Below are 243,793 nucleotides of genomic sequence, written 5' to 3'. Positions count from 1 at the left end.
AGCTACCTATTTTGGTAAATAAAATTTCATTGGAACCAGGGTTAGGGTTAGGGGGAAAGAAGTGAGGCAGCGTTTTCTAAATTTAGGGTTGGATCTTCTATTTTTGATTTTAACATTTTGCTTGTCGTGGAGTTTTTTGCATTAATTTTGATTTTTAAAAATGTTATCTCAAAATATTATTTACCTTGGTTCCTACATGTTTTGGTGCTTGCTTGAATGTTGTGCCCAGGGTGAAGACTTCCCTCGCCTGACCCTAGCCCCAGCCCTGCCCTAGTCTAAGTCATTTATCATCTCCAGGCTGTACTTCTGTATTAACATCCTAACTGGTCTCTCCACTTACACATTTGCAGCTTATCTTCGATCCATTCTTTACAGGGTAGCCACTCTGATCTTTTGAAAAGATAAATTGATTTACATTACTCCTCTGCTCCAAACTGTTCAAATGTCTCTTACTCTACTTAGAATGGAGTCCAAATTCCATGTAGAACCCCAGATAATCTGGATTTTTGCTTTCTTCCCTAACCTCATCTTCTACCACTCTGTCTCTGAATGCTGTAGCCTCACAGGCTAACTTTCCATTTCTGGAACATGCTAACTCATTCCTGCCTCCTGGCCTGGCATGGGCCATTTTTTAAATGGGTGATCCTTTCTAAACCTTTTAATTTTAGATTAAGTTCTCTCTTTAGAGAGGCTTTCCAATCTAAAGTAAATCTCCTCCTGATAGTTCCATTACTCTGTTCTTTGTCTTTCCTAATACTTTGCCAACACAGAAGTAGAGTTTTGTTTTGTGTGTGTGTGTGGTTTTTTTTTTGCTATTAACTTCATTTATTGTTTTCTGTCTTCCCTTTTTAAGCCCAACATCTTGAGGTGTTTAGTGCTTTCCTCCCTACCAACACTCAATATTTAGCACTCCACTATTCACTAAATAATTAAAATGAAGGAGGAAAGATAAAACTCAGAGTAAATGGGTTTTTGGAAAAAAAGGCCCCCCAAACAAAGTGGTATTGATATCCATTAATATTAAAGCAACCTGGCCATGACAAGGGTCATAAAACTGATCATTTCCTTTAGCCCAGTAGGTTTGCATTTGAGACTATACCCCAAGAGTAACTTGGAAATTTTATTTATTTAAAATATCCATATATTAATAATTTATGAAGGTTGACAAAATTGGAAACTGCCCATAGTGCTGGTTGCCCATTAACCCTTCCCTGTTTGCATTTTCTTCAGTCTGGATAAGGCCATCTATCCACGGCTGCTGTGGTAAAACCCAAGTACATAACCTCTGTTAGAGAAAAATCACTAAACTGAACAAAATACAATTGCCATCATTTTCGAGTTCTCTAATTTCAAACATGCAATCCTTACTTCCTGCAATCCTGTAGTTCCTCCAATTAAGTTGTTTTCATTCTCTCCAGATGCTGTTTGAATATTCACCGTTCTTATCAAAGGAGTCACCATCTGCAAGGCCATTTAGGTCAGAAAATCCAAGAACCATTTATAAGCACACTTCCCTTACCCAGTTCATCACCAAGGCCAAAGATATCTCCCCTCCTCCAAAGATGCATTTATTTATTTATGCAAGAGAGAGAGAGCGCAAGCTCACGCACACGTGCGCACAAGCAGGGGGGCGGTCAGCTGAGTGAGAGCACAGAGCCCAGTGGGGCTCAATCACACAATCCCAAGATCAGACCTGAGCTGAAACCAAGAGTCGAACTGCACCGCCCAAATGCCCACAAAGGAGGTCTTGAATTTATTACCTCTTTGCTAACTTCATTGTCACCCCAACCAGAACCACCACCCTGATAATGAAAATGTTCTTTAAATTACTTGCTCTATTTTCATTCCTGCTTTTCTCCTATCCATTCTCCACATAGTGGAGTGTTCTTCTATTTTAAAAAAAATGCTTAAAAATAATTCATATGTGTGTGTGTGTGTGTTTAACAATCAAGGAATATAGCAATTTATAAAGAAAACGTTGTATTCTACCCCCCCACCTCTTTCCAGTTGCAATTCCTCAAGGTAACCAACCACACAGCAAATATTTGATGTGTACATATCTTCCCATTCTTTTTCTGTGCTGGATGAAAATGTATTCACATATTTTTGGATACTTTTTATTTCTAAAAAATGAATTACATTATATAACATTATATATACATTATATACATTATATAAACTGTAATTTACTTATTTTTTTAAAGATTTATTTTAGAGAGAGAGAGAGAGCCAGAGTGCATGCATGCACACAAGCAGTGGCGGGGGAGGGGGATAGAGGGAAAGGGAAAGAGAGAACCTAGGCAGTCTCCAGGCCCAGCCCAGAGCCCTTAACACAAGGCTTTGATTCCATGACCCAAGATCATGACCTGAGCTGAGATCGAGTTGGAGGCTTAACTGACTGAGCCACCCAGGTGTCCCAGCTTACTCATTCTTTGTTTTTTTGTTTTTTTTTTTAAATTAATATATTTATTTTCAGCATAACAGTATTCATTACAGCTTACTCATTCTTTACCAAACAATATATCATGGACATTCTTTCAGGCCAATATAGAGTTCTTTCCTTTTCTCTTTTTTATTTTATTTTTTGAAAGATTTTATTTATTTATTGAGAGAGAAGGAAAGTGAGAGACAGAGCATGGGTGGATGGGGAAGGGCAGAGGGAGAGGGAGAAGCAGGCTCCCCACTGAGCAGGGAGCCTGATGTGGGGCTCCATCCCAGGACCCTGGGATCATCACCCAAGATAAAGGCAGACACTCAACTGACTGAGCCACTCAGGCACCCTGAAAGTCAGGTAATAGAATTTAATGTAAATTAACTTTTAAAAAGGTATGAGAATCTAAGTGAAATGATATGCATGTCTACATACATATATATGAAAACTTGGTAATACAAAGCAGTAAAAGGAGCACTGGCATTAGAGGACACTAAATAGTTAGTGACCTAGGAAATGGCATTCCTTCGCTGTTACGTCTCCAGGAGTGAACGACCCTCAGCAGGTGTGGTATTGCCCCCTAGTGTTGGATACTCTAGCAGGTATTATTGGCCTTTAGAGAGCAGAGCCTGGAAACAGCGACTCTTGCAAAACGTTCCTCAATGAAAAATTATTTTGTGTCCCTCATGACTTTGAAAGGCCCCAGTGTAGATGAAAAACCTGTGTATAACTATCTGTACCTAAAATCTGACCTATTTTTACATATGAACACAGAGCTGTTTTTTATTTTTACATAATTCTAAAAGTGAACATTTTAGAAATTTATCTACAGTGGACACTGAGGATTAGTGTTGTCCACCAGAGGTGGTTGAAACACCATACCTGTGTCAGTTGTAGCTTTCACAGTCATAGGGATTTTACACATAAGGGTAGCCACTTGGTTTATGACTTGATTATATTTTCTAGAATGGTTATGCCTGAGCATTTATATTGGAACAGAAATCACTGCATTATAAATTACTTTCTTTGTACTTTTTATATTTTATATTTGATTTAAACCCAAACCATGCATATATGCAGGTTATATTATCTATGAATTTCATTTTAGGCTAATAAATGAGACATTATGAAAGTATTTGTCATTTAAAAAAGGTTTTTTTGGGTTAAAACAAGGTTGTGAAACATCGGATTAAATAGATGAGGACTAAGATCACTTTTAGTTTTTAATGCAATGGGTTCTCATCTTTAATAATGGAAAGGATTCCTTTTATTTTGTTCTTTTCATTACTTCGCTTATGTCCCACTATAAAACTAGTAATATAAAAAATAAACACACACTTAAAAAAGGTCTCCTACACTGAATGTTTTTATTTATTTATTTTTTAAAGCTTTTATTTATTTATCAGAGAGGGGGTGAGTGCGCACACACACACACACACACACAGGCAGGGGGAGTGGTAGGCAGAGCAAGAAGCCCAATGTGGGACTTGATCCCAGGACCCTGTGATCATGACCTGAGTCAGAAGTCAGATACTTGGGACGCCTGGGTGGCTCAGTTGGTTGGACGACTGCCTTCGGCTCAGGGCGTGATCCTGGAGTCCCGGGATCGAGTCCCGCATCAGGCTCCCAGCTCCATGGGGAGTCTGCTTCCCTCTCTGACCTTCTCCTCGCTCGTGCTCTCTCTCACTGTCTCTCTCTCTCTCAAATAAATAAATAAAATCTTTAATAAAAAAAAAAAAGAAGTCAGATACTTCTTCTTCTTTTTTTTTTTTTTTTAAGATTTTATTTATTTATTTGACGGAGAGAAAGAGTGAGAGAGGGAATAGAAGCAGTGGGAGAGGAAGAAGCAGGATTCCGCACAGCAGAGAGACCAATGTGGTTCTGGATCTCAGGAGCCAAAGGCAGACGCTTAGACTGATTCACCCAGGCGCCCCTGGAAGTCAGACACTTAACCAACTGAGTCATCCAGGCGTCCCTACACTGAATGCTTTTAGAGGGTTACATAAAGGTGAGTCCAAATGATTTCTCAGGTTTCCCTGCTAGATAATAATTTCGTGATTCTAAAATTTCAAATTTATAGCTGTGAGTTTATCCTACGTTTTAAATTTTCACCAAGTAAGTGTTGCCTCTAGGCTTGATAGTGATGAAACTGAAACATAAAGAACCAATGTATTAAAAACAAAAACAAACAAACAAAAGAAACAAAGGCTTCTCACTATGAGATTAGGCTCGCAGATTTTAAAATTGCAACCTCTCCTCTTATTCCCATTCTCTGTTTTAAATTTTCATCTGTTATGATATACTACGCATTTTAATCATATATTTTAAACACTGGTTGCCTCCTATCCCTTTTCCTTCACCCTAAGACAGGTAGAATAGATACAGGCATTCTTAGAATACAAACGGGGAATTTTGTGTTTTACTCACCACCCTCTTCCCGTGTATAGAACATGACAGGCACACAGGAGGAGCTCAGTGATATTTACCGTATGAATGGGTGCAGAATACACGCAATAATCAAAACTGAGTGCTTCGAGCGCCTCTTTCACCAGAGTTCTAGGAGACAAGCGGGAGTCACCAGGAACTTGATTTTTGTGATTGAGGATGCCTCGGCTCTCGTACAGATTGCGAGTACCTTCTTACCTTCTTTAGGATGTGCTGATGTGTGGTGGTTTGTGAACTGCATGCGCAGAGCTGTACAGGTACAACACCGAACTAATTTGCAGCGAAGTCCACGTAATCTCAAATTTGTACCGTCAGAAACCAGTTTTTGTACGTGCACGGGTCTTTCGTTCTTTTGTGCATCTGTACAGGATAATGCGGGATACTACTTCACTGGAGATTCACGATGAGGAGGGGCTCCTGGGTGGTGGCTCCGAAATGTGCAATCACGAGAAAGGACTTAGGGCTCACTTGTCCCACACGCCAATTCAGAATCAAATTCTCACCCTAGATCAAATCCCGCGCTCCTCCTACCGGCAACCTGCCTCTACCCCGCCCCTTTTGCTACCTATGGTGGGCGGAGCAAAGAGGAGCCATTCCCAGCTCCCCCCAAATTGGTTAAGCTCGCCCGAGTTCCGGGAACCCATTCCCGAGCAAACACCAAGGACACGGAGCAGCCAACGGAGGCCGACGAAATGCCAGCGGAGCTTCACACGCGGCCACAGAACGAAGCAAAACACGAAGAAAGGCAGTAATCTAGCTGCCACGTGAGGCGGGCGACCCGGTCCGCCCTCCGAGCAAGAACTTCAACTCCCGGCTTGCAGCTGGGCGGTTATCCTCCGCGGACTATAACTCCCAGGGTGCTGCGGGAGCGACCGCCCGCCTCTCCTCCCGCCCCTCCCCCGCCCCTCCCAGCCGGATCGGCGTGCGCCTGCGCACCGGAGGCCGGAGGAGTCTTACCCTAATGTAAGATGGTGGCCCGTCTGGCTGTGGAACCCACCGAAAGCTGAGAGTCTGTCTCTCAGCCGTAAAGGTCGGACTCGCTGAAGCAATCAGGCCCGGTTCTGAAGAGTTTTTTCCCCGACACTCGTTCAGTGGTCTCTTGTGAGGACGCGGCAGCGCGTGGAGTCGGCTAAGGGAAAAGCGAGGCAAGGCAGGCGGGTGAGTCTATGCGGGGCTGGGCTTAGGGGAAACCCGGGGCTGACCGGCTACGAGAGAGCGGAGGCTTCGCTGGGACTGTGCAGGCCGCACCCCCCTTTCTCCCCACCCCCCGCCTCATCTTCACCCTCCTCCTTCTTGGTCTTCCTCCTCCTCCTCCTCTTCCTCCCTCTCCCCTCTACGCCACAGCAGTTACCACCAGGAAAAGGGAGCGGGGCAGAAGGCGGCGCGGCGGCGAGCACCGACTCCTTCGAAAATTTCCTCAATTGGGGAGCCGAAGCGGATTCTCGTCTCCAGCTCTCTCCCCTGCGATTCTGTAGGGGCAGAAATCTTGGGTCTCAGTACTCCCTTGTTTTCCCAGCCCTCTCTCCCCTCCCTGACGTCCTTGTCCCAGCAGCCCCCGTCTCCCAGGACCAAAGCCATCACTTCCACTCTGACCCGAGTTGCTGCTGCTCATCAGTCCCACTCCTCATTGCCCACTCGTCCTGCTGTTTGTTTTTTGCTCCACTGCTACCACTCTGGAGTTAGCCTTTGCCCCCCTCTTGTGCTTGCAATCAGCCCCTACTCTATCTGCCACACTAGCGCTTCCGATTTGCAGCCGTTCCTTTAACCACATCTGTCATTTGAAAGCTGCCCCTTAAATACCTAGATCATGCTGCTGCTCGTTCTTACCCACCTGTTTCACAGCTTTCTTGGGAATATTCCGTTTATTCCCTCTTTTCCATACAGATTCTTTCAACATACACTTCCAGGAAAAAAAAAAAAAAAAGGGATGCCCCGTGGTGGCCCCTGAAAAGTCAAGTTGGGAAGTGAATTGAGTGAGGTAGGATACTGTTAAACGTCATGAGTGAAGATCATTTATTCGGGCTACTCGGGAGAGGAGCGTTTTCTTTTGGCTTTCAGTTGATCTATTTGTGGATTATTCGCTCTGTTGGGACGTGGGTTGTGTGTGTGTGTGTGTGTGTGTGTGTTTTCCTTCCCTTCTATTTTTGACCCGCTTCTCCCTGCTACTAAGCATTCCACTGAATTACCTTTCCCCGGGACACTGAATGTGAACTCTGCTTATACCAACAAATATTAGCCTTGGCATTTCAAAATAAGATAAATCTGGCATACAACCAAATTAATCTGTGAACTCCACAAGAAAATAAAGAGATTTTGATTATCTGCTGGTTATATGTGGGTTTCAGATCTTTTCCGTATTGAAAATTGATTATTGAGGGTTGGCTTAATTGATGAAATAATTTATGGTTTGGATGGAAATTTCCTTTCCAGCCAATACCAGACTTAGTATTTTTGGATTTGGGAAGTTCTCTTTTAACATTTCTAGAATGGTAGGTATATGAATAAATTGTTTTTCTCGAAAACTCATTAGGTATGTATGCAAAAGAAAAATGAAATTTTTTCCCCCAAAAGTAAATCCCCATTTTTTTTCCACAGAAAAGAAGGGGGCTGGGAAAAGAAATGACAAAGCTGTGCTCTTATATGCATTTGTTGGCACTTACTGTCATTATTATCTACATTAAAAAGCAGAAAACTAGGAGCAAGGGGTGGCTGATGATGTCCATTTTTTGATGAAAGCAAAATTGAAATGCCCTGACTAATGGTATAATGAGCCTGTAATCACACCACTGCGAAATAAAGAATTATCAGAAAAGCAAACAGGATTACGTAGATCAGATACATACATTTTAACATTTTAAGTTTAAACATAAATAAGACACTTATATGTAAAAATGTTAAAAGTCAGAGTAGCAATCTCATGCATCAGTATAATTCTTATTTGCAAAAGTAAAACCTCAAAATACAAATACATACAGTTACCCTTTTAATAACTTTTGCACATTGCTGTATTGAGATTTTTATAAATTTTACTTATAATACCTGAGGAATCCTCATTTGACATTCTGTTTGATTGTGATAAATGGTCTGCTTTATCAAATGTAAACCAAGGTTAGAAAAGCTGTTTATAAAACTTCTTCCTTCTTTTAGCCACTTACACCCCAATTTGGGGAAACTAAATAAATCCCTACTCAGAATAATAAGCAATTTATATAGCAAGCCTTGCCCTGTGTTATAACTTGAGGTCTTTCTTTAAAAATTTACTTATATTTAGTTTATTAGTAGGAACATGTTTAAAACAATTGATCTTCAACTCTAAGTAACAGTGTATATCATTTTCTTTCTTCATCACTATTGGAGAAGCTTTCCACTTTGTACCTGTAAATAATATCAACACACAGGTTTAAGAAATCCTTGGCGGTCATACTTGGCTGATTTGTAAGCAGTGTGTTCTAGGAGAGGACTGTTTGTCTGGCAGAAGAGTGTAAATGATTTTAATACATCTTTTGTTTTGTAAAGATCCTTTAGCTAGCTAAATATATTCTCAAGTGATTTTCTTCACACCATACTTTCCTCCTGCAGTCATCAGATTCTTAGTTTCTGCACTTGGAAGTCAAAATGAATTCATTTGGGATCTTTAGTACATTTGAAAGAGGTATTTAAAATTTTTTGATGTTTTGATAGGAAATCGAAAGCTGTAATTTCAGAATATTTTTGTATGGTTTAAGTTTTTAGATGTAGCTTCAGGAACATTGCAACTTTGTACTTCTGTGGATTTTGTTTCTTTTTTTGATAGTTTGGAATACTTTGTCAGGTTCGGTAGTTGAATTCTTTAGATGAATATGTGAATTCTATTGCAAGGTTTTTGAACATGAATTACTTTAACTTATTATATAAAATTGGTTTCTGTAAAATTACATAGGCAATTCTTAATTTTATTAGGATGAGACAATTATAATCAAATGACAGAATGCAGGAAAAGATAAATTTTGTATTGTCAACTTTACTAGCAGTAACTTTCAACTCATTGGCTTTGTAAAGGAGAGTGTTGCTTAAGGATTAACTTCTTTCATTAGGGGAATTTTATTTTAAAAATGATTTTAAGTGGCTTAAGAGAATGAAGAAAACATTTTCTCAGTGTAAGCAGTATGATTTTAGTAGGCTTCCCTTTCCTACCCAACGCCTGGTTTTAAGGTGAAACTATGCTCTTCATTTTATTGTGTGTGTGCACGTGTGTCTTGTACTTGCAAATAATATTCAGTTGAATCTATTTCAACTCATGTTATTATTTTTATAGACCATTCAAGTGAAATAGAAAGTTTTAATTTGTGAAAACTTCAGCCCCTGATGAAAATTTAGCTTTCTGACATTAAGTGTAATACTGTCTTGACTTTTTGTGAAGGAAGATACATTTAGCCCATTTGGTTCCAAAGAAAAACAGTAGGGAAATAGGTTATAGAGATTTTTCATGTTCTAGAAATAGTATAACTAGAATGTACCACATAATTTTCTCAAAGGATTTCTTAATCTAAGTGGAACTTGTAAATGGTTTTTATCCCACTGGAATAGCATGTATTGGATAAAACTTAATACATTCTGAGATTTAAAGAATTTTATGTACTTCAGAAATACTAGGAAAAATCTGCAAATGCCCATCCTTATATATAAAATGTGTCAATATGTCAGTATCCATGGTATTCTAAAGATAGTTATAAATATTTTTTTTTCTTGGAAGTTGAGATTAGACAAATTATAAAGATGGCATAATTTACTTAATCATGTAGTGCTGCAAAGAAAGAAGATAAGTGGGACTTTTTAATCACATATTTAGTGGTTTTCTGAAAGAACTTCTTTCCAAATTGCTTTTAATGTTATTATGTGGTCTTTATTAGAAAAGAGTGTGTGGTAAATGTTAACTTTTTTAAGCATAGTAATATAATTCAGTGGATTTTGTCACATTACTTTTTCATGGTATTATTTTTTTAGTTTTTAGTCAGAAATTAGTTTATGGAAGAGAAAATTTCAACACAATTTTGGCCTTTGGATTAGAGTTTTAGCAGGTTTTTATTTTCCCCCGTGAGAAGGGAGAACTTAGATGCTGCCAAAAAAATGATAATTACTTTAACTTGCTAGAAAAAGTTAATTTTCAAGATAGTATAAGTACAAGGGAGTTTGAGGATGAGTTTTTCTCCTAAGAACTGTATTTGTGAGGAAGGTTTCATTCTTACTAAACTCTGTTTATACAAGTGTTGTCCTGTTTTAAACTTTTAATTGCATTGGGTGATGAGATGATATATTGCTATTTGTATATGTGTCTGTGAGATACCATTTCAGAAACAAATAGTTTTCTTGGTTATGGCAGCTAATTACCTCTTGAGTGTTTAGAGACAGTGTAGGGCGGGAAAGCCAAAGTAATCATATTGTTTTATTCCTAAAACCAGTCTGGGAAAACAGTTAAGTCAAGGCAAAATGAGCAGTGTAATTAGAATAAAATGCCAACATTTAAAGGTAGCTGCTGTTGCATTTCTGCTTTTGGAAGAAGTTAATGAATGATGATGTAGGGAAAATACTGATTGAAATTTGAAAAGTAGCTATAGACTGAAATATCAGGCGTGGAGCATTCCTTAGCAGCAACAAACAGATACATTGTCATTAAGCCAAATATCTGAAATTTCTTAAGCATGTTTTTCAGTCTTTGGAATAAAGAGGAAGTGCTAATTTTTCTGATTATTTAAGAACCTACTAATTCATTCCCTGTTGAGGGCAGTAGGTATCTTCAGATTGTAAATTTCCTGAAATAAAACTGGCTGATTTGTGTTATTGAACATTGTAGCAACTATTTCCCCCGACCTTTTGTATGCTTATGATTTTTTTCTTGATGTTTTTTTCTGAGGTTTGGATGGACCTTTTTATGAATGTTGTAACAGAATGAAAATTTGAAATATAAACGGTATCGCTTTTGGTAGTAAGATTAATTATTCTTTTGATAGAGACTCTCCCATTTTGATAATATTATTTTCCTCAAACTAATTTTATTAATTCTTAGAATTAGGATGCTGCAAGATCCCTGTTCAATTAGGTATTTTTAGAAAAAAAATTTTTTTAAATGGTTTTATTTATTTTTTTGACAGACACAGGGAGAGAGGGAACACAAGCAGGGGAACCTGGAGAGGGAGAACAGGCTTCCCGCAGAACAGGGAACCTGATGTGGGGTAGGATCCCAGGACCCTGGGATCATGACCTGAACCACCCAGGCCAGTTAGATCTTTCCAGAATTTTTTTTCTTAGTTTGAATTGGGACTTAGGTATTTGTTGAGTAAAGAAAATGTTATAATGTATCTTGGTTTTGTGATTTAAAATGAAGTAAAGACATTATTGGTACTTTTAAAATAATAAGCATATTGTGAAAAATTTTAAATAAGTATAAAGGTAGACTTCAAGTTCTTTGTAGTTGTCACTCGGCTTCAAAGATTATCACCTCATAGCCAGTCTGATTTCACCTACACCCCTACTTACTTTACCTCTTATTCTTCTGCTCTTTGACCTAGATTATTTTGAAGCAAATCCTAGTCATCCCATTATTGCATTTGTATTGGAACTCTTTTGATATAATAAAATAAAATATCTTGGTATTTTATCAAGAATATTTAATCTGCTTGTCAAATAGTGTTTGAGTACTTATAGATCCACTTTCTGTGCTATGACCCAGGCTTTTAAGAGTTTCTTAAAGGTTCATAATAATTTGTTAAATGTTCATAATAATTTAACTAGCACTATCCAAAGTGGTGTCCAAATAACATGCGGTATACATAGTCTGGGTCCAGTATGTTAGTGTAGGGAGATCTTCAGACCGAAGTTCTAGGAGTGAGGCTTCTTAAAGAAGGTGGGACTTGAATAAAAAATACATACCATCTGCATAGGGAGAGCTTTTCCAGAAGGAGAACGTTCCATACATGAGCAAACACTGGCTGTGACCAGCATGATGTGAGAGGGAAGTAAGTAGTCTGACCTTAGTGGAACATGGAATGAAGTCTTAATTTTTGGGAATGGTGTCAGATTAAGTTAGTATACTAGGATGGAGCTGGGTTATGAAAGGTAGATTCAGTGGCAGGTTGAATTTGATCAGTGAAACTCTAAGGAACCATTAGAGTTGGTCAGGAGGCAGGAGATAACATATTAAAGGTGTTTTTTTTTTTGTTTTTTTTTAAAGAAAAATTGCTTTTCAGTTAGGTGCATCATATTTTGGGGTTGACAGTTAAGTTGAATTTGAAAATTTAATGACTAGGCCACTGAGGTAAGGAGCCATAGAGAGAAGTTAGTGATGAAGTTCTAGAGGATTCTAGATTGATTTCTGCTAATTGATATCATCTTCTCTTCGGTCTTTACATTCAGAAATAACACCAAGGTTTCAGAGAATCGAAAACTGAAGAAATGTGGTTAATTTATCTTTGATAGTAAACGTCAATTTATTATCCAGGCCTAGCTTTTGGAAGGGAAGTGATGCATGATATTCGATATATAACAACCTTACAAAATTCCTTTAGAAAAAAGCTACCAGTGTTTTAAAATAATTTTAGATATTCTTTCACTGGGGAATGAGAGTTTGGAAAATAAAAGACAGTTTTAATTACATGACTGTAATGGGGCGACTGGGTCGCTTGGTAGGTTAAACATCCAATTTTAGCTCAGGTCATGATCTCAGGGTCCTGGGATTGAGCCCCGTGTTGGGCTCCAGACTCAGTGCAGATCTGCTTGAGATTCTTTCCTCACTCTGCACCTTCAACCTGTGCTTGAGGGTGCTCTGTCTCTCAAAAAAAGAAAGAAAGAAAAAGAAAAAAAAAAAAATCACATGATAGTAAGAGATGGAACATATCTCACTTATAAAAGAGAAATTTATGTCTCATTCGCTTCTTATATGTGAATGAGTTCAGAAGGAGTATTAGGAAGCTTATCTGAACAGCTTATAACCAGTATATATTATTAAAAATATCTGTAAAGTTTAATAATGACCTGATGAGAGCTGAAGAAATGGCAGAAAATTCTGATGAAGTAGGGCACTACCTATTGTCAGTTCCGGGCTCCCTTAAGGATGGTTAAGTTTAGGTCAGCAGGCTAGAGAAGAATGTTGGGACAATATTAAATGGAAACATGTTCCTTGATTTAATTTGTTATACTCTGCTTTGCAAAGGTATTAATAAAAATAGATCCGGTTAAACAGCCATATTCTTATTTGGAATTTTTCTTGAGTTATGAGACCCCAGAAGTACTTTTTTCTTGTTTTGTTGACTCTTCATTAGACCAGCTTTCTAAATCTGTTCTGTATTGCCATGTTCTGTTCTGTGTTGCCATTTATTCTCTTACTGCTTCCTTCAATATCACATGTAGTCCTTCTCGACAGTATATACGATTGTGGATCTTAAGGATTCTCACAGAGTCTGAAAACATCTCAAGCTGAGGGTGCTTGCAACAACTTCAAAATTAAATTTATCTTTATTCACCAATCTTTTTTGGTCCTGTTATTCTAAAAGGTATAACCTACCATAATGCCATGGACCCTTTAAGTACTTAGGAAATATTGATAAGGGTACAGATGATGATGCAACATAGTACATTATTGGAACATGTATGTTTTTCTCTAACATTCCCTCCATCCTATGATCTCCTTACTCCTGGTAGCATGTCAGAACTATTTTTGACATTTTTTACTTCTTTATTTAACCGGTCTGTTGTGCTTTCTAATGTGGTCAATAGAATGGAAAGCTGTTCCTTTCTTGGGAGTTTAACAGGGGCTTTAATATGTTAATTTTGGATTTAAGATTGAGTTGAGATCCCTTCATGCAGGACAGTCTTGAGGAGGATTGTATATCTTAATTGCCACCAGTGTATGTGGGAGGAAAGTAAGTATCAAGTACACAGTATGGGAGAACCTTAGTATTTGAGAATATCTTCAGTGGTAGCTGCCAATCCATTCTTTTCCCAAGAAATTTTAATTTAGTCCCTTGGAGTGTGGAGCCGTTTATAAAGGTCACAGTGGGTGGTAGCGGGGAGAAAATGGTTCCCTACTCCAAAAAATCTCTCTCAATTTTAATAACTTAAATAAATCTGAAATTATTAATAGTTTGCTTTTTTTCATTCATGCAGTTCTTGGGAAAGAGCTGACTTTGTGTGAGTAGCTTTGGGGTTGCCGTGGGTGGCCAGCAGGATAGGTGTGTTGTAAACTCAGGAAAGGGGAGGGGAGGCAGAAAATAAAGTGAGAAGACTTCAGATTCTAGCAATGGCGACTCTGCATTTTTGACTGAAGCATTGTTCAGCTCCTTTGCTGTCTTTGGTTACATACCTCAGGTTTTTTGTTTTTGTTTTTTTGTTTTAAGGTTTATTTACTTTAGAGAAATAGAATGAGTATGGTGGTAAGGGGCAAAGGGAGAGAGAGAATCCCAAACAGGCTCCAAGGCCAGCACAGAGCCTGACATGGGGCTTAAAAAACATTGTGACCTTGAGATTATGACCTGAGCTGAAACCAAGAGTTGGGACACTTAACCGACTGTGCCCCCAAGGTGTTTCAGCATCTTTTTTTCTAAGTTAGACTGTTAGTAAGAATTGGGGAGGCTACAGACTTTAGCCTTTTCCAAATCAAACTAGTGTCCTTGTCCTTGTCCAGCTTTGTGCATTTTAACCTCTACAGCTCAAAACGTGACAAATTGTGTCTTTTCTCTGCTAGAAGGAAAGGGGAAACAGGAAAGAGAAGGATAACATTGGTATGATACTCCTCATCTGCTTATATGTAAGACTGTTTTGTGGAAAATCCTCTGCCTTTTATTTTTAATTTTATGTATTCAGTTATAAAATAGCTTCATGAATTTGTCAAATGAGTCCTTAGGAACCTTTAGAAAGGTCCATACCATGGAGTTAATGATAGATTGAAGAACACCTATGTAAGTTGATGCTTGGTGGTACTTTTTTGAGATTTCTTACTTCTACTAAAATCTTTCCTGTCATACTGGACACATCCTAGATTTGAATTTTTCTTCCAAAAAGTAAAGCTAGGAATCTCTTTTTAAGGTAGCTACCTTCCCTGCTTTGTATTCAAATCTGTTTTGATCCTGATGAAAGCAAGTATGACAGTAAAATACTTTGAATAAAGCTATGCTAACAAAAGAACATTTGTTAGTCATGTGTCACTGTATGTTCTTTTGTCATGCCTAGCTAATATTTTTTGCAGCTTTGGTGAACTCTGAATAATACATGATGTGTTTGTGTTTACAGATTGTGTTTTTTTATTTTATATACAACTAAATTCACAATTTTTTTAAAACTTAGCATGATATTAAAGGGTATAATTTTTTCCGTATTTGGAACAAAGGACTAACTTAAATGATTTTTCATAGTTGAACATAGTTTTTAATAGCTTCTTGTTTTCTGTGTAAGCCCTTCGAATTCTCCCCTATTTTTATTTATTGTTTATAATTGGGAGTATGCAGTGGAGGATGGAGCCAGACTGCCTCAATGTAAACCTTGGTTCTACCATTTATTACTTGTCAGACCTAAGGCAAGTTACTTTACCCTTTGTGGCCCTCAACTTCCTCATTTGTAGCATCGAGATGTGAGGATTATCTGTGGAGTAAATGAGTTAATATAGGTAAAGTGCTTGGAATAGTATTTGGCACGTAGTAAACCCTGTATATAGGTGTTTGCTGTTATTACACATTATTATACATTTGAAAAAAATCAGAAAACATTCATTTTTGAAAACTTATTTTTTAATTCAATATAGTTTTTAATGTTTAGTTACTAGACATATGTTTTAAGTAATTATTTGACAAGCTGGAAACACAAGTAATGTGTTTGAAGGAATAGTCGAAAGACTGGCTTGTCTGGAGTTCTTTTGAATCAGAGGGTATTAGAAAATGAAACTGGATAGGTATGATAGAAAATGACTATGGAGTGTTTTGAACTGAGACAGAAATTTAGATGTGGTTGTTAAGTGGGCAATCATTGCAATCATGGTAAGGTTTTTTTTTTTTTTAAGTCGGGAGAGTGATGTGTTTAAAATAGTATTTAGGGGAAGGTGGTTTTGAGTGTTCTTGGTAGCATAGAATTATTTGATTTTATGTGGACAGAGGGTTTTTAATTTTTTTTGGTCTGTTTTGTTCAGGGATCTACCTTAAATGGCTCAGACAGTGCCTCATAGATAGTAAGAGCTCAATAAATACCCGATGAATGAATCTTAAGGGAGACTGTGAGTTAACAGAGAGAGAAACACAGAGGACTCAAACTTTTGGAAACTCTGCCGTTAAGAAGTCTAAGTGAAAAAAGTGTTATTAAAGGAATAATTGGGGAGGTGGAAAGAAGACGGAAGAAAGGAAATGGAAGTTTAAGTTTAAGCCTAAGTTTAAGTTTCAGAAAACAAAGAGATTTTTCAGTAGAGAGAAGTCACAAAGATGAGGAATAGGAAAATCCAATATAGTATCACTTCTATTTTAAGAGGAAAAGAAAGTGACGTAGTCTGATTGGACATTCAAGGCATTGAGAATAGTGAAAGCCCTTTGGCTTGTGGTGTGATGATCAAGAGCCATCTTAAAGCAATTTTACTTGCATGGGAATGTAAATCAGTTTGGGGGGAAGCTTGAGGAAGGTTTATGTGCAGAGTCTAGGTAAAAACCATTCAGTTGAGAAAATAACTGTAAAAATGGCAGGAAGACAAATTATAATAGCAGCTTTCATAGTTCTTGAATGTGTACTATGAGGGATTCTATATATTAAGAGAAAACTTGAGGCAGTTTGTGCTGAATGTTCTTGTTTTGTAATAGAGAAGACTTACTCCACACCCTGCTTCAGGACTCTGCCACTTCCTAACTCTCTAACTCTCCCTTGTCACGTGGAGGCCACGATAGCATGTATTTCATAGATCTGTGATAAGGATTAAGTTATTGACTCTTTTTAAAACACTTAGAACAATGCTTGGTATCTGGTAAGTGTTTGATAAATGTTAGTTAGCTGTTATCATCATCCACTATTGAGGTAGAGAGTAGGATTGGAGGTTCTCATTGAAAAAGAAAAAAAGAAATTAAGGAAAATATTGCAAAGTAATGTCAAGAACTAAATGGAAAGGCCTTAGAACCTTTGCTCTGGCTATTCTCTCTGCCTGAAGAACACTTTTCCAAATATCCACATAGCTTCCTCAACTCCTTCAGACCTTTGCTCAAATGATCTCCTTTGCAATAAGGTCTACCCTATTTCTTTACAGTTAGAACCCAGGCCCCTCTCCCTTAATATTTGCATTTTAAAATTTTTTGTATATTTATCCTCATACATATCATGTAATCCATTTATTCTTTGTATATACTATTTGTTGCTGATTTCCATCTATTAGGGTAGGGGTGTTTGTTCCCTGATATATCCCAGGTTCTGGGAATAGTAGTTGGTATATTAGTAGTAGGTGCTCAATATATGCTTGCCGAATTAATAAATTACTCTGCCATTGAGGAGGGTTTTCTGAGACTGGTGAATACTATGTAGAAGTTGACCTCAAAGATTTCCTCTCCTTTCTGAAATAAGTCCATTTTGGTAGTGGTTTTCGTGGCAGTCATTTGAGAAATCCATTTAGCTGAGGGAAGGAAAATGTAAGATGAATTTTTTTGCTACAATAACTATATTTTACGTTTGATTAGGTAATGAAAGCTTACCTTTGAGTGCTTATTAGATACTAGGTAATGTTCTAACCTCTTTATTAGTTTTTAAAAATTCTACAACCTTACAAGTACATCGTAGTTTTCTTGCAAGCCATTATTAGGGATGAAGGGGAAGCCATTTGCCCAGAGACTAAGCATGCTTCCCAAGACTGTTGTCTTCTTTTGACAGGGAGCTTCTTACATGTCATTCCTCCCTCCAGCATTCGCAGCCTTGACACTATTTCTTGCCTGAAGTGTATCTGGACTAATCTCATTATGTCCTTTATCCCTTTTTATGTCAGTCACCACAAGCCTCGTACTTTAATCCCCACAGGATTCTGTACATTTCTAGGCTTTTCACTCCTCTCCATCATCAGCAAAATTTCTTCTATCCTTGTTTTTTTCCTGAACATTTTCCTTTACTCTCCCCTTTTCTGAAAACACTGCTTCCCCTGCAGTCCTCTAACATGTTGGCTATTAAATTTTTCATTTTTTCTTGTATGCCATCATCAGAGGTCAGTGGGTCAGTCCCATGCACTATGGTTGGAAACTATATTTCCCATTCTTACTTCCTCTATATAGGAATTGAAGAGGGAGCCTTGTTCCACTGAGTCTGAAAAATGGGGTGGATACGTTCCATTTACCTTTCCTCTGTGAAATTTGTCTGTTAACAGGTTATGTTGTCCATAAATCCTTGTTTGCTGTCATCTACTGCACTCTGGGTTACATCTTCTCTTTTCTTGACCATTACAGCTCTTTGCTCAGTGTTATTCTTGGTGATACTCTGACTCTTTTAATTCTTCATAATTTCAGCTTATACCATCTCTGATGCTACTGTGGCCTTCTCTGAATTCTTCCCTAAAGATTTTGCTCACCATCTCATTTCAGTCACTCACTCGTGGTTATATCTTACACCTTCTTATTACCTATAACTTGAACCCTTCCATGATTTTCAATTCATGCAGCCCCTTCTGCCATTTATCTTTTCAGCTCATTTTACCTAATACCCTAACACAACAAACTTTTACTGTCATTAGGATCTCCTGTCTACAGACTGTCCTTTGCCCCTTTGCTTTTTTTTCTTCTTACCTATTAAACATTTATTACCTAGTGATTGATCATTATATTCATTCCCTTTCATATGCCCTCTACTCTTTTGCCCCTTTTTTACTTCTTTATACTTACTTGGCAAACCATCAACTCTACCTAAGTCAGATTCTCTTGAGTACTTCACATCTGTACCTGTGTGGCTACAAGTGACTGAAGAACACAACCATGATGAGCACTCTCAACTTTAAATTCATGTAAGAAACCTCAGGTGGCCCTTAATATTGTCTGGCATCATTATCTATTTCCTTAGTCCATTCATTTTTCCCTCTCCCAGATGACTTAGTTATATCCTTGCCTTTCTTCTCAGACTTCCAGCCTTCTTCCTCATACTCACTCTCAGTTGATGGACCTACTTTCTCTTCCACCAAGAGAATAGAAGCCCGTCAGAACATTAACAGACTCCATCACCACATCTCTGTACCTGATGGTCTGACTCACAGACCTTTGCCTTCCTTCTGTTACTATAGATGAACTGTCTTTGCTTCTAATCCAGTTCCTTGGATCAATGCATTCAATCCCATCCCCTTTCATTTACTCTGAACATTGCTCTAAGCAATTCTCCTCCCTCTTTACAGATCATTTATTTTCCCTTTTCTGGGTCATTCCCATTAATGTGCAAACATGCTGTAATTTTATAATTTTTATCCTCATAAAATATCTTTTCTTGCTCTTTATTTCCATTGCAGCAGAATACCTTAAAGCATTGTCTAAATGTACTTGTTCTGGTTATTTTCTCATGTGTTCTCTGAAGCCTGTTTTAGTTAGGCTTTGGCCCCTACCACTCACTGTGCTTTGATTGTTTTAGTATTAACAATGACAGTGGTAAATCTAGGAGTGATTTCTTTGTATTATGTGATCAGTCTAACTTTGACAAGTTATTTTTTTCTTCCTTTTGATATACTTGTTTCATTTATGTTTTAGGATACCACATCCCCTTGGCTTTCCTTAAAACTTACTGGCTGCTCTTCCTTAGTCTTTCTTAGTAGATCCTCCTCTTTGCCTACTTCTAAACAGTGGAATATCCCAGGGCTCACATTTTACCCTCACTCCCTTGGTGATCTCTGCTAGTTTTGTGGCTTTGAATATCTTCTTTTTTGGGGCAGATTGGGGGTAGGCTTTGAATATCTTCCTAAATGTTGATAGGTCTCAAATTTATTTCTCCAGCCTCAACGACTATCCTCAACTCCAGATTTGTATATCTAGTTGTCTACTTAATGTCTTCACTGGAATGGCTGTTAACTGTCTCAAACTCAACATGTCCAAAATAGAATTCATGCTCTTTCCTCCCAAATTTGCCCTCCCCTAACTGCTTCACCCACATAGCCTTCCTCATCTCAGAGGTTGGCAGCTTTCACTTGCTCCAGCCAGAAATCTTGGCTTCATTCTTGACTCTCTTGCTCTCACACATTTATTCCATTTATTTCACATTTACTCCATCAGGAAATTTTGGCTCTACCTTTGAAACATGTACGGAATTCAACTGGTTTTCACCATCTCCACAGTTACCATCATTTCTTGCTGGGTAATTGCAGCAGGCTTCTAAGGGATTTCTCTACTTCTACCCTTTTCTCTATAGTTTGTTAATAATATAGCTGTTAGAATGATCTTTTGAAAACATCAGTTAGATGGCAAGAGATTTTGCACCACATCTGAGAAATTTCATTTGATTGATAAGATTAAAGATTGTTCTGCTGGTTTTATTTTATCTCATTGGTTTAGATGGCATATTTAATGTAGGCTTTGATTATAACCATTTTTATAGGTAGAGCTGTCAGAGATGGGTCTTGGTCTTGGTCTTGGTCTTGGTCTTCCTCACTTCTCCTCACTAACCGTCCTTTTTTTTTTAAAGATTTTATTTATTTATTTGACAGAGAGAGATCACAAGTAGGCAGAGAGGCAGGCAGAGGGAGAGAGAGGAGGAAGCAGGCTCCCTGCTGAGCAGAGAGCCCGATGCGGGACACGATCCCAGGACCCCGAGATCATGACCTGAGCTGAAGGCAGCGGCTTAACCCACTGAGCCACCCAGGCACCCCCCTTTTTTTTTTTTTTTTTTTTTAAGATTTTATTTACTTATTTGAGAGAGAGTGCCCCTGCACCAGTTGGGGGGAGAGGCAGAGGGAGAGGGAGAGAGATAAGTAGACTCTGTGCTCAGAGCCAGGCTTGATCCCAGGACCTCAAGATCACGACCTGAGCCTAAGTCAGATGCTTAACCAACAGAGCCACCCAGGTGCCCCACTAACCATCATCTTTTCAGCCCTACACACAGAAAGACTATATCCCTGAAGAAATTGGAAAGAGAAGGTCTGAGTTGGTTACTATTTCAGAGAGTTGCTTTGAAAGGAAGAGTGGACCACCCTTTCTTCTTTTTTTTTTTAAGTTTATTTTATTTTTTAAAGATTTTATTTATTTATTTGACATAGAGATCACAAGTAGGCAGAGTGGCAGAGGGAGGCAGAGAGGGAGAGAAGGAGAAGCAGGCTCCCTGCCGAGCAGAGAGCCCGATGCGGGGCTGGATCCCAGGACCCTGAGATCATGACCTGAGCCAAAGGCAGCGGCTTAACCCACTTAGCCACCCAGATGCCCCATGCACCACCCTTTCTTAATAGAGGTCTGCTGTTACTGCTGCTAATGTCCTTTAGCAACATTGGCTTTCCCTTATCCGCTGCCAAATTTAATGTCTTCTCTACCCCTGCCCTTTTTGTTTTTTGCTACTCCCAGATGGAAGTATTATATTTCTTAACTTTTGGCTCTATTTGAATTAGTGTTTTATACTCTAAACTCTCTTTTTACATATCCTGAAACCCATTCTTAGGGCTGGGAGATGAGTTGGTTTTACCAACTCATAGTTTCCAATAGAATGATAATGAACATGATAGTAAAAGGGGAATTGATAGAAATAGGTGGAAAGGAAATGACATGTACAACTGTGGGGAAAATGAATGAACTTTTCATAATGCTGATAATTTCTGGAGGAGTTATACAGTACTACATGTAAAGAAGCTTAGAGATTGGTGGGCAAGAAAGAGCTTAATTTTTTTTTTTATTTCTTTGCATTCTTTTCTGTGAAGGCACATGTTCTCTAATCAGTTTTCTTCTGATTCCCTTTCTGAAAGTTTTCTTGTACTGGGATCAACAATCATCAAAATTATGATGTTGTGTATATATTGCTATTGATTTCATATCCTTTCAGATTATTGTACTTAATCTCTTGGTCTGAAAATAGACATATGCCTGTTTTCTCAAACCATTTCTTAGACCTGTGTTGTCCCTTATGGTACCCATGAGCTGTGGTGGCTATTGAGCACTTGAAATCTGACTAGTCTGGGGGACCTGGTTGTCTCAGTCAACCGGTTAAGCATGTGACTCTTGATTTCATCTCAAGTCATGATCTCAGGCTCATGAGATCAAGCCCCAATTGGGGCTCCATGCTGCGGATGGAGTCTGCTTAAGATTCTCTCTCCCATTCCCTTTGCCCCTCCTCCTGCTTGTGCTGTCTCTAGGTAAATGAATTAAATACATAAATAAAATCTTTAAAAAAAAAAAAAAAAAGGAAAAATGTGGCTAGCCTGAATTGAGATGTGTGCTGAGTGTAAAATACTGGAGTTTGAATGCCTGGTACAAAAGGTTATAAAATATCTCATTAGTAATTTAAAAAGTGATGATTACATGTATTTTGGATGCATTGGGTTAAATAAAATTAATTACCTTTTGTTACTTTTAATGTGGCTAGTAGAAAATTTAAAATCATAGTGTCGTTTGCATTATATTTCTCTTGGACACTGATTACTTTTTTTTTGTAAGATTTTATTTTTAAATTTTTAAATTTATTTGTTAGACAGATTACAAGTAGGCAGAGAGGCAGGCAGAGAGAGAGGAAGAAGCAGGCTCCCTGCCGAGCAGGGAGCCCGATGTAGGGCTCAATCCCAGGACCCTGGGACCATGACCTGAGCTGAAGGTAGAGGCTTTAACCCACTGAGCCACCCAGGGGCCCCGGTAAGATTTTATTTTTAAGTAATCTCTACACCCAGTGTGGGGCTCAGACTCACAATCCTGAGAACGAGTTGCATGCTCTTCTGACTGAGCCAGCTGGTGCACCTAAACTTCTCTTTTTCTTTTCTCTAATACTTTGAGTTGTTTTTAACTCAGTTAATGATCTGTTCTGTATTCAACTAAAAATGAATTTGGTATGATGTATTTTAAAAGCATTTTTTCCGAGGTTAAATACTTTTATATTGTTGTGTTTTTGCCTTTTTTTTTTTTTTAAGCTAGCAAGTGGTCAACGTGAAAGTACTTTCTGAAGGTGGGAGAGAAGGCAGGCCCTCTCTCCTGAGAGAGGTGGCAACTGCCTGTATTGTTATCCTTCTTCTTTTTCTTCTTTTTTTAAACATTTTATTTCTTTATTTGACAGAGAAGAGAGAGGGAGTAAGAGAGAAAACACAAGCAGGGGGAGCTGCAGGCCCAGGAAGAAGCGGGCTCCATCCCAGGACTCCAGGATCATGACCTGAGCCTAGGGCAGATGCTTAACCAGCTGAGCCACCCAGGCGCTCCTGTTGTTACCCTTCTTAGTATTAATGTTCTCAAGCTAAGTTTTCTTATAAGCCTCTGACTTTTGCCATACCCTGCTCATAGCACTACATAAACTTAAGTTATTCTTTATCTCCATTGCCTGGAAGAATTTTGAAGGAGGAACTTTTAAAAAGTATCAGAGTTTATCTTTTTATTTACTCTTTTTAAAAAAAGATTTATTTATTTATTTGACAGATAGAGATCACAAGTAGGCAGAGAGGCAGGCAGAGAGAGAGAGAGAGAGGAGGAAACAGGCTCCCTGCTGAGGAGAGAGCCAGATGTGGGGCTCGATCGCAGGACTCTGGGATCATGACCCGAGCTGAAGGCAGAGGCTTAACCAACTGAGCCACCCAGGTGCCCTATTTACTCTTCTTAATATTAGACTATTTAATAGTACATGTTACAGTCCTTCCATTATTAACATATAACTTTAAAGGCAATTTGTATCTGGTTTAAAAAAAGGATTGGAAATTTTACATATAAGAGAAGAGATTTTGTCTACTTACACACAAAACCCAGCAGATGAATAAACACCCCAACCCCTGCTGACTCTAGTCAGCATTTCTGCTCTTCTCCCCCCACCCGCATGTTATAATACTTTATAAAGATTTAAGTTCATGGTTTTATTTATATTTTACATCTGTTGAAAAAAAATTTATCTTGGGTTCAGTGAATCTTTTTTACAGAGGTTAAGCTTTGAACTGTCTTTAAGTCCAAGAAGCTTATAGCTTAGATCTGGGTAGTTTTTTAAGTGAGCAGCTGATAATTGGGTAGCTATGGATATGTTGACTTCTGATTTCCAAATATATTTCACTGTAATCCACAATATGTTGTTACCATGAACATATTAACAAAAATGGCTCTGTTAAACATTTGAAAATTTATAGAACTATTATTTTTATTTTCATCCAAAGAGTCCACAGTACCTCCTTAGGTATTGAAAATTATATAAAAGGTGCAAGATGTAAAGTTGGGCCAACAAGCTTGAATCCTTTTTTTAAAGTTTAATCTATTTTTAGTAATCTCTGCACCCAGTGTGGGGCTTGAACTCATGACCCCTAGATCAAGAGTCTCATGCTCTTCTTACTGAGCCAGCCAGGCAGCCCCCTTGAATCTTTTTTTTAAAAAAAAGACTGGAATTAAAAAAAAATTTATAAACAAGGACAGTTGGGGAAAAGATGTATGGCGAGAAAAGAACAGAGATAATACAGATAATAGGAATTGTGGAAAGGAAGAAGGAAAGTGAGCTCTTTAAAATTAACATTCTTAGATGTGCATTGGAAGGATGACTTTGATAGGCTGAAAAAATTTTGGTACTTGTTGGTTTTCTGGTTGTGGTTTTCTTAGAATACTCTGTTTATCTTTTTGTTTCCTCTAAGCTTTGAGCATAGGCTCAATTTCTTTTGGCTATGCAGACTTCGATTTAGATTGATCTATAAGAATAATTTGAGGGCCACCTGGGTGTCTCAGGATGTTAAGTGTCTGCCTTGTGCCCTCGTGCTGGGATTGAGTCCCCTTTCTGGCTCCCTCCTAAGTGGGGGTCTGTTCTCGCTCTGCCCTTCCCCCTACTTGCATGTGCATGTGCTCTCCCTCCCTCCCTCCTTCCAATAAATAAATAAAATCTTAAAAAAAAATTTCTGAATCCATCTGTGTTGTGCATATCAACTATTCTTTTTAATTGCTGAGTAGTATTTCACAGTGTGGATACACTGCAGTTTGTTTAACCATGCATCTGTTGATGGATGTATTGGTTTTCAGTTTTTTGGCAATTGCTAATAGAGCTGTTAACGTTAGCATGAACTTGAGTTTTCATTTCTCTGGGATAAGTGCCCAGGAGCACAAATGTTGGGTTGTTAGGTAAGTTCATATTAGTTTTAAAAGAAACTCAGGCCTGTTTTCTAGAACTGCTTATGATTTTGCATTCCCACAAGCATTATGTGACTGATTGGGTTTTTTCTAAATTCTAATGAGATTGGGTATTATCCCTTTTCTTGGTCTGTAGTTCATTCTGATATCTCATAGTTTTAATTTGCATTCCCTGATGGCTAAAGATGTAGAATGTTTTTTCATTTGCTTATTGGGCATTCGTATGTCATCTTCAGTGACTCGTCTGTTTGTCTTTTGCCTATTTTCTTTTTTTTTTTTTTTAAAGATTTTATTTATTTATTTGACAGAGATCACAAGCAGACAGAGAGACAGGCAGAGAGAGAGGAGGAAGCAGGCTCCCTGCTGAGCAGAGAGCCGGACGCGGGGCTCGATCCCAGGACCCTGAGATCATGACCTGAGCCGAAGGCAGCGGCTTAATCCACTGAGCCACCCAGGCGCCCCCCTCTTTTGCCTATTTTCTGACTGGATTTTTTTGCTGTTGAGTTTGAGCGTTCTTTATATATTCTGGATATAAATTCTTTACCCAAAATGTGGTTTGCAAATATCTTGTGTTTTCATCCTCTTCATAGGGCCCCTCACAGAGCAAAAGTTTTTAATTTTGATGAGGACAGTATGTCAATTCTTTCTTTTATGTATTGTGCTTTTTGTGTCAAGTCTAAGAATTCTTTGCCTCATCCCAAGTTTCTAAGGTTTTCTGTAAAAGTTTAAGTAATTTTTACATTTTAGTGTATGATGCATTTTGAACTAATTTTTGTATAAGACATGAGGTTAGGTTGAGGTTCTTTTTTCCTTTTTCTTTTAAGTACAGTTGTTCCTGCACCATCTGTTGGAAAGGCTACCTTTATTCCAGTGAATTCCTTGCACATGTGTCAAAAATCAGTTGGGCATATTTGTAAGGATCTGTTTCTGGGTTTTCTGTTCTCTTCCATCCATCTGTAGGTCTTTCTCCATGAATACCACACTGTTTTGACTACTGTAGCTATATAGTAAGCTTTAACATCAGGAAGAGTGATTCCTAACACTTGACTCTTTTTTCAGAATTGCTCTAGGTCTTGTAGGACTTTACCCTTTTCATGTAATTTTTAGAATAAGCTCATCTATTTCTCAAAATCTTTCTGAGGTTTTGTTGGGAATTGCATTACACCTGTAGATCAATTTGGGGAGTGTTGAAATCTTTACTATGTTGTGACTTCCAGTCAGTAGTCAGTCTCTCCAGTTATTTATTTATTTTTTAAAATTTATTTATTTAATTATTTGACAGAGACAGTGAGAGAGAGAGAGAGAGCGCGCATGCACACGAGCAGGGGGAGCAGCAGAGAGGAAGAGGGAGATGCAGGCTCTCCAATGAGCAGGGAGCCCAATGTGGGGCCCAATCTGAGGACCCTGGGATCATGACCTGAGCCTAAGGTAGACACTTAACAACTGATCCACCCAGACACCCTTCTCTCCAATTATTTAAGTTTTCCTTTATTTCTTTCATCACCGTTTTGTAATTTTCAACATATAGATCCTGCAAGTTTTATTAGGTTTATACCTAAGTATTTCAGGGTTTTTTTTGGTACGATTCCAAATAGCATTGTATTTGTAATTTAGATTTTCACGTGTTTATTGTTAGTGTACAGAAATGTGATTGATCTGTATTGGTTAATCTTGTATCCTGTGATCTTGTAGAACTCAATCTTAGTTTTAGGGGATTTTTTTGTACATTCTTTGGGATTTTCTAGTTAAAACATGTTATCATCTGCAAATAGGAATAGATTTTTTTTCTTTTAGTCTATTTGCTTTTTGTATCCTTTTCTTACTTTATTGGCTGGCTGGAGCATCCATAATTATATGGAGTAAGATTGCCATCCTTGCCTTACTTGAGCCTAGAGGGAAAGCGTATGGTTTGCACCATGTAAATGTGGTATTAGTTGTGGGCTTTTTGTAGATGTTCTTTACCAAGTTGAAGAAGTTCCCCTCTATTCCTAGTTTACTGAGAATTTTTATCATGACTGTGATGGAATGCTTTTTCTGTCAATCGGTATGACATGTTTTGTTTTTTCCTTTAGCCTTTTCATATGGTGGATTACATTGATTTTCAAATGTTAAACCAGCTTCACATACCTACAATAAATCCCAATAATCTTTTTATACATTGCTGTACTTTATTTGCTAATATCTTGTGCAGGGTTTTTACATCTGAGTTCATGAGAAATATTGGTTTGAAGTCTTTGGTTTTTTAGTAGGTCTAATTTTGGTCTCAAGAGTAATATTGACTTCATAAAATACTGGCTTAAAACTTCATAAAGTTGGGAAATATTTCTTCCTCTTTAAAGGAAAAATAGAGTAAAATTAGAATTAGTTCCTTAATTTTTTGGTGAAATTCTCCAGTGAAGCCAACTTAGAGGATTTCTTTTTCCTGGGCTTTTAAACTATGAGTTTGATTTCTTTAATGTTCATAGATCTTTTCAGATTATCTGTTTTATCTTGCTTGAGTTTTAATAATGTGTAGTTTCTGAAGAATTGGTTTATTTTTTCTAAGTTGTTGAATTTATGCGCATTGAGTTGTTCTTAGTATTACCATATCATAGCTGCTGGATCTTGGTAATAATCTGCTATTTCATTCTAATATTTATGATTCTTGTTTTTTCTCTTTTTATACTTATCAATCTTGCTAGAAGTTTGTCAGTTTCCTTCTCCTCCTACCCTCCGAAGAATCAGTTTTCATTTCATTAATTTTTCTCTCTTGTTTTTGTTTGCAATTATTTTGATCTCTGCCCTTTATTATTTCCTTTCTGTTTACTTTGAGTTTACTTTCCCCTTCATTTTGTACTTTCTTGAGGTAGGAGCTCACATCATTGATTTGAGACCTTTCTTGACCTTTTTTTCTAGTGTAAGCAGTTCTATAAAATTTCCTCTGGTTACTGCTTTAACTGCAGTTCTTAATTTTGATACGCTCCATTTTCATTTTCACTTTGCTCTATTTATATTTTTCTCAACTTATCTGTTTATTTATTTAATTGAGGTAGAGTTGACATACGATAGCTCTATTATTTCCTTTGAGATTTCCTCTTTGGCTCATGGATTATATTTAGTAGTATGTCGGTATATTTTCAAGTGTGGGAGATTTACTAATTTCTAGTTGGATTTCATTGTGATCAGAGAACATACTGTGTGATTTTGAAATTGGTTATGTTTTATGGCCCAGGGTGGTGGTTGGCTGAATGTTCCATGGGCACTTGAAAAGAATGTATGTTCTCCTACTTATTTTTGGCTCTACTTAGTTTTCCTGGAGTATCACCTACCTCTCTCCCTATGCAACTCTCTTCTTACTTTCTGCCTGATTCATTCTATCTGGTTCATGTCCTTTATTACTGGTTTGTATAGCATCATTGACAATAACTTTGTTTTTATTCTTATTTCCTCCCCCTTAGTAAAAATTCTTTATTTCCCATAAATCCTTTATGTCCCATGTCTCATTTAACATTCTCTGTAGTTTTTAACAATATGTAATATTCTTTGTTCTGAATTGTCATTAGTTCTTATGTTGGCAGTGTAATTTACATTTATACTAGAGGCAAGTTAGCCTTAAAATATTATTGTTCCAAGGTGAAATATTGCAGTATATTTTTGTTATTTTTTCAAAAGCCACCCACAAAGTATGATTCTCTGGATAAATTTAGACTGAATTAGGAATTATATGCTAAGTATATTGCTAGGCATTAAATGAGAGGAAAATTTGTGTCCTCATGATACTTTGTGGAACATAAGACAAATGCCTCTGCAGGGGTTCTAATATATAAGACATTAGACACCAGATTCTTAATGAAGAAATACTATACAAATTCAGAAAAGGAATAATTAAAGAATGTGGACAGGATTAATTTATGTGGTCTTTTGAAAAGGTAATACTTGACCGAATGGTAGGTGGAGTGGGAAAGGAAGTTGAAATGAACATTATCTATTTAAGGGGACTACTCACCCAAAATGAGCATGACCTGTGGGAAGGAGCGTGAGGAGGACATTTTTTGAGGCAGTAGAGTTATGCAGTAGTAGGAGGGTAGAGAGGATTCCTGAGCACAAGGAGAGAATTTAAATTTGAACAGGAATCTGTAAGCCAAATTAAAAGTAACTAATCTGAAGAGTGACTTGAAGAATGCTGTACATGTAAAGCATTAGCATAACCTGGATAGTTATTAGAAATGCAGAATTTAATACTCCACCTCAGACCTATAGAATCAAAATCTGCATTTTCAACAAGGTACCCAACTGATTTGTATGTATTATGAAGTTTCATAAGCACTGGTCTGAAGGGAAGTTAATCAGACAGAACTGTATACAAATTAGATTCTAGAGGAGGGGGATTTAGAAAATGGAGGAAGGTGTTAAATTGAAGATTATGATCCAGTTTTGGCACCAGGCATTTGAAAACTGGGTGGGCCATTGACAGGAAATAAAAAAACCCTGAGTGGCATAAAAAGCTGTGCTTATTCTTTACTTCTAAGCTTAGAACTTTTTGTTAATAGAAAATCAGCATAATAATAACACTGGAGAAAATTTGGAAAAGGAATGAAAAAAAGTATAATTCCAGGATCCAAAAATAAACAGCATTTTCATTTTTTTGCACGTTATCATGATTTCTTATTAATATGAGAACTTGTTTCTACATTCTTGTGTTTAGTGTAGAGCCATTTTGTGTGCCTTAAAAATTTATTATGTAAATATTTTTCATGCTTTTTCATAATTTAATTGCTTTGAAAGGAGTTTTTCCCATTATGAAGTATATACACTCTTTTACATTTTTCAAAATGCAAATTAAAAATAACAGTGATTGCTGTATTTACATTTTAGATTGGTAAGGATTAAAATGTTTGGTTCTAATAGGTTTTAGTGAGAATGCAGATTTGTGCAACTTTTTAACAGGCAATTTGGCAATGTTTGTAAAAATGGAAAATTGTATATACCTTGCTTGATCCAGCAATTTCATTTCCAGGAATTTTTTCTATAGATATACTGGCTCTAGGTCACTTAATCTACAGGTCAATTTTGTCACAGTTACCGATTCCTTGCATCAGTGTTTTCAGGAAAATATTTTCCTAGTGAATGTGGACAAAATTAGATTATTTCGTGGGAGGATTTTTCATTTATACTCTGATTTCTTTCCAGTCCTTTGAAAAGTTATTTTCGTTTTTTTCTCAGCATTTTCTGCTTTCTAAAGTCTTCTAAAAAGTTATTTTACTTATTTATTTTAGCATTTTGGTATTTTTAGGTTTCTTTTGTTAAATTTAAAGTGCATATGCCAACCTTGCTTTTTTGTTTTTGATAAAATTTACAGCTATTTATATTGGATAGAATTGGATTTAAACAGCTTTTGAAGTTTTTTTTTTTCTTTAAGATTTTATTTATTTATTTGACAGAGGCACAGTGGGAGAGGGAAAACAAGTAGGGGGAGTGGGAGAGGGAGAAGTAGGCTTCCGGCTGAGCAAGGAGCCCGATGTGGGACTCAATCCCGGGATCCTGGGATCATGACCTGAGCCAAAGGCAGATGCTTGACGACTGAGCCTTGCAGGCGCCCAGCTTTTGAAGACTTTTGATGAGATTTGGTTGACAGTTTTTGTCCTCATAACATTATTTAAGGAATGTTTAACTTGTAAACTAAGGATCATAGCTTTGTTGATTTTTGTGAGTGTATTTTATTTCCTAAAAGACATTTCACAGTCAGTTATCTTCATTTCACTATAAATCTAACATGTGTTTACTGTAAATATGTACTGAAAAATATCTGGAGCGACCATACCAGTAAGAAATGCTAATATTTTGGCTAATTGCTACAAAAATTAAGAATGATACTAAGGCATTGAGAATAATGAAATTAACTAAAGACTGGAATAATGAGATATTTCATTCAAGCAAGAATTGAGCAAATGAAAAAAGGGCCCTAAATCTCATCACAAAAGATAAATTAAAAATTTTAATGACTAGAGACACAAAATTAACAAATCTGTTTATTAACATAATAGTAAATATAAAATATTTGTAGAAATAATATTTACAGGGGTTCCTGGGTGGCACAGTTAGTTAAGCATCCAACTCTTGGTTTCCACTCAGGTTGTTATCTCAGGGTCCTAAGATTGAGCCTGCACCAGCCTCCATGCTCAGCACAGAGTCTGCTTGAGATTCCCTTGCCTTCTCCCTCAGTCACTCCCCCTGCCCTCTCTCTCTCTTTCTGAAACAAATCAATCTTTAAAAAAGAATACTTGTAACATATCTACATCTATTTCCATGTTAACAAATATGTAGATATATGTAAACATCAATACATGTTGTTATTAAATATAAATATATATATACTATGTTATAAATGCATATAATGATGTGTTAGTGTATCAGTGTAATATGTACTAGTAATACAAAATATAATAGAGTTTCTATGTCTTATTTGTTCAGATCCTCAAGACGAATTTATAAATTTGGTAATTTTGGTGAGTTTATTGTTCAGCATACTGAAGTTTGGAGAATTGGTTTGTTTCTGAAACACTAATGCACAGGAACATATGTTTAAGGGTGTGCATTGCATTATTGTAATACCAAAAGACTGAGAACTGTTGAAATTAATGTCAGTAGAATTTGTTAAATTATGTGTGCATTTCTTTGATGGAATATGTTATAGCCATGAAAAAATGTGGAGTATGTATTAAGATAGAAACATTCTTAGTGTATGTTGAATGATAAAGGGAAACCTCAAAATAGTGTACCTTGATAGTTCAGAACAGTGTACCTTTTCATTTTCGGTTAAAAAAGATATGTTTAGGTGGGGGCGGAATGGGGTAGCTGGGTGAGGGCATTAAGAAGGGCACATGATGTAATGAGCACTGGCTGTTATATGCAGCTGAGAATAACTGAACTCTTCCTCTGAAACTAATGGTACATTATTGTTAATTAATTGAATTTAAAAAAATTTAAAACAAAGATATTTATATGTTTATATTATATCTGAAGAATGCACAGGAATTATTTATAGTGGTTGCCATTGGAGTTCTAAAAGATGGAAACAAGAGTTGATATAGGTATACTTGTCGTAATTTGATTTTTATCACTTTTACTAACTAGTAAAAGTAAAATATTTTTAGTATATATTCATTGCAGAACCCTGGAAAATGACATGCAGAACAAAAGTCTCCCAAAGTTCAACTATTTTTTGCAAGTTTTTCTGTGTTTCCTTTCAATCTTATTTTATGTTTTACTTTCTTGTGTTCATTTTACTTACCATGATATTACTGTTTTATTTACTGTTTGTCATATATTCTTACCATACTTTCTGAAATAAGATGGGGACATTAAATAAACTCACAATTATCATTTTTACCACTTCTATTTTTCTTAAAGATTTTATTTATTTATTTATTTGTCAGAGAGAGAGAGAGAGAGAGAGATTGAGCAAGCACAAGCAGGGGCAACAACAGGCAGAGGGAGAAGAGGCTCCCCCTGAGCAGTGAGCTCAGTGTGGGACTTGATCCCAGGACCCTGGGACTACAACCTGAGCCAAAGGCAGACTCTTAAACTGAGCCACCCAGGCATCCCTGTCAGTTGCTTATTATACCATTAGAATTCTGATACGAAGGTAATAGGTTGTATATTACTTCACTGAGTACGTGGTGTGACTGATCTTGTGGTTTGGGTGGATGGCCTCCTCCTTCCTCATGACTGCATATATGTGAATTTAATCAGATTATCTTCTGTGAAAATTGTGTTGGATCATTTAAATTTATTGGTCAGATTTCTATGTAGTGACATTATACTTGTCATTTCAGACTTTTTTTTTAAGATTTTATTTATTTATTTGACAGAGAGAGACACAGCAAGAGAGGGAACACAAGCAGGGGCAGTGGGAGGGAAGAAGCAGGCTTTCTGCTGAGAAGGGAGCCCAGTTCGGGGCTCAGACTCAGGACCCTGCGATCATGACCTGAGCTGAAGGCAGAAGCTTAACGACTGAGCCACCCAGGCACCCCTCAGACTTTTTTTCCCTAACTGAAATTATTTTTACTGGGGTCAGTCCTTTGCTTCTTACATTTCACAATAAACACTTTTTTATTTTTTTATTTTTTTTTTATTTTTAAAGATTTTATTTATTTATTTGTCAGAGAGAGAGGGAGAGAGAGCGAGCACAGGCAGACAGAGGCAGAGGGAGAAGCAGGCTCCCTGCTGAGCAGAGCCAGATGTGGGACTCGATCCTAGGACGCCGGGATCATGACCTGAGCCGAAGGCAGCTGCCTAACCAACTTAGCCACCCAGGCGTCCCTCACAATAAACACTTAATTTATCGATTAGATATTTGTCCTTACATAATTTTGCAGATTATAGTTGATATTTGCTAGTTTCCTTTCCATCTTGCTTCTACCAAATTGGGTTTTCTTTTTTTTCTTTTTCTTTCTTTCTTTTTTTTTTTTTTTTAAGATTTTATTTATTTATCAGAGAGAGAGAGAACATGAGGGGGGAGAAGGTTAGAGGAGAAGCAGACTCCCTGTGGATCTGGGAGCCTGATGTGTGTCTTGATCCTAGGACTCCAGGTGCCCCCAAATTGGGTTTTCTTACATATTGTACATTGAAATTTTGTCAAGAAGAGTTAACCTACCAGATTTTAGGCAGAAACATATTTAGCACGTACAGTTTTAGTCTGTCTGCTTAATTTTGTTGATGAACTCTGCTATTAGTATTTTTTACCAATTGGGTAAAAGATTGATGCTTTATTTTTTAGCTAATCCTTGAGAAAATCGTAAGCAGTTTCTCTTTGATGTTGTAGGACTCCTAATTCTATTGTCATATTCAGTGAGTTTCCCAGTTCTTCTAATTCTTTTGTATTTCAGTTGCCCTTCACCTTAAAGGTACCAGTCATGATTTTGGTCTCTTATTTTGGAGGCTTTCTCTTCTAGTGATGAAATTTTAAAATGCAGAATTCTGTTTTTATGTGACTGACTTATCCATATCTTTATGGTAAAGTTTTCTCGTGTAGTTGCCATTGGTTCTGTTACATAGGCAACACCTGTGGAATACAGCAAAGGCAGTTTGGGTGCTAGAAATACAGATCTTTATAACAGACTTAAACCAGACTGTGTAGCTCCTTTAAATTGACTGCAAGGTGTAATAACTTCACTCTCAAGTGTTAGGTAAGGTTGAAACAGCTTACATTTCTTTTAGTTAAATTATTCACGGGAATATTGCTGGAGCTGAGGATAGTGTCATCATTATAGATTTTGCATTGTATTGATTTTCATAAAGTTGAACCAATTGTAATGCTATATATGTATGTAAGCACCTCAGTTTCAACAAATTTAGAATCGGTATCACTGTTTTAAAATGTTCTCTTAACTAGGAGTATAATGGTCTTGTGGAGTTGCTTTTATTTACATTTTCATTTGCTTTGTGTAGAAATTTAACAGGAACAACAAATCAGAAGCAGGTTGAAAAAAATGTTAACTCTTAACCAGAACATTTGGTTATGTAGCCTTCTAGCACTATGTTAGTGTTTTGAATCAAACCAGTTTAAAAATTAAGATTGGTTATTAACATAATGAAATAGAGTGTCCCTGGAAGGAAAGTCATAAAGAGTACTATTGTACTCTTGAAACAGAGGAGTTCTTCTTTTGTCTGATGTTCCTCTAGTTTCTGAATAGAATAATACACTACTTTTATCCTGCAGTTTGTCAGTAAATACTGTGCTTAATTTGTCTCTCTGTGTCTACTCAGTTCAGTCCATTAAAAAAAAAACCTTATTTTTAATTCTTTGCCAAGTTAGTAATGCCATAATATATTTTTCGGGGATGTGAATAAAAAACTACTTTTGTCATGTTTTAATAGTTTTTCTTGTTTATTCTTTTCACTTAGCCAAAAAATATTAATGTAGCCCCATTTCTTCCTTATGATTTTTGAATATAGTTTTTTATACAAATTATATAATATTTAATATAAGCTATATGTTAACTAACAAGTTTAGAAATAATCTTTTAAAATAATGTTTAAAATTAACAATATCATAGCTCATTTGTCAGAAAACAAGGAATGCTTAAGGTTGAGTGAATATTTTTATTTTCTATTTGTGACACTTTTTAGAACTCTTATTTATTTAGAATTTTTTATAATTTGTGAGGTATATAATTAAGGTTTTTTTTTTTTAATTTCTTTTGGAACCAATCATTTTAGGGCTACTTTGAGAACATTGCTTAAGTGATGTGAGATGCTTTCTACCATTACCTACTTGGTAGAAAGAGGAACAATTAATATAATATATAGCAATATCTCATTTGGCTAGTAAATGTGCTGTATAACTCTCTGCTAGGTTAGGAACACTGCCTAGTTGAGTGACAAGATTATCTCATGTAACATAAGATAGTTACGAGTAATGCAAGTCATTGTGTATTCAGGAACTGAGTATATGGAGTTCACAGAAGGAAAAGAACAGTCAAGTTACTTTCAAGGCTGTTTTCTACTTGTATCTCTTGATGATTTGTTTCCCAAAACAATCTTACCAGATTTCTTTAAAATTAGCCTTTTCATTTAATTTTTAAAATTTTATTTATTATTTGCAAGAGCAAGAGAGACAGAGTGCAAGAGAGCATGAACAGAGAGGAGAGGGGAGTGGGGTGGGGAGAAGCAAACTCCCTGCTGAGCAGGGAGCTGGATGCAGGACTCGATCCCAGGACCCTCAGATTATGACCTGAGCCAAAGGCAGATGCTTAACTGACTGAGCCACCCAGGTGCCCAAAATTTGTCTTTAATTTGTTTTTTTATAGGTACTTAATTTACAATTTTAGTACCATTTTGGAAGGTGGTGCTTGTGTCACAGTTCTCATACTAATTAATAATTGCAAAATGTTCTGTAGTTTAAGTCATTGTGGCTTGTTTTATTTTAGGAATCTCATGTTTTGTAAGATACCAATTTTCTTTCAGTAGTTTAGTATCTTACTGGATGCATGCATAGTGACTTTTATCAACTAGGATCCCCACTTTGTATTCCCAGTTCACTCACTGAAGGTTTGTTGGTCATTTAGGATAATTATTTTGAGTATTTCAGATTTTATACCTCTAGGATATGTACTGGGAGACTTCCCGCCACTTTCCTCTCCTCATCTTCGTACTGTGTGCTTTGTTTCCTTCCAAGTCTTTCCTACCAGCTGAATAGTAGAACCAAATTGTAATAGAGTAGGCTTACCCGTAAGGCACAGAGAGCAGATAAGTAAAGATTTTGTTGATTTTTTTTTAGAGATACTTAAACAATTTGAGGTATCAGTTACATATAGTGAAATATGTGAGTGATGTATAAGTGAGTAATAAGTGATAAGTTATGAATATATAGTAAGTGATGAAATATGTGAGTAATAAGAGATATATTGAGTGTTCAGTTAAGCTGTGATAAATGCTTGCAGCTCTGTAATTCACCCCTCCATTGAGATCTGTAACATTCCAGTCACCCCAGAAAATTCCCTCCTACCCCTTTCTACTCCACAGTCAGTTTTTGTTCTGTTTGTTATCAGAGCTTAGTTTGGCTGTTAATGGAATTTTATATAAGTAGGATAATTTTTTGACTGACTTCTTGTACTTAGCATAATGCTTCTGAGATTTGTCCACGTTACATATATGTCAGCAGTTATTATTTTTTTTTTAAAGATTTTATTTATTTATTTGTCAGAGAGAAATCACAAGTAGATGGAGAGGCAGGCAGAGAGAGAGGAGGAAGCAGGCTCCCTGCTGAGCAGAGAGCCCGATGTTGGGACTCGATCCCAGGACCCTGAGATCATTACCTGAGCCGAAGGCAGCGGCTTAACCCACTGAGCCACCCAGGCGCCCCTGTCAGCAGTTATTTTTTATTGTGAGTACTATTTGCTGTTCCACTGAATGACTATATTTCAGTTTGTTTATCCGTTCACATATTGGTGGACATTTGGTTTGTTCTCATCTTGGCTGTTATGACTAAAGCTGCATAAATTACCCTTCATTTATTCATTCATTTATTTTTGAGAGAGAGAGAGTGCATACTCGCGCATAAGTGAGCAGGGAGGAGTTTGGGGGAGGGACAGAAGGAGAGAGAGGCTCTTAAGCAGGCGCGCACCCAATGTGAAATCCAACATAGGGCTTGAACTGAGATCATGACCTAAGCCAAAATAAAGAGCCAGATGCTTAACCAGCTGAGCCATCCAGGTGCCCCTCACCATACACTTATAAGCCCTTTTGTGGGCATATGTTTTCATATGAAAATATAAGAGAAATATAAGCATATATTTCATATGAAATATATTTCATATGAAAATATAAGAGAAAATATAAGCATATATTTCAACTATTTTCCCAAAAGGGACTGAGGGGTGGAAGTAGCAAAAAAACAAAACAAAACAAAACACCCACACACAAAAAACACAATTTTCTCAAGGCAGATGTTTGAAGCATAGTATAGAGGGGAATGGAAGTGAGGTGACTCTAAGGCTATATCATGAATAACTTTATAGTTCATATACTTTTAAGTACAGTATAAAGCCATGGCAGAGTTTAAGAGAGTAACATCATCAAATGTGTAATTTTATTCTGACTTCTTTTTGAAGAGTAGATTAAAGGTGAGACTAAAGAAGGAAGATCCAGAAAAGACACTCTCTTGTCCCAAAGGACATAAAACTTGACCCAAACTGGCTTAAACAAAAGGAGAACTTTTGGAATACATAAATCGAAGTCCAGCATATCATTCAGTTTCAAAGCTTTATTAAATATCTGAGTTAAAAATTTATATTTCATCAGCCCTCACAAGTTTTAACTCTAGATATGTTTATTCAAGTGATCCCCATGAAAAGTACCTTTTGCATAGTAGATACTCAATATTTTAAAGAATGAATGAATATCTGTGGGAATTACATTGAGGGTCATTCTTGAAACTTACTGCTTTTCCTTACTTTAACATCTAGACTATCCCCGGTTAGAAAATTTCTCAAACTTGACCACTTTTCTCAATCTCTAGTCAATTATGCTTTTTTACCTCCTACTTTTCCTGGATGATCTTTTGTGGTCTTTACGTGCATTCTTTTTCTCCACTGCAGTCTTTCCAAGGTTGGAATTATTCAGGCCTTGGCACAGTGTCTTTTTCTTTCTCTGTGTCCTTCCCTGGGTAGAAGGGAGATTTTTTTAAAAAAGATATAAAAAAATATTTATTTGACAGAGAGAGAGAGGTCCCACGTAGGCAGAGAGGAAGGCAGAGAGAGAGAGGGGGGAGCAGGCTCCCCGCCAAGCAGAGAGCCCGATCCGGGGCTCAATCCCAGGACCCTGATATCACGACCTGAGCCGAAGACAGAGGCTTAACCCACTGAGCCACCCAGGCACCCTGAGATTTTTTTTTCTTCAAGATGTATTTATTAGAGAGAGAGCATGAGTGGGAGGGGCAGAGGGAGAGGGAGAGAGAATCTGAAGCGGACTCCGTGCTAAGCATGGAGCCTGAAGCTGGGCTTATGATCCCAGGACTCTTGAAATCATGACCTAAACTGAAACCAAGAGTTGGATGCTTAGCCAGCTGTACCACCCAGGCCCCCCTAGAAGGGAAATTTTTAGAAAAAGGAAGATTAAAGGTATGATACTAGGAGTAAGGCATGGACTTTACATGATTTTGATATACATACTATTTGTTGTAAGGAGAAAGTAGAAAATATACCAGTGATTACTATAAACTGAAGTTTGGGGAAGGAATACATATATAAAATGTGAGTAAAAATTTCCAGTGGAGTTCTTTCTGGTTTGCTTGAGAATAGAGAAAATACATTATTTCTTTGTTTTCAGAGTCTACAAATTGAGTGCCCAGTATCTTAATGTACACATAGGTAATCTTTAACAATCTTACTTTCTAAGCTAGCAAACGGCTTTAAAATCTGTGAAGGAAAATTTTTTAAAAGAAAGGGTGATGTATAATTGAGTTAAAGCACCAGCATTTATATTTTCTTCCTTCTCTTGACTTTATCTTTACTGTTCCACCTTATATTTTTTTCAGACATTCAGATTTTCTGGAAATTTTGTATCTTTACATCACAGACTGTTGATTAAAAATGGTTGAACTCAGTGATGATGGGATAATGTTAGGGGCACCATGGGCTAGTCAGAGTTGCATAGAAATGTTTAGAACTTGACTGATTTATTTTAAAATCTGGAACAACCTGAAATTTGCCTGTTTAAGTACAGTAAAGGTCATTGAGTATATAGTACATTTAGTAATCACCAGTTTTTCTCCCTCAAACACCATCACTATCATTATCACCTAGTACTGTTATTGACACATAGTAGCTATCTAAGAGGATTTGCTGTATTGATGGGATATTTAGTTCTCTGGGAAATTCACATGGTGAGGATAAACATTACTAAAAATTACTAAATCCACTTGATGATCTAGAAATGTGTTGAGCACAGAGTAAGAGTTTGACTTAAATATCTAGTCTGTTGGGTCCTTTTCTTAAAATTTGAATTTATTTCTTGTCATTTCTCTCTCTCTTTTTTGTTTAGATATTTCAGTTTACATATAACCCTGTCCCAGTGTTCTTTGTATTATGGTATTAATATGACTTACTTTTGAGTATACTTTTCTTTAATATTTTGTTTTTAAAAAAATTTTAAATTTACCATTAATCACACAAGTGCTATGTTTTTAGAAAAAATTCCAACTGTATGGATAAAGTAAAAGTCCCTATTAATAAAACCTCATTGTTCATTTATTTATTATAATTCTGGTTAGTTACCTACAGTGTTATATTAGTTTTAGATGTACAATATAATGATTCAGCACTTCCATACATAACCCGGGGCTCACCACAAGCGTACTCCTTAATCCCCATCACCTTTTTAACCCATCATCTCACTCCCTCCCTTCTGGTAGCCTCAGTTTGTTCTCAATAATTAAGGATCTGTTTCTTGATTTTTCTCTCTTAATTTTTTCCCTTTGCTCATTTGTTTTATTTTGTAAATTTCAGATATGAATGAAATAATATGGTATTTGTCTTTCTGTAACTTATTTTGCTTAGCATTATACTCTCTAGCTTCATCCATGTCATTGCAAATGGAAAGATTTCATTCTTTTTTATGGCCAAATAATATTCCACTCTACCCACAGACACCACAGCTGCTTTAACCATTTGTCAGTCGACAGACATGTGGGCTACTTCCATATCTTGGCTGTTGTAAATAATGCTACTATGAATATCCCTTTGTATTAGTGTTTTGTATTCTTTGGGTAAATACCCAGTAGTACAATTTCTGGATCATAGTGTAGTTCTATTTTAACATTCTTCTTCTTTTTTTTTTTTTTTAAGATTTTAAAAATTTATTTGACAGAGAGAGAGATCCCACGTAGGCAGAGAGGCAAGCAGAGAGAGAGAGGGGGAAGCAGGCTCCCCGCTGAGCAGAGAGCCCAATACAGGGCTCGCTCGATCCCAGGACCCTGAGACCATGACCTGAGCTGAAGGCAGAGGCTTAACCCACTGAGCCACCCAGGGGCCCCCTATTTTTACCTTCTTGGGTAACTTCCATACTGTTTTCCACAGTGGCTGTACCAGTTTGCATTCCCCCGATAGTGCAAGGGGGTTACTTTTTCTCCATTTCCTCGCCAACACCTGTTGTTTCTTGTGGTTTTGATTTTAGCTGTTCTGACAGGTGCGAGGTGATACCTCAGGGTGATTTTCATTAGCATTTTCCTGATGGTGAGTGATGTTGCCCATCTTTTCATGTCTGCTGGCCATCTGTATGTCTTTGAAGAAATGCCTATTTATGTCTTCTGCCTGTATTTTAATTGGATTATTCATTTTTTTGGTGTTGAATTTTATTTTATTTATTTATTTGACAGAGAGAGAGAGACAGCGAGAGAGGGAATATAAGCAGGGGGAATGGGAGAGGAGAAGCAGGCTTCCTGCCCAGCAGGGTGCCTGACACCGGGGTTGATCTCAGGACCCTGGAATCGATCAACCCCTGATCAACCCCTGGAATCGCGACAGAAGCTGAAGGCAGACATGCAAAGACTGAGCCACCCACGTGCCCCTGGGCGTTGAATTTTAAAAGTTCCTTATATATTTTGGGTAATAACCCTTCATCAGATATGTCACTTGCAAATATCTTCTTCCATTCTGTAGGTTGCCTTTTTGTTTTGTTGATGGTTTCCTTTGCTTTTAATTTGATGTCCCAATAGTTTGTTTTTGCTTTTGTTTCCCTTGCCTCAGGAAACATACCTAGAAGAAACTGCTAATGGCAGTTTCAAAGAGCTTACTGCCTATGTTCTCTTCCAGGATTTTTATGGGTTCAGGTCTCATAGGTCTTTAGTCCATTTTGAATTTATTTTTGTGTTTGGTGTAAGAAATTGGTCTAATTTCACTCTCTGCATTTTCCTGTCCAGTTTTCCCAATACCATATGTTGAGGAGACAGATGTTTCCCATTGGGTATCTTTTCCTGATTTGTCAAAGATTTTAATTGTGGGTTTATTTTGGATTTTCTGATCTGATCCATTAATTTATGTGTCCATTTTTGTGCCAGTACCATGCTGTTTGGATTACTGTAGCTTTATAATAAAACTTGATGTGAGAATTGCGATGCCTCCAGCTTTGTTTTCCTTTTTTAAGATTGCTTTGGCTGTTCAGAGTCTTGTGGTTCCATATAAATTTTAAGATTGTTCTAGCTCTCTGACAAATGCTGGTAGTGTTTTGATAGGGATTGCATTGAATGTGTAGACTTCTTTGGGTAGGAGAGACATGCTAACAATATTTATTCTTCCAATCCATGAGCATGGAATGTCTTTCCATTTCTTTGTGTTATTTTCAGTTTCTTTTATAAGTGTTTTATAGTTTTCACAGTACAGGGCTTTCACCTTTTTGGTTAGGTTTATTCCTAGATATCTTACTATCGTTGGTGCAGTTGTAAATAGGATTGTTTTCTTAATTTCTTTTTTTTTTTTTTAAAGATTTTATTTATTTACTTGATGGAAAGAGATCACAAGTAGGTAGAGAGGCAGGCAGAGAGGAGGAAACAGGCTCTCCACGGAGCAGAGAGCCTGATGTGGGGCTCGATCCCAGGACCCTGGGATCATGACCCGAGCCTAAGGCAGAGGCTTTAACTCACTGAGCCACCCAGGCGCCCCTGTTTTCTTAATTTCGCTTCTGCTTCATTATTGGTGTATTAGAAATGCACGATTTCGGCACATTGATTTTATATCCTGCAACTTTACCAAATTTATTAGTTCTAGTAGGGTTTTTTTTTTTTTTAAGATTTTATGTATTTATTTGAGGGGGTAGGGAGAGAGCATGAGTGGCAGGGAGGAAGCAGATGGAGAGAGCATGCAGCAAATTAACAAGGAGCCCGATGTGGGGCTCAATCCCAGAACCCTGTATTCATGACTCAAACTGAAGGCAGACACTTAACCGACTAAGCCCCCAAGGTGCCCCAGTTCTACCAGTTTTTTGATGGAATCTTTTAGGGTTTTCTATATAGAGTATCATGTCATCTGCCAATATTAAAGTTTTACTTCTTCCTTACCAATCTGGATATATTTCTTTTTGTTGTCTGGTTGCTGTGGATAGGACTTCTAGTGCTAATTGGACAGAGGTGGTGAAAGTGGACAGACATCCTTGTGTTGTTCCTGATCTTAGGGGAAAAACTCAAGTTTTTCACTATTAAGGGTATTGTTAGCTGTGGATTTTTCATTTATGAACTTTATTATGTTGAAGTGTGTTCCCTTTAAATCTACTTTGTTGAGGGTTTTTATCATGAATGGATGTACTTTGTCATGCTTTTTCTTCATCTATTGAAATGATCATATGGTTCTTATCCTTTCTCTTATTGACGTGATATATTACATTGATTTGGGAATGTTGAACCATCCTTGCAACCTAGGAATAAATCATAGTTAATGATTTATTGATCATAGTTAATGGTATTTTTTGTTTTGTTTTGTTTTGTTTTAAGATTTTATTTATTTGACAGAGAGAGATAGAGCCAGAGAGCATAAGTGAGGGGGGCGGGGAGGAACAGCAGAGGGGACTGGAGAAGCAGGCTCCCCACCAAGTACGGATCAAGCAGGGAGCCCGGCAGTGAGACTCAATCCCAGGACTCTGGGATCATGACCTGAGCTGAAGGCAAGCACTTAATGGACTGCACCGCCCAGGTGCCCTGGTGAATTCTTTTTAATGCATTGTTGAATTTGGTTTGCTAGTATTTTCTGAGAATTTTTGCACTTTGTTTATCAGGACATTGGCCTGTAGTTCTCTTTTTTAGTAGTGACTTTATTTGGTTTTGTTATTAGGGTAGTACTGGCTTCATAGAATGAATTTGTAAATTTTCCTTTCTTTTCTATTTTCTGTGCACTGCCCATTTAGATTTAGATCACTTAGATAACTAGCTCCTCTGGTCAGTTTGGCATACATACTTCTGAGATTTTATACATATACACAAAAATGCACTCTTTATTTATTTATTTATTTATTTAAAAAAGATTTTTTATTTATTTACTTGATAGACCGAGATCACAAGTAGGCAGAGAGGCAGGCAGAGAGAGGGGGGAAGCAGGCTCCCCGCTGAGCAGAGAGCCTGATGCAGGGCTAGATCCCAGGACCCTGAGATCATGACCCGAGCCAAAGGCAGAGGCTTTAACCCACTGAGCCACCCAGGTGCCCCCAAAAATGCACTCTTTAAAAATGTTTAAAATTAGAGGTTTTTGTTAAGTAAGTTTTAGGAAGCATTTTGTATTTTCTCATCTAGTTTTATTACTTAAAGGATTCAGCACTCTTGGTACACCTAATGAAGTCCTGTCCTTTTATTTAAAATTACATTAATTTGTTAAAACCAGAGAGTATCAGCTTAGAAAATAAATCAGATTCATGAAAAATCTGCTTAATAGTTAGCTGTCTTCCAAATCATCTTCAGTGATTTAGTGCATCAGTAGCAATATGATGTATAAGATACACTGTGTATAAAAGATGTACTCTCCAATTTAGACTCTTCCAGTCCAAATTAGTAAAGCTTCAATTTACGTTTCTTAGGCCTTGGAAAAAGCTTATTTATGTATTAACTTCTATTTAGATTTTTCTAAAAATCACTTTATATCACTAAAATGAAGAGCCACCTATTAACATTAAACATTAAAACATTGGACTTTATTAAATAAAACAGAGCTTAAGAATGGTGATAATTTAAAATTTTAAAATTATAGAATGTTGATTATCATTAAATATTTCCTAAGTGCATTTTATTCCTGTTGTTGGTTATCATATTATTTGATACTTTTTTTTTTTAAAAGATTTTATTGATTTGACAGAGAAAGAGAAATCACAAGTAGGCAGAGAGGCAGGCAGAGAGAGAGGGGGGAGGAAGCAGGCTCCCTGCGGAGCAGAGAGCCCGAACTGAACTGAACCGAAGGCAGAGGCTTTAACCCACTGAGCCAACCAGGCGCTCCTTATTTGATACTTTTTAAAAAGATGCTGTTTTTAAGTACTCTGTGCACCCAATGTGGGGCTCCAGCTCATAACCCCAAGAGCAAGAGTCATACGCTGCACTGACTGAGCCAGCTAGGTGTTCCTATTATTTGATCCTCTTAAAATATTTTGTGCTTAACTGCAGAGATTTAATGTAATCATTTTGCATTTTTAGAATTTTAGAATCAGAAGAGACCTTAGATATTTATCTGATATAGATAGAGAAGCCTCAGGCCCATAGAAAGTCTATTTTATAGACAAAGAAGCCAGATCTATAGAAAGTCAGTAACTTGACCAACTTCTTGAAACTAGTTATTACAACAATTAGAACTATAACCTAGATATCCTGCTCTGCATACCTAATTTTCTGACCCTTTCTAATCTTGAGTCTAATTGAAATAGAGAATGTGTTCAATATTTGCATGTTTAAAGATTTTCATTAGGAAAAAATCTTCCAGAACCTGTAAGGACAAAACCATTTGTAGGAAGAGTCCATGTTTTCTTGTGAGAGAGTCTTAGGTCTTTGTCTTAGGGACATGTGGTTGATAATTAGCCAGTCTTTCATTATTCCATCTCTTTTTCTTCTTGCCTTCCTCCTTTGTTTTTGAGTGCAGGTAAGAAGACTGTAAAGTAGACATACAATACTGGACAAAAATAAGGAGATTGAATCTAGGGACATAGGGTAAAACTGGAGTAAGTTAATAATTTTTTGTAATTTCCTGTTCTGTTTTAATCCAGTCACTGGAAACCAAAGGAACCAACCCAGTAGATTTTTATTTTTATTTATTTATTTTTTTTGAGAGAGAGTGAGTGGAGGGGAGGTAAAAAGCAGAGAGGGGAAGAGAGAATATTAAGCAGACTTCACTCCTAGTGTGGAGTCAATGTAGGGATTAGTCTCACGACCCTGAGATCATCACCTGAGCCAAAGTCAAGAGTTGGACACTTAACCAACTGAGCTACGCAGGCTCCCTGAGATACATTTATTTATTTATTTGTTTGTTTATTTATTAAAAGATTTTATTTATTTTTATTTGAGAGAGTGAGAGAGAGCATGAGAGTGGAGAAGGTCAGAGGGAGAAGCAGATTCCCCATGGATTTGGGAGCTGGATGCGAGACTCGATCCTGAGAGTCCGGGATCATGACCTGAGCTGAAGGCAGTTGCTTAACCAACTGAGCCACCCGGGTGCCCTGAGATACATTTTTTAATATTATCTTTGTTTCATTTCTTCCACCTGTTATTTCTAAAGATTTTCTAGATAAAGAAGGACAGGGTGTGGAATAAGATGAGAACATTTAGGTGATAATATTTATTTCTTTAGCTGTGAATCATGAGGTTAGCCACAGTTGCATGTTCAGTGTTTGTTAGCAGTAGCCTTTCAAAGATTATCTTCTGAATATTTGACAAAAGTAGTTGAAGAGTTGCAAACATTAGCAAAAGTACTTACTCTGATAAACATTTTAAAATCATTCATGGGGCGCCTGGGTGGCTCAGTGGGTTAAAGCCTCTGCATTCGGCCTGGGTCATGATCCCAGGGTCCTGGGATTGAGTCCCGCGTTGGGCTTTCTGCTCGGCGGGGAGCCTGCTTCCTCCTCTCTCTCTGCCTGCTTCTCTGCCTACTTGTGATTTCTGTTTGTCAAATAAATAAATAACATCTTTAAAAAAATAAAATCAGGGACGCCTGGGTGGCTCAGTTGGTTAAGCAGGTTGTGATCCCAGCGTCCTGGGATCGAGTCCCACATTGGGCTCCTTGCTGGGCAGGGAGCCTGCTTCTCCCTCTGCCTCTGCCTGCCATTCTGTCTGCCTGTGCTTGCTCTCTCCCCCTGATAAATAAATAAAAAATCTTTAAAAAAATAAATAAAATCATTCATGTCCTTTTGTATACTAGCCTTTATAATTTTAAAAATTAAAATTTTTTATCTAGTCAGGATGGGGTTGGGTAGTCTTATGGGAGTTAAAAGAAGAGTTCTTATGAAAAATAAATTTCTTCCTTAAAACTCACTAAGACTCAAACTTACTTCATTAGACTGTCCAATAAACTACAGTGACTGGCACACACCACCCAGAATTCTAGGGTAACTTCCTATCTTCATGGGTCTTTAGAGAACATAATCTTTGTCAGGGCTCAGCAGATTGTAGCCTGCAGACCAAATCCTGTCCATGGACTATTTTTGGAAGGTCTATGAGCTAAGAGTGGCTTTTACTTTTTTTAAAGGTTGTAAAAATTAAAAAAAGAATATGCAGCATAGATAGTTTGTGGCCCTCAGAGCCTGAAATATTTACTGTCTGGCCATTGAAGAAAAAATCTGGCCATTTCTGATCAGAGTCAGATCAAATGGCAAAGGTTCTAAATGGCCAAAGAGAACCATGTCAGCACATTCAGAGTTACAGTGAAAGTAATCCAAATGAAGAAAATCAACACAGGTGGAATGTTTGTTACAATATTGTTTATAGTAGGAAGAAAATTTAGAAGTGTTTTATAATGGGACTAATTAAATAAATTACAGGACATGTGTAGTAGAATATTATGCACTGGGAATCATCACCCGTGATTTATGCAAAGGAAAGCTGTTAATTGCAGGGGGCCAGATTCCAGAATAGTGTGTAGCATGGTCTTTTTTTTTTTTTTTTAAAGATTTTATTTATTTATTTATTTTTAAAAGATTATTTATTTATTTATTTGACAGACAGAGATCACAAGTAGGCAGAGAGGCAGGCAGAGAGAGAGGAAGGGAAACAGGCTCTCAGAGAGCCCGATGCGGGGCTCGATCCCAGGACCCTGGGATCATGACCTGAGCCGAAGGCAGAGAGAGGTTTAACCCACTGAGCCACCCAGGCGCCCCAAGATTTTATTTTTAAGTAATCTCTGTACCCTGTATGGGGCTCAAAGCCACAGCCCTAAGATCAAGAGTTGCATGCTTCACTGACTGAGACAGCCAAGTGCCCCTTACCCTTTTTGTTTTAAACAAACATGTAATAGATGTCCGCGTAGATACAGAAAACTTTATACATTAGAATACAGGAATGTGTGTGACTTAAACATTTTTTTCTAATTGTTGTTTTTTTGTTATTGCTGATAGTCGTATGGTGAAGTTAAGTAATTGACCTTTTGCTATGGAAAAATTAAATTTGAACAGAGTTTGAATCACAAACAGGTAATATATTAATATGTAAAATTGTATTAGAAGTATGGATACTGTATTGAAATTTAAAAGTCTTTGGACAGGGGCGCCTGGGTGGCTCAGTGGGTTAAAGCCTCTGCCTTCGGCTCAGGTCATGATCCCAGGGTCCTGGGATCGAGCCCCGCATCGGGCTCTCTCTGCTCAGCAGGGATCCTGCTTCCCTTCCTCTCTGCCTACTTGTGATCTCTGTCTGTCAAATACATAAATAAATAAAATCTAAAAAAAAAAAAGTCTTTGGACAAATTAAAGAAAATAGAACTGTTAAGCTCCTCTTCCAGTTACAGGTTTTGTTTTGTTTTGTTTTGTTTTTTTAAGTAGGCTCCACTGGAGCGCAGTGCAGGGCTTGAATTCATGACTCTGAGATCAAGACTTGAGCTGAGATCAAGAGTTGGATGCTTAACCAACTGAGCCACCCAGGTGCCCCCGACCATGAAGTTTAAAGTGTCATTTCTTCCTTCCCTTTCTTTTTCCCTTCATCTTCTTTCCTTTTTTAAAAACTTTCCACAGTATGGTATTGAAGTGTAATTGATATAAAGTAGAATATTGACCTTTTATGTATGTATATATACTTGTCTCCAAAATCCAGATCAACATATGGAACATTTTTATCACTCCAGATCGTTTACTTGTGTCCCTTTCCAGTTAGTATCACAGCCTGTCCTAGGAAGTGACCAGTCTGTAATTTTGATTAGCTTGGCTTATTTAAAACTTTATGTAATGGACTCATATATACTTTTTTGTTTATGACTCCTTGCTCTTAACATAATAATTCAGATTTATCAAAATAGTTATTTATATCCGTTTCTTTTCCATTGTGAAGTAGTATTCCATTGTGTGAACATAGAAAAATATATCCACTCTGCTATTGATGGACATTTGAATAATTTGCTTTTTTGCTGGGAGAGGAAAGAGATTGTTACGAAAAATGCTTCTGTTGACCTTTTTTGTGCAAGTCTTTTTGTAGGCATATGCACTCATTTCACTTGGGTATATATCTAGGAGAGGAATTTCTGGGTTATAGGGTGTGTGAATAACTTTATTAGAAACTGCTGGTTTCCAAAAGTAGTTGTCCCATTTACACCCTAATCAAAATGTGGCAGTTCTAGTTGCTTCCTTCTCTCACTAATACTTGGAATTGCTAGATTTATTGATTGTAGCTATTCTCGTGGTTGTGTAGTGATGTTTCTGTGTAGTTTTGATGTGCTTTTCCCTGATGACCAGTAGTGTTAGACACATGAAGTGCTTATTGGCTATTTGTGTAAATTGTATCATCTTTTATTATTGATTTGTAGGAGGTTTTTTTAATGTATTTTGGATATGAATATTTTGTCAGATATATATTTTGTGAATGTTTTCTTGCAGTATGTAACTTTTCATTTCATTAATGGTGTTTAATGTGTAGAAGGTTTTAATCTTGATGAAGTCCATTTTATCAATTTTTAATTTTGTACTTGTTTTCTTTTATATGTTGAGAAATCTTTCCCCTTGGCCAAGGTCATGAAGATATTCTCCTAAGTATTCTGAAAGCTTTATGTATTTTCTCATTTATTTTTTTAAATGGAATTATTTGTCCTTTTTTTCCCCCCAGGGGTCTTCATGTATTTGAGGTATGAGTCTTTTTCAGCAGAATATAATTTGGCACTCAAATTTAACTCTGATTGATGTGAATTAATTATGTATATTAGGTAGATTCACTTTTTTTCAGCATAGGTGCTCTGTGTTCTTACCTCTCTTTCTTCATTGAATTTTATTGGTGTCTATCCAAAAATTAAGTACCACAAATGCCAGCACTGTTTTAATTACTGTAATTTTATAGTAAGCTTTGAAATTTGATTGTGTAAGTTCTCCAGGTTTGTTTTTCAAGAATGCTTTTGTAGTCTGAGTCCTTTACATTTCCATAAAAATTTTAGAATCACCTTGCTTATTTCAAGTTAAAAAGCCCATTTGGATTTGGATTTGGATTGCATTGAATGTATATGTTAATTTGAGGGCAACTGATATCTTAAAAATACCAAGTTTTTCAATTCATAAACATTGTGTATCTCTCCATTTATCTTTTTGATTTCTCTCTGCAAAAATCTGTGATTTAATGTAAATGTACCTCACATCCTCTTATTAAATTTATTTCTAGGTATTTGGTATTTTATTTGATGCTATTGCTAATGGTATTGTGGCTTTACTTTCTGTCTCCATTGTATATTACTAATACTTAGAAATACAGTGGTTTTTTCGCATGTTGCTTCTGTATGCATTGATCTTGCTAAATTTATCTAGTTCTAATAGATTCCCCCCCTTTGGAATTTCTGTGTATGAAGTTGTGTCATATGCAAATAAGGACTCATTTTAGTTCTTTTCTGATTTTTTTTTAAAAGATTTTATTTATTTATTTGACAGAGATCACAGGTAGGCAGAAAGGCAGGCAGAGAAGGGTGGGGGGGGGAAAGCAGGCTCAGCAGGGAGCCTGATGTGGGACTTGATCTTAGGACCCTGAGATCATGACCTGAGCTGAAGACAGAGGCTTTAACCCACTGAGCAACCCAGGCGCCCCTCTTTTCTGATCTTTATATCTTTATTTTTCTTGTGTTATACTGCACTGACTAGGATGTCTAGTAAAGTGTTGAATACGTAAGTTGAAAGCAGATAGTCTTGACTTGTTTTTGATTTCAGGGGAGGTGTTTAGTAGTTCACCAGTAGGTATGATATTAGCTGTTGGCTTTTTATAGACTCTTTATCAGATTGGGGAAGATTCCTTTTGTTTCTAATTTACTGGGAGTTTTTATTATAAATAGATGTTAAATTTTGTCGATGCTTTTTCCACGTTTTTTGAGATGATCAGGATTCTTTTTTATTCTGTTAATGTAGTGGATTCCACTGACTTTTTTTAAGTTGTTAAATCAACTTTGCATTCCTGGTATAATCACAGTCATGATATTATTTCTTTTAATATAATTGCTGTATTTTGTTAGTTTTTAAAGGATTTTTATGTCTATGAAGGTTTAGTAATTTTCATACAATATTTTTGTCAGGTTATGCCAACAATGTAGCTGCCTTTTAAAATGCCTTGGGAAATGTTTCATTTTCCCATGTTCTCTGAATTTGTCAAAGTTTGGTATTATTTATTTTTTTAAATATCTGGAAAATTCACCCATGAAGCTTCTGAAAAGGTTTTAAAAAATAAATTACATTAACATCTAGAGGACAATCAAGATTTTCTATACTTGGGGGCGCCTGGGTGGCTCAGTGGGTTAAAGCCTCTGCCTTCGGCTCAGGTCATGATCCCAGGGTTCTGGGATCGAGCCCCGCGTCGGGCTCTCTGCTCGGCAGGGAGCCTGCTTCCTCCTCTCTCTCTCTGCCTGCCTCTCTGCCTACTTGTGATCTCTGTCTGTCAAATAAAAAAAAAAAAAAAAAAAAAAGATTTTCTATACTTGGGTTAGTTTTGAAAACTTGTGTCTTTTGGAATACATGGGTGGCTTAGTCAGTTAAGCGTCTGCCTTCCGCCCAGGTCGTGATCCCAGAGCTCTGGGATCGAGTCCTGCATCAGGCTCTTTGCTCAGCAGGGAGCTCATGTGCTCCTTCTCTCTCTCTCTCTCTCTCTCTGAGATAGATATTTTTTTTCCTCTGAGATAGATAAAGAAATAAAATCTTTAAAATAAGTAAATAAATAAATCTTTAAAGAAATAATAAAAACTTGTGTTTTTGTGGAATCTGGGGATTTCCTTTTAGTTGTTAAATGTATTGGCATAAAGTTGCTTCTCATGTTCTCTTTTATGCTTTTTACTATTTATGATATCTATAATTACCCTTTTTATTATGACACTGGTAATTTGTGTTTGTTTTATACATTGTCTATTTTGAACACTCTTTACGTATACATATATTGCCTGTCTTAAAAATGTTGTCTAACATTCTGGAATAATGTTGATATAATGATAGCATTCTATATTATTCCTGATTTTAGTGGAAATCCCATTAATGTCTCATCATTAGAATGTATTGGAGTAGGTATCCATTATTGTTGTAAGATAATTTTCTCTTCCTAGTTTATTTATTTATATTTTTAAAAAAGATTTATTTATTTGCCAGAGAGAGAGCACAAACAGAGGAAATGATAGGCAGAGGGAGAGAAAGAATCAGGCTCCCATTGAGCAGAGAGCCCGATGTGGGACTCGATCCCAGGACCCTGGGACCATGACCTGAGCCGAAGGCAGAGGCTTAACCCTCTGAGCCACCCAGGCGCCCCTCTCTTCCTAGTTTATTAAGAGATTTTTTATAAGGACAAGATAATTGGATTTTATTAAATGATTTTTTAGCATTTCTTGAGATGGACAGTTTTTTCTTTTGATCTTTTGAAGTGATAATTTCCTATTATAATGTCCTTGCACTTCTGGAAAAACTCTACTTAGTTTAATATTGTTGATGTGGTTTTGCTGATATTTAGGATTTTTGTATTTGTTTTCATGGGAATGATCTATAGGTTTCCTATTTCAAATTTTGCTATTAAGTTTATGATGTTTTGTGTTTTTCCCCCTCTTTGCCTCCCTATTTTTCTCCCTCATCCTTCTGTATAATTATTAAGCACCTACAAAGTACAAAGCACCTTATACTTATCTTTGTTCCTTACTGTAAGGCTAATTTATTTATTAAATAGTCTTTGGGAGACATAGTCTTATAAATCTAATTTTGCTAGTTAAGTGTATTTTTTCACCTAATAGGTTGTAGTCTGGATTGTTAACTCAGAAACACTTGAGGCTAGCTAGTTCTTCTGTGGTTTTTTGTTTGATGTAGATTGCTGCTTGGTTAATGTATTCTTATACATGCCTGTTGCTTTAACACAGGATTATCTCATTTAAAAAATTCCTATTTTGTGCATTAAAGCTTCTAGAAGCATTGGAGTTGTTGCAGTTTACCATAATTTGCCTAGTTCCAGGAAATTGGTGAAATGGTAACTGCTGAAGTTATAGCTACTGTCAAAGTTTAGACACTTTTACATGTGTAAGTATACTAACATTGTTTACAGGTATCTATCACATGCTATTATACATGTATATTTTCAGTACCAGAGGTCTGATTCTTTAACTTTCCTCCCATTAATAGATACACTGTAGTTCTTATAATAACTAATGGTTGCATACTTCATATAAAAAGACTATAGCTGGGCGCCTGGGTGGCTCAGTGGGTTAAGCCGCTGCCTTCGGCTCAGGTCATGATCTCAGGGTCCTGGGATCGAGGCCCGCATCGGGCTGTCTGCTCAGCAGGGAGTCTGCTTCCCTCTCTCTCTCTCTGCCTGCCTCTCCATCTACTTGTAATTTCTCTCTGTCAAATAAATAAATAAAATCTTTAAAAAAAAAAAAAGACTATAGCTATATTGCAAAAAATCCCATACTCTGGGGTGGGGAGGGGGATTATAACTAGATAGTAAAGATATTTAGTAAATATAACTTTATTTAGTAATATTTAGTAAAGATATTTAGTATTTAGTAAATAGTAAATATTTAGATATTAAGTATTTAGTAAAGATAACTTTACTAAATGGTGACTTAATTTTAATGTTGTTTTGTTTTCTTTTAAAGATTTTTATTTATTTGTCAGAGAGAAAGTAAGTGAGTGCACAAGCAAGAGGAGTGGCAGGCAGAGAGAGAAGCAGGCTCAGCAAGGAGCCCAATGTGGGACTCGATCCCAGGACCTTGGGAACATGACCTGAGCCCAAGATAGGCACTTAACTGACTGAGCCTCCCACATGTCCCTTAATTTTAATTTTTTTATTTTGGTTATTTGCTCTTTTATTCCCCGTTTCTCCTTTAATCTCTCACCACCATTTTTCATATAAGCTGTTTTCTCTTCAATTAAAACTCAGCTGCTTCTCTTGTGATACCAGTCATTAGTTTACCTTTAGCTGTTTTCCTTTCTTGTTAAAACTTAACTTAGACTCTATTATTTTATCCCTCTCCATGTCTTTACTTTTTTTGCTTTTGCATTTTTCAGTACTCATATTTTACTTTCATTATTCCTTTTTGCATCTTCATCTGAATTTCTTCCTTCTATGAAATACAAAACTGCACCCAATTCTAAACTTGTAGGTAATTTTCTCACTCTTTTATTTTGTATACAAAGACTTTGATTATTTTGAACTTACTGAGGCTCCCAACATTGGAGACATTTTCTAAACATTTTGTAAGTATTGATTAACATCATTCAGGACAATTTTACTTAATGTTTTAATGTGTTAATCAGAATGGTCTTGGATTTAATGTAGCTGTGTATGATAGGTAAATATTTCATGTCAGTGTTTCTCAGATACTGTATTTGTTTTCTGAATTTTATCTAATTGGGAAGCAAGGCTTTATCTACAGATTACTTTGGAGTCTGATAAAGTAAATGCTTGGAGTGGTGAGAAACTGTTATGTTTAATATAATACTAAAAAAATTGCCTCAGAAAGAAGGTTAAGAGAAATAGATTTGAAAGATTTGTCCAACACTTAGGCTTATGCTCGGATTTGTGAGGTTTCCCTGTGGGTTTGGATCAGGGGTCCCTACTGCTTGTTTTCCTAAGGCCCAAGGGAGTGGTTTTTACATTTTCAAGTGTTTGAAAAAATAATCAAAAGAGTAATATTTTGTGATATGGGAAAATTAAGTGAAATTAAAATTTCAGCCCATAAATAAGTTTTATGGGAATGGAGCCACACTCTTCTTTTTTTTTTTTTTAAATTTTTATTTACTCATTTGACACAGAGAGAGAGAGAGAGCGAGAGCACAAGCAGGCTGAGTAACAGGCAGAGGGAGAGGGAGAAGCAGGCTCTCTCCTGAGTAAGGAGCCTCACATGGGGCTCGGTCCCAGGACCCTGGGATCATGACCCGAGCCAAAGGCAGTTGCTTAACCAACTGAGCCACCCAGGCGCCCCTACGCTCAATTCTTTTTATTTATTTATTTATTTGAGAGAGCAAGCGAGAGCGAGCACAGGCAGACAGAGTGGCAGGCAGAGTCAGAGGGAGAAGCAGGCTCCCTGCGGGGCAAGGACCCCGATGTGAGACTCGATCCCAGGACGCTGGGATCATGACCTGAGCTGAAGGCAGCTGCTTAACCAACTGAGCCACCCAGGCGTCCCTCAATTCTTTATGTGTTGTCTGCAGCTGTCTTTGTACTTGAGCAACAGTTGAGTGAATGTAGGTCTGTATGGCCCATGAAGAATAAAATAGTATTCAGCCCTTCACAGAAAGTATTTGGAACCTCTTTTCTTTTAATGAGTGTTAGATTTTTTTTTTTAATGGGGCTTTTAGGTTCTTTCTTTCTTTCTTTTTTCTTTTAAGATTTTAAAGATTGATTGATTGATTTCTAGAGATGAGGGAGTGGGACAGAGGGAGAAGGGAGAGAATCTCAAACAGATTCCTTGCTGAGTGGGGAGCCCCACTGGGCTGACTCTTACAACCCTGAGATTATGACCTGAGCCAAAATAACAGTCGGATGCTTAACCAGCTGAGCCACACAGGTGCCCCTGGGGCTTTTAATTTCTAAGATGGCAGTGGTATGGATGAGTTAGTATATTTTTTATTCCACCATTAGGTAAATAATATCTTCCATTTCCTCAGAATTTAGGTGCACATAGTGTTTTTAGTCATTTTTTTTTAAAACTATAGGCTTAAATTTCATGGTACTATTTGAAATGTATAATTACTTAAATAGATCATTTTGGGTATAAGAAATGAATATAATTTAAAATATATATATATTTTCAAAACTTATTTTTTAAAATATTTTAAGTATATTTTTACTTAGCATTTTTTTTTTAAAGATTTTTATTTATTTGACAGGCAGAGAGGCAGGTGGAGAGAGAGAGGTGGAAGCAGGCTCTCTGATGAGCAGAGAGCCCAATGCAGGGCTTGATCCCAGGACCCTGGGATCATGACCTGAGCTGAAGGCAGAGGCTTTCACCCACTGAGCCACCCAGGTGCCCCTAAAAAATATATTCTTTATAAATTGCCTCACTCATTGATCATGAACTTTTAACTTTTTAAATGTTTTAAAAGTATGTGTATAGATTATACCTTTATGCAATTTAAAGATTAATAAAACTAGCACATTGGAGTGTGTCCAACCTAGCCAAAAATTGAAAGGATGAGCTTCCTCATTAGTTATTGTTTGCCGTGAAGAGGAAAGACCAAAGTGGTGGCAAGATGAAAGAATTTGGGGTGGATGAATTGGAACTGATCTCTTGGTGGAAGAGGAACATGCAGCATGCGATGGGATCAGAATTTAGGTGTTAGAATCTAAATGACTGGGTGACATATAAATATGACTAAAGAAGAGGTTCCCCTTAACCGTTCTAATAAACATTTTTGTTTGTCTTTTAATACTGAGAGGATGAGAATGGCTCTTGTACTTCAGTTTAGTGTTTTTGCTGGACTGATTTTTTTCTTCCCTGTTTCTCCTAGTATGCTATAAACTGATGTACAGACACATCTCTAAAAGGACTAATATATGTTCAGAGTGACCAGGAGGGTTTTGAATTTTTGATGCCTTGATTCATTTTTTTCAAACAGTTCTTTGGGTCAGTCCTTAAAGACTTTAAAATGGGCATACCCTCGGGCGCCTGGGTGGCTCAGTGGGTTGGGCTGCTGCCTTCGGCTCAGGTCATGATCTCAGGGTCCTGGGATCGAGCCCCGCATCGGGCTCTCTGCTCAGCAGGGAGCCTGCTTCCCCCTCTCGCTCTGCCTGCCTCTCTGCCTATTTGTGATCTCTCTCTGTCAAATAAATAAATAAAATCTTTAAAAAAAAATAAAATAAAATGGGGATACCCTTCTACCAGGTGCTGTCCCCCCCCCAAATAGATCTGGGGATTTTTTGTGGGGTGTTTTTGTTCTGTTTTGTTTTTCTGAATGGAAAATGTACTGGTATAGGCAACTCCTTTTGTTGACAAACTGTGTGAGTGTGGTAGAGAACTAATTAGCACACTAATTAGTCTCTGCTTTGGTTTTATGCAGATTTGATTCTATCTTATTAATAACACTTTCATCAGGCTTAGCCTTTAATTTTTTTTTTAAACTCCTAGCTTTCTTCTGAGAGAACATTAAGCTAATAGGAAGCATGTTGATGCTGATTCTCTAATTATACATTTGAAAGTTTTTCATCTCCTCACTTTGTGTCTTTCTGTCGGATACACTTAATTTTTAATTTAAAATAGTTTTTCCCTTTATAAATGTAAATGTTTAGAGGGGAAACCAAACATAGTTACTCTGCTATTTCGGCATTTTCACTTTCAGTCATTCTATGTAACCCCCTGCTCCTTGTGGGAACCTATAATTTGCTATACATTTGCCTGTGGCACAGTGTTGAACACAATAGATGTGATCTTCGCACTTAAAGGATTCAAACTTTAATACTTTGAAGTTATTTAAAAAAATTAATGTATTATTATGTAAGAAATGCATTAATATAATCTGTTTATAAGACTCATACACAAGGCTTGTTTCCAATCCATCCCATTTCTTTCATTGTTTCTATAGATGTAGTTACTATTACCAGCTTGTATATAATTTTTTCTATGATTTTATAATGTAAAAAAGTTGTACAGTACCTGCAGTTTAAATTTTTGCATTCAGTATGTTTGTATGTGTAGATCTACTTGAGTCTTTGGAATTGTTGTATAGTGTTTTTATTGGTTTACTGTAATTTTGTCATATGGTATTGATGGACATTTCCCATTTTTTGCTATTATGAAAAAGTGCTGGAAGTGTTTGTGTATGCCTTAGTATATGTGCAGCTCTTTCTGTGTGGAAGATACGGGGAGGTGGGATTAGTAGATCATAGAGAATATGTGGTTATCCTTGAAATTTTACTGTTCATATTCCTTTTAAAGTTGGATCTTATTGGAGCTTATCTCACATCACTCTTCTTCTAACTGACATGTTGTTATTACTTAATATTTTATTTTATCCTTGTTAAATCCAACAGATGATACTGTTCTGTCTAGAAGTACATGATTTAATATGCATACATTTTTACTATATTTTCTCACCATCCCTTCTTTAATTTCTGACTGGCCTTGTGAGATCATTTTCCTTCTTCCTGAAGAACGTCTTCACAAGTTCCTTTAGTGGAGGTCTCTTACTGGTAAACTGTTTCTATTTTCATTTATTTGTTTTAGTTTTTAATTTAGCCTCATTATATTATCAATTCTTTTTAGTGCTTTATCATGGAAATTTGTAAGCATATATGAAAGTTGACCATAGTGTAATGAAACCCAGGTACTTCTGTTGTACAGTTTCTGCACTTACATTTTACTGTTCTACTTTCATCTCTTCACCATTCTGTTTCTCCTTTCCTGCTGAAATACTATATCATGAAGTCTGTAAATACTTCAGAGTAGATCTCCCGTAGAAGAGCTTTAAAAAAAATAAACGTAATACTACTACTATACTTAACTCCCAGTACTTCCTTAATATCCTCTAGTATTGAGTCCATATGATTATCTCAAAAAATGTTTTTATGATTTTACTCTCATTCTTGAGGGTTATTCTCAGGAGCACAGTTTTTCTTTCAATATCTATGTATGTCTCTTCTAACTTCAGTTGTTGCTGTTGAGAAGTCAGCTCTAATTCTAATTATCATTGCACTGGGTGAGAGGTCCTTTTTAAAAGTCTGCTTTTAAGATTCTTGTTGCTGTTGGTGTTCTGCAGTTTTGCTGTCTTGTAGCTGGTTGTCCATTTGTTGATCCTACTTAGGTATATTGTGCTCTCTGGATCTGTGGATTATTTTTAACCATTGTGGAATCTGCAGCTGTTATCTTTTTCTTTTAAGACTGAAAAAATTGGGGCGCCTGGGTGGCTCAGTGGGTTAAAGCCTCTACCTTCAGCTCGGGTCATGATCCCAGGGTCTTGGGATCAAGCCTGGAATCAGGCTCTCTGCTCAGCGGGGAGCCTGCTTCCTCCTTCTCTCTCTCTCTCTCTCCTCTCTGCCTACTTGTGATCTCTGTCTGTCAAATAAATAAATAAAAATCTTAAAAAAAAAGACTGAAAAAATTGAGGAATATAGAGAAACATATAAAACATGTACAGTTTAATTATAAAGCAAACATCTTTATAACCTGGGTCAAAAATAGAGTATTCCAAGTAGCCTCAGAGTTACCCACCCTTTCCCCATTCCAGATACATCTCTTCCCATTCATAACGATCTCCCTTCCATTCAGAGGCACTTATATTCTGACTTTTATTACCTTATGTGCATCCCTAAAATATATTTTCTTTTGTTTGTTGAAATGTATTTGACCATTCGTCTTGCTTCCTTTGCTCAACTTTATGTTTGTGAGATTCATCTGTCTTGTGTAGCTATAGTTCATTTTCTTTTCTTTTTTTTTTTTTTTTAAGATTTTATTTATTTGAGCAAGAAAGAGAGCAGCAGTAGAGAAGTAGCAGAAGCAGGCTCCCACTGAGCAGGAAACATGATGTGGGGCTCCATCCCAGGATCCCGAGCTGATCACCTGAGCTAAAGGCAGGTGCTTAACTGACTGAGCCACCCAGATGCCCCACTGTAGTTCATTTCCATATGGCCATTATTTCTTCAAATATATTTTTTTCTTATCCTTATCTCTCCTTTTGTACCCGGTATGAGTATGCTGATGCACTTAATGGTGTTTTACTTTTCTCTGAGAGTCCATTCTGTTTTCTTTTTTCTTTTCCCTTGCTGTTCCTTGGATTGCATAATCTTTTTTTTTTTTTTAAGATTTTATTTATTTATTTGACAGAGAGAAATCACAAGTAGACGGAGAGGCAGGCAGAGAGAGAGAGAGAGGGAAGCAGGCTCCCTGCTGAGCAGAGAGCCCGATGTGGGACTCGATCCCAGGACCCTGAGATCATGACCTGAGCTGAAGGCAGCGGCTTAACCCACTGAGCCACCCAGGCACCCCGGATTGCATAATCTTTAATCTTTATTAATCTGTCTTTGATTTTGCCATCTTATTCTTCTGCCAATTGAAATGCACTGTTCAGCCCCTCTAATGACTATTTAATTTCAGTTATTGTACTTTTGAACTCCAGAATTTCATTGTTTATTTTTAATAATACTTATCTCTCTATTGACACTCTGTTTGATATGATGTCATCATACATTCCTTTACTACTTTAATTATGGTTTTCTTTAGTTCTTTGAATATATATAAATGACTCTGAAGTCTTTGTTAAATCTGACTTCTGGTGGCTCACACAGGCAGTTTCTGTGGCTGCTTTTTTTCTTCTGTATGGGTTAAACTTTCCTATTCTTTGTATAGCTTGTAATTTCTGGTTGGAAACTGGGCATCTGATATAATATCGTAGCAGTTCTTGATACTGGTCTCCCGTGCCCTTCTCAGGGCTTCTGATTGTTACTTGCTTATTTGTTTAGTTACTGAGTGGATTATTTTAGTGACTTCTCTTTCTCTCTTGGCATGTTAAGCATCTGGTGTTGTTCCTAGGGGGTGCAGATTTGGATATGCCCACATTCACCCAGGAATTTTTCACAGGGCTCCCTTTCACTGCCTCTTTCCTTGACTACACCCAGATGTTAAGCTCCATTAATTGCCGTCTGCGTGCTCCATTGTTTTTAAAAATGCCTTAGGACATGAATTGTTTCTCAGCTTGATCCAAAAAATTGGAGCTCACTTGAAGGGATAGTTCTTGGGTCAGAGCTTGAAATTTGTTCTGCCCCCAGGAGGGTTCAACCCAGCTGGTTTACAGGTTAGCCTGTATCTGAATCTCCTCCTGTTTGCCCTTCACTGCAATGCCCTAGGTTTTGAGATGGCCCTTAGACTTGAACTTCACACTCTGTTGTAGACAAAGTCAGCATTGGAACAATGTTGGATTGGAACAGTCTCCTTGGAAGAAATTCAGGGGTTATTGGTTTTAAGGCCGGCTTCATCTTTCTGGCAAAATCTTTGGCTCTGGAATTGCGTAGTAGAGACAGTGATGTGCTCTTCTCTCTGTGTGTCATCCCCAGTTTAGGAACTGAGCACTTCTCGGAAGCGTATATGGTGGTAGTCTCAGGTCACCTAGTCTTGCCTGTCTTGGTGTGGGACTTCTGCTTTCCAAAGTAGCTGGGTGAAGGACAGTCTGGGTCCTAGTTTTTCAGCCTGCAGCCTACAGCAGCAACATAGGACCTCTTTCCTGGGAGTAGCAGTTAAGTGGAAGAGATGCCCTTTCCTGCACTTACTTGAAACTTATCTTTAGCATCAGATAGCTTTGAGCAGAATGAGAAACGCTGATGTCCTGCCCCTCCTGGGAGATTGCTCTTGGACTGGTAGCTTTGGCGAGAGGGCACTCTTTGTTCCTGGCTACACCAGTCTGAAGTTTCAGCCTTCCTTAGCCGGAAGGAGGAAGGAAAGAGAGGAAGTAAGTAGATTTTGGTTCAGATACTACATAGTCTTGCTCTTTTTCCCGAGTTTCAGATTTTCTTGAGAAAATCTTTCTTCATTTGCCTCATAACTTAGGGTCATTTTTGCTTATTGGGGTCAATAGTGTATCCCAAAGACATAGACTAGAATTTGAAACACAAGAAGAGCTGAATAACTATTTATTGAATCACTCAGTAAATTAAGATAAAAAAGAACTGTTGGAATGCAGAAAGTATATTGGTCAGCTATCAAACTTTTCTAATAAAGTGAGAACCTTTTTGAGGAGAAGGAATTAGTGTTATGATGTACTGGGTACAGTTAGAACAACGAGTTAGCTTTCTTGGTAAGAGAGCCTAAATGTGCTTTTTTACCTTTTGTTTTTTAAACTCCCCCTTTAAAAGACTAGTCACTGTTAAGTTCTGCCCACTTCAAGTAGTGGTAGAAGTCTACACTCAAGTGGTTTAAGTTAAATCTTTCTTACTTGAATCATTTTAATGTGTATGGAAACTTTTTTTTACAGGACAGAAACTTGTAGCAAATCCTTTTTTTCCCTTTAAATTGATAACTACACATAAGTGATCAGTTTTTAAATACATTTTAATTTTTTTTTTAAGATTTTATTTATTTATTTGACAGACAGAGATCGCAAGGAGGCAGAGAAGCAGGCAGATAGAGAGGAAGGGAAGCAGGCCCCCTGCTGAGCAGAGAGCCCGATGTGGGACTCGATCCCAGGACCCTGAGATCATGACCTGAGCCGAAGGCAGCGGCTTAACCCACTGAGCCACCCAGGCGCCCCTAAATACATTTTAATTTTCACATTGTTAGATTTTTAGAAATATATTTGTATGCAAAGATTGCATTTTCTTATTGCTTTGATTTAAATGATTTGTCATCTTGTCTGTCTTTGAGTTCTTCAGCTGATAAATTGGTGGTAATTTTAATAACAACTCTCCCAAAATCAATGATCATATTCCTCTACCTGCAAATGAATGCATCCAAATTAGCAAATTACTTTTTTTAGTATTGAATATTGCATCATAAGTAAATTAAAAAAAAAAACAACAACCTTGCTTTTCCAGTGAGATGTTCAGAGAAGTCTGTTACCATGTCTAATATGTGTTTGCTGCATATGGACTTCAAAAGACTGGCAGTTTTGTTCATTGTCTCTTCTAATAGGTGCTTACACATTTATGGATGAATAAATAGATACTTCTCTTCCATTTCCTTCCCTTCCCTTCCCTTTCCCATCCATCCTTCCTTCCATCCATCCATCTGTCCATCCATCCCTTCTTTGTTGATCTCCTTCCACTCACAAATAGTTTCATGATACCAGCTGTTCTGAGGTTTTTGGATGTGCTAATAGATAAGACAGTGTCTTCCCTCCTAAGAGTTAATTTCTACTGGAAAAAGATTCTGTTCATCTTCTCCTACCCTTATCTACCTCTTCTTCTGCAAGTAAAATAATTTACTAAATGAGGAGCGCATTGGTGGAGAGGTTGAAAGCAGTCCCATGTAATTGATTCTTTTATGTATAATGAATCTTAACCTTTATGAAGGAGACTTTAAATTCTTAGGTAGGTATTTTTCTAAAACATAAATAAACTTTCCTCCTGTTCTAAAGGTAAAACAGACAGTCTTGAGTTCCATAGTATATGTATATTCATGATATATGTATACTGGTACTTTGGTACTGAATTTAAAATGGTAAAGTATTCGGGCACCTGGGTGGCTCAGGGGTTAAGCCTCTGCCTTCGGCTTGGGTCATGGTCTCGGGGTCCTGGGATCGGCCTGCGTTGGGCCCTCTGCCCAGCGGGGAGCCTGTTTCCCCCTCTCTCTCTGCCTGCCTCTCTGCCTTCTTGTGATCTCTCTCTCTGTCAAATAAATAAATAAAATCTTAAAAAAAATAAAATGGTGAAGTATTGTTGTTGATATTTAGGCAATCAGCTTACCTTGCCTTTTTAAAAAAAAAGTTTTTCTTTTTTTTAATTTGACAGAGATCACAAGTAGGTAGAGAGGCAGGCAGAGGGAGAGGGAGAAGCAGGCTCCCTGCTGAGCAGAAAGCCCGATGCAGGGCTCAATCCCAGGACCCTGAGATCATGACCTGAGCAGAAGGCAGAGGCTTTAACCCACTGAGCCACCCAGGCACCCTTTACCTTGCTTTTTTATTTAGCAAATTGTCCATAGCTAGTGTTCAGTCTCTTTTTGCTTTTGTGTAGTTTATTATATAAGTAACATGCTTTGTGCAATAGGTGCCTAATGTAGAAATGGTGGATAACTTAGTGTTGTTTCCTATTTTTGAAGAGAGTTGTCAGTCATAAATGATATATAACAAATAATGTGTTCCCATTTTTTATTATTATTCATTCATCAACTAAGTGAGTACTTGCTGTTTGCCACAGGCCATGTTGTAGCTGCTTGGTGTACACTATCCTAAAGGCTATATACCAGGTAATTCCTCTGCTCTCCTACTAAAATTTCCACTCTAGTGAGACTGGACTGGTTGTTAAATAAGAATTTTATAGTTCTAAAACAGTGATTAAGTAAGCTGTAAGTGGTGCGGAATTATACTTAACGGTTTTAAAAAATGTTAGTTTATAGTTCTGTGTATATATATCGAGTATATTTTTTTATGGACACTTAAGATGCTATTCTGGATGATTTTCAAAGCCTGTGTGTGTGTGTGTGTGTGTGTGTGTGTATGTGTATTTCATATCTATAAACAGCTCTCTATTACGTGTTGTTACAGTGTATTTTGGTTATGTAGTATATCCAGGAGTCTAATTTGCAGTGCAGTGGAGTTAAATCATATGCACATTTACGTTATGACAAAATCAGCCATGAGATTGGCAAAAATTAAAGGATTAATGACTAAGGATCCAAATACTTAAAAAGTTTTCTCAAAAAATATGTCCCCATTTAACTGTGTCTAGTGTATATTTTTCTTTTATTGATTTTTTAAATAAAATGTATCCTAAACTTTGTCATTTTAAGTATTTTGAAGTGTACAGTTCAGTGGCATTACGAACATTCACAATGTTGTCTAACTACTACCACTTTCTGTTTCTAAAACCTTTTTTATCATCCCAACCAGAAACTCTATATTTATTAAGCAGTAACTCCCCATTCTCCCTCTCCCCAACCCCCTGGTAACCTCTATTCTTCTTTCTGTGTCAGTGAATTTGCCTATTCTAGATACCTCATGTCAGTGGGGTCATATAATACTTGTCTATTTGTGACTGGCTTATTTCACTTAGTGCAGTGTTTTCAAGGTTCATCCACATTGTGGCGTGTATCAGAATTTTACTCTTTTTATGGCCAGATATTGTCTATATGTACACTACATTTTCCATTCATCTGTTGATGGACACTTGGGTTCTTTCCATCTTCAGCTGTTGTGAATAATACTGCTGTGAGCATTGCTATACAAGTATCTCTTCAAGTCCCTGCTTTCAGTTTTTGGGGTATATATCCAGAAGTGGATCATAATGCTAATTCTGTATTTAACTTTTTGAGGAACCACCAAACTGTTCTCCACAGTGGCTGCAGTACTTCACATTTTACAGTAAATTTTTATACAAATGTTTTCAGCAGTGTCCTAAGCGCAAAACCATGTATGTAGCACTTTGTGAGTGATTTTTGAGCATGGTTTTGAGTTCAGGATTTAAAAAAAAAAAAAAGGGGCGCCTGGGTGGCTCAGTGGGTTAAGCCACTGCCTTCGGCTCAGGTCATGATCTCAGGTCCTGGGATCGAGTCCCGCATCGGGCTCTCTGCTCAGCAGGGAGCCTGCTTCCCTCTCTCTCTGCCTGCCTCTCCATCTACTTGTGATTTCTCTCTGTCAAATAAATAAATAAAATCTTAATAAATAAATAAATAAAAGATTTTATTTATTTATTTGACAGATAAAAGATTTTATTTATTTATTTGACAGACAGCGATCACAAGCAGGCAGAGAGGCAGGGGGATGCAGGCATTCTGCTGAGCAGAGAGCCTGATGGGGAGCTCGATCCCAGAACCCTGAGATCATGACCTGAGCCGAAGGCAGAGGCTTTAACCCACTGAGCCACCCAGGCACCCCGAGTATAGGATTTTAATTTTGTGTACTTCACTACTCTTTGGTGTTCTAGGAGCATTATATTTGTGTCAGAATTTATACTATGTTGTGGTATTAGTTGCAGTTGATATAGAGAATAAGAACTTGGGTAATGAGGTAGAGATTTTCTGTATTATTGACTCTTTTGAGAAAATAATACCATTTTCACTTATTGGAAATAGGCATTTCATACACAAAGATATGCAGCTGCAACTTCAGTGATGATTATTTCTGTCTTATCATGCTGGAAAGGGGATGGGTTCTGAAGCTGGTGGTCTTACTTTTGATTTGTGTGTTTTAACCCTTAAGAGTTTCCCATGTGGCCTCACTTTCACCTTTTAGAAAGGATATAATGTGTTCTTACCAAGTCACTGTGAGGATTAGATAGTATATGTGAAAATGAACTCTTTTTCAAAATTAATTAGTGAATCAAAAACTAATCACTTCTCTCCTAAGAACCCCCTGACACCTCCTCCAGGAAGTCATTGACTTTACTTTCCTTTTTCATTTAAAAACTTCTTTTTTTTCTGTGTCTTATACCTTTATAAATCTTATTGTTTTAACTCATTTTGTTTTATTTTTATTTTAATATACTGCAAATATAAATATATAATTTATACAATATACAATTTTAATATAAATACTAATATTTATGAAATAAAATTATTCTTCCTTAAATGAAAATTTGGGCTAAGGTATTTGGAGAAGAGAGAGTTTATTTCAAAGCTTATTTTAAAGCTTGATTTAGTGGTGTTATATAAAGGAAATTCCTCTGTATTTGAATTTTCATTTAATTTTGCATGTCTTAGCATTTCCAGATGAATAAATTGAATCCTAGAGCTTTTGATTGTCTTATCCAAGATTATGTAGCTATTTAGTGGAGGCATGAGGCAGAAATCAGCTCTTGTACCTTGTATTCCAGTGTTCTCACATTAGACTTCCCTTCCACATTTTACCAGTTCTAGGATTTCCTTTGGCAACAGCTTTGCATGGCGTCTCTCCATGGTACTAGAAGCGTACAGAGTGCACTTGCACGTGTATTAACCACCTTAAGGGATTTCTTGCTCTTGTTCCTTTTACTCCCTCTAAACTGGGAAATACATACTCTTGCAGACCTTTTAAAAGATTTTCCTAGGGGTGCCTGTGCGGCTCGGTCAATTAAGCATCTGCCTTCGGCTTGGGTCATGATCTCCAGGCCCCATGTTTGGCTCCCTGCTCAGCAGAGAGGCGGCTTTTCTTTTCCCTTCTCCCTCTGCCCCTCTCTCTGCTTGTAGTCTCTGTCTCTCTCAAATAAATAAAATCTTTTAAAAGGTTGTTTTTTTTTTTTTTTTAAACAAGCAATCAAAAAGCAAGACTTCAATATGTCATCTTTTGTTTATGGTAATTTAGTTTTTGGAAAGCTTTTCAATTCGTAAGTCCCAGCTGTTTACCTTCCAGCATCCCATAAGTAGCCTCACTAAAACTCAAGCAAGCTATTGTGGAGGTAACATCATGTAATCAAAAGTATGTTGGAAGTGTAGATAGCACCTCTCAATTAGTTTCCTTTTGCTGGAAATTATGTTTGAGTTTGCTTTTTCTGTAGGTATAGTTTGGGATATTCAAGTTGGAGGAGCTATTATAGTTTGGGATATTCAAGTTGGAGGAGCTATTAGAAATCAGCTCTAATTTTAATATATGAAGAAACTGATAGTAGCAAAATTGAGTCTGCAAACCAGGATTCCTGAATATATATACCATGTCTTTAAAAACTTATTATATACCATTATATATCATGGTATATAATATATATACCATGTCTTTAAAAAGATTTAGTTTGAAATAATTATAGAGTCATAAGAAGATATTTTCTTTTTCTTCTAATTATTAAAAGCAGATTTATGGGATGCCTAGGTGGCTCAATTGGTTAAGCGTCTGCCTGTGACTCGGGTCATGATCCCAGGGTACTGGGATTGAGTCCCACATCGGGCTCCTTACTCAGTGGGGTGCCTGCTTCTCTCTCTGCCTTTTTTTCCCACTGCTTGTGCTCTCTCTCTGACATAATAAATAAGTAAAATCTTAAAAAAAGAAAGATTTAACTTAATTTTTCAAAAGATGAAAATAATTCATAAGGTTTGCCGTTTTAAATACAAAAAATATTTTGTAACAAATCAGATAATACAGATTTTTCTAAAATAAAATTAATTTCAAAAGTAAAATCTAGGGGCGCCTGGGTGGCTCAGTGGGTTAAGCCGCTGCCTTCGGCTCAGGTCATGATCTCAGGATCCTGGGATCGAGCCCCGCATCGGGCTCTCTGCTCATCAGGGAGCCTGCTTCCTCCTCTCTCTCTCTCTGCCTGCCTCTCTGCCTACTTGTGACCTCTCTCTGTCAAATAAATAAATAAAATCTTAAAAAAAAAAAAAGTAAAATCTATTTACGTCCATTTTGTCTTTTTTGATAAGGTAACGTTTTAGTGTGTAACCTTTTATGTGCTTTTATTTTCTTAGAGAAACAAATCAAATATATATACATACAGGGTTTAGATATTTATGTGGAAGTAATTGTTTTGGTCTCCAGCTTGATTTATTTATTCATTTCTAAAGATTTATTTATTTATTTATTTGTCCACACTGAGCAGGGAGCCTGATGTGGGACTCAATCCCAGGATCCTGGGATCATGACCTGACTTAAAGGGAGATGCTTAACCGACTGAGCCACCCAGGCATCCTCAGCTTGATTTATTTACTTTTTTATTTTTAATCTATTTTTAAGATTTTTATTTATTTACTTGAAAGAGAGTGCAAGCGATGGGGTATGAGAGGGAGGAGCAGAGGGAGGGGGCGAAGTAGACTCTGCAGTGAGTGGGGAGCTTGTTGTGGACCTGGAGATCACAACCTGAGCCAAAATCAAGAATCAGATGCTTAACCGACTTTAAGTGCCCCAGGTGCCCCTCCAGCTTGCTTTAAAACTAAACCAAAAACAAAAACCTGACAACTGTATAATAGACATCTTCTGATTCAAGACATCCAGTTTATGGCTGTATCATTATTTATTTAATGATTTCCCAACTGATGGACAGTGACTTTGCAGTTTTATACGCTAGGAACAGTGCTGCCAAACAGAGCAAAGTACCTGGTGCACAGGTGTGAGTATTTATGTGGGATAGATTCTGAGGTAGTATAAAGGCATGGTTAACAGCACAGATTCAGGGGCTAAGACTTGCTGGAATGAATCCAGGCTGTACCATTTAAGAGCCAGGCAACTTAAGGCAAGATATTTTTTGTGCTCTCATTTTCTCTGAAAGAGGAATTAGATCAGTGATAATCTTTACTTTCTGGGGAGACTAACTTCTTTGATAGGCTAATGGGGGACAAATGCTCTCTCCCTGTTTACTGACCAAAGAGGTTGATCACCTTTTCATGTGTTGTAATTATTTGTAAGTCTGTGAGTTACACATTGTCTTCTGTTCTCATTTTGACTTAATTGCCTTTTTAAAATTGCTTTGTGAGATTTGTTTGTATACTCGACCTTAACTCTTCATTATAGTGAATATATCCTTTACTCTGCTGCTTGCCTTTAGTTTTGTGTTTTCTTCTTTCCACATTACTAAGTTGACCATATCTTTCTATGCAGATGTCTCTTTAAAGTAGGTAGACCAGAGGGGGCGCCTGGGTGGCTCAGTGGGTTAAGCCGCTGCCTTCGGCTCGGGTCATGATCTCGGGGTCCTGGGATCGAGTCCCACATCGGGCTCTCTGCTCAGCGGGGAGCCTGCTTCCTCCTCTCTCTCTGCCTGCCTATCTACCTGTGATCTCTGTCGAATAAATAAATAAAATCTTTAAAAAAAAAAAAAAAAAGTAGGTAGACCAGAATTTTATTATTGCTTATAAACTGGTCTATGCTTACCATATTGATTTGTAAATGTCACTGTTACTAAATATTAAAACCTCATAAATTCATGGTTCTGTTTCTAGAGTATTTAGGTTCTTTAATAGTTTGTCTATTTTTGTACCCATGTCAAATTTGTATATTATTTATTCTAAAACGTGCTATGATTAAGTACTAGGTTAGTATTAAATATTTTACAAATTTTTTGTATGTTTCCTGATGGTTGAAATGCCATTTTTTCTCCAGTAGTAAATAATATACTTTGTTTCTTCTCATGCAGGTCTTTGAAGTTCTACAGTTTAGTTCTCAGTGCTGAACTTCCTTCTCCCTTAAGTTATTATAAACTTTTGCTGCTGTTTAATAAACGTGAAGATGTCTCGCAGTCCTGATGCGAAAGAAGACCCTGTGGAATGTCCTCTTTGCATGGAGCCCTTGGAGATAGATGATATCAACTTTTTTCCTTGCACCTGTGGCTATCAGATTTGCCGATTTTGTTGGCATCGAATTCGCACTGATGAAAATGGGCTTTGTCCTGCGTGTAGAAAGGTAAATACTTTAGAGTAACTTTGTATACGGTTTTTTTGTCCCAAACATAAAAGTAAGTAGATTTAAAAGAATCTACAAACCTCAGGTGATTTCATGTGTAGCATTTTTAAGATAATAATGAAGTAGAAAGATACTGTATGACCTTGGTAAAGTCATATAACCTCTCTATTTGACCTTTAGCTCTCTTATCTGGAGAGATTTGCAGGATCAGTGGTGCTGGATATTTAAGAGAATTACGCGAGTGGAGAGGCAGTGGATTAGATAGGATAGTGTGAATTCGGAAAAACACATTCAGCTGGGAGGATAATCACTTTAATTTTCTAGTACAAAATAGGAAAAAAGTTTTGACATTTATTCAGAGAGGTCATGGGTTAAAATGACAGAAATCCTGCTTCAGAAGATAATAGGTACTCATTTGTTGAGTCTTTACAACGACTGTAGGCTGTAATGCTATCCCCAGTGTACATGAAACTAGGGCTTTCAAGTAACTTAACCACAGGCATCAGCTAGTGGGTAGTAGGTTTGGGATTCAAACATAAATCTTTTGAGTCTTTTCTAACTCTAAATAGTTCTATGATTTTTAATATTCCTGGGTCCTGCGTAAATAAGCAGGCCCAACAGTTACAATATAGTGAGTGACTCAATAGAGTGAGTAGGATTGCCGCATTTGTATTTTGAAGGACTTTGTGATCCAGAGGTTAATGCAGATAGATATCTTTTTTTATTTTGTCTTTGGTTTTCAGTGTCTCTTGGTATGGTTTAAACTTTTCTGTTGACTCATTTCAGAGAGCTCTTATGTTCATTACTACAGATTTTGAGAAGGCAGGAATGTGTTTTAGATACCTAGAATATTTAAATTTCATCTCTCAATTTCCTCATCAGAGAGATTATATCTTAGAAGGCAATGCATTATCCAGTTGTTTTTTTTTAATCCAGTGGGCATGTAATATATATTACATGAATGAAAAAAGGTTAGATCTACTTAAGTGTTGAGTTTGTATATAGTATATGTAGTATATATAACATGTAATAGATATTTATAATGTATATATATTATCTTTTTATAAGGTTAATGTATATAGTTTTGGTATTAATGTATTTTCGGAATGTGAATAAAAACTAAATGAAAATCTTAATATTAGCTTTGGTCAAAATTTGTAATAAATTTGTGTTAGTGGATTTGGAGCGTTCAGTCGTATTTTAAAAATTGGCTCCTGGCCATTCCATAAGAAGACAATTATATTGAACTATTTTGTTGAAAGTGGTAATTCTCATTATAGCCCGAAACTATAAGGCTTGCAAAGTTGTTTTACTTAATAAGTTCATCTCTTTTTTTCCTTTTTGTGTGCTATGAAGAGGAATCTTAATAAAAAGTCCACTTATTAAATAGTCATTGGAGAAAAATCAATTATTTGGGGAAATGGCAAAAAAATTCACTTCACTTTTAGGAGATTACCTAGAATCACCTTAAATTCTTAGGAAGTAGAGAAAAAAAAGTAGAAAAATTTTAAGGATAAAGCAAAATAATTTTAGCAGAGCTGGTTATCAATAAAAGTGTGCTTTTCTGGGAAGACAAGCAAGTATGAAGAATCGGAAAGGCAGTAGGCCATTGGGATCAATTTTAGGGAAGAAGCGTTAGCTTAAACATGCTGAGGATAAGGATGCTGAGAGAAGAGTAGTGGTGCTTTTAAGATCCTAAGGAAAATATCAGTGCGGTTGCTTCATTGTTGTATTGGAACAGGATATGGATCCAGCCTAACTTTTATGCCATATAGCAGAGACAGATGCTCTCTAGCTGAAACACTGGTTATAAATTTGGGTCAGAGCCTTAAGTTGGGTGGAGATACCCTGGAGGAACTAAGACCTCCTATGCTCAGAAGATGAATTATTGTTATACTCTGTCCACCAGTTTGTCCTCTTTGCAGTCACAAAAGAACATCCTGCAGTAGACAGGAATAGCATTTATAGACTAGTTGACAGAGTTCTTTCATGTAAAAACGTGTTAAGAACAAAGAATTAGCAGACATTTCAGGAATACCAGCATCAATACCAAAAATCAGTAAATAAAAGAACCTAACAGAAGTAAGCAAACAGAAAGAAACATTTAAAAGTGTCATTGGTGCTTCTCAAATAAAAGAGAGTGGCATATCTATGTTGTAGAAGGAGTATATTTTAAAGAACAGATTAGAGATCTTGCAAATGAGCAGTCTTCTGGGTGGGCTGAGGAACAGAATGTATAAAGTTCAAGAATTGTGTTGTGAGGTCATTTCAACATTTGGAGGAGATTTGGTGGTTGAATTAGTAAGAAACATATACAGATCTAATCAGACAGTTAACTCTAGGGGAAACACAAAGTAATCATATTATGCTGCAATGGCTCAGATATGTTTTAGGGGTTGAGATTTTTTTTTCTTCCATACAGATATATTGTTAGAGCATCATTTGTAGAAAAGACTCTTTTTTTTTTTTAAGGTTTTATTTATTTATTTTTATTTTTATTTTTTTAAGATTTTATTTATTTAATACAGAGAGAGAGATCACAAGTAGGCAGACAGGCAGGCAGAGAAAGAGCTGGGAAGCAGGCTCCCTGCTGAGCAGAGAGCCCGATGTGGGGTTTGATGCCAGGACCCTGAGATCATGACCTGAGTTGAAGGCAGAGGCTTAAACCACTGACCCACCCAGGTGCCCTGGTTTTATTTATTTATTTGTGAGAGAGAATGAGAGAGAGAGAAAGAGAGAGAGTGCATGAGAGGGGAGAAGGTCAGAGGGAGAAGCACACTCGCTGCTGAGCAGGGAGCCTGGGGCGAGAATCCATCCTAGAACTCCAGAATCATGACCTGCGCTGAAGGCAGTTGCTCAATCAACTGAGACACCCAGGTGCCCTAGAAAAGAGTCTTTACTATTGAATGGTTTTGAACTCTTTCTTAAAAATCAGTTGCTTATAAATGTGTAAGTTCATTTCTAGAATCCATCCATGTCCATCTGCAAACGATTGTTTCTATCCTTATGCTAATACCACACTGTCTTGATTACGCTAAGTCTTACGTCTGGTATGATAAATCTTTCAACTTTGTTATTCTTTATAGAATATATTTTGGGCCTCTAAGACTTTAGCATTTCCACATAAGCTTTTTAATTACTTTGTAATTTTGTGCAAAAAACCTACTGGGCTTTTGATTGAACTTGTATAAACCAATCAATTTGAGGAAAATATGACATCTTGAAAATGTTGGCTTACCTAGTTCATAAATAAGGTTTATCTTTCCAGTTTTCTAGGTTTTAAACATTTATAAAGCAATGCTCTGTAGTTTCCAGCATATGGAGTAGTATAGCATGTTTTGTTATATTTATCTGTAACGATTTTATGTTTTCTGAGTTTCAGCATGTGATATTTAAAAAATTCCATTTTCAGTTCATATATAGAATAATTGATTTTGTTAAATAGATTCCTTAGGTTTTTCTACATAAATGATCATGTCTTCTGTGAATAAAGACAATTTTACTTCTTCTTTTCCGACCTTTATGTTTTTAAATGATTTTTCTTGCCTTATTGCACTGGGTAAGCCCTTTAGTAGAACATTGGAATAAAAGTGTTAAGAACAATTATCTTTGTTCCCACTTTAGTGGAAAGGCATTGAGTATTTTACAATTAAGTATGTTATTAAGCTGTGAGGTTTTTTTGTTTTTGTTTTTTTTAAAGATTTTATTTATTTTATTTGACAGACAGAGATTACAAGTAGACATAGAGGCAGGCAGAGAGAGAGAGAGGAGGAAGCAGGCTCCATGCTGAGCAGAGAGCCTGATGTGGGGCTTGATCCCAGGACCCTGGGATCATGATCTGAGCCGAAGGCAGAGGCTTTAACCCACTGAGCCACCCAGGCGCCCCTAGCTGTGAGTTTTTTGTAGATTTTTAAAATCAGGTTGAAGACATTTTCCTTGCTGTGAGGGTTTTTATCACAAGTGGGCGTTGCATTTTGTCAAATGCCTTTTCTGTTTCTTTTGAAATGATTATGTGTTTTCTTCTTCATTCTGTTGAAATGGTGATTTAGGTTGATTGATTTTTGAGTCAACCTTCCCTTCCAAGGATAAACCTCATTTGATCATGATATAGTACCCCTTTTCTTTTCAATTTGCTAATGTTTTCAGAAAGATTTTTATTATATATTTGAGGGAGTTTTTGTTTTGGCAGCAGATCATATATTTGTTTAAACAGATAAGCATGATTTTTACATGTGTCCAGTAGTTCCAGTAGCTTCAGTGTGTGAGGAATGTTTTTACTTGTTATTGTTCATGTTGTTTTCTTTCTTTATGTGCTTGGTTATATCTGTGCCTGCTTCCTGGTTGTTGTCACTGAATTATTTGTAGGGTTCTCCAGAGCCCAAGGTATATTTGCCCTCCTCTAGAGAAATTTTGATTTGGCTTCTGCTGGACCCTATAAACAGTGCCATTGGGGATTCCTCAAGCATAACAGTCACAGGTGAGGCCAGTGAGGCCAAATATTAAGGTCTTAGGTCTCTAGGATGCAAATCTTCCATGAGGTTGGTTTCAGCAACTTTTTCAGGATGTTTTTCTTCTTGTTTTTTTTTTTTTTATCTTATTCTGACCTCTCTGTAGTTTGTTCTTATCCTGAGACTGAAAGAGCCTTTTGGGGACAGGGCTGGGTCTCAGTTTAACATGGGATTGAGTTCCCCAAAGACTCGTCACCTTGGGCTGACCCTAGGCTTTGAATGCTGACCCTCCCTCCCCATTTGTTGTTACACAGACTTTACACTTATCTCTCTGGATTTTGACTTTTATACAAAAATTGGCTTGGGACTTCCCCACTGCAGATCATTATTGTTTCTAAGATATTGGTTAAAAAACAAACATTATATAGTATTTTTCATTGTTTCTAGGAGAAGGAAAAGTTAAAGCTATGAATGCATTTATTGGAAAACAAAGAACAAAAAATAAATTTCTAGCTTATTTCTAGGTTAAGAAACCAAAAAAGAATAGTAAACATTGTGACAGTAGAAGCAGGGATTAAGCAGAATTTGCTGAAATAGAAAAAAAGTAGTATTTCAATAAAAGTTAGATCCGGTTCTTTGAATAAAATAATATAAACAGTATGATATAAACAATAAACTAATCAAACTCTTGGCAAGTTTGATCAGAAAATAAAGAGAAAAGACAAAAAGATACATTAGAAATGAAATGAAATGAAATGAAATGAAAATGGGAAGGGACACCTGGTTGGCTCAGTGGATTAAGCCTCTGCCTTCAGCTCAGGTCATTATCTCAGGGTCCTGGGATCCAGCCCCCAGGCTCTCAGCTCGGCGGGAGGCCTGCTCCACCCCCCCACCCCCCCACCCCCCGCCTACTTGTGATCTCTCTGTCAAATAAATAAATAAAATATTTAAAAAAGAAGTGAAAGTGGGACCATAACTACACACATGGTGCACAGAAGGTTTTCATGAAGTATTTGTGGATTGTAATATATAAACCCATGTTTGGATGAGATAACTTATACTCTTTGCCTCTTACACGGGACCCTGGAAGCTTACTTTTCCTGTCAACTCTGCTAGACACTATGGGGAATACCATGATTGTATTTTTTAAAAAATATTTTATTTATTTATTTGACAGAAAGATAGAGAGCACGAGTAGGCAGAGGGAGAGGGTGAAGCAGACTTCCTGACCAGCAGAGAGCCTGATGCAGGACTCAATCCCAGGACCTTGGGATCATGACCTGAGCTGAAGGCAGACGCTTAACTGGCGGAGCCACCCAGGCGCCCCACGATTTTTTATTTTTATTTTTTAAAATTATAGAACCTTTGGTGGTATTTTAAGTTTTAATACTAAAAGTAGTCTGTGCTAAACTCTAAAAAAATAAGTGTTTTAAAAACTATTTTATCTTAAATCTATTAAATAAAAATATTTCAGGCAATTACAAGATTTAGAAAAAGGGAGGTGAAACAAATAACCGCATACCAATCATCCAGAATGATAATGGTTATTCATATAGCTTATTTCTTTCCTTATTTAATGCTGAGTTCTGTGTTTTATGCTTAAAGCCATATCCAGAAGACCCAGCAGTTTATAAACCACTTTCCCAGGAAGAACTGCAAAGGATAAAGAATGAGAAAAAACAGAAACAGAACGAGAGAAAACAGAAAATATCAGAAAACCGCAAACATTTGGCTAGTGTACGTGTTGTACAAAAAAACCTCGTCTTTGTTGTAGGTCTGTCTCAGCGCCTAGCAGACCCAGAGGTAAGTCCTCTTCCGTTTTCTTTGTCACCTTGACATTTTTTTCTTTTTTGCCTATCCTATTTGGAAATAACAGCTGACCTTGCCTATTTGCAGGATTCCCCTGAAATTATTAAAACTTAGGAGAGAATGGGAAAAGATTTTTAATTATCTCTAAGGATCCAATGACCAGTTTTGATCGTAGGCAAGTGTCTTAATCTTTCTTGGCCTCATTTTCTTTAGTTGTAAAACGAGGCAGTTGAACTAGATCTCTGAAATCTCCTTTAGTGCTCATAATCTATGAAAGTTGGATAATGGTTGTTTTGCTATTCAGGCTAACATGTGACATGAGTACTCACTCTCTTTTTTTCTGTAGCTATATAAAGGGGTTCACAGTGGACATGCAGTTACGTAGTGCAATCCCACTAGAGATCTGTACTTTTTATTTAATCCTGTCCACATAGTGATTCTTGGTTATTAAACAGTTATAGATCTGCTGCTACACTGTACCATCATTCTATATTCATTCATTTTAATCCAGTTTTGGGGAAAGATTTGATGATTTCTTTGTCATTTGTTTGGAGATAGGGGAGGCCTTAACACTTTTGTTCATTTCCTCTTTTTTCTTTTTCTCCTTTCACCACCTGCATTGTAAGAGTAATGTTGAGCTCATAATGTTCCCTGGTGCCCTTGGATGTACATCTGCTAATTGTCAGTTTCTGATGTATTAGGAGGCGCTCACTAGATTGATAGGAGAGCAGGTAGAAGCTGATTGACAGCTAGAGTGTTTCCTTCAGCAGGAGAGAGTTGGATTTGGGAGATCTTCCAGAAGTACTCCTTGAAAAGGGTTTGGAGTAACGCTCGTCGTCATGGTACCCATAAGAGGGAGGATTATAGTGAATATGTTTAGGGAGGTGGTAATCTTCAGACTTGGCTAAGTGGGCAAAGACCCCAGAGGAAGGAAATTTAAGGACTCTAAAAATTGATTTTCTAACAGTCAATTTAGAGAAATAATGCATATTTACAAATGATGAGTTTACTATGTAATTGAGACTGTGAAGGGGTCAGAATCAGTAGAAGAGAAAGTCAGGGAGACCTTACTAAGAAGCCTTTATCATTGATCATTGGCAGTAATATCACTGGCACTTCCAGAATTGCTTAGAATTAAGTCCAGGGATACTGGTATTACTGGGTGGCATGAATCCTTCAGGAGACCAGGTTCTTTCCAAAACCAAAGGGGGCTGATCTAGAGTTCTACAAGAAAAGACTTCAGTAAGAGCTGTTAAGGATGAGAGCTCATTTTAGGCCTGTGACTGAACCTCAGCAGCCAGTTATTTCTTTTTGTTTTTAATTCCTCAGGCAGGCAGATCCCAGTTCCCCTGTGACCATTTTCTTGAATACCACAACTTTATACACTAGTCCTTCTGTTCTCCCCTTTCAACTCTGCCTTTTTTCTAATCAGAGGGCATTTCTTGCCTTTGCAAGTTTTTTATTTTATCTGTCTCTGTTTACTCCTTCTAATTAGAACCTACTTTGGCATTTCTGAAACTGCTATTCCAGTAAACTAGTGGAACTTTTGATTTCACAACTCCTAGGTATGCATGTACTTAATTTTGTTAATACATCCTGCCTGGATCCTGTCACCCATAGTACTGGAGGCATATGGGGAGCAGCACCTGAAAGCTGGCTAAAATCGAGCTCTAGTCTCGGTCTGGTGTTTGGATTATAGGTCTCCTGTCTCCTCTTCAGATTCCGTGATTTGTTCTTACTTATCTAGAGGCTTCTTTCTTCCACTTCAAATGACATGACTCCAGTAACATTAATCTGAAGAAGTATTACACAGAAAAAAATTAATCTAGGTGGTGACTAGTGAGAGAGGGTACTTTATCATGAATCTAAACGTGCCCTTAAAAAACATTCTACTTTTTTTTATACTTTTGAAATCATTGTTGCTTGGTGAGAGGATAGGGAATTTTTTAAAAACATTGGTTTCTCTCATTTATTTCTCTTAAAACTCTAGAAGACCAGTGTTTTATTTATTCAGTCCTAACACTTCTAAATTATAATATAACAAATTCTCTTAATTTATTGCATAGTCTTTTCAGTTTGGAAAATTTGAAGTTGGCTTTATTAGAAAACTTGGTTTCAAGTTGTTAGTGTAACTTTCAGGTCAGAGAAGATCCCAATTTACTTATTTTTGGATGATGAACAATTTGATATTTGAGTGAATTCCTTTTAGAAAAACAGGAGAGTTGAGGAAAAATTCAGGCTTATTTTGAAAATGACTTTTGTGGGGTGCCTGGGTGCTCAGTGGCTTAAACCTCTGCCTTCGGCTTAGGTCATGATCTCAGGGTCCTGGGATCGAGTCCCGCATCAGGCTCTCTGCTCAGCAGGGTGCCCGCTTCCTCCTCTCTCTCTCTCTGTCTGCCTCTCTGCCTACTTGCGATTTCTGTCAAATAAATAAATCGAATCTTTAAAAAAAAAATGACTTTTGTACATCAGAAAACTTAATACCAGGATTGATGGTCAAATGTATTCATTTATCAATCAATAAAAAAACCTATTTCACTTATTTTTTAATATTTTTATTTGAGAGAGAGAGCAAGCATGAATGAGGGTGGAATAGAGGGAGAGGAAGTAGCAAACTCCCCACTGAGCAGGGAGCCCACCATGGAATTTGATTCCAGGATTCCAGGATCATGACCTGAGTTGAAGACAGATGCTTAACCAACTGAGCCACCTGGGGGCCCCCCCTAAAAAACTATTTTAGAAGATATGGTAGGTAGTTAGAGGCAGTGATTAGGGGTAATTATCTTCCAAATCCTGAAATTGCAATTTGCTGGAACCTAATTCATTCATTTTATAAATTAACTATTGAATACTTATCATGTTTTAGGTACTTTGATGTTGGAAATAAAATAATTTAGCAAGCCAGACACAGTCTGTACCTAAACTAACAGACTATTGGTAAGACAAGATTTAAGTACTTTTTTTTTTTTTTTAAGATTTTTATTTATTTGAGAGAGAGCACAAGTGTGGAGGAGAGGGAGAACCATGCTCTCTGTTAAGCAGGAAGCCCAATATGGGGCTTGAGCCCAGAACTCTGGGATCATGACCTGAGCTGAAGGCAGACGCTTAACCAGCTGAGCCACCCAGGCGCCCTGAATTTAGGTACTTGTAAGTGTGCTGGGGATTTATAATCAGGGAAGTACAAAGTTTTTTGGGGAACATGTAACAGTAGGAAACTTGGCTAGTATAGAAATCCACAAAAAGCCTCCCAGAGGAAAGGATAATTAAGAATTACTATAGAGGGAGCCTGGGTGGCTCAGTGGGTTAAACCTCTGCCTTCGGCTCAGTTCATGATCTCAGGGTCCTGGGATCGAGTCCCGCATCAGGTTCTCTGCTCAGCAGGGTGCCCGCTTCCTCCTCTCTCTCTCTCTCTGCCTGCCTCTCTGCCTACTTGTGATCTCTGTCTGTCAAATAAATAAATAAAATCTTTAAAAAAAAGAAAAAAAGAGAAAATTACTAGAGATTGGCTAGGCAGCAAATAAGGACAGGAGTGTCCCATGTATGTGGTGGTCCAAGAGAGCAGCTTGTTTGAGGAACTAAAAGACTTTATAAAGACAGAACCATGTTATTTTACAAATGAGAAATTGAGGCATAGGGAAATTAAGTGACTTCGTTATGTGACCTGGAATCACGCAGCTATTTCATAGCAGACCCAGGACTAAGAACCACCCCTCTTCCCAACCCACCAGTTCTTTAAAGGTCCTGTTCCAGTATATTTTACACTGATAATTGGTCTGTTGTTCATCCATTCACCTAATTTATCCATTCATCCCTTCTCTCTCTGCTGACCAAATTTTTTATTTTCTCTGTAGTATCCATGAACACTTGACTGTGTTCCCAAAGAATATATAGGAAGACACATTAAACATTAGGCATGCAATTGGTCATTTATAATTCTGTCATGTGGCCTTTTGTATTCTATATTAGTATTAAAGCCAGCTCACTGAAGTAAATATATAATATTGAATATATGGATATTCAATATCCATATATATGATACTGAATATATGAATATATGGATAATGTGGATATGAAGGGTGCTTTACCTACTCCCCATACTTCTTAATCACTAGAATGCTCTTTTGCTAGTTGTATATTCAGGTAGAATTTGGAGTATTTAACTTAATATAGGAAGTTTAAATTATTTGAATTTCCCTTGCTGGGACAAGCTATTTCTTATCAGCCATAGGCCATTTGCTAATACTTTGAGGCTCACCAATGTTCTTTATCCATGTAATTCTTTTTGTTCAGTGCTAAAACAAATTATTTTTCGGTTAACATTTATGGAGTACCTACAGTGTGCTGGGCAGTATGTAAGACACCGAGTATACACTGACCAATACAAAAGTAGCCCTTGCTTATTTTCAAACTAACCATTTAACATAACATGAGAAGTACTCTGTGCTATGGAAGCACAAGAGAGAGCACCCGATCTTGTTGGGGAGGTTATGTACTCTCTTGCTGTCTTTGGGGCAAAGTGCTTCTGGTCCAGGAACTGTACAGATTCTTCAGGATGAGAAAGATCTCGGTCTGCAAGTGATTTGTTTGGAAGATTAGAGTGCAGTGGTGAGAGATGAGGCTGGTGAGGTAAGTAGTCACACACTATGAAGGGCTTTCTAACTGTGCGAAGGAGTTTGTACTTGATTCTAAAGGCAGTGGGAACCTATTGAATGTTCTTTCTTTCTTTCTTTTTTTTTAAGATTTTATTTATATATTTGACTCAGAGAGACACAGTGAGAGACACAGGGGAGTGGGAGTGGAGAAGGGGCCTTCCTGCTGAGCAGGGAGCCTGATGTGGGACTTGATCCCAGGCCCCTGGGGTCCTGACATGAACAGAAGGCAGCCACTTCAGGACTGAGCCACCCAGGCGCTCCCCTGTTGAATGTTCTTTAGATCAATGACATGACTAGATTTGGGCCTTGAAAATAATCATTCTGGCTCCACTGTTACATGTCAGTATAATTATATACAAGTTATTATGTTGTATTGAAGGTGTTATACCCAGATACTGGCTAGAAACTATTTCCGTAAGTGAGTGGTTTTCAACCTTATCAGAGCTAGTACCCGTTTTTAAAAATATTTTGTAACACTCTTTGACTTTTATGAAGTGATTTCATGAGATAAAGAAATAAAAAGAATAAAAAGGAAATAATTTATAAAAAGACTGTTTCTACATGTAGAATTTGGGTACCAGTTCTCTAGTACTCTACCTTGCTACTCAAGGTGTGGTTTCTGAGCTGGTAGATTAGTATCCCCTGGGTGCTTATTTTGTAAACTCAGGCCCTGCTTCAGAGCTACTAGATCTGAATATGCAATTTAACTAGATCCTCAAATGATTTGTATGCATATTCACGTTTGGGAAGTACTGTTTTTAAATACACAATAAAGTAGTAAGATGCTTGCAAAATCACTGTGAATGTGATACCTAGAAAGGCAGATTGTTATAGGTATATGTATTGGCAATCCAGATACTAGGAAGAGCCAGTGATGTGATTTTTCATAATTCTGAGCAAATCACCTGTAGTCTTCCCTTAATTATATATTATTTGCTTTCTTATAAATACAACATATGGCAGAATGGTAGGGAACTACTTTTGAGTTTATATATAATGTGGAATTTGTTTCTAGGTTCACATAATTATAAATAGGCTTCTCAGCTATATGAATGTCTTGTAGGGCATTCAAAAGTTGTACAGGACAATTCTTTATTGTGCAGGGCGAGCCAGAGCATTGTAAGCCATTCCTGGCTCCCATCCACTGAACATAAGTATCACCTCCCAGTCACTTTGACAACCTCCCCCAATAAAAGCTCCCACAGATTTTTAAAAATGCTCCCTTGAATGCTGCCTTCATTGAGAGCTACTACCATAAACTCACAGGTGATTTGAGATGCTGATGCAGCACAGCATATGACCAGCCTTAACTCTTGAAGCAGATATTTTGACTCTGAAACCCTGTGCTGAGTTGGTTTGCATCCACTTGGAATATTGAGTGCAGTTCTCAACTCTACTAGCCAGGAAGCTTTTGAACAGAAACTCTTCCCTACTCATCAGCCCTGAGACTTTGCTGTGTACAACCTGGGAGTCATTGCTTTTGCCATTAACAGTCTCATTTGTCTTGGGGGATTTGGTGGAAAAAAGATTGAAAACAAATACAGTCACCTCATCTTATAATCCATTAAAATTGGCTATAGAAAACATAACAGCTTTATGCTTTTAAGAACCTAAAATAAAATGTGGTGAAAGTAATTATGTTAATTAATTTGAAAACAGTTAAGAATTGATGGTACCTCAGCCAGACAGTTCAAATCCTTGATTCTGTCAAGTGCAGAACATAGTAGCTAAGTTGTAAGTATGTGAGAATGTTATCAAATTAAAGTGTTTGAAAAGAATACTTGGCACACACGTGGATGGCGACACACAGAAAGGTCTATAGGTAATACAGGTTTATAGGTAAATTCTAGGAAAAGTACAAAGTTTCATTTTGAAGTAGCAAGTTACAGGAGAGGTTTTTGTATCAAGGTATGTATTAGTCAAATAAACTAAGGTCAAGTAAGTTTGTAAGAGAAGTTAAATGAGTACATGTAGTGATCACAAAGGAAGTGACACAGGTATGAGGGGGAATAACCACCAAGAAGTAACCAAGTAATAGAGAAAGAAATGTATAAATTTGTTTCCTAATATTTTTTCCATCCATCACCACATATATGTCATTTACCAGGAAAAAGGAGGAAAAAAATAGGAGATAATCAAGAAGTGGTAAAATTAACACAAAGAAACTTAAGTACACACACACACACACACACACAGTGATAAATCATGAAGGGTAAGGTTGAGCAATATTGTTACCATATTTGCAATTTGTAGCTTTAATGTAATATATCAAATGTTTTATACAATAGATTTATGATTAAAGACTCTAATATGTCTGTTCTTGAGTTTCTGTCTGTTTAGTACATGATTATTTTGGTCATTGTTTTGAGAATTACTTTTTTATAAGGATTATCTATTAATGAAAATATGGTTAAGATATTTGATCTGTTTGGTGTATCTTCACACTATGAAGATTAGATCCCATGGATTATTGGTGCAGATATTAGAACATAGTACACAATACCAAACTTAGTGTGTCTTAGTTTCCATATAGTGGGTCAATAAGAAATAGCTTTTAGACTGTTGATGATTTCCTATAGGTTAATCACACAAATTGTAATTAGAAAGTGTCACATTTATTAGAAAACTTTAAAAGTTATTTTCCTTTCACTGAAGAGGGATGGTGTATGTCCCCATTATAAGGATAACATTGATGAAAATGGGGACACATTATACCTTATTTCTTCTTCTTTTATAGGTTTTAAAACGACCAGAATATTTTGGGAAGTTTGGTAAAATACATAAAGTTGTCATCAATAATAGCACATCATATGCAGGCTCACAGGTAACTAATTATAGGGATTTTTGCCTTTCCTCCCTGTGGTCTAGGCTTGACCTAGTCTGTTCAGAAGGAAAATCTGCTTTCTGGGAGTAGAAAAGCCTGAGGGTCAAGGATTTAAGCAGTGTTAGTGACCTCTACTGGTGGGGTGGGGGAATTTCTGGTGCTTATTTGACTTCAGGACTTAACAGTGAATTGATTGTAGTAAGAAATGGTAAAACAAAGATTAAGTGATGGTTTGAGGGGGAGGGGGAGTTGAGTCTATTATCAGGCAGTGTAATAATTAGATGATGATTTCTAATTTTTTAGATGTTGAAAACTTTAATAGAGCATCTTTGTTATGCTGGTATTAGGAGACAGAATAGTCTTGCAAATTGGATTTACTTTGGGGAGAGCATAATTTGACACAGTGTCTTGAAGTTTTATTTTTTTTAAATCTAACTTTCAAAATTTGTTGTAACCTTGATGAGCCTGTCAAATGACTTTAGAAAAATAAATACCAAGCCAGAGATGATACTTTATCCATATTATATTTTAGTCTACTTAAAATCAGATAAGTATGATTGTTTTAAGATGAGCTCTATTACATGGTTTAATCAAAGCTACTACTATTTCTGATTATGGTCATTATTATTAATGATAATAGTAGTAAAGACCTTTAGAATTCCCTAGGCAAGGTGCAAAGGAATTGTTTTTTTCTTGAATTTGTAATTAGTAACCGTGTGTTTTCACTTTAGGGTCCAAGTGCCAGTGCTTATGTAACCTATATCCGGTCAGAAGATGCTCTCAGAGCCATACAGTGTGTCAACAATGTGGTAGTAGATGGCAGAACACTTAAGGTAATGTGGCCTCTTGATTGTTTTTAAGGGGGAAGAGATTAAATGTAGTAAAAAGGGGAGACTCTTAGCATTTGCTCATTACATTTGGAGGGAGTCTGTTTGAAGATTGCTTCTTCAACATCCGTACTAACTTATGACCGCTAATTTGTTTACTGCCAGCTTATGTAGGGTCTTGTTTTACCAGGTAGGAATAAACACATTCATTATTAGGTGATAATCTTTAAAAATCTGTATTTACGCATAGTCTTATTTTGTGAGAATAGGATCTATTATTCTTATCAGAAATAGATAAGGATTCTAATTTGTCATCCTTAAAGATTTGGCCATTGATCAGTTAAGGTTTGAGTAAAGGGTTGCGCTAAGCCATGCTTGATATGAATGGAGCAAATTCATATTTATTTCTAGTTAGGCCATCCTAGAAAAAGGAATTTGCTTAGGTGCCTAACTTCTGTAACATGGAATAGGTTTTGTATGTCTTCTCTAGGGAAGATGATTTGGGTGCTCAAGTTCTGGAAAATCTAACTGAGGTGCTTTCTTTAGTTCTCCCAAAGAAGCATCATTTTTAATAGATGCTGCTAGCAATAGTTTAGTTCTCCAGTGTTCAGAGTCATACTTCTCTTCTTGTTTTATCATGTCTGTGCCTCATTTGAGGTGAAGTGAAAATACCAATTCACATTTTGGGTCCTTCCCCTCCCCCTCTTTCTGCAGGCATCTCTAGGTACAACAAAATACTGCAGTTACTTCTTAAAGAATATGCAGTGTCCAAAGCCTGACTGCATGTATCTACATGAATTGGGGGATGAGGCGGCCAGCTTCACGAAAGAGGAAATGCAGGTAGTAAATTAATGTGAATTATAAACTTTGCAGAAAAGGAAGTATTGTTCTTTATAAATTAAAATTGCAAAAGCAAAAACTGGGGATTAAAAAAAAATTATTATTAAAGTAGCATTTTCCAAATAGTGTTCCATGGAATGTCAGTTCTACAGAATATTGTTCTATTAAAAATGGATCTGTAATCCATTAAGTTTGAAAATGCTAGATTAATGAAGATAAATAGTTTTCTTTCCTGCAGGACTTCTCAGAGTCTTTAATATGCTAATAAATATCCAAGAAGGGAATGTACAATCAGAACTTAATTGACCAAGGAAAGCATTTTGGTAAATGCTACTTTAGGGGGAATATCAACAAATTGGAAGCTAAGTGGGTTACTGTAATTATGAGAGTTTTTCCTTCCCAGTTTCCACTCTTTATAGAACATGCTAGAAGATAATAACCTATCAAATATTGCTAATAACCTAACATTTTTATAAAATGATTCTCCTCATGAAAGTGTACAATGAGTCAGTGTTCTGTGAAGGTGGATTGAAGGTTTATTATCCTGTGTTCTTTTTTATATTTTCTATTCTCTGGTCTCCTTTCAATTTGTAGTATTATAATCATGATTTTACAAGTAAAATTGTTGACCATATGCATATTAAATAAGGATTATACCAAAGCACAATGCTGCACTTCCCTATTATAGATGAGGACATCAGATTGTTGCTATGGACTTTTGCTGTAATACTTCTCATTTAGAAGATAGAGGGCCGTTGATTGCTACCTTGGGCTCTCCAGGTCAAACTAGAGAGAGTCTGGTAGGGTTTCTGTTAAGAGCATATTGTTAAAATGAAATATTTCCCTTTTTTCACTTGGAGTTATTTCAGACTTAAATCCCATTATAATTGATCCATTGGAATTTCTCGATCGTGTTTCTTTATGGTCTAAAAACAATGTTAAAATAAGGTCTCTGTGATATTTAATGGGGAGAGATGACTTCTTATTTAATAAATGCTTCTTGATTTTGTTTTTTTTCTTTTTTTTGGGTGAAACGTTGTGGGTAGAATCTAAGGTCACACCATTCCAGAATAAATTTTGACATGTAGAGAACATGCATTACTCATGCTACTATTATACTGAAAATTTCTGCCAAAGAATTTCTAAGCCCTAGTTGATCTCATTTTTGAGTAATTCTGAATTGTAAACGAAAATGGACAGACAGTCCCATGGAACTGACTTGTAATGGGATTTAACCTGTCTTTCTGGACTGCCCCTGTAAAATCATTTGAGTATTAGTTTTAGCACTTAGTTGCTAATGAAAGCCATAATGTCTCCTGAAGTATTGATTGCAGAAAAAAATTTCAAGGCTTTTCATGTTTTAAAGATGTAACATCCACATCTCCTATATTTTTTTCTTAATAATTTAAAATTCATATTGTGATGAATTCATCTGCTCTTTATGTGAGTTTAAAATTAATTTGAAAAGAGGTTTCTTTATTGAAACGGTTCCTCTTATATAGAAAGGAAATTTGAACAAATTATGTCATGGCAAAAATCAGAAGATCTTTCCTTGTTTTACTGCATAATTAAAAATTTGGTACCATATGAAATATTTATAGATCCATTTGAAACAGGCAGGAGCCCCCTTGGAACAGGGCACAGTGCGTTGTGCAGTGTATATAACACAGTTCTACTTGATTAGGTGATGTTGGCCTTGCTTGTTTTTACTGTCTTGTGTTTTTTTGATCTGTCCCATTCTGGGTTTGGTTTTCCTGTAACATCTAGTTAGACCACACTTTAAAATAATTAAACAATCCTGAAGGTAAGTAAAAATGTCATTTCAGTCATGATTTACATGCGAGTAGTAAAAAGTTATTCAAAGTATTTTCACTGTAATTGATTTAAGATTTTATTTATTTATTTTTGAGAGCTAGGGAGAGAGAGCACAAGCATGAGTGGGGGGCGGAGGGGCAGAGGGAGAAGCAGACTCCCCAGTGAGCAGGGAGTCCAGTAAGGGGCTCCATCCCAGGACCCTGGGATCATGACCTGAGCCGAAGGCAGCTGCTTAACCCACTGAGCCACCCAGGCACCCCTCATTGTAACTTCTTTCTGTGTAAGACTAATTTCCAGAGGCAGTCTTTGCCTAATTTCCCTGATAATGTTTGTGATATTGTCTTCTGATATGTAGCAACCGACTATAGTAAATACAGATTTCTCTCTGTGTATAGAGCAGTGATCTGTAAACTTTCTGTAAAGAGCCAGTTAGTAAATATTTTAGTCTTTCTGGGCCTATGGTCTTTGTAGTAAATACTCAGTTCTTTTGTTGTAGCAGAGACCAGCCATAGACAGCAAGTAAATGAATGAGCATGACTGTTCCAATGAAACTTTACTTATAAAAACAAAGGGGCTGGGGGCACCTGGGTGGCTTGGTTTGGTGTCTGCCTTTGGCACAGATCATGATCCCAGGGTCCGGGGATTGAGTCCTGCTTTGGGGTCCCTGCTCAGTGGGAAGTCTGCTTCTCCCTCTCCCTCTGCCTGCTGCTCCCCGTAATTGTGCATGTGTGCTCTCTCTCTCTCTCTAGCAAATAAGTAAATAAAATCTTAAAAAACACACACACAAGAGAAACAAAGGGGTTGGCTGTAAACTGCCAGCTCCAGTTTTGGAGTTTAAAATAACATTAATTTTTATATAAAAACAAAGTAATGGAATTTTTACTTTGTGTCAAGATAATGAAAAAGGTTATTAATACTCTTCATCTGTGTACAATTTACAACATGTTTTTCTTATTTATTCAAAAGATTATTTATTTGACAGAAAGCAAGAGAGAGAGAGAGAGAGCAAGCAATAGAGGGAACACAAGCAGGGGGAGTGGGAGAGGAAGAAGAGAAGCAGGCTTCCCGCTGAGCAGGGAGCCTGATGTGGGGCTCCATCCCAGGACTCTGGGATCATGACCTGAGCTGAAGGCAGATGCATAACAACTGAGCCACCATCTAGGTGCCCTGTTCGTCTCTTTTAAAAAGAGAAATTAAATATTTTTGGTGATCTTCAGAAAATTCTGTAATGGCCTTGTTAGAAGACTTCATTCTTAAATGAAAGATGGAGGAATAAGTTGAAAAAGGCCTCTATTGTTATTTTCCTTTTTTGGTTTTCCCTTTCCTCCTTTCCTTCCTTCCTTCCTTCCTTCCTTCCTTCCTTCCTTCCTTCCTTCCTGGATTTATTTAGTTGACAGAGAAAGAGAGAAAGCACAGCAGGGGGAGTGGGAGAGGGAGAAGCAGGCTTCCTGCCAAGCAGGGAGCCCGATGTGGGACTCAGTCCCAGGACCCTGGGATCATGACCTGAACCAAAGGCAGGTGCTTAACAGACTGAGACACCCAGGTGCTCTGGACCTCTAGTTTTTTGAGCTGGCAAATAAGTTGTCTGTAATTACGCTTTCTGCACAATAAATGGTTGATGAAATCCTTAATGAATGGCATATATATTTTGTAGTTTTGTTGGAAGAACTTTCATTGGTCTGGCAGTTCTGTGACATCCTCACAGGGTTCTCTAATGCCATGAAAAACCCTTACATGTTTTATTTAGGATATTTTTAATAATTCAGAAAGTAAGTCATTACTTTATACCACCCATTTTGTGAACCCCACTGCAGTTTTAATTTCTTCTTCCATTAGGCGGGTAAGCACCAAGAATATGAACAGAAACTACTTCAAGAATTATATAAGTTAAACCCCAATTTTCTTCAACTATCTACGGGTTCAGTTGATAAGAATAAGAACAAAGTGACACCACTGCAGAGGTATGATACGTAAGTACCGATATTAGTATAATCGGACACCTTACCTTCATGTCTGTCGATCTTCTCTTCTCATTTTACATCTTCTTCAGGCAAAATTCTTGACAGTGTCTATCATTTGTGCAGAATTATTGCATTATATAGGAAATGTTCAGTCACAGTTTCTGGGTTTGAATGTTTGCTGCCTCCTGCTCCCTGGTAATACTTCACATGAGCCTCTTGGTGGCTACCCCTTTGCATTGGTTTGCAGACTGCCCTGGACCCTGGGAACACCCTCCTTGAAAAAAAAAAGAATTTAAGGGATGTTGGTTATTGAAGGGCTCTTATTGCCTAATTAGGGTTCCCCCCGATACAGTTGAGGGGTAAAATATTGTAAAAGGGGAAGTGGGAGTTATCTGAAGCATTGTATGTTGGGGACACAAATAATTGTAGTTTTCTAGTCACAGGAATCATTAAAGTCTTATATCCTCTGAATGAGGAGGATTCAGAATTTTCATCTCAAGAAACAAATTATTTTTGTGTAGACCTGTATTATGTCAATGTTTAAATAAATTTATAGTCTAAGGTATTGAGTCTCATTCTGATATGGTGATCTTCACATTTTGGGTTCTATTTGGTTATGGCCTGTCAGAAAATGGTATGGTTAATAAAAACAGTAATTTGGGGTTGTCCTCTATCCTGAATGTTCCTTAAGTTTCATGTGTTAGGCTCTTGTAATTTTTTTTTAATTTGGTAAGTTTAATTTTTATAAAATGAATTCATTTAAATATGTAGTTATAATTAATTTAGCTATGTTGATTTTCTTTTTTAAAAAACTTAGTCCAAAGTTAAATTTGTTTAAAGTGATATTCTAAATGTCTGGTTGTTATTTGTTACAGTCCAGCATTTAGCACTAAAGTAATATAAGGGCCATTTTTCAAATACAGCTTATAATAACTACATACATTGTCATCAGGTCTGTTTCTTCAACTACCTATTCTTGTGTTTAAATTCTTGAAGTCCTTAAGTTTATTCACTTTGGTGGTAAAGATTATTTATAAGGCTATTAAAATTTATTTATATATGCTCAGACATATACACATATGCACATGTACATACGTGTGTATATAAATATATAAAAAAGAGGCCACAGAGCAAAACGTAAAATTACTATATAGTAAACTGTGTAAAATTTGTTTATATCAAAGCTAAGAATTAAAGCTAAGTCCAACAGAAATCTTTTGGGATGGGAAGCTTTGACCCTTTCCATTGATCTTTTTGTACCTACTCCTTTCTACTCCTGGATGTTTATTTTATTATGAACCATGTTCTGTTCTGTTCTTCATTGGTTGCTAACTCAATAGTGCTTCGTATAAGAATGGGGTTATTGTAGTAAAAATTTATTTCCGATGCTTTTAACATTTATTTACATCACTGTTTCATTAAAAATATCATTCTAATTAAAACCATAATCTGGGTTTATAGCCCCTAGAGAATTCAGACCAGAAATTTAAAATTTAGATAATCTCTTTGAGATAATGTTCTTTATTTCCTGAATATGAAAGTAATATGTTTCTACTTAAAGAAATTTGAAAAATATATAAAAGCAAACGGAAGAAAGTAAATATTGTCTGTGATCTCAGTGCTCAAGATGTTTCCCTGAAAATGATTTGATGTGTTTCCTGCAGTGTATATTTCTTTGTAGTCTTTTTCCTTCTTGTGAATGTATATATACACAAAATACATTGGTTTGTTATGTTTTAAAACTTAATATTCATTATTATGAATATTTTCCTTTGTCATGAAAACATAATTTTTTATGGCTGCATGGTATTTCATTATACATGAGCATTTGAAATTTATTAAAACAACCTCCTGCTGGTGTATATTATTTTCATTTTGGTGCTCTTATTTATGACACTGTGATGAACATTTTTTTCATATAAACATTTTGGTTGTAGCTTTGATTCTCTTTGAAGTAGAACTGCTGAGTCAAAGATGATGAGTATCTATTTCCTTGAATTGAATATTTTTTCTGCACATTTGGCAATTGGATAAAAACTGTCTCATTTTAATTTGTATTTGACTAATAGAGTGAACTTCTTATAGATTGTGAATTCGTATCTGTTTGTTATGTTTTATTGATGTATTTAAGTGTTGTATGTGCATTATACAGAACTAACTTCCCCACTTAGTTGACCAGTCTATTTGTGTTTCAAAATACTTGAATTTATAAATCAATTTTGGAAGAAATTCTGTTCTGCAATATAATACTGAGTGTTCTGAACCATTAACATGATATATCTCTCCAAGTCTTCTGTATCTCTTAGAAAAGAATTTGTTGCTGTCTTTTCCCTGCTTTATTGTATTGCATCTCCCACCACCACCTCTTCCTATTTGAGAATTCCGAGGCTAAAAATTAAAGACCAGTGTTAGAAAGTGGGGCTTTCAGGCATCCTTGTCTCATTTTTTTTATAGGGTTATCTCCCTATTTTATAAGGCTGTCTCTGGTGTTTTATTCACTTGTAAATGCGATTTTAACCATTTATTTGAGAGAAGTATTTTTAATCACAGTATTGAGAATACCTTGTTATTGTTAATTTGTTTTTTTCTTTAGATTGAAAGTGAAAATTGACACTTACCAAATGTTCTTTTGGTGTTTATAACAAGTATTTAGTGTTTCTTTAACTTATTTTTTTGTGATCAGTTATTATTAGATTTACTAATATGTTACTGCCTTTGCCTTCATATAAAGTACGGTCAGAACACATAACTGTTTCAGTAGCAAGAGGGGAATGTCCTGGATACCACAGAGTAAAAGGAAGAGAAAGGGAGATTTAAATTAAAACAATGTACTCAATTAAGTAACTGCCCAAAGCCAGTGTTACTAAACCTCACCTAGGATCAGAATAAATTTTAACATGGCTAGCTGTGCTTTGCATAAGTACACAATATAGGAAGGTTTCCTTGGGGAAGAAGAAGGGTTGTTTTTTGTTGGTTTAATTCAGGTCCCCCAAATTTAAGGATAGTTGATGGCCCAAGATACAGAGAGTTCTTCTTTTGGCAAGCTCCTGTAGCTTGTTTTCTTAACATGCCAACCCCTGCAAAAGATTAAATTCAACTGATTGTCATTACTACTGAAGGTTTGCTTTGGTCTCCATTTCCACATTGTCACTGTACAGGATATAGTGGTAGGGATGAATCTGTAGATAATTTTCCTTCTTCCCATAGGGAAGACTTGTCAAGTTAGAAAGGTGAACGATATGACCCTTTCCAAAAAATAAAAAATAAAATAAACATGACCCTTTCCATGGTCCTACCCAGCAGATAAGTTTTTCTTAGTCAAGGTAAGTTGAGAATTAAGCTTTCTAGGGAAGAAAGAAAAAGAATGGTTTCTCTCTGTCTCTTCTTGTCATTCACATGTAGTGAATATCAGTTTTGCAAGAACCGCAGGAAAACAAAATGTGGAACTTTATGAATTGACACTAAACCTAAAATGTAGTTTCCTCTTATTTCTGATTAAGCCAGAGTATAAATATTCAGAGTATCATAGCTGCTGAATCCTCACTGAACCCTCACATGGGTTCATATGTAAGTGAGGTTCCTGTAGTGTGTCTTATTCCTGTTTTGCTTAAATGAACAACAAATTATAAAAGGGTATATGTCATTTGTTCTCACCACCCTTCATTATGATGCATTCCAGAGTTTATCAGTCAGATGGAGTATAGATGTGCCACTTTTCTATATTAATCAGTTACTTTGAAATGATGAATACAAATGAGAGAATGGGAAATAAGGAAGCCATGCAGTAGTGATGCTTTGGGACTGGCTGTTGTAAGTTTCGGGCTTTGAAATAACTTAATTTCAGTTGAGACACTATTTGTGTCCCAGTTGAGAACTGTGAAGGGAATAGCAGCTAGATGGGCTATTTGCCCAGGGACAGTGAGTAGGTCTATGTAAGAATTTGGGGAGCAAATTATTGGGTCTATAGATCCCTCAAGGTAAGTGGTTATGACTTGATATTGTGGCTTAGGGAAGTCACAATTGAAAGATTAGGGATGTTCGTCTTCAGACTTAGGTGTGAAGAGGTGTTGGTGTCTTTTGGGTGCCTTCAGTTTCAGTTATCCTGCGTGGTAGATATCACTGGCAAGGAAAACTGAAACTGGCAAGTCTCAGAGAGTTTAAATAATTCACCAGTAAGTACCCTACACAAATAAGTGATAGACCAGATTCTGACCAAAGTTGCTGTCACTTTTACTCCCAGGCTCATTCTCCCACTCTGCCACAGCTCAGTCTAGAGGAGGTAAAATTCTTAAGAGACTTTAGCCTGAATCAAAACTCTAACATGAATCAAACTGACTGACTTTACGAAGACTATGTCACAACTAATATGTAGTTTGACTTTGAAGAACTCAGGTCTGAAAGGCTTATTATCTTCAGGATAAATCAGATATACTATACATCCGAGAAATTAATGGTATTTTAAGCAAAAGCTTTCCTAAACCTCAGTTTGGTGGCTATAGAGGAAAAACTAAAGAAAGGAACATGACTATAGGAATTTGTTAGTTTTTATCACATTGAAAGAAAATGCATGTCTTTTTAAAAACATGGCTGTATCTTAATTGAAAATCAAGTATAAGCTTTGATAGACTGCAAGCATAGTCCAGAGTGCCTTATTTATTCAGCGGAATGGGAGTGGTCACCGCATTAATCTTGTTCTCCTACCCTGACATCATGTAGTCTGGTATGATTTAGAAAAAGTATAGTCCAGAGACTTGTTGAAAATAGTCTTGGGTAGGGCTTGTTAAATCATAAATAGGCTTTAGCACATCTGTGAACTCTCTGAAATTTTATCAGATTTTGTGTGTGTGTGTGTGTGTACATTTTTCTGGAGAGAGGACTCATGACCTAATAATAATTATAAATTACACCAGCGTGTGCTGGTACTTAGAGATAGAGGTGATTTTAGCAGTGATTTTCAAACCATGGACAGGAGCCATGAGAGGTGGCCTACTTTTTTTTTTTTTTTTTTTTTTAAATGGATCCCCAGAAAGGCATTTCCCCTTTTATAATAGATAAATGATTTGCGGTTTCATACCTTTTTTTTTTTGTTTTAGCATGAAACTCAGGGCTACTTATTAGTAAACTAAGTAGTTGCATTAGTAAGATTTACTAAAATTGGGTGTATATATTAAAATTAGTGAGCTATGAAATTTTTCTGACCATTGTTCTCAGAGTCTTTTTTTCTTATTTCTTTTAAGACCTTTTATTCCCCTTCTGTATTTGGAAATATAAAGTTACCACACATGTGCACATACCTACTAGAAAACTAGTAAGCGAGTTCTGGTGTCTTGTTCCACCTACGTAGAATATTTTCAAAAAAGTTAGAGAGCTCTGGTACTTTTTTTTTCAGAGGGTGGGGCATAATGAGTGTGGGGGATGGATAGTTAAGTGAGCAATTGTGTGTTTAAATTCTACTTAAGTATATAGTATCTTTTAAAAGATCAACCTTTATTACTGAAGTGCAAAATGAAAAAGGAGAGATGGAGACGGTTTTACTTGCTGCTTTTGAAAGCTGGCTGCAGCCTACATGTTTAGGATGGTGATTGTTTATCTTTCAACTTTAATATTAAGAATAATTGGATATTTTAATTTCTAGTAATCAAAACATTTATTTTCACTCATGTTCGGTACATCCTGGAGTTCTTGAGAAAGTTTCAGTTAAAATCATATTTGCCAAACTATAATCAGCCCAGATGATTGATGCATTTTTCCTTACCATGCTAGCAACTCATTGTGCCACATTATGTAAGAGGTGGCCATATTTTAGTAGTAAAGTAATACTTGAAATATTAATGTATATTTGAAGCCTGTATCAAATAAACTCTGTAAAGGCACGCTACCTGTCTGTAATTTAAATTTGTCCTTTGCAGTAGCAAATGTTGATCTCAGTTGTTGAAGATGGGCAAGCACAAATAATTAAAATGAACTCTTCTAAATGAATATGGAGTATTTAATATAGGAGCAGTGTGCGTATGTATTTGTATATACAGTAACATGACAGTGAAATTTGGAAATGTCCATGGCTTGATATAAATTATACCTTATTTTTGAAATGCAACTTTAATTAGCACAATCATGGAGACTTTGTCTTTTCAATGTGATGAAAAGGAGAACTAGACTCTCTCAGTATTTTTTCTGTCCCACTCCCAGTCTGGAAAATGGTCTTTTCTTTGATTCTTCTCCTATGTAACAACTTGTCTTATGTTGCAAATTTTAGAAAGCCACCAAGAGACTGTTTTCAGGAATTTGGTGGCATTGCTACAAAATTCCTAGAAAGGAAGTCACATTTGAGCACTGTCCTTTGGGGCGACTTAGAAACTAGCATGTCTGGATGCAAACAGAGGTGTAGCTGCATTACACTGCCTGCTTGCAGATAGCTGTAGAGCATGGTTTTGAATTTGATATTTAATAATTCCTTCTACTCTACAATCCGATAACAGTACTCCTCTTCACTTCCACTAGTGTAGTAATCATCAAATACCAGATGTTGCAGTTTAGACTAAATAAATCAGTATCTCAGAGACAGATTCTGGATATGCACTGTATATTTTTATATTTCAAAAAAAAATGTACATATTTACATATTATGTCCCATAGCACTGGATTCCAATTTTAGGGTTAGTTTAAAAATATTTACTCTTGAGAAATCTATAATCTCACCATAGATTTTCAGAACTATTTAGGACTAGAACTTAAAAAAAAAAAAACTCAGTAAGACGCTGTATATGAAGATATTACATGTTTACAAATTTTTGTTTACAGACATTTATACACACAGCATTGCCTACTGGAAATATCTTGTGTTATGAGACCCACCTACCTTTTAGAATTGCTTAGTCCCACTTGAGTCCAGTACTTTTCAGTCAGTTGTATGGTATTTAAAGACTTCAGGTGTTCTGATTTTTCTTTCTCTCAGCATTATTACTGGGCAACGATGATTCAAAGGCTAACATGCCATTCCTTCAGTTCTTGGACGAAATGAACTCTGAGTGTGCCTGTTGCAGCCAGGACCCTGAGTGCTTGTTGCCACAGCAGAACTTGTGAAAATTCTATTGGGACAGTCAGGCCTTTCCGCAGGGCCCTACCAGTTGGCTGAGATGATGTTTAATCTATTTAATTCTGATTCAGGCTCAGAGGGCTCAGTCGGAGCAAGGAGAGGCAGACCTCAAAGAACCTGTGGAGAGCCAGCAGCAGGAGACTGAATCCTGGAACCTGGAATTAAGGGCTAAATTGGAGAAGCTGGTGAAATCCATCAACCTGGAATTAAGGGCTAAAACGGAGAAGCTGGTGAAATCCATCAGCCAACTGAAAGACCACAAGGATGTCTTCTACTCCCAGTAGAAGACCCAGCCCCAGTGAGAATGCCATCTTAAGACCCCCATCAAACCAGACTTTAGCAGCTTCTGGAGGAAACCATGTGAATTGGACGAAAAGGAAAAAGCAGGTGTTGGATACCTTTAAAGCTACTGCTAATACTGCTAAGCCACTTACCTATCCTAATCAAGCTTAAGTCCAGCAGTGAAATGCCTGCATTGGAGCCCACTTGGACCACAGTTGCAACAGTTGCAGAAGTGTTCGTGGCTGGAGGAAAGTTGTTGTTTTTCATCTGTATCAGCTGCTGGCAGAGCTGAAGGGTCTGAGTTACCTGGTTAGCTATCAGGATGACTCTAACCAAAGAGGTGAACCTGAGGAAGGTCCTATTCACAGAGTTGCTTTAAGTGTCTGCTCACAAAGCTGTTGTGGTAGAAACCCAACCTTGCATCCCCCAAACTTTCTACCGGCCCTTCATCTTCAAGAGCGGGAGGAAGTCTACTGTCCTACAAGGCTGCTGGCGAATTTCCAGGAAGGCAGTGGGTCCCTGACTACACAAGTCCCCATGGACAGGAATCCTCCAGTCCTCCCTCCTCAGTTACAGGGTCTCTAGAAGTTCAACATTCTGACTTCAAACAAGAAAACTTTGACCCATGAGAAGGGGCAAGAGCCAGGGTTGTTTTTTTTTTTTAAAGATTTTATTTATTTATTTGTCAGAGAGAGAGGGTGAGAGAGCAAGCACAGGCAGACAGAGAGGCAGGCAGAGGCAGAGGGAGAAGCAGGCTCCCTGCCGAGCAAAGAGCCCGATGTGGGACTCGATCCCAGGACGCTGGGATCATGACCTGAGCCGAAGGCAGCTGCTTAACCAACTGAGCCACCCAGGCGTCCCAAGAGCCAGGGTTTAATGCATAATTTTGGCTACTTGACTCTGGTTGGTTCCTGAAAGGGCAGCATTAGGGGCTTCAGAGGAATTGCACATTATCAGGGTCATGGTTGGATACATTTAGCAGGGCCTGAAGCAGGAGCTGAAAACAGATAGCCTTTGTGTGATTATTTTTAACGTGAAGCTACTCATTTGCTTTGGCATTGGTTCTCTGGTTCAGTCTGCTCAGCATAAGCCCTCAGAATCAGTAGTTCTTTTCTAGCCCCCCGCCCAAAGCCCTCCTGGAGCTTGCTGGGCCCTGCTCTTAGTTGGCAGTTCTTGTCCTGTGTTGGCTGAGACCTTGACCTGGAGCAGCTGAGCATGCTGAGGTACAAGCTGTTTGGGCAGAACTCTAGGATTAAGGGTACATTGTTGTCCTGGGCTGACTTCACTAAACAGGCGAGCCCCCGCCCTCCCCCCTGCTTTATGCAAGCTACCATTCTGGACATGGTTGCACAAAAATCTGGGCCTGGTATATGACCACCTGAGGAATCTGTGGAGTGATGGCCATATCATGGGCTTTGTGAGCTGGAGTCAGAAGTACCAGCTGCTGAAGAAGATCCATTTCTGGAGCCTTTCTACTACATTTCAGCGAATCATTGGAAGGGGACATGACCTGCTCCAGGGTGGACCATCAGGACAGTGATTAGGTGATCTACTCTGTGCCTCCCAAGAGCAGGGAGGTACTGCAGTCATTCCTGCTGACGGAACTCTTCCAGCACTATCAAATGCTTACTGAGGGAGAACATACCTGAGAATATGCTGTACTTCCTCTACTTCTAAATTTCCTGGAGTGAGGCTTTTGGGTATTACCACCAGGAGAAATTTAATCTTGAGGAACAGAGGAAATACCTGAAACATAGGCTCCTTGGGCTGTCTGCAGACAGGTGGATGAACTGCAACAGCTGCTGGAGCTTTAGCAGGAGCCAGAATTGGATTCATTAGAGCTGGAGCCCAGGATGGCTTAAGGGCCAGAGCTAGGCCTGGAGTTAGAGCTACTGCTGGAGGCAATACTGGATCTGGGGAGCTGGAGCCCATACTAGGCATGGTGGCACAAAGAGTGCCAGAGCCAATCCTGGGACCAGAACGGAAGCTGGAGCCTGTTCTAGAGCCATTCCCAAGGAACCCCATGAGACAACTACTGTTGCTCTGTGATAGGCTTCTAGTGTAACTTGAGATACAAATGAAAGTGGGGCCCCTGTGCATGTTGGTGTTTCTTGGTTATCTTAGAGGACCAGACTTGTTCAGAAGGAGGCATTTCTAAACAGAAGTCGCTAATAAACTTTGTGTTGACCTAGAAAAGAAAAGAAAAAGAAAACCTGTAGATTTTTTGTTTGCTTATTTTTAAATAAAAAAGCCCTGTGCAGTTTATCTTAGTGTACCCAATCTTCTTTCATCTGATATCATGAGGACTTGCCAGTTTTTTACCAGAGACTAGTCCATTTCATAGAGTAGGTATCTTTGTTCCTTATTAAATGTGGTATTTATTAAAGTTTATTTTCCTTTCTTAACCTTTATGGTGTAACAGTGGGTTGGTGGATGTTGATGTAAAACAACAAATATTTAATACAACTATAGTTTAAGCAGATACAGAGCTTGATAAAGAAGGAAGTCCACATCCAGTACTAGGGAAGTTGTTAGTCTAACCTGTTAGTAGTAACTTTGGGAAAGTGTTACCTGTCCAGGCATTAGAGGTCCAAGGAGTTCACATTTATTGGAATTAGAATTTGTAAATAACATATTTTCCCTGTTGAGATTATACATACATTTGTAGGGGTTCTCCCATCTGTATTTTCTTTTGCACTGATAAAGTTGCATTTACAATGGCAGGTTTAACTATAATTGAAATTTTTACAACCCACGTAGGAAATAAAAACAATTTCTAGTTGTATCTTTATTCTTAAAGCTTTTCATTTATTATTCCTTGAGTAGTTAATTTAAAAATTGAGTGGAGCATAAGCTTACTGATACCTTGCCCAATCTAGGTTTTTTAGCAGCTGTCTTTGGTTTGATGATCCTGATCTAGAAATTTTTAAGCATCTTTGGTAAAACTTTACTGTGTAAACCATCAAATGTTATGAATCAGTAGTTAAGAAACCTCAGCATAGTGGACTAGATGATATAAATTGTTCTAATTAGTTGTAATCCAGAAACATTACCAAGGTTTATTCTGAGTGCAATATTTTCAGATACTGCCATTGACACTAGAAAGACTAACCTTACCTGTATTGAAAATTATTACTTAGTGCTCCTTAATGGTGGTGGCTGAGAACCTGAACTGAGCTAGAGACACTGCAGTTCTTCTTTTGTAATGTCTTGCTTTCATCCTTTTGTTTCCATTGTTTCTGTTTCCTTTCACCTTTAAGCCTTAAGTTTGGGGAAGATGGTGGAGTAGGTAGCACCAGGAATCTGTCTCCCCACCTGGACAGCAGTTGTACCGGCAGAATCTGAGTGATACAGCTATTTTGGAATTCTGAAATCTGTTGAAGGCTTGCAAATTCCATGGAAAGACTTGGGTTAATTTTGGTCAATTTTAGCTCTTAGGCCAAAGCGGCTATCTATCCTCTACCCCCAGCTACGGGTCAGGCAGCTGTGCACATGCTCCTGGAGTGGCTTGCATGTAGCTAGCAGGAGCCAGGGTGGGCAAAAACAGCCCTGTCTTTCATGTATTGAGGATCTTTGCTGTAATTGCTGATTACTGCTTCTGATCACAGAGGTGCAGACAAAGAGTAGGCAACCATTGTTGTGGGCCCTTCCCCTTCTGTCTGAAATGATACCCTGGGGATTTAAAGGACTAGTGTCCTTACCCTCTTTTCCCCTTTCAGTTTTTCCTTTTTCTCCTTTTGGTTGCTAGATATTAAAGACTAGGAGGTTCAAAAACAACTGCACATATGGGGAAATATGTAGGGTCTGTGCATGGCCAGAGAAAGGATCAGAAAAGACCTTGAGAAGACTTCAAATTTATATCTAGGACTGACCTTTTATACGGAGACAGACTGCAAAAAAGTAAACAAATAACAAAAAAAGCTAACAGGAAGAAAGAGAATCTGATTTCTAGAGGTACTGTGTTACTAGACTCAAAGGGCCAGTGTTGAATAATAAATCACTGTTACGCATATAAAAGAAACATAAAAGTATGGCTCATTCAAAAGAAAAGAATGATCAACAGAAACTGTCCCTGAAGAAAACCCAGTAGCAGATATAGTAGACAAAGGCTTTTAAAACAACTCTTTTAAAGATTACTAAGGAGGGGCGCCTGGCTGGCTCAGTGGGTTAAAGCCTCGGCCTTCAGCTCGGGTCATGATCCCAGGATCCTGGGATCGAGCCCCGCATCGGGCTCTCTGTTCAGCAGGGAGCCTGCTTCCCTTCCTCTCTCTCTCTCTGCCTGCCTCTCTGCCTACCTGTGATCTCTGTCTGTCAAATAAATAAATAAAATCTAAAAAAAAAAAAAAAAGATTACTAAGGAACTAAAAGATGTGGAGAAAGTAAGAAAAAAAAAGTATGAACAAAAGTGAAATGTCAATAAAAAAAAGTAGGAAAGCAAAAAGAAATTCTGGATCTGAAAAGTACAGTAATTTAAATGAAAAATTCACTAGAGGATTCAAAGGCAGATTTGATTACGTAGCAAAATCTGTGAACTTGAAGATAAAACAATGGATATATTACAATGAGTTTGAGGAACACAAGAGAAAAGACTGAAGAAAAGCAAACAGAGCCAAAGGAACTTGTGGGACACCATCAAGCAGACCAGTACATACATTGTCAGAGTCCCAGAAGGAGAAGAGAGAGAAAGATGCAGAGAGAATATTTGGGGGGAAGAAAAAATGGCGAAAACTTTACAAATTCAATGAAAGAAATGAATATAAACATGGGACAACCTTAAGGAACTCTAATTAAAATGAACTCAGACAAACATTGATACAAACTGTTACCAAACCAAAATCCAGTCAAAATTTCATAATCTAAAATAAAATCAAATAAAGTCAAACCAAAATTTTATTAAAAAGCCAAAGACAAGGAGAATCTCAAAAGCAACAAGAGATGTAAATCATCATGTAGACGGAATCTTCAACAAGATTATTGTATATTTCTCATGAGAAGCTTTGGAGGCCAGAAGGCAATGGCCAGTATATTCAGAGTACTAAGAGACAAAAACTATCAACCAAGAATTCTCTATCCAGCACAACTTTCCTTAGAGTGAGGGAGAAATTCAGACATTCCCAGTTTAACAAAAACTGAGGGAGTTCATGATCTCTAGACCTGCCCTGTAAGAAATGCTCAAGGGAGTCCTGAAAGGTGAAATGAAAGGAAACTAGTAAAGATAAATAAATGGGCAAATATAAAAACTAGTGTGATTGTAACAATGATTTGTAGCTATACTTTTTGTTACCTACATGATTTGAGAGACCAGTACATTTAAGGTTCAATATATTAGTGTAAAAGCTGAAAGGGGTTGGGATTGAGCTGTAAAGGAGTAGTTTTTGTATGTTACTGAAATCAAGTTGATATAAATTTTGAGTGTTGTTAACTTTAGGATGTTAGATTTAACTCCCATGATAACAAGGAAAGTAGCTCTAAGATATACACAAAAGGAGATGAAAAAGGAATTTGAACATTTCACTAGAAAAATGTCAGCTGAAGATAAATAAAGCCAGTAATGTAGGAATTTGATGGGGGGAAAGCTATAAAGCATGTAGAAAACAAAAGGCATAAAGGGCATAATCACTGCTTTCTTATCAGTAATTACTTTAAATATAAATGGATTCAATTCTAATCAAAAGACAGATTGGTAAAATGGATAAAAATACATGATCCAACTATACACAGTCTACTGGAGACTCACATTAGACCCAGAGACACAAACAGGTTGAAAGTGAAAAGATGAGAAAAGATAATCCATGAAAATAGTACACAAAAGAGATCAGGGGTTCTACTATCAAACAAAATGAACTTTAAATCAAGAGAGACGAAGGACTTTGTATATTAATACAGCAAGAAGATAAAAACAATTTTAAACCTTTATGCACCTAATGACAGATCATCAAAATATATGAAGCAAAAACTCACAATATTGAAGGGAAAAATAGTTATACAATAATACTTGAAGATTTCAATACCCTATTCAAAATAATGGCTATAATAACCAGACAGAAGACCAGTAAGGAGATAATTTATTTAAAAAAATATTTTTTATTAACTTATTTGGCTTAGAGAGAATGAGCACACAAACTGGGGGAGAGGGAAGAGGCAGACTCCCTGCTGAGCAGGGAGCCTGACGTGGAGGGTTGATTCTGGAACTCTGGGATCATGATCTGAGCTAAAGGTGAACACTTAACCAACTGAGCCACCCAGGTTCTCTAGTAAAGAGAGAATTTAAACAATATAATAACCTAGCTGAATCTGACAGACATACATAACACTCTCCCCAACAGCAGAATACACATTATTCTCCATTTACATAGGAATTTTCCAGGATAAGTTTATATGTTAGGCTGCAAATTAAGTCTCAGTAGATTTAAAAATCTAGATACCATACTGAGTATCTTTTCTCACTGTGGTAGGATAAAGTTAGAAATCATTATCAAAAGGAAATCTGGAAAATTCAAAAAACTGTGGGAATTAACACTTTTTTTAAAAAAAAATTATTTATTTATATATTTTTTAAAGATTTTATTTGTATATTTGACAGAGAGAGATCACAAGTAGGCAGAGAGGCAGGCAAGAGAGAGGAGGAAGCAGGCTCCCTGCTGAGCAGAGAGCCCGATGCGGGACTCGATCCCAGGACCCTGAGATCATGACCTGAGCCGAAGGCAGCGGCTCAACCCACTGAGCCACCCAGGCACCCTGGGAATTAACACTTTTAAACAACTAATGGGTTAAAGAAAAAAAATCACAAGGGAAATTGGAAAATACTTAGAAATGAATGAAAATGAGAACAAAACATCAAAACTATGGGAAATAGCTAAGAGGACGCAAAGGGGGAAATTTATAGCTATAAATGCTTATATTAAAAAACAAGAAAGACCCAAAGTCAACAAACTTACTTTACAATTTAAGGAAATAGAAAAAAAAAATTAGAACAAACTAAACCCAAAGCTTGCAGAAGGAAAGAAGTAAAGATTAAAGCAGAGGAAGATGAAATAGCAAATAGAAAAACAGTAGAGGAAAACAATGAAACTAAAAGTTGGTTCTTTGAGAAGATCAACAAAATTGACAAACCTTTAATGTGTCATGTAGACTGTGAAAAACCACAGAAAAGGCTCAAATTATTAAAATCAGAAATGAAAGTAGGGACATTACTTCAGATTCTACAGAAATAAAAAGAATTATAAGAGAGTACTGTGAACATTTGTATGTGAACACACTAGATAACCTAGATGAAATAGACAAATCCCTAGAAACAAAACCTACCAAAACTGTATTATGAAGAAATTTTAAAAATATAAATAGATACATAATTAGTAAGGTTATCAAATCACTAATCAAAAATTTTCCAACAAAGAAAGTGTGAATTCTACCAAACATTTAAAGAGGAACTAATTATAGTCTTTCTCAAAGTTTTCCAAGAAATTGAAGAGGAGGGACCATTTCCTAACTCATTCTGTAAGGTCAGCATAACTCTGGTATCAATGCTGAAGACACTGTGAGAACACGACAGACCAATACCCCTTTTTTACATTGATGCAAACATCCTCAACAAAATGCTATCAGACAGAATCCAGCACTTTTAAATAATTAGAAACCATGATAAAGTAGGGGATACATTCCTGGAATGCAAGGATGGTTTAACAAAAACTAGAGCACTTTGATGTGTCCTATCAAATGAATGTAGGATCAAAAAAAACATGATTCCCCAATTGATGCAGAAAAAGCATTTGACAGAATTTAACACCATTTCATGACAAAAACAATTACTCTAGGAAGGAAACTACCTCAACATAATAAAAGCTGTTTATGAAGAACTCAGCAGTGAATATCCTACTCAGTGGTGAAAGACTGAAAGCTTTTCCATGAGGAACAAGGCAAATGCCCACTTTTACCACTTCTGTTCAACACATTATTGAATGTTCAAGCCATAGCAAATAGCCAAGAAAAAGAAAAGACATCTAAATAGAAAAAGGATAATATTATCTTTTTTTATAGAAAATATGGCATTAATATCCTAGGGATTCCACTCACACAAAAAAACAAATGGTTAGAACTAATAAATGAATTCAGTACAGAATACAGAGTCAACACAGAAATCATTTGTATTCTAAATGTGAATAATGAGTAGTTGAAGTTACAAAAACAATTCTATTCATAATAGTGTCAAGAAAAATAAAGTATGTAGGAATTTGTAAGCAAGGAAGTTAAAGACTTATACAAAGAAAATACAGACCATTGCTGAAAGATACATAATTAAGTGAAAACTCATCCTACATTCATGGATTGGAAGACAATATTAAAATAGTGCTTTTGCCCAAAGCTGTCTACACATTCAGTGCATTCCATATCAAAATTCCAGTAATTTTTTCTTAAAGCTTATTTTAAAGAGAGAGAGAGAATAAGCAGAAGGGGAGAGGCAGAGAATCTCAAGCAGACTCTGTACTGAGCACAGAGCCTAACACAGGGCTTGGTCTTACCACCTTCACGTCATGATCTGAGCTGAAACTAAGAGTTGGCTGCTTACCCAACAGTGCTACCCAGCTGCCCCAGTGATGGTTTTTGTTTGTTTGTGGGGTTTTTTTTTGCAGATTGAAAAACCCATCCTAAAATTCATATTGAATCTCAAAGGGCCCCAAATAGCCAAAATAATCTTGAAATAATAGAACTAGAGGGCCCGCAGTTCCTAATTTCAAAACAGAACTGCAAATCTGCGATAACATAAACAACATGGGATTGGCATGAAGACAAATATATAGCCCAGTAGGACAGAAAAGAGAACCCTGAAATAAACCATCACATGTAGGGTCAAATGATTTTTAACAAGGGTACCAAGACCGTTTCCTCTCCGAGGGAAAGAAAAGGCTTTTCAACAAATGGTGCTGGGAAAACTGGGTATCTACATTTAGAAGAATGAAGTTGGACCCTTACCTAACACTATATTCAAAAATTCAAAATGGATCAATGACCTAAATGTAAGACCTAAAATAATTATTGACTATAAATTAAGTTAGAAGCCTAGGCAAGCTCAAGAAGAAAAGTTTATTCGGGAATAGCAGAGGAACTACAATTTGGAACAGGCAAACTGTCTCATGCCATAGGGGAATTCACTGAAGGTTTTTGGTAGGTTGTGTTTATGGGCAGGGAATAAAAACAGGAAAATCAAAACCAGGAAACTAGCCTTGAAAAATTTCCTGAGCAAACAAAATCCTCCCAGTCACACAAACGAAGCTCAAGTCATCCCATTATGCGAGATCAACCCAATTTGAGCTACGTTCCATTAATACCTCTGGCGAAACATCCCAAGGTCAATATAGGACAACGTCTTATCATCCTCCCACCCAAGAAAATTTCACTATCCACTTCCTGTAAATCAGACATTTTGGAGGACTCAGTGTCTTAGTCCTTAGATTTACCATCCTGGGGGCACATATGTGAGATTCTCCATCTTATATTCTCCGGTTCTGTATTAGATTGAAATTCTTTCACACAACAAAACCATTAAAAGGAAACACATGACTAAAGCCCGACAACATTGGATTTGGCAGTGATTTCTTGGCTAGGACACCAAAGGCACAGGTAACAAAAAAAAAAAAATAGACAAATTGGACTTAATGAAAATTTTAAAATTTTGTGACTCAAAAGAGACTGTCCGTAGTAAACAGGCAACTCACAGAATGGGAGCAAATACTTGCAAATCATATATCTGAGAAAGGGTTAATATATAGAGAGATATATATTATCTCCATATAATATATAGAGAACTCCTAAAATTCAAAAACAATAACAAAAATACCCTAATTCAAAAATAAGTGAAGGACTTTAATAAACATTTCTGCAAAGAAGGTAGGTGGTGATTGAGCACATGAAAAGATGCTGAATATCACTAATTGTTTGGGAAATGCAAATCAAAACTACAGTGAGATAGCTCCTTACACTCATTTGTGTGGCTACTATCAAAGCAGAAAAAATAATCACTAAATTCTGAAACTAACACTATATGTTAACTAACTAGAACATAAATAAAAACTTGAAACATTAAAAAGAGGAAAACAGCAGTAAAAAAGCAGAAAACAATGAGAGTTGGAAGTGATGTGGAAAAATTGGAACCCTTATGCTCTGTGGGTGGGCATGAAAAATGGTATAGCCACTCTGGAAAACAATATGGTGGTTCCTCAAAAATTAGAATTACCAAATGATCCATCAATTCCATGTCTGGGCATACAGCAAAAAGAATTGAAAACAGTACCTTGAAGAGATCATTTGTGCATTTATGTCTTAGCTCACAGTAGCTTAAACACGGAAGCAGTCCAAGTGTCCGTTGCCAGATGCATGGATAAGCAAAATGTATAAATACAGAGTAATATTATAAAGCTTTAAAAAGAAAGGAAGGGCACCTGGGTTGCTCAGTGGGTTAAGCCGCTGCCTTCGGCTCAGGTCATGATCTCCGGGTCCTGGGATCGAGTCCCACATCGGGCTCTCTGCTCAGCAGGGAGCCTGCTTCCTCCTCTCTCTCTCTCTGCCTGCCTCTCCACCTGCTTGTGATCTCTCTCTCTGTCAAATAAATAAATAAATAATCTTAAAAAAATATGTTTAAAAAGAAAGGAAAAGAAATACTCTATGATTCCACTTATGTGAGGTATTTAGGGGAGTCAAAATTATAATGACTGGGAGGAAGGAGAAAATGGGGAGTTTAGTGGTATATATATTTCAGTTTTATAAGACGGAAAGACCAAAAGAGATACGGGGATAGATGGTGGTGGTGGTTATACAACAGGTGGAATGTATTTAGTGCTGCTGAGCTGTGCACTTACAAGTGGTTAAGCCAGTAATTTTATGTTAAGTCTGCTTTACCACAGTAAAAATTTAAAGAAGATATTAGAAGTTCCTTTTATGTCATCTGTATTATGTCCCAGTCTATTCTTCATGTCACCACCAAATTAATTTTTCTAAAACTGCTTTGTTTATATCATTTCTGTGCTCAACAATTTCTCTTGGCCTTTGGTGTCTACCCTTTGTCTATCTTTATCTCCCACTGTTGTCAGAATCGTCCCTAATTACTTAACTAATTACTTAACTTTTCCCCCAAACCCATCGGTGGCTTTTTGATGCATGATATACTTGCTATTCCTACCTTTAATGTTCTTTCCTCCTTTCCCCCTTCCCTCAGCTAATGTGTAAATCTTTTTAAGGGCCTACATAAATTTGAACTCCCCTAGGAAATGTTTCTTAATTGCCCCACTTATGGTGGGTTCTCTTTCTTTTAAAGACCTATGACATTTATGGTTTAAACAGATCATTCAGTAATCAGCACCGGTTGGTACTTGTTGGTGTACACCTGTCTCACTGACCTAAATGTCTCCAAACGTAGTGGCCTCTAAGCTATATCTTAAATTTATTTGTAATACCCACTTGACCATAAAATGAATTGGTTTATTGCTATTTTGTAAAAATACTAACTAAAGGTACCATTCAGTGAATTCCAGACCTGTCAAGGTTATGTTTATGCAGAAGATAGACTGAGTATACTGATTGGATTTGTTAAATTTTTCTAGAGCAATTAAATGTGGTACCAGTAAGGTGTCTGGGTATCAGGGTAACTTTGTATGTATTTACAACCAATAAAATTATTCAGAGAAATTTGGAATCTTACTTCGTTTTGCTGTAATTCTCTGTAATATTAGTATCTGGGTACTGATACTTTTATTCATGTGCTAGGTTAAATACAGTTAGTTATGGAAATGCCTTGCTAGGTCACGGTTGTAGTGCTTGTAAAGATCTTGTTTTGTTTCTAAGTCAGCAATTCTGTGTTACTCTACTGTTGTACTGCATTTTCCCTATATGGAAATCAAGTTTTATGTCTTTGTTTGAGAGTGAATAGTTTACACAAAAGTTTCTGTTTTGTATGTGTGCATTCGTACATACACATATGCCTCTCTAGGGTTCTAAGTAGGATATTGAAATAATAAAGGAAATTTATTGCTCTTAAGAACCTGTAGAGGACATTTGAGTGACTTTTATGCCCTCTGTTAAACACCTGGAAAAAATAGGTGAGTAGTATTTCGAGAATTTTAATGGGGAATTTATTTATTATGTGCACAAAACTGAACAATGAATTAAATTTTTGACCTACTACAATAATACTCATTTTCAGCAGTACCTTTTTTTTCTTTGTAAGTTATTATTTCACCCATTGTTTTTGGAGAATCTTACTAGAATGTGCATTGCTCAAGGATAGGGGTTTGATCTTATATTTCTTTGTATCCTCAACATCTCAGCTAGTATCTTTACATCATATCTTTACATCAGTGTTATGATAATAAAATGTCTATTTTTCTGGCTTTGGGGAAGTTTGTTTTTATTTTGTGAGAATGACTTTACTCTGATTTTCTCTGATGTGTTTTCTTTTTACAGCCCCATTGACAAACCTTCAGATTCTCTCAGTATAGGGAATGGTGATAATTCCCAGCAGGTAAGATTTTGATTCTGTATTGCTTCATTTATCTTCCATTCCCTGAAATGGCATTCTATGCAAGTAAATTTTCTGGGTGGTGGAAAATACTTTAAATACGGAAACAATTTAAAAATACTGGTAGTGGGTATTTTAAAGTCTGTTATAATTAGTCCTCCTTTCCTGATGACTCAGAATTATCCTTATGACCACATGTTTTATTGTACTGTGTGGCAATATATTAGTGTCCTAAGAATCTACTGATACTATTGGTCTTTATGACCCTACTCCAAAATGGTTTCAGACTAGCATGCCTTCTTCATTCTTGATTTCAAGAGTCGTTTTTCTGTTATATGCTCCCCTTTTTGCTTCTTGGCAGCTTTAATTTTCTGTTTCTCACAGTGTCCTTGCCCCCAGCAGTTTTTTCTTTCCCCCAAATGACTATGGGCTTTGAAATAGTAAACCAAATAGTTCAAAGTTGTATCTGCATTGATACTGATCCACATTGAGTGAGGTCCTGAACTTTGTATACTGCTTTGTATCATCTTGTCTAGGTGCTGGTTTTTCACTGTGTAAGTTCCTATATACCTTCCTGCATTGGTACAGAAAAATGTAGTTCTAATCTGTTGTTCCATAAGGAATGGCCAGTTCCCCTAAGTGTTTGTGAGAAACTTAGAGATATAAAATACACTGCTTTTCCAAAATTTTTGCTCATAGGTTCCATGAAAGAATTTGAAAATCAGTATGTCCTTTGTATATTTTAGGTTAACATTAAAGATTTTTTCATATTAACTTAAGAACCATTGTAAAGGATGTAATTTTCAGGGTATTGTAGATATTGGTATTTTTAAATAAAAGCACTACATTGCTTTTTAATAAGTATCTAAGAGATTCAAATATCGAATATTTTGTTGCTCTGTCATTTTAAGAATTTATACTTTTTTTAAAGAAAATATTTTATGTATTCATTTGACAGAGAGAGATCACAAGTAGGCAGAGCAGCAGGCGGGGGGGGGGGAAGCAGGCTACCCGCTGAGCAGAGAGCCTGATGTGGGGCTCAATCCCAGGACCCTGAGATCATGACCTGAGCTGAAGGCAGAGGCTTAACCTACTGAGCCACCCAGGCGCCCCAGAATTTATTCCTTTTTTTAAAACAATCAAATTTTACATCATTCTGTGTTCTTCTTGAACTCATTCTACTCATTCTACTTCTGCTGTTACAGAATTTTAATACAGTATAGTTTTTTTTTAAGATTTATTTATTTAAAAGAAGGAACATGCTCATGAGAGAGAGGGCATGAGTGGGGAGGAGGGGCAGAGGGAGAAGCAGACTCCATGCTGAGCCCGGAGCCCGATGCAGGGCTCGATCCCAGGACCCTGAGTCATGACCTGAGCCGAAGGCAGACACTTAACTGACCGAGCCACCGAAGCGCCCCAGCAATATAGTTTATTCTTGACAGGTGTATACCTCTCTCAAAAATAGACATGAATTTTTAAGTGGAAACAGTATTTTTTTTCTGACACAGGGCTTTAAATGCCAATTTTCTTTCTTTTTAAATTTTTTTTAAAAAGATGTATTTACTGGGGTGCCTGGGTGGCTCAGTGGGTTGGGCCTCTGCCTTCGACTCGGGTCATGATCTCAGAGTCCTGGGCATCGGGCTCTCTGTTTGGCGAGCGGGCATCGAGTGGGCATCGGGCTCTCTGTTTGGCGGCCTCTCTCTGCCTGCCTTTCTGCCTACTTGTGATCTCTGTCAAATAAATAAAATCTAAAAAAAAAAACAAAACCAACCAAACAGAAAAGGTGTATTTACTTATTTGAGAGAGAGAAAAACTTAAGCAGACTTCCCACTGAGTGCAGAGCCCATTAGGGGGGCTCAGTCTCCGGATGCTGAGATCATGATCTGAGCGGAAACGGAGTCGGATACTTAACTGACTGCACCACCTAGGCGTCCCCCAACTTACTTTCTTCTGAATTTTTATTCATAGTTTTGATTTGATCAAAGCAACTTATATAAATAGAAATTTTGATAAAATTAATCATTAAACACAAACACTAAAATTGTATTAGAAATTCAATTTTAATGAGATGGATAGGTCTCTGTTACAATTGCTTTTCATGTGGCACCTGGGTGGCTCAGTTGGTTAAGCATCTGCCTTCAGCTTAAGTCATGATCCCAGCTCTGCATCTGGCTTCCTGCTCAGTGGGAAGTCGGCTTCTCCCTCTCTCTCTGCCCCACCCTCCTTGCATGTGCACGTGCATTCTCTCTCTCTCAATAAGTAAAATCTTTAAAAAATATATAAATAAATAAAATTGGTTTTCATGTATCCATGGGTGAATATTACCTGTTGGTACAAGGAAACAAGTTTCAACAATGTTAGTCATTTTTTCATTCTTGTAAATGTCAATGCTGAGTGTCTTGTTCATGTAAGTGGATGGAAGAAAGAATATTATCATATTTTTGAACTTCTGAATTAAATACCTAAGAATCATATGAAGAATCATCACAAAAATTATTTATTTATTTATTTTAAGATTCTGTTTATTTATTTGTCAGAGAGAGAAAGACAGCAAGAGAGGGAACACGAGCAGGGGGAGTGAGAAAGGGAGAAGCAGGTTTCCCGCTGAGCAAGCAGCCCGACGTGGGGCTCAATCCTAGGACCCTCTGGGATCATGACCTGAGCTGAAGGCAGATGCTTAATGACTGAGCCACGCAGGCGCCCCACAAAAATTATTTTTAATGATGTGTTTAGAAATAACATGATAAGATCTTCTTTCCATTTTGTTTAAAACTTAAGTATTAGGCACCTGGGTGGCTTAGTTGGTTGAGTGTCTGCCTTCAGCTCAAGTTATGATCTCAGAGTCCTGGGCTCCCTTCTTGTTGGGAGCCTGCTTCTTCTGCCTGCTGCTCCTCGTGCTTGTACTCTCTCTCTCTGTCAGATAAATAAACAAAATCTTAAGAAAAAAACAAACTTAAGTATTGGGAATCATTTAGTTTGCAAAACAATCTAGTCATTAGTCACTTTCATCACCTAACCTGAGTTTTCCTAATAATATATTTGATGCTCTCAGAAAGGTCAGATTACTATAGTTAGATCCCAAAGAGTGAGCAGTAATAGTCTTTTCTTTGTAAAGTGAGAAGATAGATTCTGAAAGGAGAGGAGACTGACTTAGTCTTCTCAAGGAGGAGTCAATTTTAGAAAAGAGTACATATGTAATTGATGGATTTTTTGCAAGTTCATGTTCTCATAAAAAAGTCTTTAAGCACCCCAGTTTGAAGACCACTGTTCTAATGCCGTTTGTTCCAAGCTTTTTTAATGGCAGCTTATTAAAGTGTGTAAACTTCTATTGATTATTCTTTTCTTTTCCTATTTAGATATCTAACAGTGATACGCCTTCACCACCACCTGGTTTATCAAAATCCAATCCAGTCATCCCCATCAGTTCATCCAATCACAGTGCACGGTCTCCTTTTGAAGGGGCAGTAACTGAGTCACAGTCGTTATTCTCAGATAACTTTCGCCATCCCAACCCAATCCCAAGTGGGCTTCCTCCTTTCCCCAGCTCCCCACAGACATCCAGTGACTGGCCTACAGCACCAGAGCCACAGAGTCTCTTCACATCAGGTATACAGCAGTACTGCTGCATGTTAATATTTTTACTCAGGCTGAAATGAGACCTTGCTTGATGTGCTTTTACCACTTTAAGCACCCCCACTCCATTTGTCATAAGTTGTAAACATTTAAACTGCATGGAGTAAGGTGGTTGGATAAGTAGTTAAATGACCTAGAACTTACCGTGTTAACAGATTTCTCTAGAAATCAAGGGATAGATCATTTCTCTGATAATAAAATGGTTATTCCTCTAAGAATTTTTAAGGGCTTACATTTTTTATTGTATTTGTGTTTAGATAGTTAAATTTAAGTTTTGTTTTTTTCTCCAGCTGATGAAGAGGTTTGTTAATACTGAAAATTATATTTTGGCATTTTTGAGCCGTTTTTATTTTTATTCATTGTAAATTTTCTAATTACTATGAAGGATGGCATAAAATTAACATTGAAAATATAGCACCTATTATCAGTGGAGCAGACAATTTAAAAAAATACGTAAAGTTTTAAGTAGGTTTTTTTCATTGTTAACATTTTTTTCCCTAGCATTATATAAAGCATATATTCAAAATTACTTAGACTTTGTCTTTGATAAATGCATTTTTAAAAATAAACTTTATTAATTGAAATCTGTCACATCATATTTATTACCTTATTTCACTGAACTTTTTCCAGGTTTTGTTTATGAATAGCTTAAGGTATAGTTTGGGTTTCAAGTACTTTGTTTTTTTTGATTACCAAAATCAGTCTGTATCATTCAGTTTTTTGAACTTGGTAACTTAAAATGAAATCATTGCTAGAAGTATATGAGACCTTTTATAATATTATAATCTTTAAAAAAAATTTTTTTTTATTAACATAGAGTATATTTGCCCCAGGGGTACAGGTCTGTGAATCATCAGGCTTACATACTTCACAGCACTCGCCATAGCACATACCCTCCCCAGTGTCCGTAACCCAACCACCCTCTCCTTAACCCCTCCCCCCGGCAACCCTCAGTTTATTTTATGAAATTAAGAGTCTCTTATGGTTTGTCTCCCTCCCGATCCCATCTTGTTTCATTTTTTCCTTCCCTACCCCCCAAAGCCCCCACTCTGCCTCTCAAATTCCTCATATCAGGGAGATCATATGATAATTGTCTTTCTCTGATTGACTTATTTCATTCAGCGTAATATGCTCTAGTTCCATCCACGTTGTTGCAAATGGCAAGATTCCATTCTTTTTGATGACTGAATAATATTCCATTATAGATATATACCACAGCTGCTTTATCCATTGTGTATATATACATATATATATATACACCATATCTTCTTTATCCATTCATCTGTTGATGGACATCTAGGTTCTTTATAATATTATAATTTAATATGCTAAGAAATCATACAGATTTTGGATATATTTGCCTTTATCTTGTAATACGATGTGTGTAACTTTCACTGGTATGGACACCAGTTAGGTGTACAAATGAGCTGTGTATTTTAAATTTATCACTAATTGTCTTCCCAACAGAAACAATCCCAGTATCATCCTCTACAGACTGGCAAGCAGCATTTGGCTTTGGTTCTTCTAAACAACCAGAGGATGACTTGGGTTTTGATCCCTTTGATGTCACTCGAAAAGCCTTAGCAGACCTGATTGAAAAGGAACTGTCAGTCCAAGACCAGCCTTCCCTTTCGCCCACATCTCTTCAGAACTCCTCTTCACACACTACAACCGCCAAAGGTCCGGGCTCTGGATTCCTGCATCCTGCTGCACCGACAAATGCCAACTCTCTCAATAGTACCTTTTCAGTCTTGCCACAGAGGTTCCCTCAATTTCAGCAGCACCGAGCAGTTTATAATTCATTCAGTTTTCCAGGCCAGGCAACCCGCTATCCTTGGATGGCCTTTCCACGCAATAGCATCATGCACTTGAACCACACAGCAAACCCCACCTCAAATAGTAATTTCTTGGACTTGAATCTCCCGCCACAGCACAACACAGGTCTGGGAGGGATCCCTATAGCAGGTAGGTTCGTTTATAGCCTTTGAGAATTTGTGAATAACTCATGCCTTCAGGTTGTTGGGTGGGTAGGGAGGGAATTTTTGAATAACAGAGAGTACTCATAATTCTTGGAAATTTCTATGGGGAAAAAAAGTCCTTATCATAATCTAAAAAAATTTTAATTGGATGGATGCCTTGTAATATTGAGCTTTATAAGGATGGTGGAGTATTATACCTACTTACAACTTGGAAGCATTTTATTTAACAGGGTAGTTACCAAACTTTCATACGGAATATAAATGCACAAAGAAAAAGAAAAAAAATGTGCTCTGAAATTATGGTGCTGGGAAGTCCAACACCATGGTACAAATTCCAGTTATACATTCTGAAAGTAAATTGATTCAAAAAATTTTTTTGAAATGGTAATTAGTGAGAGCATGAGGGATAAAGCCACTCTCTACTTTTGGCAGTTACTTATTTTGACTGATACACATGCGCACACACGCACACACACACACACACACAAACTGTGCTATATGTTAATAAAATACTTAATATTTGAGAACTCTGATTATTAATGTTTCACAGACATACGTGTGTACTTTCTGTGAAAAAGCATTTGTTCAAGGAGAGCTACTTTCCCTTTTGGTCTGTCATGTTTTTATTTCTGGGGAAAACATTAGGTTCCTTGTAAGTGATGCCAGACTACTTCTGGTTTTGTGCTGCTACCCTTGAAGGTTTCAGAACTTTGGGGTTTTAAGGTCCCATATGACATTTATTAGATCGAGTGACTTCTTTATCTACAGGAATTCTTCTTATTAATAGCCTTTTTAAAAATATACTTAATTTGGGTTTTAGAGATGACTGGTAAAAGGGAGAATTTGTCTCTCTCCTGATTTCTGAAGTAGGATGGAATAGTCCCTACTCTGTTAACATAATTAAGATAAATAAAATTTATTGTTATCCCTTGTCATGGCCTTTAAGATATGGCATGGCACAGTCTTAACTGTAATCATGTTACCAGCAAGTCGTTTGTTCTCTTGTTTTAGTAAGGTTGATAGGTGAATTCGAAGAGATCCATCAGAGTTCTTTGGCTCTGTTCTCTTTGTGACCAACCACATTTCATTTTCAAGACAAATAGATGGGTTAAGAGAATATGGTTTGTGGCTTTTGATATAGTGAATTTAACAGGTGATACAGTGAAGTTAATTTACATAAGCATGTTACACCGATGTAGCTGTTTGTATATTAGTGGGAGTCATGATATTTGTTCATTTGATTATGGTAGTTGATAGGTAATTTAGAGTGACACTTTTCAGTCTTCTCATTCTATGTGATATTCACTTGTGAAACACTTAAGTACTCAGTTCCTGATACTGCTTTTTCTTCCATTCAAGACAGTATATTAGAGTGTAATTTAGTTTTGTTTTGCTTTAATCTTTTAGAAACGTGGCATTTTAATGACTGGTAGTGCATCTCATAACTCATTATAACATTAAGAGTTAAAGTTAAGTTCCCCTAAATATCCTAAACATTTAAAAATAAAATAATAAACCACTACAATATTTGGGTTCCTGTTTGCCCAGCAATGAACTAGGCCATGTGGGTAATATAAAAGAACTATAAGATATGGGTACTATTTCCAGGTATTTTGCAGTGTAGTTGAAGAAATAAATTTAATATTATGTATGAGAGTGGTAACTGTATGATAACTGGAATCTGAGAGGTCTCAGTCGAGCCTATAATTATTGGGGAGGCTTCACTGAAGAAGTAGGAATTGATCTGTACTATGGTATCTTGGATTTGGGTTAGTGGGGAAAAAAAGACCTTTATACTAATGGGAACTCCTGAGTTAGGGGTGGAGGCAGGAATTAGTATGTCATTTCATTAAGAAGCAATGGAACTGCCTTCAGTAATGGGAAGTGCTTCATGTATTGTATAAATAGGATGGACGAGAACATGGGGAGCTCTGACAGTGAGGCAACACAGTGTGGACTTGATATTATAGGAAGAGGGGTGCCTTTGTGGGACTTCAGTTCTTAGTTGTCTTCATTGTATACTTTTATTTGACTTATTACATGACTATCTTCAGTAAGTTACCTGTTCTTCTGATTTCACAATTACCATATTTTCCATTAGCACAGAAAGAATAATTTTAACCCAAATATTTCAAATCAGTATATATATTGTGAGAATGCCACAGCAGTAATGAAAATAATTACTGATTTGTGAGTGTAGTCGTCCAGATGTTAGTCATTTGAAATCTTCATCTAAACTAGATACTTTATGAAAAAAATGTGGCATTAAATTACGGTCTTACCTTTGTGGGTTTTCCTTTTAACCTATACTCAACTGTAGAGCATAAAATACTTTTTTTTCCCAGAAATTCTAAGAATGAAGTCACCAACTTGTAGGTTCTGAATCATTGTCATATTTTGTGGGAGGTTGGGAGAGTTTGTTATTTCAGATTTTCAGTTTTTGACTCTGCATACTTGTTTGGTATTTATATGGTGACTTATGATTAAGCTTTATTATTAGATTATTTTAAAGTCTCTGATGACAAGAGAAATTGTAGTTTAATGCAACAAAATATTTAAAATTTTTACTAAGAGTTACACAGAATACTCTCATGTCCTATAAATATTTGGCAAATATTTCAGGAAGATGAATGTGCTAAACCTCAAAACAGAATAGTTACGTATTTGTAGCTGGATCATTTAGGATTTTCAGTAACAATTAGAAATGACAGAAAGTAAAATTATAGAAAACGATGTTCATTTTAACTGTGTCTGATTTTGAAGCAATTTAATACCTAAGCAATATCTGCCTCCCCCACCCCTAGTTGTAAATCAGTTGTACTTGAGTTGAACCCTTCAAATAGGTTCAACTTTGTATCCTGCAATGAATATCATGGTATCTTAACCAGGGTAGCTGTTGGTGAAGTGCTTCAAAATGGAGAGTACCTTCTATTTCTATGATACCTGCCACTATAAGATATGCTTAGACAGTATTCAACACTGGAAAAGGCATGTGTATTTATTTATTCTTTAGCTATGTAGAGCAAAACACGGTAGGGTCCCTGGCCTTTAGGAGCAAATACTCAGGTGTCAGTCACCTGTATATCCTACAGATACCATGTCTGTATTTATTATATATTTGTATTTAAATTTTTAGTTTTGGTTTGTTTCAGTTAAATTATTAAAAACTGGTATGTCTGAAACCTATCATGAGAAGGACAGTTGCCAGAGGCTTGACAGAAATGCGGCTTCCATTTCTTACGCCTACATGAAAACTTTTTTTGTTTGTTTAAAATTAGTTATTTTCTTAATTAGGTAAAATCTTTTTAGCAGCATTTTCTTGGCTGCTCATCCAGTTTGCTAAGCCTGGAAGGATTTTTGAAATAAATATTCTTGGGGGAAAACTTTGATTAGTGGACAATTATAGTAGGTCCATTCAGATCTTTTTTGTTATTGGAACCATGTGCTTTTGTTTAAGAAGTAACTTTTCCTAAAAAAGTGACTTATCTTGTTCAACTAGTTCTTTTAGAAAAAGCAAAGCTATGTTCCAGAAAGGTTAAATAATTTGTTAAAGGTCAAACATTCAATTAGTAGTAGAATTAGGACAACTACCCAGATCCCACATTCAAACTGAAGTGTTTTTCCAGTACGATGTTGTTCACCTTCACAAATGAAGATCACTGGCATGTACTTTAACTTGGCTTTCTTCCCATAGTAATTGATTGTTGCTCTCACACACTTTCAGCTCCCTTTTCATCAACAGTATCTATTCATGAGACAGTTGGCCCAGCTCAGGGATATGGCCTATAACTTACAAAGTAGAATGAAGTTTATTGACTTGATAAAAATTAATCTCTTGCGTAGTCCTTATCAGTACCATGTTCTCACCAAGAACTGTAGTCTAGAATTTCCTCTACACAACTTTCTTGCTATGTACTTGGAGTTTATAGGATTTTGGCCAATTTACTGAAAAATTAGGAAATAACCTGTTCTAAAGGCTGAGAGTCTTCCTTCATTGTGTCAGTTAAATCTGTCAGTTAAATATTTCCAAATGTAATTTTGCAGATTTGTTTTTCAAAGAACTCTCTGCCAAGATGTTTTTTATGCTATGATGCTAAAAATTATTTGGAAAACAAATAATATTAAGTCTCAGTCTATTAAGCATTGTTGGTTTAAGTTATTCTTAGAGAAATACTTCAAACTGTTTAGGATTGGATTTTTTCATGTTTTTGTTCATTCAAATTTTACTTGTAAGAGGACATTTTTCTTTAAATTTTATTACCGAATTAGCTATTTTAACAATGACTTGATTGGATTTTGAGTCATATGTGAAACAAGTCACTTGCAGTCCAGTAATTATCAATTATAATTAGGAGAACTGATCTCATTTCGTGTATTTCTCTGACCTAGAAGTAGTCATCTCGCTTTCAGTCAATTGGATCGTTGTACCATTAGCATTTATTCTTTTCTAATTCCTTCAGAGTACACAGTGAATTATCAGATGCTGTGTGGTAATTTGCTGAATTAATATTTATATCTTTTTTTTTTATTTTTTATGGACATAATTTCTGCCTTTACAACATGAATTTGTCATTTTTCCTTTTAAAAATCATATTTTCACATCTGTGAACTTATTTTTAATTTTTTTCACAAAATAACTATTAACTGTTAGAGGAGTATCTGAATTTGAAAGGGGTCCAATTGGCTTGGAAAAGAATGGCTTTCCTGGTCTCTCTCTTTTTTTTCTTTTTGTCTATTTATAATCCTAAATCTATTATATTTGTTCTTATATCTGCCATAGTACTAAATTGAAGGGTGTGTTTATAATGTAACTACTTTCTAGGTACTTGATAAGTTTATATTTTAAAATTCATGTCTTGTTTCACACCCAGATTCCAGCCATTAAGCATGTATTTTATATATGTATCAGTATTCCAAATATTGAAATCATTTTTAAAGGGACTGTTAACAAATCTAGTCACCCATAACTAGACCATGACTGACTTTTCCACAGGGGAAGAAGAGGTGAAGGTTTCGACCATGCCACTGTCAGCCTCTTCCCATTCATTACAACAAGGACAGCAGCCTACAAGTCTCCACACTACTGTGGCCTGACAACAGAACTGAGAGGAGAGGATTAGACTCTGGGGTGCTTGCATGGGCAACCGGATTTTTGCATGATTCCTTTCTGATTTCGCATTTAATGTATACACCCAAAAGAGCCAATATAAACGTTCCTCATGCCTACAACTAGTGTGTTACCTCATAGTTGCTAAAGTATTTCTTCATTAGGCCTTTAACACGATTTATTAGCATAATAATTTTGGCATTGTTTCTCATGAGTGATACTATTTTTAACTCACACAAATAAACTTGTAGTACTAATTAAGATCCCAGATGAGATTAGCTAGAATTGTTCTTATTTTGGCTCTATTACTGAAATTATGCAAAGATAATGGTAGTTCCTTGTTTTCTGATTTGTGAAAAAAAATGGTAATATCCTAATATACTCATGAAAAAATTGAAAATTAAGATAATGTCTATTGCATTTCTTTGAATACTTGAGAAGAAAGAAAACATATAAAACAAAATTGGTGGTGTTGTTTAATGCTCAGAAGGATGTTGTCAGCAATTATTTTTAGTTGTATGGATTTATAGCCTATATTAATGCATTACATGTTTAGAAACTGTTTTTGTTGTCTCTCATTTGCACATTTGCACTTTCTTTTTGAATGGTTGTTAATTATATTTAGAAGGTTAATTATTATAGACTAAATGCAATATCTCTTTTCTAATGCACTGCCTAGTATACCAGGAAATGCCTCAGAAACAGAATTTCAACTTACAGTTGATTTATCAGAAACTTGAATATGGGGTAAACATTGTATGTGAGAAGCAACCATAGTAGTGTAACATTTTTATGGAACAAACGGTAGTTCTGTGAGATACCTGTTTGGAAACATCATTGTTTAAAAATTGAAATGTGATAATAAAGCTATATTACAAGTACCTGGCCAGAATGAGACTAAGGTGGAGGAGAAGAGATTGGGGATCCTCTAAAATTAGGCCATGTAAGTTGTTGTAGGTAATTTTGATCACAGAGGATAGTGAAGTACTTTATTAGGGCATGATATGCAGTGATGTTTTTGGATAATATACAGTTTTTTCAAAAATAGTTTTAAAGCTGATAAACTGAATTGAGTTCTGAGCAGTGGACACAAGCTGATTCAGAAAACATGACCATATTCTGCCTGGTTAAATATCTGGGAAGAATGGGGAAAGTCAGATCTCTTCTTGACGTTTTCAAAAAACAATTATGATAAAAGATATGCCTTTATTTGTTAAAAATATTAAAAGAGTAATGTGAATACCAAAAAAGGAATCCTAAGGATTTTAAATTTAAAAAACACATTAAGAGATGGGACAATATCATGTTGGCATTTTTCAAGATTACCTCTCTATATGAAGTCTGGTTATTTTCTGTTAGGTATAATACAGCAAATGGAATAGCTTTGTGCTCAGGTATAGTGGGTAAACTAAAAATCTGTTCTTTGATGTCCTTTGATTTGGTTAACAGGTATAGGAACAACTAATCATCTAGCCATTTAAATATTTTTGTAAGATTCTGCATAAGTGACAATCTCTAATTTCTATTCCAAACTGACTTTAGGGCAGCATTACAAGAAATTTAGAAAATACAAGTAAAACACTGTCGACTTATTAGACAGAAGCCTTTGATCATGGGTTAATTACAGTTTCATTTTTGCTGTAAGAAGCCAAGACATCCACTTAATGTCTTCTGTGGTGCTAGGGTTCCTAGGCTTTGGGCTCCCTGTAGTGAAGCTTACTAGTACATAGCTTTCTCTAGCTATCAGTGCAAGCCTTTCATCACCTGGATCTTCTTACCAAGACAGATGGTTTCTTTACTTTGTGTTGAGAGAGCGATCCGCCTGTTAAACAAGGCTTCTTTCCTGTGGTCGCTTTCTCTTTCCTTTTTCCTTCCTTGCCAAGGCCAAAAAATTGTCAGGTATTTTATCTATACTTGCTAGAACCCAAAACTCTCTCCCTGCCTGCTTCTTTATTCTTCACACTTTTGACACACACCAAACATCAGGAAAATGCGTCTTGGGCACTTAGGTTTCAGTTTAATTATTTTCACATTGAAAAGCTAAAGATTATCCTTTAACTTTGTAATTTTGAGCCCTTGTAAGCCTAGAATAATAAGTCTCACCATTTTGCTTACCTAATATTTCGATAGTATAGTTTTTTTAAAAAGTTAAATCTTGAAATCATGGTGGTAATTAATTATATTAAAGCACAGAAGAAATTACACAACATGTAAAAGAAAGTACCACTTCATATAGCAAGTAAGTTGATGAAGCTAAATGATGGTGAAGAATGAAAAATTCTAAAAAACTTCAGATTAATTTTTGTTAAATGAATGTCTCATGCACAAGGGAAACTTTTTATGCTTTTACATCCCAACTTTTTAAAAAAGTAACTAGTCTGTTTCTTAAATCAGGAACTGTAAACAACAGAATTCAGAACCCTTTGGATGGACTAGCAAAGTTTTGTACGTATGTGTACAGCTGTCCATATTTTTCTGTGGAGAAAATCCATAGCTATTAGATTTATAAAGGGCTTGGTGGTACCCCACCCCATCCCCCCACCCCAGGAAGAGAATTTACTACTACCCTGAAATTTACTAGAGAATTTACTGCTACCCTGAAATGACTTTAGTGCCACTGTAGGAAATAGAGAACTGGAGTGAATGATTTAAGTCATGATGAATGTAAAGTGCCTCTTTTTTATTTTCTTAAAGATTCCATTAGAAAATATTTTCTGATTAATGATATTTTCCTTTTCATTCTACTGTCGCATGTTTTTCCAGGTGGTGCTTTTGTATACTGCCCTTATTACAACAAACTATTAGTCACATATTTGAGAGCCTATTCTGTATGGTGACCTTTAGTTAGATCTTGAGGGCTAAGTAAAGCGTAGATCCTGTCATTAAGGATAACAGTCTAGTGACAGTTTTATTTCAGGTTGTTTCTGTAGGGTCAGCTCTTAATATATTTTAACAAAAACCGTTGCAGTGGTCTAGACTCATTACTCATTGCTCTGACGGTGGCAACATAGGGTATTAAATATTGATACCTGAAAATTAAAATATGTGATAATTTGGAGGGAGTGATAAAAATCTTAATAGGGAAGACATATATTCACAATTTTGACTTGAGTATCTTAGTCATGTGTTTATGCTCATGTCTCTAACTCTTAGTGTTCTAGGTGTTAAATAGAATTTTCTCTATATATGTTCTTTTAAAGAAAATACTTGAATGCATTGTGTCTGTGCACATTTTTTATCGATATTTTTCCTATTCGTATGGCGTTCCAAGCACCTTCAAGATTGCCAGAGCTCTTTTCTGCTGTGACACAGGTCTATAAGGTAGCTACTCCCACAGAGACGTTGGCTTAGAAAGCCAAGAAAAAGGAGGAATGAATTGCAGGTGCATAGAAGTCTTACAAAATGATAACCATTGTGTTATTTATGCATACATTAAAAGCTAGAGGATGTTTTATCTTTTTGAGTTACAAGGTTTTTAGATTTTTCTGTTTATTTGATCTTTGAGGTAGTCCCAAATTTGTGTAATTGGCTTAGGGATGGATATCATACAGTTGGAAACACAATAATGTTTTTAAAAGGTTATCTTACTTGTTTCTGTCCCTCCTGTCACTTGTGCTCACTCTCTTTCTCTCTCTCAAATAAATAAAATCCTTCAAAAATTAAAAAAAAAAAAAGGTTATCTTATAAAGAGGTGATAACCCAAAACAATGATACGTCTTTTTCTATAAAATATAGACCAAAGTCAGTTATCCAGTGTCAAGATAGTCCTTCTACCCTTAGTGCTGTATCTTTCTCCTCTCAGCATTTTTTTTTATCTGAGTGAGTACCTACTGCTTGTCTCCTTATGTTGAGTAAATGGCAGTAATATACGCAGGTATTTACACATGAAATGTCTAGCGAACTAATCAAACGCTATGGTGATACAAAAGTAAAAATAGGAATTAAAGAAGTTAATGTAAGGTGGGCAGGGAAAGGCTTCATAAAATATGGGGCTTTTCGATGTGGAAGGATGGCTGATTTAAGGGGAAAATAGAATAAAGAGAACAGACGGAACAAAGAACCAGAGACAGAGATTGGAGTGGTCTCTAGTGATTAGGAGAGAAGGACAGTAAGGAGATGGACTCATTTGAGGTATACATGTCATACAGAAAAGTAGAATAAGTATGCAAAAGCCTTGAAAACTGGGAAGGATAGTTTAATCTTGATATGGATGTGGTCAGTGATAGAGAACTCTAGGTTCTTTGCTGAAGATGTAACTTGATTGTAGCATTTTAAAAAGATTAGTTTGATGATGTGTTTGCTTGAAACTGGGACCATTTCGAAAGAAACTTACAAGTTTCCATTATGTATATTGCTGGGTAGTGCAAATAAGATGGCCTGGATTAGAACAGTAATAGTAGGAACAGAGAAGAAATGATGAATTAGAAGCCAGAAAACACGAGATCTAGAAAAAAGCCTAGGTGTCTGGTGACCTTTAAAAATTTAACTTTCATAAAGGTACAGATGGAAACCAGATTTCTACAATTCATGAGAAAAAGTCAAGGATATGGCTACAGCAACCATTGGTTACTTAAGATACTTGGCAACTAAGGGAAAGAGAAAGACAAGATGCTCACCAGATGGGTGGTAGATTGCTTTAAGGTCAGGTGGGTATTTAAATATTTAAAAGCAGAACTTACAGAGAGCTATTTGAGAGGAAGACATGGACAGTGCTAAAGAGAAGGTAGGCTAATCCAGTAGGGTAATGGATTTCTCTAATGCTAGGAGGAGTTAAGCTCCAGAGACAAGGTTAAGTTAGGGACTTAGCTTTAGAGAAGAGGGCACTGTTCTTTTCAAGGACACCCAGAAGATCTAGGAAAGAGAAGGTGAAATTAGAGAAAATGAGAACACGGGAAGGGACTCACACCAGTTATTATTGAATGCATATTGTGTGAGAATGGGGGTCAAGAGTGAAGTTGGGACTCCGTAAAGAAAGGCGATTAAATAAACCTGTGAAATAAGCCTAGAAGTACATCAGAAAGAAATTCAAGAATTGCTGAGTGAAGATAAGGATCAAATTAAAAACTTCTAGTGTTCAAATGTATATGGTTTTGTATATTTCTCTGGTTCTGCACAAAACATCAAGGATAGACAAAGCAAATATTGAGAGTTTGGTTAGAAGGTGAAAAAGAAAGGGATACAAAGATATGCAGGAATACAACATTGAAATACCTAATCTGTGGTCAAGAAGAGTCAGTCCATTAAGGCAGGAAAGAACCAATGGTGTGAGTGTGTTGAAGGGAGTTCAGTGACTTTAGGTTTTGGTGAGGTCACGGAACAGGTATAGTGTTGTTAAGGGAATGACAGATTAGGAGACTGTGGTCAGCATGATGACGGTTAGTGCTGAGTGATGAGTGAGAACCAGAGAAAGGATGGCATATAAATGCCTGACTTCAGGGCTGGGGGTTGGAAAGGCACCTGGCTTTCGTAACCCCCGTGGTTTCTTCTCCACTCACTTACCTTCCAGCCATTTCTTGAGAGTAAGAAAGCAGACTACATGAAAGAGAATTATAGAAAGCATGATACTGCTTAGGGAATCCTGGGTCAGGTTTTTTGTAAGTTGAAGACCAAGGAAAATGCCCTGTGGGATGAACGTTCCTGCAGAATGCAGGGGAAGGCTTGGGAAGAGCCAGGGATGAGACTGGACAGGTGTAGGTAAGCCCAGTGAGAGGGGTGGTGGACATGTTACTTACGATGTAGAAGACTTAGAGGCAGTAGGTCTGGTAGTTGAAGAGCCTGTATTACAGGTAGGAGCTAGTTTCTCCCAAGCACACTTGGGAGAACCAACCCATCTTATTTAGTTGTACTGGGTCATTCTGCTTTATTTCTATAGCACATTGGAATTAAAAGTAGTAGATTGGTGAAGAGTAGAAGAGAGAGAAATTCAGAATTTTATTATAACAGGTTATAAAAATGTTTTGACAGTTTGTCCCTAAAGAGAATGTGCCCTGTGAATAGATAGATATAAACCTACAAGTTAATGAACTAATCTATTCTTATATTTTATATACTTAGATATGACCTTTAGGGAAAATTGCTGAAGGTAAAGTGAAACAGGGATAAAGATATAGATAAATAACATTTTTTCTTTATTCAGTTAATAGCAAATATGCCTAGTTTGGAAGCACTCTTAGTTTATTGACACTAACATATTTTTTATTAGACTTTTTAAATTAACATATAATGTATTATTAGCCCCAGGGGTACAGGTCTGTGAATCGTCAGGCTTACACACTTCACAGCACTCACCATAACACATACCCTCCCCAATGGACATTAACACATTTTTAAACTCACTGGACTTGATCCATGTGTGTACGATCCATGTATATGTCAGCTGACATATCAACTATGATACTTAAAAGCGATAATACTTCAAAGTACAAGTCATTGCTCAAGAATGCTCTTTGTGAAACCATGCTGATGGATCGAAAAGCCACTGCTCCTTCCATCTCCTTTCTGCCCTGTGATTTGCTGCCATGAGTATTACTCTTACCAACCCTATAATGCTGGGCATACCAGCCTTTAATACCGGCTTCCTTAGTCGGGATCTTTTCCCAAGGAATCATTCTTGAGAATCCAGGATTCACAAAGAGAATCTGTTCTATTCCATAATGTTTCAGAGAGTCTGCCCTGGGTTTGAGTTATACGAAAATCTATTTTATACCTGTTGGGCACCTAGAACTGAAAGAAAGCCTAAGCAATCTAAGCTGTTTCAGAATTGAACTGAAGTACCTAGAAATTCCATGAAACAGCTGGAAGTTGTTGTACTTAAAGAACCAATCCGTTCTCTCCAGGCTCCTTCAGACCGTACTTCCTAAGGCAGCTACTGACTTGACTTCATTCTTAGGCCACTTCATGTGTGCAGTTATTCTGAGGGTTCCTGGAAGTTCCCACCTGACTCAGGAACGCACTGTGCTTATTGTTATTCAGGCTCACTATTGTGCTCTCTTAAAAAGCAACACTACAAAAGCTTTCCCCTCCTCCCCGCCTCCATAAAATGTATAAAGCCTCTATAGTACCTAGTACCTTTTTTTGTTGTTGAATAGAAGGGAAATTCATGTAACATACAAATAACTAAAGTGTGGTCTAGTCCTGTTCTTTAATTATCTCACTGTTACAATAGCAAAATAAAAAACCCACTCCAGCTGTGAGAATTTGGGCCTATTTTTTGTTGAGGCTGTGTGCATCTGGGCTCGGTGTTTTACCTTGTAGGGTGCCATGCTTCTTCACAACAATACAGTCTAAGATTATGGGTGAAGCAACTTTTATATACTACCCTTTAAAAAAAGGGAGGAAGGCAAGGAGCTATAGGTTAAAAAGCTTTAGGATACATGTTTTCCTGAGTAGGTAAAAGTGTTTGAAACAACCATCTGAATAGTTTTGAAATAGCAATAATAGTCTTTCTGTCTTTGTGACATTTGATTAGCATCATGTAAGAAAATGTTTGCTTAGCAGAGATATATACTGTAAGTGTAGTGCTCTCCATGGGTGTGAGGGTGAATGTGTGTGCGTGCACGTGTGTTGGTTTATGCTTAGTAATTTTCATTTAAATCCTCCACTTAATGTAGCAGAGGAAAAACCCTCTGGCCACTTTTCTGCAACGTTTCATGTATTTATTCCTGCTATGTTCTGCTTAACTCATATGTTCAGGACAAATGATGCATTTATATATAGTCTGTTTCTAAACATTTTTTTTTAAAGAAATAAAGACCCTTTGAAACGCAGCAAGGCTTATCTGAACAAATATTTTTGTAGCTTTTTCTTATCAGATTTTAGTCTCACTAGTAGGCATATCCACCCCGTGTCATACTCTTTGGAAAAACCTAAGGAAAGGATAATAAGAAAACTTCTGTCAGAATAAATTTCAGAGCTTTGAAATCTATAACATACTCTAACAGCCTAACTTTTAAAGACCAAGTAATAATGATAATAATAAACATGGTGCAGAAGGATTATGATTTGCCCACAATACCATTCTAACAATATAACGTTCTCTTAGCCCTCACCATCTGAATTTGCCTTCCTACATGTAACTCACGGAGAAGGAAACTTGAAGATCCAGAATATATCTCTTCTGTAAACTTTGTTGTATCTTGCAGCTTGATTATTGTAGTAGTTCTTGCAAGTCAAGGGCTTTCAACTGTGAATATCAGTGCAAATAATGAATTGAAGGCTTTCAAAGTGTTAATACAGACCCTTTAAGTTTTGGAAACTGATATTTAATGTGACCTAGTGATCTTGGAGTAACATTAGTGACAGGTGGAAGAGGATGTAACCTAGCAGGTATTAGTACATAATGTAGACTTAAACTAAATACCAATGTCAGAACTAAATAAAGAATAAAACAGAGGTGAAATTAAATTTGCCCAAGAATTTTCTGCAGTGCCAAAGAGCATTTAAGGACCAGCATGCACGATCACTAGACTGGTGACATCTCTAATAGAATGAAAAAAATACATATAATAGTAATGGCACCAAGATGTACTACCCTCACACTAAAGCTGTCATCTCATTCATCTTGAAGAACTATATGCTACACCATGTAAAACAATAGCGTATCTGCTGATAATGTTTCAAACAAGGAGGTTGTTGTTTTCAGCATAATGAAACAGAGAGAAAGCTCCACAAGGATTTAAAGATGATAATACCATCACCATCTCCAAGAAGAAATGCAGGAAAGCTGACTGCAATCAACTTTTGTAGCCTAGTGCTGTTTCCTTATATGGTGAGATCTTATCCTAAGGACTGTGCTAACATTTACACTCTGTTATCAGTCTTGCATATTGAAATCATATGTATATGGAGCAGAATATAGTGATCTGGAACATTACTGGGATGTTTTTTAAGTATCGTCATTTTATATGTTGGCATTTGTGAGAAGACCGATACCCTGAAGCTGCTTATTTTTTCCTTTATTACATCTATCAATTGGGCATCCAGCTAAAGGTAAAGGAGGACCAGTGTTATGAATTCATCAACCAAAGTAGGAAGTTTTATTATTGGCTTTAAGCAGAATGTTGGGCTCCATACCATTGTTCCATTAAAAAAATGAGTTTTAATTGAAACTTATAAATATGGATTACTGATATATATGCCATAGCAGGCACCCCCTAATCCCCAATTTAGGGTAAGATTTGCTATCAGATATGTTTCATTTTACTTCTAAACCATTAATTAATGTAACTGTGGTCTTCCCCAGACCCAGATAGGTATAACAAATCTTGAGTTTTAGTGTAGTCAGTCTGTTACGTGTAAAATCCCAAGACCTCACCTGCATTTTAAGTAATACTTGATTGGAATAAGCCTATTACTAAAATAAGCAAAGGTCTCATAATCTCCAAATACACACATATATCCCTGCATTTTATAAACACACTTTCAGGTTTTAATTTTTTTTTTTTTAAAGATTTTATTTATTTATTTGACAGAGCAGGCAGAGAGAGAGAGAGAGAGAGAGAGAGCAAAGCAGGCTCCCCGCTGAGCAGAGCCCGATGCGGGCCTCGATCCCAGGACCCTGGGATCATGACCCGAGCCGAAGGCAGAGGCTTTAACCCACTGAGCCACCCAGGCGCCCTCAGGTTTTAATTCTTAACCACCATGAGTTTTATCCTAATACCTTGTGTTTACTTCTCTGTTTTTTTCTTTTTTCCCCTTCTTTGCATAAAGAAGAAAATCGTCTTTCCCCGTATAACTTTTCATAGCTAGAGAGGAGTTCTCTGCTAGATAATGTGCACTCCCTGTGTGATTCCCCTACACCATCCCCGACAGGCCTGGATTTCCCTTTTCAGAGAAGCAGCTCTCCCTCTCAGGCTGTGGAGTGTTTATTTGAGGTTCTGAGATCATTTACTTCCCAGTTACCTCCCCAGTCACCAGTCTACCATCTTTCAGCTTATTTCCAAACTGGCATTTAGTTTTAGGTGACCTTTTTTTTTTTTTTCTTCTCTCTTAAAACAGCACATTTAAACAGTAAGTACACTTTGAGTTTTGAAGTAGATTAACAACCATTGCAACTGTTAAATGTTGAATTGATAAAGATTTTTGACATTGTAAGCTGGTATTATCCCCTTTCCCCAACTTCTGATTTATTTAGTTTAGCTCTTTTAAAAATTATTTAATATTCTAGACAATATGACTAAAATTCAGTGTTTTAGAAATATGTATAATTTTTAATAGAATTAATTTTTTTCCACTGACATGTTAATTCTGGTTCGGTATAAAGCTCCAGGATATGGTGAAATAAGAATTGTTGATTCTAATTTGAATTTGAGAATGTATTCATTCACCTGGTGTTCTTTCCTTCTTTCCTTCCTGCCTGCCTTCTCAAAGTAGGGCCCAACATTGATTAAGAATTGGTTCTGTCAAGAATATCTTTGGCAGTCCTTTTCAAATCCAACTTTAATAAATCATAGCTAAGGATGAACACTTAAATAAATGTGTATTTTAAGTGATTTTTAAACTAAGGCCGCTTAGTGGACTGGTGGTGAGCATTTAAGTCTTTGAATTCATCAAGGTTCTTTTTGAAATGCTAATCTCTACAGGAGTATTATCTTTTGTAGGTCTGGAAAGGATGCATTCTTATTAGGACTAATTCTTTTTAAATCGAGACATCATTTGAGAATTGGAAGCAGGGAAGTTGTTTTATTTTCCCTAGTATGTGAATAAGTAGTATAGAGGAAGAAACAAGCAAATAGTCTTATTTTTTTTAATCAGACATTTCATATAGCTAAAATAGCTAAATTTCACAATATACATGATTGTTTTGAAAATCAAACATTTATTTGTAAAAGATTCCCCAACTTTGACAAATATATCTCTTTGGTTTATAACTAGGACAAGGAGAAAGAACTCCTACTAAAGATATGTGCTTGCTTGGTCTGTTGGGTTGGAAATGTTTATCACCATATACATCACCATGATTATACCCATGTCTGTTTGATTTAGTTTTAGTATAAGATAATGAGAAAACTATTTCATTTCCTGAAATTTTTTTTCTGAAATTGAGAAATAAAGCAAATTATTGTTTTAATGTCTGAAATGGTATTTTCTAAGAATGAAGCTCATAGCTGGGTTATGAAGAATTTGTCAATTAAAGTCGTATTTCAGAACATGGATAATTTTAGTCTTTTTTGGGAATTTTTCTGACTTTGATTTAAATCCATAAGATAAGAGCCATCTTTCAGAAAAAGATGAGACTGATCTTCACTGTTAAAATAAAAGTAAGCTGTTTAATCAAATGGAGTAAAAAACTGGGTTTGGTGTTTTTTAATAACTTAGAAAATTTGGAAATCTTTTAATTTAGAAAATTGTGAACTTCAGAAATCTTAGGAATTTCAGTAGACACATAACCGTACAGGGATTTGCTGGATAGGTAGCAAAATACTTTGGTTATGAATACAAGCTTGAAGAGGAACTTATACTCCATAAAAGCATTTTATTGGCACTAAACAGTCAAAAGCTATCACTGGCTTTGCTCACAGTGGCCAGCCTCTAGTGAACCACTAAAGACAAAACAACAAACAGAACAGCATCACTTTTAGGAAAGAAGATACAGAGTAGACATTCCAAAAATGTTTGTTCAATGAAAGCTGATGGTTGAGAGAGTGATAATTGATATCTGATTACTTCTGGAGGCTGCAAAACCTGGGTGTGCGTTGTGTTGCATCTAGACTTCGGAACCACTTACTCAGATTCCTTAGAACATGAGTCACAACTTTCCTCTCGGTTGTCCTGCGGCTTTCAGCGTTGGCTCCCCTCTCCACTGCGTGATCAGACCTTCTCTTCTGTCTTCTTTATCTCCCAACTCTGGAAACCTCAGCTCTTGACATTTACTTATTTCTTCAGTACTGTCCCCCCAAAACACTCTCACCATTTTTAGAATGTCACCTAATAATGCTCTTCTTAACCTCTAGTTTCTCATTTGTGATCCCCATAAATAAATATGTAAATACATAAATGAATATACGTACGTGTGTGTGAATGTGTGTATGTCTTCCCCTAAAACAGGCACAGACACACAATTCAGAAAGTCTTTTTTTTTTTTTTTTAAGATTTTATTTATTTATTTGACAGAGAGAAGTCACAAGTAGATGGAGAGGCCGGTAGAGAGAGAGAGAAAGAGAAGGAAGCAGGCTCCCTGCTGAGCAGAGAGCCCCATGCGGGGCTCGATCCCAGGACCCTGAGATCATGACCTGAGCTGAAGGCAGCGGCTTAACCCACTGAGCCACCCAGGCGCCCCCAGAAAGTCTTTTAAGGGCAACTAGTAATTGTTAAAGTTTTTTTTCTTTTTTGGTGAAACCAAAATCTATTTCCCATTTATACTTCTTGTGAAATATGTGAAGGCAGTTACCACTTGTCTAGTAACTTCTAGAGGTTGATGAAGCTTCCTTAGGTCTTTCAACCATTCTATGGTTAGCATGGATCCTCGTTCTCTCTACATGCCTAGTCTAGTTCTCCTCTACATGTATTTTGATTGGACAGTGAATGCTTTTCTTAAGATATAAAGCTCACACTTTAATAATCCTGATGTGGTCAGAAAATAGATCTATTTTTCATTAAAACTGTTCTTACTCTGTATATTTATAAATTCCTTTACAGTTTACAGAGTCCTTTTATAAAACCATCCTATGGGGTAGATATTACCCCCATTTTGTAAATGACTGAGGCTCAGAGTGGTATCACTTGAGGTTTGCCCATTGTCCTACAATAGCTAATGTAGACATTGCGTATCTGTTTACCTGGTCTTAATGTTAGAATTTTACAAATTCCATTACCCATTTGTCATATTAGATATAAGCCTGTTGAGTAATACCACTAGACCCCTTTTTCACATGTATTACTACTGGTTAGATTTCTTTCATACTGTACTTTCCTAATACATTTTTAAAAATCTGAATATATATACCTCTTCGTGCTTCAATTTGATGAGGTTAGGGTATACTCTTTGTGTATCACATCTTATAAGTTTGTCTTATGAAAGAGCTATGTGATTGTAAAGAGATAGATAAATGTAAAGAGATAGATAAAGAGATAAACATTATTAATAACATTTGTGTGAAGAGTTCAATGATTTTTAATTGAGTAGCTGTAATTTTAATTACGGATTCTGTCATCTCTAGAGTTGGCTTCCGTTTGCATATTTAAATTAACTTTGTAGGTTTTGCTGAGCTTGATAAAAATTATGGAGTCAAAGATAAAGGAAGCAGTATCACAGAAACTTACTCATTTTTGTAATTTTATTTAAATTCCAGTTAACATACAGTGTGATATTCATTTCAGGTGTGTAATGTAGTGATTCATCACTTCCATACATCACCCAGTCCTCATCACAAGTGCACTCCTTAGTCCCCGTCACCCATTTAACTCATCTCGCCAGCCCATTTCTTTTCTACTGGTGACCATCAGTTTGTTCTCTATAGTTAGGAGTCTGTTTCTTGTTTTGTCTCTCTCTTTCTTTTTTTCTTTTGCTCATTTGTTTTGCTTCTTAAATTCCACATATCAGTGAAATCGTATGGTATTTGTCTTTGACTTATTTCACTTAGCATAACGTTCTAGCTCCATCCATGTCTTTGCAAATGGCAAGATTTTATTCCTTTTTTTAAATGACTGGGTAATATTCCGTTTTATACTTATACCACATCTTCTTTACCCATTTGTCACTCAGTGGACACTTAGGCTGCTTCCATATCTTGGCTGTTGTAGATAATGCCGCTATGTATCCTTTGGGTAAATACTCAGCAGTGTGACTGCTAGATGGTAGGGTAGTTCTATTTTTAACTTTTTGAGGAAACTTGATACTGTTTTCCACAGTGGCCGTACCAGTTTGCATTCCCCTAACAGTGCAGGAGTTTCCTTTTTCTCCACGTCTTCGCCAACACCTGTTGTTTCTTTTTGTGTTTTTGATTTTAGCCATTCTGACAGGTGTGAAGTGGTATCTGATTAACATTTCCCTGATGATGAGTGATGTTAAGCTTCTTCTGTTGGCCATCTGTATGTCTTCTTTAGAAAAATGTCTGTTCATGTCTTCTGCCCATTTTTTAATTGGGTTATTTGGTTTTTGGTTGTTGAGTTTCGTAAGTTCCCTATGAATTTTGGTTAATAATCCTTCATAATGTCTGTTACTTGCAAATATCTTCTCCCATTCTGTAGATTGCCTTTTTGTTTTGTTGATTACTTCCTTTGCTGTGCAGAAGCTTTTTATTTTGATGTAGTCCCAACAGTTTATTTTTGCTTTTGTTTCCGTTGCCTCAGGAGATATATCTAGAAGGAAGTTGCTATGGCTGATATCAAAGAAGTTACTGCCTGTACTCTCTTCTAGGATTTTTATGGATTCAGGTTTCAGAGGTCTTTAATCCATTTTGAATTTATTTGTGTGTTTGGTATAAGAATGTGGCCCAGTTTCATCTTTTGTTTGTTGCTGTCCAGTTTTCCCAACACCATTTGAATAGATGGTCTTTTTTCCATTGGCTATTCTTTCCAGCTTTGTCAAAGATTAATTAACCAGGGGCGCCTGGATGGCTCAGTGGGTTAAAGCCTCTGCTTTCGGCTCAGGTCATGGTCCCAGGGTCCTGGGATGGAGCCCCACATTGGGCTCTCTGCTCAGCGGGGAGCCTGCTTCTTCCTCACTCTCTGCCTGCTTCTCTGCCTGCTTGTGATCTCTGTCTGTCAAATAAAATCTTAAAACAAACAAAAAAAGATTAATTAACCATATAATTTGGGGTTCATTCCTGGGTTTTCTGTTCTGTTCTATTGATGTGTGTGTCCATTTTTGTGCCAGTACCATACTTTGTGGTTACTCTAGCTTTGTAATTATAACTTGAAGTCAGAATTGTGACACCTCCAGCTTTGCTCTCCTTTTTCAGGATTGCTTTGGCTATTCGGGGTCTTCTGTGGTTCCATACAAATTTTAAGAGTGAGGAAAATGCTGTTGGTATTTTGATAGGGATCAAATTAAATATGTAGATTGCTTTGGGTAATGACATTTTAACAATATTTGTTCTTCTAGTCTATGAACATGGAATATCTTTGCATTTCTTTATTTCATCTTCAGTTTCTTTTCATTAGTGTTTCATAGTTTTGAGAGTATAGATTTTTTTCACTCTTTGGTTAGGTTTATCCCTAGATATCTTACCGGTTTTGGTGCAGTTGTAAATGGAAGAGTATCACAGAAACTTTTAAACTGACACATAGTACCTTAAATTCCGTAAAAATTCATCTAAACACTGCTTTTACCCAATGCTACACTTTACATCCTATTCCAAAAGATTACCATCAGACTTATCAGAACCTGCTCAATTGAAGATATAGTATACTTAGGATATCCCAGAAAGCCCATCCAGAGAATAAATTATTTTGATATGTCTGCTTCTTTGTAGAAACACATTTTGGCTCTCATTGATCACTCTTTTCCATTTGTTTTATGGAGCTGATGTGTCAGTGGGATAGGCAAGTAGCTGGTTTCAAAGTCTTGAGTTTGGGCAGGCAGCAGAAGAAAGGAAAGGACCATGATGTAAAGAAAGAGGACGTTTCCAGTGGATAACAATTGTCAAGAGAAGCTTCATGACTACCTGTTCCACTTCAATATTAAATTTAACTTCCTGTGTAATTCCGATGGAAGGGAGCTAAGGTTCTAGACAAAACGCATATTATTTTCCATGAAAAATGCCCCAGATGCAAGCAATAGAGCCAGCAGTCCTTGCTAAGCCTGTCACTCATTTCTGAAGAAATCATCTAGCTCCTAATCCGTTTCAGATTTTCCCAAGAACTAATTATAAGCGTGTAGCTTCTAGAGTCTGCCATTTTCTCCTTTTCCAGCGCTTATCTTAAAAGTGGTTTTGTGATCACATCTGCAAGGATTAATTCCCTGAAATAGAGTTCATTTTACACCTAAAGATTTAAAACTCATTTAAATTGAGTGGATGTTCTTTTACTGTCTTTGCATCTTTACTGACAGCTCTCTTCTCCACATTGCTTCCTCTGTCCATTCTGGTTTGAGGATCATGCTCTTTTTATAAAGAAGATGGAAGAAAGTCAAATGAAGACGGAACTGCATAGGCCTGCCTTCTCTTGGGGCTTAGCATTATGACACCAGGCTGCACAGTGGCTTTTCTTAATTTTCTCCTATTCCAAACTTAGCTTTTTCTTGCCTTCAACATTGTCCACAAGCTTCAGATCAATATGTGTTTTGATTTTAGTCCTCAAGGATTATGTCACTCTTACAGGTAGGTTTGTGTTTTTTTTAACCTCCATCCATCTTTTCTAAATGTTCTTTCTTTAGATTTCTCCCCAGTTTCTTTTCTTTGTTAAGAATCATTTATTCTTGCATAATTAGAAGTCATAGTTTAGCATCTTCTGTGGTCTATGAATCACTGTGTCCTATAACTATGGGACCACCCTGAATCATAGTTTCGTTGTTGTTGATGGGTTTTTTTTACACCTTTTTTGGAAAGCTGTTTTTCTCCAAAAATCTGGAAATAGATGTTCATGTCTCTTTGTTTAGGAAACATTATATACCTGTTGAGATCCAGGTTTGGGAACTGTTCACAATACATGAAGAGGATTAAATCAAGGTCCCTTTTCCTGGAGGAGCTCATAGTCTAGTAGCCAAAAGCTAACACATAAACAAGTATTTGTAATGCACTGTGCTAACTGCAGAAATAGCCAGGATACCTGCCATCCAAGGGCTCCAATCTAAGTCATTCCCGTTTCTTGCTTCTGTAAATCCTAAAATTATGCCACAAACTCTTAGGCTTCTGTTAGGTTTGCAACAGCCAAACAGTTCTTTTTTGGTCAGAAGTCCAGGATAAAAGTCTCCCTTCTTGTTTCCACCTTGGGGAAGAGAGATGTCAGCAAGTCACTTTTGCTAGGTTTATCTTCTAGCAGATTCAGACCTCAGAGATTTAGGGTGGCTGACAACCCCCATATCTGTGTACTTTTGTTTTTTGTCGTGGTGAAACCATATTCTGGTGACTTATATATGCTCCCATGGATAATAAGCGCCCCCCCGCCCCAGTTGTCTTTGGATCACCTCACAGTGCTTTGTTCATAGTACTCGGTTTTGTGTTCACTTGAATGCTTTCCTTTGCACTTCCAATTTCGGATTTTATAGATTTCTTTTATTTGATTTTTGCAACTCCCGTCCTTTAGCTCTGTTGCTTCTGTATTCTGGTTCAGGTTCCATCTATTCAAGTCTGTAATGCTTCTGAGATGTACTTATCTTTTCGCATTAACTTTTCAGTGTACTTTTTTCTTACAGTCTATATAGCTTTATATATAGACATCTTTTCATAAGTATTTTTCCATTTTTAAAAAACAGATTCTGCTTCCTTAGATCCTTCATAAGACAGACATCTGGATGTTTTTCTGGTTCTCATTGGATGATCTGATTCTCCCCTAAAACAGACTTGTAGGAACATTCTAGAAGAAAATGTACATGTGCAAACAAAACAAAACAAAACTATATTTTGAAATACTTATGCTATATTTTAGATCAGCTGCCTCTGCTACTCTCTTTTCTGTATGGAATGCCCATGTCCTCTTCAATATCAGCTTCTCGAGTTACCACTTAAACTGCATGCAGAATGGCAGAACAGTTCATTTTCTTCTTTATGCCCAAAGGACTTTGTTCATACCAGAAGAGCATTTAGTATCACTCAAGCATTCCTTATTTAATTTTGTTGCATTGGATTTTAAAAAAGTGTACACGCATCTCAAACACTATTGAAAACATTATCATTATAGTGGCCCTTTTCCCTCCATTTGCATGCAGACAAGCCTTTTGGCACCCTCAAACATAGCTGATTCCTGCTTCCAGAAAGATTTTTGTGTCTTTGGAAAGAATGATTTGACTCATAGCATTATACAAATATGAATTAAACAGGCTTTTTAGGGGAAAGTGATTTTTCAGGTCTTCTCAAGCTGGATCTTTGATTCAGTAGATATCTTGAGGCACAAGATAACACCCTCACAGGCCTTGCAGTAGAGTTTGAGAGATGTGAGTAAGGGTGAGCAGCAAACATAGTGGGGTCATAGCAGTTTGCTGCCCAGTGGGTATGGTTTGGGCCACAAGTACTGTTCTAGAATGATCTGAGTGGAAAAGAAAAGACTTCAACTTTTGGAATATTGAATAAAAATTAATTAGAAGAAATCAGGAAAGCATTCTAGAGAGGGGGGAATAAAAGCACGAAGTTAAGGCAGAGTCCAGGAAGCCCAGGCCATATTTAGCTGACCCTCATGGCCTCTCTTTTCCTGTTTATGTCAGTTCAGCCTTCTATTAGTAAAGACAAATTTTGGTTGTTTTTTGTTACTACTTTTTTTCAAGTTCTTCTCACAACTTTTTTTTTTCCACTTGGGTTCTTAGGGTTTTTCACTTAGTTTAATTTCTATTTTCAAATCTACTAAGTCCTAAACATTTTGGGTCCCAGTAAATCTGCTCTGTAGTACTGGCCTGTCTTGATTTATAATAAGCATAATCCTAGAAATTTGAGTGTCATTTCTTTTTGTTTTAAGTAGAATAACATTTTTTTAATAAACCTGAAGGAATTTGTTCACAAGACATTTTTCCAGCAAATTTTAGTTTATAAATTGAAATTATTTCTGAGGCTAACCTAAAAAGTACAGCATGCCAATACGATAAAGCTTGCTTTTGAGTTCTGGTAGGAGAAATTTTGTATGCTCTTCAAAGTTTGGTTTAACATCTAAGGACAAACAATTCATTTATATTTGAGTTGCTTAGAGATGTGTTGTTGAAGTTTGGAGAAGGTTTAGGGTTTCTTAAAATCCTGTGCTGTTGGAAATGCACTCCATCCAAAACTGACAGGAAATCGTATATATAACAGCATGAGGTGGGGTAGGGGAGATGCTGTAGAGAGGGGTACAGCCTGAGACAGCATGACTGTCCTAAAAATGCACAAATATTTGAGAGTCTTAACTGGCAAGGAGTAACCATAATGGGAACTAAATTTCAAATGCACAGCGGCTTCTACCAAGAAAGATTTGTTTCACTAAGTAACCTAGCCACTGGAGGGAGCCTTTGACTTTGAACTATCCAGGACAGCGGTAAAGGCAAGGAAGATAAAAGCTTTTGGAAAACAAGATCAGGTTGCCAACTGAAACTTTGAGGAGTAACCATTAGACAAGGCTTAGAAACTGAGGAGCAGAATAAACTCTTCTAGACATATTTGGGACTACTGCCCAGTTGGGAAGGATTTGAGCACTGATAGAAATTTAACTTGAAACTGATAGAAATTTAACTTGAAACTCAAGAGGCCTCTGCCCTAGGGACTGCAGATAAGAATGGAGTGGCCTACAGCTGAATATGTGGGCCCGTCGTACCTAGCAAACATGAAAGTAGAGAAATCGGTGGTTTATGAATTTAGCTGTATCTAGTCAGTTTAGTTAATAAGGCCTATGTGTTGGTCGCTAAAAGACCTTGCAGAGATGGTGCCAAAAAGAAGGTAGAGGAGGGCATCCAAGAGGAGACAGAAAACCCTGACTGGATGGTACAGATTGTGTTAGAGGAAACAAATACTTGGGATGGCCTTTTGTTTTCAGGGTCCCCTTATGTGCGATTTACCTCACGATGTTGTCATTACACACAAATCTGTCTTCACACTGAGCAGCAGGTACTGTTTTCCATGGCACCGTGATCTGTGGCATAGAGGAGAGCGGGATGGGAGGAGGCTGTGCTGTCCCAGGGCCCGGTCCCCGCAGCTTCACCCCCAGGGGCTCCTGAGATGGTTTTGCAGTCTGAAACCAATTTGCAAATCACTCTTTCAGGTGAAGCTTTTATGCAGACTGGAAAAACCCATTCGCTTGTCACCAGTGACAATTTACAAAGAGCAGGTTTTCCCACAACTTTGCTATCAGTATCAAAGTTTTGCATTTCATAATGATGACCACATCACAGTTCATCTGAGGAACAGAAAGGAGAGAAACCCACTTAGCTGCTGTAATGCTGTGTGTTCTCGTGTAAGCTGTTCATCTGCTCCTGCTTTAGGATATTCTGTCAAAGATCTGATGTCAGAATACAGCTTAATTTTATCTTCTAATACAGTTGACCCTTAAACAATGCAGGAGTTCGAGGCACAGAAAAGAGAAGATATATTTAATATAAATAACTGAAATACTTTTCCTAGTGCTGTACTGGAAAAAATCCACATGTAAATGAACCTGTGCAGTTCAAGCCCATGTTGTGTCAGGGTCAACTGTGGAGCGAGCCATTGCTTAGAAAGCGTGTCTTCCCCTATACATCCTACTTAGTAGTTGGACTAGCCTAGTGTTGTGGGCGTTTGAGGCTTAGGGTGTCTGTCCGTGGAGTAAGTAAAACCACCCTGTGAATGAATGATTGCTCCTGTCCTTTTATCCCCCATTCCCAGATATTTCCACATGTGTGCCTCCCTGGCATCTCTTTTTACTAAACTTTACTAAACTTTTCATTTATCAATCACATGCAAGCCGGTGGCATTTCCTCTGCTGCTCATTCAGACTTTAGTTGATGAACTTTTCCTATATTTATTTTGTCTTACTGTCTCAATTTTAAACTCCTTGAGAACAGGAGACAGAGTGGAAGTTGTTCCCTTTGTACACTGTACGCCTTCAGTAAATAGTTGCTTTGACTTTGATTTTGGCAGTTTTTACACATACATTTAAAAATTTTTGTTGTTGCTAAAAAACAAATTTGTCAACTTGCTTCCTGTGCTGTGACCAACGTGTTATAGACAGGCTATTAGGTAATCGGCAAGCTGGCTGAATTTTAGACATAATTTCTTCCCTGTGGTGTTCTGATCCAGGGATACTGAAAGTGTACTGATGATTCTTACCCAGCGGCAAATATGAATGTGATATCTGGCACCTTGAAGGTATTTTAAATTTCATGTCTTTGAGTTCTACGCTGAAAAATAAAGCTACTACAAACAACTTGGCCTGCTTTCCTGCCCTCAAATTATTTAGACCCGAAAATAGTATTTTGTTGTAGATATCTGAAAATTATAAATTAAAATTGGTTTTTTTTTTAGCATTATAAAACATTTAAACATTATTTGCAATCCTTTGAAAATATACAGTTCTGGGATGCCTGGGTGGCTCAGTCAGTTAAGCCACTGGTTTCAGCTCATGTCATGATCCCAGGATCCTGGGATTAAGCCCCAAATCGGGCTCCTTGCTCAGTGAGGAATCTGTTTTTCCTTCTGCCACTCCCGCTGCTTGTCCTCTCTCTGTCAAATAAATAAAATCTTAAGGAAAAAATACTCAGCTCTTCCTGAATATATTATGCTACAAATAATTAAATACTTTAAAAATCGAAATAGTATCATGTCTAACATAAAATATGTTTGGTAACTTGATTTTCATTGTGCTTTGCTTGTGGAAAGTTTAAGGAGATTTCCTATATCTTATTTGTCTTTGCGATATTTTGGTGGTAGCAAGGCTTATATTTGAATCAACTACATAGTCCCTCTGTGAAGATGCTGAGTGTTACCCCTACATTCCCTAGGAGAAGACTGTATGGAGCCAGTTTCTGGCAAGTGAGGGGTCCTCTGCCTTGGCCTTTTGGAAAGTTTACTGTCTATTCAGTATTGAATACTGATAAAAAAATTGTTAGGTGCTTATCAAATAATAAATGGACTCCAGATTGCTTTTCTCTTCTCTCCTTTTATCCCTACAAGCGACTAAGGCAGATGTTACTCCTACTTATGAAATAGGGCCCTGGGATATTGAGAGACTTACTTAGATACCTTAGATTGTAATAATTACCAGTGTAGAGCTAACTTATACAATCCATCTGCAATTTTCAGCCCAGTATTTTTTCCATTACATCTACTGACTTGTACATTCTGAATTGCACCCCAGTATGAAGTCCTGTATCAAGAAAGGGAAGTGAAGCTGCATCAAGTTGAGTCCAGTGATCAAAGTTCTGGTACTATCTTAAGGGGAAATACATATTTGAGTGGGATTTTTCAGAGCCCTACATACAAAAAAAACTGGACTTCCTTTGTTTAGTGGTTCTCAGCAAGAGATCATTTTGGCTCCCTCAGGAGTCACTTGGCAGCGTCTGGTGACATTTTTGATTGTCAGAATTGGGGTGTGTGAGCTCCTGGCATCTGGTGGGTGGAGGCCAGAGATGCTACCAGACATCCTGTAATGCATAGAACAACCCCCCCGCCCAGAGCAAAGAATTATGTAGTCCAAAATGTCGGTAGTGTTGAGGTTAATAACCCATGCTGTTGTGTATTACAAGGATTGGATTACTAGAAGCCCTTGTTGCCAGAACAAATTTGAGTCAGAGGCAATGGGGACAGGGGAGGTAAAGAAGGTGATTTCAAGTATGGCCGGACTGAGAGAGCTATTTTGATGGAGGTAGGCTTTAGTTAATTTCCCTTCATTTGCCCTTCCTTTGTGCCAATGCTTGGCATAGCAACAGCGGAGAAAGCTGAAGAACATTTCTCTTCTTGTTCTAAGCTACTTGGAATTAGTCCTATTCCAAAAGCTAAAGATGTCAGTCCCATTTCCCTATGACACTTGCAGTTTCACTGCAAACCAGTCATCCATTCTGTCAGGGTCCCAAGATGTCTAGGTACATGACTTTGTTTTTTTAGCAAGATTGTGAGAATTATAAACTAGCTAATTTATTTCTCAAGGTGTCTTATAATCATAGTTCACGTGGGATGATCTGAGTTTCTCACTGTTTCTGTATCATGTGCTATATGTGAGTATATTTGACCAACATAGAGTTGACCCTTAAACAACCTGGGGTTAGAGGCACCAACCCCCTGCCCAGCAAAAATCCACATATAACTTTTGACTCCCCAAAACCTTAACTACTAATAGCCTACCATTGACCGGGGTGCCTTACCACTAACTTAAACAGTCAACTAACACATATTTTGTATATGTATTCTTACAAAAAGTTAAGCTAGAGAAAAGAAAATGCTACTAAGAAAGTCATAAGGAAGAGAAAATACATTAGCAGGACTGTACTATATTAACCGGAAAAAAAAGTCCCTGTACGTTGACCCATGCAGCTCAAATCTGTGTTAAGAGTCAGCCGTACTCTTGACTTAATTTCATTAGTCTAAAATCAGAGAAACATCTTTTAAAAAAATATTTTGGTTTTTAGAGTGTTTTAAGTTTATAGCAAAACTGATTGGAAATTGCAGAGTTCCTATATATCCCCTCCCTGTGCCCAAGTGTCTTTTGACTTCATTGCAATACTAATTTTCAAATAAACTTTATACAAATGCAAATATTATTCTGTTAATGCAAAATTAGGGGTTCCTTAATTCCAGTTCTCACTAAATATAAAGCAAAAGTAGGGAGAAAATTGTATTACTAAGTTATGGGGTATTTTCTTCTTCTTGAAGAAAATGGAAAAGAGGGGCTCAAATCATCTGCATAGGCGTCTTATTGACTTGGGCTACTTAGTTCAATGGCATTGATCTTCCTCAGAATTTTCCCTTGTAGTTATACATCATCTTTTTATATTGGGGGATTTTATTTCCTTGCTGAGAAGCTTTCCTTGTTTAGAGTTCAGTCTCTGGCTGATGGAAAACCATTTTAAGTTATTTGGCCCAACAGTTTGACCACTTTAAAGGTTCAAACGTGCGTAGCCACCAAACCTTCCTGTAATAGACAGTATTTTAGAACTTTGTGGTGTGATCTTGTTAGTGTCACATGCAGTCGGATGATTGCATTGTTGATCAGAAACCAGCCCCCCAACCCCTGACTTGAGTGCCGAGTCCAGTTTGTTCCTTCAGTCAAAATATATCTCTATCTTGCTAATCATGGCCCGTGGGTATACTGTCATGTTGCCGTGTTTCTTTTTTGCTTCCTTTTAGTCATGGATCTTATAGGCTCCTGGGTTTTCCCTTAAATATTTGGCCCATTAAAAAGTCAACTGTTAGTCTGTACTATGTAGATCAAGAGAGAGAGCTTGGTGGTATTAAAAAACAACTGAGATAAGGTCTGGGTTCAAGTCCTTGCTACACCAATGATGTGACCATGAGCAAATTATTCTGGAGTGTGTTTCTTTATCTGTTAAATGGAGAGGATTCTCTCTGCTCTGCCTACCTCACAACGTGAGGGTCAAATGAAATAATAATTGACTATGAGGGGGCCTTGCAAATTGTACAACTCAATGCACATGTAAAGTAGGATGCAGACAGAAGGATGAGCCTTAGGAATCTGCACTGAAAGGAAAGTGGGTTTGAAGCATTTATTTTCCCTTATCTTGGCTTGTCTGTATGGCATAGATGGCCTCTTCTTCATCTTAGTAATTCAGGGATGACTTTTGTTGGGTTTGATTGTAGCTTGTTTTTTTCTTTTTATAAATAAGGTCAGTAGGGTTAAATGCTTCACTTACTGAAATATGATACCATTTGGCATAGAACAGTAATTGGTGCAAAGCAGAATTAGAAAATTCTGAATTCACCAAATAGCATAGACTGCCTGATAGAGTATCATCATTGTCGTCGTCATCGTCGTCGTCATCGTCATCATCATCCGTGCTGATTGCTAATCAATTCTCTATGCTCTTCTCAAAAACCTCAGTGATACTTTGACCTACATTCCTATTTCCCATAAAACAACTACTCCGGTAGCCCTGCTTCACCCTTTCCCCTCCAGCCAATCAGAGTTTGTGGATTCTGGATGGTGGTAGATCCAGTTAGTTCAGCCACAATTTATAAAAAGCCTTTTTTACATTGATAGTTTCTTGTCGTGTATGACACTGTTCATAAATAGAGCCAGCGAACTAGCTGTAAGCACTCCAGGACTGGAGTTTTAAATGCTCGGTAGAACTGTTGGAACAGAGTAGGTAGACTGTGCTGGAAACGTTCCCATCTGAAAGGTAGCTCAGCCCCTGCCTGCTCGGCCTTGATGACTACGGAAATACACTCTTTTCAAATTCAAAAAGCCTATTCATTCCTGCCTTTCTCCTCTGAAATGCATTACCAGTTTTATCATCAGGAAGAACTTAATTATTTGTCCTTTTCTGTTGGCTTATGTTTACTCTTCATAAAATGACTTTTCTTCCATTTAACGGGCTCAGAAATGAGCTCCTATATTGAACTTCGCAGGCTTGATAGCGTAAATCAGCTCAGCCGGCTAAACGCCTCACTGACTCAAACTTCATAATGTAGCTGGAACTCAGTTGTGCTCCGGAGCATGGAGTCTTTAAACCGGATTATTGATTTACAAGCGCAAGATGGTGAAGTGTCTGTAAGGAAGGCCGAGGCGCTCCCTCTCCCGATCCTTGAGCAAGTCTTTCCTCGCTGATTTCAGGGGCTCCCAGCTCACGAGCAAAATCCTAACCACGTTTATCTTGCTAGGACAACCCATCTTAAGTGCTCAGTAAAGAAAGAATAATTCTTCTCCCGCTTAACCACTAAAGAACAACATATGTTTCTAACGTCAGCTTTTTATTTTTTTTTTTTTTTATCTTTCATTTTTTTGTTGGTAAATCTCCCAGACAACAGCAGTTCTGTAGAGAGTTTAAATATGAAGGAATGGCAGGACGGGCTAAGGGCACTTCTACCCAACATTAACATCAACTTTGGTGGACTGCCCAATTCCTCCTCCCCCTCCAACGCCAACCACAGTGCACCAACGTCCAACCCTGCCACCACCGACAGCCTGAGTTGGGACAGCCCTGGCAGCTGGACAGACCCAGCCATCATCACAGGTAACTTTCTCACTCCTTCAGCTCCACTGACTGCCATCCGTTCGGTTTTTAGCACCGATGAGATTAAAAAAGAACAGGTCTCTTCGATACTAGCTTCTTCTCACCAAGCCACAAACGTGGTGTGGCTGGTTTCGTGGTCCGGGGTCGTGCAGTCTTGGTTAACTCTGTCGGCCTCATTGTATAAGGCACTTGGCACCTAGGTTGGTTCTTTGGGTGCAAGGAGGTGCTCACGTCTGATAACGTGTGTGTATTTTTCAGGTCTCAAAGTACAAAAGTATCTAATTTATCCTTTTAAAGGAACATACTCCACTCTTTAAAATAAAGCTCTCTATTATAAGGCTCTCTTGTGTACGTATCCCTGTCAGAGAAGGAGAAGCGCAATTGGGGAATGATGGCGTACCACTCTGGGGACTTGGGGACAGTGGGGGATGGTGTCTGTGTAGTGGAAGAGGGGGCACGGGTTTCTGTCACAATGAATCGTCCTTGGGGGTTGGAGGATCAAAAAGAACGTGAGATTAAAAAGGTCTTATTTGGAAGGAGTTGAAGACTGTAATTTTTCTGTTTCTTTATGGGTAAACTAATCATATCTTAAAAATTCTCTGTTGGATGGCTTTCTGGTTCTTTCTGCCCAGACTCACCATTTCCCCCTCTTGTTTTCTTTTCTCTCCTCAGGTATTCCAGCAACTTCAGGAAACAGTTTAGACTCTCTTCAAGATGACAATCCTCCACACTGGCTAAAATCCCTTCAGGCCCTCACAGAGATGGACGGCCCCAGTGCTGCTCCGTCACAGACCCACCACAGCGCCCCCTTCAGCACACAGATCCCTCTGCACAGAGCCAGTTGGAATCCCTACCCCCCTCCTTCAAACCCTTCCAGCTTCCACTCCCCACCCCCAGGCTTTCAGACAGCCTTCAGACCCCCCAGCAAAACCCCCACAGATTTACTACAGAGTTCAACACTGGACCGCCATTAGGGAAAGAGGAGAAACCATTAGAAAATGCAGGATTTGTCGCACCCCGTTTTCTCCCCCTCAGCCCGCCCACCGCTCCCTTCTCATCTCTTACGTTCTGAAGAATCCAGTTCCTGATCAATTTTTTTTCTGCCCGCCCCCAGATGCGATGCGATCACAGGGTCATTACCATCTTCTTTTTTTTTTAATCGTAAAAGTTTCTGTTGATCCAGCATTTGAGTGACACTGTTGAATGTTTCCTAAAAATGCCTTTTTTAAGGAGGGGAAAAAAAAAAATCAAAGGGCAGTCTCAATACTTAGAAAATTACTGTCTGTCTGTTGCGCATAATAATGACATAATCTGCTTAGCAGAAAATGACGATTAATCTTTAGGAAAGGTCAAGTAAATGCATTATCAACTGCAAAAGTTTGAAAACCAGGTTAATTGAAGTGAGATTGCTAAGTGCATGGGGGAAAGCAGTGGTCCTGGCATCCATCTTGTATTCAGCTTATCACTACTGCAGGGGAAAATGCTTTTAATTTAATTCAATTTTTAATTCTTCCGGCAAGTTGATGGAGAGGACTTGATTGTGTCATTAAGCAAAAGGATTTATTGGAAGTTGATAGAAAGACAAATCGATGTGTAGTAGTAATGGGCCTATCGCTAAAGAGTTTACGAGGAGGGGAGAAGTGATTTTTTTTAAAGGAGAAAAAAATTTGGGGCTTTAGATTTAAAGTAAATTGAAATGCTTTAAAGAAGAAAAGTATTCACAGATTTAATACCTATGCATAACGTAAAAGCTGAAATATAAGTGATTTCTTCAGTCTTTCTCCTCTGTCAGAATCTTTTTTCTTTTACCTTAAATTTGCCTGATTAGGGCGTTATCTCTGAGATAGCACTGCTCTGGGGCCATCTGATCACCATCAGGAGCAAATCTCTGACCTCCTTGCCTGCAGCTTTTACTTAACCCTGTAGTTTCTGGACGTTTGTGCAGTATTGAAAAGACAGGAGAAAAGAAAACAGAAACCTGGTTATAACCTGACGCTAAAACTAAAAACAAGGAAATGTACCTCTTTCTTCAGAATTAAAACTAAAATCTTAAATAAAACAGAAAACTTGATGATGACCCTTGGGTTTTCTTGTTTTTGTTTTTCCATTTTGTTGTATGTGAGTTTGAGACATTTTGTGACAGCAGTCATCAGATGTTTCCATTGGTTTTCATGTTCAACACTAGGAGAAATGGTACAGAAGAAGAAATGAGAAAAGGAATTCATCTTCTTGTCTGTCTTGACCGTCTTGAAGATCAGCCCACCTTGTCCTCAAGAGTTCCTCTTCCTGCGGCTTTGGGTAGAAGATACCTCCCTGTGCTATCGTGTTATGTAGACCCAGCCTTTCCAGCTGAGAAGCCTCATGTGCCAGACAGGAGCAGATGAGCTGTTTGGTGTGCTGAGGTGTTGGTTGGCTTGGGAGGCCCGGAGGGACTAGCTGGTGTGGCATCCACGTAGCAGTGCTGAGTGTGAGGGCTGTGCTGGGCAAGAGCTTGGGAGACCATAATGTCTCTGACGGAGACATCCCACGGGCAGATCGTCTATGGCCAGCCCATTCTAGGGAGTACCTAACAGTGGGAAGATGGTCACGGCACGGATGGGAAGAGGGTGGGGGCCAGAACGAAGCGTTCCCTACCAGATTTCTAAGATCTGCATAGTTTGCATTTCCTGGCTTGGATTACATTCCCAAGTCCAAAGCTGGAGTTTGCACCTTTTCAGCCATATCCAGTAATGGAATCATTGTCGAATGAATCAAGTTGATCTTCTAAATCATGCATTCTGTGCTTTCAGATTGATTTCTTTTTCTTACCTATACTTTGTACTTCAATTTGCTGCAAAACCCAAAATGCAACCAAAAACAATTTCAGCATAGTTATTGAAAAACATAAACAGGCTAGTCTCAAATGTCACTGCAAATAGACGTTACCTCATGAATAGTAAATTGAGTTGTTTTGTTTTAATCGAAATGTCCGTGTGGTAGAGGACTAGGAACTGCAGATTCTTTTTGCCCTGTGAACTTGGCTTCGGTCTCCCGAATTTTCACATTGTACTACAAAGTGATGGGTTAACACGGAGATAATATTCAGGTAGCAGTGAATTGTAATCAAGGGTTTGGGGAAAGGGGGGCTTGAATATTCCTGAGGTATGGATATATCAATAAAAATGTTGCTTGTTTCTGTAAAAGAAGGGAAATTCGACCTTGCAGTCTGTGCTGTGATTGTATGTATGTTCAATGAATCATATAAAACGTAAATGTCATTTAAAGAATAATCATAAAACAATAAACACCTGTTGCCTACCACCCAAGTTAAACGTAGAACCTGCACTATCTTAAGGACTCCCTCCTTGCCCCTCTCCACTTACACTCCCTTTTCTCTTCTCACCGTGCACAAACAACCATTATCTCGATTCCGTGTTGACTGTTCTTTTCTTGAGAGTCTTGACACTTAACCTATGTCTCCCTGAACGATTGTTTGGAGTGGAAAAGCTGAGCTGTAAACCACAACCTAGCCCTGCAAGGAAAGGGCAGTACTGTCGTCGTTAGATCAAGGCGTTAAGGAGAAGATCAACAAAACCTTCTCTGGGTCATAGTTTGGTTTTAGCTTCCCTGATAATTCATAAAAGTCAGTTCTGGGACAGTGCACAGGGTCCCAAGTGCATCCTGGAAATCAGGGTCCACCACAGTCAGTGCACATGGCGGGGCTGGTACGTGGGTCCAGTCCTGGGTGTCTGGCAGAGACAGAGTCTGAAGAAGCAGTCTGCTGCCTTGTTTTTTGTGTGTCAGCTCAGAACACCCCTCCCCTTGCTTCCCTCCAGTCCTCTGGAGTGCTGAAGCATAACCCATGGGATTGGGGCGTTTAACTTAGGCTGATTTATTCACCCTCTGGGGCATGGTGGGCAGAACAGAAATGCCACTAAGTTTGGTCAAAATCAGATAAGTACCAAAAAGAACCTGACAGGCAGTCTTGATGTAAGAGTAGTGGGAATCTTAGTATTGACAGCCTTCGGTGTGTCTCTCCTGGATCATCATTCCTGCTGCTACTATTGCCTCGCTCCTTTCTTGGGTCTCCCCACCAACCCCCAGCAATCTTCCATATATATATATTCCATCCTACTCCTTTTTTTTTTTTTTTTTTTTGTCTCTAGTTTTGGGGGGAGCGACATCCTTCACTAAATTCTTGAGAAAAAAATGGTGTGTGGGAGATAAATATTTCAGTAATTTGCAAGCACGGAAATATTCTCAGTTGATAGTTTAGTGGATACAGGTTTCTAAGTTGTAGATATTTTCCCCTTCAGAATTTCACAGGCATTAGTCTGCTGGCTTCTTGCTATTGGTATTGCTGTTAAAAAGCCCAAAGCCGTTCTGGTCCCTTATGTGTTATCTTTTTTTCTCCCTCTCTGAAAGTTTATAAAAATTGTCTTCCCTGTTCTGGAATTTCACAGTGGAGTTGTGAAATTTGATATGGCTAAATTTTAATTCATTGTGCTGCACACGATGGGCATGCAGATTTTTAAGATCTAGTGACTCATGTCCTTCAGTTCTGGGAAATTTTCTTATTTCCCTAGTGAATTTCTTGCTATTATTTTCCCTCTTCTCCCTGTCTAGAAATCCCATTATTCAAGTATCGGACCCTCCGGATTTTCTCTGCTTTTCTTTTTTTCCAATTTTCCATCTCTGTCTTTTGCTCCTCTTTCTAGGAAGTTTTATTTGAATGTTACTGTTTGTATTTGTAGTTTTATGTTTGTAGAGTTGGTTTTATCTATTTGCTTTGATCTCTATCTTCCATATCAGAGACTTCTCCTATTATCTGCTCATGAATAAGACTATAATAAGCTGATAGGAAGTTTTGGAAGCATGAAGGCTTGCCAACTTTGAACTGTACTGTTGGAAGATCTGGATGGGTTCTGTGCTGGAGAATCCCTACTGTCAAGGTCTTTAGGCCTTTTCTTCTGGGCTGGTCAGTTCCATGGAGAGTCATATGATGGCTGGCCTAGAAGGTAAGGGTCTGACTGCCACAGCTATATTGGTAGTCTCTGTATACATTATGCATCTATATTCCCTTAATCCCTGTTTTGAGTTTCCTTTCCAGGGATTAAGTCTTCAGATACCTGCCACTTAGGGGACATGTGGTTGCACCATGGTGTGGGTTGGGAAATGAATCTAGGGAGCTAACGTATTGCAACAGCTTTCTCCGTTGTCTTTATTTTAGCATTACTCTGCACATTTTATCTTTCATTCTAGGGGCACATGGCACTGTCAGTTTCCATGTCCTTGAAGATTTTGTGGTGTAAATTGCTTTGGGCCTCAGTTTCCCCAATCTCAGCTTGTGGCTTCCCAGAGCAGCTGAGTTTCACTCAACCCATCTACTTTCTAGGTTGCCAGTTTTGTTCTGCTCTCTCTTCTCACTATCTCCCTGTTTTGTTTTGTTTTTTAATTCTAATTTCAGTAGGCCTTTAGGAAGAAATTAATTTAAATATGGAGGTTTAATCTACTATCTTAGTCCAGATTTTGCTCTGATTTTATAAGTTACGCGGCATAATTTGTGAGGCGATAAGGTAGGGGGAGCTTCTTGCTCTTGGCCAATGAGCAATAGCCACCATGTTTTATATGGCTTGCTGTGAATGGCACCTGCCCACAATTCGTTTTGTTGATCTTGAAGTGGTTTCTCCCAACAGGTTTTTAACATCCTCTTTTCCGGTGAAGCTCTTGATTTATAGTCAATAGTTTGCTTTCCAAAAGCTCATCATACAGAGGACTACTTAAATGGTTGAAATATTAGTCTGGATGTTAAAGGCAAGTTTTTACTGTCGTTTGGAGGGGAGGGTGTTGCAAGTCAGGTGGATGTGGGTCATTTTCTAGGCTACATTGAATTAGAACAACTCTAGAAATTGCAGAGGAGGAGAGAATACCCTATCCTTAACTGTATATGAATTGTAACTTGTGAATAGGTAATAACTGTCAACAATGTCTCTGCAGGGATTATGCCACGATAGCCAGTATGGAGCAAAATGCATGTAGTGCATTCAGGCAATGGCCTTAACCCGAAGACACGGCACACACTGCACACATTATTTGAGCTTTCTAGCTAATTTTTACCAACATTGTTTGACTTAAGGTCCTTATTATATTTAGGGTATGTAAACTTTAAAAAAATTAGCTTCTATACCTTAAACATGTCAGGAAATATACCCTGTCAGTTGTAACTATTTCTACCCAAGTGGCCTATCCAAGTGAAAGATGACTCAAGTCATTGGCGTGATTTCTTTAAAAAACCAAATACTTGTTTTGTGGCAAAAAGCAGTACTCCTTTGTGCTTAACACATTGCTAATTTAGTCCTGATACAGCCTTCAGACGCTCAGGCAGTTTCCCCATCAGGAAGAGCTGCCTTCAAAAACACATTTCTAAAATTATTTTTGAACCAATCAATTTAAAGAAATGAGTATATAATTAGAAAAATCCCCTTAAAGGGTAAAGTCATTAAGTTATTAGGGGTAACCCAAAAAAGTTGGGAAAGAACATTAACATTGGCCCAAATGTTTAGGGCACATCTGAAAAGAAAGAGTTGGACACTGTAAAGAATGTATGTCACATTTGATCCATCCCTGAGGGAAACTGAGTGCGTTAAGTGGATGTCTGCTCTATATGTAGTCATGGCACCTCCTTCCATAACATCCCTTCATCGTTGAAGGAAGCAGGTATACAAGAGCAATCAAAATTAATCGGCCAAGGGGCGCCTGGGTGGCTCAGTGGGTTGGGCCGCTGCCTTCGGCTCAGGTCATGATCTCAGGGTCCTGGGATTGAGTCATGCTTCCCTCTCTCTCTCTGCCTGCCTCTCCATCTACTTGTGATTTCTCTCTGTCAAATAAATAAATAAAATCTTTAAAAAAAAAAAAAAAGAAAAGAAATTAATTGGCCAAATAGAATTTTGGCGGGGGAGGGGGGCGCTGGGGAATTTAAAAACCTTGGGGCTTATAAATAAGAGCATTTAAAGAGAAATACTGATCTGCAGCTTTCTTATTTTCAACTTTACTATTCACAAAACTAAAATGCTGTTATAAAACTGCTATGCAGTCCAGAAAAATTTTTTTATTTCGTTCCGGTAGCATGCATTCCTCAGCTTTTATCAGTTTCTGTAATACGTAAAAAGTAGGTGAATAAGCCCAAAGTTGGGTTTTTGTCCTGGTCACAGATCGAATAGAAGAACTAGAACTACTTGTCACCCATCCTCAGCCTCATCTATCCATGACATTGGTCATACTCCCTTTCTGTTCCAAAGCTACAAGTGCTTTGTGCAATTTCTTACTTGTAGTCATCGAATGACTGTGATAAGGTGGGATTATCTGTTTCTCCTGTAATGGTACTAAGTGGTGGTGGAAGAAAAGGGTTTGAAGAGACACTCTTTGTCCCAAATCATAGAGTGTGAGTCACAGGTTGGTTGGGAAATAGGACGCTTGTGGACCTCTTAACTGTTTTGTGCTTATATTGCATTTTGTTCAAGTTAAAGTGAACTACCAAGTTAGCCAGTGACGTCTGGATTTTGTACAGCTAAGGAACAAAGACAAGGTAATTGTCTTCAAATACTTGAAGGACGGTTATGTAGGAGAGGGCATAGGAAGAAGACACAACTGAAACTAAAACATGAGAAAGAGATTGGATTTAATTTAGTCTAACATTTTTTTTCAAACATCTAGCATGGCCCAGGCATAATGCCAGGCTCCTCAGGCGGTACAAAGATAAGATGATCCCCATTCTCATAATCTGAAAAAGTGGGGCTGGTCGGCTCTAGAACAAGACTGAATGTGAGTGTCTGAAGTACAAAATGTCAAAGTTGCTCAAAGAATGGAAAGCTTTAGATAAGCGGAGACTTGGGGGTGGGGAATACAGTCTGAGCAAAGAAAGACTTGGGTTGAGATCGCACAGGCAATGTTTGGGGATGGCATCTCGGTTCAGAAGAAACCTAGGGTTTGTATAGGGAACTTGTGAGAGAGAAAGCCTGAGGGTGGATTGGGCACTGATTTTGTTGGAAATGAGCCACTGCCAATTTCTATTTCAGGGGAGAGACATGAGAGGATTGTGCTTTAGGAATATACAGCCCTAGATGGAAATGAGGAAGATGGGAGAGGCAACGGAGGGGTTTTTTTGGGTAAATGAATGAACCTAAAGGACGTAGGGTTTGGCCTCAAAGGGACTTTTTTTTTTTATTATTATTAAAGATTTATTTATTTGTTTGCTTGACAGAGATTGCAAGTAGGCAGAGAGGCAGGCAGAGAGAGAGGAGGAAGCAGGCACCCTGCAGAGCAGAGTCCAGTGCGGGGCTCCATCCCAGGACCCTGGGATCACGACCTGAGCTGAGGGCAGACTTTAATCCACTGAGCCACCCAGATGCCCCTCAAAAGGACTATTGAAGACTCCCTGAAATTGCCTGTAAATTTCAAAGAATTTGAAAAAGTGAAAATTAAAAAAAAATTTTTTAGAAGATTTTATTTATTTGACAGACAAAAAGAGAGAGATCACAAGTAGGTAGAGAGGCAGGCAGAGAAGAGAGAGGTGGAAGCAGGCTCCCTGCTAAGCAGAGAGCCCGATGTGGGGCTCGATCCCAGGAGCCTGAGATCGTGACCTGAGCTAAAGGGAGAGGCTTAACCCACTGAACCACCCAGGCGCCCGAAAAAGTGAATTTTTAAAGAAGACTTATTTATTTGGGAGATGGAGAGAAAGTGTGAAATAGAGTGCGCACACGCACGCACGCATACACACACACACACACACACGGGCAGAGGGAGAGAATCTCAAGCAGACTTCCTGCTGAGCAGGGAGCCTGATGCAGGGGTTCCAGCTCATGACCTTGACTGGGATCATGACCTGAGCCGAAACCAAGAGTCCGATGCTTAACCTACTGAGCCACCCAGGTACCCCCCAAAAGTAAATTTGAACAAGAAAACAACCGAACAGAATCAAGAGTGCAAGTGGAGGTTTACTCTTAGTAAGAGGGATACTTTTCCCCCCAGATGGTAGCAACTGAGAGAGAGGGTTTTGCGGTAAAGGCATGAAAAGGTAAGGGATTCCATCAGCTCAGTATTGTGAGGAAGCCACGTGTAGAATGGGGATTTGGAGTTTGAGAACTTATACTTGGGGGCATGTATTAGGAAGGGAAAAGTATAGATAAAAAGAATGGTAAACAAGTAGCAAGCACCTAGTTGAAGTTGGCAAATATCTGAAATGGACCCAGTCAGAATAATTTAAGGTTGCCCAGAAATGCGCTTTAGTCTTAGAGTAAAAGAAAGGAAAGGAGGTGGTGCACAAGACCTTACATAGACAGGACAGAAAATCTGATGTTGGGACTTTGGGGGTGGGGGACAGGAAGGAATCAAGGTGCTTTCCACAAGGTTTGGGCCCACAGAAGGCCAACAGTAGGGGATGTTCTTAGAACATACTTCAGTCTCCCAGAAGAGGAATTGGGGTCTGAGCAACTGTGCCCACAAACTCAACAGCCTATAACTGGGGACAGAGCCTTGTGAAGGAAGGACCCACCAATCAAGATGCAGGAGCCCTCCACAATCCCTAACCTTTCTTCCCAAACTCGGGATTTTATAATTATCTGGGGATTACTGCAGAACTGGGCAATAGCCAGAATTCAACACGGAGGGTAAAACTTAACAGAATGTACACAGAATTTTACAAAATTCACAACACCCCAAATTCCTATATTGACTTTCTTCCAGGGATATCTGCATTCTCTTGTTAATAAAACCCACATCATTTTTTAAAAAGATTTAGTTATTTATTTGAGAGAGCAAGTGAGCATGAGTGGGGAGGGGCAGAGAGAGAGAGAGAGAGAGAGCGAGAATCCGAAGCTAAGCTTGTAGCCCTACATGAGGCTCAATGTCACTGACCTTGAGATCATGACCTGAGGTGAAACCAAGAATTAGACACTCAACTCACTGAGCCACCCAGGGACCCCTCTTTTTTTTTTTTTTTTTTAAGTCTAAACATGTATTAAACACGGAAGGACCAGGCTATGACTGGCTGTATGGATACAGCTGACAACAAAAAGACATGACTATTTCCTAGAGTTCCTATTTGGGTGACAGAGATCACCATTAGGCAAATGGTCCAGCAGTGACTAATACGGTCCTATCAAAAATGAGGAGAAACATGTTTACAGTCTTGGGGTAAGGAAAACATTGTAAGCAAAACTCAAAGTACAGGACCCCAAAGGCAAAATCTTGATCAGTTTACCAAACTGAAATTTTAGAGACTTTTAAAAACAAAACACCATAACTGAAATCAGATCAACAATGGACTGGGACAAAGGACTTGTGAGCTCTGTATTAAAAACCTTCAATAACCACAAGATACCCAGGGTCTGGCTGGAAGGCCTCGGGTCTGAAGCAGCAGAGGGGTCACTCTACTGCCATGGCCTTGGGAAGACCACAGCACCCAGGCTGGCTTGTTTCTTCATCGACGCATCGGGATCATCATATGCAGATGGCGGTGAAGCTAGATGAAATGTTGTGAATGACCGTGCTTTGAAGCTGAGGTGCCCCACAAACGCAAAGAATGTCTGATTGCTGCGAAATGCTCTCTTCTCATGAAATCCTGCTGCCTAGGTTCAGGCTGAGTAGAGGGGCTTACGTTGTTAGCCGTCTGGACGTCTCTGGTGTCAGTGAAGGACCCCCTGGGCAGCCCCCACAGGCCACACTGCACTCTGGATATCAGCCCCAGCCCCGGGGAATGGCACCCACAGTTTCCCACCAGGAAGACCTGCCATTCAAGGGGTTTCCACATTTGAATTCTGCTACCAACCCTCCTCGGGGAAGCTTTGGTTCTGATTGCTTCAGGTTATCAAGATGACAACTTTGAGTAATTGCCCTTATTATGTTTGACACTTAAAGAGCTACTAATCATAACCAGATGTTGTGAGAGCAACTGTTATCCCAGCTTTTCGTTTCTGGAGAAGATACTCCTGTGCCGTGTGTGCAGGGTATCGAAAGTGTATTTTGGAATCCCGTATCTCAGAAGTCTCGTAGGGACCACCTAATGTGTTCTTATCTATCATTTTAACCCAGTATAGATGGATGGATATTTTAATTTGTTCCTTGAGCAAACATTCATTGAGTACCCAGTGAGAATACCAAGGATAAAAAGACATGTTCCTGACTACCAGGAAATCACAACCTCAAAGAGGAGACTGACATCAATATTTCTTCAAGCTTTCTGATTGGAAAACACAAGACAAAATGAAACGTACGTAAATCCTATATATACAAAGTGATGTAGTAACACAGTGGAGGAAAGGTTCAGTTCAGTAATGAAAGATCAAGGCCAACTTCCCAGGGGAAGGAAAATGGAAGCTGGGCTCCAAAGGATGAGTAGAGTTTGCTGAGTGAAGCCTGGGGATTCGGGTGAGGGCACAGAGGATGGAAAGCAAATGGCATTCCAAGCAGGGAGGTGGCAGGTGCGGGACAGCGAGGAAGGCATGAAGGGACTTACCAGGTAGCGTGGTGTGATTGGGGGATTGTTGGAGGAAAAGCCAGAGGTGAAGCTGGAGCGGTAAGTTGTGGTCAGATTTCAAAAGGCCTTGACCACCAAGTTGAGGAGCATATGCTTTTCCTTGTAGTCAACATGGACTTTTCATATCTTACAAAAACACCATGTCTTACAAAGATACATAGATTTTACTCCACACATTGGTTGGGGAAGAATAAAAACGAGATGTAAGGAAACCAGTTAAAAAGCTACTGAGAATAAGCCAGACACAAAAGGACAACTACTATAAGATTCCAATTATATGAGGTACCTAAAATAGTCAAATCCACGGAGAAGGAATGAATAGTGGGAGAAGAGCAAATTAGGAGTTTCTATTTAATGAGCCCAGAGTTTAAGTTTAGCAGTTTGGGATGATAGAAAAGCTGCGAGATGGGTAGCCCAACAATGACTGTGTTTAACGCTGCTGAACTGTACCTGAAAAAGGGTTAAAACTGTAAATTTTATGTTACGTGTATTTTATCACAGTAAAAAAACCCAAAAAAACAAAAAACCAAAAAACCAAAGCCACTGCGGTCATCCCGGTAAGAAAGTGTGCATGAGTCCAAATTGAGATAATGAGGATAAAGAGGAAAAAAGCAATTCTTTTTTCTCTTTTTTTCCCCTTCAATAAGAGCAATTTTAATTCAAGAGACATTCCTGACGGGTAATTGGCGGGACTTACATCTGGAGGAAGAGGTCAGGTGAGAGAAGGAGACAGATGGCTGAGGTCTTTGACTTGGACGACTGTGTACATGTTGGTTCAGGGAGAAGAGAACGAGGGGTTGGATTTGGGGGGTCTTCTGTGTGGTGAAAACGTATATGTACACACACACACACACACACACACAAGAGTGGAGCTCAAGTAGGAAGACTGAGCCAGAGAGAACCACGTAGGGCTTGTCAGTGTGGGGGTCGTAGTATGGAACCAAAATCATTTAGGAAGGAGTGAGGGAAAAAATAGCCATAAATGGGATCTTGAAGAACTGATGTCAGCTTATGAGACTGAGAAGAAATAGGAAAGAACCAGGAAACAACAACCACAACATGGATGCTAAGAGAGAAAAGAGTGTCATGGTCAGTCCCAGTTGGGATGAAGACAAGACAGTTGGTAGATCTGGAAACTGGGAGGTAAGAGGGACCTTCTCCGAAGGGAGGGAGGCGGTGTGATCCTAGTGGGTGAGGAAGTGAATGGGAAGTGAGGAAGTGGTAATAGTCACTGGAGACTACTTGGTTGTTTTGTTTCGTTTTTTTGTTTTTTTAAGATGTATTTATTTATTTTTGGAGGGGCTGGGGAGGGGCAGAGGAAGCCAGAGAATCTCGAGCAGGTTCCACACCCAGTGCAGAGGCTGATGTGGGGCTCCACCTGAGATCCTGACTTGAGACAAAATCAAGAGTCACGTGGTTGGCCAACTGAGCCACCAGGAGGCCTTAATGTTTTTTAAAAATATGAGATTCTTGGGGCGCCTGGGTGGCTCAGTGGGTTAAAGTCTCTGCCTCCGGCTCAGGTCATGTCCCAGGGTCCTGGGAATGAGCCCCGCATCGGGCTCTCTGCTCAGCAGGAAGCCCGCTTCCTCCTCTCTCTCTGCCTGTCTCTCTGCCTACTTGTGATCTCTGTCTGTCAAATAAATAAATAAAATCTTAAAAATATGAGATTCTTCCCCTCCTTTGCAAAGAGCGCTAGAAGTTTTATGATTAATCCTCATTCTTAATCTCTTGTTTACTCTTGTAATTCCAATTAAAGCCCAGTCTTACCTGTTGACCACGGGCTGTCACCGTCTCCAGTGACACCTCCCGTCTCTGGGAAACCCTCGGCGCCTCTTCTCCATCTAACTGTGAGGGTCTTAAACTGAAGACAGAAAAACCTCTTTGGTAATTACAAATGACACTGCAAAGACGGTGAGTGAGTGGGAAATTGGGGCTTCTGGTGACTTTTGAGAGAATCTCTTCAACAACTCGGCGTTGGGAACTCATAGGCTAGGACGGTTTTCTTGATTCTCGAACAGGACCTAAACTCACGTACCCAGTGCTGTGATATTCATGGCTGACATGGGACCCAGTGGGTGTTAGAAAACCTGGATCCTGGTTCTGTTGGCCTCTAACTCCCTGTGTGATGCTGCTCCGAATCACTTTGCTCATCTGTAAAATGAAGGGTTTGGATTAAGTGATTCTGAAAATTCTTCCCCGTTCTGATACAGTCCCACGTCCTTCCCTTTGTGACTGTGGTCCCCGTTTTCCAGATGACTGGCCAGCGCCAGGGTGCTGTGTATGACTGGGGGATAAGGCAAAACTCAAGGTCCTTCCTGGGACTTGGTTTTTATGACTCACTGTCCCCAGGTATCACTGAGTCCCCTCCAAGGCCTCATGGCTGGGGTTTCTGGCTTCCTTGGCCTAATCCACTCACCCTTTCTCCTAGGCTGGCTTCTTAGGCCCCTGGTATTGGCAGATGGCTTCGTTTAGGGCCAGGAGCCAATCTAGAGAGTCTGGGCTGGAGGAGGTGGGAACAAGACCCGGGCCAGAAAGCTCTTGGGAAGTGAGCTGAGATTCTCCCCCATATGGCCAGTGGTGCCCCCATTCAGGTCACGCGTGAGGACAGACTGGCTGAGGTTCTGGTGGCTTCCTCGTACAAGAGGCTAAAAGTAGTGGCAGTAGGGCAGCCCTCGAAGGTGTGACAGTAGGCGTGACATGGAGAAACCTGCCGGTCAGGATGAGGGAGCTGGCCCGTTTCCCATCCAGGCCAACACTGTCCAGATGAGCCCAGCGCATGCTTGCTGGGGGGCCGAGCTCAGTCTCAGACTGAGGGAAAGCTCCCCGGAGCAGGCTTCTTGTCAGACATCCAGAAAAATTCCCTTCTCGCTGGGGCAGGTGCTCTCGGGTGAGAGGACCCTTCCGTGGGGAGCCGTGTGGGGTGTCCATGTTGGTCCCCGGCTTCACAGCCCGCTCGGGTCATGCCGTATAACGGATTTAGCCTGTCGAAGCGGGATGATGTTTCATTTTGAAGCTGGTCCTTGTAGGTTGTTGTTCAGTTTTAGATGAACCAAGGGAAGGGCAGTAGCCTTCTCAGTCCTCTGATGGAAAGAAAAAGGCACAATATGGGGGCAAGTTGCTAGCAAAACGTGAGGGCAAGAAACCGGTTCTGAAGGCCAAAGAGAACAGCCCTCCAGGACTGTGGCAGAAAGCCCCAGGAGGGACTCCCATCTCCGAGCAACCCAAATGATCTCAGTGAAGTCGCTCCGTCGTCCCCGCTGTCCTCGAGCTGGAATACAGATCCGTGTCACCTTCTGTTGGTCAGGCCTGCAGTTGCGTGAAGAAACCCTCTCAGCTCTGTGCCAGGAAACCGTGGTGGGAGAAGGTGCATCATCGAATATAAAATTAACAGAAGTGCCCTCCACTGGACCGTGATGTGGTTTCACCCTCACATGGGAGCCACTTTCATGGGGACCCAGAGGGGAGAGCCCTGAGGAGAGCTGGCCTTTAGCCTCCCGAGTCCTTGGCCCCACCACGCCCCCAGTTCTTCCATTTCCAGCCTCCCTCCTCTTCTTTCCTGCCCACCTCCTACAGGAAGCCTGCCCTGACTGCAAGAGATCCAAGTGCTTATAAATGTGGCCCTTGCCACAGGACACCTTTCTTCGTCTCCTCTGGGAATCATATTTGTCAGATTCCTGTCACCTTCCATTCTCTAATGTGTTAAGGGCCTTATCTGGGATCCCAGAGTGGTCGCTGGTCTGGGAACACGTTTTAAGGTAATGATTAGAGGCTTAGTGACCATTCTTAGTGCCAGGGCTACTCATCTTTCCACATTCAGAGGCAGGAGGCTCTGTTGCATTAAAACAGGGGACTCTGGGGGCCCTTGGCTGGCTCAGTAGGTAGTGCATGTGACTCTTGATGTTTGGGTTGTGGGTTCGAGCCCCACATTAGGTGCAGAGATGACTTAAAATTAAAATCTTTAGGGAAAGACCAAAAAAGGACCAAGATCAGGAGCTAATGGGGCCGGGACCTCACCTGGGGAAGGGGGTTGTCCCGGCCTCTGTCCTGCCTTAGTCCCATGAATCTGCTTGTGACTTCATCATTTCAATGCCGTAACAATTTACTTCTAATCCCTAAGCCTTGTAAACCCACAACTCCACTTACGCAGTGCCTGATTTCCACCTAAAATTTAACATGACTGCGAAAAACACCTAGAAAGGAACTTAATCAGGTGCCTTTTGCTGTCTGCTCGCCCTGGTTCCTTGATCTCCTTCCTTTCCATAAGCCCAAGCGACTAAGTCTGATCCAGCCGGCTGCTTTGACACTGGCCGTGTCCCCCTACCCGCATCCCCTCCCGACCCTCTGCACACCTTGATTCGACCCTTGATTCTGTGGGAGGCCGGGAGACATCCTTGAGGACTGCCTCTTGGGACTGGCCAGTTGGATGCTCAGACCAAAAGCCAAGTGACTCAGAAGCAGGTGACCCAAGGCCACGTGACCCCACTGACCTCTAAGCTACTGGGCACCCCCTGTCCCCTGAGGTCGTTGGCACCCCCTCTCCCTTCTTTCCCAGCTCTGGGATGGCTTCTTTTTTTTTTTTTGGTTGGCTTCTTTTTCACCCTGCTACGAAGCCTATTCAGAAAGAATGACGAGGAAAGTTTTATCGAACCCTCTCACTTCTCTCTCCCAGAAGTCTTCCTTTGCTCTTTCATGGATGAAGGGACTCGGGTTCTTACAACGTGGATGGTGGCAAAGGTGAGGCCACGGGGCAGCTTCTCTGGTGGGCGGTGTGCCCGTGAGACGCTCTCCATCTGGCACTGTATCAACTATATTTTCTGTATTCCTGGCCTTCTGGCATTCAGGGCTCACTGAGCAAGGAAAGACGGCCCCTCCCAGAGCTGGCTGGTTCCTAGCACAGCAGACAACGCCTCTGTGAGGGGGACTTTCATATACCAACCAGCCAATCCAGAGTCTAAACCCTCAACCAGCTCCTCTACTGCCTTTACTGGTCAAACCACTACCTCCTGCACTACTCATTCCCGAGTGGGACACCAGCCAACGAGAGACGGCACCTAAGTCCTGGAGATGGCCAGAACGAGGCAAACCAGCCAGTCCTAAGCCTGTTCAGCTATCTTATTCGGCTTCCTTCACTCCTCCTGGCAAAAACACACAATACAGGCTGTTGCTCATGCTTCCCCCATCCCCGCTTCTCTCTCTCTTTTTAAGGAATTTATGTATTTATTTGACAGACAGAGATCACAAGTAGGCAGAGATGCAGGCAGAGAGAGAGGGGGAAGCAGGCTGCCTGCTGAACAGCGAGCCCAGTGCAGGGCTCCATTCCAGGACCCTGAGGTCATGACCTGAGCTGAAGGCAGAGGCTTAACCCGCTGAGCCACCCAGGCGCCCTCCCTTCTATCTCTTGACAGTGAGGCTCTTCCTGTGTGGTCCGGCAAGGCCTGCCACTCCCATCCTCTTGAGACCCATGAGTGACAGATTACCTCCTCAATGGCAGTCATCTTCCAATCTGTTGACCTCCCCATTCCTTAAAGAGACTAAAATCCCTGGTACAGTCTTTTCTTTTTTCAAGACCCAATTGGCTTCTTAAGGGGTCCACGAATCAAGCAGTAGTTGGACATAATGGAAGGTTTTTAAAGGAAGGAGGTGGGGCAAGGAAGTTATTAGCCAAAGAAAAGAAAAGATTATTTCAGGCCAGGTCATCTTTGGGCATGGGGGTGGGGTAAGGAAATGGCAGGGTTTTTAATCCTACAGATTTCCTCACTAGTGCTCAGCAGGAAATTTCATATTAATCCTTTTTATTCCCCCCAGGTACATTTTAAACCCAGCATGGAGGCCAAAGATCTTAGTTAAGCTCTGTCCCCCCTGAAGGGGCTGTGTCACTCTCTGAAATGGAGATTGAGATTTCTAAAGTTTTAGAGAAAAGCCAGCCCTGTGCCTGCCTTCATGGCAATGACAGCAGCATCTCTAGCCTTGAGGATCTGCCCCGCAAACGCTCAGCCCCATATTGTCCTTCCCGGGCTGAGCCAGAGGAGCCCAGAACCTGGTCTTTCAGACATTCCCTGTTGTTGTGTAGCCAGAACCTTGGGCAGTGAAAGGGGAGGCATTGAAGTCAGTCTACATCTTTCTGGACGAAGACCTAGCCCGAGTTCAGAGTCACAAGTTCAAGACTGAGACAGACGGACTGAGCTTGGATCATTTGATTTAACCCAACTCTTGTTAACGGAGGACCTGCTGTGTGTGCGTCAGACACCGTGTGATGGGCCCGATGAGCCATGGGGCTCAAAGGAGCCAAGTCGTGAGGGACACCATAGACCATGCTAAGGGTTAGTTTTACTACATCCTCAGGGCACAGGATGCAGCAGGAGTTTTAAAGAGGGGAATGGCATGCCTAGATTGATGTTTTTAAGTTTATCCAGATTGCTGTGCATAAAATCATAGGGATGATGACATAGACTTGAAAGAAGGAGATGAAGTGAATATATCTGCTGGCACTAGAGAGAATGGGACACACACAAGACATCTCTAGGAGGTAGATTTGGCAGAACTTGGGAAGAATTGCATAGGGTGGACCAAGCTCAGATTTGGATGTTTGGTGGATGGTGACGTCATTCACTGAGATGAGGGACATCTCTGGGACTTCGTTTTTTCCTATGGTTCTTTGCAGCTTTCATAATCTTGAGTTCTACTTTCCAGAAAGAAGATTTCTCAGCAAGAAGATGGAGGCAAAAAGAAGAGGGAAGGGATGTTTACACGAATGGGCACCAAAGTCAGCCTTTGAACATTAGGCCAGGCTGGCGTTCAGTGGAGGACTGAGGGTGTGTAGGTCTTGGCCAGAAACTACCCATGACGGCCGCCTTGTGTGCTTCTTGGGAGAAGCATCTTTAAGATGTAGCCCAAGCTCCATTGCTACTGAGCCCCCGTGGAAGTGATTGACGGGAAGATGAACACGAGATGTGCAAGAAATATTTAGGTCAAACTCCTATTAGGAGAGATTGAGCAAAGAAAAGGCCAGATTCCAAAACCACTATTTTCTTCTTATAAAGCCAATCACAAGGGAATTCCACACATGCCAGATTGTCTTAATCTGTTTGGGTTGTTATGATAAAATACCATAGGCTGGGTGGCTTTAACAACAAACATTTATTTTTCAAGGTTGTAGACAGCCGTCTTCTCTCTGTGTCCTCCCATGGCAGATGGGCCAAGAGCGGTCTCTGGGGTCTCTTAGAGGGCATTAATTCCATATATGAGGGCTCCAACACTTACAACAGAATACAAAGTCCCCCTCTCCAAATACCATTACATTGGGCAGTAGGATTTAACATGAATTTTGGAGAGACCAGTCTCCACTACAGGTGTTTGGTAGTGTCTGGTCCTGGACTCCCCACACTTCCCAGCTGCAGCTCATTCATAAAGAGGAGCCAGTGCTTATATTAGCAGGGGAGGACTTGTAGGAGCTGGGGAGTGTCATCAGACCCGGGCACCCACCAGCTCCGCTGCGGTCAAGCCTTGGAGGGCAGAGAATCTTCGAGGAGCCCAGTGCCAGACGCACCTCGGTAAGTACAACATCGGGGACGGTGCGGTGAGGGGCCAATCATGGGCACCCTCCTTGATGACTGGGCCCCAATTTAAGCGTCTGATGGAGGTGGTGTGTGGGAAGGACAGATGCTGATTCTGCTTTGTCTGTAGCCCAACAACCACAGCTGCTACCCCTGGAGACATTTGCTGGTGACTCAGATGCTCAGCCCTCCTTCTTCTCTAAGATGTTCATAACAAGTGTGAATTTCAATCCCCCAATGCAGGTGGACCAAAAGGAAAACATGTTAATTTTTACTGTGCTCCCCCATTCTACTGGGCTGGTGGACATTCAACCTTCTGGTTGGGGTTCTCCCCCTTTTGGGGAGTTTGAGGTTAAATTTGGGAGCACTTAGGTGGTGCCAAGGCTTAGTGGAGGGCCCCTTCTGGGCCCGAATCACTTGTGCTCACAGGTGTCCCCTGAGGTGTCCATTGTAGGTCTAGACTATGTTGGTCAATTCACGTGTGTCCCACTAAGAAGGCCTTGTCTTTCAGACCCGTGCGTTGGCTTGACCACCTCTGATTCTCCTGGGGTTGTTATCTGTGGTCCAAGGAGCAGGGCATCCATAACAATGGTCCTTTTGTGGGGTCTTGTTGGCCTCTTGGTGGTCTATCCCTGAGAACGCGGCACACAGCTGCCTCTTGGAGACCCCCAATACCCTTGCTTTTCCATTTCCCCTCACCGGTGACTCCCTCAGCTACCTGCCTGCTGAAATCCCTCCCTCCATAAGTGGTGATTATTTTTGCCAGAAGAACTTAACACTATTATTCTTCCCAGAACATTATTCTTCCACAGTGTCTTCCTAATAAGTTTCTGTGTCCTCACAAAGAAGGGGACACCAGGCTCTGCCCCCACACAAACTGTGCCTCGCAGAGTCACTCCCCAGAGTCATCAGGGAGAGCTAGCCAAGACTGTACAGTGGGCAAAGATCCTTCTCCCTCCTCCTGGTACTGTGCCTGCCCCTGATGGGAACCCTGGGTTCTCCCCAACTAGGGGCCCAACAGAGCTTTTCTTGAATTTGGATTAGCCTCTGAACATCTCATCCAAGTGGGGAGGCTTTCCCTGTAGACTTCGCCGCAGGAAGTCCGTCCCTGAGCCTCGGCTGCCTGGTATGGCAGGGGTGTGGGGTCAGCTGGGTCTAGAATCTTATTGGACCTTCATGGGTCCTGCCTCGGCTCCCCCTGGTCACCTGAGACCTTCCCAAGCACACCTCACTTTCACACTTTTAGCTGAGAGTTCTGGGTTTATGCATGAAGTCTTCCATGAAATGTCAATGAATCCTAGAAGACCACCAAAAAGGACACTTACAGGCTCTAAATCCTCAAGAACAATCTTAGAGCTACACCTTGTTCATTTGAGCTTTGCTGTAGGTTCAGGTACCTGCCCTGAGCTCAGTTTCTGCACTGACCGCCCCCCCCCCGACCATTTGGAGGGCACTGGGGCCCCTCTGTCTCACCTGCCTCAGGTAGAGATGCCCCTGCCTGCCGGACATAACACCCGGCAAGTGCCAGCCAGGACTGCTGGTGCTCATAAAAATCCCTCTGCTCTAGAGGCAGACCCCTGGCAGGTGCTTTTGGAACTGCCCATTCCCTTTCCAGAAAGAGGGTCAGTTCTTTAAGAAATTCCAAGTCTGGCACAGGGGACTTCAAATTCACCTTCTATGTCCCCTCTGTTTCAAGTGTTCTCCTGCGAATCAGAAAGTAATCTGGCTTCAAACAGTCCATACCACCTGCTTTCTTCATCCTGCAGATGGCCCTGGGTCTGTCCCAGCCATTTAGTGTTCTGTGGGCCCCCTCCCCGACGAAGCCTGGCGCAGCACCCCGAAGCGCCACCTCGGAGAGCTCCAGGTCCCCAGGATGTGACCCAGCCACCCAGAGCCTCACGGGAGTGGTTCTCCCTCTTGGATCTGTGATCAGTCCAGAAAACATACATTAACAGTTCGAGAACAGTCTGCCAGCTAAGCCCACCTCCTGTTTGCGGTGCAAGGGGGATGGGCAGCAGATGATCACCTTCCAGGCTTGCGCTCAGTAGGGGAAGGGGGTGGTGGAAAGCGCTCCTGGGGTAGCCTGTGAAGCCTACGAAGCAGGCTCACTGTTGTACCTCCTGACCGCATGGCTGGTTTGCTCGCTGTAATAGCACAGAACGAGCGTGGGGAAAACACGCGGGGCTCCCACACAGGACGCTCCCCCATGGAAACGGAGGGAAACAGCTACCTCTTTCCTATGGCTTCCTCCTGCCTTTCTTCCCCTTCATTCAGAAAAATTGCCCTTTCCCTGTTCTGGGTGCCTCCCAGAGAGCTGCTGGGGGCAGGACCCAGCCTCTCCCCGAGTCCGGGCTGGCTGCCCGTGGGGATGGACATGCCGATCAGATCTTGTCCCCTTGGAATTTGACTTCTGAGTGATGGCACGAGGAAGAGAAGGTGTGTGGAGTCTCGGACAGTCCTACCTTGAGAGAGCAAGTCCCAGGATTCCCGTCCGCAGAGTCACTCTTGCTACCCTTCCCAGTGCCTGCTTGTTCAAATCTTCACTCCCTGAGCCACTAGTGGTTTTCAAATAAATACCCCTTTTAAGTTGGTCAGTGGCAGTTTCTGTTGCTTGAGCCTAAGAAAGCTAACTCACAGTTTCTGGTTTACACCCATCAGGCATCCTGTGATTTCCCGGATCCTCGAATGGCCATGAAGCAAGAGGGTGAGTCATGGGTCTCTGAGAAGGACTCTGGAATATTGTCCCTTGGGTACATGGGTCCCAAGGTGGCACAGAAGGCTGACAACTGGTGCTCAGAATCAGGTGAGAGGTCAGTTGGGGCACTCCAACAGGCAGCTTCAAGGTGAGGGTTGTCTGTACATGTAGGACCTCTCATGGCAGACGTGTCTCTGCATGAAAATCCATCAGTCCTGCACTGGTCCCTTTTTTTTTTTTCTCAATTTATTTATTTTCAGAAAAACAGTATTCATTATTTTTTCACCACACCCAGTGCTCCATGCAAGCTGTGCCCTCTATAATACCCACCACCTGGTACCCCAACCTCCCACCCCACCCCCCCCGCCACTGCAAACCCCTCAGATTGTTTTTCAGAGTCCATAGTCTCTCATGGTTCATCTCCCCTGCACTGGTCCCTTTTATCCAGACTACTGAAGCCCACCCCCCTCTCCTAGCCTCCCCCCTTGGCCCAGCCTGGGGAAGCACAGTGCGCAATCAGAAGAACAGGAATTACAGAGACACCAGAGCTGGCTGGCTGACCGCCTGACCCTATTAGTGTAGTGATTTTCAACCCTACGCTTCATAAGCTGGTTCCGATCTCGGTTCCGTAGTTGGCAGCCTCCAGGTCAGTTCTGTCCCATCGAGGTGTCCAGTCCCGGCTCCCGGATCCCCGCTGTTTGTCCAAGAGGGGTTTGGACACTGAAAGACAAAGATAAGCAGAAGCATGTAGAGAAAAGGGTTTTATTATGACTTCTGGTAACTGGCCCTGAAATGCTGCTGTGGTCTACAGGAGGGAACTCAAAGAAAAGTTGGTAGTATGTGGAACTCTGGAAGAGAAAGGCAGGATTCCACTGAAAAGGAAGAAATAATGTGTTTTTAAAAAATTTTATTTATTTATTGGACAAAGAGAGACACAGAGTGAGAGAGAGGGAACACAAGCCATGGGAGCGGGAGAGGGAGAAGCTGCTCCTGATGTGGGGCTCGATCCCAGGACCCTGGGATCATGACCTGAGCCAAAGGCAGCAGCTTAACAACGGAGCCACCCACGAGCCTTGGAAATGGGGTTTTTAAAAAAGTAGTTAGGTATACTCTGTTTAAATGACTTATTTAAATCATACTTACATTGTATAATTAAAGGTGAAAATTTATATGCTGAAGACTTTCGAAGTTGAATAATTAAAAATCAACTTTTTGGACCAGTGTTCTACAGCAGAAGCCTACAAATTTTTCTGTGAAGGGCCAGGTAGCAGATTGTTTTAGGCTTTGCAGGCTGTCACAGCTATTCAACTCTGCCGTTGTGACACAAAAGCAGCTTTTGAGAGCATCTGAGCGAATGGGCAGCGATATGTTCCAATAAAACTGTTTACATAAATAGGCAATGGGCAAGACTTGGCCTGAGTCACAGTTTGCCAATCCCTGTTTTGTAAACTGAGAATCAATTAAGCATGAGCGTGGGAATTATTTAGACCATGAAGTCATAAATCAAAAGCCATAATCCACTTGAGGTGGCTTTCCCAAGCTGAACATATCAAAATTTGAAGTAAATATTTTGTGAATCCAAGCCTCAAAGTCTACAACTCCAAAATTTCCAGTTTAAAAAAAAAAAAAACCAAACATCAGGTTTCAGTAAAGCTGTAGAAAACCCATCGTTCATGGTGAAGTTTGTCTTCTTGACCTTTCAGATCAAGAGTATATGAAATTAGGTATTCACGTGAGTAAAGCATCTCATAGACAAGTAGCCTTGAAATTGCTTTACCAATGCTCTCTTGGATTATTTTTGCCACATTTTAGGCAATCGATTTTGTTGTGTAAAAATATGTTGAGGCTGTTAGTGTTAGGATAGATGTTTAAGTTATTTTTAATGATCTTGAAATTAAACAATTGTTAGTTGAAGATTTAAAAATTAACAAATATTGTGCAAGTAATTCTAGAAAAAGAATTGGTCTGTGACTGGAGATAGAAGTGTTAAGTTTGTGATTGTTTTCTTGTTTTCAAATGACAGAAAACCCAAATCAGATTGGTTTAAACCAAAAGAGAAGTTGCTGGCAGAGGTATGTGGCTTAATATATAGATTCAATATCACTGGGACCCAGTCTCTCTCCATCTTAGCTCTCTTCTCCATGTCGGCTTCCTTTGCAGGCTCTATAAAGTCATGAGATGGCTGCCAACACCTACAGAGATACATCTTTTAGGTTCTAGTCCGGTGAAAAAGAGAACACCTCTCTTCCCAAAGTCCCAGTAAGTCTCACACCTCTCATTGACTCTAGCTGGGTCCCACACCCCTGGCTAGCCCAAGACTGTGGCCAGGGATTTGCAAGGCTCCCAAATGGCCCTCACCCTCAACCAGGTAGCCACAGGGCAGAGGAAACTCTGCTTGAAGCATGTGGTCTGCTTGCTGTGGATCACAACGGTTCACTGAGGAAAATGAGGGAAGGCTAGATGGGATCCGAATGGCAAAATCAAGAGCTACACCTTTAGTTTTTTTTTTTTTTTAATCTTCTCTTGAGAAACTTCATTGGCCTCCTTCATTCTTAGTGTCAGGTGTGATTTGCCTCACAGCTGTCTCTTATCATATTCCTTCCTACCATAGCGAACTTCTAATTTATCTGTAGTGGTGCAAGTGTCCAGGTCAAGCCTTCCTGTATAGCCTACTCCACATACAAAATGGTGCATCCAGTTGGGACCACCGTGCATTATCTATGGAGAGGCCCAGTGCTTTTCTCCTTCCAAAGTACCCAGGGCCGGAGGAGCTGCTTCAAATTTGGAATTAGATGTTTAGATGTGAAAATGTAATGGAAGAGTTTTTATTTTTTATTTTTTTTATTATTATTTTTTTTAATGGAAGAGTTTTTAATCCTTCATGTGTCTGGGGAAAGATCATGGGTTCCAAGAGAAGCCCTATATTCTTAAATTCCTCTCATTGTCTGAGCTAATTATTAGAACTTGATTTCCCTAACTTGAAACACAAGGGTTATAAATAATTATGTGTAAATGTGCTATGTATGGAGAACCTCAAGCTGGTGTGCGTATGGGATGGCAGGATGGTTCCAGCGGGTGAGGGAGAGAAAGGCCACCAGCTGTGGCAGCTGAGATTGTGGAAGAGTTGTGTAATACCAGTCACTTTTGGGTAAGAGATGGCAGCAGAAGCCAGGCCAGGCCAATGATGAGTGCAGGGACCATGGTCTGTGGGAGTGTCTTCTAAGGGGTGGAAGGTAGAAGAAAAGGAGAGTGATGGCTTGGCTCCTCATTTGAGCTACTGAGGGGGGTGGGGACTACATGGGCAGCAGAAGTGGTCACAAGCTAAAGCATTTTTCAAGGAACCATATGAGACAAGTGTGTCAGGCCCAGAGGAGACGACTTAAGGAGTGAGGAATATTCTGGAAGATATTGTATGGGCAGCCAAACAAAGTGGATAACAGGAAACCGTCTTTCTCTTTCACCTCAGCCGATGAGCTAAACATTTTACCTCATACCATGGGGGAGTTTAACTGTATGCCTAAACAAGCAGCGGGGAGAGGCATAGCCAAGAAAGGCAAGACCTTCAATGTGGGGGAGGATGGAGTCTTTGAGAAGTCAACTTTTTCCATGTTATCCCAGAAGGTGACAGGGAAAAGAGATGTCTGACATGAGCCAAATTTTGCCTCTGTGCCCAGATCTGTGAGGGTAGGCGTTGTGGTGGGGCAGCAAAGGCACCCGCTCCAACTCTGCCCCACATCCATTGGGCCTTCCTGGAGCAACAAAGCCCTGGCTGCTCACTGCAGAGGTCCAGGTGAATGGTGGCACGTGATGTCTGTCTTCACCTCATAACTTGCCCAGTTGGGAACTGGGCATTCAGTGTGTTCAACAGAGGTGGGAACCCATGCTGCCCCAAAGCTGAGCAGTCTCACTTTCACCACTGAGGTGAACTCGGGGCTCCTCCATCTCCCCTGGAGCCTCATCCTTTACTTCTTCAGACCCAGAGGCCATACTTCTGTTCTGAGGATCTTCTTGGCCTCTGCAGGCTGTGGAACAAGACTATCTGGCCTTGAATCTCAGCTCCTACATCGGTTATGAACCTTGAATGAGGAGCTTAACAGGACCATCAACATCTCAATTTCTTAATCCGTGAAAGAAGAATGTGAATGCTAATTTGTGGTGAGTTATGTAAGGCAAAAAAAAAAAGGTGTAACACAATGGACATAGCTGAGTATTCGGTAAGGTCAGCTCCTTACCGCCAGCTTTCCTGTTATAGCCTGAATCAGGTCTCTCCTGTTCCTTGTCAAACATCTCATTTTTGTATTTTTTCAGGGCTCCTCTTGGACCAATTCCCACCGATGCATGTGTGCATCCCATCGTGTGTTTCCTGAACCTTAGAACCGAGTGCTGCCCATTCCAGAACATTCCACCACCAGGAGTAGCTGGCACTTGGGTGGCTTTGGACTTCACAGAGTGGGCGGGGGTGTGTGTGGTTTATTCAGAGTTTTTGAGGAGGATCCTGTGCAGAGTAAGGGCAGGCGTACACTTTCCCGGACTTCTCTCTCTGAAAGGTGGGTTATTAGACGTTTCCGGGTGTTAGGGAGACAGATACCTAAGCATTAGAAGCACTTTTTTCTCAGGTTCTCCCCGAGGGCTTCGCTCTACCAATGCACCTTGACAGTTTCTCCCAGATCGACAGCAATATCCTTTGTCTCATGATGACTCCATGATGGCATCTCAGAGCCCAGGCTGGTCGGACTCTCTCTTCGTTGCTTTCCTTTCCAGCTCAACTCATTGTAAAGAATCAGCTTTTAAAGATTGCAAAGCCTGTGCGTGCCGCCCAGAGCCTCACCCTCACCCCCCTCTTTTCTCTGCGCGCTGGAATCTGGCTTCCAGAAAGTACTCTTGTGCCACTCCCAAAAGGCTGCACCTGATTTATATCCGTAGCGTCATAGAGGATCATTAACTTCTCTACACTTTCTCAAACTTCTTAAATTATGAAACATGTGCTGCACCTGAGTGCACCTTGGTCTCCCGTGGTGATTGGAGGGGTGAGGAGGGAAGTCTGGAAGCCCCACCCTCCCCAGAGCCAGCCCAGCCTAGGATCCCTCTCTTTCTCTCTCCCTTTTGGCAGACAGTGAAGACGTTAATCTCTTTCAGCTGAAGCAGGTTCCCTTCGTTTCTGTCCTGACAGGAGGCCAACAGGAGCTGACCCCAGGTCACCATGAGCTCGGCCATCACCAGCTGGGAGCACCCCGACCCTCTGGTGAGTGCTGCTGAAAGAGAGGGAAAGAGAAGAGAGGGGCAGGCAGAACGGAAGAAGGGCATGGAAGTGGGGTCCCGGCTGGGGGTCCCGGCGCCCTAATTCACTATTCATGCTCAGGACGTGTGGCTTACGTTCGAGGCAAGATTTTAGATTATTAGACTGGTGTGCAGCTGCCCTCCAGGTCCCCCCATCATGAGGCCAAGACTCCTCCCTGAGCACTAAACCCGGTGAGTGCCTTCTCAAGCAGGGAGGAAGCACTGGAAGATTCTTTGAGTTTTGCCTTTATTCACAGTTGGTCACTGCTGAATCTAAATGTCTAAATATTTGCTTTCTGGGCTCCTCCGTGTTATGATTTCTCTGATCAGAAGGACTTTCTAAAACAAAGCAAAGGGAAAGAGAGAGGGCATCGGAGAGCGAGACAGAGAACCAATATTTACCAAAGCACCAGTACCCCCCCGCCACTCTCTGTGTTTTATTTCCTTCCTTCCAAGCCAACGAAGCAGGTGCTTCTGTTCCTGGATGAGGAACCTGAGGCCCAGAGAAGTGACAGTGACACCTCTGGAGGCTTCTCCGGCGAATCCTTGAGCCCCGGCCCCACCACTTTCCCAACCCACTTTTGAGCACCTCCACGCAGCAGGATGAACGGAGTGAAAGAGTGAAGACACTCCGCTCCGCAACAGCGGCAAGAGCTCCTCTGCGTCAGGGCCGGACGGCAGCCCCGGGTGCCTGGGGGCTGAGTGTCCCCCGCAAACCCGGGCCGGGTCCCCGCAGCGGTCCTCGGAGGCCACCCACGGGGAAGAGGCCCCTCGGCTGTCTCTTCCAGGAACTCTTGGGAGGCCCTTCAGACATCTCTCCGCTTATCTCTTCAGAATTCTTTCTGCCCCTACTGTCATGGAAACAGCATGAAATCAAAGCAAACAACCGTCTTGGGAAATCAGAGACTTCCATGCGGTGGTTCACCTGCGGCCACCGGGAGCGGGACGTGTCTGGGCCTGCACCCACCCTCTTTCCCGCGGTCCGTCTTCTCTTCGTCTGCGGCCACCTCTTTGGGGATGTGTCTGGTTTCGCATGCCTGTTGCCCTGCTAGAAACTTTGAGGGACATTAAGGAGGGGGAGACAGCTTCCTGACCCTGAAAACTTATGGCCTAGCTAGGGGAACGCAGGACACGCAGAAATGCTTCTGGTCCAAGAGAGAGGACGGTGAATTATGCAACAGAGAGGCAGAGTGTGCTGGGAGGTGCGGGGAGAAAAGTCCTGTGGGGACACTTCTGCGGGGAGGTCCGCAGAAGTGATGGGGAGGAGGCGTTGAGCTCTTGCAAGTGGGAAGGGGAAGCAGGGGACTCCAAGGGGGCCCCAGGGGGAGCTAAGATGCTGACACAGGATAACAGAGGCCACATTTGGAGAAACCTGGACAACCCCATTGGCTAGCGCCGGGTGCATGGGAGTGTTAGCCAACAAACCTAGAGGGCCAGGCCGGTGACCAGAAGCTGTGGGAGGTGTGAGGGGAGTCAGTGGGGCAAGGGACCCCTCTTCCTCCCGGGAACCCCATTGCTGTCCCTGCACCTGAGTCTCCCCCTGCCTTGCCTGTCTGCCCCAGGCCATTGGGCGCTGCTCCCACTTATACGGGCACGCTGCTTCCACTCGTTCGGTCCACACTGAGCACGGGTGTTGGCTGCCGTCGAAGCCGGGCCACATGGAAGAATAAGGCCTAGTCAGCACATTCTAGGGCCTTCCATCCCCGCAGCAAAGATGGGTGCGGTAGCCATCTGTTGGGGTAACTGCACCCTGAGGAGAGCTTTGGCAGGTGTAGACGCAGGGCCACAGGAGTGCCTCTGAGGGCAGCTCCAGCATTCTGGGGCCAGGATCCCCAGCTACCTGTCTGGAAGGGCAATCTTCCCCATTTTCTGACCTTGGAGTTGGCCCCCACCCCTTTTCCACAAAGCGGCTGCTGTGCAGACGGGCCTCAGGCAAAGCAGCCTGTCCCCTCTCGGGCCCTGCTGATGTACAATGTGGAAAATACTGGTCTTTTTTTTTTTTTTTTTAAGATTTTATTTATTTCTTTGACAGAGAGAGAGATCACAAGTAGGCAGAGAGGCAGGTAGAGAGCGGGGGAGGCAGGCTCTCCGCCAAGCAGAGAGCCGGATGTGGGGCTCGATCCCAGGACTCTGGGATCATGACCTGAGCCGAAGGCAGAGGCTTATACCGCTGAGCCACTCAGGTGCCCCAAAATGCTGGTCTTTTGAGTCTGGACCTCGACATCCCAAACTGGCCAGCTGTGATCCCTGTGCCATGGCCTCTTGCCCCTGGCAGGCCGTCCATGCCCCGAGGTGAGACCAGGAAGTCCACTTGCTTCCTTCTAAAATGCCCAGGTGTGTCCCTATCTTGTTCCCAGCAGAGGGCGGACGATGGGCTCAACTGTCACCATGATGGCCAAGGCGGGAAGAAGGCCGGGCAGGCCGGGAGCTCCAGCAGCAGAGAGCCAACCTATAGCGTCCTGGATGTCCCCCCGTGGTACCTCTGCATTCTCTTGGGCATCCAGGTAACACCACCAGCAGGCCTGGGGCCCAAGGAGGCTCTGCCTCAAAAGCCACACACATGACCCCAGGGCCGAATTGGTTAAGAACCACAGCTTCAGTTACGAATATTCTTGTCTTCCGCGTTGTTGACCACTGGGGGAACGCCAAGCTCCTCGTGTCTCTCTCATTCTCTCCTCTCTCTCTCTCTCTCTCTCAGTGGGGGTGGGGGGGATGGGCATGGGGGGTTGGAATTAGCAGAGGATTCTCCCTCATGCTGAGCGGATAGGTCACACCAAGGACACCAACTGCATCATTTTCACGAGACTCATTTCAATTTATATGATTCGCAACAATTTAAAAAAATGTGATGAGCAGAGCTTGGGGAATTTGGGGAGACAAGCACAGTCAAACACTTGTGTTTGAACACTACAGGATACAGCCTTCCTGGATGACCACTGGTGGTTTCTATCAACGTGTAAATCATGTGCCCTTTAACCCAGTCCCCAGCACTTAAGAATTTCTCTGTGGGTACGAGGGCAAGACCTGTTAAGATAAGTACAGAGACGGTCTTGCAACGTTATTGGTGCTAGTAACATCAAACCCCACAACGAACAAATAAGCAAAACCCTAGAAACAACCCAATTATCCTTCAAAGGGAATGGGTTGAGCAAACGCAGGTGACTTTTGTATGCAGCTGTTAAAAAAAGATACATTTATCATGCAGTTAGGGAATATTCCCCAATGTGTAGATTGCTTTGGGTAGTATAGACATTTTAATGATAATCTCTTCTTCCTATCTATGAGCATGGAATGTCTTTCCATTTCTCTGTGTCCTCTCCAATTTCTTTTATCACTGTTTTATAGTTTTCAGAATATAGGTCTTTCATCTCTTTGGTGGGGTTTATTCCTAGGTATTTTATTACTTTTGGTGCAATTGTAAATGAGACTGTTTTCTTAATTTCTCTTTGTGCTGCTTCACTCTTGGTGTACAGAAATGCAGCGGGTTTCTGTGTGTTGATTTTGTATCCTGTGACTCTACCAAATTGGTTTATCAGTTCTACTAGTTTTTTTGATGGTCTTTTGGGTTTTCATGGTATCGTGTCATCTGCTAATAGTACAAGTTTGACTTCTTCCTTACCAGTTTGGATGCCTGTTATTTTTTTGTTGTCTGATTGCTGTGGCTGGGACTTCCAGTACTATGCTGAAAGAAAGTGGTAAAAGTGGACATCCTTGTCTTGTTCCTGACCTTACAGGAAATGCTCTCTGTTTTTCCCCACTGAAGATGATATTAGCTATGGGTTTTTCATGTGAGGTATGTTCCCTCTAAAGCTCCTTTGCTGAGGGTTGTTGTTCTTTTTAAATCATGAATGGATGTTGTACTTTGTCAAATGCTTTTCTGCATCCACTGAAATGATCATATGGTTCTTACCCTTTCTCTGACTTATTCCTTTCCTCTTTATCCTTTCTCTTGTCCTTTCAATGTGATGTATCACATTGATTGATTTGGGAATATTGAACCACCATTGCAACCCAGAAATAAATCCCACTTGATCACGGTGAATGATTTTTTTTAATGTATTCTTGAATTCAGTTTCCTAGTATTTTATTGACGATTTTTGCATCTATGTTCATCAGGGATATTGGTCTATAGTTCTCCTTTTTAGTGGTGTCTTTATCTTGTTTTGGTATCAGTGTAATGCTGACCTCAGAGAATGAATATGGAAGTTTTCTTTCCTTTTCAATTTTTCAAATAGTTAAAGAATAACAGGTATTAACGCTTCTTTAAATGTTTGTTAAAATTCACCTGTGAAGCCACCTGACCCTGGACTTTTTGTTTGTTGGGAATTTTTTGCTTATTGATTCAATTTCTTTCCTGGTTAACAGGCTGTTCAAATTTTCTGTTTCTTTCAGTTTCAGTTTTGGTATTTTGTGTTTTCAGAAACGTATCCATTTCTCCCAGGTTGTCCAGTTTGTTGGCATAGAGTTTTTCATGATACTCTGTTGCAATTGTTTGTCTTTCTGTGGTGTTAGCTGTTATTTGTCCGCTCTCATTTGTGACTTTATTTATTTTTTCATTTTTGATAAATCTGGCCTGAGGTATATCAATTATATTGGTTTTTTTTTTCCCAAAGAACCAGCTCCTGGTTTCATTGACCTGTTCTATTGGGGTTTTTGTTTGTTTGTTTATTTTTAGTTTTTCATTTATTTCTGTTCTAATCTTTATTATTTCATTTCATTTTTTTTTCTGCTGGTTTTAGGTTTTGTTTGTTGTTGTTTTTTTTCTAGCCCCTTTAGGGATAAGGTTAGATTATGTATTTGAGATTCTTCTTGTTTCTTGATCTAGGCCTCTATTGCTGCAACCCTTCCTCTTAGAACTGCTTTTGCTGAATCCTAAAGTTTTGGATTGTTGTGCTTTCATTTTCTTTTGTTTCCGTGTACTTCTTTTTTCTTCTTTTATTTCCTGGTTAACCCATTCACTGTTTAGTAGCATATTACTTAATCTCCATGTGTTTGTGATATTTCCAGATTGTTTTCTGGTGGCTGACTTCTAGTTTCATAGTGTTATGGTCAGAAAAGATGCATGGTAGGACTTTGGTGTTCTTGAATTTGTTGAGGCTTGTTTTGTGGGCTGACACATAATCTATTCTATAGAATGTTCTATGTGCACTTGAAAAGAATGTGTATTCTGCTGTTTTAGGATGAAATGTTCTGAATATATCTGTTAAATCCATCTGTTCCAGTGTGTCATTGAAAGCCACTGTTTCCTTGTTGATTTTCTGTTTAGATGATCTATCTATGGATGTAAGTGGGGTGTTAAAGTCCCCTACTATTACTGTATTACTATTGATTAGTTCCTTTATGTTTGTTATTAGCTATTTAAATGTGTTTGGGTGCTCCCATATTGGGTGCATAAATATTTACAATTGTTATATCTTCTTGTTGGATTGTCTCCTTTATTATTATATAGTGTCCTTTGTCTCTTGTTACACTCTTTGTTTTGAAGTCAATTTTGCCTGAAGTAAGTATTGCTACTCGGCTTTCTTTCTTTCTTTCTTTCTTTTTTAAGATTTATTTATTTATTTAAGAGAGAGAGAGAGCATGAGCAGAAGGAGGGACAGAGGGAAAGAATCCTAAAGTACACTCCCTGCTGAGTGTGAAGCCTGATGCAGGAATTATCTTATAACTCTGAGATTGTGACCTGAGCCAAACCAAGAGTTGGATTCTTAACTGACTGAGCCACCCAGGTGCCCTCCTCCTGTCTTTCTTTTGACATCCATTTGCATGATAACTACTTCTCCCTCACTTTCAATCTGCAGATGTCTTTAGGTTTAAATGTGTCTCTTATAAGCAACATATAGATGACTCTTTTTTTTTTAATCCTTTCTGACACCCTATGCATTTTTATCGAAGTGTTTAGTTCATTTACATTCAAAGTAATTATTGATTGATCTCTGTTTACTGCCATTTTATTACTTGTTTTGTGGTTGTTTCTGAAGATTTTCTCTGATCCTTTCTTGTCTTTCTCTCTGTCATATTTTGCTGATTTTCTTTAGTGACATATTTGGATTTATTTTTCTTTATTCTTTGCATGTTTATTAGTGGTTTTTGATACATGGTTGTCATTAGGTTTGTCTATAACCTCTTCTACAAATAGCAGTCTGTATTAAGTTGGTGGTCGTTTAAGTCTAAACCCATTCTTTTCTCCTCTCCTCCCATGTGTTTTTTTTTTTTTTTAAAGATTTTATTTATTTATTTGACAGAGAGAGATCACAAGTAGGCAGAGAGGCAGACAGAGAGAGAGGAAGGGAAGCAGGCTCCCTGCTGAGCAGAGAGCCCGATGCAGGACTCGATCCCAGGACCCTGGGATCATGACCCGAGCCGAAGGCAGAGGCTCCAACCCACTGAGCCACCCAGGCACCCCTCTCCTCCCATGTGTTAAGTATATGTTATTATATTTTATATTTTTGTGTGTATGTGAGTTCCTTGACTTATTTTTTATAGAAATATTCATTGTTACTGCTTTTGTGTTTCCTGCTTTTGTACTGTCACATTTGGTCTCTCCTTTCCACTCAAAGTGTCTCCTTTAATATCTCTTGAGGGGTTGGTTTAGTCGTCATGAACTCCCTTAGTTTTTCTTTGTCTGGGAAACGTTTTCTCTCTCTTTCTGTTTCTGAATGATGTTCTTGCTGGATAGGGAGTATTCTTTTTTTTTTTTTAATCGTGATAGTATTTTAATATCATACTTAACTGCCCTACACTGCTCAGGAACCCCTGGAGTATTCTTGGCTGCAGATGTTTCCCATTCAGCACTTTGACCAAATCATGCCACTCCCTTCTGGCTTGCCATGTTTCTGTTGAAAAATCTCCTACTAGCCTTCTGGGTTTTTCCTTGTAAGTTAATGACTTCTTTTGTCTCACTGCTTTTAAGATTTTTTCTTTATCACCATAGTTTGCAAGCTTAATTACACTGCATCTTGGTGTGGGTCTGCTTTTGTTGATGTTGTCAGGAGTTCTCTGTGCCTTCGGGATCTGGAGGTCTGTTTCCTTCCTCAGATTAGGAACATTTTCAGCTATCATTTCTTCAAATATATTTTCCGTCCCCTTTTCTCTCTTCTTCTGGGACTCTTAAAATACAAATGTTATTACATTTGATGGATTTACTGATTTCCCTAAGTCCATTCTTGTTTTGTGTAATTCTTTTTTCTCTTTTGTTCAGCTTGATAACTTTCCATGACTCTGCCTTCAAGCCCACTCATTTGTTCCTCTGTTTCTTCTATCCTGTTTTTCATCCCATCACATCTGCCCTCATTTTGTTTACTGAGCCCTTATAGCTCTGCTGTGTTATTCCTTATCTCTGTGTTAAGGGTCTCACTCACGTCTTCCACTCTTTTCTTAAGTCTGTTGTGTATCGTTATGATCATTGCTTTAAATTCTCTGTCAGGCAGGTTACTTACATCTGTTTTGATTAGCTCTCTAGCCATGGCCTTGTCCTGTTCTTTCATCTGAGATAGGTTTCTCTGTCTCCCCATTTTGTCTGCCTCTCTGTGTCTGCTTCTGTGTGTTAAGAAAGTCAGCTATGACTTTGGCTCTTGAAAGTAGTGATGTGGGTGCCTGGGTGGCTCAGTTGTTAAGCGTCTGCCTTCAGCTGGGGTCATGATCCCAGAATTCTGGGATCGAGTCCTGCATCAGGCTCCCTGCTCCATCGGGAGTCTGCTTCTCCCTCTGACCTTCTCCGGTCTCATGCTCTCTCTTACTGTCTCTCTCTCTCAAATAAATAAGTAAAATCTTTTAATTAAAAAATAATAATAAAAATAAAAAAGAGAGTAGTGACTTTATGAAGACAAGGTCCTGAGTGTCTTGCAGGGCAGTGTCCCCTGCTCACCAAGACCTGGCCCTTCAGGAGAGGCTCCGGTGTGTTGCTAACACGTTGCTGTGGTGTCTGAGTCACTGCTCCTTTCAGCGCATCATCTGCGCTGCTGTTTGACTGTTGTGGGCTGTGCTTGCTCTCCGTGGTGTTAGTGGGACCCAGGTAGGCCAGCTCTGAAGGGGCATGCCCACCAGGGAATCTGGGAGCAGGGCGGCAGTGTTAGCAAAGTGCAGCAGGCCACTAGTCCCATGCCAAATCTCCAAAGCACCTAGGAGGCTGTCAGCTGGGGGCTGCGAGCCGGGCGGCTGGGGGTGTGAGGCTGGGCTCGGTGCAATGGTGCGGCGGGCAACGCCGGCAGCTCTGCGCCCTGAGGTTGGCAGGGCACGTGCGCTGCTTTGACAGAATTTGCTCTGAGCCCGGCGGAGGCCACAGGTGTCTGTGCGGCCCCGCCTCCTGCACGTGGCTCTGTTTATGCCAGTGATAGGGGGGTGGGGTGGGGAGGGCACCACCAGCTCCCTCGTTTTCAAAGAAGTCCTCCAAGCACGCTCCACAATCAGTTTGAACAGACCTGTCTCCTCTTTGCTCCAGATGTTGTATAAACTGCCGTGTTTTGTTTTCAAGATTTATTCATTTATTTATTTGAAAAAGAGAGAGAGAGACAGAGAGAGGGAGAGCGAGCTTGGAGGGGGAGGGGCAGGGGGCGCGAGAGAGAGTCCCAAGCATACTCCCTGCTGAGTGCAAAGCTAACGACACAGGGTTTCGTCTCACAACCCTGAGATCACCACCTGAGGCCTGAGCCGGAACCAAAGTCAGTCGCTTCCCTGACTGTGCCAGCCAGGCGCCCCTAAACCGCCATTTCTACGTTGCGTCTCCACACAGGCAGCTGGCTCTTTAAGGGCGGGGACCCGGCTGTCACGCGCCCTTCTGATTGGCCCAGGCCTGAGTCAGCTGACTTTTGCCGCTCTAGGCTTCGAGTCTCCCCAGGATTTACAGACCCCTGCAGTGCGGCCGCTCTGGTGGTTAAAGCCAAAGGGTATGGGGATTCGTCTCCCCTGTGTGAGCTCCCTGGTGCCAGAACCCATTGCTCCGCCCTCTCTGCCTGCACAGGTCGCTCCCCGTGGCAGGCAGCCTCCCGCCATCTTTCCGACCTTCCTGACCTTTCAGACGCAGCGTCTTCTCTATATTCAGTTGTGGGATTAGCTGTGAGCGTGGAAGGGGGTGAGCTCAGCATCCTCCTACCCGTTCCCTGGCCTCCCGAGCTCCAAGTCTCTCGCCCACTTTTAAATCAGATTATTTGGGTTTTGCTGTTGAGTTCCTTAGATATTCTGGATATTAACACTGTACGTGGGTGGCTCAGTCGGTTAAGCCTCTGCCTTCAGCTCAGGTCATGATCCCAGGGTCCTGGGGTCGAGCCCTGCATCCGACTCCCTGCTCAGCGGGGAGGCTGTTTCTCCCTTTCCTCCTGGTCGTGCTCGCTCGCTCTCTCTCCTAAATAAATAAATTAATTAAATATTTAAAAAAAAATTGGATACTAACTTTTTATAGATAGACGGTTTGCAAATATTTTCTCCCATTCTGTAGGAGGCCTTTTTATTGTGCTGTTTCTTTGGCTGTGCAGAGTTTTTTACTTTGATGTAGTCCTGCTTTCTTATTTTTGCTTCTGTTGTTGGTGCTTTTCGTGTCATAGCTAACAATCTTTGCCAAGACCTGACGTTAAGGAGCTTTTCTGCTGTGTTTTCTTGTAGGAGTTTCACAGTTTCAGGCCTTACATTTAAGCCCTTAATCCGTTTTGAGTTAATTTTTGTGAATGGTGTGAGATAGGAGTTCCATTTTTCATTCTTCTGTGTGTGGCTGTAGATTTTGCAGCACCATTAATTTTTTAAAAATTTATTATTATTATTATTATTATTTTTGCAGCATCATTAATTGATGACACTACCCTTTCCCCCACAAGTCTTTTTGGCTTCCTTGTCAAATATTGGTTGACCATATGTGCATGGGTTTATTTCTGGGCTCTCAATTCTGTTCTTTTGGTCTATTTGTCTACTTTTATGATAGAAACCATTCTGGTTTCTCCTTTTTTGTTTTTTGGATTTTTGAAAATAACATGCTTCCAGTTTTCAAAAACTGCTATCAAATTCAGCAAAAAATCTGCATATGTCATTGGCAAACGAATGAAATCCGGTATGTTTTTATTATTTCATTTTTGCTGTACTTTTTAAGGTAAAGGAAAATAACAGCCAGTTTTCAGGTACAATGCTGTTTGATTACTGTAGCTTTATAACAAAGTTTGAAATGAGGAATTATGATGGCTGCAGTTTTGTTCTTCTTTCTCAGGATTGCTTTGGCTATCTGAGGTCTTTTGTTGTCCCATACAAATTATAGCATTGTTTTTTTTTTTTTTTTTCTATTCTTGTGAACAAGGTCATTGAAATTTTGACAGCAATTTCATTGACTCTGTACCTGGCTTTGAATAGTATGGACATTTTTTAAAAAGATTTTATTTATTTATTTGACAGAGAAATCACAAGTAGGCAGAGAGGAGGCAGGCAGACAGAGGGGGGAAGCAGGCTCCCTGCTGAGCAGAAAGCCTGATGCCAGGCTCAATCCCAGGACCCTGAGATCATGACCTGAGTGGAAGGCAGAGGCCTTAACCCACTGAGCCGCCCAGGCGCCCCAGTATGGACATTTTTTTTTTAAAGATTTTATTTATTTACTTGACACAGAGAGAGAGATCACAAGTAGGCAGAGAGGCAGCCAGAGAGAGAGGGGGAAGTGGGCTCCCCGCTGAGCATAGAGCCTGATGTGGGGCTTGATCCCAGGACCCTGAGACCATGACCTCAGCGGAAGGCAGAGGCTTAACCCACTGAGCCACCCATTTAATGACATACATTCCTCCTCCCTTCTGCTAACTTTAGGCTTACTTTATTCTTCTTGTTCTAGTTCCTGGAGGTGTAGAATTAGGCTGCTTGAGATTTTTCTTCTGTGCCTTTATCACTATGAGCTTCCCTCTTAAAACTACTTTCCTGTGGCCCAGGAATTTTGATATCTTGTGTTTCCATTTCTGTTTTTCTCATTTTATTTTTTTGTCATTTCCCTTTTGCTTTATTCTTATTCCCATTGGTTGCTCAGGGGGATGTTGCTTACTTTCCACAGATTTGTGAATTTTCTGGTTTTCCTCCGGTTTCATACCATTACCATCAGAAAAGACCCTTGGTATGATTCCCTTCTTAAATTTGCCACGGCTGTTTGTGACTTAACATATGATCTGTCCAGGGGAATGTGCTTAAGGCTTCCTGGTCATTAGTCTTGCCCTCACCTTGTACATTGTTTTAATTATGAGCCTCTTGTCTTGTTCTTTTTTTTTTTCCTTAGATTTTTTAAAAGAATTTTTTAAGATTTTTAAAAAAGATCTTATTTATTTATTTGACAAAGAGAGGGAGCTCAAGTAGGCAGAGAGTCAGGCAGAGGGAGAATGAGAGGCAGAGGAGGGAGAATGAGAGGCAGAGGAGGGAGAATGAGAGGCAGAGGAGGGAGAATGAGAGGCAGAGGAGGGAGCCTGCTTCTAGGCTCAATCCCAGGACCCTGGGATCATGACCTGAGCTGAAGGCAGACACTTAACCGACTGAGCTACCCAGTCACCCCTCTTGTCTTGTTCTTCTTCTTCTTCTTTTTTTTAAAGATATTATTTATTTCAATCTCAAGTAGGTGGAGAGGCAGTCAGAGAGAGAGAGAGAGAGGAGGAAGCAGGCTCCCCACTGAGCAGAGAGCCCCATGCGGGGCTCGATCCCAGGCCTTAGATCATGACCTGAGCCGAAGGCAGAGGTTTAACCCACTGAGCGATCCAGGTGCCCCGCCTTGTTCTTATTCTTAAGACCCCCTCTTTGGTTCCTGTTATGTCCTCCTGTTTTGTGTCCTTGCCTGGGTTTCTTACCCAGAGTATCAGTTCCCAGTGTTGGGGTTGTGCCCTTGAACCCCAGACCCTCTGGCTGGGTCTCTGTTTCTTACTGCCTGGTCTCCCTCATTCCCACTGTTGATCTGAATGTCTGCCTGTCACTCCTGGTCAGGGTCCTCTGAGACCAGAGGTAGAATTCTTTCCTCTGGCTGGGGACCGGGAATGAGGGTTGGGGAGGCAGCCGCAACACCTACGTGCTTGTCCACTCTCTCTGCTCTGCCCACAGCACTTCCTCACGGCCCTGGGGGGACTCGTGGCAGTGCCGCTCATCCTGGCCAAGGACCTGTGCCTGCAGCATGACCCCCTGACTCAGAGCTACCTCATCAGCACCATTTTCTTCGTCTCTGGCCTCTGCACTCTCCTGCAAGTGTTTTTAGGAGTCAGGTAGGTAAAACTTTTTCCCCTGGCTTCTGACTTTTCCTTGCTGGAGTATCAGCAAGATTTGCTCGGCTTGCAGCTGGAGAGGTGGTTAGGCAGCTGGTGGGACCTGCTAAAGGGAACACGGGACTAGGAATCGAGCCTGGGTTCAAGTCCTTACTCCAACACTTAACTGTCTGTACTAGCTAGGATTCTTGATTAAAGTTACATAAATCCAGATTAGCTTAGGCAAAAATTCATTCTTTATTAATGTATAAGATCAAGGTAGGAGAAAGGCAAGGTGCATCACATGTCAGGAACAGGGACTCGGAAGATGGGACTTCTCTTGTTCTATAGAGGCCTTCCCCTAACGTTTGTGAGATGCAGGGCAAGAATACAAACAGCTTCCCACACACTGTGTGTCTAAATATTGGAGAGTTACAAACCGAAGTTACAAATTCTTAAATAAGATCTGTTCTGATCATTCTGCCTGGAAGACCAGGTTTGAATTTAGAATTCTACCACTGCTCAAAGTTCCACTTTAGGACTTAGCCTCATGGGAGGTAGGGCCAGCCCCTAGCCTGTGGCCTTCCCCCTTCTCTTCCTACCTCAAGCTTTGCTCCAGAGCACAAATGGTCTAACATGCATGAATAGGGACACCCCAGCCTGCATGTCCAAGCTCCACACCCAGCCCCAGCACACACACGCGCATACACACACATACCAGATTCCCCAAACAGCAGATGCGTGGCCCTCCTTAGGCTTGGGGGTGTCACATTTGCTTCATGGTCGGTCTTCAGCAGGACAGACCTGGGGAGGAGACCCAAGCAGCCTCTGGAAAAGACTCAGGGCCATTTACACTGAGAATTCTTGGCTCTCAAAGGGGAGAGGCACATGGGTTTGACGTGGACATGTCTCCCAGAGAAGGCGGAGTGGAGCCCTCTGGAGCATCGGGCTAGGTGCGGGGGGCTCTTCTGTCCTGTCTGAAGATAGTCTTCTCCTCACACTGCCAGCGCCTGACTTTGTTGGCACAGACAGGCTCCCCGCAGAGGAGTGTAGACAGGCTCTGGCAGTCCTCGTACTTTTCTCCCAAAGCAGGTGAGATCTGCCCTGGAGAGTCGCCCATTTTAAAATTCCAGGGAAGGGCACTGATGGTGCAATATAAGCCAAATGCCCAGCTCTCACCCACCGGGGCGACAAATATGGAGACTCCCCTTGAGGAGTTTCTCAAAGAGTCAGGGAAGAGGAATCCTGTTCTGAGGAGACGAGACGGCAGAGGCTCACTAGTGGGGTATGTGGTTTGGGACCCATAAAACAAGGCCAATGCGGCACTGCCCTTAGAGTCCCACTGAGATGAGCAATTGTTCAAATCGGTGCAGTCACCTTTTAGAAACAAAAAACATCCAGTCCCTTGTGTACCTATGTAGGCCGCTAAGATTAGCCCGAGAAACATGGAGTTTTTTTGCTCTGGCGCTGGCCTGGACAAAATTGTAAGGCCAGGAAAATGTTTCGTTGGAGCTTTCCTCCTCCTCACTTCCATACCTCCCCTCTTCCTGCTCTCCACCACTACCCCCTGCCCCACCTTGATTCCCAGAGTTCCACACAGCGGCTCTGTTGGGCTGCCATCTGCTCGGGAAATCCCTCTTTGTGGCTCTCTCTGGCCCTCTTCTGCTCACCCCCTCACCTCAGACCTGTTAGTCCTGCGTCTTCTTCCTTTAACATTAATTGAGCATCTAGTCCAAGGACAGATCCGGCTTCTGTTCCGCCTGAAGCTCACAGTTTTTGGTGTCCCCTTTAAGGAAAAGGAATCCAGAAGTATGAATACAAAAGCATATGTGAGAGAGAATATTATTACCTTGGAAAAAATCACAACAAACCACAAATTTTGAAAAGTAGATAAACACCACAAATGCTGTAAATTCCAAAATACAGCATGGCGCTTTTATTATTTAACATTCTTACGGCACCCTATCATACTTCTCCCCCACATTTTATGCCTGCAGACTCTTTTCTTCTTTAATTGAAGGTTGTGTACTCTTTGATCACCTCTTCATTTTATAAAGAGAAGGAGAGATTGTTCAGTCACTCCTCTAGCATGGGTTCATCCAAGTTTGCTTGGAAATACTGGTAGCTGAGATACAGAAATGCTGCTGTAGATTTGTGCCCTGCAAAATACAAATTCTGTTGTATTTGATTTCTATCAAAAAATTTTAAAATGCGTGCTGCATTTGTAAGTGTATATGGTGCATTATTAAGTATATTCTTTTTTTTAAGAGTTTATTTGTCTGACAGACAGATCACAAGTAGGCAGAGAGAGAGGGGAAAGCAGGCTCCCTGCTGAGCAAAGAGCCCGATGCGGGACTCGATCCCAGGACCCTGAGATCATGACCTGAGCCGGAGGCAGAGGCTTAACCCACTGAACCACCCAGGTGCCCTTATTAAGTATATTCTTGAGAGGAGACAGCTTCCATCTCGACTGCATAGAAATGAGAACCAGATCTTCCCTGGCAGTTTCACATATCTGACGGTGGTCAGATTTTCCAGACTTGCTTCTGGCACCTGCATTTCAGACCTTGTTTCTCATCCACCACCCACATGTGTCAAATGCCAGGTGCAGTGGGATACATTCATAACATCATGTGACCTCAGGTTCTATGCCCTCATGTCATGAAGTAGATTGAGCTAGCATGGGGTGGAGGGTGGGGGATAGGGGCATTGCAATAAACAATCATGGCACCAAGGTGGCTAGAAATAAATTAAGTATCCGTGGGTGGCTTAGTGGTCTCAAGCCACGTAAGTACATCCTACCACACTCAAACTCAATTTATCCTGACTCAGCTTCCCCTTAGGCGGATCCTAAAAGTGCTTATGGCCTTTCAAATGCCGTCTGATGCAAGATTCAGGGTCCACAAGGTGGCAGTACAAAGAGATAAGAGTTGTAGCCAAATGTGGCTGAAACTGTTTACTTTTGCAAAGTCAACAAAGACATATGGCTAATGAACGCAGGGTAGGGACCCCTCCCCATACTTTAGGAGTCAGGCAAGTGAAAATCCTTCGCCAAAAATCTCCATTTGACCTATTCTGTGCCAGGCCTGTGCTCAACCCTGGGGTTGTGAAGGGAAATGGAAAACATTTCCAACAGTGGGCTTCTGGCCTGACCTGTCTTGACAGAAAATGACTGGACAGGAAAACATTAATATCCATGTCTTTTTTGTCAATTTTATGAATTAAACCACACAGGTCTAGATGATATGGGGCTGGCCCCTTGTTTCCAGGAGAGGCTGACTGTAGACAGCATTCCGAGGACTATATTCACTCTTGGCCTGGCCATTTTGCCTGAATCCAATCAAAGGCACTTTGCAAAGTGCTTCCTTTGCAAGTCATTTCCAGGTGATATGCCAAGGCTTAAGTTCTTACGATCTCTGCTGAGGAGTGAGACACACATGCCCACAGCATTGGTGGGTTAGTTCCCTGCTTTCTTTCTTCTGTCACCATCTCTTAGAGCCAGAATTTCTTCCAGATCCCTCACCAAGGACTCAAAGAGGTATAGGGTTTGCTCTGGTTTCTCTCTCAGAACGCTAAAATGCAGATACCTTCCCCCATTTTCCAGGATTGGCCCTAGGAATGTAAGAGGCTGTGGTAGCATTAGGGAGGCCTTGCAGGAACCTGCCTGGGGATCTGGGAACCCCACCCCTGTCCCGGCCCCATGGAGAGTTACAAAGGGAAGAGCATTGAGCTTCGAAACTGGAGGCCTGAACCCCAGTCTTAGCGTCTGTGCCATGGGAACTTGGACAAGTCACTCTCCCTCTTTAAGACTCAATTTTCTCATCTATAAAGTGAAGGAGTTCAACTATACAGTGTCTGAAGGCCTCTTTGATCTCTGTTATGGACAGCTCTGATGTTGACAGAGAAGGTGATGAAGTGCCCTATTTTAATTGGATTACTGGTAGTAAAAGCACCTGTGGGCTTAGCCTGATGGTGGGTTTTGTGAGAAACAAACTCATCAGGAGTTAGGATCCAAAGAACTTGAACTTACCCCTTCATTAAATATGCAGAGAAAGAGGGAAATAAAATTAGGAAGTAAAATCACCCTAATGTCTTTAGACTAAGGTGAGGGCAGGAATAAATGTGCGTTTGGTTCTACCCATGGAAATAAGCTCCCCTTCCCCCCAGATGCTGATGAGTAACTTCCTGAGACATTATGGATTATAAAACCTAGCTGATAGTCTATGACTCAAAGGCCAAGTAGATCTGATTGCTGGTTATTTGGTGATAACCCAAAACAGGCTGATGTTGCAATAAGATTTCAGAATATCTTAGTGATTAAAATGACATTAAATAATAAAAAATGATAAGAGTTGATAACTGCTGCTTTTTTTTTTTTTTTAAGGGTGTGCACATGCAGCATGGCGGTGGGGTGGGGGCAGAAGAAGAAAGAATCTTTAAGCAGGCTGTATGCCCAGTGTGGAGCCCAGTGCGGGGCTCCATCCCACTATCCTGAAATCCCGAGCTGAGCCAAAAATCAAGAGTTGGACGCTCAATGGACTGAGCAGCCCAGGTGCACCACTGCTCAGTATCAGAGCTCACAAGCACTCTGCCCAGTGTGGGGCGGGCAGCTGTACTCCTTGACAACATGGATAGCTGCTTCCCTGGTATGACTTTAGGGGTCTTAGGTGCATACCCCCAGGAGCCTTCCTCACTTAGGCTGGTTCTATAGAAAGGCTATACCCACTGACAGGCATATGTAGTTATGCGGCCACTTTGCTCCTGCCCTTTTGACAGCCAGGTCACCAGAGGTACCAATGGAGCTCTGGCTGGAGCAGGAACAGTGGTGGCTTTGCGGGTAGAAGTGACCGGGCCATCCATTGCAACAGAGGAGTCCTGAAGACGGGGCTGGTACTTCTGCTTCCTCTGGGTTTAAGTTGAGTAGTTACCAATTGGGGAAGGCACATGATGACATTTCCTTATCTGGTCCAGGGAGCTCTGTAGAAAATGAACAAAGTGCTCCATGTCCAGTAGGAAGTAGCTGGGACTCAGAGTGCTCACTAATTCTTACAACACAGTGACCCTTTAAAACTCAAGAGGAATTCTTCAGTCCCATCTTACAATCCTGGGTCTCTGCTCCCTGTTCTGATCGATTTCAAAGAAAAGTCCCCGTGACCTCATCCTTTACCCACTCATTGAAATGACTCAAGAAGGGAACATCAAAATGATGACATGGGTGAGGTTGGATTCCAGCAGCTCACCCTCCAGACACATCTGTCCCCAACGGTTGACCACTTCCCCGTTTACCCACAGGCTTCTTGAATTGCACATGTCCCAACCCCAAACCTTCTCAGGGCAATCATCCAGGTTCTCAAGTGCATAAGGCATATTGCTCTCCCTAGAGGAGACTTCATGCTTCCTTTCCTCTCTACCCTGGACAATATTTGCATCATTTTCTCCTGAAGTCCTCATGTTTCTGTGAAGAGGAACTGTTTTTTAATTTTTCTAAAGCCTAGAGAATTATATTAGAAAATGCACACAAGGAGCTTAGCTCAGTGTCAGGTACAGAAATTTATTTTTCACATCAAGGAAAGGATTGTACTATACACAAAATTTTGTGCCCTCCCTCTCCTTTTTAATAAGTAAAACATTTTAATTATAAAAAACAGCTCTCCTTTCACTCTTTAAACATATACAATGCACTGTAATATTTTTCCATTTTATTTTATTTTTTTTTATTTTTATTTTTTTAAAGATTTTATTTTATTGATTTGAGAGAGGGAATGAGCGAGGAGAAGGTCAGAGAGCGAAGCAGACTCCCCATGGAGCTGGGAGCCTGATGTGGGACTCGATCCCGGGACTCCAGGATCACGCCCTGAGCCGGAGGCAGTCGTCCAACCAACTGCGCCACCCAGGCGTCCCTATTTTTCCATTTTAGCAAGCACACTTCTGCAATAGTATTTTTTAAAAAAATGATCACTTAGTATTTCATTCTCTAGAATATATAATTATATTCCAATTTATTTAGCTATTTCCTATTAAAGAACATTTAAACTGTTTCAAGATTTTCACTATAGTAATAGCAGCCAATGTAATTTATAATTATGAGAGGTAGAAATTATATGTATACTGAGAATCATTTCTCTGTTTGAAGACAGAAAAAGACTGGTAGAAATCTTTAAGGTTATTGGTGGGTGGTTTACATTATATATGAAAGGTATTTATTTTGTGAGTGCTGATAATATTTATCTGGTTAAAAATTAAAAAAAAAAGACTAGAACAAAATGTTAATCATTTCCAGGTTATAGAATTAGGGTGATTTAAATTTATTCTTTATATTTTTCTTTATTGCCATTTATTTTCCTTCAATGTCCATGTATTACTTCATGACTGGGAAAAGTAACAACCATTTTAAATGTATTTTTAGAACAGTTTTGGGACATGTTTTGTGAGCCATACCCTTTGAACCTGTGCCTGAGAGCAAAAGTCCAGTAGGTTGCCTCTTACTATCTTGGAGTAGGGACTGAGAGCTATGGATGAAGGCCCCAGCCTTGAGACAAATTCTGAGAGCCTACAACTTTTGCAACTTCACCTGCGTTCATCTTTGTTTCCCCAGTTCATTTCTCCATGATCGGGGTATAGCTCAGGGGTAGAGCATTTGACTGCATTTCTCCATGATCAGCATGAAAGCCCTAAAAACAAAGAAGGACGGGTATGTCTTTGGGGCAGAACAGAAGGGAGAGCTGGAGCAATGGCTCCCAATCCATCACTGGCTTTGGGCAGAGGGATGCGGTGGGGGGACTGGGGTACTCTCAGGGTAATAAGCAATGATAGGTTTAAAGAAGATAGACAAACAGCCTTCCCCTTCCTACCAGAAATCTTCCTCCCTCCTTTTTTTTTTTTTTTCTCTAGACTGAGGCAAACATTTCATCCTTTTAAACTGATTATTTAGGTACTATCCTCCAAATCTCTAATCAACACACATCCCTTTTAGGTATTACTAATCAGTGCGCCAGTATCGATGTTTGAGGTCTCCTCTTCTTTCACAGACCCTCACTCACCACATACAAGCGGACTTCCTGTCCTCTTATGCGTCTATGCTCCCAGCTTAGTTCAATATTCCATGTTGACATTATAATTAATGACTATGATATTATTTGGAGCTGAATCATGTTCCCTTTTCCTGCCCAGATTTTTGTTTTCCCTGGAGTTTACATCTTTCTTGTTTCTAATATACTTAATTTTCTATGTACTTATTTCTAATTCAATTCTATACTCTTTGCTTATTGTCTAAATTTTTTCTTAATAATTTCATTCACAGGGCACCTGGGTGACTCATTAGGATAAGCATCCAACTCTTGATTTCAGCTCAGGTCATGATTACAGGGTCATGAGACCAAGCCCTACTCAACACTCAATGTGGATCCTGCTTAAGATTCTCTCACTCCCTCTTCCTCTGCTACTCCCTTCCTCCCCTCCTCATGCTCTCTGTCTCTTTAAAAAAAATTAAATAAATAAAATATAAATAATAAATAAATAAAATAATTTCATTCACATTACCTTCATCTTGATGAACTATCTCCTGGAACTCTCTGACTTCCTCTATTTTGAATGGTTGCTGTATATAACCAGTATACATTATATATGTCATCCTCAGATGCCCCTACATCCCTATCCTGGAATTCCCTTCATGTCAGTTCTCAAGTCTAGGTCTCTTGTTCCCATATATTTTTCTTTTTTTGAAGGAACACAATAATCCAGTAGCTTCCTGAGAGAGAGAGATTGAGAGAGAGAGAACGAGAACACAGGAGATAAATTTTGTAAGACTTTGTTTATAAGAAAGTGTCTGGATTCTACTCTCACACTTGATTGATAGCTTAGTTGGGTATAGAAATTTAGGTTGGAAATAATTTTCTTTCAGAATTTTGAAAGCATCATTCCATTGCTTTGTAACGTTCAGTGTGATTTTAAGAAAGCCAAAACTTTATGTAATCTCTCCCCCTTCCCCCAACCCAGAAGCTGGAAAAAAAAGAAAAAACTGCTTTATAATCCCAGTGTTGTAAATTTTTAAGTTATGTGTCATGGCCTGAGTTTATTTTCATCCATTATACTGTGTACTCAATAATTCCCTTTAATATGCGAAGAGTTATTTTTCAGTTTGAGTTTCTTTCTCAATCTCCTTTTATTCACATGCTGGATTTCCTGGAATGGTCCTCTAATTCTCTTACCTTTTCTTACCTATTTATAACTTTTTGTGTTTTTGGTCTTTGGGGAGGAGGAAATTAATCAACTTTATCTTCCGTCATGTCTACTGAATTTATTTCTACTCTAATACTTCAAGAGTTTTTTTGTTTTCTGAATATTCTTGTTTTATGCATCCTATTCTTGTTTTATGAATGCAAGATCTTCTTACTTGCCAAAAATATAAATGAAATAAGAATGTGTTTGAAAAAAATTATCATCTCTTGGGGTCCGTGAGTGGCTCAGTTGGTTAAGCATCTGCCTTCAGGTCAGGTCATAATCTCAGGGTCCTGGGATTGAGCCCTGAATTGGGCTCCCTGCTCTTGGGGAGTCTGCTTCTCCCTCTCCTCTCTACCTATGCTCTCTCTCACTATCTCTTTCTCTCTCTGTCTCCAATAAATAAATAAAATCTTTAAGAAAATTATCATCTTCCTACAGGAAAAGTTACTTTCATCTGTTTCTTTATTTGGTTCTCTGTCATCTAAGGTCCTGTGGTTGTCTTGTGATCCTTGTATATCTGCTCATATTTAAAGGTTTGGTCTCAAAAGCTTGACTGTAGGTTCTGAGCCTGAGACTGGACCTTGTTCACTTTGGACTTCATTGTAGCATGATGCATAGGAATGCCACATTAACCAAATGCAAGGGCCACCATTTACATTGTACTCTTGACATGTTGTCATGAATTTCGAGTATGTGTTTATACTTTTCCTAGCATAGTTGGGGAAGCCTGAATTTCAGCAACTTTATGCTTTTCCACTTAGATTGTCCTATCCTCCAGAAAAGGACCTTCTAGCCTCTTGCCTGGAGAGTAAAGGGCTGGCTGGAAATGTGCTAGAAGCTCAGTGGGAAAGTGAGCTAGATGTTTTAGTGTTCTGTGTGTATATACTAAATGAATCACCCCAGTGTTCAGTATGGTATCTCCACTTCAGCTGTGCCAGTTTCTCTGCAGAATCCACAGACCCTGTGTCTTGCCTTTTCTACAGAATAAACTAGTCTTCTGCCAAGATGGGGAAAGGACAGTTACCTGACTGGTACCGAAAAAGACATTAAACCTGTTTTAGCTCCACATTTACTCTTATATCAAGAGCCAGTATTTGATATGTTGTGAGTTTTTCAGTGTAATGTCATTTACCTATTGCTAGCGTAGAATACTGATTCCCCGGGGGCAGTCAGATCAGTTACCACTGTCAATCTACTCTCTATCTTTCAAAGATCTCCTGCTCAGATATTCTTATCTTGTGGTTTATCCCTCTAAAATATATTTTAAGGTCATTTTATTGGAGTCTCAAGAGAGGCTGATTGTATAATCTCAGAAGTCAACGATTTTCTTACTTTGCAAAAAAAAAAAAAATCCAGTACACATTAAGAATATTGAATCTTTGTATTTATTAATTGCAATAAACATTTTTAGTGTGTTTTTATTTTTGATTAAGAAATTTTTGCCATATCAAAGCTTTTATGTTTCTTTGGTAAAATTTATTACTTTTTTCCTTTGCTATTTCTCGATCTACTTTTAGACTTAGAAATCCTTTCTATATTCAATAGATAAGACAAATAATCACCTTTTTAAAAAAGTACTTATGGGGCGCCTGGGTGGCTCAGTGGGTTAAGCTGCTGCCTTCGGCTCAGGTCATGATCTCAGGGTCCTGGGATCGAGTCCCGCATCGGGCTCTCTGCTCAGCAGGGAGCCTGCTTCCTCCTCTCTCTCTGCCTGCCTTTCTGCCTACTTGTGATCTCTCTCTGTCAAATAAATAAATAAAATCTTAAAAAAAATAAAATAAAAAAAATAAAAAAGTACTTATATATGTGTGTTGTTTGGGTTTTTAAATTTAACTCTTGAATTTATTTGGGATTTATTTAGGTGTATTGTAGAAGTGAGTCCTCAGATTTATTTTTTTCTCCCTAAAAGCCAATTTTTTCAATATCATTTGTTGAATAAATGGGAATCAAGACTATTCATTACATATTAAGTTCCTATATATCTGAGCATCTATCTGTTTCAGGGCTGTTGTTTTCTGCCATTAATTTCTTTGTTGTGTCTTCAACCATTACCACACTGCTTCGTTTTTGGTTTTGGATTTGTTTTGAGATTTATTTATTTATTTGAGGGGGGCGGTGTGCAGAGTGCAGAAGCTGATGACCCTGAGATCATGACCTGAGCTGAAACCTAAAGTTGGATGTTTAACCAACTGAGCCACCCAAGTACCCCCCACCCTGTTTTAAAATTAGTAAGTTTCTACTGTACTTTATTCAGCTGGGCATGCTTTCCTCATTATTCTTTCCTTTAAAAGTCTTTATAAGTTATTCTAATTTTTAAATTCTTCTAGATGAATTTTTAAATCATTATATGAAATAAAATATTCTCATTGGGATTTTGATTACATTTGCATTATATTTAAAGATTAACTTGGAATAAGTGACACTTTTGTAATATCAATTTTTCCGTTCAAGGAGCATGCTATATGTCTCATTTAGCTAAGTCATCATATATTTTCTATTAGAATTCTGTTTAAAAATATCCCAAGAGGACACCTGGGTGGCTCAGTTGGTTGAGTGTCTGCCTTTGGCTTGGGTCATGATCCCAGAGTCCTGGGATCTAGCCCCACATGGGGTTCCCTGCTCATCAGGGAAGCCTGCTTCTCCCTCTCCTTCCACCTGCTTGTGCTTTCATTCTTTCTCTCTAATAAATAAGTAAACAAAATAAAAATATCCCAAGTGGGGCTTCAAGGTGGCTTAGCCAGTTAAGGGTCTGACTTTAGATTTTGGCTCAGGTCCTGATCTCAGGGTCCTGGGATCGAGCCTAGTGTTGGCCTCCATGTTCAGGGTGAAGTGTCTCTCTCTCTCTCTCTCTCTCTCTCTCTCTCAGTCTGCCCCTCCCCTCATATTCATTCTCCCTCTCTCAAATAAATAAATCTTGAAAAAATATTGTCCCGAGTTATTCTATAATGCAGGTATATCATCTGTTATTTTTGAGCATACTCAACAATTTTCACTTACTTCTTAAAGGAAATTTTTTTCTCAATTTCAGAGCAGGCCTCTTCTGCAGGACCTTTTCAGGCCCAAGTCATGCTGAGTTTTCTGTTTATTCATCACTTAACTGGAAGAGATCTATGTAGTCATAATGTCTAATGGACAAGATCAACTATGACCATTCTCTCTTAAGTCCAACAGACACTAAGTCTGACTTTTGAGTTTTCATATTGGTCTCTGCATTTTCCAATTTCAGCAAGAATCTTGCTCATTCAGTATAGTCAGCATCCTCACCTTCCACATCTGATTGATTTCCTCATTCTCTACCATCATTCAGGTGATGTCTGATCACCCTGGCCTGCCTTCAGCAGGATTTCCCCACCTCCTACCTTATCCCTGATGTTTCCTCTTGGTAATTTTCCAGCCCCTGACCCATCCCTGCTCCTGGGCTGTAAATTCCCAACTTTTCTTATGGTATTCGGAGTTAAGCCAGATCATTCTCCCCTACTACAGAACTACATTGTAGTCGTCTCCTTGAATAAAGTCACTAGAATGTCATTAACTAGTGTCATGAATACATTTTTCTTCAACAGGAGTACCTGAGAGCTCCGAGAGGAGGGTGGGAGTTTATCTTCCCACTGCTTTCAAAAGGGTAGATATTTCTGTTTCTGGGTTAAATCCGGACTACAAAGAGAGGAGGAAAAATGTCTCCTCTAATCATTAACATCAACTCTAGTTTGTTCTTAGCTCATGCCTTGTCATCAGTTGTTTTTATAACAAACACACTGTTGCAATTTGGCAGGTGACTCAGCCTTTCTCATCAGGGCTTCCCACTTCCGAGCTGAGCCCTCCTACCACCACTTGCCCTCCCCGCCCCCAGCCCCCAGTCTCCTCCAGCCCAAGAAGTGCAGCGTCACTTCCCTGAAGGGCTCTTGAGATAACCTTTGTACCTTTATAATACTACGTAAACGTAGATGTTAATAGTAGCCCTGGGGACACATTCCTCTGGCTCTGCCAACCCAATATACCTGTCCTATAAGACATGTGATATACAGATTTTGACATTTAACCTTTTCTTAGGAAACTTGCAAGTCATTGTAAAGAAAAATGGCAGGGCATCTTGTCTTCTTCAGACTCGAGCATCCTCATGAGACAGTGAAGGCTGGAAGGATAGTCTGGGAAAGTCTGCCCACATTTTATACCGCATGTTGTGAGGGCAGCAATGGAGAGTTGCAGCCAGATCCCACCCTGAGCTCAGACTGGCGCTTCCTGTAAAGATTCATGAGGCTGGGAATGTAGCGAGTGGGGCTGGGAGGAGGAGAGGAAGAGCCAGAAGGTGAAACGGGGTGGTCTGAGTGTAGAGTGGTAGGTCCTTACTGTATTGTGATATAATTGTAAGTCCCTTAAATCCTATTTGACACAAGGTGACGTGTAAATGTTCAAAGTAATACACAGCGTGTTGGAACTTGTGGGACATGGTCAGAGCACCTCTTTCAAATCAAATGTGACAAAAACAAGAACCAGGGAAGGGGGACCTCTGAAATAGGTCCAACAACAATACTAGAGTAATAAGCTTCAAAGTGATGAGTAGATCCAACAGAAGCAACTCCATCCCAACAGACATGTGTTGTGATATCATACGAAGAGAGCTGTGCCTCAGACATTAACCCTTAAATGTTAACACAAGCCCCTACAGTAGAGAGATTGTGTCTGTTTTAAGAACTGGATCAGTAGTAAAGTGGAAGCTTTGGAGCTCTGTGCAGGTGACGCTGTACAACCTGCAGGGCTGAGTACAACGGGCCACAGAGCAAGGGGATAATTAACGCAAAGACACAGCCTTGGACCAGCCCGAGCACAGGAATTCCAACAACACAAAAGAAAACAAAGGATACAGAAAAACAAATCTTAGAGAACCCACCTGCAAGAGTTGGGAATGCCAGACAACAGTTTTTAAAAAAAGCCTACAATAGAGCATCTGTAAGAGAAAACACAAAAGAAAATGTCGTAACATACACCACCTTCTCGGGAAGTACCCACACATTTCTGAGGGAGTCATAAAGTAATGACAACTGCTGTCTGCTGAGCTCTTCTGGGCCCCAGGCACTGGCCTCCACATTTATACATATTTAATCTTCACGGCTACTCCCCGGGGAGAGGACTCTTATTTTGTCAAAGAGGACCCTAAGGCTTGCAGAAGTTGGGCAGCATGCCTAGCTAGGTCACACAACTGATAGGAGGTAGAGCCGGATTTAAACTTGCTGTAGGTGTGTTCCTGCTCTTTCTCAGTGTCTTAGGGCAGTGAGGAACCTGGATGAAGAGGGAGGAGCCCTGAGCACTCCTCCTGGTTAACTCGATGACCTCAGGCCCAGATCCTCTACCTATGCAAATGACAAGACCAAGCTGGATATGTTTCAAGAGGCTCTTCCAGATCTAAAATGTTGAGTTGGTTCCAAATCAACAGTCTATAGTTTATAAGAGAAACATGCAAGTCAGAAGGCACATGTAGAATAATAGTGAATCATACCCATGTGCAGATTTTAAAAATATAGAGGTTGTCATCATCGTAGTAGATAAAATGAATCAGGAAGTTGACAAGAATACAGATAGGCATCAAGGTCACCACCAAAGGTAAGACATACATACAACAACAAAAGCCTAGAATAGTACTGAGTGCACATACCCTATACACATATTGGGGACATGCATAAAGGAAGAACTAGCAGAAATGCAAGGTGTGTACGTAGATCTCTCTCTCTCTTACCTATATACATAAAGGGTACTGGTAAGAAGTTATATCTGGGGTGCCTGGGTGGCTCAGTCCATTAAGCATCCAACTCTTGCTTTTGGCTTGGGTCATGGTCTCAGGATCATGAGATCCAGCCCCACGATGGGCTCCGCACTCAGCACAGAGTCTGCTGGAGATTCCCTCTCTCTATCTCCCCTTTGCTCCTGCCCCGGCTCACACTCATGCACTCTCTCTCTAAAATAAATAATATCTTAAAAAAAGTTATACCTAATAAAATGGGGGTGGGAATGGGGCAGAAGGAATAGAAAATGGAACTGGAAGGTGTAAGGATAAAATAACAAGGGAAAAATGTATGGACACGTCGTGTGAACATAAAGGTAGAACATGATAATACCCTTTAGACAAATAAATGAAAAAAAATTCATCTTGCTCTTGGACATAAAAGATATTTCGCAATTACCAAAAGGCAGAAAGTCCATGTATCATATTATCCCAATGACATGTAATCATCTTGGAAGAAAATAACATGAACAGAATTAGAAAGGAGCTCAACTGCTTGAAAATTTGGAAATGCTCTCTTTAATGATTTCTGAACTGGGGATGAATTCCTGCATATAGTAACAGAAAGCATTTTTTTTTTTAATGAAAAGAAAGCTCACTATCCTGAGAATTGTTATGAATATATTTTGACTGTATCCAAACCCTATGTAATGAGCAGACAGTTTGTAGAGAACAGACATTATACCAAACGAATGGGTGCACATCTCTCCTAGCTTAATGAAATGCAAAATAACCCTTGCTAGGACTTCATTCCATGCCAAAAAACAAAGGATAAGCCCAATGTTGGGGCGCCAGGCTCAGCGCTGGAGGGATGGGAATGAAAGATAACGAATCCCTGCCCTTGTGGATCCCAGTAGAATGGACATGGCGGACATGGCAGACTGTACGTGAGCATCGTCATGAGGTGTTTAAAGTAATCCTTGAGGGTAAGTTACTGGAAGTGGTTATTTTGTTAGTATGAGGCTGAGATGTGTGTCCCTAAAATGTAAATGGGAGTTTGGTTTCACTCGCCGTGCTGTCCTCAGTATCATGGCAGCCACTGCCCACCAAGAGCAGATCCTCAATAGACACTTGGTGAATGAGTGCAACATGCGTAAAAAAATTACAGCAAAAAAAAATTACAGCACAAGTTCTGTTTCACGTCACTCTGGTTATATCCATATACAAAGGTTTATATGTTCACTTTGAAAGCTCAAGGGGGTGCGCCTGGGTGGCTCAGTGGGTTAAGCCGCTGCCTTCGGCTCAGGTCATGATCTCAGGGTCCTGGGATCGAGTCCCACATCGGGCTCTCTGCTCAGCAGGGAGCCTGCTTCCTCCTCTCTCTCTCTGCCTGCCTCTCTGCCTACTTGTGATCTCTCTCTGTCGAATAAATAAATAAAATCTTTAAAAAAAAAAAAAAGAAAGCTCAAGGGGATTTTTTAAAGATCAAAGTAGAGCATGTTTCCCTTCTCTATCAAGATATTTAGAGTCATGGGAGGCCTGGGAAGCCTAGTCGGTTGCGCAGCTGCCTTTGGCTCAGGTCATGATCCTTGGGGTCCTGGGACTGAGTCCTGCATCAGGCTCCTTGCCTGCTTGTGTTCTCTCTCTCTCTCTGTCAAATAAATAAAATCTTTTAAAAAAAGATACTTAGAGTCATAATTTTTAAATTGAGAAGGTATTCACACATACCCATACCATCCCCTGTATATTCCTGCCTTGTGTGGGCAATGTATTCTGTTCTACCGTGGAACCTTGCGTGTCTAGACTTACGGAGGTAGATCAGCTGTCCTCCACCCTGGCTGCACACTCAAATCCCCTGGAGCTTTATGTACACCCCGTACCTGGGCACAGTCCTAGACAAGCCCACCAACTCCTCTCAGGCTGATGCCCAGGCATCATCGACTCTCATGTTCAGCCAAGAGACCAAGGCCACTTAGGCAGCCGAACTCTTCCATCAAATTTATATTTTCAGGGGGTGCCTGGGTGGCTCAGTTGTTAATCATCTGCCTTTGGCTCAGGTCATGATCCCAGGGTCCTGGGATCGAGCCCCACACTGGACTTACTGCTCTGGGAAGCCTGTTCTCCCTCTTCCACTCCCCCTGCTGTGTTCCTTCTCTCTCTGTGTCAAATAAATAAATAAGATCTTTTTATTTTTTTTTTTTATTTTTTTTTTTAAAGATTTTTTATTTATTTATTTGAGAGAGAGAGACAGTGAGAGAGAGCATGAGCGAGGAGAAGGTCAGAGAGCGAAGCAGACTCCCTATGGAGCTGGGAGCCTGATGTGGGACTCGATCCCGGGACTCCAGGATCACGCCCTGAGCCGAAGGCAGTCGTCCAACCAACTGAGCCACCCAGGCGTCCCTATCTTTTTAAAAAACTATAAAAAAATTTGTATTTTCATTACATAGGATGTACTGAGTCATTCTCAAGAATAATCCTCCAAGAGGTTTTTGTGAAATTCTGAGTATACCTTTCTTGTATTGTGAAGAAAAAATATCTGAACTGGGTGTAGCAAAACGCTGGGGTGCCTCTGTGCCACCCTTCCCCAATATTAATGTCATGGGTGGGCAGACTAGGCTAGCCCAGATAGCCTCTGATCTAATAAAGAGAGGCTTGTTGGAGGTTGACTTATCAGGCCGCATTTACCTCAAAGGGAAGAAAGTTCTAGAAGTTCTCAGAGGCCAGAGGGAGAGGCTGAGCAGGAGTCAGAAGGGCCTGGATGGAAGGAACTTGCCCTGATAATTGACCTAAAAACTGTTCTGTCCATGTGATAAAAAGGAAGCTTGGAGGTCAAGGTCTGGGATTGCTGGTCATTTTGAAGACACAAAGGAGTCTGGCAACCCAAATTTTAGGCTGTACTTCTCTTGGTGGGAGACCTCCCCGTGGGAGCTGTGTTTTTCTCCTGGGCCCTGGGGAAGATTCTCCAGGACCAGGGTAGACGTGTTATCTGTTCAAGGTTTGGCAGGGTTCCTGGGTCTGACTTGGAGTCCAGCAGGAGCGCCTTGTATACTGAGAGCAGCTGGGTCATGGATGGCCTCTAACTCGGGCTAGGGGTTGGGATTAAAGGACCGCCACTGGGCCCAGTTTCAGACCCGTGCTAACAGATCTTGTGGGTAACTGCTTCCTTGTCCCCCTCCTCCAGGCTGCCCATTCTCCAGGGAGGGACATTTGCTTTCGTGGCACCCTCCCTGGCCATGCTCTCCCTTCCTGCTTGGAAGTGCCCTGAGTGGACATTCAATGCCAGTCTGGTGAACACCAGCTCTCCCGAGTTCACCGAGGAATGGCAGAAGAGGATCCGAGAGGTAATGGGCCAAGGGGAGGTGGACTGGGTGATGTTATACTATGACGATGTGCTTGATAATTTTGCTCTAGTTCCATTTATCTCTCGCCTCCTTCCGAAGTCTGCGCTTGTCCGTTTGTAAATGAACCTTAAAATTTTAATTAGGACATAGAGAAAATAACACGATAAATTTCCCAAGCTGAACTTGCTCCTGTTACCAGCAACGGGATCAAGAAACAGATGGGTTTCCATAGATGAGTTTCACCTGGTTTTGAACTTTCTATACAGAACTCCTCAGAACATACCAGTTTGTGTCTGCCTTCTTCATTCACCATGATTTTTACAACAGGCTTTCCCCCGGTTATATGTAGGGGTAGACTCTTCATTCTCTTTATTGAGTAGCCTTCTGTTACATAATTACGCAGTAATTTACTTCTCTATTCTGCTGTTACCCAAACTGTGTTTAAGGGTAGTTTCCAGTTATTGGCTGCTATAGATAGTATTGCTGTGGATGTCTGTGTACTTGGTACTTTTAGGTGAACATATCTATGTTTTCCACTGAACAGACATGTAGGAATGGGCTGGCCGAATCATAGGGAGTGTGTACCAGTCAGGGATCACTGGAGGAGCAGAACCAACGGGATGTGTAGAGGTACATGCAGGAGGAGATGTGTTGTAGGAACCGGCTCACATGGTGAAGGAGGCCAGGAAATCCTTGAGCTGCCTGCTGCAGATGTTGATCTTCATGCCGGTGGGCAGTCTGGGCGGCCACAGTCGTCTGGGCTGGGTCCTCAGTTGCAGAATAAGCAGAGCTCAAACTAGCAACACCGTGAATACCAGTTTTTAAAAATACAAAATCCTTCCATACTCTGTGAAATGTCAGGCGTGGGCAGACTGCCAGCTCTGCGATGGGCCGCACACTCTCCTAGTCTCCCACCAAAGGCACACGTGCCCATCGCTGTTGACAATCTGGACCACCGTGGGCAATGCAAGCGCCTCCAGACGGAGATAGGGATTCTGTTGTTCGGGGGCCCCGTGCGCGTGGTTTGTGGCCCAAGGTATCAACTCATAGACCCTCGTGACTACATTCAAAGTCATACTTCCTCCCTCTTTTTAAGACTCGGGGGCATCACCATGAACCACCAGTATTTGAGATTGAACTATAAACCTTATCCCACACACGGTAAAATTTCAACAGAGCTTTGTACGATCCACTTGTCAGACCGGACTGCTAGTCGCTGGCCCTGCCCCGAGCCCACAGGGGCAACCCTGGGCATTTATGCGCGTGCGTAGTATCACACATAACTCAGCCCACAGGCTGCGTTTAGACTTGCTTTCTTTTTCCCACCAAGGGCCTTCTGTGGAAGTGTTAAATACTCTAACAGCCTCCCCCTTTCTCCATTAGGTGAGCGGCACCCATGCTTTCTGAATTCAGGGACTCACATGGTGAAACTCAAGTCTTTGTTGCTTGAATTAGATTACCTTGTGAGGTAATGTCTGTCCTGGGGGTGAGGGACTGTCACTGGCTCATGAATCCTAGGAACTCCTCCTATGTAACTGCCTTTTCTTTGCCTGACCGTAACTATTTCCTTTATTTTTTAAAAAGATTTTATTTATTTATTTTTGAGAGAGAGAGAGAGTGTGTGTGTGTGTGCTAGAAGCGGGAGGAGGGGATGAGGGAGAAGCAGGCCCCACCTGAGCAAGAAGCCCGATGCGGGACTCGATGCCAGGACTCTGGGATCATGACCAGAGCCAAAGGCAGAAATTTGACTGAGCCTCCCAGGAGCCCATCAGTATTTCTTTTAATCAGTAAATGTTCCTTTAATCAAGCAAAAACTTGAATGTCTTTCTGGCCCTACTCAAGATAACGGTTCGGGTCTCTGATCGGAGCTACTGATGCTCTTCACTAGTCGTCTAATTCCAAACAGGGTGGACTGGTTAGTAAGGGTCTGTGAAAGGGAGGGGGTGGAGGAGCTGCGCCAGACCCCAGCCTCACCCGAAGCCCCATGGCAGAGTGGAAGCTCCCGGCTTCTGACAGGGTCTGTCCTCATTCAGTGTGGGGTACCTCACAGGAGCTCTGAGCTGTGAGGGCAGAGGACATCCTCAGGGAGCTCTGAGCTGTGAGGTACCTCAGGGAGCTCTGAGCTGTGAGGGCAGAGGACATCCATCTGAGCCAGACCCGTGAGTGTCAGCCTGAACCTTCTGCGGTTCTTCCCTTTCAGAAGCAACCTTTTTGCACCCACCTGTGCTCTGAGAGGCCTAAAGTGCTCAGTCCCTCCATCACCCCCTCAAGGCCTTGTGCTTCCTTTTTATCTCGGGTTAGACCCAGAGTTAGTTAACAAGGCTCTGGAATCTTTAAAGAACACTCCCGTGGCAGCTCTGGACCAAGATATTCCCTAAGAATTTCACTTGTCAAGCTGGTGAGTCCTGGATTTTTGCCAGATACACTGGCCAATCTCAGATGCCACGTGTTATAGTGCCTTCTCCAAATTAGGCTATGCTTCTTCAGGAAGCCTGGTTTTATGAGGCCGTCGACAGAATGAGTCACAGAACACGTGCATGGCTTGTGGGTGTTTGTCTATTTGTTTGTTTTTGCTGTCCCCCTGGGGAGCCCATATTTGGCTTCATTAAATCCAAATTAAAACCAAGCAAAGAACAAGAAGTGGGGGTTCCTCACCCTGCTCTACTAGACGCCAGGGAAGGTTTCCCTTCCATGCAGACCAGCTGAGCTCTGGAATTTCTTCTGCAGGAATCTCTTGCCTGCACAGTATCCAAGAAGAAATATCTGACGCATTCATTTGTCTCTTCTCCTACCTTAAGCATGTCTGCTCAAATCTTCCCTGTGTCCTAATGAAGCATCTGCCTCCAGCCCTATCATAGCACAACTCACAAACCTTCGGCGCATTCGGAAGCCTTTGCCTTGTGTTTCGAGGACACTGGGCAAGAGTTCTGGAAAATAATTTCCCTGGGGCTTGAACAGTATTAATAGTGAGGGAGGTGTTTAGGGATATGGGTCATGCTGTACCTGTGTTAAACATGTTACCCCGGGGTGCCTGGGTGGCTCAGTGGGTTAAGCCGCTGCCTTCGGCTCGGGTCATGATCTCAGGGTTCTGGGATCGAGTCCCGCATCGGGCTCTTTGCTCGGTGGGGAGCCTGCATCCCTCTCTCTCTCTGCCTGCCTCTCCATCTGCTTGTGATTTCTCTCTGTCAAATAAATAAAAAACAAACAAACAAACAAACAACAACAAAAAAAATGTTACCCCAAGTGGCAGAGATACCATATTCTCTTTAACCTTTATTGTTTTTTTTTTTTAAGATTTATTTATTTATTTGACAGAGAGAGATCACAAGCAGGCAGAGAGAGAGGAGGAAGCAGGCTCCCTGATGAGCAGAAAGCCTGATGGGGGGCTCGATCCCAGGACTCTGGGATCATGACCTGAGCCGAAGGCAGCAGCTTAACCCACTGAGCCACCCAGGTGCCCCTATTGTTCATTTTTCAATTAGCATTAATTGCACCTCGGATAAACCTCATTGGCTACAATACTGCCACTGCGCAAAGCTTATTGTTTATTTTTGTGTTTATGATATACAGAGTCCTTTAACGTTCTTTAAAGGAATATGAGAACTTCAGCTCTGGGACCAAATCCAGCCCGAGGTCTGTTTTTTAACTGCTCACGCGTTAAGAATGATTTTTACAGTTTAAAAGGTTGTTTAAAAAAAAAAAAGAAAGAAAAGAAAAGAAAATGTGATAGAAAGCACACATGGCTCACAAAGTCTAAAATATTTACTATCTGGCTTTTTACAGAAAAAGTTTGCCAACTCCTGCCTGAAACTCAGGGCCCAGGGTAGGGATTCCTTTTGCCCTAGGACAATAGTCTCCACTATTTTTTTTCCCACGTTATCTCTGACACAGTGAGCCAAACCCGAATCCTTATCTGTGGCCGTTGAGCTCCATCTGCTGGTCTGATGCTTTTCACCAATGCTGTAAAGTCTGAGAAAGTTCTTGCAAATTTCAACCTCCTTTCATTAATTGGATTGATTGGTTGAATTCACGTAACTAGGCTATTGGAACTTAAGGTAGCGTCTCCCTGTTCATTTGAATTGTATTTATCCACACACATCTCAAGGACTGAAACCATTGGTGGCCAGCACACCACATGTATCTCCTTACACTAGTCCCCAGTGAAGGTGATGCAAATGCAGGACCAAAAGGAAGGTTGTTACTTACTGGGCTCAAGTAATGGGGAAGTGAAAGTCAACAGTGAATCTAGTTTAAGGACATGGTGGTAGCAGAAACAGTAAAAAACTGGGAAAAGAAGGCAAGTTCAGTTTTCAACACCTTAGACCAGTTCAGATTTCACCTTTCAGTATCATGGTAGTTTTTATGTACCTACTTATGTGTCCTTAGGTATAAGTGAGATGAGTGATAGCAATGATAGAAGGAATGAGAAGGAGGGATTAAAATTATTTTGTTATTATAAGGTGCTCAGACTACCCATGAAGTGGCATAGTGTTCTTTGAAAGTGGACTTGGATTAGTTGTAAAAGTACATTGCAAATTCTAGGGCAACCACTCAAAAAAGTAAAAAAAAAAAATTAGTGTAACTGATACACTAAGAGAGGACAAAAAATTGAACCCTATGAAATGCTCAATTAAAACTACAAAAAGAGAGGAAGACAAAAATAGGAACAAAGAACCAAGGTCAGCAAGTAGAAAACAGTAACGAGTATGGTAGATATCAACCCAACTATGTAGTTGAATGTCAGTGGATTAAATATACAAACGAAATGACAGAGATTGTCAGAGGGGATAAAAAATACAGGTGACCTAACTATATATTGTCTATAAGAAGCCTACTTTAAATGAAGACACATAGGGGCGCCTGGGTGGCTCAGTCGGTGAAGCGTCTGCCTCGGCTCAGGTCATGATCCCAGGTCCTGGGATCTGATCCCTGCTCAGCAGGAAGCCTCCCGCTTCTCCCTCTGCCTGCTGCTCCCCCTGCTTGTGCTCGCATTCTCTCTGACAAATAAATAAATATCGTTAAAAGATAAATATAAAGACACACAGAGATTGAAAGTAAGTGGATGGAGGAAAATATACCATGCCAACACTAATCCAGACAAAGTAGAAGTTGCTCTGTTACTTTCAGAAAGAGCAGACTTTAAAATAAGGAAAAGTTTTCAGGGATAAAATGGAATGCATAACATCCAAACTAGGAGAGTAAGAAAGGAGCCATTAAGTAAATTCAATCGGTCCAGTTGAGTAGGGGTTGGCAAACTACAGTCCAGGAACGAGATCTGGCCTGCTGCTTGTTTTTATATAGCTCACAAGCTAAGAACAGTTTTACACTTTAAGTGGTTGGAAAAGAAGACTATGAATTCATGATGTGTCAGAATTATATGAAATTCTAATTTCAGTATCTACACATGAAATGTTATTGGAACACAGCGAGGCTCATTTGTTCACAACTTGTCTGGGAAAGTTTCGACAGAGCCCATATGGCCCATCCAGCCTAAAATATTCACTATGTGGTCCTTTACAGAATTTTTTTTTTTTTTTTTTTTTTGCCAACTCTTGCAATAGAAAGTGGGAACACAGAAAAATAAGGCAGCAAGAGGTTCAGCACGCTATGGAGTGACGTTAGACATCACCACCATAGTCACGATGACCAATAAATACTTTTGAAGGCTATTTCCAGAAAACCTTCTAATGAAGTGAACATGTCCAACAGGTAGTTGGAAATCCAGAACTGGAGAGACGAGCAAGAACAGGGCTCTCCTTGCCTCCGTCACTCTGGGATTCAGCTTTGATCCTGCAGTGCCTCTGAGGGCGCCCCCTTGTGGGGGTAGCCCAGGTTGAGAGGTGGCCTGTGCCCCTGGGTCTGCCATGATGGCCCAGGCTGGGCTGAGGCCCACAGTTCCCGCAAGCTTCAAGGTGTCTGAGCTGTACTTTCTCTCTCCAGTTGCAGGGTGCCATTATGGTTGCATCCTGTGTCCAGATGCTAGTAGGATTCTCAGGCCTCATTGGGTTTCTCATGCGCTTCATTGGCCCCTTGACCATCGCTCCGACCATCTCCTTGGTGGCCTTGCCTCTCTTTGATTCTGCAGGCAGTAACGCTGGGGTCCACTGGGGGATTGCCGCTGTGTAAGTACTCCCTGGGAATGAAATGGAAGCTCAGTTCTTTCTGGAAGATCACCCAGTAAGAATAACGTGTTCTTGGTATTGGCAAACTCTTGTGGTTTATAGATTCTACGACTATTTATTACATGATTAGTCCTCAAAAACAATGAGTTAATCATGGGCAGTATGTAAGAATACTTAGTGTCGTGTTTACAAAATATTGATACTGCGGGTCCTCTGCCTGCTAGGTTTTCATTGAGCCAATCTTTGTAGACCTCTGTCACCTGGGAAGGGTGCAAAGACAGGGCTCCAGCCCTCTCCATAATCTTGTAGAATAGGAGAGAGAGGAGCCTTGGGTCCAAGGAGCTGTGACACCAGGAGACAGTGATAAGAATCATAGAAGGCCATGCATGGTCCAGGAAAGGGGGCCATGACAGCCAGCTGGAAGGATCAGGAAGGCTTTAGGGAAAGAAGAGGCCTTAGACACTTCCACAGAGCCTCGAAGGGACTTGGGATTGGCACCGGACACACTCATTCATGCCGCTGTGATGGTCGGACCAAGAGGACTTGCAGAATGACCTGGGAGAGAAGACAGTCTCAGACTCAGGCCTCACTCTCTCCGTCTGCTGGGATCTGTCCAGCATCTGACCCACAGAGAGGAATAGTCCCTCTTCCCGGTATTCCTCTCCAGCCACCAGCAGCTCTGAAAGGGAACAACAACCCACCTTCTCAGGGATGGGACCTGCCTCCTTGGGGACCCTCCCGGTGCGGCCCTGGCCACCCCCTTCCAGAGATGCATGGTGGCTCAACTTCCTGGCCCCTTGCTCAGGACGAGCCCCAGCTAGCCAGCCTGGGCATGGTTTGTGTCTGTTTCAGGACCATCTTCCTCATCGTACTGTTTTCTCAGTACCTGAAAAACGTCGCAGTACCTGTGCCGGTTTATGGAGGAAAGAAGTGCCACACGTCTAAGTTCTACCTGTTTCAGGTCTTCCCGGTAAGAAGCACTCCCCACGCTTCTGGAAAGAAGCACTTCCCTTCTTAGTGGACTCGCCCGGAGGGTGAGGGTCAGGGTCAGCCTCTTGCACTCCCAGAAGGTCCCCAAGGCAAATACTTCCCCATGTGCAGGTTCTCACCTCCCTGACTCCCACCCCTCTGCTGTACAAGGAGGTCAAGGGGAACCCCGCCATCCATGGGAACACTCCTCTGCTTTTGGTGTAATGCAGTCCCCATTGTTCATGAAGCTTCTCACCCCAGAGCAGAGAACTCTGCCCTAGGTTGCTGCTCTGGGCACCCGTGTGGGAAAGCCTTGTCATACGTTCCTGGGGCCATCCCCAGAGCAAGGTTCATGGCTAATTATACAAAACTGATGACCTGGTTGCTCAGATCAAGGTCTTGGTGGCTCGTGGGTAATCTGGACTCATTGCAGTGGGGCTGGTCCCTCCCTTTTCAGACACTGCTCTGCTGGATTTGCATCTTGGTGTGAGATCTGTGTAGCTGCCAACCACACAGTATGTTTTCAGCCCTTAATTCCACTGTGAGCTACATTTCACATTGTAAAAAGATACTTCCACATCTCACTGATCCCTCACTGCCCTGCAGTCTGGTGGTCCTACCATTCTGCGTGCACAAGCCTTCCTCGGGGATGTTGCTAAAAATGCACCTTTCTGGGGCTGTCCCCAGGGATTAAATCTCAGTAGAGCTTCAGGCTCTGCAGCACAGTGATTGTCATTCCATTGTACAGATGAGGAAACTGAGGCTCAGAGAGTTTGAGCCAAGGTCATGTGACCAGCCAATGGTGGAAAGAGAAACAGACAGTAATCCTTCTGACCCAGGCCGTGCCCGTTTTGCTAGGCCTTTCTGCCTCCATTTGACCCAAGGTTTTTCCACAGTTTGTTTCCTACATTCCTTAAATGCACTAATGATGACACAGATTGCTGTTGGCATCGGAAGGGCCCGTAACCCAGCGTTTCCTCATTTCACAGAGCTTCCCTGACCTCCCTCCCAGGCCCAGCACCTCTGGGAGGTGTTGGCAGGGCCTGGGGCCCTGGGCAGGGTAGTGAAGGGGGCTCCCTCTGCAGGTGCTGCTGGCGCTCTGCCTCTCGTGGCTTCTCTGCTTCGTGCTCACGGTCACCAACGCCCTTCCCACGGCCCCCACGGCCTATGGGCACCTGGCCCGCACTGACACCAAAGGCAATGTGCTGAGCCAGGCTCCTTGGTTTCGCTTCCCTTACCCAGGTAATGAGAAGATAGGGCCCCTTTCTACCAGGGACACGTGTTTTCCAGTACTGTCCATGGGGTCAAGCGCACTGAATGGAGAGTTGACTAGAGGCAGGGGATGGATCTCCTCCAAAAGATCTGACAAGGAGGAGCAGGCCCTAGGGGGTCCGTATGAGACCCCTAAGAGAAGAAGGAGACCCTTGGGTTGTCCTAAGAATCTTCTGGGGATGTTAGACCAAAGGCTCCCATTCTGGGACCTTCCTCTCCTTCCCTTCTCCATGTTACTCAGAACTCATGGCCTGAGAGCAGGCAGATCGGAGAGGTCTCGACCTTCTAGCCGGAACTTTGGGAGTCTTCCTGGATTAGTTGGATTCTACCCAAGGGAGCCTTAGCCTGAATTAGAACATTTCTGGGAAGATGAGGTCAAGACCATCCCTTAGCCCACTTCTGGTTGCCTTTCCCAGCACTTTTGGCTCAGGTGTATTAATAACCAGGTTCCAGGGTGGGCTGGCCGGGCCCCATGGACTGTGGAGCTCCTGCCTCCCTGAATAAGAATCTCTGCTTCCAAATGCTTCAAGATCTGCCCAGGAAGGGACCCCGCTGCTGGCTGTTTTGGTGCACAGTGCCCTCAAGGTCTGGGTGTGTGCTTGCCCTCAGGGAGGAGTGGGTAGGGCAGGAGTCCATGCCAAAGCCTCTGGACAATTGTAGGGTTGGGAGATACACTGCCGGGTCTTGCAAGCTTCCCAAAGACCCCTTCTGGCACAGAAGTTATTTTGGGCGCAGCAACGCATGGTCTTCTGGATTAACATTCCCTCTGCATCGCTTCTGCAGGACAGTGGGGTCTCCCCACCATCAGCCTGGCCGGGGTCTTTGGGATCATTGCAGGGGTAATCTCCTCGATGGTGGAGTCCGTAGGTGATTATTATGCCTGTGCCCGGCTGGTGGGGGCCCCCCCGCCTCCGAGGCACGCTGTCAACCGCGGCATCGGCATCGAGGGTCTCGGATGTCTGCTGGCGGGGGCCTGGGGGACAGGGAATGGCACCACCTCCTACAGCGAGAACGTCGGGGCGCTGGGCATCACCAGGGTAAGTCCGCCGACAGCGGCTTCAGGCCGGGTACCTGCATCCATCATGCCCCTGTGAGTCTCTTTTCAACCAACTCACATTGCTTATTTGATTGATCTGGAGCTCAGACGTCCAACACGGGGCTCAGGGCCTAAAATAAAAATATTGGCAGGGCTGAGTTTCCGTTTGCTTTGAGGCAAGCCTTTTATCTTGTTCCTTTATGAGGATTACAAACACAACCAAAGAATTTATTTTGACGTGGTAAATCCTTACCCCCTGTCTTGTCAGGAGGACATTTAAATAAATAAGCTCTTAGATGGGAAAGAAAAATAAGCAAAGGCAGGATCTGCTACTTTCTTACCACAGCAGTTGCCACTAGAGTGTCTGTGGAAAGATACTTAAAAAAATACTTTTCATTGTGGTTAAAGACACACAACATAAAAACTGAGATCCGCAGCCACCAAACAAGCCCTTATTCCCCTTTCTCCCCAGCACCTGTCAACCAGCATTCTAGTTGCTGTTTCTATGATTTCGATGACTCCAGGGACTTCCTAACAGTGTAAGCCTACAGGACTTGTCTTTTTATGACTGGCTTATCTCACTTAGCAGCATGTCTGGGACATGTCCGTGGACAGACTGACACCGCATTTCGTTGATGCCTTGTTTGGATTTCATTCTGGCTCCTCTCTGTGGCCCTCACTGCCCTTGATGGTAGAGCCTAGCCTTGGGCTTCATCGTGTCTCTCTCTGTCCCCCCGCACTCCAGACACACGGATTTTCCTTCCCACCACCTCCCCCGCAGCTTTACTGAGGTATACTTCACTATACTATAATATTGCTTAAGTTTAAGCTGTAAATGTGTTTATTTGATACACTCCTGATTTGCCACGGGATGACCATGAGCTAACACTCCCATCGTGTTACATAATTATAATTTCTTTTTTTGTGGTGAGAACACTTAAGATCTGTCCTCTTAGCAACTTTTAAATGTGTGATTGGGAGGCCTGGTTAACTGTAATCACAATATTGTACATGTAGATCCCCAGAACTTACTCATCTTTTAACTGAAAGGTTGTACTCTTTGACGAACATCGCCCCATTTTCTGTACCCGAGCACCCTGGTAACCACCATTCTACTCTATTTCTGTGAATTTAGCTTATTTATTTATTTATTAAATATTTTATTTATTTATTTGACAGAGAGAGAGAGAGAGATCACAAGTAGGCAGAGAGGCAGGCAGAGAGAGAGGAGGAAGCAGGCTTCCCGCTGAGCAGAGAGCCTGATACGTGGCTCAATCCCAGGACCCTGAGATCATGACCTGAGCTGAAGGCGGAGGCTTTAACCCACTGAGCCACCCAGGCATCCCGCTTATTATTTTTTTACTTATTTTATTCATCCGTTCATTTGTTCATTTATTCATCCATCAATTAATTAGTTAATTAATTAATTAATGAAAGAGAGAATCTTTTTTTTAATAATTTTTTATTTTTTATAAACATATATTTTTATCCCCGGGGGTACAGGTATGTGAATCACCAGGTTTACACACTTCACAGCACTCACCGTAGCACATACCCTCCCCAATGTCCATAACCCACTCCCCTTCCCTCAACCCCCCTCCCCCCAACAACCCTCAGTTTGTTTTGTGAGATTAAGAGTCACTTATGGTTTGTCTCCTTCCCGATCCCATCTTGTTTCATTTATTCTTGAGAGAGAATCTTAAGGAGACTCCATGCCCAGCATGGAGCCCAAGGCAGGGGGTGGGAGGGATTCGATCTCAAACCCTGAGATCATGACCTGAGCTGAAATCAAGAGTTGAACCCTTACCCAACTGAGCCATCTAGGCACTCTGATTTTAGCTTTTTTAGATTCCACATAGGAATGGTATCATAAGATATTTGTCTTTCTTTGACATATTTCACCTAGCATAATGCCTTCAAGGTCTGTCCGTGTTGTTGCAGATGGAAAGATCTCAGTGTTTACGGCTGATTAATGTTCCACATATATGCCGCATTTCTTTCTCCACTCATCCATCATTTAGGTTGTTTCCATACCTTGGCTCTTGTCAATCATGCTGCAATGAACATGGGCTGTAGATATCTTTTCAAGTTAATGTTTTGGTTTCTTGACATAAAGACTCACAAGAGGAATTGCTGGGTCACCTGGTGATTCTATTTTTAATTTTTTGAGGAAAAGCCATGCTGTTTTCCATTGTGACTTTGCCAACTTACGTTCCCATCAATAGCACACAAAGGTTCCCTTTTCTGCACATCTCTACCAACACTTGTTATTAATCTTTTTTTATGATAACTGAATTTAACAGATGTGAGGTGATATTTTATTGTGGTTTTGATTTGCATTTCCCTGATGATGAGGGATGTTGAGCATCTTTTCATGGATCTGTTGGCCAATTGGGAGTCTTCTTGGGAGAAATGTCTATTCAGTGTCTCTGTCTATTTTAAAAATCATTACTGTTGTATTATTGAGGCATACAAATTCTTTATACATTTTGGATATTAATCCCTGACCAGGTTGCTGGTTTACAAATATTTTATCCCATCCTGCAGGATGCCTTTCTATTTTGTCAGATGTTGCCATTGCTGAGCAGAAGCTTTTTAGTTTGATGGAGTCCCATTTGTTTACATTTGCTTTTGTTGCTTATACTTTTGGTGTCAAACCCCCCAAAATGCCAATACCAATTTCAAGGGGATTTCCCCCTATATCCTCTTCTAGGATTTTCATAGTTTCAGATCTCACATTTAAGTCTTTAATACATGTTGAGTTAAATTTTTTGAGTGGTGCAAGGTAGAGGTCTAATTTCATCCTTCTGTATGTGGTTCTCTGGGTTTCCCAACCCCATTTATTGATGAGACTATCCTCTCCCCCACTGAATATGCTTGACTTTCTTGCCAAATATTAGCTGACCATATATGCATGGTTTTACTTTGGGGCTCTGAATTCAGTTCTGTTGGTCTACATGTCTATTTTGTCAGGACCATACCATTTTAATTACTACAGATTGGTAGTATCATTTGAAGTCAGGCAATGTGATGCCTCCAGCTTTATTCTTCTTTCTCAGGATTGCTTTAGCTATTCAGGGTCTTTAGTATTTACAGACAAATTTTAGGATTTTTTTCCCTATCTCTCTGAAAAATGCAATTGGGTTCGTGTTAGGGACTGCATTGAATCTAAAAACAGCTTTAGGTAGTATGAACATTTTGACTTTAAATCTTATCCATGAACCCATGGTATCTTTCCATTTGTTTGTGTCTTCTTTGATTTCTTTCATCAGTGTCTTACAGTTTTTAGCACACAGATCTGTCATTTCCTTGGTTAAATTCATTCTTAAGTATTTGATTGTTTTTGATGCTATTGTGACCAGATTATTTTAATTTTCAGATATTTTGTTGTTAGTTTATAGAAATGCAACTGGTATGTTGATTTTTGCATTCTGTGACTTTACTGGTTCATTACTGGGCCTTATGGTTTCTTGGTTGAGTCTAGGATTTTCTCTATATCAGATCATATCATCTCTGCTGTCATTTATGTATTGAGGTACGTTCCTTCTATACCCAATTTGTTGAGAGTTTTTGTCACAAAAAGATTTATTTAATCTTTATCTGCTTCTATGAGATGATTGTACAGTTTTTATCTTTCATTTTGCTTATGTGGTGTATCACATTTATTGTATATGCATGTTGAAACATCCTTGCATCCCAAGGCTAAATCCCACTTGATCATAGTGTATGGTCCTTCTAATATGTTGTTGAATTTGCTTTCCTAATTTTTAAAAAAGATTTTATTTATTTGAGAGAGAGGGCTAGAGAGAGAGAACATGCACACATAGAAGGAGAGGGAGAAGCAGACTCCCTCTCTGAACAAGGAGGCCAACACGGGGCTCGATACCAGGACCCTGAGATCATGACCTGAGCCGAAGGCAGATGTTTAAACCACTGAGCCACCCAGGTGTCCCCAAATGCCCATTCTTTTTTTTTTTTTTTTTTACCTTCCCCAATGTCCATAACTCCACGACCCTCTCCCTACCCCTTTACCCCCGGCAACGCTAAGTTTGTTTTGTGAGATTAAGAGTCTCTTATGGTTTGTCTCCCTCCCGATCCCATCTTGTTTCATTTATTCTTTTCCTACCCCCAAGCCCCCTATGTCGCCTCTCAACTTCCTCATTTCAGGGAGATCATATGATAATTGTCTTTCTCTGATTGACTTATTTTGATAAGCATAATACCCTCTAGTTCCATCTATGTCATCACAAATGGCAAGATTTCATTTCTTTTGATGGCTGCATAGTATTCCCTTGTGTATATGCCACATCTTCTTGATCCATTTATCTGTTGATAGACATCAAGGTTCTTTCCATAGTTTGGCTATTGTGGACATTGCTGCCATAAACATTCGGGTACGTGTATCCCTTCGGATCACTACATTTATATCTTTAGGGCAAATACCCAGTAGTGCAATTGCTGTGTCATAGGGCAGCTCTATTTTCATCTTTTGAGGAACCTCCAAGCTGTTTTCCAGAGTGGTTGCACCAACTTGCATTCCCACCAACAGTGCAGAAGGGTTCCCCTTTCTCCACATCCTCGCCAGCATCTATCATTTCCTGACTTGTGAATTTTAGCCATTCTGACTGGTGTGAGGTGGTATCTCATTGTGGTTTTGACCCAAATGCCCATTCTTAAGTCCTGCGCCACTGCCTCCAAGAGAGGCCTTTTGCCTCACTGGAAAGGCTTCCTGGGGAAGGAGCATTTGAGTCAGGACTTCAAAGCAGGGAGAGAGCAGTGAGTGAAGAGATGAGGCCAGATGCTGGGACACGAGGTCACACCCTCATCCTTTCCAAGCCCGTGTGGGGCCGGGGGGGGGTGGCATTTTGGGGTCATGTCACCTAGAGTATTGTTTGCAGAGCAGGGTCGCGGCCCGGTTGGTACTGAGCTCCCATCTTGTCGTCCTGAGCCCTGCAGGTGGGGAGCAGAATGGTGATGGTCGCTGCCGGCTGCTTGCTGCTGGTGATGGGCGTATTCGGGAAGATAGGGGCTGCCTTTGCCACCATCCCGACCCCAGTGATCGGAGGCATGTTCCTGGTGATGTTCGGGGTCATCACCGCCGTGGGGATCTCCAATCTTCAGGTGAGGCTCGGCGGTCTGAGAAGAGCAGCTGGTGCATCTCTTGAAAGGGAGCAGGGCTGGGGCTGGGGAGGAGGAAAAGGAATCCTTGGTCCCAGACACTACAGTGGTTTCCAAATAGAAGAAAGAAACAGCCAGAAGCATCCAGGCTTCTGAAAAACAGAAACTGCCTCGGTTTGCATTGGGTCGTCTGGACCACTCGGCTCCCAGGGACACGTGGGAATCATGCCTGGTCTGCCCCCTGGGTGTGGTGCTGCATCCGGCCTCGCTGCCCCACCTCTGATGGCAGCGGGTGGGGAGGGTACCCTGGTGCGGAGAGTTAAGAGTGCTGGGCAGTACACGTGCTGATGGCTCGGGCTGCCGTGGGGCCTCTCTCCTGCAGTATGTGGACATGAACTCATCCAGGAACCTCTTTATCTTTGGCTTCTCCATCTACTGTGGGCTCGCCATTCCCAGCTGGGTGAACAACAACGCTGAGAAGCTCCAGACAGGTGAGCCTCTGTGTTCTGAACTGTGACCGCCCCAGGGGCAAGGCCAGTGGGGACCTTGGTCCCTGGAAATCCCTGTTTCTTTTGTCTTCACTCCAGGGATTCTCCAACTGGACCAGGTCATCCAGGTGCTGCTGACCACGGGCATGTTTGTTGGTGGATTTCTGGGCTTTTTCCTGGACAACACCATCCCCGGTAGGGCTCGCCTTTGCTCTGTAGGCTGGTGGTGTGGATAGACCGGAAGCATCAGGCCGGCCCTCATGGCTTCTTGGACCCTTAGTACCATGTCAGGCTGAACATAGCATATCCTGAGCAGGCCCTGGGTCTGGGTGGGAGGTATAGGTCCGTATTAGCTTTCTAGGGCTGCCGTAACAAAGCACCCCAGACTGGTGTAAACAGCCAAAGTGGATTTCCTCATAGTCTGGAAGCTAAAAGACAGAGATCAAGGTGCTGGCAGAGTTGGTTTCCCCCAAAGCCTCTCTCCTTGGCTCACAGATGGCCACCTTCTTGCTGTGACCTCACATGGCCTTTCCTCTGGCGGGTGCCTCCCTGGTGTCTCTCTGTGTGTCGGAGCTCTTTCTATAAGGACAACAGTCATATTAGATTAGGGTCCACCCCAAAGGCCTCATCTTTAACGGAATCACCTCTTTAAAGGTCCTGTCTCCAAATATATTCATGTTCTGAGACAGTGGGGTTAAGGCTTCAACTTATGATTTGGGGGTGGGGAACCACAATTCAAAGCCCTAAGGTGAGAAACACACCAGAAGCAGAAAGAAAAATAGCTAAGAGCCCAAAGTCTAGTTGGTGAGGGAGAGAACACATGCATTCTTTTCCTCCCTTCCTCTCTCTCTTCCTTTCCTTCTAAAAAGCCCACTGAACACTACTGTGTTCCAGGCTGTGTCCTGAGAGTACAAAGAGCAGAAAGACGTGCCTCCCACCTTCCAGAAACCCACGGGCTAGAGAGAGGAAGGAAGACAAGAGAACAGACAATGAGAATAGAGGGTAATACGTGAGGCGAGGAGCAGTCCGAGGGTCCGGGTGCTGAGGACGTCGCAGTGAGGAGTGCAGGCCGCCCTCGTGGATGGCTTTCAGTGCTCTCTTCTAGAACCTCCCAACCCTCTTCGTGGTGCTCTCTTTTCCACATTTGTTCTCTCCACGTGTAAAGTGCACCTGCATTCTAGAAACAAAGCGTGGAAAGACCCGCCCTTTGAAGGTGGGGCAAGGATGGTGCTTAAAGAAGATTGTTCCCTCCCGCAGTGGGAGCTCAGGGAATGCCCCTGCGATGGGACTCTGGATGGAGCAGGAAGAGAAGGTGCTGTTGGCTCGGGGAGGGCGCAGAGCAGAGACCCCACGAGTGCCTGCAGGGGGCGCCAGAGGCCTCCCCGGCCCGGTGGTGCTGGGTCAGTGCCCGGGGCTGACTGCTCCGCTGTCTCCCATTAGGAAGCCTGGAGGAGAGAGGCCTCCTGGTGTGGAATCAAATCCAGGAGGACTCCGAGGAGACTGCAAAGGCCTTGGAGGTGTACCGCCTGCCCTGCGGGATCGGCACCAAGGTCTGCACGTCCTCCTGCACCCAGTACCTCCCCTTCTGGCCCAGGCTGGAAGCCGGGAGCCGGGAGCGGGGCCGGAACCTGCTGGCCCGCCTCTTCCAGGACCCCTCTGGAGCGTGCGGGAAGGGCGCCTCTGAAACCAAGCTGTGACAAGAATGTCCTCACGCCCGCCCCAACGCGCTCTTCACCCCCCTCCCCGACCTCAAGAGCTCATCCGCATGGCGAGGAGGGTGGGCACCCTGCATGCAGGGCAACCAGATGAGTACTGATTAAGGCCATGAGGAGGGTGCTGCTTTGATATATTTGGACGCTGCAGCCTTCCACGTGCTCCAGCGAAAACCAGGCCCCCACCTCCAGCGTCAGCCCGTGTGACCCAGGGTTCGCCCAGATGCGCTGGGCCCACACGTTCTCGGTCATACTTTGATGCCTTGGGACAAAGAGGCGGGGGGTGGCAGAGGGGACGGAGGTGGGGCTGTTTGCTGGAAGGCACCAGGAACAGTTGTCTTCGAGCCCCTCTTGTCCTCCCCCTCCCTGGCACCTGCCCCTGGAGTCTGGCGCCTCAGGAGAGATGAGGAGGACCCCCTGTTCCCCCAGCGCCTGCTCTGATCTTCTGGTGCTCCAGGCCGCCCCCGGCTCAAGCTGTTTGTGATGGAAGGTTCTTAGCGTGCACGTTCTTGGAATCGAGTGCCCGGACTCTGGCTTAGGCTTTGCCCTGCTCTTGCAGGCTGCCAAGGAATCAGAACCCACTCCCCCAAATGGCCTCCCTCAAGAGTGCAGCATGAACTCCTGCCTGAGTTTCCAGCTGTCTGGTCTGCCCTGCAAATTTCAGATTTGCGGTCTCCACCATTAATATTTAAACTGATACCTACCCCCGTACCCTTACCTGTCCTCTGGGGTCTGTTTCTCTGACAGATAGGTGCTGGCTCATACGGGACGATATCATCAGTCAAGACACAGGAAGATACCTTTGTAGGAAGAGGCCTCGGTGGGGAGGACAGGAGGGCAAGGCCCATCGGAGGGGATGTTAAAGCGACACATGCGTCCTGGGCTGCACCACAGCCAGTGATCCCTGCGGGTGGGGAGCAGAGGGCTGTTCGATCTGAAGAGTGGAGGCAGGGACACTCCTAGCGCATGGCCACGGGGAGAAAGGACACAGCATTCCCCTGAGGTCTGCCCTGGCCAGGGTCCACTGCCACACAATGCTCCAGGAATGAGGGCTGCACTGGAGTGGGTGGGGGCCACTTGGAGCTGGCACGTGTTCCTTGAGGACCTACTCTGTGCAGGCACCTCTGTAAAGGCTGATTTCTCCTTTCCCCCTTATTGGATTGTCCTTGACCTTGTCCTTGGGGGCCTGGATGGGGGTAGGTGTGAGTGCTCCTCTCCCCTTCCTTCCCAGCACCCGCGTGGGCAACCCTGAGGATAAAGGCCTGCCCGCGCCTCCTTTGGGTTGTTCATCAACAGTGATGTGCTGCCTGCGGTCCTTGCAGAGCTGCCATGCGAGTCCTTGGGGGTGCGCTGCTAACAGGACAGAGGGCAGGCTGTATCGTATCCGGGGCTTAGGGCAGGCAGACGGCGCTCAGGCCCTAACGCATAACCCACATGCCGGGTTCTTCCAGAGGAGATGGAACAGCCGAAGTATTCAAGAGAACTTCAGGGCACGGGAGCCTCTCACGATGACGGGAAACTTGAAAAAAGCCAGGGAAGCCGTTCTCTGCACGGCCGGCGGGTTAGTCTGGGTTCTCCAGAGAGAGCCTTGGGGATGTGGGACGTGGGTGTGTGTGCATGCACACACGTCCACACACGACATGCACGCGCGTACACACATACACAGGGAGAGAGAGGTGTTCAGGAACGGGCTGTCCTGACAATGCAAGCTGGAATGTCCATCATCAGCAGGAGTTGCTGCTCGTGTCTGAAGGCGCTTCCCTCCCCCTCGTGGGAGGCCAGTCTTCGGTTCGATTGGATCCTCCAGCTGATTGGATGAGGTCGACCCATTTCAGGGAGGCTAATGGCTCCACATTTACTCAAAGTCTGCCAGTTCAGATGTTTATCTCACCTTACTACACCATCCTAGAAACATCGAGAATCATGTGTGACCAAGTATGTGGGTACGGTGGCCTGGTCAAGCTGACACATAGACTCTACTGTCCCATGCAGTGTGCGCGCCTGGGAACCTTGCCAGAAAGCACTCAGAACCCAGCAGGAGCGGGCTTGAGCTTCATTTGGGTACCAGAAGAGGCAGATGAAGCTCGTTCTACCCTGATGTCCTATAGCTCCTATAGCACAGGCACGGTCAGCACCCTTCCTGGGCTGCCACAGCATGTATGATGAGCGAGGGGCCTCCAGAACTCTCTAGAACCCACCAGAACTATGCTCCAAACCCAACCTTTGCCAAAAGTACCTGGTGTCATGGTACCTCTGGGGACAAACCCTGCCTGTCCTTTCTTGAAAGGCCCATGGACTGGGCTTCGGCCAGGCTGCACCAGGTCCCCCTCAGTGGGAGCAAAGGAAAAGCAGGTGTGTACCTCGCAGCGGGCCAGGTGACCTGACGCCAAACAACTCCGAAAGACTGACACAGAGCCACTACTTTTAAAGCCTTTATAATAATCAGAACCTCAAACCAACAAAATGCTCTGGGACATTCTGCAATATCCCGGAAGGGGGAGGTGGGTACAGCCTTGGCTGCCGGCATTAGTACTTGGAAACTGCCCACCGCCTTCACCCCTTTCTGTCCCAGCCATTCCGTGTCACAGATCTTCATCGTCAAAGGTCTCCAGGCACCTCAGCATTACCAGCTCATCGTCAATGGGCTGGTCTGGTTCCTGCAAAACGTAGGGTGGCAAAGGATCAGCGTGTAGTTAAGGAATCCAGGCCCCAGGCATGTGGGACAGCCCCGGCATCTTCCGCAGAGTCTACCCCGTCGCTGGCTGCACCTCCTTCTCCAGCTTCCGGCCAGGAAGTAAGGGCTCTGGGCGGTGGGGCGGGGTTGGGGGTAATGTCCCATTTCCGTTTCACGCAACTGCCACATTCTATGATCTTCAGAAAGGGTTTTCCTGGACACAACGGAACTGGATTCTTTTCCATGCCAAACACTTCCAGGATCCCATAAGCCAGAGGGGAGACCTCTCCAAGCTTTACCCAAATGCCCCTTGGTGGAGGACAGCGAATTACACCAGGGTACCCACCAAGGGGATGCCACACAGCTGTTTGAAATAACAGGAATGAGGTCATTCTCTGGGGGATATACTATTTAAAAAGAAAACGGGGCATCTGGGTGGCTCAGTCACTTGTGTCTGACTCTTGGGTTCGACTCAGGTCACGATCTCAGGATCGTGTGATCGAGGCCCCCCCACCCCCCTTTTCAGGACCTGTGCTCAGCGGGAGATTTGCCCGAGATTCTTTTCCCTCTCCTGCTTGTGTTCTTTCTCTCAAACAAACCTTAAAAAAAAAAAAAAGCTAGTACAACATAACGTGTAGTGTAGGTTCTCATTTGTATTTGAAGGATTATATAAACCTCTGTAGGTTATCTCTGGGTGGTTGTCCTGAAACTGGTAATGGTGATCGCCTTTGGGGAAGTGAATGGGGAGTCAGGAAGGGATGCTGGTCGGAGAGAAACTGAGTTTTCTTTGTATTTCTTTTGGTAACTTTAAAGTTTTAAAGTACATATATGGGTTAACTACTAACTAATTGTTTAAGAAGTAGCTCTATGTTATTTAATTCCCTTTATAGTTATCTTCCACTGACTTCTCTGACCCCCCATCACCTCTTCCCCTAAAAGGGTGTTCCTGAGTTTAGCTCTTCCTGTCTTTCCCCATCTTGGCAGAAAATGATCCCTATAGTTTGTCATAGGTTGGTCCCCTGGGGCCCTGGGAAGCGTCCGGAAACCCAGTCAACCATCCCATGAATGTGGGACCCGGTCCCGGGGGTGACCAATGGCCAGGTTGGCAGCAGGGGGTCTCCGGGAAAATCACATGGACCCCCTCATTCAGGGTGAAGACCAGAGCAAAGCTTGAGAAAAGGCAGAGTGGAGCACAGGGGGCACCAGGAGGCCAAGAGTCCCAGGAGGGATGGCCCGTGAGTCTCTGTCACACTGACTTCTTGAATGTTGTTCAGAATGGTCCAGTTCTCTAAGCCCCCGAAAATGGTGTCTGAGGCATTTCTAAGCTACAGGGTTGGGAAAGCAAGAGGCTAAGAGAGGTGCCTGCTGGTACTGGGTGCTGAGATGTGTTGAATCGTATCCTTCCTACCCCAATGCATGCCCACCTGGAACCTTCTTCGGAAACAGGGGCTTTGCAAGTATAATTAGCTAAGGACTGCAAAATGAGCTCCTCCTGGGTTTAGGGTGGGCCCCTCATCCAAAAGACCGGTGTCTTTAGAAGACGATGAGAGGGCTAGAGAGACTCCCAGAAGGCTTTGTGAAGACAGGAGGCCCTGGTGGGAGGGATTCAGCTGTGAGCCGAGGCCTGCGGAGGACGGCCGGGAGCCCCCGGAGCTAGGAAGAGGCAAGGAGAGACCTTGCCTCGAGCCTTCAGAGGCGGCATGGCCCTGCCAGCACCTTCATTTGGCCTCCAGCCTCCAGGACTGTGAGAGAAGCAGTTTTTGTTGTTTTAAGCTACTGTGTTTGGTCATTTGTTACTGCGGTCCTAGGTACTGTCCAGGAGCTGGTTAAGGTTTCATCCAATGACCTCGTGATGCTGACGGGGGAGAGGGTGGGGAAGAGAATGAGATTTTCCTCACAGCACCGCATAGCCAAGGCCAGGGGCCGCCCGAACAGCTTGTTCAAAATACAGATTCCTGGGGCCCCGCCTCGCAACAGTGAACGAGAATCTGGGGTGCTGGGGCTTCAGGAATCTGCGTTTCCAGTTAGCTCCCAGGACGACTGAAGTTGGAGCATCTTTACTTTATTCGGATACTCCAATCCTGTTTGAGCTTTTTTTTCTACTATATTCAGGGAAAGGAAGCAGGGAGAGCAAAGACTGTCCTGCTACTCTGTTCCACAGGCCTCGGGAAGGTGGGCTGACATCCCTGTGTCCGGATGGCCAGGGAGGGACCAGACGGCCGGCCAAGGGCCGATGGGAGGTGGGGAGCAGCCACAGGGGGGCCCTGGGCTCCAAGTGGAGTCGAAGTGGACCTGGCAGAGGGAAGCAAAGGATTCGTGGGAAAGGCCCAAATTATACTTTGGTCTGTTGGAAAGCTGCCCCAATTACTTTTAGACAAACCTTGCCATTATTACTGCTTACCTTTTTAAAGAAACAGTTGTATCTTTGCTGAATTAGTAGAGAAAATCCTTGGCTATGAATCTGAAAGGGTCAGTCCCCTTCAGGCATAACTCTCCTTCCCCCATGGAAGTTTCTGGGATGTCCCTTCTAATCAAGACACAACCAGCTTTGGGGAAGTGGAAATTAACACCCTTCAAACGCTGAGGGCAAATATTAGCTCAGGGTCTCAGAAGACGACAGGACAGCGTAGCCTCTTGGAAACGAGTCACACAATGTTGACAAATGCCTACGAAGAGTCAGGTCCCTGGGATCTGGTCGACACTTCAGGGGACCCCCTGTCTCAGTCCTGCCCTGGAGACCATCCGTGTGCCTCTTCCCTCAGTTTCCCTGGATGTCACCCATCCCCCAAGATGTGTCAGGCTGATGCCCACCACCCACGGGACAGGCCGAGAGAACGAAGGGACGTCTGCCCCCAGGGTGAGGTCCCGCTGGTGGGGAGGCCTCAAGGGTCCTTCCCGCCATCCTAAGGGAGGTGAGACGAGGTCTCCTCGCGCTCCGCTCCGTCCTACCTGTTTTAACTGAGGGTTAATACAGCAAAGGCCTTTAAAAAAATCAATGATCTGCATGTAGAGCTGAAACTTCTCCTCCGGATATTCTGGGATGTGGCTGGCAAACACCGAACTGATGACAGAAAGGGGAAGAGACAGCAATCCTCAGAACCCTCCTCTTTGGCCTCTGCTGGCCCCCCCTAAAATTCCTGGATTACAGTGTGAACCGGGCACTCATAAACACCCCGTAAACAGCTTCCGTGTCACGTGTGGAACCCATGGGAAAAGGGAGACCCTGGGGAGACTGGCTCCTGTGCCCTAATTTAGTGTTCTGGGCTGTGGCCTGTGGAAGAAGGAGCAAAATGGCCTCTCTCCCTCAGAGTCCCCCTCAGAGATCCACGCCCCACGGTCCTGGTCCCTGTGGCTGCCCGGAGAGCTCAGGGGGCACAGGCCACACTGGAGCTCAGTCCCCTGAGATGTCCCCTTTCCATGGGCGGGCAAGCCCCGATGATGCAGGGAGGTGGCCTGTATGGCAGGCTCCTTCCCCCGGCCTTCCTGGGACCGGGGAGCAGCCCCACGACGTCAGGAGCCTGAAGTGCTGGGACAGCCTACGTGTTGACCTCACATTCTCTCAGAAGCGGGTCCCACTAGCCACATAGAAACCCTCTGGCACCAATCCCTGCCTTCTCCAGGGATAGCAGAAAACATTTTCTAGTAGGCCGTTTCCGTGTTCCATCAGTAGGGCAAGGAATTCCAGATCCTGCTTGGCAAGTACACTTTGGCCACTTCTTACCAAAGTTCTCACGGCCGGAGCCTGGCTCTGAAATAGTTCACCTCCAGCCCATTTCAGCAAAACCAGACCCCCCACACAGCTGACGGGAGCGGGAGTCACCCCCTAAAATCACTTTGGAGGGTTTGGGGGAGTCCGTTGAGGCCGGGTGGAGCTGGCTACTTGTGGGGAGACAGGCTGATGTCCAGTGCCCCCCCACCGTCCCCCAGGCAGCCAGGTGATCAGGGGCTGCGTGGCTTCGGAGGAGAGTGGGGTTAGTCGTTGGAATATGAGGACAGGAATGTCTCCGCACTCCCAAAGCAGGAAAACAAAATGTTCAGGCCTTTTTCAGCCTTCTTAAGGGTCTGTGCCTGCAGGCTCTAAGCCCACAGCTCTTCAAATGGCAAGGGAATTTCAGTGCTAAACCAGCCCTGTCTTGCCCTCTCCCCATATCCCGCTTTGTGTCGTCTCATTCCACGGGGTCCGCTATCCCCTCCTCCCTTCTGTCCACCTCCGTCCCAGCAGCCCCGGGCAAAGCAGCTTCCCCCCGCACGGCTCAGAGAAGCCCTCCGCTCAGGGCGCAGGCCCTGTTCTGTGTTGGCCCAGGCTCTCGGTGTCCCAGAGCCCCTGCCCAGCTCTCAGAGCAGACGCTGTGGCAACGCCCACGGCCCCCTCCCTCTGGGCAGATGGAGCACAGGGACAACCCACAGCCCATAACCTGCTGCGTCTCCATGCTGGGCCAGGATGGGAGAGTCTCCTACGCACAAAAGCCCCACACTGAGTCCCCCCCTCCCCAAGACAGCCGCACAGTCCTAGGCCCAGCCCGCTTTGAACCACAGACAAAGCGGATCTCTGAGAACTTCATGGAATTCTGCACCCCTCTGCGGGCAGCAGGGGAGCAGCTCCTAAACACCCCAGCTGCCCCCTCCCCAGATTGTGTCCTACCCCCTTCCTCACCTAGAGCTGGAGGTACTGGGAGCCTCGTTTTTGTCCAGGAAACTGGCCACATCGAAGGCGTCTTCAAAGAGTATCTGGAGGAAGGAACAGAACATGGTCAGAGAGAACTGCAGACCACCGTTTGCTCTGGGCTGCTGGCAGCGATGAGGAGAAAGGCTCTCTCCTTCACCCTCATTCCCAAAGGGTGGGTGGAAGCTGGGGCCCAAATGCAGGGTCACTGTCTGGTGACCTTCCCAGGCCGTCCTAGTGAGCTCTTGTCTGCCCAGAACAAACCAAGACCCAGAGGTGGTTACAAGAGATGGGGAAGCCCCCAGGGACTGTGGTCATCTCTTCCTTCTTCCTTCTTCCTTCTTCCCTCCCTCCCTCCCTCCCTCCCTCCCTTCCTTTCTTTCTTTTCTCTTTTCTTTTCCTTTCTTTTTTCTTCTCTTTTCCTTCCTTTCTTTCTTTTCTTCTTTCTTATTTTTTTAGTGAGAAAGAGTGCAAGCAGTGTAGGAGGGGCAGAGGGAGAGGGAGAGAATCCCAAGCAGGCTCCATGAAGTGAGGAGTCCAAAGCAGGGCTTGTTCTCATGGCCCTGAGATCATGATCTGAGCCAAAATCAAGAGTCGGTTACTTAATGGACTGAGCCACCCAGGCACCCCTAAATCTCTTTTTTTCTAGAAGGTGGGAGCTCAGGCATTCAATGCAACAGCCAGAGCTTCCATGCACACCAGAAGAAGCAGAGGCTCTTGGCGCCCGGGATCCGCAAGCTAGCAGTCTCGTGCCAGGACAGCGGGATAAGAGGGTGGTGGTTTGGGGTTGGGCTGCAAGAAAGTCAGCTCCCAGTCCTGCCGCTCACTAAGATGTGTGACCTCCGGCAAGTGACCTCGTTTCTCAAATCCTTCTCCTATACAGAGGGAATCACAACAGAACCTACCCATAGGGATGTTGCAGGAATTAAGTAGATGAGTTACGTGAAACACCGGGCACATAATAATGCCCAATTTGTTGGCTATTATTGAATATTACCAGCTTTATAAAAGAGACGCATGTTTATTGTGCAATTTTGGAAAATAGAAACAGATAATATCACTGAGAAACCATCCCAGCCAGAGAGGTCCATTGCTGACACACTGACCTATTTTCCTCCGGTCATTTTCTGAGGCATATTATAGCCTGTATTTCCAATTTTGCAATCTTGTTGTTTAGATGGTTTTTCAGTCCTGCTTGGCTTTAATTATTGAAGACTATTAAATATTCCACAGGAATGTGATGTACATTTAGGAAATATGCAAGATTTAGCAAATAAATATGCAGGGTGCTGAGTTAAATTTGAATTTTTAGATAAAGAATGAATCATTTTTTAGCAATGAGAATGGGCCCAGTATTGCATGGGAGGTTCTTACATCCAGACTCTCACTGGGCACACCTCACTGTGTCACCCTGTTTATGAGCAAAACCATCCGGAGAAGAGGAGAGGGAGCTCTCTGGCCCCAAGTTGGCAGGTTCTGGCAGGTTCCACAAGGTCTCTCCTGTCCCCTTATCTGGGACACACTGCTCTTTCTCTGGAAGTCTTGTGTCTGTCCTTCTTGTCTTCTCACAATTTGCTTCCCCTGAACTGAATCCCCTGGGACTTGGGCCATGTAGGTGGCCCTTCTTCTGATCTTCTGGACATTTCATGGTGTACTTCTTTTTAATATCCCTTTGTTCATCTCGAGGAGGATCTGGAAAGAGGCTATTAAAAGGACCAGTCCAGAAGCTCATCCATCCAGTGTGTGTGCTTCCCCCACCCAGGTCTGAGGCTGGGTCTTGGGCCCTAAATTCCTGCCTTAGCCAATCAACCACTGAAGTTCTGGGCCACCGTCCTCACCTGTGCACTGCCCTCTTGCCACTAGCCTGGGAGGGGCACTGCCAGGCTCCGTGGCCGTCCCGGAGCGCCCAGCACACTTATGGGGCCATTCTTCTCAGAGCCTCCTGGCACAGCTGACCCTGCACACAGGGGCCCACCCCAGACATCATCGTCCTGCTGTACGACCTCTCCAGATGGACCAGGAGCTACAGAGGTTTCACTGCAACTGATCTGGAAGCCAGCGTGGGAGTAGCTGTGTCTCTTTCCCTGCCCTGCGCAGAACCACACTCTGTCCTGCTTACCTTGTCACTCAACCCTGGCTTGGCCCAAGCTTGGGGAGGTGGTGTGGCAGAACTCTGATCTGGGCACAGCCGAGGGACTGCTGCCAGCTTACCCCAACAGCAGGAGAATGGGAGCCCTCAGCCATTCCCGAAAAAGGTAAGAGAAGCTGCTTGCATGATTCGGGGACGTGAGACGGTGGCTTGGGTCAGCTCTTTCTTGAGGAAAAGTTCGTGCTGCAAAGGCGCAAACACAGTCAGGTTCCAGTGGGACAGACTTGTCCGCACATTTGGCAGAGGCTTTCCTTTTGCTTTGTGTGAACCTCTGGGAAAAGGCACTTCAGGGTACAAGGACATCCAGGCCGGCTGACATGGCCAGGGGTATGAGGTCCTTAGCTGTTGCTTTCCCGGCCCTGCTTGGCCTGGAGGAGAGCTCAGGTTCTCTCCTGGTGGACCCCACATTAGTGGACAAACAGATGAGAAACCACAGTCCCCGGAGGGACGGCTGGGGAAGGGGAGCAGATGTGGATGACTGTTTCTTGTCTGAACTGGGAGTTCCTTCCAGTGATGCCCTTGTCCACCCGTCACCCGGGCTGCCTGTTTAAAATGCAGGCTCTGAGCTCCCCCCCTCAGGAACTCTGATTCATTGGGTGTGAGGTATTAGCCAGGTACCTGCCTCTTTACTAAACTCCATTTAAGAAGCATCAGGGGAGACGGTGAATGTTGACCATACACAGGTGACCAAAGGGCACAAAGATTTGAGAAATTCTGTGGTGAAGGAGATCTAGGAGCTGGGCCTTCTGGATAAGTCACCCCACTCGTTAGGCTTCATCTGTCAACCAGCAGCAGTGGACTGGGTGACTGGCATTCTGTTGTTCTCCAGGCCCAGGGCTGGGAAAGTTCCAGAAGGACAGGCCTTTCAGGGCTGTTCCCCAGGGTCATGGGCACTAGGACTGTGTCTGGCTCTAAGGGTCCCCAGAGAGCCACAGGACATCTCCTGAAAGGGACCACCCACAGAGGGGCGTTTGGGAAGTCAGGGCAAAGCGGAGTGGAGGCGTTTTCCTGGTGGAGGCCGTGGGTACTGAATGTCCTACAAGGCACAGGACAGGCCCGGGGAACGAGGACCTGCTTGCCCCAGGCTGGAGAAGCAGGTCAGACAGACGTGGCCCTTGTGGTAGCCGCAGGCTCCGGAGGCCATCCTAATTCTGGAAGTACAGCTGAAGGGCCCACGCAGATCTCAGCACTGAGTGACCCCCCCCCTCAGGCCACCAGACACACGGCACTGCCGTCCATGGATTCCGACAACTGGAGCTCTGAGAAGTGCGTTTGTGATGAAGGTATGGCTGCCTCTCCACGTGCATTCCTCTCCCTTCACTGAACGGCAGCAATGCTCTCTGCGATGGGAACTGACCTCCTCTGAGGGATTGGGCCTGATGGGTCCACACACAATACTGTCTCCATGATGTCAGTCATTGGCTCAGTCATCTGGCCTGTTCTGGCCAATGAGAGGACAGGAGAGGTATGGCAGAAATTTCTGGAAAACTTCTTCCTTGAGCCTTAAAAACAAGCCGCTGGAATCTTTCTCTCTCTGACCCGACGTAGAGGAGGAGGGACGAGGGCTCGGTTGTTCCCAGCTGCCAATCCCCAGTCACATGGGATAGGGAACGTAGGGAGGGGAGACAAGGTGAGAAGCCAGGTTTACGATGAGGCAGAGCAGGGAGAGGGGAAGAACCAGGTCCGTTTTGATGTCCCTGAGACCAGCAGAAAGCCCTCCTGACCTTGGGACCTCCCTGGCTGTGAGAAGTACATTTCTGCGTGGTTTAAAAAGCAAGAAACTTGTAGTCAATAATCCCAACTGATACAACCTTCTAAGCCTTCTCTTCTATAATCCCCATGGAAAGGTCCAGAAGAAGGAGAAAAAGAAAGGCCATTCTGTGGTTGTGGAGTTTACGTCAGGTAAATCAGAAACTCACTGTGGGAGTCAGAATCCAGCCATTACCTCAAACTTGGTAAATGACCCCAAGCGGATCCCTGGTGCCTCCAGGCCAAAGGTGACCCGAGTCGTTCCTGCACCCGCCTCCACCCCGCCCAGAGAGGGTCTGCTCACCTCCTCCGGGGTGGAGACGAGCGAGCAGCTGGCTCCTTGGCTGTCAAACCCACTGTCCTTCATGCTGCCGTCAGCACAGGCCGGCTCCTGACAAGCCCCGCCAAGGCCCTGGAGGTCGCTGTGCCTCTGTCCCCAGGCCTGCAGGAGACTGGCCTTCCTCTCCTCAGAGAGGTTTTGCCACAGGTGGGAGATGGCAGCAGAGACAATGGGGAGTGTCACCTCGTGTAAGGAGACAATCCCGCTCTCGATCAGAAGGTCCATCGTCTGCTTGTAAAAGTTGAGATACCTGGAACAGAAACAGCGTCATCTCCCAGACCTGAAGCCAGTGGCCGAAGGTCCCTCCCCAAGTTGTCTCCTCAGGATTCCGTTAGCAGGCTGTGGCCCACCGCACATGAGCCTTGCCACAGCTCTGCAAGTTACCAGGGGCTTTGCCTTCCTAGTCTGCCTGCCACTGACCCTTGGAGAGCAGGAGCCATCAGGGATGACATAGCTCTTGTCCCTGGGTCCTTCCCCAGAGTCCCCATGGAGCTCTCTGCCTGACAGAAGAGAAAACTAGGAGTGAGGCCTGCTCAGTTCTCAGCCCATGGGAAAACTGCTTCAAATTACAAGCCCTATGAATGTGCAGACACATTCTTGTTTTACTTCAGGGCCCGAAATTCAGGCTCAGCTGTGGAAGGACCCTCCTTCTATTGGGCCCCTACCTCCAGAGGCCAGCATGGCCACCATGGGTCTTGAGTCTGCAGAGGGGCTGTGCATGGCCGTCTGAGTTAGTCATTCACCTTGTTTCTTACTATGAGACCAGGAATATAGGTAGAGCATGTGTGTTTGTGTGAATGGGGGTGTCTGGTCCTCATAATCCCCATCAACAGCTCCCCCAAAGTCAACTCCAAATAAGGAAGTTGGTCTAAGGAAGCTCAGTGTATGTGTTGTACGATGTAGCTTCAAGATGATTTCTCTAGTCCCTCTGCCAACCTCATCCCCAACCCCTCCCATATGGAAATTCTGGAGCTTTCTTGTCCGAGAGTGAACTGAGGACACTGTGTGCCTCAGACAGAGCCTCTGTCCCCTTCCCCACAGGCTCCATGTGAAGCCACTCTTCCCAGCCATTCACACCGTTCAAATTCCATGAGGTCCGGCAGCAAGTTGACTGGGGAGTGTAAGAGCTCCACTTTCTTCTCTTCCACCTCCTCCTCTTCTTCCTCTTCCTCCTCTTCCTCCTCTTCTTGGTCTTCCTCCTCCTCTTCCTCCTCTTCCTCCATTTCAGCATCCTTCCCGACTGCCTGGATTGGGCACCAGATGGCAGAACCTTTCTGCAGAACCTTATTTGAGACCAGGCTAGTGCAAAAACAGAAACAAGACAACTGCGAACTAATGCCCCTCATGAACACCAACACTGAGATTCCGAACACAATTTTAGTATTGGGACCAAGCGGGGCTCGTCCTAGGAGTGCAAGATGGCTGGTTCAAACATTGAATGTCAAGCAGTGGAACTCAACAGAGCAACAGGCTAGAGAAGAAAAACCATATGATCATCTCAACAGATTCAGAAAAGCACTCAGCAAAATGCAACATCCATTCATGACAAAAACTCTCAGTAAACTAGGAGTAGAAGGGAACCTCCTCCACCTGTTAGAGGACACCTACAAAAAACCTAGAGCTAACATCACACTTGACAGCAAGAGACTGAATATTTCTCTGCCTAGGTCAGTATCAAGACAAGGATGTCCACGCTTACCACTTCTATCCAAAATCGTACTGGAGATCCTCACCAGTCCAATAATGGGAACAGAAGAAATGAAAGATAAACAGATTGGAAAGGCAGAAGTCACGCACAAATATGGGACTAGAACTAAGAAGGGTGTTTAGCAAGGCAGCAGGATACAAGGTCAATAAAGGAAAACCAATAGTGTTTCCACATATTAGTGATGAACAACTGGAAATTGAAATTTTAAGAAGTACCACTTACAACAGCACCCCAAACATGAAATGCTTAGGTTTAAACCATAAGTTCGGTCTGAAAAAGAAAGAGTGGATAAGTTAGACTTTATCAAATTTTTAAATTCTGCTCATCAAAAGGCAGTCTTAACAGAGCGGAATGGGGGGTGGTGCAGTTGGATAAGCACCCAGCTCTTGGTGTGGCTTAGGTCATGATCTCAGGGTCTTGAGATCGAGCCCCACGTCACTCCATGCCCAGAGTTTGTTTCAGATTCTCTTTCTCTCTTCCTCTGGCCCTCCTGCTCATGCTCTCTCTCTCTCAAAAAAAAAAAAAAAAAAAAAAAGAATGGAACAACATGATATAATTTGGAAAACCAGGATTTGTACCCCACATCTCTTCATCCTGATAGGAATAATCCCCAAGGAGGTATCATGTTGAGTCAAAATACAAGTGCACCAGAAGAAAACCAAGGAGGATCCTTCTTAAAAGAGAAAAAAAAATTTTTTTTTTCCATTTCAGAGCAGAGGAAGCCTTTCTGTATTCTCCCAAGCCTAAGTCACGGGGGCAGGACAGCAGATTAGACTTCATTTTTTGCATGGCCGAAACAACAACAACAACAAAAAACAAAACATCAAAATCAAAATAATAAAACAAACGACCAAGGGATAATTATTTGCAAGTCATGTCCTAAAAGAGAGCTAATTTCTCGGTACACGTAGAGGGTTTCTACAACTATGTGAGAAAAAGACCACCCACCCAACAGGAAAATGGGCAAAAAATAGTCACAAGAAGTTCCCGGGAAGAAATACAAATGCTCTTGAACAAAGGCACTAAATTTCCCTCACAGTGTAATTAATTAAAATTTAATAATTATGAAATGTAATCTGTTCCTGAGCTGGTGCCATACTTTTCATTGTTGCGGGTTTAAAATACTGATAGAAAAAGTCCTGATTATTATGATTTTAAAAGAAATTTAGCCATTCTCATGTGGGCCCACAATGTAAGTATTGGTAAGATTTTAGTATGGGATAAAGCATGTATCGTCAGTCGGTAAGGAAAGGATGGCTTATGTGATGAGTGTGGCTGGGATCAGTGGCTAATCTAATTTGGGAAACCCCAATGCAACTGTCCGCCTCACTGAGATCACCTTGCCCATCGCGAGGTGACACTTGGGAGTCTTACCTGGGATTGCCAGAGTACATGCTGGCATATTCTGCCTTGACCTCCTCTAAGCTATTTGCATTCCCATCCTCCAGGTTCAAGGACTCTGTTGGGAAGGTGAAGGCAAGGGTCACAGAGGGGGAAGTCTGGTCTTTGTCAAGTCTCTCCCACCCTCCCTATCCAGGTGGACCGTGAGTGGTCCCTGAGCCCCCCCAGATTCAATCAAAGGGAGTCAAGGGTCCAGTTTCCCCTCTCCTTCTAGATGTGAGCTTCTTGAACTGGCCCTTTTCCATCAAGACACTGAAAATCCCGTTCAGAGCTCAGTTTCCACCAGTTTCTGAGACCCGCCTTCCCAGGCCGCCGCCTGTCCCAGACTGAGTGCCAAGAAAGGGAGCCATGTTTTTGGCTTTGTTGTTGAGTGTGACAAGTGCCGGTCGGTGTCCTCTCTGGTCTCTCAAGATGGGATCAGGTACCTGAAAACATCTGTCTGTCCTGCCAGACTATAAGTAAGGTCCCCAAGGGCGGGGGCATGACTCTCCTTGTACCCCTGGGCCCAGCCCAGCGTCCGGCACACGGTAGGCACGCAGTAAGTATCTGTTCGCTTGGCCTAAGGCACTCTCTCTGCTTTTGATGGAAAAACCATCCATACTTTCTGTGGGAAGGAGATAGGGGTGACGGATGGGGGTCTATTACCTTTCAGCTTCAGCAGATTATCCAAGGTTTGTTCCAGCTCCTGGATGTGGTTCTTCGCCTTATTCAAAACCTGCCACTGAGGACAGAGACAGACGCTGCTGCAAAGCCAGCCTTTCACCACCCAGTCTATGGTTTGAGGGACACAGGAGTCCATTCCCGGTCTGAGGCCATCCTCCCTCAGAGGCGAAGCCACATTCCTTGACGTGGTCAACAGAGAGGGTGGGAAGCATGTTCGGACGCATAGAAGGCATGAAGTTTAATTTGTATTCTGGAAATGGTTCTCCCAGAAATACTGGAATGTTTAGAAACAAGCCGTGTTCTGCAAACTACTAGGGCTTCTAAAGGGCAAGCAACCATATATGCATCTCCTCGAAGGTGGAATGAACAGGGAGTGAAGAGCATCTCCGAATGTGGGGGGTGGGGGAAGCAGAGACAAACACACACAGAGGGAGGAGAAGGTGAAGACACAGGGAGAAGGTGGCCATGTGATCGGAGGGTGGCGTCTCTAAGCCGTGGAACGGTGAGGAATTGCCAACAAACACCCGAGCCTGGGAGGCAGGGAGGGCTTCTCTCAGAGGGAGCATGGCCCTGTGGACACCTTGATTTTGGACTTGGAGCCTCCAGATGTCCACCACAATAACTTTCTGTTGCATCAAGCCGCCCAGTGTCTGGTATCTTGTTACGACAGCCCTAGGGAACTGACAGGACATGCTTACACCTGACTCCTGTAGCTCAGATCCTGCCTTCTTGGATCTTACAAAAGCAAAATTCAGGGTTGTCCCTCCAGCAGGACCGAGACAGGAGGAGAACAGAGAGAACTCCTGGTCTGCACGCTGTTTCTCAGCTATGCCGTTCCAGGCAAACGGTTTGACTTCCTGACGCCTCTATTTCCTCATCTGTAAAATGGGGTGATCTGAATGGAACCGCAGGGACTAAATGAGCGAACACGCTGGGAAGCAATGCTAACACTTAAACCACTCTGATGGCGCCACACCTTTGCACACAGCCACCACAGGCTCCTGAGGACCCCGTTACTATCGTGCCTGTTTAACAGACGCAGTAAGTGAAGTCTGGCCCGGAACGTGTCTCCTGCGGATGGAGGCCGGTCCTCCAGGCTTTCAGCCACCACATCGTGAGGTATAAACCGTAGCAGGTGCAGGTGAGTTTTCCTCTACATTTACTTCCATTCCTTCCTTCTGGGCCCTGAACGCATGGTCTTTCTCTGGTTACACCCCCAGTCTGTGTGCACTTCTTCACGGGCCGGTGACAGGGACTTTGGGGTTTTCCACGGACCGCTGGGAACAGGCAGCCTATTCCTGTCCATCCAGGGGACACGGTGCAGAGCCGTGCTGGACAGGCTCTTGGCCTTAAGCCCCTTCGCCTGGCTCAGCCGAGGGAGGAGGAAGAGCCCGCCCCACACCTCTCACCTTCCACGCCCTTCTACGAGAGCAGGTGGGATCTCTGCTCGGATTCTTTTGGTGGGAAAACGCTAACACCTCTACTTGACACCTTGCACCCAGGTGCTTGGGGGGCCACCACTAAAATCAAGACACGTTCCCAGACGCCCTGGCTCTGAGCATGAGGCCCGGAGCTGGAAACGGAGGCTCTTCTCCTCGTCCTGCCCCCAGCCAGGCTGAAGCATCCTTTCTGACTCCAGTCCCTCCTCTGTTACGAGAGGGCGGGGAACGGGCTCTCAGAGCCCCCTCCCCTGCTGGAAACCTCCTGTAATGCTCCTCCAATGATAGGAGCTCAAGCCTTCCAGCATCACCCAAACCACCTAGACCTTCCTCCGTGCTCTGACAGAGGCACAAGTAGGCAAGAAAGAAGCCACAGAAGGATAGAGGTGAAATCTAGAGCAGGAAAAAGTAAATGCTGGCCTGGAGAGCTCCGGTGCCTGCAGAAGAGACCTGGTTGGTGGACAAAACCAAGCTGCACGTGTGTGTGTGTGTGTGTGTGTGTGTGTGTGTGTGATGGAGATGGCAGCGTCCAGAAGCTGCTGCTGGAGACTCACCCCGTCCACTGGAAGGCTTGGCTGGCCAGTCCCTATTATTTTCCTTCCGGTGCCAGGCCTGTCTGCCCCAGGTGGGGAAGGCCCAGCTCCTGCTGTACCCACATGCGGCCACAAACAGACGATCGGAGGTGCCCACAGCGGATCCCTGACCCACCCGGGCTGCCACCCTTGGGGAGGGGACAGTGGGAGTGGGAGCGCCGGGCCGGTCCTCCCTCCCCTCGCCCCACAGTCCCTCCCTGTCTGGAGCCTGTTTCTCCCACACCCAGCTCCCCATACCTTCGAGGCTGTGAGGTCGGAATGGGAGTAAACCGTTTTCCTGAGGCTGCTGAACAGCCCTGCCAGGGTGGCTCGGTGGCGGGCCTGGGACAGGCGTCGGCGGGCCACCCGTGGCTCGAGATCCTGTGGCTGTGCCAGGGGCCAAGGGGGCGCTCTGCCACTGAGGTTTCTGCCTTCTCCGGAGGTCGCCATGGGAAGCTGCAATGTAATATTATCCCCTTTGGGGGCCCTAAATAATAAAGATGCAGTGTTAAAGAAAGAGGAAGGCAAGATCGAAGGAGAAAGAAAGGGGGTACCATTCCCAAGGAACGGGGCCCCAGCCAGTGAATACAATCAATAACAGATACACAATAATGGATGACACAAAAATCCATTATTTGAACTGGACTCCTAGAAACACAAACCACTCCTATTTGACTCAACAGTCAAAGGGCGCTGCTGCTTCAGACGCGAAAGTTTCCGGAACACTGCCGGTAATCACCAGACACTTGTTAGTTGACAGGCGGTGGCCGAGGAGAGCCAGCCGGGCCCTGAGACCTCGGTCCTCACAGTCTGTGTGACGCTGAGCAGGCCCGTGCCCCAGCCTCTCAGGGCTTGCCCGCCGTGGGAATCCGCCCTTTGTGATCTGAGTAGCGGTTACACAGGTATTTATACAAAAGGAGATCCATCTGTGTTCCTTGGAGTCATGAACCCTTTAATATGTAATATTACATATATCTGATAACTCAAATAGAAGAGATGCAGCCTTCTACCTGTGAAAGCAAAAAGTCACATAAGGACCGAGAAGTGGAAGCAGGCTTGCCTTGTCCTGCTTCTAGTGGGTTCTGAAGATGATACTTATGTGGTCTCTTGTCCCATCTGAGTTTACAAACCAGGAGCCCTTCCCGAGGAGGGGCCATTCCAGGGCTGATACAGAACAGTTTTAACAGAAGACAGGGACCCTGCCTTCGGGTGCTCACCCCACCACTGAGAGGACAGGCAGCTCTGTGAACAGAGGGCCTGCATCTTCATCACCCCTGTCCCCCCAAGAGGTGTTCAGGGGTTTTGAGTGAATTAGAACGGAAGCCCTCTGCTGGGTCCACACGGCCCTGAGCTCAGTCCGGCTGTGTGGGGACCATGCACGACCTCAGCCAGGGCCTGCCATTTCTGATGTGTGCCAGTCCCCTGGGGGGCACTGGAGGAAATACACAGGCCCAGGCCCCACTTCAACAACACCGGCTCTGAATCTCGTGGGGTAAGCCCAGGCATCTGGGGGGCAGCCTGCTCCCCAGCTGATGCAGCCATGTTCACAGTCGGAGCCACTGTGAGGCACACACAGCGACACGTCTCTCCACGAACCACAGCTGGGAGCTGGGAATGGATTCTCCTCCGTAGAGGGAGGAGCCAGGGGAGGAGGCTTGAAAAAGCTTTCCCGCTAAACTCTGGGGGCAGAATTCAGCCACAGAGACAGTGAAGCCGACCAGGCAGTGTGGGATTTTAAAACACTACTTAGGATGGGGCACCTGGGTGTCTCTGTTGGTTAAGTGTCTGTCTTCAGCTCAGGTCATGAGCCCGGGGTCCGGGGATCGAGCCCTGCATTGAGCCCCACATCGGGCTCCTTGCTCCGTGGGAAGCCTGCTTTGCCCTCTCCTCTGCCTGCCACTTCCCCTGCTTGTGCGTGCTCTCTGCCAAATAATTAAGCAAAATCTTTGAAAAATAAGATAAAGTAAAACACCATTTAGGGCAGAAAGCGATCTCCTACGAACAATGTACTCTCCTCCAGCGGCCTATCTGCCCTCGCTTTGCTTCTCAGAACAATGTCGGAAGGTGGTGAGTGAGTGCCGCTGTGGGGGGTCTGCCCTGACCTTGAAGTTCCTATAACATTTATTACCAGCAAAGGCACCATCAGCACGTGAGGGCAGCCGCGGACTCCTTGCAGGCCCATCCAGCTTGGGGACACATCTTTAATGGGAGGCAAAGCGAAACAAGGGAAGTTTTGAACGGCCTAGAGAGCAATGGGAACCTTTTGAACCTAAGAACATAGGTTTTCTTTATTTGCTTAAATTTGGGAGAAATGAATGTGCCTGGACCCCAGGGAATTTAGGTCAACGAACAGAGGTAAAAACACCCGGGTTCTCCCAAGATACAGAATTCTCTAATGAACTCAGAATACTGACACCAAAGGTCCCAAGCTTGTGGGGAATCTGGAGTTCTTGAGGTGCCGATGTTGATAATTCGGTTTTCCTCCCAGGCTTCCAGCCAGACATGCTCCATCCCAGTTCCAAAATGGCTGTGTGGTTTCAGTCCTGCGTATGTGTGCAGCTCCCTGCCTCTCCCACAGGGGACAGACCCTCCCGTTACTTCTACCCCAGGGGACAGCGTTCACTGCTTGCCACCACGAGTGAGGATGGTCCCAGATCATTCTGCCCACCTCAGCCCAGAGTCAGAAGCTCTTGAGGTGGGGGGGGCCCCCGCAGGGATGGTGAGACGTATTAAGCAGATATTAAGCCTGACATTAAGGCTGATAAGACCTCACGCAGTTGTAAATGTCTACTCCTAATTGCTGCATCCTGCTCTCTGCTAGGAACGATCTGCTGTGATCTCCAGAAGGCATTCTTCTCGAGATATCTTTGTGGACTTGTGCCGGGGACCTGACGGGAGCTGAGGTGGGTATTTTTCAGACCGAGCTCTTTGTCGCCATCAAACAGGGGGGTCTGTGCCGTCTGCACCTGTGACCTGTGTCAAGGGGTGGCTCGCCCAGGAATGAGTACCAGAGAAGCCACAGTCTCGGTGGGGAGGGGAGGCAGGATCCTCCTCCTGCCTTTTTCCCATGTTGGCTCTTTTGCTAGAAAAGGGAGAACTAACTGGAAAAATGAGGTTGAGAAGGGATGTTTTCTTTAATACAGAACAAAACAAAACCTTTTCTCTTAAATGTCCTGTGCAGGTGCCAAGCGTGCTAAGGAGAGAATATAGTCTGAGCTGTCATCCCCAAGGCCTGGAAATCTGCATTTTAAGAGCAGCCACCGCCCCCCCCCCTCATTTTCCCTTCTCTCACTACCAGCAACAGAAACATGTGCTCTCCTGCCCACCACCCTCTATTCTGCAGCCCATTGCCTGTCCTCCCACTGGGGACGCGGCCCCTCTCTCTGTCCCCCAGTCTCTACCTATGGAGAGCCAAAATGTCCTTCAATACCTAGGGTCGGCCCCATCTCCTCTAAGAAGTCGCCCGGTCCCATCCACACCAGTTTCTAACTTAATTTTGTTTTGCCAACAAATTAGTATGATCCTTGGTCAGGATTCACATATCCAGCATCTAAAGTATCCCTCCCCAGGTCGAGTCAGAACAGGGTAACGACAGGATAGGATTAGGAAAAGACTCTGGAGGCAGGAGATAACAGCTAGTCTGACCCAAACCCAAAGGACTGCTCTGGAGCCTCAACATTAGATCTCTTGAATTCAGTTCTCAGCCAAACTCACAGTGAGAAGCACGCATTTGAGAAGTTTAAAAAGCTTTGGAAGGGAACACTGGCCAGTTGTCCCATAAGACGACTGGGGAGGGATTACCCAGGGCAAGAACATGGATATCCTATTCTGACTCAGGAAACCTGCCATGTTCGGAGGCTGAGTTTGAATGTCTGGGCAAATGGAATGTGTGCGAATCTAGGGAAGTCAGTACAGAGCTGGTAGGTGGAGGGAAGCTAGTCCTAAGGACCCGCCGTGGGTGGGGTGATGTCTGATGCCACACCTGGAGATGGTAGCGGCTAGTGGGATAAACTGGTGTAGGGAAAGGCAGGCTGGAGTGGGGACTGGCTCAAGATCTGGGCTGTAATTCCAGCTCTGTGTTAAGCAGACATGTGACTTTGTATAAGCCAAGAAGCCTGAGGTCTTAATGTCTTTATCTGTAGAAAGGAGGGGAGAAAGCCTTTCACAAGATTATAGTTTAAACTCTTCAGCCTCTCTAAGGCCATTGTCACGATTCTATGACTATCTGGGGCAAAGGCACAGGCGGCTCATAGCCCATGAGACATGGATGGAGCCCAGAGCTGTCCCCTAACTGGTCCCACAGCAGTGTGGGAAGCTGCATCTGCAGGAATTCTGGGCGCTGTGGCCCCAGGGACAACTGTTCACTGGGCACTTTCTCTGTGCAAACCCCATTCATTCTGCAGGAAACTGGGGCCAAAGATTCTAGGCATTTCAGAATGTGCAGATCTCTGATATATATTCCCTTTTAAAAGCTCTTTACTGTGTCCAAACCTGTTCATCAGATCAGCGTGTTAAGCACACTCTTCAGTCTAACAAAGTGAGAGGACCGCTGCCTCCATGCATTCTTCTGGAAAGAAACTGTGATGATTCACATGGTCATGCCTTATCTTTTATTATTTCTCATCTATAAGGGAAAGCATACTTTCATTACCAAATACTTAGGTATTAAAATGCTGCTTAATACCCACTGGAGCTGACATTTTTAAAACTCCCTAAATGATTTTTTTTTTTTTAATATGACCTCACCCTCTCTGAGACTCAGAGAAATTTTCATCATTTTTAAGCGCCACTCCACAAAACATCTGAGTGTGGTTCTCTTCAGCAAACCCTAGGCAAACGTACACAATACGCTGGATAATGTTTTGCAACCCACAGGCATCTTCCTTTGGTTCAGTATGCTTATGAGACCATGTCAGAGAAAAAATCCAGAATCATCCTCAGAACGGTCTGGTTTGTGGTGGTGATACAAACGCTCACTGCAAGCCTGGCCCCAGACCTCAGTGGTCGCCCGCTTGGATCCGCAGGCATGGATCCACCGCAGGTACGGGAACAAGCACATGGCCAAGGGCATCTTGCCAAAGATGCTCAGGCACGGGACCTGCAGCGTTTAGTCCATGCTCACGCACCGAGGGAGGGAGGCGGGCACCCGGGCTCACGACGTCCCCCCTCCCCGGACATGCGGGAGGCCACCCGAAGCCCTGACACACATGTCAGTTGTCCTGAAGGCCAGCCAGCCTGGGGACTATGGCTCCGCCCCGGCTGGGAGACAGACCTGGCTCCTGGGCACTGGGCGCAGGCCAATCAGAGCGTGTCTCTGGCCTCCACAGCCAATGGGGATGCTCGGTGGCGGGCCAATGAGGGTGCGGGCCGCGGAAGCAAGAAAGTAACGAGTTGTCTGCAGGGGACGCAGGAAGGGAAAGCTGACCTTCTCACCTTGGGGTGGGGGTGGGGGTGGTAGCTCCCTTTGAGGTGGAGGCGGTGGGGGTGGGGGGGACTGCCTCTGCCACCCCAGGTGCCCCATGCATCCTCTTTGTGCCCACAGAGGACAGAATGGATATCCCCTAACTGGTCCCACTCAGCTGGCAGGGAGCCCAGTTTCCTCGTCCCTCAATTGGGGTGATGACACCTACCTTCTAGAGTTACCTTGAGGCTTACAGAAGACAGCTTAAATTCGGGGTCCAGAGAACCAGGGGCTCCCCATCTCAAGGGAAAAGATGCAGACATGTAGGTGGGAAGGGAGCAGCCGCATGAAGGAGAGGCGGACCAGGGGAAAGATGTTTTACAGAAGGAAAGAAACAATTGGGGACGGCGCATGAGAGGGTTGCACAGAAGAGAACGACCAAAGCTCAGATTAAAACAGCAAGAAGAGGTGGAAAAAGGAGTCACTCTTTGGGACAAGAGGAAGCAGGTAGTGTTCCAATTTAAGGAGGAAAAATTTTTTTTCTCCAAACATGATATACTCTGGTCTTTTGGCCACTTTTCACTGGATCCCCCTGCCGCGGTATTTCCCGGTGGCCTAACATTATCCCGAGGGTCCACCGCCTCGGCCAAGTACGAGGCCATGTATGCGGAGCACCGGCCGGGCAGGCGCCCCCTTGCTGCTCTCTGGGGGGTGAACTACCTCACCCCGGGGCAAGGGGTTACACAGGGGTCAGGCGCCCAGCAGAAGCGGCACAGGCTTGGGGGCACGCGGATTTGGATCTGATCCAGGAGCGCCCTGGCAGTGACTGTGTGGACCCTAAGTGAGCCCTACCTGAACCTTGCCCATGGGGCACCTGCCATTCAGGGGACCCTCCTGAAATTCAGCTGCAGTGAGTGGCAGACTAATCTTTAAAAGGCTTTTGGTGGACCATTAAATTATGTGTTATGTCTAAAGAAACTGTCCCATCGAAAGCACCTGCGATTTCAGGGTAAGTGTAAAAGGTTCATTTCAATCCAAATTCCACTTGGGTTGAGGCCCTGTCCCTTCTGGCTCTGGGCCAGCCTTGGATGCAGGGTCTCTGAGCACCCCTGAGGAGCTGCTTTTCCCCCTCTGCCCCCACTCCCTGGTTTCTCTCCCCTGGTCCTGCTCCTGGCCTCCCACCACCAGCCCACCCGCAGCTCTGCTGGGGCCCCCGGGAGCAGAGGCTGTGTCCCGGAGAGCCTCGTCTGGGCACTGAGAGGACACAGAGAGGTTCAGAAACCTACCTGCCCCAGGTTTTTATCGAATCACCCCTCCCCAACATCAGCCTTCAACCACTACCACACACACCTGCCTCCCGGATGTGCCCCACTGGGGGACAGATCTGCACCCAGAAGAAAACGCAGCCCTGGGACAAGGGGGTATTACTAAAGAACTCCTTACCTGCAGCCGCCTGATTTCTTTCTTGAAAATGGAGTTCTCTGTCTGCTCAGCCAACCTTCCCCACAGCTGTGAGGAGGAAGGCTCTGCTCATGAACCCTGGTACCTCCTGGTGGCTCTGTTCGGTTTCTGATACAATCACAGTTCTCCCCGGCAACATCCACACACGCTGTCACCTTTTGACCCTGACCCCTCCCTCCCAGTGGCATAGATCCCACCCTGAAATATCTCTCCACAGTGACAAAAGATCCTGCCCTGAAATATCCCCCCTTACACAGCAGCGTAGATCTTACCCTGAAATATCTCCCATACATGGCAAAATAGATCCACTCTGAAATATCCCCCATAGTAACACAGATCCTGCCCTTGAAATACCCACCTTACCCAGTAGCATAGATCCTGTCCTGAAATATTCCTTCACAGTAACATACATCCTGGCTTGAAATACCCTCTTGCAGTAACATGGCTCCTGCCTTGGAATATGCCCCCACCATAACATAGATCCTGCCTTGGAATATGCCCCCACCATAACATAGATCCTGCCCTGGGTGGAGGGTCGGGGGCACTCCCACCTCCTGGATCCAGCTCAGCACCAGGTCCACTAGCAAAGATCCCTGCATTAATGCCAACCTAGTATGGCCTCCCCTGGTCTGTGCCCCATGGCCCTGACTTTCTGGTCGGAAGGACAGCCTTATGTACTTCTTCCCCATTGCTGGTTTTTATCCTCATGTGATAAAGGGCAGGGGCCTTAGACTCCACCATTTTTCTTATCCTTCAGATGAAATGAGAGAGTGATGGATTGTGTCTTGAGTCTCTACTATGTTCCTAGTCCTGATGGACAAGCCTGTGAAGAGTCTTACCTCCATTTCCTGGATGGGGAAGCCAGACGCAGAGAAGGGCAGTGATTTGCCGAAGGTCCGCACATCTAAGGTTCTTTTGGGTTCTCTGCTCTGCATGCCTTTTGGGGTGATGGTTAGTGAGATGAGCATCAGCTGCCTGAGGCCAGAGAGAAATTTACATGATAAGTTTCCAGAACAAAAGACCCACAGCTTTGAACCAAGGTTTGTGGCTAGTGGCTCTTAGTGAGGGATGAGAATCGTAGAGGTCAGCAGAAGGGCATACTCTCTGACTCCAGGTAAGGGCTCTCCTTTCTGCTAAAAGAAGCCTGGAACACAATCCCAGATGGGCTCTTGCCTACCATCTCCCTGGCACAAGGCCAGACTTTGGCTTCCGGGAGAGCCTCTGGATACAGTAAGCTCCCTCATGGGGTCAGGATTGCTAAGCCAGCGTGGCTCAACCCTTTCCGGTAGGAGAGCTGA

General features: G+C 41.2%; 3 protein-coding genes and 1 pseudogene across 11 annotated transcripts; 2 read left to right on the top strand and 2 right to left on the bottom strand.

Moving 5' to 3' along the window:
* Positions 1-5,819: 5,819 nt before the first annotated feature.
* CNOT4 (CCR4-NOT transcription complex subunit 4) lies at positions 5,820-146,141 on the top strand. 6 transcript variants are annotated; one of them, XM_044246633.1, is made up of 12 exons: positions 5,820-6,034; positions 69,317-69,582; positions 75,636-75,833; positions 83,229-83,315; positions 84,047-84,148; positions 84,857-84,982; positions 88,634-88,758; positions 108,590-108,647; positions 112,001-112,250; positions 113,745-114,242; positions 144,865-145,077; positions 145,750-146,141. In XM_044246633.1, the coding sequence occupies exons 2-12, from the start codon at positions 69,409-69,411 to the stop codon at positions 146,049-146,051; spliced, it is 2,133 nt and encodes a 710-aa protein (XP_044102568.1). In that variant the 5' UTR covers positions 5,820-6,034; positions 69,317-69,408; the 3' UTR covers positions 146,052-146,141. The 6 variants fall into 6 exon arrangements, with proteins under 6 accessions (XP_044102568.1, XP_044102567.1, XP_044102570.1 ...); XM_044246632.1 differs by having other exon boundaries at positions 88,634-88,767; XM_044246635.1 differs by lacking the exon at positions 144,865-145,077.
* Positions 146,142-171,828: 25,687 nt separating this feature from the next.
* LOC122905097 (solute carrier family 23 member 1-like) lies at positions 171,829-219,430 on the top strand. 4 transcript variants are annotated; one of them, XM_044246629.1, is made up of 12 exons: positions 171,829-172,079; positions 174,475-174,618; positions 184,145-184,302; positions 201,399-201,558; positions 207,499-207,680; positions 208,533-208,650; positions 209,735-209,891; positions 210,705-210,958; positions 215,914-216,078; positions 216,458-216,566; positions 216,663-216,758; positions 218,004-219,430. In XM_044246629.1, exons 1-12 carry the CDS (start codon positions 172,038-172,040, stop codon positions 218,258-218,260), a joined length of 1,842 nt encoding a protein of 613 aa, XP_044102564.1. In that variant the 5' UTR covers positions 171,829-172,037; the 3' UTR covers positions 218,261-219,430. The 4 variants fall into 4 exon arrangements, with proteins under 4 accessions (XP_044102564.1, XP_044102563.1, XP_044102562.1 ...); XM_044246628.1 differs by having other exon boundaries at positions 174,472-174,618; XM_044246627.1 differs by lacking the exon at positions 171,829-172,079 and adding an exon at positions 172,905-173,094.
* On the bottom strand, positions 204,914-205,097 carry LOC122905663 (annotated as a pseudogene).
* Positions 219,431-223,473: 4,043 nt separating the features above from the next.
* Positions 223,474-237,832, bottom strand: STRA8 (stimulated by retinoic acid 8). The gene is given in 10 exon segments (XM_044246630.1): positions 223,474-223,814; positions 223,817-224,010; positions 225,604-225,677; positions 229,815-230,100; positions 230,928-231,149; positions 232,933-233,017; positions 233,605-233,680; positions 235,892-236,120; positions 237,637-237,787; positions 237,790-237,832. Coding segments are annotated over 10 exon segments (1,467 nt in total). The 3' UTR covers positions 223,474-223,707.
* Between the last annotated feature and the right edge of the window lie 5,961 nt (positions 237,833-243,793).

The sequence above is a fragment of the Neovison vison genome, chromosome 4, assembly GCF_020171115.1.
Source record: "Neovison vison isolate M4711 chromosome 4, ASM_NN_V1, whole genome shotgun sequence".
Classification (NCBI taxonomy): Eukaryota; Metazoa; Chordata; class Mammalia; order Carnivora; family Mustelidae; genus Neogale; species Neogale vison.
Note: the sequence above shows the minus strand (reverse complement) of the source record. Positions and strands in the feature narration are given on the sequence as shown.

Bases quoted from the DNA above. Each gene is read 5' to 3' on its own strand.
- LOC122905097 (XM_044246626.1), top strand. From the start codon at position 173,026: ATGCGGTGGTTCACCTGCGGCCACCGGGAGCGGGACGTGTCTGGGCCT. The intron at 174,619-184,144 runs GTAACACCACCA...CTCTGCCCACAG, and splicing joins GCATTCTCTTGGGCATCCAG to CACTTCCTCACGGCCCTGGG. The intron at 201,559-207,498 runs GTAATGGGCCAA...TTCTCTCTCCAG, and splicing joins GGCAGAAGAGGATCCGAGAG to TTGCAGGGTGCCATTATGGT.
- CNOT4 (XM_044246632.1), top strand. From the start codon at position 69,409: ATGTCTCGCAGTCCTGATGCGAAAGAAGACCCTGTGGAATGTCCTCTT. The intron at 83,316-84,046 runs GTAACTAATTAT...TTTTCACTTTAG, and splicing joins CATCATATGCAGGCTCACAG to GGTCCAAGTGCCAGTGCTTA. The intron at 145,078-145,749 runs GTAACTTTCTCA...TTCTCTCCTCAG, and splicing joins AGACCCAGCCATCATCACAG to GTATTCCAGCAACTTCAGGA.